The sequence below is a fragment of the Bidens hawaiensis genome, unplaced genomic scaffold (assembly GCF_021521415.1).
Source record: "Bidens hawaiensis isolate Kalapana, Puna unplaced genomic scaffold, B.hawaiensis_p1.1 tig00025707_1, whole genome shotgun sequence".
In the NCBI taxonomy this organism is placed as follows: Eukaryota; Viridiplantae; Streptophyta; class Magnoliopsida; order Asterales; family Asteraceae; genus Bidens; species Bidens hawaiensis.
The window spans coordinates 398-288,755 of record NW_027494110.1 but is presented as its reverse complement, the minus strand read 5'-3'; the positions used below and the strand labels follow the sequence as shown (position 1 = coordinate 288,755).

Genomic DNA, 288,358 nt, shown 5'->3' with positions numbered 1-288,358 from the left:
TATTGCTGGTTAATGGCAACAACCAATGATACATGGATGAGTTGAGATTGTTCTCGTCGAGATGAAGGCCAACAATAGATGAAGAAGATGATGAGTTGACAAATGAGGAAGAATATGGATGCGTAACCCGCGAGAGATCACATCTAGATAAATATAATTGTGATAGTTTTTTAAGACCTACAATCACATTAACCCAATTATTTGCTTTGGCAAGTGAAGTACCTTCCATGTCGAGTTCATTCAATTCCGACATAGGGTACAACCAATCTATGGGTTTCAATAGTACAACTTGTGAGCTCTCCAAGTGAAAGCGCCTGCAAGTTCGTGAGGTTTCCAAGTTCCGAGGGAATGCATGTACCATTTAAAAGATGGTTTTCAGAAAGGTCAAGATATGTTAATTTCGTCAAAGAACCAATGGATGCGGGAATTGCCCCACTAAAATAGTTAAAGGAAAGATCAAGATCGCTTAACTGAGTCACGGAACTGATAAATATGGGAATGGTCCCACTAAAAGAATTCCCAAAAAGGTTAAGATAACTTAAGTCGGCCAAAGCAGGGCTAATCTTACCTCCAAGACTATCTTTCATTGAATGGTTGGGCAGATAAAGCTCCATGACATGACCTGTATGGTTGTTGCATGTAACTCCATTCCATTTACAACACTCACCGTCCTCTTCGTTTTTAGACGTCCATGTACTGAGAAGGTCTAAGGGGTCTTGAACATGAGCTTTGAAATTAAGAAGAGCATCTCTTTCCTTATCGATACACTTATAATGAGTAGTTGCCGCTATGAGTGTGTGGCTCGCGGAAGTGGAAGTGGAAGTTGTAATTTGTAACCTTAGAAAGAGAACTGAGAAAATAAACAAAATAAGATGTAGAAATGTGTGGAAAAACTTAATTGCCATTGTGTTGTATGAAAGTGTGATATTTTCTCTTTTATCTATATTATCAACATATATACCCTGATTTATATAAACGCTATGTTTGAACTATAAATGCCAAAAACTGAAGTTCAGTTAGGCAATTAATTTATTTTATTTTTAGTTTCTTTTGTATAAAGTGGAAACATCAAGTTTTGTCTGTTATTTGTATAAATTCTTTATACCAAATTACACGTCAAAGACTTGACTTTTGCCAACTTGTACTTATCAGATTTTTCCGCTGTGTTGACAAGTATAAAAGTATGTAATAATGCCAGTCTAAAGAAGCCACTTTATTAATTAATTTTCCAACTTGTGACACGTTCAAAGACTTGATTATGTTGTATGTGGTGTTGGGTTGTATCGAAACTTGGCATCCTTGTATAAATGTAGTGTTTTTGATGTGATTGATATGTTGATAAAATATATGTGACTTTTTTTTATTAAAGTGTTATTTTCTCTTTCCTTTTATCTTATATATATAAGGATCCAATACAATAATCCTTAATCGTACATTACGTATGCGACTCGCATCCCCGTCGATTTCAAATAACACGCGGTGGCAATATTGTAATATTCATCAAATCCTTGCTCCCATCAATTTCGTCCACCTTCAACATGTCCGTTCAGCAATCCGTCACCATCCAACGATCCTGTCCACCATCCATCATCCAATGATTCCGTCCACCGTACACCATCTTCCTCCGTCACGACCTGTTGATAAAATTAACCAATTGAAATTGAAATTATTGAACTAATTGACCAATTAAACTTTGAAATTGGTACAATTAATCATCAATTTGAAGTTTCAATTGATCGATTTTGAGTTTTGAGTGATGGGTTTTAACTGAACGTTAAAATTTTTAAGCACCATTTGCAGAAACCCAGTTGCAGACGTTCCATATTTTGTTCATATGATCGAATCAATGCTCAAATTAACGGTCGATTGACGATTGTTTGATGATTATGAGATTATATGAAGTGATTTCAGTGTTCAATTTAATGTTTATAGGTGTTTAATTTTTTTTTTTTGTTAGTTTTAGAAGTTCTGAACACCTAGAACTTCTTAGAACTTCTAAAATTTATCAGAACTTCTAAACTTTTTTTAACACCCAGAACTTCTTAGAACTTCTAAACTTTATTAGAACTTCTAAACTTTTTTTAACAACCTGAACTTCTTAGAACGTATTAGAACGTTTAAAGATGTTCATTGAACGTATTAGAACTTTTAAAGTATTAGAACTTTTAAAGTTGCTCTTTTTTGAACACCCAGAACTTCATTGAACGTATTAGAACTTTTAAAGTTGCTCTTTTTTTGTCAGAACGTTTAAAGCTCTCCAGTTTTGTTTCAGAACGTTTAAACATAATATTTTGAACCCTAATCAGAGCTCGATTGAGTGCGTTATTTCTGCAATTCCATAATCGATTGATGATTCTAAAGCCTCTTACACATCAATTCGATTGATAAAATCATCAAATTTGGTGTTTATTTTGGTTAGAACGTTTAAACTTTGGGCAGAACGTTTAAACATGAACCCTAATCATAGCTCAATTAAGTGTGTTAATTCGTATTTTCATAATCGATTGATGATTCTAAAGCCACTTACACATCAATTCGATTGATTAAATCATCAATTTTTGATCAATTTGAAGATTTTTAATGTTCACGGACGTTCTATTTCAATTTTGGTTTTTGACTTTAGAGATTTCATACTTTAAGCTGTGATTAGAGTTTAGAAATTAGATTAGATTGAGCAACAAGTTCCGAATTTGGATCAGAGTTGATTTGTAATCGACGAATTTTGATCGCGAACTACTGTTGGGTTATTTACGAAATTGCCACCCGCGCGTTTTTTTAATCAAACGCTCTGGAATGTCGCGTACCTAATGTATGATAAGTCATTATTGTACGTTAACTCACCCCTATATATATATATAGGGGATGGATCATGCGAGAAGTTAAGTCATAGTGAGAAGTGCGAGAAATTGATCTGAACCATTGATTATGTATGATCAATGGTATATAATAAATATGGCAATTCTGTAATTACTATGACATTATTATAAGAGGTTTTTAAATGAAAAGGGTAGAGTTGAAATTTATGTGTGTGTATAATCCAATTAAATGAGTTTAACGTTCTTAACCCTTAAGCCACATTGCCACAATGCAGTTTCCTCTTTTCAAGCTTTTCATTTTAATGAAATTGATTTTATATTTAGACAAGAATATAACTAAATACTCCTACATTTTATTAAATTGTTTTTCCAATGACTAATTATATTTTACGGTTAATTTTGTTTTCAACTTTATATATATATCTTGTGAAATATATGTATTTGGAATGATCCTACATTGAAATACAATGTCTACACCACAACATTTTTCATTCATTTTATGTCTGTTCCATGATGAGTTCGGTCTACACCTATATACTGTTATATTTTATATTCCCTACACAACATAAACAGTGTTTACACTAAACAAAACTATTATTGTAGGTTAAAAACAATTGATATCTTATTTATGTATGGTGACTATTATGTTGTGTAGGACATATATAAGTGATGTAGGTTAATTTGTTTATGTTGCGTATGAAACTTATGAGTTATGTATAGTATAATATTTTTATTGTGTATGCTATAATCTGTTCATGTATTGTGTTGTATGATTTTATTATTGTGTATGGTATGTTTATGTTGTGTAACAAACTTGATAATTGTGTATGGTATATTTGTGTTGTGTAGAGAACTTTATTATTGTGTATGGTATGTTTATGTATTGTGTAAGGAAATATTATATGTTTTTTATTGTGTATGGTACATTTACGTTGTGTAGGAAACTTGACAATTGTGTATGGTATGATTATGTTGTGTAGGAAACTTGACTATTGTGTATGATATGATTATGTTGTGTAGCGAACTTGTTTATTATGTATAATATGATTATTTTGTGTAGGGGACTTGATTATTGTGTTGGAATGTAGACATCTCAGTATTTTGTGTAAATTTCATGCTACGTTGTGTAGGATATCAAGTTTTTTATGTGTGCATGCATTATTTGTTAGGTATATTGCTGTTGTCTAGAATTTCTTGTTTATACGTAGGTTGTAAAATATCATGTTATGCAGTCACTGTGTACTTTTTGTGTGGAATTTCATTTTTTGATTTTTTGATATTAAATAATAAAAAGTTAATCTTAATATTTACTTTTGTTGTTTGGTTTTTCTTTTAAACTAAATGAAAGTCATGTGGTGTTTAAAAATTTAATAAACCGAAGAGACTTGGCTTTGGTAAAAGAAAATATTAAATGCATAATGAATAGAGATGATACTTAAATGATATTATAAACATTGATATATGTTTTGATTATGCCTACATAGAATCGGGTTGTATTTCAATCATAGTGAGAAAAACCAAAAACATATAAAATTTGCTTAACATGATCGAATAGACACTGTCACAAAATAAATGTATATGTTTATTTGGTGCTACCCTTTAATCAGAATAACATAATGAATTTGGCATTTTAATTTCATTTTATTTAAATTTATTGATAGGATGAACAAATTAAGCTCAGGAAATTAGGAAAAATGGATTTAGGTAGACGATGAACTAAAATCAATTAACGATAAATAAAAAGTAAACTAAATTAACAAATGGTCATTTGTAACTCCTGTTATATTTATTAGTTATCAATTAAGAGTATCTGAATAATTTACTAACATACCCTCGTGTTTAAATAAATAAAAAATTAAAAGAAAAATTGTGGTTGGTTAAAATCTCTTCTCGCACTTCTTGCTATAAGTATCTCTTTTCATTTGAACCTAATTATATATATATATATATATATATATATATATATATATATCAACATATGTAATGTTTATATTCTCATGTCAACTCGAAATGGTTTTTTTTTTTTTTTTACTAAAGGTTATCCAAGTAGTCTTGAATCCTTTACAGATCTGTTGTTGTAGTCATTGTACTAATTAGATTATTCCACCTTCTGGCATTTTAGTCAAATGGATATCAAACCGGCATTACGTATTGAAGCTGGGCCGGTTTCATAATCAGTTTCGATACGAGTTATATACATATCTTTACGAGGCCAATGATATTTGGCTTTGCACGCAAACAAGCAGGAAAAGCTCTAGATGACGCGCCATATCAGTTTTTGTTAGATCAGTTAATATTTAATCAAGTGTTTAATTATTATTATTATTATTATTATTTATAACATTTTCTTTTGGGGCCAATTGTAAACCTTAATTCTCTTGTAGGGCCAGTTGATTTATGTAAATAAGAAATTAATATAATAGGTTACAGAAGAGTGGAATTTGATATGAGCCGTCCGATAAGATCTAAGATCGAATATTGGTCGTTTGATAAGAATGGATTAAAAAGCGGTTGCTTTTCCTCACATGTAACTACCACACTACACATTTTTTCCTCACATGTAATTACCCCACTACACATTTTTTCTCACATGTAACTACCCCACTATACAATTTTCCTCACATGTAACCACCTCACTACACCTATTTATATGGGTAACCACCCACCACTAGATATATTTATATAAACTTTAAAGCATTCTTTATGCATACATCAACAATTGCACACAAGATGGAAGAAAACCAAAGTGATAAATATGTCCAAGTAAGATGCAATACATACGTAAGTTGCTTTTGTCTTACCTTCATCATTTAATCATATTATATGTAGATGATTATGTTGTATTTTTAGTTGCAATGATAATGTACCCTTAATGTTTTCTTTTGTTGCTTTGTAGTCTTGCTTATTTTTAGACACGATGTGAGGGTGTTGAAGTTGTGTCATTTGGACCCTACAGTCCGTACAAATCATAATTTTCTCGTGAGGTCAACGACTAGGTTGTTTGCATGAGGTTCTTCTATTTAACTTTTAATGTATTTATGTCTTATTGAGTTTATGAACTTCCAACAAACAAATTATTTATGTTTTGTAGATCCGTGGTATAGAGAAGAAAAGAAAAGGAACCGGAGCCTTGCTAGAATGGAAATGGAAAGAATTGTCGAATCAGCAGTTTAACGGGTGTAATTATTAGTGCTATATAAATAGATTTGTGATAGTCGAGTTGCTAGAATTTGGTTTTGTTTCTCAATGCAAGTTTTAATCACATGTTTTTGTAATTTGTAATGTAACCGAATTGAATAGTGGTTGTGTTAGTGGAGAGTTACTAGATATTTTAGCTTTTTATTATTTAGATACATTCGGCCCATTTTCTAACTTAGTTTTTCGTTTACTTATATACACACACACACACATTGATCAAACTTCCAATTTGCTAGGAATTTGGTTAACAATATATGAAACGCCAATTAACTCCATTGTCCTATTAACTATGCTAACTAATACTGTATATGTAGAGTTAACTTTTCTGGATTTTAAAGTAATTCACTAATCACAAGTTATTATTTGCATTGATTTTATGTAAGCATGCATACCAAGTGACGGTTATAGATATATATACTCAACATTCAAAGTAATAAATCTTTCTATTATCCTAACACCCACTAACCACATTTTACATATAACCCATGATCTCCCACAAAATGGGAGTTGTAGTTTATGAGAGGGAACATATTTTTTAACAACATTTTTAAAAATGTATACCACTTTATAACTGCTATATTTTCATTTATATTATACGTATATATTATATGGTAAACTATTCAAGTAAATATACTTTCACACACAAATAGAAAATCATGGGAGATAGCTTAATCTCAAGAGATTTTCTTCATGTCAATGTAAATGTATGAATGTTTCATTTTCCCTTATATTTTCTATACTACCATTCTTATTAAGAGATATCAGTATTTTTAATTATATGACATATTGTGCCGAAAGTTATGCCAACTACTAATAAAACATAGGTTTTTTGCATTTCTTACATTATCCTAAATTCGTTACTACAAACTTTTATTTGTAATTCTAATAAATCATAGCTAAGGGTTATAAATTTCGTACTTACAACTTAAATGGTGAACTTAAATAGAAGTTGAGTATGAGAAAACACCACCTTCTCCTAGTGACTCCAAGGTATTTATAACTTAAGTCAATTTCAATCAAATTAATTGTTTATTAATTTAAAATATACTAATCTTATTACATTTGTTAATATCATGTAATAGTAATAGTGACAATGTTAAGATTATTGACTTCAGTCCACACTTTAGTCCGTACAAATCTCAACTTCAACGTGAATTCAACGAAGAGGTACGTTCGTATTTTTGTCTAAAACTTAATGTTCTTCATTAGACTAACTTAATTTTTAATAGGATCGTGAACTTGAAAAACAAAGCAAAAAGGGAAGAGCACTTATTCATTGGAAATGAGATGAGGTAATTGTTGTTTCGAGTTCCGAGGATGAAAACCGACACGAGGTAATTGAAGTTTCTAGCGATGACGAGGAGAATGAAAAGGTGATACAGGAGACACATATTCAAGTTCTCCGCCAAATTCCAAGATTCAAAGAATTAGGATCCTGAGTTGCAACAGGGTTATTCGATTTTGACTGGTTTTTATAATAAGATTCGTAGAACGCATGCATGTTTTGATTAAGTCTATGTTATGCTTTTTAAGTTTGTTATTTCAATCTATGTTACGGTTTTTAAGTTTGTTATTTCAAGTTTTTATCTAAATGAGTGTTACAATTGTTTTGATATATATATATATATACCTATATAGGAGATGGATCTTGCGAGAAGTGATATTTACAAGTAGTTAAATGACTATGTTAATTTCGTGTCATATATTAATGTAAAATATATTTATGAGTATTTAAATGAATCTCTTAATCTGAAACATAGCTTGAAAAACCGTCACATGTGTTATTGGCTTAATGTTAGTATCACATTACTGCGTTGATATTCTCTCGTCCACCAGACAGGTAGACGGCTAGTTGTATATGATGAGAAAAGTTGTAACGGCCAACTACCCGATATGACAAAATAGCCCAAAGAAATCGATGATGGTAATAGTAGACATTTTGAACCTTATACGGTAGAATATTTATAATTTAATTCTTGATAAATTAATAATCTTGACAAAATTAAAAATTTGTTCAGTCCCAACTTGGGACCGGTACAAAATTGAACCCCAATCTTGAAACCGGTATAAAATTGAACAATCGATAAATTAATAAAATAATTTTTTTTAAATCCCAATGAAATATATTGGTCACAGGAAAACTATAAATTAATAATTACAAAATATTGTAAAATTCTAGGATTGTCTAGTAAAAAATGATTATTGTCACTTGTTTTTTTTTTATACTTCAAATATATATTTAGTTCATCTTTAAATCTTCTCATTGTGTTTAAGAGTTGAGACATTGTATTTCGTATTGCAACAAAAAGTTGTGAAGAGTTGTTACCGCTTGCAATGCTTCTTTTCGAGTGACTGGTTCCAAAGGTACTCAATCATCATCAACTGGATTTTGAAGATCCTTGTTTCTGTTTTATTCAACTAGGTAAAGTAAGTGAACTGACATGGAATTTTTGAAGGTCAATGCATTAATTTGAGAGTTGCTCATGAATATAAGCCAACTCTTTAATTTGATAATTTTATTAATTTATTTATATAATAATATCTCATTAAATTAATAAAATATTATGATTCCAACATTATCAATTTATAGAGGTTTTATAGACTACTGTACTCTTGTAAGGTCGTCTAATTATGACAAGTATACCCTGATATTACTAAAGGGAATTGTCCTAATTTCCAGATCAGAGTTGACTCGCAAGTCTAGGCAATTTGTATTTATTAGTTGATTTTTTTTTCATGTGATATGTATTAGAAAATCGAACCAATGGGCCCAAAGGAAAGCAATTTGTACTTGTTATATATATATATATTTTTTTTTACCTTTTCTTTATTTTATACAAACACATCATCGTACTCAGTATATCCCACCAATAGCAAAGCTATGGTAGGGTCTGAGGAGGGTAAGATTTAGGCAGCCTTACCTCTACCCCATAGGGATAGAGAGGCTGCTTCCGGTGAGACCCCCGGCTCGATAGTAGTTTTGCATCAAGCCTTGGACATAAGGCACGTAGCACTCAATCATCGGGATACCGGCTGATCGGTGCATGTACCCTTATCTTTCAGCTATCAACGCCACTACATGATGCCTGATTAACCGTCCGTCACTTTTAACGTTATTTTCACGAGATTAGTAAAATAACGTCAAAATTAGTGCAATTTCACTTTTGCCCACCCGAGGGTTCACACATATATACATCATATGTGCGCACCGCAAGCAGGGCTATTTATTTTATACAAACACAAACAGCGTAAACTATTTATAAAAGAAAAAAAATAACATATTAGTATATTAAGTACTTCAGTCTTTCTTGTACAGCATATTACTAACGGCTATGGTTATATATATAGAGCATATGTACACCGGCCTGGACGGTGGGTGCATGCAGATGGCAAACACGCGTATAGATTTACAGAATGTACTTCGGGTTCTTTAAACCACAAATTAATTGTAACAAAGTATTATGGAGTGGTTGGGTAATGCCCTAACGGCTCATACTAGTTTCAGGTGATTACTACGGGTCTAAGCAGTTTGGATCAAACGGGTCAAATGGTTTTGTGTGAAAGTTGCAACCTTTTTATATAGGCCCAACCGGTTCGGGTCCGATTGGCCAATCTTTCTCCAAATGTGATAAATAAAAAATTAATTTCTTAAATAAATTTATAACAACTATACATAGAAGATAATATGGTCTTTAAACTGTACTGTATCTGCAACACTTCAAGAAAATAATAACATGTATATTCAAATTGATTTGATGGCTCCCTTTCAAATTATTTTGATTTGTTGTTTGTGTTTTGAGATCGAATTGCCTTTTGTAACTTGCATATGAGACTTGAACCAGCTACAAGCAGCATCCTAGCCTATCTTCTTATATAAATACGCATATTAGAAGATATAAAACTGAAAAATAAAAATGATATAAAACTGAAAAAAAAAACGTAAATGAATCATTTAACAGTGGCACTTCATAAATCATTCATTATAGACTATAGAGATATGAAGATATTTGTCTAACAAACAAGACCATATTTCTTCCATTATCACCAATACATGAACATAATATTCATGGCAATAAGTAACATGCAACACACACATGCACTTACCTTGTTTTGACCAAAATCTTTTTATACCTTAGATTATATTACTTGACACAAGGCAAGGAAATGGCCACCCATGGTGTTGGTGGCAACTTTATTCGCAAAACACAATCCAAATACAGGACACACATTACATCTTCCGTAGCTACTACACTTGCATCCTTACATACTAACACAAATAAGTAACACAAAACAACTTAAATACCAGAGACAACAAGCAACTATTCACAAGAAAACCTTTCCAATTTTGCAATGAACACCACCACCTCTACATACACCTTGTCATGCAAGCTTTCCAGAAACTGAAAAAAAACTAGTCTTGCACGCCGGTTGAGAAGTAAAGTGCCACATACTATCCAAAATCCGATGGGGAAACCAGTGGCGCCACCTATATAAAACCATTTTTTAAGGTCATCTATCCCTTTCTCGTCATCCTCACTTACCACGGGTGGTACTTCTGAGCATGCATCTCCAGGACAACATCTGGTCAAGGGAAGTCCACATAGTTGTGCATTTCCTTTGTATTTTGAAGGTTCAAAGGACTGGAGTTGAGTGCTAGATGGAATTCTCCCTGACAAGTTATTTTATGACACGTCAAGATAACATAATAAATTCATCTGGGTCATGCTTGACGGTATGTCTCCTGAAAGATTGTTTCTTGATAAATCCAACGCTAGAAGGTTTCTCATTTCAGCAATGTTCCATGGAATTTTCCCATCTAGAGCATTGTTTGACAAGTTCAGTGCATGCAATCCACATAGGTGAGTTATCTCGTGAGGAATTTCTCCTGTTAAACTGTTTTGTGATAGATCGATGTTCTTCAAAAATCTTAGATTAGTGCTAAATTCACGTAAGTTTCCTTGCCAGTGGATCATTGCACGGTCAAGATAAAAATTCTCTTCACTACGTGACCCTGGCTGCTTCAAAACTCTATGTACATTTTGTTGTTGGAAGAATACCTCTTGAGCCATGGAACTAAAATTATTCACGCACGAGGGTATGGTACCATAAAGATTGTTCATCGACAAGTCTAAGATATTAAGGTTTGCAAGTTTACATAATTGTAAAGGGATAGGCCCTAGGAATTTGTTTGATGTTAGGCTAAGAACATACAATCTTGATAAGTTTTCCCCTATCCAATGAGGCACGCTACCGGTAAACTTGTTGGACCCTAAATCTAAAAATGTTAGCATGGTGCAACTTTTTAATTACAAAGGCAATTCTCCGGAGAAGTTGTTGTTGTATAAAGACAACACCTCAAGTCCAGTTAAAAATTCAACAGAGGCAGGAAGCATTCCAGACAAATTGTTGTATCCTAGGTTAAGAACTTCAAGTTCTTTCAGAAACGACAAACAGTCTGGAATTTTTCCGATAAATGAGTTATGTGAGAGGTCTAGATATCTTAAAAGCCCAGTAGGAATTTGGCATAAAAAGGACAATCCTCCATGGAATTTGTTTCTGGAAAGATCTAAGTGAGTACAAATAGGTGGAACATTCAATATTTGACCAGAAAAGTTGTTAGAACTCAAATCTATTTGTGAGAAAAAATGAGGGTGAAAGCCGGATAGTAAATCTGTTACTTCTCCGTTCATGTGGTTGGTTGATAGATTCAAATAAGTTAATTGAGAAGGCCAATTTTTCCAAAATTCCTCAGGAATTGTGTCTGAAATTCTATTATTGGCAATATCAATATTAGTAAGATTTTTAAAATTTAGAATCCATTTAGGGAAGCGGGGCCCTAGGTTGCAGGAGCTCAAACCAATTTGATTTACATAAGAAAAGTTTGGCATGTGGGCCTCAGAGAATACTCCTATGATTGAGTTGTTTGAAATATCAATACTATTAAGCTTTGATTTCATAATGTTTTCAGAGATGGCAACTCTAAGATAGTTGGAAGAAATGCCCAGACTTTGAAGCTTGGGTAGCTCCCACACCTTTTCACTTATTGGTCCATTTAACTCATTATGATCAAGGTATAGATCTTCCAGAGAGGTAAACATTTGGATCTCATCGGATAATGACCCTGTGATCCGGCTGTAAGAAGCATACAAATTTTGTAATGCAACTGATGTGCATCCAGACCAGTTGTTGAAGAAATCACGTAAGTTTACAGCAACAGAGTTGTGAGCAAAATCTAAAGATGTCAAACTACAGAGATTACCAAAGGATTTTCCATCTAACATGTTTTTAGAGATATCAAGCTTACGGAGATTATTGCTAGTTAATGGCAGCAGCCATTGATACATAGATGAGTTAAGATTGTTATCGTCGAGATAAAGTGTATCAATAGATGATGAAGAGTTGAGAAATGAAGAAGAATATGGATGCATAACCTGTGAGAGGTTACATCCTGATAAACTTAAAAATGATAGTTTTTGAAGACCTCGAATCATATTTACCCACTTATCTACTTTGCCCAGAGAAATACCATCCATAACGAGGATGCTCAAATCAGACATACGAGACAACCATTCTACGTTTTCAACTATACAACTTGTAAGGCCTTCAAGTGAAAGGTATTGCAAGTTTGTGTGGTTTCCAACTTCGGGGGAATGCATGTTCCATTTAAAAAATAGTTGTAAGAAAGGTCAAGATGTGTTAATCTGGTCAACGAACCAATGGACACAGGAATGGTTCCGCTAAAATAGTTATTGGAAAGATCGAGATCTGTTAATTTGGTCAAGGAACCGATGGACGAGGGGATGGTTCCGCTAAAAGAATTATAAGAAAGGTCAAGATCTTTTAATCTGATCAAGGAACCAATGGACGAGGGGATGGTTCCGCTAAACGAATTAAAAGAAAGGTCAAGATTTGTTAATCTGGTCAAGGAGCCAATGGACGAGGGGATGGTGTCACTAAAAAAATTCAAACCAAGGTTAAGATAACTCAAGTAGCTTAAGTTGGCCAAAGATGGGCTAATCTTACCTTTAAGACTATAGTCAAGAAGATCAAGCTCTGTGACATGACCCGTTTGGTTGTTGCATGTAACTCCAGTCCAGTTACAGCACTCATAGTCTTCTTTCTTTTCAGTTGTCCATGTACTGAGCCAACTACTAGGGTCTTGAATGTGAGCTTTGAAATCAAGAAGAGCATCTCTCTCCTTTTCAATACACTTATAATGTGTAGATGCTGGTACGAGTCGGTGGTTAACGGAAGTGGAAGTTGCGGTTTTTAACCATAGTAAGAGAATTGATAAAGTATACAAAACAAGATGCAAAATTTTATGGCACATTTTATTTGCCACTGTGTTGTATCAAAGTGTGATCTTATTTGTCATTGTCATATGTGTGCAGATTTATATAAGCTAAACTCTAGTGTGAATTAGACACGCCTCAGATTTAATATATATATTAAAAAGTAAAAAGAAAACTAAAGTTCAGTTTTTTAATTTTTGTTTGATTCATGGTGGATGTTGAGGATCGGCGGTTGAACATAGATTTTTGTCCAACACCATCGTTTTTTTTATCCAACATAAATTGTATTTTAATCATATGTACAAAGATATATTGTGACCCGATTGAAAACTCAATTCCTGATCGATAATCAAACAGCAACTAAACGACTAACTTTCTTTTATATTAATCAGGTAATATAACTCAAAAAACCGATTAATTAAAAAAAAACATCTACTTTGATCAATTATGTGTATCAATTGCTTGTTCCAAATTACACGTATAAAGACTTGGAGGCGATCTCTTATTAGATTTTTTCCACCCTGTGGCATGCACTTTTTTAGTAGGTCATATGTGATAAAGGCAGTCTAAAGAAGGTAATCCATTCATTAAAATAATAATTGGTTATAACGTGATATAGACGGCCTATACTGTGTATAATTCTAAAAGTATATAAGTATATTACAACTGATCTATTAACAAAATATTTAAAACATAAATGTAATATATACTTCCCTAATGGAAACTGTAAGCCAAGTTAAGATACAATTTTTAACTTAATATATAGCATGATCGATAATTAAAAATCGTTGAGTGATTATTAAATACATAAACTATATTTTAGTTAAGAAATCAGTTGGAGGAGCACAAATCGGTTTATGGCCCAAATTAGTGTGGTTTTGCATAAACCAGTTCGTGTTGATACCGGTTGTCAAGTAAGAATTTGATTGGTTAAGTTTAAAACCGGTTGGCTGTGACCGATTCCATACTGGTTTTGACGCTGGAGTTCTCAAACCATTGTCAAGCCCACGCTTCATACCAATTCACTACCGCACTAAATACCTCTATTTTATTGTTCGACAAAAACCTTATATACTTATCGCACATCTGTTTTTCCTTATATTGTGTAGTAAATCAGTAACTATTGGGGTCTAAGGTAAACCTTAATATATAATAATATTTGCCCCAATTACACGTCCAAAGACTTAAAAGAGTCTTGGTAAGTTTTAGTTATATTTTTTTCCATCTTTTGACATTTTTGTCCTAAAAATATGAGACAACTTTTTGGTGATGTTAAGTTGAAGGAAGTGGGTGCTTTAAACTTTAATCATTCTTCAAATTTTTTTCTTTTGACCTTTTGCACTTCTGGAAACAATGTTCTTTAGGTGACGTTACACATTAAATCCATATTTAATCAGAAATCGACTTCCACAATATGCATGAAGGTGTGTTTACTAGTTATTAACATAATATGAAAGTAAATCTTTATTTAGAATGAAATAAATGCAAAAGTGTGCACCACATACGCGTTTTAGAGCATTCACTTTTAACATAAAAATCAAGATAGGTGGCCGTACTAAAACATTGTACCAAGAAAATAAGATGTTACAAAATCAGCATAAAAACTAACTTTGTACTGTATCTGCAATATATCAAAAATATAAGATGTTATAAAATCAGCCACTAAGGAACATATAGAGTTTATGTTACTGTATGCTGAGCTGAATTGAATCTCACTTTGTTTCATTGTGTTTAATTTAGGCATACAAGGTTCTCGATGAAAAAACAAAATCCAAAGCCACCTGCTTTAACGAATCCTTTCTGTTCGTCTTTAATGCATGAATCATTTCCGTTCATCTTTCACAGACCTCTTTCAGTTAGACACTTAACATGAAACAAGCCGATCAAGGACTGCGCCGGGTTTTTTTAATCACCTCCAACAGCCAAGAAACACCAATGTTCATCCGTCACCACCTTCGTACTTCCCCGTGACAACGGCTGAACCGAACCACCTCTGTCTCCGTCTTCTGCTGTTTCTAGTATCCAGTGATCTGATGTGTTGCAACACCCCATGGTTGCTACCCGAACCAACAGCTAAACAAGCTGCAGTTACAATCGACCCACACACGCTTCATCTGCGACAACTATACAGAGAAGCGCATATTGAGTACAGATTCTTAATATGATAATACGCTTTAATAGCTTAGGAAAAAAATTTTGTTTTTTCTTCATTTATGGCAGTGCATCTCCGATTCAATCTCAGGAGGCAATCACATAATCAACCTCCTAGATCTAAGGTAATACTCACACTGCTCCCTTCAGATTATTTGGATTTGCTGTTTCTGTTATGTGAATTGCCATTTGTAACCTGCATATGAACAATTAATCGTTTCACCATAATAATGCTGACAGCGTTAAGATCGTCATTTGTCAATTATAAATTAATTGTCATTTTATTTGACACAAGGCAGGGGAATGGCCACCCATGGTGTTGGTGGCAACTTTATTCACAAAACACAGTCCAAATACAAGACAACACATTACATCTTACATAGATACTACACTTAAATACTAGAGACAACATACAACTGTTTACAAAGAAAACCTTTTCAATTTTGCAATGAACACCACCACCTTCACATAAACCATGTCTTGCAAGCAGCTTTTCAGAAAGTGAAAAAAAAAACACGTCTCGCACAATGATTGAGAAGTAAAGTGCCACACACTATCCAGAATCCAATAGGGAAACCAGTGGCGACACCAATGTTAAACCATCTTTGGAGGTCATCTATCTCTTTTCCGCCATCCTCAGTTTCACCTACCATGGCTGGTACTTCTGCACCTTCATCTCCTGGACAATATTTGGACAATGGAGGTCCACATAGTTTTGCGTTTCCTATGTAACTTGAAGGTTTAAAGGACTGGAGTTGAGTGCTAGATGGAATTAGATGGAATTCTCCCTGATAAGTTATTATATGACACATCTAGATAATTTAATAAGACCATCTGGGATATGCTTGATGGTATTTCTCCCACAAGATTGTTTCTTGATATATCCAAAGCTAGAAGGTTTCTCATCTCACCAATTTTCCATGGCATCTTCCCATGCAGAGCGTTGTTTGACAAGTTTAGCGCAACCAATCCATGGAGATCGGTTAGTTCAAGAGGGATTTGTCCTGTTAGATTGTTTGTTGATAGATCAATGAGCTTTAAAAATCCTAGATTTTTACTGAATTCTTGTATATTTCCTTGCCAATGGATCATTGCCTGGTTAATGTAAATGATTATAGGGAAGGCTTTTCTTAGGGTGGCATAGGAGCTTTTAAATCGAAAATCGGGAGATGAAATTGACAATCCATGTATACTTCGTGTATATGAGACTCCTTCTTGAACCATGGCGGTAAGATTATTCAAGCATGAGGGTATGGTTCCATTAAGATTATTCATTGACAAGTCTAGGATCTGAAGATTTGCGTGTTGACATAATTGTAAAGGGATGTGTCCAATGAGTTTGTTTGATGTTAGGCTAAGAACATACAACTCTTGAAAGCTTTCTCCTATCCAAGTAGGCACATTACCACTAAACTTGTTGGTCCCTAGATCTAAGAATGTTAACCCTGTGCAATTTCTTAATGAAATAGGCAATTCTCCCAAGAAGTTGTTGTATAAAGACAATACCTCAAGTGTAATCTAAGACTCAACAGAGGCAGGGAGCCTTCCGGACAAATTGTTGTATCCTAGATTAAGAACTTGAAGTACTTTGAAATGCTGCAAACAGTCTGGAAGTTCCGGTAAATGAGTTATGTGAGAGGTCTAGATATGTTAGATACCCATCAGAAATTTGGCATAAAAAGGATATTCCTCCATTGAATTTGTTTCTTGAAAGATCTAAAAATGCTAAAGAGGATGGAACCTTTGGTATATGACCATAAAACTTGTTAGAACTCAAATCTATTATTGAGTAACCATTAGGGGAAAAGTTAGGTACTAAAGGTGGTACTTCCCCACTTATGTTGTTGGCTGAGAGATTCAAATATTGTAATTGAGAAGGCCAAACGTTCAAAAACTCTACAAGTATCGTGTCTGAAATACTATTATCGGCAACGTTAAGCCAGATAAGATTTTTTAAACTTTGAATCCATTTAGGGAAGCGGGGCCCTAGGTTGCAAGAGCTCAAATCAATACGACTTACATAAGAAAGGTTTGACATGTGAGTTTCAGATAGAATTCCTTTGAGTGAGTTGTTTGATGGGTTAATTTCCCAAATCTTTGATTTCCCAATCTTTTCAGAGATGGCATCTCTAATATAGTTGGAAGAAATGTAACTAAAATTAAAATACGTCACACTGCAAAGGTTGCCAAAAGATTTGTCATCTAACATGTTTTTAGAGAGATCAAGGCTATAAAGCTTATTGCTAGTTAATTGCAAGAACCAATGATACATGGATGAGTTCAGATTGTTATCACTGAGAATAAGGGTATCAATAGATGAAGAAGAAGAGTTGAGAAATGAGGAAGAATATGGATACATAACCTGTGAGAGGTCACATCCTGACAAACTTAAAGATGATAGTTTTTGAAGACTTAGAATCACATTTACCCACTTATTTGCTTTGGACAAAGAAGTACCATCCATATTGAGGCTCTTCAATTCAGACATATGAGACAACTAATCTATGTTTTCAATTGTACAACTTGTGAGGTTTGTAAGTGAAAGCTCTTGCAGGTTTGTGAGGTTTCCAAGTTGTTGGGGAATGCAGGTTCCGTTCAAAAGATAGTTGTAAGAAAGGTTAAGATATGTTAATTTAGTCAAGGAACCAATGGGTGCAGGAATGGTTCCATTTAAAGAATTAGCAGAAAGGTCAAGATATGTCAATCTGGTCAAGGAACCAACTGACGAGGGGATGGTTCCATTTAAAGAATTAGCAGAAAGGTCAAGATCCGTTAATCTGGTCAAGGAACCAATTGAATTGATGAGGGGATAGTTCCACTTAATGAATTACCAGAAAGGTCAAGATCTGTTAATCTGGTCAAGGAACCAATTGACGAAGGGATAGTTCCGCTTAAAGAATTATGAGAAAGGTCAAGATCTGTTAATCTGGTCAAGGAACCAATGGACGAGGGGATAGTTCCGCTTAAAGAATTATAATAAAGGTGAAGATATGTTAATCTGGTCAAGGAACCAATTGATGAGATAGTTCCGCTTAAAGAATTACCAAAAAGGTGAAGATCTATTAATCTGGTCAAGGAACCAATGGACGAGGGGATAGTTCCGCTTATATAATTAACAGAAAGGACAAGATATGTTAATCTAGTCAAGGAACCAATGGACGAGGGGATAGTTCCGCTTAGAGAATTACCGGAAAGGTCAAGACCTGTTAATCTGGTCAAGGAACCAATGGACGAGGGGATAGTTCCGTTTAAAGAATTACAAGAAAGTTCAAGATCTGTTAATCTGGTCAAGGAGCCAATGGACGAGGGGATAGTTCCGCTTAAAGAATTAACAGAAAGGTCAAGATGGCTTAACTGGCTCATGGAACCAATGAACATGGGAATGGTTCCATTTAAAAGAATTCCAAGAAAGGTTAAGATAGCTCAAGTAGCTTAAGTTGAGCAAAGAAGAGCTAATTATCTTACCTCCAAGTGCTTTCTCGACATCATGATCGAAGTTGGATAGGTCAATCCGTGTGACATGACCCGTATGGTTTTTGCATGTAACTCCATTCCATTTACAACACTCAAAGTCTTCTTCCTTTTCAGTCCATTTACTGAGACGGCCATTAGGGTCTTGAATGTGAGCTTTGAAATCAAGAAGAGCATCTCTCTCCTTTTGGATACACTTATAGTGAGCACCTGTTGATACGAGTTGGTGGCTAACGGAAGTGGAAGTTGTAACTTTTATACATAGTAATAGAAACGAGAAAATTAAAAAAACAAGACGCAGGAACTTATGGAAAATCTTATTCGTCATTGTATTTATCAAAGTGTGATCTTTCTTTTTTTAATCTGTAACAACAACACGTATGTGCAGATTTATATAAACAGAGTTTGAATCATAAAAATATCTAATTTCATCAAATATGTGTATAAGTTTTTTGCTCCATATTACACGTCGTCTTGGCAATTTGTACTTATTAGATTGTTTCCTCCTTGTGACATTTTTGTCTTGAAAATATGTGATGAAGGCAGTCTAAAGAAAGCAATCCATTCATTGGAATAACAACTGGGTATTACATGACATAGACTACATATATGATACATATAATTCAAATTGGTATTAGAATTAATCTATTACTTAAATAATTAGAACATAAACATGAAATATGACTATGAGCCAAAATTAAGTAACTGGTCTAACAATTAAGATGCCAATTCAAATGTAGTTTGTTAGTATAATAATTAAATACATAAAATATTTTTTAGTTAAGAAATGTTAGGAAATCAGTTTGAGGTGCAAATTATGGTTTCTGGGCCCAAATCAATTTGGGTTGAAACTAGTTTTGTTTTATTGAAAGATGGTCAAAACTGGATTTGCCCAATCATGTTCTGGTTAAAGCCGGTTTTCAAGTGAAAAGAACGGTTTTCTTTGAACAAAGAAGATTTTTAAAGAACGTAACAAGTGCAGTTGAAGATTGTAAGTGTGTGCACCAAATATGCCTCTAAAATAACTTTAGAACTTGTATTGCTTGATAAGTTTTCTTGAAATGCTAGCAAACATCAAATGATTAGACATAACATTAATTAATAACTTGTTCAGGCCTAATGAAGGAGAAGCTCCAGATGAAACACCATTGCAGGCTTCCTATTTGTAGCAGTTTTTGTTAAAACTTATCCTTTGATGTTAATATTTAGGTGTTTGTTATTTTTTTTATTATAATGCATAGTTAATCAGTTACTATAGTATGACTCCTAAACTGTATTTAAATCCACTATAAAAAGATCTTATCCTAACCTGGCTGAGATAATTTAATTTTCATCAGTTATATATGTGTATAAGTTATTTGTCCCAAATTACACTTCCAAAAGTCTTGGCAATTTGTACTCATTAGATTTTTTCCATCTGCTTGTGACTTTTGTCCTGAAAATATGTGATAAAGGCGGTCCGAAGAAACCAATCCATTCATTGGAATAATAATTGGTTATTACGTTAAAATAGACGGCCTATATGTATACAATGCTGACATATAATTCAAATGGTATTAGAGTTACCTATTAACACAATAATTAAAACTTAAACATGAAATCTGACTGTGAGCCAAAATCAGGACGCAAAATTTAAACGTAATCTGCAGTATAATAATTAAAACCTCTGTGTAATAATTAAATACATACAACATTTTATTTTAGTTAAGAAATGCTAAGAAATCAGTTTAGGTGCGCAAATTGGTTTCTGGGCCCAAATCAATTCGGCTTGAAACCGGTTCGCTTTTGGTCAAAGATGGACAAAACCGGTTTTGCCCAATTTTAACTAATTTTAAGTGAAAAGGATCGATTCAGTTTGAAACCAACTTTAACCGGCCTGTTTTAAACCAGTTTCAGTTGGGGAGTTCTAAAAACCAATATCAAACCGTGGTCATATAAGTCCGATGTTAACCTGTTCAATTCCTTGCAAATGATTATTTTTTTGTATCTCCTTTTTTTAATAATTATTGACGTTTCTAGAATTTTAAAAAATTATATGTGAACATGTATTGCTTGATGATCTCCAAACTCAAAAGTTTTCTTGAAATGCTCGCAAACATCGAAGGATTAGACATAACATTAGGTAATAACTTGTTCAGGCCATATATAACAGGCTTCCTGTTGCAGTAAATCAAGTATTTGTAGTAAATCAGTTACTATAGTTTGACTCATCAAGATTTGAATCCAGTGTAAAAAAGATATTATTATCCTATCCCAAACTGCACGTCCAAAAGTCTTGGCAATTTGTACTTGCTAGATTTTTTCCACATTCTTGTGACACTTTTGTCTTAAATTTAAAGATGTGAAAGGCAGTTCAAAGAAACCAATCCATTCATTTTACATATGGTTCTAAAATGATATTAGAATTGATCTATTATCACAATAATTTGAACAAATACATGAAAGATATCTTCCTGAATGGAAACTGAGATGCAAATTTAAGAATCTATTCTAAAAAACATGGAAACTTAAGTGTAATCTGTTGAATAATAATTAGTTATTATGTGTAACCTCACCGCCTCCGCCACGCTGGCCATGACATCCGGCTGCTGCCACCTTTGATGAAGATGGTGCAACTGGCCGCGCCAGCTAGATCTGCAGCTGAGATGCCTGAAATGCTGGTGGTATCCATGGTGGTCACGGTGGGGACGGGGTGTTTGGGGTATGTGGTATGACGGTGGTGGTGCGACCGGTATGTGGTGGTCGTTGTGATAGATTTAAATTCTTTGAGTACTGTTTTGTCATTCAAATTCATTAAAGGACTCCAATTCATTGGTATTCCAAATCTTTGGGTAATTTCTAAATGCAAATGCAATTCCTTCACTAATTTCTATACTAAAAAAAAGTTCCGTGAACCAAACGTGCCGTTTGACTTGAGCCGGCACTGTTTGACACGACCTGTTACTATGCATTTAAATGTCAATCTTGTACACGTCTAAGAGCATCTTCAATGCTCTGTCTTTAACATGTTTTTAGCAAAAACAACCAAATTTATTATATTTGACTTTTGAAGTCAAACAGGCTACAATGCATTTAAGTTGTCTATTACATTTTGGTAGCCCAAGTTTTTTGCACCATATCTGCAACAAATCAAGACAGTAACGTGTTACCGATAAAGTACAGATACAGTTTGACTTTTGAAGTCAAACGGGCTACTTATGCAGAGAGCAAACGGGTCAAATAGTACCTTTTAAGGGCATAATCGGCCTCATTCTCATTAACCTAAGCTATATTCCAAGAACAACACCGGGTTGATTCGAAAGACATTCGGAACAAAGTTTTTTAGAGTTATAACAACATAAGACCAGTTGTTCCTTTGACACATCCTCAATATGTTCATTTTTTCTGATTTTGTCATTTCCCTTGTCAATTTGAATCTTAGAAGTAGACGCTACATTTATAATGTTACCCTGCTACCTTGGTAATTTCTCAGCTTCTATGACATTACGTGAATCCATATGACGACGTAAAACCTTTAAGGTTGTTTATCATATTTAACTAACAAAAATATCACCATGAAATTGGTTTATAAGTCCACACGATACATATTAAATCCAGATAAACAAAATAAGTTCGCGGAATTGGTTATAATGTCACTTCTTGACTCATTTTTGCCTCATCACACATACATGTGCGTCCTTTGACGTGTGTCTCCTACTTAGATTATAAGTATAGGTTAAGGGTCCTGTGATTCGTACCGTTCAAGGTGTTTAGTGCCTTGCAATTTCGAAGTTGTCGTTCAGATAACAACAAACATGACCGGCACTTTTTAACCATATTTTATCTTCTTTCTAAGTTTTCCTTTTCGATCCTCCATCATATTATTAATATCAATCACAAAGCGAATTAAATTCGATCATTTAATTTAATGGCAAAACTTTATTGAAATGGGGACTAGCAAGTGACTAGCAGTGCTAGTCCCAGAAGGCCAGATCTAACAACACAATAAAAAGACACACAACTTTTAAATATAACTCATCGAAAATTATACCATTGATCCAAATTTCTTCGATCTTGAGAATATATACCTAAAGGAAGCTAAGTATCTTAATTTCTTCAACTATTGCGGATACTAGTGTTATTAAAGATATTATTGTTTCTTCCTTTACACACACTCCAAGTTGTGATATGGTAAATGGCTTGGATCAACTTCCTTTGCAAAGCTACTCCGGCTTATATGATTATGAAACTCCAAATGTCACTAATTGAAAAGGCAAAAACGGGTGAAGCTTACACCGTGATGCTAATTTATACCATATCAAATCCACGTAGAGAACGTAACTAAGAGGTGTTCGGTTGTTTCACGGTATCAGTTTGATACCAAGTTCATGTTGGAACCGTTGGGAAGTCCCAAATACTTAAACGGAAAAGAACATTTTTGCCATCGGACCAAATACTTAAACGGAAAAGAACATTGTTGGCATCGGACGCATCACTCCCGGCACCAAATTACTCTTCTCATAATCCAATCTAACCTCTTTAAGTATTGCATTGCATAATATTATACATAATTTACACATTTACCTTTTTTCCATTCCATTCTTTTTAAAATTTATAAATACTACAAGTTATAAAAAAGATAAAAAAATTGTAACAACTCAGGCCCATCATATCTGAATCATACAATTAATTACTCCCTCCGTCCCAATTTAAATGTCCTATTTTGACTTTTCAAATCTTTCTTTTGCAACTTTGACTGTAAATATTTTTGTTCGTGTCGTATAATACTTGATGAAAATTATATCAATGTAAAATACATTTAAAACTCAATCCATTCATATAATTTTCATCAAGTATTATACGACACGAACAAAAATATTTACGGTCAAAGTTGTAAAAGAAAGACTTGAAAAGTCAAACTAGGACATTTAAATTAGGACGGAGAGAGTATTTGTCATTTAACAAAAAAGTTAAAAAAATCATTATAATAAAACCCTAGATAGCCGCACCCTAGACAGACAAGTGACACTCTATAAATATCCTAGTTTCTAATCATACATTAATATTATCAAACCACAGCCGTCTTCATATAATGCGCCGTCACAATCCTGTCTTGTCCTGGCTTTTGTTTCATAGTAACAACAGAAGAAAAACAAGGTTTACCAACTTCTTATAATCTCATACATTTATTTCATCAAACTTTTTATTTATTGTTCTAACTTGTCTTCATCTCATTTGTAGGTTATATGAGAATATGATATCTATCACTAGCACATTGTTCATTGGATTTAGGGTAAGAGGTTTTACGTTTGTTTTTATTCGTTTCTTTCGTTTTGATACATATTGCTTAATATTAATTACCTTACTGTCTTTTGCATGGCAGCTTCATCTGGTCAGATTTGGCATTTCATGTCGCGGAACAGCTTCATCGTATACGCCAACCAATGAAGCGCCCTCTCGCATAATTCAAATGTTGGATTTTAATCTAAACATTTGAAAACATGGATATTTATTATTATCAACTTATTAACTGATGATTATTTTTTGTTCTTTTTTCCTAAATGTACGAGGTTAGTTCAAACATTTTTTTTCTAATTGTACGTGATTGTTATTAGCATCTAAACTCTTAAATTGTATAACATAATATAACCAGATTTTGGTGTGAGGACTTATTAAGTCCTCCAATCAAGTTTGTCTTATGGTTAAGCTAAATAAGGTCATGGCTTTAAGCCTTCAATTTTTTAGGGCCTTCATTTTATATATGAATTATGAGATTTGAAAGTAGAGTTCTTTTAAAATTAGTAACTCATTGATGGACAACAGGTTAAAGAGGATTTTTTTTCATATTCATTGTCACTACATATCATCCATATTCTATAATTTTTGTATACTCTCTAGCATTATATGCATAAAGAAAAGAATAAAGCCTCAACATTTTAGTTTGTTTTAGGCCTCCGATCGAGGACGTTGAGCCGGCCCTTCCTCTAATACTCCAAGACATGATGTTCATCTTTACGAACAAAGCTTTTTAGAGTTAGAATAACATAAGACCGATCGTTTCTTTGACACATCCTCAAAATGTTGATTTTTTTTCTCATTTTGTCATTCCCCTTGTCAATTTGAATCTAGGAAGTAGATGCTACATTAAGGTTGTTTATCATATTTAACTAATAAAAATATCACCATGAAATTGATAACAAAAATATCACAATGAAATTGGATTATAAGTCCAGATCATACTTAATTATTAAATGTCATCACGTATATTGGAAATCCAGAAACAAAATAAGTTAACAAACTTGGGTATAATGTCACTTCTTGACTCAACGTGTGTCTCCTACTTTTTTTTATTGAAAGAGTAACTAACTAACGCCAGGTACTCTGTACGCGGCCTTCATTGGTTAAAGGTAGCCCGAGCCGGCCATGAGTCCGGGCGGACGGAGCTCTTAGCGGTCCACCTATTGAGGGATTCCCGGATAAAACCCGACCCCCACGCCCGCCAAACGGCATGACAACGAAGTGCCGGTTTTCCGGGTGAGATCAGGACTCGAACCATAACCCTGGCAAGCCAGAGTCATCCCTAATATCTCCCATATAAATTGGTGATAGTGAGGTTTGAACCCCTACATCTCACTAGTAAAGTGAGTGTTCTACTACAAGACCGGCAATTTTTAAGAAATATTTTATCTCCGTTTTAAGTTTTCGTTTTTGATCGTCCATCATATATTAATATCAATCACAAAGAGAATTAAATCCAATCATTTAATTTAACGCCAAAACTTTATTAAAACGGGGACTAGCAAGTGACTACTCACATAACCAACAATTAACACATAAAAAACAAGTACAACTTACGAATATAACACATCTAATTTACCCCATTGATCCGAATTTCTTCGGTCTTAAGACTATTGGTGGATTTTGGAATTGCAACCTTGATTATTCAGAGAATCGTATGAAAACTTTCAGATTAAAAGTTATTTTGGTGGTTCTCTAAAATACTTTACTCGGATAAAACTCTGAATTCGAGACATGAATTTAGTATGGGATTTGTGAAAAAAAAACTCGATCAATTGAAAGGAGCGTCGTATATCTCTGCAGAAACAGTTGGGTTTGAATAACTGTCTTAAGCAGTTATATTCAAATTTTAAATTATATTAATATGGCTCTAAAATCAAACTTATGATTATGTGTGACATAATCATAAATTAATATTTCTAATGAAATTTTAATGAAACGATATTAATGAAAATAAAATTTTCCAAGCTTACCTGGCAGCTTAACCCTAGCCAGGAGGGGCTGTTGCCCTAGGACCCCGCCTAGGGCGCTGCCCCCGAAACCGATTCGTTAGGACTTCACCCCTAACATCATAGTAGACTAAAGCAAGCGTGCACTCCACACATCCCGAACTTGCTTAATGTTTATTATGATTACCTTGATCGCCCGATTAATCCAATTACACTAAAATACTAACAAAGACTACCCAAAGGAAGCTTAGTATCTTAATTTCTTCAACTATCTTGTTATGATATGGTAAATGGCTTGGATCAACTTCCTTTGTAACGCTACTCCGGCTGATATGATTATGAAACTCCAAAATGTCACTAATTGAAAGGCAAAAACGGGTGAAGCTTAGCTATTTTATACCATATCAAATCCACGTAGAGAACGTAATTAAGAGGTGTTCAGTTGTTTCACGGATCTCCAAACGACAGGGGCTTAGGTTATGTGTAGTGTAGGGGCTACAAAATTGGGCGTTCTGCGCCATTTGGCGTCCAGTCAGCAAATGGTATGTTTTTGTTTTAGGGTGTAGTGGTGTTGTAGCCCTATATATATATATATATATATATATATATATATATATGTGTGTGTGTGTGTGTGTGTGTGTGTGTGTGTGTGTGTGTGTGTGTGTCACACTCACATTAAATTATAATAATAATAAAAAAAACAAACAAACAAACAAGCGACAAAAAGAACCCCCCCCCCCCCCCCTTTATCGCCTGGACGGTGTTCCATCCAAAATCCGCCCATTCACGTCCCTTTTTCTCGCCCACTACATATGCCCTTAAAGCTTGTGTTTACTTGAATATTTCTCTATACTACAGCCATACCCGTTTAGATTCTTTCAAGATATACTTACCAACAAAAGACACTTACCTTTTTCAGGACCTGATTAAGCCATTCATATTTTGTTTTATCTTCATCACCAAGCTGTTTATCCAGCATTGATTCCTCAGATCCAGACACCCAAAATAACTCGTATTGGGCACGTTGCGGCCCACATGATCTTGGAGTTATGGGAATTGCATGTTTTTATCACATTACCTCAAAGACTGTTATCCTCATGTTCCAATCCCCACCACCATTAGAGATAAGACCAAGGTTCATAGCCTTCAAAGATCCTATCCCGTAGCCAACCGATGCCGAAGGACTAATCACCTCACACGACCCAGTTAATTGTCAACAAATGATCATCTTCTTAACTTCTCCAAATCGTTTAATATATTTGACGGGGCTTTATAAATGGAAATATATAATATATAGGTAAACTTCTCAAAACCGATTTGAGTAATGTTAACGGTCCAAGCAAGAGCGTTTTAGCTTTCCAAACGGACAATTTATCTTCAAACGTTTTTATGACCGATACCCAGTTTGATACTAAGTTCATGTTGGAACCGATGGGAAGCCCCAAATGTATTTGACGGCTTTATAATGGAAAGATATAATATAACGGTAAACTACTCAAAACCGATTTCTATGCAATGTTAACGGTCCACCAGGCAACAACCAAGAGCATTTTAGCTTTCCAAATGGACAATTTATCTTCAAACGTTTTTATGATCGGTATCAGTTTGATACTAAGTTCATGTAGGAATCGATGGGAAGTCCCAAATACTTAAACGGAAAAGAACATTTTTGGCATCGGGCCAAATACTTAAACGGAAAAGAACATTGTTGGCATCGGACGCATCACTCCCGGCACCAAATTACTCTTCTCATAATTCAATCTAACCTCTTTAAGTATTGCATTGCATAATAATATTATTCATAATTTACACATTTACCTTTTTTCATTCCATTTTTTTTAAATTTATAAATACTACAAGTTATAAAAATAAAAATAATAGAATCGTAAGTAACAACCCACATCATATCTGAATCATACAAATTATTTGTCATTTAACAAATAAGTTACAACATCATTATAATAAAACCCTAGATAGCCGCACCCTAGACAGACAAGTGACACTATATATATCCTAGTTTCTAATCATACATTAATATCATCAAACCACAGCCGTCTTCATATAATGCGCCGTCACGATCCAGTCTTGTCCTGGCTTTTGTTTCATAGTAACAACAGAAGAAAAACAAGGTTTACCAACTTCTTATAATCCCATACATTTATTTCATCAAACTTTTTATTTATTGTTCTCACTTGTCTTCATCTCATTTGTAGGTTATATGAGAATATGATATCTATCACTAGCTCATTGTTCATTGGATTTAGGGTAAGAGGTTTTACGTTTGTTAATTCGGTTCTTTCAGTTTGATACATAATGCTTAATACTAATTACTTTACTGAATTTTGCATGGCAGCTTCATCTGGTCAGATTTGGTATGTCATGTCGCGGAACAGCTTCATCGTATACGCCAACCAATGAAGCGCCCCCTCGCGTAATTCAAATGTTGGATTTAATCTAAACATTTGAAAACATGTTCAACTCTCACCCTTCATAAACCCTAAAACGATATACGGTCGCTAATTCATCAAATTTGTGATCACATTCGCCTTTAGCCTTTTCATGTACATTGACTTTCTCTTTCAATCATCGATTTTCAATTCATTTTTGAACGATCGTGTGGGGTCTCAGTTCATCAACAGTGACATCACGTTGATCGATATATAGACAGTTGAGTGAAATGCGTGCTAAACGTGAACAACTCGTGAAAGAAAATGAGAAAAATGAGTTGAAGAACGATGCTTGGGAAGAGATCGTCGATGCACATGAGAAGGCGCAGTGTGAATATAATCGCAAGTTTAATTAATTAGCGACCGCACAATAAATCGTTTGAGGAATTTTGGGGCAATGAATCGGTTTGAGGAACTCAGGGCTTGGATACTTTCTGGTTCAAGGATTAATTACTAGAATTTCAGCAGGGGAAGGAGTAGCACATACCTCAGATTGCATAAGCTAATAATTAGTTAACAACTTGTCGATTGTTCATAGAATCTCATATTCAATCAAATGTACCTATTTTGAAACTTTTATGTAATTCTAGTAACAGAATATGTGTTGCTTTGTTGTTTATTTTTTTCATTTTGTCTAGTAACTAATTATGTTTGTTTATGAGTATTTTTATGTAGTAGCCTAGTAGGTATAGTTCATGTATTTTGTTAATCGCAATAGGTTTCATTCCAATTGCTTACGATAGCTAATACGGCTGTATACTCGATAGTTTATAGATAGAAATTTAATCAAGACAAGTTATATACTTCTACAAGATTATCAAGATCACATGGATTTGGTATAATATATATAAGGGCATGTGTTATGGCTTTCTTAATCCGTACCCTATTTAACCGGGCAAACAGAACAACGAACCACTTGATGAGTCATTTCCAAGATTAACAACTCTCGGATCCCAACCAACAAAATTATCCGAGCCCAAAGCCAAATTTGTAGCTCGCTTTTGGTTATGTCTCACTCTATTAGTTTTTAATAAGCCAAGCCCGATATTCATTAATGACCTCCATAACCTGATTTTTGTGTGAGCTAATTCCTCTGCTTCTATAACAGCTGGTTTTTTCTTGAATGCTTCAATTTGTTTATCAAGCTTTGGCTCTCTTTTTTAGCCGGTTATGCCTTCTTCGAATCCATAAGTTGTGAGAGTTATGCTATAATCTTCGGCCTTGAACTTGATCCTACAAATTGATCCTACAAAATAAGGCTTCCATTATAAGTTAAAACAAAACTACATATTATAAATACAAACACTTTTAAACTTGTTTAAAACATTGGAGTAGTTATAATGAACATAATCAACTAATTACACTACCGTAGTGTTCCATCATTTTCCAATGATCCGGTTAGTAACTAATACATTCATAAAAAGCCTTATTATGTTGATCATGTAAATACTCATAGCAAGTAACTAACAACACAAAGGATTAGATAAATAAACAGGTTGAAACTGGCACTTATAACTCATTCTTATACCTTGATGCTTCCACTTATAAGTTGTTTACTTTAAAAGTCATTACGGCAAAAAAAAATTTAGAAATGGGAAAAATGAAAGGGTTGAAATGGTTTATAGAAGAGAAAATATTTTTGGGTTTCTAGGTGTTCCGCCATTTGAAATGGCGGACCCACAATGGTTGCAGAGCGTGTCAGAAATTGTCTGGTGATCATCTGGAGGTTTTTCTGGTGTTCCGTCTTCCGCGATTTGAAACGGCGGAACACCACTTTTAGCCTTTATAGCCTACCCTATACATTTGTTTCACTTTCGCCATTTGAAATGACGAAAGTGAATAGTAATATTCCTTACACGTTTAGCGAGACCTTTTGACCACACTGTTCACTAATGTCATTTCATAAACTTTGTACTGTATAGAAAAAAAATCTATGTAAATAGAATGTTATAAAACAACCACTAAAAAACATATACATTTTGACTAGAATTCCTTTCAAGTCTTGTATATCTTTTGTGTTTTCTTTATGCACACCAGGTAAACGCCTGAATGAAAACTATTAAACTTGGCTCAAACTGAATCATATTTCACGTTTTCTATACACTGGCTTTGATGTTTGTAACAATACTAATTTGTGTTATCACAACTTGAAGCCACTTCTAGTTGCTTTAATAGTTTAATGTTTTTGCAGGAAGTTAAGATAGGTATGAATGAATAATATCTTGTAGTTAATGTAAGTGACTGGATCTCCGATTAAGTTCAATCGATATCCAATTTCTTAGCTGATCACAATAAACGTTTATTAATAAACTTCCTTGCTTAACTAATTGAAATCACTTTCTTTGTTGCAAATTTTGGTGAAATTTTGACCAAAACAAGTTTCCCCATTTGTTTTCCACCGGTAAGCATCTAAAATGGCGCCAATTGCAAAACATTGTATCTAGGGTTGCATTAATGCATGTGTAGTTTGTGTAGATGTACCCTACCAAATATACTAGGCGCAATCCACATAAGTCCAATCTTAGCAGGCCCAAGTTAAAAGAAGCCCACTAGGGTTAAACTCATCATACTCCTATAAATATATGACTCCTTCCCAACATATAATCAAGTTGAGCTTCTTACTATAATACTCTCTCCACATAATTCAACATATAATTAAGTAGACTCACAATCAGAAACTAAGATGTTATTGTTAATGAACTTTGATAATCCCATGGTTTTGATAATAGTAATCATCTGGTGCATCCAACTCAGGTGACTCTTTTTCTTTTTCCAAATATTAGCTTTTACATAATATATGAACAACGATTATGAGGGTAGGTTATTTAAGGAGGACAAAAATGAAAAGATTTGTATATAAAAAAAACCCTCAAAAAAATTAAAAATCATAACTCAAGATTTAATAAATAAACGAAAAAAAGTAAAAACACAAAATTGTTTTCACCGACTTCCTCGTTCTTAAAAAAAGACACAATGCCGATGAAAAAATATTATTGTGTCTTTTTATATATCATTGTATTTTTTTGTTATTTTTGTTATTGATTGTGTATTTTTTTCCCTTAGCATTGAATATATTGTGTTATATTACTCAACATTTTGTTATGTTTGTTTAGCATTGTGTTTTATTTTGCAATCTAGTGTGTCTTTTTTTTATTTATTATTGTGTTTTTTTGTTTATATTCATCATTGTGTCTTTTCGGATTTATTTTTTTTTTTTGTGGAACTGGGAATGACAGGGAAAACATATTAGTTTTTGTAAATTGTTTCATTTTTTATTTATATTTTGAGTTATGACTTTTTTATTATTTTTTTAATATATTTTGAGGGGTTTTTTTTACAAATTTTTCTCACACTTTTCATTTTTGTCTTCCTTTGTGTTTTAACTTTTCCCTAATTATGAATATTGGATTGATAATACCCTATTTTCATCAAGCATAAAGAAAAAAATTATACCTTAGATTATTCTATTTGACCTAATGCAGGGAAATAACTACCCATGGTGTTGGTGGCAACTTTATTCACAAAACACAATCCAAATACAAGACAAACATTACATCTTTGATAGCTATTAATAGCTACTACACTAGCACCCTTAAATACTAACACAAATAAGTAGTTCCAAACAACTTAAAATACTACATACCACAATTTACAAACAAACCTTTTCAATTTTGCAATGAACACAACCATCTTGACATAAACCATGTTTTGAAAGTCATCCAGAAAGTGAAGAAAATAAACATGTCTCCTATGATGGTTGAGAAGTAAAGTGCCACACACTTTCCAAAATCCAATACGAAAACCGATGGCACCACCTATATAAAACCATCTTCTAAGGTCATAATCCCTTTATTGTCATCCTCACATTCACCTACCATGGGTGGTACCTTTGATTCTTCATCTCCTAACAATGTTGGACAATGTTTGGGCAAGGGAAGTCCACACATTTCCTGTGTATCTTGAATATTTAAAGGACTGGAGTTGAGTGTTAGATGGAATTATCCCTGACATGTTATTATATGACACATCTTGATAATCTAATAAACTCATCTAGGATATGCTAGTATTTCTCCGGTAGTATAGTTTCTTGATATATCCAAACTCGGAAGGTTTTTCATCTCACCAGTTTTACATGGAATCTCCCCCAAATAGAGCATTGTTTGACAAGTTCAGTGCGATCAATCCAAGGAGATTGGTTAATTCTTAAAGAATTTTTCCCGTTATATTGTTTCCTGATAGATCAATGCCCTTGAAAAATCCTAAATTTATGCTAAATTCACGTATATTTCCTTGTTAATGAATCGTTACATGATCAACATAACTAGATAGATAATAATATTGATGGTTGACTCTTATATGGGATCGTGGATCCGAAAGTCTGTACATTTAGTTGAGTTAAGAATGCTTCTCGAACCATTTGAAAGTTTTCCTTAGTAAATGAGTTACGCAAGAGGTCTTGAAATCTTAAAACCTCTACATAAATTTGGCATAAAAAGGATAATTCTCCATGGAATTTGTTTCAAGAAATATCTAAATACACTAAACTAGTAAATTGAGAATGCCTTGGCCATAGAAATACCATCCATTTCGAGGCAAAATCAGCAATATTGGACAACCAATATATGTTTTCAATTGTATAACTTGTGAGGTTTCCAAGTGAAAATTCTTGCAAGTTTGTGAGGTTTTCAAATTATGTGGGAATGCAGACTTCGTTTAAAAGATAATTGCAAGAAAGGTCAAGAGTTGTAAATTTGGTCAAAGAACCAATGGACACGGGAATGGTTTCAATAAAGGAATTATGGGAAATATCAAGATAGGTTAACTAAGTCATGGAACCAATAAACATAGGAATGGTTCCAATAAGAGAATTCTTAGCAAGGTTAAGATAACATAAGTAGCTTAAGTTGAGCAAAGAAGTTCTAATCTGAACTCCAAGACTACATGAGAAAATATCAAGTTGTGTGACATGACCCGTTTGGTTGCCGCACGTAACTCCAATCCATTTACAACACTCATAGTCTTCTTTCTTTTATGTTGTCCATGTACTGAGACGGCTATCATGGTCTTGAATGTGAGTTGTGATATCAAGAAGGGCATCTCTCTCCTTTTCAGTACGCTAATAACGAGCAGTTGTTGGTACAAGTATGTAGCTATAGGAAGTGGAAGTTGTAATTTTTATCCATAGCAAGAGAAGTGAGAAAATAAACAAAATAATATGCAAAAAACTTATGGCAAATTTTATCTGTCATTTGTGTTGTATCAAAGTGTAATCTCGTTTACGTTTTATCTAATATATCAATAAATGCCAAGACATATATAAACTTAAGTTTGAAGTGGAGGAGCAGTGCACTTGATGTTATTGCTTTCTGATAACCTATTTTTAATGTGTATTCTTATGTGATCTCTAATTTATTAAAACTGAACTAGATGGGGATTGGAGTAATTCTTTATTTGACCCCTACTTGAATCCAATGTACACATATTTATCTTGGCCCAGTCGGAAACATCTTGTTTTGTCATTTACGTGTACAAAGACTTAGAGTCTTGCCAATTTGTACTTACTAAATTTTTCCACCTTGTCACGTGTTTGTCCTAAAAATATGCGATAAAGCCCGTCTAAAGATGCCAATTCATTCATTAGAAGGATAATTGGTTATTGTGTGATATAGTCAACCTATATAATACATATAATTCTGAAAATGATATTAGAACTGATAATGGACCAAGCAAATTCGGTTGAAAGCAGCTCGGTTTTGGTCAAAAAAAGGGTGAGCGGGGCGGGTGCTTTTTCTAAATCGGCTCATTTTTTTATTGGTGAACGCAAATCTCATTTAAAGTGTTCAAACACATAAATTATCGAAAGGTTATTGGAATATTGGATTATCGAATCATTGTTGTCTTAATATAGCTTTTCTAACCGTAGCTAACACAATAGTCATCAATCCAACTTACCGGTATTAAAAGATTATAAATTGTAACTCAAGTCGCCCGATCCACTCAGTTTACCACCCTAATCATGTTCGAAAGTCTAAACCGATAGATGTTGAGTTATAGTGCTAAAAAGTAAAAACCTTAGAATGAAATGTCTAAAAAGGGAGTAGAAAGCCAAGAAACAGAAGATTGGTTTTAGCTAAAAGTTGGAGATTTGAGAAATCACCCAAACAAAAAAATATGACAATTCTATACTTGTGATTTATGATCCTCTGATTTTGACCATTTGTTGCAAACTCATATTTTATAGCATGCTCAAACTAGATTACGTTTGCCTCAATCGAATTGAGTTCGCAAGTCACAAACTCGCATATGTATATGGGTCCGGTTAACACGTAACAAAGCTCTACTTGTGCTACATGACACAATGCTTTTGTAACTATACATGCCAAAATATATAAAATGAAAAAAAAAAGTGTAATACTTGAATGGAAGGAATAAAAAAAGTAACTTTTAATAGCTAGCAAGCATCTTAGAAAGTCATTACTGTCTAACTTTAATGTCAATCCTCAACTTCTCAGAATCAAAACATGTTGGCACAATGTAAGACAAGATAATGAATGATCTAAACAAATTAATCAAGATTAACCAACCGCATCACACGCCCGCTATGCGCAACTCTTCAGCACCGTGTGCAAAATGACACCTTTCGCCAAAAGTACAAGACCCTTTAGCAAAGTTTTCACATATCTTCGTCTTGAGGTTATTAGCTGGCGGACCGTTAAAGCTCTTTTGTGGCTGATGCTGCAAATTGGATGCACTTATGTTGACTATAAGCTCACGAACCATCTGACTCGCTTGGTTGATCTGCTCAAACGTGCCTTCAAGCTCAATGTTTTTCTGGCTCGGGTCCGACTCGTGGTCTCTTATTTTAAGCTTGACTCCGGTCAACCGACAGATTTGTTTCGAGTTGACCCCGTTTTTACCGATGATCGGTCCCGCAAGAGTGCCTAATACGCTGATCTTCGTGGTTGCAGATGCTCCGAACCCGGCGGCTGCGTGGTGGTTGTGGTTGTGGTTATCAAGCTGGTAATGGTCCATTCGGGGCGGGCCACCAAATCTGTTGACGGGTGCGTGGGCCATAGCTCGTGGATCTTCATGGTGAGACGGGGCGGTTGGTTTTCCTAACTCCCATTCTCCATGGGCGAAATGACACTTGTCGCCAAACCGACACCCTTCTGCAGTGTTGTATTTGTTGCAGAGGCGGTTCTTGACAGGTGGCGGTGATGACCCGTCTGGGAATGAAGGTGGTGGGACGACAGGGTGGTTTCGGATGGTTGGAGGTAGTGCAGCGGGGTTGCCACCTGTCATTTGAGTAACGTTTTTTATGCCTCCGGGTACATAATGCGAGAAATGGCATCCCTCACCAAATTGACAACCGGAAGTGCTGCATATTAAATCAACAAAACAAATGGAAAATGTTGCGTCAAAAATCAAATAAAAAAGAGTATTTTTGTATGACTTGTCACGGTATATATTTCAATATAAATACATCATAATCATTCACGGGTTAGTTAGACTATTATTCATGTGTTACTTTTATGCGAATTTTGTGCGTCAGTGTCACTAAATGAGTAAATAATAACAGAAAATATGCCAATAACTAAATAACTGATTCAGCTAAATAACAAACTAATCACAGTAAAATAACGCACTCTTAACTACTACGTAGACTCAAAAAAAGTAGAAAACAAAATAAAAGAATTAAAGCATGACTGCATTAAAAAAGATTGTTGTTTATAAGTAATAAAAAAAAACCTTGCTTGAATCAAATTTCAGTAAAGCATACAAGATAAAACAAAACTCATAACTGAATAAAATTAAAGTGCATATAGAGAAATACACACACTTATCATGTGATTCGAGCATACGTTTAATGCCGTTGGTATAGGTATATCATATACTGCATAACGAGTATAAATAGTATGCAAAAAGAATATATAAGATTTAGAGTGATAAATATTTATAATTTATCATGTACTTATTGTTCAAAGTACTTTCATGAAACAACCATTTCTGTAGTTCTGTTCGGTACTCCTTATTATCATGGTTGTTAACTTGTTACCTTGATTATGTGAAGATTTACCTGTATCAAAACTTTAGTTTCCAATCCATTAGTCCAAATGACACATCTTTTAATTAAAAAGATTATGTAGCATGCTTTCAATTATAATTTTAAAAAATATACAAAGCATAAAGAATTAAATTAAATTTACACCATTGATTTTAGCCAAGTTAGAATTTTAACCTGAAAAACTTTGTGCATGGCTTCGATTTGCTTCCTATACCAGATTGAAACGAGTCCGTGTCTGTTACATAAATTAATTATTTTATTAAAATCTCAATTTTGATTTACGTCTTATACATACTATATTATAAAACATATGAGGATGACAAAAGGTAATTTTACATAATTGTATGAGTTTAAGTATTTACAACTTTTAAAACATATGGTACGATCCTTTTAAACGTAACGCTGAGTTTCAACCTAACTTAGGCCATAACTAATTCACACGTATATAGTTTTTTTTTTAAATTATATCATATAAACAACATTTTATTCTCTTTAATTTGAGTAATTTTAAACAAACACGTTACTTAATTACCAGTGTTTGTGTTCCCCGTCATGCGGGCAAGAAACAAATTTTATCAAAAACAATAACTTTAAAACTAATTCCACTTCAACCAAATGAAAACTCGATACAAGCAATAACGATGAAAATAAACCAGCATGTTTCGATGATATATTCACAAAAATAATCGCAAAATCAAATAGGAAAACAAAACCTAATCTATACTGTATCGTAATACAGATGAGTAGAACAAAAAGCTAATTCTACATAACTCTAAAAGTTTGTGTATTTATTATGAAAACACAATCCTTCTAAACGTAATAAAGAATTTTAAATCAACTTCCCCGCAAGTTTTATACAGTCATAACTTACTCATACATTAATATTTTTTTAAAAATATATACACCATAAAAACGAGAACCTTATTCTGTTTTATTTGAGTTTATTATTTCTATAATTTTTTTATTTTAAAAAGTACATAAATATGTGAAGAACAAAAACATAATTTTACATAATCTTAAGAGTTTTAAGTAATTACTACAAAAATACAATCCTTTCAAACCAACAGTCATAACTTATTCACAAAGCAAGCATTTTTCTTCAAAAACAAAAACTTTATAACTAATTCAACGTAATCGAACAAATCCCAATTCAGAAAACTAACAATTAACCCCAAAATCAAACAAGAACCCGACAATTAAACGCATTGAACCCGAAACCATAACCAGGGTTTTCGATGATAAGTTCACAGAATTCAACGCAAAATCGAGCAGCAAAACTAAATCTAATATACACGGTATATAATACATACGAGGAGAACAAAAAGATATTTTTTCTCTTAATTTGAAGAGTTTAAGCAATTACAACTTTCAAAAATACAACCAGTGATTTTTAAGCGCCCATGACTTATTTATATTTTTTAAAAAATTACAAAAACAAGAAATTTATTCTCTTTAATTACTGCAAAACAATTATTCTTCAAAGACAATAACTTTATAGCTAATTAAACTTAAACAAACAAACCCCAATTCAGAAAAACAACAATTACCCCAAAGCCCAACAAGAACTTGACAATTAACCGAATTGGACCCGAAACCCTACAATTTTTCGATGATAAGCTCACAGAATTAAACGCAAAATCGAGCAGCAAATATTTTTTTTTCTTAAAAATACAACCAACTAATTACAGCAGTTAATTCTCTTTAACTTGAGCATGTTACTACTACAGTTTTTATACAAAAAAAAAAACAATTTAATTCAAAACTTATAACTTTATAACTAAATAAACTGATCCAAACAAAACCCAAATCAGAAAACCAACAATTAATTCTCTTTAACTCGAGCATGTTACTGCTACAGTTTTTTATTTAAAAAAACAATTTAATTCAAAAATAATAACTTTATAACTAATTCACAAAAATAATAACTTTATAGCTAATTCAACTTATTCAAACAAAACCCAATTCAGAAAAACAACAATTATTCTCTTTAGCTCGAGCTTGTTACTACCACAATTTTTATACAAAAAAAAACAATTTAACTCAAAATTAATAATTTTACAACTAATTCACATCAATAATAACTTTAAAACTAATTCGAACAAAACCCAATTAATAAAACCAACAATTAACCCCAAAACCCAAAAAAGAACGACCAATTAACCAAATTGAACCGAAACCCTAACCCTAGATCTCAAATTAACGAAACAGAGAGTAACAAATACTAACCTTGTTTGTGTTTCTTGAACCCGCCGTTGCCGTTGAACCCAACAGCAGGTCTGGTTCGTTTCTTAGCGCCGAAATCCATGGGATAATAAAACCCCCAAATTGAATTGAACGAACAAATTAGGGTTCGTAAAACGCTAAGGGGTAAGTAATTGTGTTGTTATTATGGATCTGTGATTTGATGGGTTTATTATTATTTTTATTGGTGTCATTGGTCAAAGTCAATGGTTTATTATTAGTTAGTTAATGGGCTTTAGGATAGAGAATGTAATGGGCATAAATGGGCCGTTTTAACTAAAAGTAGAGATGGGCAATTCGAGTTTTTTCATGAACTGGTTTCGGATAGAGTTGCACAAATCGGGTTTTTTAAATTCCCGGATTCAGGTATGGAATCGGGTCCGGGTATGATCCGGTACGGGTACGACCGGGTATTGGTAATAATCGGGTCGGGTTCGGGTCGGGTATTGTTTCTAAAAACCATACCATATTCATCGGGTCGGGTATAGAACCGGGTATTTGAATACCCTATTATCGGGTATTGAAAAAACCATATTTACGGGTTTTTTCGGGTTTTTTTCCAAATATTGTTCGGGTATAGTTGGATTTTTACTTTTTAGGGGTATTTTTCGGGTATACATCGGGTCTTTGAAATACCCAGTTTCGAGTATTGGAAAAACCCGGTTGCGGGTATGGAACTGGTTCGTGTTTTCGGATATTACCGGGTACAAATCGGGTCCGGTTCGGGTTCTGGTTTTAGTGCCAAAATGCATACCCTACGGGTAGGATCGGGTACAGAATCGGGTATTAAAAACCCGGGTATTAAACAAACCGGTTCCAGGTTTTTATTTCGGGTCCGGTTCCGGGTTCGGGTTTTTTGTGCACCCCTAGTTTTGGGTATAGTCGGGCTTTTAACAAGGTTTTGACCGGTTTTGCCGAGTTTCTATTTGGTTATAGCCGGGTCGGGTTCGGTTTTGACTAGGTAGAGGTGGAACTGGTTCCAGCAAGTCTAGGTCCAGATATAGTTTCTCGGTTTCTCTAAGAAACCGAAACCTTGTTTGTACCGGAAGATCGGGTAGGACCATGTGCGGTTCTGGGTCGGATATAAAACAGGGTTTTATGCCCATCTCTAATGTCTAGAAGTGTAAATATCTATTATCCGACTTTTGAAAATATTTGTGACTAATCGTAACCGGTTATTGGTTAGATGGTTAAAACTTGTTATTGTTGTTAATCGGTTACGGTTTCTAACAGTTTTGAGTGGGAAATAAGCACATATGTATTATTTATGTTTAAAAATGTAATGAAATTAGATAACAAATCTACATTTGTGCTTACTCCAAGCCATAACTAAAATTCATATGACTTTGAAATTGTCACCTTCTCATCTTAACCATTAATTTGTCTTATATCAATAATTAAAATTTCGTTTAACCTTTTCATGGCCCTTATATGTATGTAGAGAGTGTACTTATAATGTAGAAAAAGTTATTTTAAATTGTCTAAATACAAATCCAACTGACAGTTGATTTTTATAAAAGTGATTGTTATTGTAATTTTGAAGGGTGATGCCGCATCAGAACATAATACCAATTCCGATTCTTAGAGGAAGCAAAATGAATACTTGTATTATATTATTTCAAGCAAAATTGGTAGGAGTATAAATTAACCCCTCTCTCGTTGAAATAGGACATCTAATACATGTTCAACTATCCGTATTTAATAAAGACAGTGACAAATCATCTTATTTATTAAAAAATACTAAGGTTGGTCACCAAAATATTCCAATAATCAAAAGAGGGTTAATAAAAAAATTTTACTCTTTTTACAACTTGTGTGCTATGGTATCTAGGGTCGACCAATATGTCAAAATTGGTGTAAAAACCACACAAACAATATTAATCATAACCAACATACATTTTGTGACAATAAGCATTATTGCATTAACTCAAGAAGGCTGCAAAATTGAGACAAAGATGATTCAAAATCTGGTCCTACGCAACGAAAACCTTATACATTTAACACGTGAAAAGTAACAATTCACGTACCAAAACAAAAAAAAAAAGTCGATTTTCCCATCAAACATAGCTACCTCGCCAACTGTTTTAGTACTTTCAGTTAAAGTCCGCTAGTACAACTGGCGGACCACCTAGAAACTCTTTCTCTCCTAATCGCCTAAAAACACATTAGTTTTCCTAACCCTACTTTAAAAAAATTGAAATCAATGTATCATTAATTAATAATTTGCAACAAATATAATTACTTCAATACTAGTGTTTACATTACATTAACATGTCATTTGAATTACTATTATTTTAAATCATTTCATAAGCTTCTGATGAACATTTGAAACCAAAAGTAAAAAAGAAAATAAAAAATCAAATCAACTATGTAAACAATTAGATTTATTCATTTATGACCAAACACAATCCCAACTGTCATGTCTTAAACCAAACTACACACCAACCAAAACCTTTAACCTTAAACCCTAAACCCCAAACGAACAATTCCGAAACACAGACTACACTTCTCCCTTCTTTGGCTCGCTACCATTCTCGTCGACGCTAATGCACTTATACTTCTTAGCACAATACACATACACCACAAAGTCCATCAAACTCAAAAGAGCAATCAAGAAATAAAACCTATCCATATGACCATCATTCAAATTCTCCGGAATCCACCCTTCGTCCTCTCCCCGAGCAGTAATACTCATAACCATATGAACCAAAAGGCTACTAACATAATTCCCTAAAGATATCGACGCCATACACAACGAGCTTCCAAAGCTCTTGATCCCATCTGGAGCTTGGCTATTAAAAAACTCTAGTTGTCCAACATACATAAACACTTCAGACGCCCCGACAAGCGCATATTGTGGCACTTGCCAAAATATACTCAACGAACTCGTGTGTTCATCGGGTATAGAATATTTTAACCTTCTTATTTCCGTCACACCCGCAGCCACCATTGCAAGAAGTCCAATAATAAGACCAACTCCCATTCGTTGTAGCTCGGTTAACCCTTTAGGGTTTCTAGTTAACCGTCCAGCTAAGGGTACCAACACTTTGCGGTAGAGTAGCGTGCATACTAGGACGCTAACTATGTCGAACACTGACATGCTGGCTGCTGGCAACCGAAAGGTGCCAATATGCGCGTTCATGACTGCGCCTTGCTCAACGAATAACGAGGCCATTTGAGTGAATATGACTGAATATATGATTGTCCATAGCCAGATTGGTAGCATTCTTATAACACATTTTGCTTCTTCTACTTGTGTCACTGTGCATAGTCTCCAGTGGTTTTGTGGACCGGATAAGTCTTTTTCGGTCACTACAGCCGCCTTATCTAGACACCTGAAACGTTAACGGTTACGTTAGAACCAGGGGCAGATCTAGCATAGTTTGAAGTTCGTTTATGTTCGTGCATTTAATAAATGAGCGAACATGAACAAAGAATTTTGTTTGGTAAGCTTAACGAACAAACACAACTAGAGGTTGGGGTGCAAACGAGCCGAGCTACTCGAGATCGGCTTGTTAAAAAGCTCGATCGATCCGAGCTTAATCGATCCCAAGCCCAAGCTCGAGCCTAAAAGTAAGCCCGTTTAATAAACGAGCCCGAGCCCGAGCTTCACCTATCGAGCTCGAGCGGTTCGCGAGCCTAAACGACCTTATCATTTATATAAATTTTTAAAATATATATTTAATAATTATTCATTTATATTGATATATATATATATATAAATATAATGTTATGTAAAAATAAATAATAATAACTAAACAATATATAGTATTTTATTTTGTACATAAAATTGTAACAGAAAAAACATATAAAAATAATTATAGTTATAAAAAAATAATTGATAAATAGTAAACGAGCCGAGCTTGATATCGAAAATCTACTCACGAGCCGAGCTCGAGCCTTGAAAATAGAGCTCGAAACGAGCTTCGTGTAAGCTAGACGAGCCGAGCTCGAGCCTAGTCGAGCTCCGGCTCGGCTCGGCTCGGCTTGTTTGCATCCCTAGCCTAGAGGCCGTCTTCGTTCAATTGTGTTCGTGAACGTTCGGTATTGTGTTCGTTAGGTCCGTTCATACGGTTAAGCTCGTTTACATATTTATGTTCGTTTATTAGAATTTTACTATTACTATTTTTATTTATTTATTACTATTACTATTTTGATGTCATTGTTTTTTTAATAGTATGTGGTGTACTTCTAGATTTTTTTATTATTCTCAAACTACTATGTGTTTACTTGTGTTTGGTTTATGTTCTTTTGTGTCTTTTAGTGTCTTTTAGTGACCGGTTACGTTCATTTATGTTCGTTAATATTCATTAGCGTCCGTTTGTATCCTTTACCAAATTAATGAACGGACATGAACAAACACGAACAAACTCAATTTCTTAACAGGCGAGCACGGACACAAAACGATATACGTAACAATATGTAAAAAAAGATCAAATAAGTAGTTATTGACGAACCTATACTCCTCGCTATGAAGAATCTTCCGACTCCCTTTAATAGCCGAATGCAAGCCTTCAACTTCATACAACTGCTTCTCATCATCAACCCGAACTTTACATTTTCGACACGCTGCAACAAACACTTGTGCAACTCGTGGCAAAGGGTTGCCCGACGCCTTAACATACCGATAATGAAACGAACCACACAAAAACGACAACAATGCAACAACTGCAGACCCCATAGACACCCAAAACCCCATTGTCCAATGACCAATATCTTCATAGTACACGAGAATGGTGTTCGAGAACAAAGATCCGATATTAAGTGCAGCATAGAAGTATGCAAAGAAAGCGCCTCTAGCGCCTTTTTGTTTATGTTTTTCTTCGGTTTCATCAAACTGGTCGACGCCAAGAGTGGCTAACGTCGGCTGGTGGCCGCCGTAGCCTAAAGCAACCATGTAGATTGATAAATAAAACATCATTGTTCCTTTTGATGATGTTGGAGTGCAATGTTTTACTCCATCTCCACATCCAGTAGGTGTTACTAGAAATAGCCAAGAAGTTATTGATAATAAAGTCAAACCCTACAAAGTATAATAACATTAGTATCAATGTTACTAAACAACAAATTATCAACAACACATTAATATCAACCATGAGAATCTTGAATTTTTTTTGGGCCTAATACGAAAATTAGTTGAGTATTTGGGTTTAAATATTAAGATTACAATTTTTTTTTTCATAAAATACATATATGATTTTTAAAAAAATGGGCTTATCGGGGTGTCGGGCCTTGCATGTCACCAATCCGTTGGTAGGCTTGTACCAATGAATATTCATGGTAACGTATAGTTGAATACTTAAATATATAGTTGTGGAAAATCTCATTTGCGATAGAATACTGACGAAGTATACAGACGGATCACTGACAACTTTTGTATCACTACTACAAAAGTGATCAAAAGGTGCGATGTCAAAAAAGCAAAAGATGCGGTTCTATACATCAACCGCACCTTTAGAGAATAAATAAAGTTTAAATATAAATGGAAACATAAGGTGCGGTTGTGAAGCTAATTTATATTTAAAATAAACATGGAAGCAAAAGGCGCGGTTCTTTCTTTTTTTTCCCCCTTTTTCTTTTATTTTGAAAGGGCTATAATCCAAAATAGGTGTCTTTTGACCTGTAATTAGCTCCAAAAGATCCATATTCATCCTCTAGAGTTTTACCGCTAAATTTATGATTTTATATTTCACTTTTACGATATATTTTCATGATTGTTGAATATATTTATTTATATGCAGATAAGGTGTTATTATTCATGTGATCAAGATATTTTATTTAATTATCAAGCAAATATATGTTTGGTTGAGGGAATTGAAAGAGTTTGTTTGGTATGGGGTAATGGAATGGGCGATTGAATAGAATGAACGAGGGAATGAAATGGACAAGGTAATGGAATGGCTCATTACGATTCCATTGACAGGTTTGGTTACCATGTGGGAATGAAATGAATTATTAGTTTTTTATCTTTTGGTAAGATAGAAACAATAGAATAAAATAAAAATGGTAATGAGTGGTGGCGGCGGCGAGCTCTAATGGTGGTGGTGGGTGGTTGGCGGCGGTGGAGATGGGCGGGAGCGGGAGCGATTGTTGGTGGTGGTGATAGTGGGGTGGTGGTGGCGATGGTAAGCAGTGGGTGGCGAGCGGTGGTGGTTATGGCCGAGAGCGATTGTTGGTGGTGGTGATAGTGGGTGGTGGTAGTGGCGGTGGTAAGAAGCGGATGGCGAGCGATGGTGGTGATGGCCGGGAGAGATGGTTGGTGGTGGTGGGCAACATTGGTAGGTGGTGGGTGGTGGTTGGTGGTGGTGGAGACAGAGGCGGGCGATGGTAAGCGGCGATGGTGGGTGGTGATGGTGGTGGTAAGAGGGTAATGGCTAGTGGTGGTGGGAGAGTGGTGGATGTGATATAGTGTGCAAGTGGGATGAAATGAAAAAAAAACAAGGGGGTGGTGTTGGGACTTATATTTTAGACCGACGCATCGAATTAATCTTTGGGTGAAAAATATATTATTTTGGTCTCAACCAAGGGTGGATGGCTTGAAGACCAAGTCATGCTAGGCTAGTATAAATAGATGTTTTTATTCATTTGTCTAGTATGAGTGACTGTATTGTGTATGTGTGAGATTTAGGGTTTTATCCCTTTGAGAAAGTCTCCGCCTCCAGGATGAGCTCTCCTGGTGGCGGCTGATATTTCTTAATCGATTGTATGTATGAATGTATGTATGAGTGTTTCATCTTAATGAGAATCATTCGGCTAATATTTCATACTACTGTTTCTATCTTGTTTGTGTTTTGATTACAATTGTTCATCCTACTTTATTGTTGATTGTTAATCAAATCAGGCTCTCTCGCAATACACCTCATCCGTCCAACTAACATCATTCAATAGTGAATACGAGTTAGATTCGATCCTAACCCTAGATCCGAGCTCCACACCGTTGATTAGTATTGACTATTATTCACGCTTCCGCACCGGGGCTCGGACATGTCAATTGGTATCAGAGCCTGGGTTACCGAATCGTTCAGACTAACAGTTGAACTGATTCATTTCGCTCTTGAATCCACCATGGACGTTAAATGATGAAGTTCGTTGAAATTATTTTTTGGGGGTTTTGAAATTATTTGATGATTCGGAGAAAAGTATATGGATTGATGTTTGGGTTGATGACTCGTTTGGAGATCCAACATCAATTTCATGTTTATTTGGTCAAAACGGTCCAGATCTGATGTAACAGTGTTATTTGGCTCGTTTTGGGGCAACACTGTTCATCTGATTATTTCTAGATCTGAAAAGATTGATTATGATATGAAGATAGGTTTCTTTGATTTCGAGATGACTTGGATGGTGTTACAATGATTTATTTCAGATGCCGAAACTTGATTTTGGATTTGAAAAATTAGGGTTTTGTGTGCTCGTGCTGCAAAAACAGTAGATGTTTGTTGAAAAATATTGCCGATGGTATAAACTGATATGGAGAATGTACAAGTCAAGAATGAACAAGTACTAAAGGCAATTTCATCATTGTTTGTTGCAGCAGATGCAAAGTGAATATTCGAGCAGGTTCTGAAAGGGCAAATCAGTGACTGATGACGCAGAAATGAAGTTTTGATGTCTCGAACACACTATGAAAAAATAAGATTGGACTCGAGTATGGAAAATGACTAAGTGCTGCTTCGAGCACAGGAGGTATTTTGCCCAAGCACATCCTTATTTGGCTCGAGCACAGGTTATTTCAAGCACATCTTATATCGAGCACATCAAATTCGAGCACACTTTGTGAAACCCAGAGCATATCCTTTGTCTTCTCAAGAAAACTATCTTCTTTAAGTCTCGAGCACACTTTGTTATTTATCCGAGCATACTCTTTTTTTCGAGCATACTTTGTTTTGTCTTGAACAATTATGCTTGTGAAAAGAAAACTCAAGTTTGTGTCGAGCACACCCTTGCTCCCGAGCACACTTTTGCTCCCGAGCATGCTTGGTGTTAAGTGAAGAAAATGAAAAATCACAAGTATTCCCGAGCACACTTAGTGATAGTAAGTACTTCCGAGCAAAAAAATGACAAATCACAAGTGTTTTGCTTCCGGGTACATTTTGCTTCCGAGTACACTTTGTTTTCCGAGTACACTTTGCTTCCGAGCACACTTTGTTTTCCGAGTACACTTTGTGCTAAGAAAGTGCTTCCGAGTACACTTTGTGCTTGGAAATTGAATCAGAGTATGCTTTGTGCTTGGAAATGAAACCAAGCATACTTTGTGCTAGGAAGGTGCTCCCAAGCACATTGTGTGCTAGGAAACAGAGTTTGTGAAACATTTCAAAGTTTTGAAAAAACTTTTGAGATTTTTGGTGCCGTTGACCGTTTGACCAAGTTGTTCTCTACGGAAGATATATACCAGGGGTATTTTGGTAATTTTTCTCCAATCATCAACAAGCTTATGGAGTTCAAACCTCATCCAATTTCACGACTTCATCAAAAGCTTTACAAGAACAAGTGTTGACCAAGCTTAAAGATTTAATCACTTTTAGTGTCAACCAACTTTTGAATATGTTTATCTGAGATTTTTACAATCTTGATGAGGATGATCAAGATTGTTTCACCCACACTTGATTTGAAGACACATTTATTAAAGACAACTGCAACGAAATTGGGGGAGTAAAAATCTTTGAATTCATTGCAAATGGCTAGCTTCAAATCAAGTAAAAGACTCAAGTTAAGGAAAAGTTGATCAAGATCAATAAGCCAAGGTTTTTCAAAGACGTTTAATCATTTGTAAGTTTTCAGATTTCCTAGTACGGATGAGAAGAAGGAGTCATCACGAGCAACAATGTTGAAAGGATGATCAGTAGAGTCTAACCTCCTATGAAATAGTCACTTGAACAGTCAAGAACGGGTTATGGTTGACTTGAATGCTATCTTAATTCAGGGAATGGTTTGAAGATGATTTACATGGGAAGAAACGGTTTTGAAGAATTGAAGATTATTTGATGATCACAATGAGTTTGTTTCTTTTTGTGATAACCTTTTTACTTGAAGTTGATCTTTGACATTCAAAGCCTCGTTCATATGCCCATACAACTATATCCAAAAGTGGTATAAGAGTGATGATTCGAAATGAACAACGGGAGAAGCTTAACGTGAGGGGGATAATTTCAATAAAAGACAACGAGTTATGAGGTGATCATGGAAGAAATTCGATGGCATCGGTCTAAGGGGAGATTATTGGGACTTATATTTTAGACCGACGCATCGAATTAATCTTTGGGTGAAAAATATATTATTTTGCTCTCAACCAAGGGTGGATGGCTTGAAGACCAAGTCATGCTAGGCTAGTATAAATAGATGTTTTTATTCATTTGTCTAGTATGAGTGACTGTATTGTGTATGTGTGAGATTTAGGGTTTTATCCCTTTGAGAAAGTCTCTGCCTCCAGGATGAGCTCTCCTGGTGGCGGCTGATATTTCTTAATCGATTGTATGTATGAATGTATGTATGAGTGTTTAATCTTAATGAGAATCATTCGGCTAATATTTCATACTACCATTTCTATCTTGTTTGTGCTTTGATTACAATTGTTCATCCTACTTTATTGTTGATTGTTAATCAAATCAGGCTCTCTCCCAATACACCTCATCCGTCCAACTAACATCATTCAAGAGTGAATACGAGTTAGATTCGATCCTAACCCTAGATCTGAGCTCCACACCGTTGATTAGTATTGACTATTATTCACGCTTCCGCACCGGGGCTCGGACATGTCAATACATCTTTAACCAAAAATGATTACCCAGTCATACACGAGCCTGGTGTTATTTGGTCAACCAAAAATGAAACATCTTTAACTATGACAAGGAACATACTTTAAGAAAATTTGAAAAAATATCAAAAACAAGGGGAATAATGAATAAATCAACCAAAAGTTGATAAGTGTTTTAAATATTTTATCAAACAAGAGGGTTACAACAAGAACTACAAAGATGTTGGCAAATTTTGTCTCATCTTGAATGAAAGGCATGTTGCTAACTGTAAGTCCAACGTTCAACCTCTATATATGTTTGAATCTAAAAATACAAAAATACAATAAGTTTTGTCATACAAAAACTATTTTTGACCAAATACAGGAGGTTGGAGTCAAATTGGGGTGATCTGGGAAAAGCCAAATAAGCTTTGAGAAGAGATATGAGGCATCATAGCACAGTGTTGACCATTAATGCATTATGCTTTAAATGAACCTAAATCATATCACCAAAGAGATGAAATTCATGCTAAGTTTATACCTGCTGTTAACCTATCTATGTTGTCATAATAATGCTGAGAATGAAGTATTGAGATAGCTACTTAGTCAATATGATCCCATTCTTGAGATCTTTTCAGAAAATGGAAGAAGCTGTTTTGAAGAGAAATATAACTGAAATTTGATCTCTAAATGCACCATTTGCTCTTAAACTATGATCTGAAAAGAAAAATATAATTTGACAAAGTGGTTTAAGTCAAAATGTGTTGCATTTTGCCTAAAATAGGTTGAATATGTAAGTTCGGGTAAGGTTTGATACCATATAACCTTCCCGAGCACAAACTGTTTGATTATGTATTTTCGGGTAAGGTTTAATGAACTACAACCTTTCCGAGTACAAAACAGTTGATTATGTGTGAATATGTTGTTTCGGGTAAGGTTTGATAATTTTCAACCTTTCCGAGTAAGCTTAGTCATTTTTGACTAACTTTATGATTTTCGGGAATGCTTTGAAGTGTTTACACTTTCCGGGTAGAGTACAATGTTGTACTCATTTCCCGAGCAAGCTTGAAGTCTTGAGATGATTATGTGTTGTTATAGCTAGTTTTTAACAAGAAATTCTTATTTCGAGCAAGCTATGCATGTTATATGCTGATTGTGATTCCAAGCAAACTTTATGAACTTAGTCAAGTACATCAAGTAAGCTTTGTGATTTGTGTGAATATGTTGTTAGGAAAGGTTTGTTAATCTTTCAGGGCATGCTTAGATATTACTATTTAAGTTTGTCATTTTTTCGGGTATGGTTTGACAAGTTGAAATCCCTCGGGTAAGGGCATACCTGATGATTGAATGTGTTTATCCTAGCAAGCTTAGTGCTAACATAGGATTTTCGGGCAAGCTCTATGAAATTTTAGACTATAGCACACTTAAATGTCTATGTGTTTTAATTTCATTCCAAGCATGCTCTGTAATATGTGTGTTTATGATTTCTTTGAAATTACAAGTGTTTTCGGGCAAACTTTGTTTTCCGGACACACTTTATATTCCGGGTACACTTTTGTTCCCTCAATATACTTGGTAATTTCAAAACTTAACTTTCCGAGTACACTGTCTGCTAGAATCCCTTTTCCGGGCACACTTTGTACTATATGAAGGTTATTCGGGTATACTTTGCATTAGAAAGGTGTTCGGGCACACTATTCTCTTGAATGGTTGCTCAGGCACACTATGTTTTTCAAGTATGCTTGATTGAATATGTTAGTTAGTATGATAAAATTGATTATGATTCTTATTAGGGTTTATGCTAGATAAGTTTTAATTTGAAATTGAGAAATCTATGTGGGGATCTTAATTGATTCTTAGTAAGGATGTTTATTTGATGATTATACTTGATTATTTGCCTTGTGATTAATTTCTCAAGAAATCTAGTATTTCGGGTAAGCTTTCTTCATCATGTCTTAACTTTAAATTAATTTACTTGATCGAGCAAGGTTTATAAATAGACGAATTTGGGCAAACTTTGTATATTCAAAATGAAAATTTTCCAAGCAAAGTTTGACCGGGTAAGGTTTGTAAGTGGAAGTATACCGAGTAGACTTTGGATATATTAATCTTTCGAGTAAGGTCTTATGAACTTAAATGAAATTAAATGTTTAATATATCAAGTGGATAATGTTACTGGTTGACAGCTAATAATTCACAAAAGGACAAAGAGCATTTAAAACCCACTTTCAAAAGGTATAAAAGAGGGAGTTAGGCAAATTTTTCAACATTATTTCCCTCTCTCTCCTCCCACTGCAAATCCTTACTCTCAAAGAAACACACTTTACCTTATCTTTACACACTTTACCACTTCTGGATATATATTCCAAAGCAATCATTCCTTAAATAGATAAGGAATTTATAAGCTAAAAAACAAAACATTTTTCAAATTTCTCACTTTACCTGGCATGTAAAAGAAAAATGCAGAAACAAAAGAACTTTATCTGCAATTTTGGCAGAAAAATTGCAGATATGTACTTTACATTTGTCTTAACTCTCATTAAAAGAAGACCTGCATATGCTATTCAAAATTGAAACTTCACATTTCAAGAGTAACTTGTATTTGTGTTTTGTGCAGATTTCTATATCATTCAAGACAACGGTTTGAATTGAAATATTATTTATACCTTAATTTTTTTCTTACTTTGAGATCTAACTGATAATTGTGTGTTCATTGATATAACAGAAAATTAGCAATGGATCCAACTCCAAGTAATTCAAATTCCTACAAACATCATCTTTCTGAAGAACTGAAGAAAGCATTGCAACGAGTTCAAACCCTAATGCCTGAGGTTGAGAAGATCTCAGCTGCCCCAAAACAGGGGGAGAAATCACTGAATCATGGGGAGAATTCGCTGAAGCTTCTCTCAGTATATGAAAAGAACAGCTCAGATGATGATCTTGATAACATTCCAGAAGATGAGATGAAAGAACTAGAGAAAAGGAAGAAACTAAAAGGAAAAGAAATTGCTCAAGAAGATGAAACTCAGACTATCAATTTTCAAGAAAACAGAATGGTCTCAAATATGAATGAATATGAATTAGAAGCAGAAAGAGTGTATATGCAAAGAATGACAGAAATTTATGACAGAGAACTTCTAATTCAAAGGCTAACTGACAAAGATCTTGAAGAACAAGAGAGTTTGTTGAAAATGTTTGAAGATGAGAAAATGCTAAAAGATGAAGTGAAGAATGTTAATCAGAAGGATGTGCCTCAAGAACTGATTGAAAAATGCTTGAATGATCAAGAAATTTCAAATGGTGTGGTAGTCTCTCTGCTCAAACTAATTAAGCAAGAAGAACCAGAGAAAGAGATAAAAGAGAAACTAGACACTGTCATTGACAAGATTTCAAAGGCTTTGAATGAAGAAAAGACTGTTCAAGACAAAATGAAAGATGAATTGGAAGAAGATGTGAACATTCAAAAGTTCTTGAGCAAATATGGTGGTAAACCAAAATTTTTGGTTAAAAATGGAATTCCTTTTGATTATGTAAAAGTCATGAAAAGAAAAGAGATTTTTAGCAACTTCAAGAAAATGAAAAGACAGCAGTTAAACATGAAAAAGGGAGCTGCCCAGTCTCTAGTTGGTAAGAACAAAGGAATATCCAAAAAGATGGTTGATCTATCAAGGGTGACAATGAAGGGGAAATCCAAAGTAGAGAAATTCTGCAAACAGATAACATCCTTGCTCTCAAAACAGAACAGTACAAAGAAAAGGAAGATGTCTGTGACGACTCAAGAAAAATCAAAGCAGATGCACTTGAAGATGGATAAACCCTTTGTCAAGGTTGCAGTAAAAGCCAAAAACCATTCAGTCAACCACAATGTTATGCCAAGTGGAGTATTCTATGACTCCAGGACTGAACATCTGAATGTTATGATGGAAAATGGAGAGACTGTGAAGATCTTCTCTAAGAATGACTTCAGAAAATTCAATCTATGGCAATTATCTGTGATTGCAGCACTGCATCTCTCAGATTATAATGTAAGGCAAAGGCCTACAAGTGCTAAGCAATCAGAACTGTTAAGATTCTTAAGAGAGCAGGAAAAGTTGGATTTTCCATACCTAACAAGCATCTCTAGATAAACTAAAGAATCTTTGAATAGGCTTTGTTTTGTAATGTCTTCAGACAACTCTCTGAATATGTAATTTTGATTGTTAATTTGATGTGTATTTTTGCTAAGTGTAAGTAACTATAGAAATGTTTTGGGTCAGCTGAGGTGTTCCAATCTAGGGGGAGATTGTTGGGTCAAGAAATTGACCTAAGGGGAGATTGTTGAGTCAAAGATTTGACCTAAATGAAGTACATGGAAGATTGGAATCTTCTCAACCTACTCTGAATTTGCTAAGTAATGGATCCGAGCACACCTTAGACCTCCGAGCAAGCTTTTATTTGGCCGAGTACGATATTTTACCTACCGGGCAAGGTTTACTTCAAGTAGTCTTCTTAAGTGGATATCCGAGCAGGGTTTGCAAATTAGTGCATTGCCGAGTAAGGTACACTGGTTTATGTAAATCCGGGCAAGGTTCACTTTATCAAGCAAGTCTGTTCTTCAGAGCCAAGTATATTACTCTTCCGAGTAAGGTTTGGTTCACCAAGTCCAAGAAGCCAAGAAATTGGAAGACCGAGCAAGGTATTCATTAATAAGTATAGTCCAAGTATGCTTCATGATCTAAAAGAATATCTCTAAGTAATATCGGGCAAGGTTCAGCTCAAGCAAGGAACAGTACTCCCGAGTACACTTTGCTAATAAGTTATTTTAATAGCAAAGAGCTGAAATGGATCATTGAAGAACAAGGTTGCTCGTAAGGAGTTGTCGGGCAAAGTCTGGCAAATTCAAGAAGACTGAAGTCTACTCGGTGAGTATTTTACTTAGTGAAATACTCTTTAAGTAAAGTCTACCCGGAAACTGATCCCGAGCACACTTCTATGTTACCAAGTTATGAAGGATGGCCGAGCATACTCGGAAAGACAAGATTGGTGCAGAGCCTACCCGGAAGACTTGTTTTACACTTAGTTTATTTTGAATATGTAATTTGAATATGTATGACTGTATTTAGGGTTTCTAGAAGGAATGAAAGCTGTCCTAGGTTGGCAGGCCTATAAATAGAATGTTTAGGGCACGCCGCCAAGGGGGCACAATACGGATAAGACAGACACATTAATTGAGAGAATATTGTGTGACGGCTGTCTTAGGATTCCTAGAAAACCCTAAATCGATTATCCTTTTGTATGATTAATATTATATAAATGGAAATCTTTTGAGTGAATCTTAAGTGTGCTTTCTACCTTTGATTATTCATTGCAACCGTATGTTTGTTATTAATTCCGCCTTTAACAAACGGATATCTTTCTAAATATAGCAACCCGTCATTAACTCTCTTGTCAACACGTTAATCTGTGTGAGTTATGACATGATTAATTAAGATCCAGCTGAAATCGAGGGGACCGACAGGTGGATGGAATGAATTTGGGGTGTTTTTGATGGAATAGAATGAACTTTGTAATGGCCGATTCCATTCCATTGACCAACCAAACACATTTTTTTCATTCCATCATAATGGTCTATTCCATTCCAGCTCTCATTCATATATAACAAACGCTACTTAAATGTTTCATTACTATTCCTTTGTGTTATTTGGTTAATAATCTATTGAATCGAATGAATTACTACTTTATGATTTTTGGTAGCGATGATAGAGTCGTGGTAATGATGATTGTAGTAGTGGTGGCGACACAAGTGGCGTTGGTGGTGGGGGTCGTGGTAGTCAGGTGGCGGAGGTCGTATTTAGGTGGCGGAAACGGCGATGGTGGTGGCCATGGCAGTCAAGTGGTGGCGATGGTGGTGGTGGTGATCTGGTGGTGTTGTTAACATATCCATTTAAGATATATCTGTCAACATGTCCATTTAAGATAGCCTTTTAGAGAATACTCGTCCAAAATTTATCTGATAGAGATAACGTTTGGATAGTCCCCTTTAGGACTAATTTTTGAATATTCTATCTCATTAGGACGTGTATACATTTTAACGTGCTGATAATTTAAGAAAAAATCGGTAGCTTTTTCTCTTACTCCATCGGGTTTTGCGTTTTATATGCATACTCGGGGAGTTAAGGGGAAATGCTGCCAAATTTTCTAAAATAGTTAGCACGTTAAAATGTATACATATGAGATAGATATTCAAATAGTGGGATAGGATCCATCGCCTTAGAGCACTGGATTACATACATTCACATCACTTGTTTGTTTATTTTAATTTTCAGATGGATCGTGATGATTGGACGTACAAAGCTTTGCGACAATCTGAAATTTATGCGATGGGTGTTAAAAGTTTTCTTAGGACAGCCGAAGCACATCACGCCGATAAAGGAAGTCGTTCGATTTGTTGTCCTTATTCCAAATGTCAAAACTTTAGATATTATAAATATAAATGAAAAAGAGACACATTTGTTCGAAAATGGTTTTAAGCCTAGATACCATTGTTGGTCAAGGCATGGAGAATCACTAGTTGATCTTAGCACGTCATCGACAACTAATGATAATACATATAACAATGGCCCATTGAACCTTAATGGTTATGATGAAAATTCAAATGACCCAAAAGAACCCGGATAAGGATGGAGATGTTACACTCAACAAACCCGGATAAGGAAGATATATGGTACATAAAAAATCAAAACAAAGAGTTATCGAGGTGGATGAGAAAAAAGGTAAAAGAAATTGATTTTGATGAAATCATGAAAAGGTTAGGAGATGATCCATATTGTAGAGTTAAATCTTATCAAGGGTACGACATTAATGGTCATACGTTTTACACCAGCGATCGAGATAAAAAGAGTGCCGTTCAAAATAGCGGAGTTACATTAGTAGCATCAACGACCGAGCTCTACAGTCAACGTCGTGAAACAATGATAAAAATCGCCAAAAATTCTTACTTCAGAGTTATGTAAATAAATTAAAAGATTTATGAACTAAATAAGTTTAATAATGACTTTATGGCAAAACAAGTCACACACTTTTTTTTATGATAAAGATAAATAGATGTATTTTATTGTTTGTAATTGTTATTTGTTTTAATAGTCATATAATATAAATGTTACCATGTACACCGCCAAAAGTCAAAAATATTTGACATTCTATTCAGATTCGGCAGCCAAACCAGCCCCTAATTTATCTACATCGATTTCACCCACCAACCCCTAAATGTAAACCTAACTTATCATAACTCAACACTGCCTAATTGCAAACCCTAACACTGAAATCAGCCCCCAATTGGACCATCCATGACGACTGAAATCAACCCCCAATCGGACCATTGACTGAAATCAAAGTTATTGTTTTGTTTCAATTTCATTATTTATATATTTTGTTTCAGTCATAAGAGTAACCATTCGGGTTACTCTTATGCGATGTCGTCGACGGATACAACATTAATCCTAGTTAGTTTACATAGATAATAATTATGCAACTATTTTTATTAGAAAAGAGTTTAGTTTTCTTTGGTGCATATACATACAATTGTTTTTATAATCAGGTCATTATAATAATATACGAAGTAGTTGTTTTGCTTTGACTGTGTAATCAAAACCGAATTAATATGAATAGTTGTATGGAGTATGTAAGTTACTATAATGATATCGAAACTTACGACCGAATCTAGACACTGTTTTATAACCACTCTGGAATTCGACTTTATCGAACACCAGGAGCAACCTCTGTTAGCTCTCCATCTAATGTGAATCATAACAATACTATAGTTCAATATTGAAAACAAATCTAAACACTACAAAGACAACTTAATTTATAACTACAGTAGTTTAAAAAAGCTATTGGGATGAAACTAAGGTATCAATTGTGATTTGTAAATTGTAGGTGAGTTTGGGCTATGGCATAAATCCTCATTAATATAACTAGTGCATGTGTTGGTAATCGGGTTAAGAAACGACTCGCCACAAATAAATGGCAATGACACCGCGAACACTATAAGTTTGTGTTCACAAAAGGTCAACCGATTTACTCTAATATATATTTTTTAATTTAGTTTGATTTGTTTATATTATAACAATTTGTTTGCTATTTTAGACTGATCAAGTGGGTCGTATCTCCCCACAATTTCACGATGAGAATTTAGCGAGCGGTTCCTTTTATCAACTGGTAGCCGGACCATTTACTCTATTTTTTTTTGTTCATTTAGTTTGATTTGTTAGTGTTATAACAATTTGTTTGTTAATATAGGTTGTGAAGACAATTACCAGCTTGAAGTGTTAAAATCAAATCTTTTTGAAGATGGTTATTGAGATGCGGTTAGTTTTCAAAAACTTGTTTATATAACAATTTGTATGTACACACACATATTTTTTACTCAAGTACTAATGTTTTGATAATCGTATATAGTTAATATCTATGGACCAACAACAAACTGGTACAAATGCTTGAGGGATGGACCGTTGAGGCGTCTCAAGGTTAGCCCAAATTATATCATTTTAATGTTTGCTTATATCTAACGGCCCAAACCTAAAAGATAACTTGTTGTTTGACTAAAATTGTCAAAATTGTCATACTTTGCTGAGTTAATGAACCATTAACAAACTTTGCCTCGAAATGATCGTTTGTGCTACAACTTACAAGTCAGACTGTAAAATATATGTTATGTGATCAATTTTAGAATAACCTTGAAAGCTTGTGACCAAAAATTGCCTATTACCATAAATACCCTTGATAAGCAAACAACCGATCTGTTTGCAAATAAATCTTAATCTGAAGCTAATAGGTTTATTCATTTATGTTCATTCATTAATGCTAGTGAACCGTTTGTTTATTTTGTTAGTGAACAAACATAAACGAACGCTTTCATTTTCTAATCGAAAACACTTACAAAATTTTAAGCTTCATTTTATTAATGTAATATGTTTTGTTAGGTAATTTCTATGGTTTGAGTTGCGATAATGAAGACGCCGGTTCAAGTTGCAAGAATGAAGACATCGGTTCGAGTTGTTAGAATGAAGATCTCGTTTTTGAAAGTTATTGTGTATTACTTTTATTTTTAAACCTATATGTATTTGTGACAATGAAACTTTTCTGTATATTATCATCTTTTGGTTTTCTGGAAACATGGAATTCATATTATATTATATATAATATTATTTGTGTTCTGAAAATAAAAAAAATAAAATAAAAAAGAACCAAATAGTGCGGTTACACCAACAACATCATTTGGATACGCATAGCAGGAGGTTCATATGTAGAGGTTCAAAATATGCAGTTTGCAGTTCATATTTGTATGTAACAGAAGGTGCGGTTCTCATTTAAATGAGCAGAAGATGCGGTTTGAAGAAGGTGCGGTTTGATTTTAACATATGGTGCGATGGTATAAGGTGCGGTCCTTGACCCGCACCTTGTGGGAAAATTGACCGCATCTTCTGTACTAGTGTATGGTCGTCGAAAATATCGGTATTAGTGGTAGGTAATTACCATGAATTTGTTTAATTACCATTTCCAGTTTTTAGGTTTTTCAGTTATTTTTTATTTTTATTTTTTTGAAAGGCAACTTTATTGAGACCACAAACGTCCCGGCTAGCAAATAACTAACCTAGGAAAAAACAAGAACATGTCGGTATTTGTTGGTAATCATCAAGGGGTTGTGTGCATATCAATGATACTCTTTTATTTAGTAATGCATGAATTTCTAAAGTCTTGTTTTTTTCAATAGTTTTGGACATTTTTTTAGTATGTTTATAAGCCGGAAGTTAGGACTATATGTACAACTTAAGTTATGCTACTTGGTTTGAGAGTATTGACAACGCATGTTATAAGTTCTTACTAACGGGTTCTCATGGTTAAACAAAAAAAAATAATTACCAGAACTAGGATAATTTGGAAGATCATGCATGTCAGATAACGACCCCAGTAAGAATCACTGAGGAAAGCTCCGAGGAGAGAGCACAAGTAGACGGTGCCAGTCCATTTACTAACAGTGTTTGCTGCATCGGCATTGCCTTGCTCCATGACTCGGGTCAAGAACAACACCAGGTTGACCCCGACACCAAAGAAAGCAAATGTCGCGAGGGCTTGATTTGCTGCAAGAAGATGCGATTATTAATTTCACAAGTATTTAAGGTCGAATGCCAATGTGTAATTACTTAGATATGTAAGAGAAATTATGTACCGAGAAGGAGAAATGCTGGACCCCATCCTCCAACCTTTCGTTTTGGCTTGTGTTGAACTGGCTCATCTAGTTGCTATACATGTCATATAGTTATAGGGGGTCATTATATAATATTGTTTCTTTAATAAATTTTAAACCAACCATTCATAAAAATTTGAGTTAAAATCTAAAAAATTTGAACAATAAAGGAGGTAATATTATTATAATTACGTTTACTGATTTTGAAACTTATGATCTTATATTACTTAATTATTCCATTGTTACAATTCATCCGGTTGAAGTAAGTACGAACTTCGAATTCAAGTTATACACAATAATTTATCATTTTGAACACGAAATTTAAAAACTATATATGAATTCTTACAATTACGGAGATCTCCAAGGGGACATTGTTTGATGCCATTGTGACTTTTGATCAAGGATACCTCTGAAAATAAAATTTTCAAGAAACTTGTTAGCATAATGATCATATTAAGACAAGGTAATTTGCTACATTTTTAATGTACTAGCTTGTATTCTTGTAACAAGTAACCTTACATAATTAAACTCATAAAAGCACGTGGCACAGTATTATTAACGGTTGTTGTAGATAATTGTGCTATATGTTTTCATTGTTTCAGTAAGATCAGTCAAATTCTTTCCGAATTAATATAAAAATCTCTCAAGTTTGGCCATTGCTTCATTTTGTGAACTTTTTTTTTATAAAAGTTAAAATCAAGGAACCTATATAAATAAATATGAAAATCAGAAAATATTTAATAATTATATTTTCAAGTTTAACCTTCAGATTTAGATTATTGTAAAGAGAGAAAAAAAATCATTAGATTAGAAGAAGGTTTTATAAGTAATACATTTACGTCTTTAAATATAGTCAGTTCTGAAAAATATCATAATAATTTAACAATGTTAAAAGTTGATATTGTAGTTGAACAAAGTGTGATTTGTTGGAATATGTAATGTTGAAGTTAACTATTATTTCATGATTTCATAGTTATAAACATTAATAAAATATTTTATTATTTATTTAGTAATAACATTATAATTTTTATTAATTTATTCAAAATCTGAATGATAAAAAGTGATAACACTATTAAAAAAAGAAATTTAAGACGGTAAGATAGTTAGGATGTAAAATTAAAAGTATTGGTTCAATCTTTATAATATATAATATTTTGAAAAATAATAATAATAATAATAAATAAAAAAAATAATGAATCCACCAATATAAGCATTCATATTCTTGATATAGTTAGTAGATAATACCCAACTACATTCAATTATCTTAAAAACACTTATCAACATGCAACATGTTACATATGACGTATAGCAGTGTTTGACTTATTTTCTTTTCCTCGTGATTTGTATTCACATTTTAAAATATTGAAACAATCTTGTACAAGATTAAATGTTTCATAATTTATGATTTATGTCAAGGATTTTAACATCTTATAAATTATTGATTAATAAAAATTTGTACTTAGTAATTTGTTCAATGTTGTTTAATTTTCACTTTTATTACTAATGATAATCTCACCGTAATAAGGTATTAACTCCGTCTATATAAGAAATAGACGACGTTCCTATCTCTTACAGCCAGATTGTCTTGTAATGAATGCGTTAAAACTTAAAACACAAACATTTAGTTTGTTAATTAACCTTATGATCCAATATATAGAACATGCATCATAAGCGTCAAAGCAACATTAATGTATATATGTTATATATATTATACAAACCTCTTATGGAGCTTTGTGACGTAGAGTGGCTGATTCTGGTGAAGGCGAGGAGGTTGTGTCGGTAATCACCGGCGGTGTGGCCTCTGAAGCCAGCGAGATTAGCAATTGACGTCGAGTTACAGAAACTCTATAGAGAGTTGTTGTCATTTACGTTAAACGAACAACGAGTGAAGATGAAAATGGGATGTGAACTATGAAGTGATAGAAGGTTATGAGGGGAATACAAGACTTAAATAAAGGAAGATTATAACAAACTCCTATAAGGACTCCAATATTGTCTCGGACTTATGGCTGTGATGTATTTTTTGTGGGTGGTGTTATTGGACATGTTATAACTTATATATAATAAATACTTGGTCTAGTGTTTGAACTTGTCTATGTATGACTTAGCTGGATCTAACAGTCTGTCATGCACACAATTTTGATATGTATCCAACTATAGTTGTATAAACCGGTTTAAAACTCAAAACCAGTTTGAGTTGAAACTTATTAAAGACAAAACTGATTTATGATCGGTTTCAGTTCGGGTTGAAACTGGTTTCTTGACCAGGTTACAAAACCGGTTTCGGTGGAAAAAATTACATACTGGTTCCAAACCTACGGTTTCAATCAGTTCAAAACCAGTTTTTACGTAATCGGTTTCAAACCGGTCCATTTCTGGTTCGATTTTCGGGTTGGTTCGATTAACAGGTTTATTTGCCCACCTCTATATCTAACTTCTAAATAGAAGGATAAAGGAGTTTGAGCTGGTTCGAACGTTAAATAATAATAATAATAATAATAATAATAATAATAATAATAATAAAAATAATAATAAGCATGTTTAATAAACGAGTTCGAACACGAGTCTCGTTTATGGAGCTCTAGTAAGCTCACAAACTTAACTAAATGAGTCCTATTATTTATATAATTTTGTTTAATATATTTGATATATGTATTTACATGATAAGTTTTACGACATGTTTGTGATATTTACATTTTAACTTACGAGAGCTCGAACTCAACTTATTTTAAACTTTATTTTTAAAGCTCGATCGATTCAATCGTTGGTAGTTTTATAAGCTTGAATTTGGCTTGTTTGTTATCTATTAGATAGTTTGATTCGTTTGTCTACATGCATTTATAATTATTCTAAAAATATACAATTATATATAGAAATATATATAATTATCTTATATTTAACAGCCTTTAACTCTAATTTCTTATATTTATTTATACGATTTTAAAAACTGAAATTAAATAATAAAAGCATTAACATCTTTTTCTAGGTTTTTAAATAAAAGTTGATTTTCTTATATAATTATATTATACATTTATACTACATATATAAAAGGAAAACTTTTTAATACAGGATATAAATGTGTTTTCCAAATTTAATCCTTGGCTTTTTAATAAGTTTTGTATTGTCCCCTTATGTCTTTGTAGGCTTTCACTTTTAGCCCTCAAGTTATATATTTTTGTATTTTGATCACAAATTTTATAGTGTTTCAGTTGTAGCCCCCAAGTTTTATGTTTTTGTTTATCCAATTCATATAAAAGGGTAATTCACTAATTCTCATATAACAATTAGCTTCTAAACTTTGAGGAAGCCTGGGGTTCAAACCCAAATATTAATAAGACGCGAACTGGTTACGAGTCAGTGCATGTTAAACACATGTACGTAGCTCGAACCAGGTCACGCAAAATTTAAAATAAATTTTTGTTGTTGGTTAGCCTTCTGTTCTTTTAACATCAAAAGTTAATTATCTCAAGTAAAGCTAATTATCTTTTTTTCAAGAACAATAGAACCCTAATGTAAAACTTAACAATCTTACTATAAAATAACTCTTCTTTATAAAATAACTAATAAATATGTGGAGTGTGGTACGCTAAATTGTTGTGCCCCGCCGTAGAGCGCAGGTAAACAACTCTAGTTGTTACATTATAATTCAAGTCCTTACTTTTTATTTGTGGTAATTGACGTGAGGTCGAAGACTCACTCAAAAATAAACCGAATACAACTAGTTAGATAGTGGTAAGCGGGTATCGAACACAGAGAGTTTGTGAAAAATGCGTTATTAAGTAGCACAATAATTACTCTATATTAAACTAAATGCACAAATTAAATTTAATGATTTGGTTGTTTGATTTGAATAACAAAAAGAACTAAAGTAAATAAACGAGTTTTAATCAATATGAGAGAATATACATTCCCTCGGTTTCAGGTTTCAATGAATGTTACAGTTAATGTTTAAACTGAGATGAACAATAGATAAAGTTCGTGTTTATGTAAATGATTGTGATAATTGAAGGTCAAGTACTTGGATTATATAACGCAAGGTAATCAATCAAAAACCAATTAGTTTATCTAACCCTAAATCCCTCTCGGTTAATCTCGATTACTTAAAGCACCAAGAACTGACGGTTTAGAACACAAAATCGATAAACTAACAATCTAACAACCAATACACAAACACCATAATAACGAAATCAATAAAATCAAATATTATCTCAGAAATTGTCTAAACAATCAACCAAACAAACATAGCAAACCTTACAATCCGAGGGAAAACACGAAGGAGTTTAGCCGAGCATGATTTGGTTTGTCATTCCTTCAATTACAATTGTCATACGAATTAAAACAAGCGTCTAATGATTACCACACTCACTATTGATCAATGATCTCCAAAAATCTCCCTTGGGTCGTCTCTAGATGAAAAGATATGATAAAAAGCCGTCCAAAATACAATCATATATGGCAGTTACAAACTGCAGCGACGCGCCCACCGTAAGTTATGGTGGCCACCGTAGCTTACGGTGGCTTTAAAAATCTGACGATGGTTCATATCTGCCTTACGGCAGTCATTTTACTCCAGTACACACCATAGCTTACGGCGGCTACCGTAAGCTACGATGGCTTCAAATTTGTTTCATCTTGTTTTCTCCATAACTCCTTCGTTCCAAGTCTGTTTTCTTCACCGTTTTCGCCCACGTTCTCGTAATTTCATCTTCTATCTTCTCATACCTGCCATTATACGAGTAAACGTAGTTATCTAATTCAACGGGATAAATCGATTAAACGCATGAATATTAACGAACTTAAACCACTTAAGGGTTGTCCCATGGACCACCAGTCAGTAATCTCTTATTTATTCATAGGGAAGAGATCAGTATCATTCCGGTATCGAAAATCGCAAATTTTCGGTACCGATACTTGTTTCGAAATAATTGGTTCGGTATGGATACGATACTATTAATAAAGGCAAAATTCAAAAAAGACCGGTATCAAAAACTCAAAACATGATACCGTTACCAAATCTGCACATCCATACTTGTTCAGCCACTTTAATCTTTCTTTAATTATATTAACAGTTTTTATTCAATTATTAATTTGTTTCCTAGGAACTATAATATAAAGTATTAAAGTATGTATCCAAAGTATTACATCACAAGCCAATTTATCAAATACATATTTACTGATATTAGTCCAATCAGTTTATAGTTTATACCAACAAAAAGAAAGCCCACTAGCCTCTTCAAACTATAACACACACATTACATTATCTTAACATATTAGGTCTACTCATCAGTCATCACATAACCTCTTTACTCTCTCTCTCTCTCTCTCTCTCTCTCACACACACAAACAAACACACAAACCAGGCTGCCAATTGTAAGACATATGTTTGTGTGTGTGTAACAGAAACTAATGATTCACTATGATAAAACCTTAAAAAGATGATGACTTTAAGGAGATCAAGAACAAGAATAATATTTATGTGGTTCATATTATTATTATTATTATTATTCCCATGTCATGTAAAGGTAATAAAGCTTTCACCTTTGACCCTTATATGGTTTCAAGAATTTTAATATTATATTGCTTTTTTGTTATATATTCAATTTGTTCATGGGTTGTTCAAGATTATCAAGATTTGAGTAGTTTGTTGAGATTTTGATAAAAATTAGGATTTTTTTTTATTTTTTTTAATAATTTGTTGTACCATGTTTGTTGCTTTTTAGATTTGTGTATAATATATTTGATCTATAGATTTTTAGATCTGTGAGTCAGATAATGGATCTTCTAACTCAAAAACAATTTGGCTGATTTTATATTTGGTTGCTAGTTCATCAAATTAGAGCTGTTTATTAATTGTTATATTATTATATATCAAGGTGCACAATCTGGGTATTTTTAGGAACCGGTTCCGGGTATGGTTAACGATAGTCAAAACCGGGTTGGGTAGGAATCAGTTCCTAGTATAGTCGGGTATTTGACTGGGTTTTTTTGGGTAGGGTCGGTTGGGTTTTGACCAGGTAAAGGTGGAACCAGTTCCGGACTTCCGGCAAGTCCGGATACAGTTTTGGGGAGAATTCCAATACCAAATCAAACCTGCGGGCCGAGTACGGGTAGAAACAGGGTATTTTGAGCACCTATAATTATATATATGCTTATCACAAATGTTTTACCGATTATCTGTAATTAATAATTTTAATCAACCACAGGTCTCCTAAAAGAGGTGGGCGGTTCGAGCCAGCATCGGTGGGTGGTTTTACCTGGTTATGTTTTCGCCTAGCGAGTTGGACCTGAAGCATCAAATAACTAGGGACTGCTAAAATCCTGACACAGGTAGACTCAGAAAAAGCCGTTGTTACAAAATAGTTTTAATCCAAATTGCTTAAACAAGGCTCTAACATAATGGTTTCTGATGTGCAGGTGATGTTTACAAAGATGGCATAAAGAAGCAAGTTATATTGTACAAGAAACCGAAGAACACGCGATATGTAGTTATAGTTATGACTGAAAAGATTGGATAATCTTAAAGATGTTAAGAGATACATTAACTTACAAACTGAAAACAGTTAATCACAAACTATTAGACATTGACATTGTACATCACATGTAAATTATTGCACTTGCAAATCTTGACCACCGTTCTTTTGATCATCTACAGCCAACGCTTTATTGCCATCCGAACCACCACCACCCTCGCCCGCGTCATGTTTTCTTGATAAATGATCAAGATCTTCATATCAAAACATGAAAAAGATAAGATAAATTAGCATTCGTGTTGATGAGTTAGTGGTGTTTTGGTAAAAAAACTGTACAGGAAAGAAATCTAGACAGACAGAAAATAATAACCATTCGATAGTCGATACTTATGTTTACATATTTGAACCGGAAATCTTTAAAGGAGACTTAATTATACAATATTTTGCATATTATAATTGTTTGTAATTAGTCAGTTATTACCACTTTCACCGTCTGATGCGCCTTCAAGCTTTGCAATAGCATCCACAAGGGCTTGTTCATGCTCCTAAATTAACAAAAAAACATAAAAATTAAATAAATTAATTAATTCAGGAAAGGTGAAGGGTGCTTAAAAATAGGCCTGCAAACGAACAGAACGAACGTGAACGTGGCATGTTCATGTTTGTTTAGCTTTAAGCGAACAAACAATTGAGCAGAGTTTTCTTGTTTGTGTTCATTTGTTAAGAAAATGAGTGTGTTCGTGTTTGTTTATCTTCGTTCGTTAAAGTGTAAACGAACGGTTCACAAACGCAAGCAAACATCAGCAACATAAATGAACAAACGAGACATGTGTACATGTTCGTTCGTTTAACTAAATGAACAAAAAATGCTGTTCGTGACTTCGTGTTCGTTCATTTATCAAATAAACGAACATAAATGAACTTCCCGCGTACGGTTCACGAACGGCTCATCAAACGTTCAGTTCATTTACAGGCCTACTAAAAAATCAACAAGTTCATACCTTAAGCACTTTTCTGGCTTTCTCAATATCCATTGGGTCAGCGTTGGTTGAACTGAACACTTTATCTAACTGCCAACAAAAGCAGAAAATATTATTGTTACGTCTTTTGTGTGTTTGCAAAAGAGTGCAAGAACGGTACCTCTTTAACAAGGGTATCGGTGTGGAGTAATTCAATACTGTTCGACGGTTTCTTTGCAATGCCATTATCTTTTAAGGGTACTTCTTTCTTGGGCGGACCCTTTGCGATCACTCTACCTCTTCCAACACCCGAATTAGGTCCAACACGACCCATTGAAGTTTTTATCCCACGACCCAACCCGCTTCGCCAGCCCCTACTTGACACCCCAACATCCTCCCATTTCCAACAAATATCATTTGGAGATATCTATAATGTCAGCAACAAAAAAACATATATAAACCAATTTCAAGTCAAGAGATTGACCAAAAAGATAAGAAAGATTAATACAGACCTCTCTAAGATTAACCCATTCCCATGCTTCATTCGGCGTACTGCCATCGTAGACGAGAGCATGACGACCCTGTAAATATTTAAAGTTTATCGGGTCAACACAATCCGACTCATTTAGATTATTATTTATTACCAATAAAAATGTGTTCTCATCAAAACATACCTCAACGGGGTTGAAGTCGGTTATAACAGCTTCATAAAAGTTATTATCCTCGGGCCATCTTGTCCAAACCTTCCTGCCAATCAACGGGTCAGAGCTGTTGTCTTCACCAAAGCCTGGTTTAGAAATTGGATCTCTGCCATTGAAACTTGCAGAACCGTACTGCAAAGACGATTGTGGCTTATTTCCCCTGAAGCCTGAACCAGAGCCACGGTTTAAGGCGGAAGATGACGGCTGCTGGAGGGCCGATGGTGGCGGGCCCAAGGATGAGGAAGGCCCGGATTGAGATGTCTTTTGTTTCTTGTGTGATGCGGAAACGGTTGGGCTGTTTAGTGCGCCAGGTTGCGCCCCGTTTGTTTTCCTCCATTCCCTGTTTGATAACATATTTGTCATTAATATAATCATATGTAAATAATGATGTTTAAATACTTGATTGATAATACCTTATCCTTTTGATGATGTCATCATTGTTAACTCTAGCTAAAAGCTTCCTGTGTTCTTCATCCGACACTCGCAGCTCCTTTCTTAAATCCGTTATCAAACTTTCCATTTCCTGTACCATATAATAAAGGACAGTCTTAAAGTCAATATAACTAAAATAAAAGATTAAAAAATTTGGAAAAAAGAGCATAATTGTATAACCATCATCAACTTTAAACACGAGATATTTAAATTAGCTGATTATCTGATACTGGTCTTCAAGTCATGGTAATTACTTACATAAACGCAATCAAAACAGCCTGTAAATATCATATCATAAACCATTTACCTGACTATAACTTTAACTGGATGTTATTACAAAGCTTACCCAAGTGATGGCATCTGACTGAGCTTTAAACGCTCTCAAAACCGAGCTATAAGCTTCTTGTTCTATAAGGTGGATTTGTGTCTCCATATCATTTTGAACTCTCGGAAATGGCGCATTGCCAACAGCCATACTTCTTCCGTTCCCAGTACCCAGACCCGCACTTCGGAATTTTTGCTGATGTGGCGGGGGAAGATCATCGTCTGTTCCTGAAATACCATAAAAGGAATGCAAAAGCAATAGATATTAATGCACGATCTTCTGTAAAACTAAACTAAAAAAACTTGTATCTTTATATATGCATCCATGAAAAAACATACACAAAAAGATAAAACCTAGATAATATGCAAAGAAGCTTAAATCTTTTTAACTTTTCACGACAAATGAATAACTTTGTAACATAGGTTTTATTGAATTAGGTCGAAGTTATCAACCATCAGTTGATGACCTTTCAAACATTTGTGTATTTATTTAACTTATTTATAAAGCAGCTTCCACTGTGTTCCCGAGTTTAATAAACGATGAAAAAAAGGGAAAGAAAAGTAAGAAGAGAAAAGAAATGGAGTGAAAGGAAAGATATAGTTCACTACCGTGTTCCCGAGCTCGAATAAAATGAAAATAAAAATTAAGATTTTGTGTTCAAGATCCTTACATTCCAAATCTCTCCAATTTGGAAAGATCTGAAAAGAATAAAATATGCATCAAATTTCCTTCCTTTTCTCACCTTATAAAAAAAACAGAACACGATTTTTCCTGGCATCCTCCCAAATCTTTCTTTTTTCCTTGTTAAACTAGACTAAATCACTAAATAAGCATATATCTTTATGTATGTGTCCATGAAAAAAAACATACATGTAATAACAAAAAATAAATCAAATGCAAAAAAAGTTAGGTTTTATTGAATTAGGGCAAAGTTATCAACTACGCGTTAATAATCGTGTGAAGTTCAAACGTATGTGTATTTATTTAACTTCCTTATAAAGCAGCTTCCTTTATTGTGGAATAAAATGCAACCCTATCCATGCTATAAAATTGAGCTCAAATAACATTTGGATGTCGGTTTTCATGCGAAAGTGTTTGCTATCCTTGCTTTTTCTTTATAATATCTATGCTAACAGAAACTAGATCTGTATGAAAGTGTTTGCTATCCTTGCTTTTTCATTGGTTGATAACCCCTTAATTAAAGAAAACAAAAGCAATATTTGTTGATGCACTATCTTTTGTAAAACTAGACCAAACAAGCTTATAACTTTATAGATAAAATACAAAAAAGCTTAAATCTTTCTAGCTTTTCATCATAGGTTTTATTGAATTAGGGCAACGTCATCAACTATACGTCGATAGTCGTTCAAATACTTGTGTAGTTACTTAACTTCCTTATACGTTCATACTTCATAGTCATTCAAACATTTGTGCATTTATTGTGAGAATAGCAAAACATAAATTGTGCTTGAATAACGTTTTAATGTCGGTTTTTTATGAAAAAAAGAGTTTGCTTTTTTCTGTACCACTAGTCGTGCTGCGTCACTCATGAAGGTACTTCTATTTAGGCCCAACCACACCATGGGCACAAGAGAATCTCCGCCCCAACCATTCTTATCTTTTTCTTCAACTAACAATCTTAAAGTTATCCAACAACATCGTCAAATCAACAGCTTAAGGTTATCCAACGACACCGTCAAAACTAACAAAAACTAAATATACTAACTATATTAGTATATTTGTGTGTGTAGTGTAGCAAAGTCATCAACTATACGTCAATAGTCGTCCGAAGTTCGGACATTTGTGTATTTATTAACTTCCTTATAAAGCAGCTTCCGTTATTGTGGAACAACATGCAACTCTATCTGTGCTATAAATTTACACTCGAATAACATTTGGATGTCGGTTTTCATGAGAAAGTGTTTGCTACTCTGCCATCCTTGCTCTTTCTTCTTACTATGTAACCTAACAGAAACTATATCTTTATGAAACTAGATCATTTAGTAACTATAAAGTAAACACCTTAATTAATAGGATTATCCATTAAGAATCTTAATTGATTTGCCAATAACAGAAATTAACAATTTCATACAAAACCTTAAAATTAGGGTTTTTTTGGTGTGTTACCAATAACAAAAATTAACATATCATACGTATTAACAACTAGACAAATGTGTGATCTGACTCACCACTGCTGTCCAAGGCTCGAACTCAAAGTTCATTGCCAGAAGATAATTTCATCAACAATTGAAGTTCAAACATTTGTTGTGTGTTTAGTGTAGCAAAGTCATCAACTACACGACAATAGTCGTTCAAAGTTCAAACATTTATGTATTTACTATTTATTGAATTCGAGCAAAGTCATCAACTACACGTCAATATTCGTTCGAGGTTCAAACATTCATGTATTCATTAACTTCCTTATAAAGCAGCTTCCTTTATTGTGAAACAAAATGCAACTCTATCCGTGCTATAAAATCACACTCGAATAACATTTGGATGTCGGTTTTCATGAGAAACTATATCATTTAGCAACTATAAACACCTTAATTAATAGGAGTATCCATTAAGAATCTTAATTGATTTGCAAGAATCATAAGCTCAATAACCCCAATTTCCACATTCAACAAGCAAAAATAAATAAATAAATAATCATACGAAACCCTAAAAATTAGGGTTTTTTCAGTGTATTAACAATAACCCAAATTAACATATAATATGTAATAGCCACTACACAAATGTGTGATCTTGAAGGAATATAACTCACCACTGCTGTCTGAGAGGTGGAAGTTCATTTTCAGAAGCTAATTTCATCAACCAATTGAAGAAGCTAGGGTTTAATTTAATAAATTGGACTGTAGGTGGAGAAATTAATAAACTTTGAGTTGCCGGAGAGTTGGAGTGACGTGGACGGTGGTTGACGGAGGTGCGGTGGTTGTCGGCGTCAGTCGCCGGTGGAGATACGGAGAGTGTGTGTGTGATTGGGGTTTGAAAAGTTAGATTGAAAGAGTGTGTTCGTTGGATAAATGAATAATAATAATAATTGTACGGTCTCGGATTGATAAAAAGCTTGAAACTAGACGAGTTTTTTTCGAGCTCGTGACTTCGTCTGGAAGCTCATTGAGATTTGTCGATTAATAAAGGTTAATTGGGATTCAGTATCTGGTCAGGATTTTTACAACACTGGTCGAGCATAAAGAGTCATGTGTATTTATGAGGTTTACCTCTATGTATTGATTTCATGTTCTGCAGTCGAGATTGAGCTGAGCTTTGGCTCATTTAAGATACTACACAAACTTGTTTATGGGTTTCTCAAAATATATGTGTATAAAGCATTAGAAACGAATATAAATAATTAATAAATAATAAATGAGCAAAACCTGAGTCGAGCTAAAGCTTGAAAAAACAACTCACGAGCTGAGCTCGAGCTTGGGGGGAGCTCGAATCAAGCTAAAGTCAAGCTTGAGCCCTTGTAAGTCAAATTCAGCAAAGCTCGAGCTTAGTTGAGCTCGGTTTCGGCTTAACCCGTTTAGACTACTATGTATGTTTATATTATTTGTATATTTATAAATTCAAATTTTATATACGACATAACTAGGTATAGCATTAAGAGTTATTGCTTTATTGAATTTTTATAATCTCAACTTTGATGTATTAGTCGGGGTTGATCTCGAATGAATAAATTTCTTGTGTCAACCCCGACTTTCAACTTATTTCCACCGTCAAACAATTTTGATTGGATAAACGACCAAAGAGACTCGTGCACCAAACAAAAGGAGCATAATCCCTAAGTCCAAAAACATATACTCAAAATGGTAATTAGAGATCTTCCCAGATCAGATATTAACGAGCCTAGGACAAGAAGTGACGACTACTAATAGGTGCCTGAGCACCTTAGGCATCTCATCTTGTTTACCATATATATCTTAACACATTCAACTTCCAAAAGCTTATGTTTGTTCTCACGCCGAATGTTGATCGATGAGAGATCTTTCTTACAACAAAACTAACTATGTTTTCACTCTTTATTAACTTCTACCCTTAGAAGTCCATTCTTATCCATAAGGCAAAGTTGCCTCTTTTAACTTGGTGCAACCATTACTATAAATTTAATATCATGTCATAAGACTAGTCAATCTTGATATGTGAAATTCAAGCTCAAGCTCAAACTTATTTAAGCCAAAGTCGATATAAACTTTAGCAAACTGGTTTCGAGTAGCTCGTTCGATTCAAAAGGCTTTTAAGACTTTAGAGGAACTTAGTCTAGTAATCTGGTAATGGCTTACGAATACATGTATAGGATTGAATTCAGCCATATGAGTTTTGTAACATGTTTTTAAAAGATAAAGCCACTAATAATGATTTTAACTCTTTATTATATTGGTGTCTAGGATTTAAATAGTTAATTTTCATTTTAAGTTTATTAATATTCCTTTGAAGATAAATGAACGCGAACAAATTGATTAATTTATTAATGAGCGAGCATGAATAAAATAATATATGATAATTTTGAGTTTACATTCCTTCTTCATATTGTTTATGACCTTGTTAATAAGTTAACATGAGTCAAGATTTCAAATGATCAATCCTATTTACAAAAACTACAAGGTTTTATTTTATTTTTTTTTTATTTTGGTTTAATATGGGACAATTTCTCTTTATTAAACCCAAAAGTGGCTTCATTTGTTGCTCTGTGAGACTATAAAGAGTTGATTTTTTGGTGTAATATAAAAAAACAAACATACAAACAAATAAAAAGTATATGAAAAATAAAACCTGTATTTTAATTAGGAATTGGAATATCAAAAGTGGATTTTAATAGCTGATTATAATTATCAATGACGTATAAAGTAAACTAGTAAATTAGGCTCGCATTTCATGCAGGTTTTATTTCGCATTACATGCAAATTCGTATCGTCTTAGAGAACATTGACCAGTTTATTACTTCCGACCGTCTTTACAAAGAGTGATCTCATGTGTATCGTTATATTATTATATTCTTTTGTGTGTAGCATACCCCCCCCCCCTCCCACACTACACCATAAATCAAAAACCCATTATTTACCATTATTTACTGATTAGACGTCACATGTCACAGATCGTCCAAATTTATAGTCTTTACACTGCACACAGCCTAAAGTGAAGTGATTGAGTATGTTGTGCATAAAGTTGCTTGTATGTCCTAGATGATGGTGTATTGGTGTTGCCATGCTTACATTTAAAGCTTTGACTTTGCCAGGAAATGGGTCCCATTTTGCAAGAAGTTCAGCAAGGACGTTGACCAAGTGGGTTTTTTTTAACGACCAACTAAGTAACGCTGGTTATTTCGTATGCGGTCCTCATTGACTAAAGGTAGCTTGAGCCGGCCACTAGTCCGAACGGACGGAACCCCTAGCGGTCCACCTATTGAGGGATTCACCGGATAAAACCCGACCCCCACACCCGCCAAATGGCATGACAGCGAGGAGCCAGTAAAACCGGGTGAGATCAGGACTCGAACCCTGGCAAGCCAGGTTAATCCCTCATATCTCTCATATAAATTGATGATAGTGAGGTTTGAACCCCCTACCTCTCACTTATAAAGTGAGTACTCTACCATTGAGCCACATCCAATTTATTGATCAAGTGGGTTCTATATAGGTTGGTTGGTGTTCAAAATTAGATATCCAAAATTCAGGACAATATGAATCCGTATTCAAATTTCAAATTTGGATATCCGAATGAAATTCTGGGAAAAAAAGGTATTTATTTTAATAATTGTTAAAAATATTAAAGAGTTTTTTTAAAATAATTTTAATTAAAATGAATATTATGGATGGAGAAACACTAAATGTCCCAGGCAGATTACGGATAATCTTATGGTTAAGTAGATGTTTCCCACGAGGGTTAGGTCCGGCAAAGATGGTTGTTCTTCTCGACCTGCAAAACAGACACCGTGAGCTCGTCACTGAGAAGGGGGGGTTCCTCCTTGTGACCACCCTCCGGCGTGAGAATCAGACTAGATTGCTCTGAATATAAGTGTATATTGAGAGAAATAGCTAGACAAGATAAGATAATATGAGATGATGGTACCGTTCCAAGGTGTTGGAGTATTTATAGCCGAAGGTAGGTTTCCAAGCAGGTACGACCAGCTGTATAATATTCCTTTTCCACCAACTACGGGCTATGTTCGTGCCACGATGGGAGTTGGTGGGTAGGCAGCGGCTGATGGCGACGTTTTGTACTGGAGCGTGCTCCTGCTCGTACTATTGTCGGTGAGCTGTCACCCTGTGATTGGTTCATGGGTCGCTTTTACTAGATCTTGTCTTTTTGTCTATACCTTGGTAGGTATAGTACAAAAGATCTTCTGGAAGCGTACGGACTGGCTCTTTTGGGCGGGAATATTCCCGCCCTGCTCATTCCTTCTTCAGGTGACATTGCTGAAGTATAAGAGTTAGTGCCTTATGCGTGTAGCTTTACTGTTAGTGCGGGTAGCCTTCCTTCTTGGTTTGTACTCACAACTGCGGGAACAGGCAAGGTACTGTACCAAAGGAGGCTTTCCTGCGGGAACAGCTGGCTTACTGCGTGTAAGGTCTTCATCTCTGAGTCTGGTGGGTCCTGCGGAACCAGTTGATCTTTGCGCAGACGTACCTCTTTAAGGTGTCTTGCGGGTCCAACTGGGCTTTGCGGGGACCTACCTCTTCAAGTCCCCCCAGTCCATTGTTCTTCTCATGAATTGTTAATAAGTGAGGTGAACTTATGGACTTTAAGTAAGGGGTTTTAAAGAGGGGTTTTTGTTTTTTAAGGTTTTCCGTGGGGATTCTTCCCGCAGTTTTCCTAATGTCACTTGCAGAAATTCCTGACTTTTCTGCCTGATCTTTGGTTATGATGCGGGTAGGTGTTTAACCTCTTCGCAAGTCGGGAGCGTTGAGTTTCACTTGTATAGATTCTTCACGAGGTTTTTGGTAGTTTTGGACATAGTGATCAGTTATGTTAAACCACCAATTCCACCTTGAAGCTTCAAACAATCTAGTTCTCAACGTTCCCGCCCTGCGGAGGTGTTATTTCTCTTTCCGCAAGCATGGCCCATAAGATCCTTCTTGGGTTCAATTCCCTGCAAGTGCTGAGTATGTGAAGGGTTTCGCCTTGACACTGTACCCGCACTTGTCTTACGGTTCCTTGTTTTCCAAGGTATCTTGGCTTCAATTCCCTGAAAGTGCTAAGTATGTGAAGGGTTTCGCCTTGACACTGTACCCGCACTTGTCTTATGGTTTCTTGTTCTCCAAGGTAAGGGGGTATATTCCCTCTTATTTTTGAATCTTTTTGAATCTTTCTGAAATTCGAAGAGTTGGTGAAAGGATAAGGACAGTCCAAACGGCTGAAGGAACGTTGGCGTCTTCTGACGGTTTCAGGACGTGCAGGAAGTTATGACGACGTGACAGCATGTGGTCAATCAGGACGCTTTTTCAGGCGCGTGGGCGCGAGTTTCATGTCACGCGCCATTCTGACACCTGTTGCCAGCTTGCTTTATCCATACGTGTCGCCGTTTCATTGCACCTGCGCTCTCTCTCTCTCTCATCCGCATTAAATTCATCGCATTCATTGCGATGAGTATATAAGGAGGTAGATGGTGCATCTCATCCCATACCTTCATTTCACTCTTCTTTCCCTTTTAAGCGATTTTCGGCGAATACTCATCTTTTCCGGCGAGCATTCTTCTGAAACCGCTTTCTTTAACACTTACACAATGTCTTCTTCTACTCATGATCCCGAGGTAAACGTCGAGGAGTCCGATGTATACCTCGAGAACCCGACGTCCACGTCTGATAAGGACGATAAGAGTACTGCTGGCGAGTGCCAGTGTACTATTTCTGTCGATTTATACCACTATATCGTCAAGAAGTTCATGCTCGAGCCTTATGAGCCTGAGTTTCCGGAGCCCCACCAGACGGTGTATGATGCCCCTAAGGGCAAGATAGGGGTTTACGCCTCGTTCTTCATATATGGGAATCTCAGATTCCCATTAACGAAGTTCGTATACCGTGTTTTGGAGAAACACGGTGTACACTTGACGGAGGTGCACCCGATGGCGATTGTTAAGGTTCGCCATTTTGAATGGGTGTGCTGCATTCTGGGCATCGAGCCCCGCGTCGACCGCCTGATGACCTTCTACTCCTGGAGGTGCATCCAGGGCTGGTATACCTTGGTTACTCGGATCAAGGGGTTGAAGATCTGCGCTACTGAGCGCAGTCTTCGTTCTTGGAAGCGGGAGTTTTTCTATATCTCCGCTTGCGTCGTCCCCATCGCGATGACGTTCAAGAACGGGAGGGCACTCCCCAACCTTCACGCCTCCAATTACCAGAAGACGGAATGGTTCGCTAAGATATCCCAGATCCAGACTCCGGTTTATCGCTTCGCGGAGTCTGGGATGGTGATGCTCGGGATGAGCCGCGTATGGAAGGATGCTGGGTCTGAGACGCCGCAAATACCCATCGTCCTTGAATACGGTTTGAATTATACTCCTTACGGTATGGTTCGTCTTTTGTGTTGATTTAGGGTTTTTCTACTAACACTTATCTTTTTTTATTTCAGAGGGGAAACGACTTACAATCGCTCCTGCATCCGCGGGAGACTGGTGGTCCCGCACGGTTGGGTGCTCGTGATCTCGATGAGAACGAGTTGCCCATTCTGGAGCAAACGGCGGATAGATTCGTAGAAGTCTACCAGCCGGGCCACGAAATTTTGAGTGCCACCCGGCCAGGTAAGGAGTTTTTTAATCCTCGTCCTCTTCATGCTCAAACTTCTGCTGGAATTCCTCTGATTTTGTCATCTTCTGATGAGGGATCCGCAGATGGGCCTTTCTTTGTGAGGAAGAAGAAAGCTGTTGGCGTGAAGGGCAAGGCGCAGGTTACCTCCGTCGTCGACCTGGGGAATCAGTCTGATTCCGAGACTGAAAGTGAAGAGGCGGCAGGGAACCTTGGCGGTGGCGAGACCACTGTCCCGGAGGTTGAGACGGCTGTCACCGAGCAACCAAGCGTTGCGACGGTGACTGGCGTGAAGAGGCCAGTTCCATCGGGTTCGTCTCCGCCCGTCAGGTCTTTCAAGATTAAGAAAACCCGTAAGTATAATTTTTGTTTACCTTTTCCGCATATCCTTCCGCCATTGTTTTTAATCTTTTGTTGTCTTCATGCAGGAGTGGACGTATCCGCTTTCCAGAGCGGTGCGGGAGGAAGCAGTTCAGGACCCACGACGATAGGTTTGGTCAACCTATCCGAGGCGATGACCCAGGTGGCTGCGCCTGTTTCTGGTGCTGGTTCAGTTGCTCATTCTGTTGAAGCAACTGTTCCAGTTATGACGTCATCTCCGCCGGTCGTCAGTGCTATCTTTACTACATCCTTCACTGGACCGGCGGTGACTTTTACCGCGAGCTCATCCGCAGCGGCGACCATGGTTGTGAGTTCATCTCCAATGATTTCACCTCCGATGGTCTCTACCACGGTGCTTCTTGTAACACCCCGACCAAAGGCGGATTATACATCGGGGCGCCACATATTGTTTCATTACTCGTGACACTATTGGGTGTCAATATTTAATAAATATATTCATTCACGCACGCGCAACGTAAACACAAGATAACATAAATTAACATAAATCAATATATTATAAGGCAAAATATTCGAACAACGATAACTTGTCTTGATACATTTTAATCTTGGTCCAAAAGTAAAAACGTCCTACGTGTCCACAAGCTCCAAATGTAGCTACAGCAAACCTGAACATGTGTTAAAATAAACGTCAAACACTTGCGTGTTGGTGAGGAATCAAGTTTAATAGATAATAATAGATAACAATAATCACTGCGCGCAACACGGGTATGTCTGGTGTTTAACAAGGGTGTAATCAGATTGTGACCAAGCCTAAATAGATCATAGTTCATAGTTCAATCCGTGCTCCCAAATGAGCACAAAAACAAGAAAACATCTGTGCAAGTGTAAACAAAGAAAACCGTAAACGATAGGTCTCCCGTGTTCATCTAATGGATCCATGAAAACTCCGGAATAGGCCGAACAAAGCGGTTAATGATACACACATACAAATAAACAGCCAAGTAAACGTCCTCAACACATGGGATACTGCGCGACTAAAGTTCATAAACAAGTTTAAGACTCAAGTTTGTACGAACACATGAACATCCCAAAACATTAAAAATAAAAAGGGATTAAGTACGAGATTACTCACTTGATAAAGATGCGTTGAAAGATAATGCAAGAACCAACTTTAAACAAGCACAAGTTAACCTATAAATAAGGATATTATTGGTTTAATGATTTGTTTTAAGTCTTGAATATATGTTAGCATAGTAATATGTATCTTTAACAAATTATTATATATTATAAATTACCGGAAAACAGGGCAGAACAGGAGAGAAGACGAAGAGAGAGGAGACGGCTGAGAACAAAGGAAGAGAAAGATAATAAGTGTTTGTGTGTGTAGTGTTAAGAAAATAGCATTATTATTTATAGGGAAACCCTAGGGAACATAATCCCTAGAAAGGGGGGATAAGATCTCCAAAAAGTAAAAGATTCCAAAAGCAAAAGATATCAAAAGATATGGCAGCTGCAGGGGACAAAGGAAAAGCTGACAGGGAACAGTAAACAGGCATGGGAGGGTCAGATAAAGGTACTGGTCAAGCATGGAAAAGCAGATCTCAAAAGATAATGTCAGTCACTTTTTCTGTCAACCAATGGGGTTGGTGCGCATGCTGCGCCAAAAGTGGCTTTTCAGACATAAGATTGGTCAGGTCAAAAGCTCAGAAGATAAGACATCACAAAAGTAAACGGCTGGATTAAACAGAAGAAAGACAAAGGGGTTTAGCGCGAGAAGGCTGACACAGAAGGTCAAGAGTGCGCGAGCGCGAAGGCAGACAGAACCAACCTTAGCGCGCCGCGGGAAGAACCACAATCCTTAGCGCGCCGCGGGAAGAACTATATCTCTTAGCGCGTCGCGGGAAGAACTATAATCCTTAGCGCGCTGCGGGGACAGTTCGCCTCGCGTGTCGCAGCAACAGATGGTCTTCACGCAGGCTTCCTTGTAAGGAGTCTGGCGCGTGGAGCTGCGCAGACAACCTTAGGCGGGAAGAAACAAAGGGCAGAGTTAAGAGAGGGTTCAAGGCTCAAAGGTTAAACAGAAGGGCGGGACGGCGGAAAGAGAGAAGAAGAGGGACGGGACGGCGGAAAGGGAAATATTATTATTATTAAAAGTAAAATATAAGTATAAATAAATATTAAATCATAACAGAAAAAGATCGGATCAGAAAACGGGTACCTGGGTCGGGTCGGATCGGGCAGATGTCACAGTCTCCCCTACTTTAAGAAATTTCGTCCCGAAATTTATCTCGAAGTAGGTTGCGCAGAGAACAGGTGCGGGTACTTGATCTTCATTTGATCTTCCCTTTCCCATGTAAACTCGGCTCCGCGCTTGGACTCCCAGCGAACTTTCACGATAGGGATATGACTGCGCTTGGTTTGCTTAACCTCGCGATCCATAATCTCAACAGGCTTCTCAACGAAATGCATAGATTCATCAACTTGAACTTCATCAAGTGGTATGTGAAGGTTCTCGTCAGCTAAACACTTCTTGAGATTGGATACATGGAACGTTGGATGCACATTGCTGAGCGCGGGCGGCAGGTCAAGTCTGTAGGCAACTTTTCCTATACGCGCGAGAATCTTGAATGGACCAACATAACGAGGAGCAAGCTTACCTTTCTTCCCAAAGCGGACAACACCCTTCCAGGGCGACACTTTGAGGAGAACAAGATCACCAACTTGAAATTCGAGAGGCTTTCGCCTGCGATCTGCGTAACTCTTTTGTCGGCTTCTGGCAGTCAGCAGATGATCACGGATCTTGGCGATTTTATCGGTTGTCTCTTGAACAAGTTCGGGTCCTGTGATTTGAGCTTCACCCACTTCGCTCCAACAAATCGGGGAGCGGCACTTACGACCGTAAAGTGCTTCAAAGGGGGCCATACCAATGCTGGAATGATAGCTGTTATTATAAGAGAACTCGATCAAAGGCAGGTGCGAATCCCAATTACCTCCAAAATCAAGAACACTAGATCGTAGCATATCCTCAAGGGTTTGAATAGTTCGCTCAGACTGTCCGTCAGTCTGAGGATGATATGCAGTACTCATGTCCAAGCGAGTTCCTAACGCAGATTGGAGAGATTTCCAAAAGCGGGATATAAAACGGCCATCGCGATCGGATATAATGCTCAAAGGAGTACCATGGCGGCAGACAATTTCCTTGACATAAAGCTGCGCGAGTTACTCAACACGGTAGTTTTCACGAATGGGCAGAAAGTGAGCAGACTTAGTCAAACGATCCACTATTACCCAAATGCTATCATGTTTGCTTGCTGTCAAAGGTAACTTGGTAATAAAGTCCATCGCTACACATTCCCATTTCCACGTAGGAATTTCTGGTTGTTCGAGCAAACCAGATGGGCGTTGGTGTTCAGCTTTTACCTTAGAACAAGTCAGGCATTTAGCTACGAACACAGCAATATCCTTTTTCATACCGGGCCACCAATAAGTAATGCGCAAATCCTTGTACATCTTATCAGCGCCAGGATGAATAGAATACCGAGATTTATGCGCTTCACTCAGGATATCAGCGCGAAGGTTCTCATCATTGGGGATCCAGATGCGATTAAGATAACAGAGAATTCCACTCAGATTAGGGACAAAATGCGCTTCCGCGCCACACGCTAACTCGGCGCGAAGGTTGCCATTGTTGATGGATGCGCGCTGCGCGTCACGAATGCGTGATTCAAGATTGCTCTGAATCGGCGCAAAGTGAAGCTGCGTGCGCGGCATGATACAGTTAAGCTGGCAGGGTTTGCGGCTGAGCGCATCGGCTACCACATTAGCCTTACCAGGATGATATCGGATCTCACAATCGTAATCGCTGATGAGTTCGTTCCATCGACGTTGTCTCATGTTGAGTTCCTTTTGATCAAAGATATGCTGAAGGCTTTTATGGTCAGTGTAGAGGATACACTTAGTACCATAAAGGTAGTGTCTCCAGATCTTCAAGGCAAATACAACTGCACCAAGTTCGAGGTCGTGAGTTGTATAATTCTTTTCATGAACCTTGAGTTGCCTTGATGCGTAAGCGATAACCTTGCCTCGTTGCATAAGAACTCAACCGAGACCTTGGTTGGAGGCATCGCAGTATACGACAAAATCATCATTACCCTCAGGTAGCGCAAGAACAGGAGCTTCACACAACAAACGCTTGAGCGTTAGAAAGGCTTCTTCTTGCTTCGAGCCCCAAATATACGGTTTACCTTTGTGCGTTAGAGCTGTTAAAGGCAATGCGATCTTTGAGAAGTTCGAAATAAATCGCCGGTAGTAACCAGCTAAGCCCAAAAAGGAACGGATTTCGGTAGGAGTAGATGGCGTCAACCAGTTCTTGATTGCTTCAATCTTGGAGGGGTCGACATGAATACCCATCTTGTTTACAACATGACCAAGAAACTGTACTTCATCAGACCAAAATTCACACTTGGAGAGCTTAGCAAAGAGCTGCTCGGCTCTAAGCTTTTGCAACACTAACCGAAGATGTTGCTCATGCTCGGCCTTGGTCTTAGAATACACCAGAACATCATCGATAAACACGATCACAAATCTGTCCAAGAAAGGCCTACACACCCGATTCATTAGATCCATGAAAACGGCGGGTGCGTTGGTTAAACCGAAGGACATGACCAAGAATTCGAAGTGGCCATAACGAGTTCGAAAAGCAGTCTTGGGAATATCTTCCTCGCGGATACGCAACTGATGATAACCAGAACGGAGATCGATCTTGGAGAAACAAGAGGCACCTTGGAGTTGATCGAAGAGGTCGTCAATACGCGGTAAGGGATACCGGTTCTTAATGGTGAGTTTGTTCAACTCGCGGTAATCAATACACATGCGAAACGAACCATCTTTCTTTTTGACGAACAACACCGGAGCACCCCAGGGCGAAGAGCTAGGGCGAATGAATCCTTTAGCGGTCAACTCTTGAAGTTGACTTGCCAATTCTTGCATTTCGGCGGGTGCAAGACGATAAGGAGATTTGGCTACGGGGGAAGCACCAGGGACAAGATCAACACGAAACTCGACTTCACGAGCGGGAGGGATACCAGGAAGATCATCGGGAAAAACTTCAGGGAAGTCACGCACAACAGGGATTTCGCGAAGTTTCTTCTTTCCTTCATCAGGTTTAACCACATGGGCTAAGAATGCAACACATTTCTTCCGCATAAGCCTTTGGGCTTCAGCGCAGGACATAAGCTTAAGACCGTTGGAGGGTTTCTCGCCGTAGATGTGAAGATCACCATTTTCTCGAGGAATGCGAATCAACTTCTTGGCGCAAATAACTTCGGCGCGATTCTTCGAGAGCCAGTCCATACCAATAATAACATCAAAACTTCCAAGAGGCATGGGGATGAGGTCGATTAGAAAATCGTGTTCATTAAGGTTAAGCGTGCAATCCTTGATCACAGAATTTATTAAAATAGTTTCACCATTAGCCAATTCAACTGTAAAGTTTTCACTTAAGTTAATGCGCGATCGCGCAAGCTTCTGCTCAAAAGCGCGAGAGATAAAACTTCTATCGGCGCCAGTATAAAAAAGTATAGATGCATATTGTCCGTTAAGCAAAAATGTACCATTAACTACGTCATTATTCGCTTGCGCTTGGTGCGCGGTTATGTTAAAAGCTCGTCCGCACGTCGCTTGGTTGGAAATTTGGTTCACCGGATTCGCTTGGGTGATTTGCACTTGTAGCCTCGGGCACGCGTTCCGGAAATGACTGGGATCACCGCAGTTGAAGCACGACCTGGGTCGTGGATTAGGGTATGCTGGTTGAGGGTTTTGCGGGTAGGTTGGTGGTGTTTGTGCGATTGGGTTGACGGGAGGGACTCTACAGAACTCGGCAGAGTGACCAACGCGGCCACATCGGTTACATTGTCGACACGGGGTTTGGGTTGGGTGATGAAGTCTACAGGTTGGGCAAAAGGGTTGGGTTCCTGTGTAAGGTTTCTTGGTTGGCGGGGCAGGGAGTGCTGGATTGGTTAAGGCATAGTTGTGGACTATAGGGGGAGTTGGGTAGGTTGACAGTGGGGTAGGGGCGTAAACTGGAGGTTGCTAGGTGGATTGCTGGGCAACAGGCGGGTTGGTAAGCGCGTAAGCTTGTCTGCGCCTACGTTTGGGGTTATGGTGTGAGGGTTCAGGTTTGGTTTCTGTTGGTTCAGGGGCAGTCTTGGTGGGTTTGGTCTTCTCAGTTCCCCGCAGGAACAGGGTTCCTGCTCTGACATGGTTGTCGCTGAGCACAGCGGCTAACTCGATGGCGTCAGAGAGGGTTAGTGGGTTCCTGGCCCATACAGAATCTTGAATTTCCATGGGGAGGCCCCCAAGGAACTTCTCGATGGCTCGGCGGGAAGGGGTAACTAGGTGAGGGACAAGCAAACTTAGTTCATGGAAGCGCGTCGCGTACTCGCGCGCTTCGCCACTGTACTGCTTAAGATTCCAAAATTCTTCCTCTAGGCGCTTAACTTCGTTGGGAGGGCAGAACTCTCGCGTCAAAAGCTCCTTAAATTCCTCCCAGAGCATGCTAGAAGCAGCTTCTGCGCCACGCGCATGAGCTACTCCATTCCACCATGTAAGCGCTCTAGATTCCAGAACACTGGAAGCATATAGGGTTCGTCTGTCAGGAGGGCATTGGGTATGGAGGAAAGTGTTTTCAATCTTCTCGAGCCATTGGAGCATCACGGTGGCTCCTTCAAGCCCTGCAAATTTCGGAGGGTTACCCGCATTAAAGGACTTAATGTTATAACCGGAGGTGTTGGTATTGTTTTGGCTCAAAGCTTGGGCTATTGCGGCGGCCATTTCCTGGGAACGTTGCAGCGAACGTCTGTGCGCGGCTTCTTTCTTCCTAAGATGGCGAGCTGATAGCGGAGGCATTCTATAAAAGTTTTAATTTTGGTTAATGTCTTAGCGCAAAGTATAATCTTATAAAGCTTGGTTTCGCGGGGTTAGATACCATCAACAGTTAAAGTAAAACATGAATTTGAATGCAAACTTAATACAGATAACAAATTCGAATCGAGAATCGACAATTCATGTATCACCATGACTTTCCGAATTCTTAATTTAAAATGACGAGTAAATGAGTATTGGAGATTGACGATTCATGTATCACCATGACTTTTCAATCCTCAATATAAAATATATAAGAAAATGAGTATTGGAGGTTGACAATTCATGTATCACCATGACTTTTCAAGTCCCCAACCTCAGAACATAATCGTAAATGGAATTTGAAAATCAACTATTCATGTATCACCATGACTTTTCGGATTTTCAATCCCAACAAACGAATATGTAAGTAAAACTAATAAAAATCGAAATTCAGCAAAAATCGAAGTATCGCGAAATAAAACATAAAACCATACGCTGCGTCTGCGCAAGCATATTTATAAATAACGAGTAATTAACAATAAGCGCGCAAACATGAGATTTCTCTCATGCGCGAGAAGGGACTCTTAGGTATTCTAGGCCGTTACGTCTAACCACCTATCCTAAAGTCAACGAGCTCTGATACCAATCTGTAACACCCCGACCAAAGGCGGATTATACATCGGGGCGCCACATATTGTTTCATTACTCGTGACACTATTGGGTGTCAATATTTAATAAATATATTCATTCACGCACGCGCAACGTAAACACAAGATAACATAAATTAACATAAATCAATATATTATAAGGCAAAATATTCGAACAACGATAACTTGTCTTGATACATTTTAATCTTGGTCCAAAAGTAAAAACGTCATACGTGTCCACAAGCTCCAAATGTAGCTACAGCAAACCTGAACATGTGTTAAAATAAACGTCAAACACTTGCGTGTTGGTGAGGAATCAAGTTTAATAGATAATAATAGATAACAATAATCACTGCGCGCAACACGGGTATGTCTGGTGTTTAACAAGGGTGTAATCAGATTGTGACCAAGCCTAAATAGATCATAGTTCATAGTTCAATCCGTGCTCCCAAATGAGCACAAAAACAAGAAAACATCTGTGCAAGTGTAAACAAAGAAAACCGTAAACGATAGGTCTCCCGTGTTCATCTAATGGATCCATGAAAACTCCGGAATAGGCCGAACAAAGCGGTTAATGATACACACATACAAATAAACAGCCAAGTAAACGTCCTCAACACATGGGATACTGCGCGACTAAAGTTCATAAACAAGGTTAAGACTCAAGTTTGTACGAACACATGAACATCCCAAAACATTAAAAATAAAAAGGGATTAAGTACGAGATTACTCACTTGATAAAGATGCGTTGAAAGATAATGCAAGAACCAACTTTAAACAAGCACAAGTTAACCTATAAATAAGGATATTATTGGTTTAATGATTTGTTTTAAGTCTTGAATATATGTTAGCATAGTAATATGTATCTTTAACAAATTATTATATATTATAAATTACCGGAAAACAGGGCAGAACAGGAGAGAAGACGAAGAGAGAGGAGACGGCTGAGAACAAAGGAAGAGAAAGATAATAAGTGTTTGTGTGTGTAGTGTTAAGAAAATAGCATTATTATTTATAGGGAAACCCTAGGGAACACAATCCCTAGAAAGGGGGGATAAGATCTCCAAAAAGTAAAAGATTCCAAAAGCAAAAGATATCAAAAGATATGGCAGCTGCAGGGGACAAAGGAAAAGCTGACAGGGAACAGTAAACAGGCATGGGAGGGTCAGATAAAGGTACTGGTCAAGCATGGAAAAGCAGATCTCAAAAGATAATGTCAGTCACTTTTTCTGTCAACCAATGGGGTTGGTGCGCATGCTGCGCCAAAAGTGGCTTTTCAGACATAAGATTGGTCAGGTCAAAAGCTCAGAAGATAAGACATCACAAAAGTAAACGGCTGGATTAAACAGAAGAAAGACAAAGGGGTTTAGCGCGAGAAGGCTGACACAGAATGTCAAGAGTGCGCGAGCGCGAAGGCAGACAGAACCAACCTTAGCGCGCCGCGGGAAGAACCACAATCCTTAGCGCGCCGCGGGAAGAACTATAATCCTTAGCGCGCTGCGGGGACAGTTCGCCTCGCGTGTCGCAGCAACAGATGGTCTTCACGCAGGCTTCCTTGTAAGGAGTCTGGCGCGTGGAGCTGCGCAGACAACCTTAGGCGGGAAGAAACAAAGGGCAGAGTTAAGAGAGGGTTCAAGGCTCAAAGGTTAAACAGAAGGGCGGGACGGCGGAAAGAGAGAAGAAGAGGGACGGGACGGCGGAAAGGGAAATATTATTATTATTAAAAGTAAAATATAAGTATAAATAAATATTAAATCATAACAGAAAAAGATCGGATCAGAAAACGGGTACCTGGGTCGGGTCGGATCGGGCAGATGTCACACTTCTACCATGCCTCCTCCGGCGTCAGCGACTACCTCGTCCATGGCCGGTTCTTCAGGTATGTTTGGGGTTGGGACCTCTAGACTTACCTCGGTTGAGGGGGTCCAATCTTTGCCTCCTTCTCATCTCCTTGACCTCTTGGATGGATATCCTCTAGGTTCGGGTGATGGGTTTGGCGGCTACCGGCCTGTTACCGACCCTACAGGTGCGTGGGGTTATTTTGGCCTATTATCCATTTTAATCATTTTTTTCCTAACTGTTTTTTGTTTTTGCAGTTTCGGATTCCAATGAGGTGTATGCTCCACGGTGGAATATCCGCCGGGGAACGACCCTCCGGACGGCTGCTGACTGCGTCGACTGGGCGCGCCATGCCGCCCCAAGCGGTGCGTTGGGGGAGGCAATGGCTAGCTACCAAGATGGCAGGTTGTCCAATGAGCTCCGAATCCTCCTTGCCCGGATGCAGCCTCGCGTCGAGTTACTTTGTCGTGAAAACGACAAGTTAAAGACTGCGCGTAGCCTGGAAGTGGCTCAGGCGCGAGCATTGCGGAAGGAGAACAAGAGGCTTGCTGCCACCGCTGCGGAGAAGGAGAAGGCCTTCAAGAACCTTGAGGTCGAGATTCAGGCCAGGCATGAGGCCCGTTCCAAGGCTACCCAAGCTGTTAACGAACAGCTTAGGTTGGCCAAGGAAACTGCGCGTAATGCGACCGAGAGGGCCACCAAAGCTGAAGCCGTTGCTGAGCCTCTGCGCACTGAGAACGAAGAGCTCAAAGCCAAACTAGAGAAGCTTCAGCAGGCTCATGATGCTTTGGCGTTAGAAGATGCCAAGAAGCTCCTAGAGCTCCTGGATCAGAAGGGTATGCTTGATCGCACTGAGCGCAAGCTTAAGGGCGTTGAAGAGGCTGCTGCTAAGGATGTGTTGCTTGCCAACCTCAACAAGAATGAAGCCGAATGCGCCCGCGATCAAACTCAAGCTACCCTTCAAGAGGCTCTGACAAATAAGGAGTGGCTTATGCGAGAAGCGTTGCCTCAGGTATGCATAGCTCCATAATTTTATTTTTTTTATTTTTTTTTGCTTTACGCTTTTCTTTATACTTAGAAAAGTTATATATATATATATATATATATATATATATATATATATTGTAGGTTGTGCATCGGATTTTCGCGAACACATCTTATGACGATGCCATGAGTGCGGCCCTCAACGCTTCTCATGAGGACGGGGAGAAGGTTGGTTTCCTGCTTGGTCTAGGATTTGCAGAGAAGGGCATCCCGCCTTCCAACTTTCGTTTACACGATGTAGACACTGAAGCTGCCTACGACCAAGCTGTGAACCAGTATGCTGCCTTCCCGCATCCGGTTGTGGAGAAGGTGAACGAAAATGCGGCTGCTGATGACAGGCTAGCTGTTCTCAAAGCTTTACTTGAACCGCCACAGCCAACTGATGGTGCGGTTTCAAGTGGGTTTGGAGGGAGTGGTCCCGAAGCTTGAACCTTGAGATCCCTTCCAACCATTAGGATAGATTTGTATTTTTGTAGGCGGGTAGATACCTAGCCCTTCTTGTAATGTTTGAATTTTTATTGTGAATATAAATATTTTGTTAACGCCTTGCCTTGTAAACATTATATGATTTGCTCATGCATATTTTAGTTTAACTTAGCAATTTTCTAAGTGTTTTGAATAGGTTAACCTTTCGACGCGTGTTGGATAATAGGTTAATGTTCTGTTTCCTCTATCATGATTGTGCGGGTAGAACCGTCACTTTCACTTAGTAGGATGATCAAACTTTACCTATATCTGACCTGCGTGAAGGTTTTCCTCATCTTCTCCTTAGAAATATTTACTGTTTTTGTGTTTATGCGGGTTGTGCCGCTTTCCACACGCAACGACTTACTTCCTCCCACACTTATTTATACGGTGAATACCGGCGTATCAGTGTGGTCAGTTCATAAGTATAAAGGTAAGGCTATCAACACAATGTAATAAAGGAGAATCATTTCCATTAGAAGTGGCTCTAGGCCTTTTCTTTACAAGTTTGGAATTGATCTACATGTAACATTTGCGTAATTGAGCTCCATTCATGTTCTTGGGATGGGGGTGCCATCGAGCCTTTCGAGCCGGTATGCGCCTTTTCCCAAAACTTATTTAATGATGTATGGCCCTTCCCAGACCGGGGCAAGCATTCTTGGGCGCTCTTGGTTCGAAGCCTCGTTGTTACGCAGTATGTAGTCTCCGATAATGAAGTTGCAGAGTTTTACCCGCGTGTTGTAGTACTTTTGCATTTGTCGCTTGTAGTTCTCTTCACGCGCTGCGGCTAAGTCTCTGCGTTCTTCGGTTAGCATAAGGTCTAACCGTCTTTCCGCATCATTGTCTTCTGGTTGAGTTATGACTCTTGGTGAGGGTAGGCCAATTTCGACCGGGACCATGGCTTCAGTGCCATAGGTGAGGCTGAACGGGATTTCGCCCGTGCTTGCCTTTTTTAGCGTTCTGTTCGCCCAAAGGACATGTGGAACTTCGTCCACCCAGCCGGATCTATGCTCCAAGAGTCTTTTCATTATGCCGTCGACGATGCTCTTGTTTGCTCTTTCCACCTCACCATTACCCTGCGGGTGTGCCACTGAGGTAAAGGTGTGGGTGATTTGAAGTTCTTTCAGCCACTTTTGTAGCTTCTGGTCAGCAAAGTTGGTGCCGTTATCGCTCACCAAATTCTGTGGAAGTCCAAAACGACAAATAATAAATTCCCAAATAAATTTTTTGATATGTTTTGCGGTTGTTTGGGCTAAGGGTTTTGCTTCTATCCACTTGGTGAAGTAGTCGATGGCTACCACTAGGAACTGAACGTTCCCTGCTGCTGTGGGAAATGGGCCTGTAACATCGATGGCTCACTTCTGAAATGGCCATGAAGAAGTGACTGGAACAAGTTCGTTCTTTGGGCGATGCATGTTGGGTGCGTAGAGCTGGCAGGACCTACATTTTCTGATGTAGGCCAGCACATCCGTATGCATCCCCGGCCAAAAGTATCCCGTGTTGTTTAGCTTAGCAACAACTGCGCGTAGACCTGCGTGTACTCCACAGATGCCTTCGTGTACTTCCCTTAGGAGGTAATCGGCATCTTGGTCGTCAACGCATCTGAGGAGTGGGCCAAGAAAGTTACGCCTGTAAAGTATGTTATCAACAAATTGATAGTTCAGTGATTTACAGCGTATCTTTCTTGCCCGTGTCTTTGACTCTGGTAGTATACCTGCCGCAAGGTAATTTATGATTGGTGTCATCCATGTTTTCGTTCCGGTTTGGATGACACAAATTTCCTTGTGCGGGACTGATGGTGCTCCAAGGAGTTCAACGCGGATGTCCTTTCCCAAGTGGGTGAAGGCTAACGATACAACCTTGCTTAACGCATCCGCAGATTTGTTTTCGCTTCGCTTGATGTGCATAACTTTGCAATCGTTGAAATCGCGCATAAGGATTTTTGCTTGTGCGAGGTACAAGGCCATTGTGTCATTCACGGCCGTGTACGTCCCGTTTATTTGGTTGGCTACTAACATGGAATCCACGTGGGCTTCCAAGTTTTTCACCCCCATCTTACGCGCAATTCTTAATCCGGCCAAGAATGCTTCGTACTCCGCTTCGTTATTCGTACTTGGGAAATCCAGCCGAATAGCGTAAGTGTACTCTTGGCCTGTTGGGTTAGTTAGTTTCAACCCTGCGCCTGAACCCTCGTTGTTGGCTGCTCCATCAGTATAGAGTCGCCAGACATCATCAATGTCCTGTGCTGGAGAGGGTTGAGCCTCTTCCTGGCACTCTTTTTCCCGCGAAGCGGGGACTTCTGCGATAAAGTCGGCCAAGACCTGCCCTTTTAAGGCTGTCTTGGCTTGTACTTTATCGCGTATTCTCCCAATTCAATTGCCCATTTGCCTAGGCGCCCTGACAACTCGGGTTTGCCTAGAACGTTTGCAAGTTTGAAGTTGGTGAGAATGGTGATTGGGTGGCCTTGGAAATATCGTCTTAGCCTGCGTGAAGCCTGTACAAGCGCTAAGACTAATTTTTCCAGGGTAGAGTATCGGGTTTCTACGTCTGTTAAAACGCGGCTAACATAGTAGATGGGCATCTGGATGCCTTTTCGTTCTACTAGTAAGACTGCCCCGGTTGCTCTGTCTGTGGCGGAGAGGTAGAGAATTAATTCCTCCCCCACTTCTGGTGCTGTGAGTGTTGGGAGTTCGATCAAGCGTGACCGAATCTCTTGAAAAGCTGCTTCCGCTTCTGGTGTCCAGCGGAAGTGCGTTTTCTTCAAGCAATTTCTCAATGTTGACACGAATGGGAACGACCTATCCGCATGGTTTACCAAAAAGTGGTTAAGTGCGACTAGGCGTCCATTCAGTGTCTGAGCCTGTTTGATGGTAGTAGGTGATTCCATTTTCATAATGGCTTCGACCTTTTCAGGGTTCACTCTGAAGCCATCTTTGGTGACGATGACTCCTAAGAACTTCCCTTCTTCCATCCCAAAGGAACACTTGCTCGGGTTGAGCTTCATGTTTATCCGTCTGAGCGTGTCGAAAGTTTCTTCGATGTCTTTCAACATCGCTTCTGGCTCAAGGCTTTTGATGACCAAGTCATCCATGTAAACTTCCAAGTTCCTCCCGATTTGGGCATGGAACTCTTTGTCCATCAGGAGTTGGTATGTGGACCCGGCATTCTTAAGTCCGAATGGCATCATTTGATAACAAAATGTGCCATCGGGCGTCCGAAATGCGGTTTTGTCTTGATCGTCAACGGCCATGTGGATTTGATGTATCCCTTATACGCATCAAGGAAGCATTTAAGGCGAAACGGTGCTAACGAATCTACCTTAAGGTCAATTTCGGGTAACGGGTAACAATCCTTGGGGCATGCTTTGTTTAGGTCTTTGAAGTCTATGCACATGCGCCATTGTTTGTTGGATTTCGGTACCATGACGGGATTTGCAACCCATGTTTGATATTTACTAACGCGTACGATGCCTGCGTCAAGGAGTTCCTTGACTTGGGTTCTACACGCGTTAGCCTGTTCCGCACCCATTACGCGACACTTTTGTATGACTGGCGTAAAAGCCGGGTCACATTTGAGCTTATGCTCCGCCTTACTTCGGGGTACACCAGTCGTGTCAGCTGGTGTCCACGCGAAGATGTCAGCATTTTTTTGCAATAAGCGTTTGAGTAAGGTGCGTGTGGGATTAGTGATTGTTGGGCCAATGGTGACGGCCTGGTCAGGGTATTTGCCATTGAAGGCCCATTCTTCTGGCTCGGTAATGGTCGGTTTAGCCATCTTTGGTTTGGGTTTAGATGAGACAGATGCGATGCATACCTGGGGAATACCCGTGATCATCGCGACACCCTCAGCTGTTGGCCATCCCATCATGCCATGGACCGAAGACACCACGGCATTAAATCTTGCCATCCCATCTCTCCCGAAGAGAATGTCGTATGTGTGGTGTGGCTTCCTCATTACGACGAAGTCCACGTCTTCTGTGCGGGAGTGTTTCCCGTCCGTGAGAGTGACGGAGAAAGATAGGATACCCAAAGGGGTGTTTGTGCTGCCGTCAAACCCTTCCATCGAGGCGTAAACCGTTTCTAGGCGTTCTTTGTCTTCGTCGTCTAGCTTGTTGAAGAACTGCCTATACATGACCGTTGACGAAGCGCCGTTATTAGCAAGAGTGCGGGAGGTGATGTAGTGCCCCAGCTGGCTTTTAATGACTATGGGGCCTTCTTTGTTGGGCCCCCCTGGCACACGCGGGAAGCGCACTTCAGCTTCCTTCCACGCACTCGGCTCTGTTGTTCGTCGTTTTCTTCCTTTGACGCTGCCATGAACCATGTGAATGCTGATGTCGACGGGCTTTCGTCCGTTGCCCTTGTACCGATTGTCATTCCTCCCTCCATTCTTGATTGACGCCACGAGGTGTGTGAGTTTCCCATCTTTGACGAATGTTTCGACGATATCCTTCAAAGATGTGCATTCCTCCGTGGTGTGGCCTTTTGTCCCGTGGAAGTCACAGGATTTGCTCTGATCAGCGTTATGACGTTGTCGGATTATTGGAGCCTTTGGCCATGGGAGTTTCTCGGTGGCAAATATCTCGGTGACGCTTTTGGTGAGTGGCGTCCATCTGGGATTCCTGTTTGATGAGTGCGTGTTGTCCCTTCCGCCTAAGAGAGGGCGAGAGCTGGATGAGGTGTCAAAGTTTATCCTTGACTGCCAAATACCAAGCTTCCTCTTCTTATTTTGTCGGGCGGTACGGACGTTATTTTCTCTTGTCCTCTGCGTGTAGAGGTTTGTGCTCTGGGGAAGATTTCTACCCAGTTGCTTCTCCGTCTCGGCAAAGCGTTTAGCTGCAGTCATGATGGCATCCCACGTGGATGGCATGCCATCTTTACCCGTCAACGTGCGGATAAGCTCTGGGTACTCAGCGCCCTGGATGAAAGCGGCGCGAACAAGATCTTCACTGATGGTGCCCAGACTTAGCTTCTTTGAGTTGAAGCGAGTGATGAAGTCTAGCAAAGATTCGTCTTCCTCTCTGACGCAGTTGAGGATCGTCCACTGCTCTTCAGTATATTTTCTTTGTTGACTGAAGTGCTGGCTGAACTTGTGCTGGAAGTCTGCCCAATCATAGATGTGGTGGACCGGTAGACGATCAAACCACGCTCCGGCTGCTCCGATGAGCGTCATCTGGAACATGTAGCACCATGTGGGTTCCGTCCAATTGCTGACGGTTGCCCCCGCTATAATTCTGTTCAAGTGATCGTCCGGGTCAGATACGCCGTCGTAAGTGCCTATGTTAGACATCTGTTTGGCACTCTTTGGAGCGATTGCTTCCGCAATGTCTCTTGCAAACTTGGACGTTCCCGCATTTGCAACAGTTGGTCTGAAAGTTTTGGAGAAGTCACGTGGGTTTCCCCCCGTGCTCTTTGGCTTGAAAGTTTCTCCAAAACTTCTTTTCGAGCGGAAGTCTGCTTCTTTACGCTTCCCTTTCGCCTTATGACGAGGGTTTGCGTCACTGTCAGATTCTTCCCAATCGTCATCCGAATACTCGCAATCATTGCTCATGTTGAGCTGTTGTCGAGTGCTTCCGAATTCGTCGTTGGTCTGTTGGAGTGAACGTAAACGTTCATCCAACTCAGCTTGGAATTCTTTCTGACGTGCTTCCGCCCAAGCTTTAACTTGATCTAGTGTTTGGCGGGGAAACCTCGTTTGTTGCTTCTCCACCTGGGTATCAATAAATCCCAGGGGAGGATTGTTTACTGTACTTGCCCCGGCTTGGGTAGCTGGGGTAGTGTTCGTAAAAACCGTGTATTCACCGGTGTTCCCCCCAGTAGCTGGGTTCGTGGTTACCGGAGTTTCTTGGTCACTCGGTGGCCTTGGCATCGGAGTAACCTTAACCATCTTTCCAGAAGTTTGAAAAAACTGAGAAAAAGAATTAGTTCTAGCTTAATGCACGGATGGCGCCAATGAAGAAACACTAAATGTCCCAGGCAGATTACGGATAATCTTAGGGTTAAGTAGATGTTTCCCACGAGGGTTAGGTCCGGCAAAGATGGTTGTTCTTCTCGACCTGCAAAACAGACACCGTGAGCTCGTCACTGAGAAGGGGGGGTTCCTCCTTGTGACCACCCTCCGGCGTGAGATGACTAGATTGCTCTGAATATAAGTGTATATTGAGAGAAATAGCTAGAGAAGATAAGATAATATGAGATGATGATACCGTTCCAAGGTGTTGGAGTATTTATAGCCGAAGGTAGGTTTCCATGCAGGTACGGCCAGCTGTATAATATTTCTTTTCCACCAACTACGGGCTATGTTCGTGCCACGATGGGAGTTAGTGGGTAGGCAGCGGCTGATGGCGACGTTTTGTACTGGAGCGTGCTCCTCCTCGTACTATTGTCGGTGAGCTTTCACCCTGTGATTGGTTCATGGGTCGCTTTTACCAGATCTTGTCTTTTTGTCTATACCTTGGTAGGTATAGTACAAAAGATCTTCTGGAAGCGTACGGACTGGCTCTTTTGGGCGGGAATATTCCCGCCCTGCTCATTCCTTCTTCAGGTGACATTGCTGAAGTATAAGAGTTAGTGTCTTATGCGTGTAGCTTTACTGTTAGTGCGGGTAGCCTTCCTTCTTGGTTTGTACCCACAGCTGCGGGAACAGGCAAGGTACTGTACCAAGGGAGGCTTTCCTGCGGGAACAACTGGCTTACTGCGTGTAAGGTCTTCATCTCTGAGCCTGGTGGATCCTGCGGAACCAGTTGATCTTTGCGCAGACGTACCTCTTTAAGGTGTCTTGCGGGTCCAACTGGGCTTTGCGGGGACCTACCTCTTCATGGCGCCATCCGTGGGACCGAAATTAATCTGAAAATTATATGAAAATATCCAACATTTTTAGCTACTATTTATTGCTTAATAATAATTAGATTTTACAATTTGGATATTCGAAATTATCAAAAATATCTATCAGAGTTTTCAGACAATTCAGGTTTGGTTATAGATTCAAAATTATTTTCACACATTATAAGACAAATTTACCCACGTTTGACCGGGAACTCCATGCTGTGAAGGTAAATGAGTTTTACTTTAAATTTTCTTGAGTAGATGGCTTTAAAGTTTAATTGATTGGATGATTCTTTGGCAGATTTGATTAATGTGTGTTTATAGTTAGTTGAAACTTGTTTGTAGACCTGGCTTATTATTGTATTTAGGATATGTAACATCCTAAAATTTATAATGTTGAATAAAGAAAGTTATGTTAGTGATTTCGCGTTTTAATTGTTAATATCGAGTAGGAGCGGGTCATGGACTTGGATTATTTGAGATAGGATAAATGAGAATGGGATTTCAGGGATATAAATACCCCCAAAATCCCAAAATATCTCATTTCTCACCAAACTCCACACACACTCCACACACTCCTCAAAAAAACACACATACTAACCGATCAAGATTCGAAGCCGAGACCCGAGATTTTGTTGATAGATCTGAGTTGGTAAGGTAAGAACAAATCCACCAAAGCTTATAGTACTGAAAATGGTTAGGATTTGATGGGTTAACTGGACCCGAAACCCAAACTGCCCAAATCGGACCCCTAAAACGTCGATTTTAGGCCGATTTGATGGTTGGGATTTGTAGGCGCCGATCATACGATTCCGTGGGTACCAAAATCGAGTTATTTGGCTAAGAAACGAAGGATTTATGGGCAAACAGATCTGCAGCGCGATAACTTCGCCTGCAAGATTAAGTTCGCCTGATGAACTTCGCCTTCAAGCGTAACTTCGCCTTCAAGCGTAACTTCGCCTAAGGATAACTTCGCCTACGGCCAAGTTCGCCTAAGGTATAACTTCGCCTGAAGCCAAGTTCGCCTAAGGTTTAACTTCGCCTGAAGCCAAGTTCGCCTAAGGTATAACTTCGCCTGAAGCCAAGTTCGCCTAAGGTTTAACTTCGCCTGAAGCCAAGTTCGCCTAAGGTTTAACTTCGCCTGAAGCCAAGTTCGCCTAAGGTTTAACTTCGCCTGAAGCCAAGTTCGCCTAAGGTTTAACTTCGCCTGAAGCCAAGTTCGCCTAAGGTATAACTTCGCCTGAAGCCAAGTTCGCCTAAGGTTTAACTTCGCCTGAAGCCAAGTTCGCCTAAGGTTTAACTTCGCCTGAAGCCAAGTTCGCCTAAGGTTTAACTTCGCCTGAAGCGAAGTTCGTTTATAAATTAAAAAAAATCCTAATGGAAAATGTGTTAAGGCAGTTATCGAAAATAAAATTTTTTCAAGCTGACCTGGCAGCTTAACCCCAGCCAGGGGCTCTGCCCCTTGGACCCCGCTAGGGGCTGCCGCCCCTAGAACCCCGCTGCCAGGGGCGCTGCCCCCGGACCCCCGTTCGTTGTGGGTCATATATAGATAGAAATACAAAACGAGTAGTAGTAGTTAATTGATATGTGTAAATATTATACAGTTAGCCGAGCCCAGTTAAAGAAAGGAATTACGATCAACGGCGAGCGTAACAGGATCCAGGTGAGTTTCTAGCCCCATTCCTTGTTATGTTTTCGGGGCTGTGTGCATACTTGATGTGTTGTTAATACATTTATCCTAAGTGATAAGTGTATGCCATATGTGATATATGTGATATGTATGAATGATTGCTTGATGGTACGTGAACGATCTTCGGATATTGCACGTACTGTCAGGTTGTAACGTTATAAATATGGTAAGTATGATATGTATGAACGATTGCTTGATGGTACGTGAACGATCTTCGGATATTGCACGTACTGTCAGGTTGTAACGTTATAAATATGGTAAGTATGATATGTATGAATGATTGCTTGATGGTACGTGAACGATCTTCGGATATTGCACGTACTGTCAGGTTGTAACGTTATAAATATGGTAAGTATGATATGTATGAATGATTGCTTGATGGTACGTGAACGATCTTCGGATATTGCACGTACTGTCAGGTTGTAACGTTATAAATATGGTAAGTATGATATGTATGAACGATTGCTTGATGGTACGTGAACGATCTTCGGATATTGCACGTACTGTCAGGTTGTAACGTTATAAATATGGCAAGTATGATATGTATGTTTATGTGTATGAACGTAATAAAGTTAATAAAAGAAGGAAATGACGGTTGTATGGTTGTATGGTTACGAAAAGGGTACCGAGCCCTAATAATACTCGAGGTATGATGTATGGTTGTATGGTAACGAAGAGGGAATCGAACCCTACTAATATTCGAAAACAAGGGACCAGACCCTAATAATATCTGTGATGTTAGGGACCAGACCCTAATAATATCTGTGATGTTAGGGACCAGACCCTTATAATATCTGTGATGTTAGGGACCAGACCCTTATAATATCTGTGATGTTAGGGACCAGACCCTTATAATATATGTGATGTTAGGGACCAGACCCTTATAATATCTGTGATGTTAGGGACCAGACCCTTATAATATCTGTGAGGTTATAGGGCGAAAGGCTCTTTAAAACGTATGATTATGAATGTAAAGAAAGTATGTAAGTAAGAAAGAAAGTATGTAAGTAAGAATGAAGGCATGAGTACTTATGTGTGTATGAAAGAAAGTTATGAGGTTAAGTACGTATGTATGTAATAAGGTATTGTATGGTATTGTATGATTAACTAGAACTCACTCAGCGTAGCTGACTTTTAGTATGCACGCAGGTGAGTAGGTTGAGACAGCTGGCTTGAGTGGAGGACACATGGCAGAAGACTAAAGCCTGGCATCTGAAGATCTGATATGTTTTATAAGTTATGTTTTGATTTTGAAAGACAAGAGGAATGTTTTAAGACATGATTATGAATCGATATGTAATGTTTTATGAAAGTTTTATATTCCGCGTAAAGTTTTTAATTAACTCTGATATTTAGAACTGTGTTTATGAGTAAATCCAACACGAAAGTAGGGTTACCGGTAACGGGGCCTTACAGGATATATGATTAAATGAATGCTATCATGTGACTTGACCTGAACTGGAAAGAAAAAAAAATATTATAGGGGTGTATAGCGATAAATTTCCGACACCATAAAAAAGTTTACGAAAAGGACGACTTGACCTGAACCGGAAAGAAAAAAAATATTATATAGGTGTATAGCGATAAATTTCCAACACCATAAAAAAGTTTACGAAAAGGACGGTTCAAGTGAGAGCTATGTGGAGGAATACTTAGAAGGAGGGTGGATCATGATTTAAGCAAATTTGAGATTTATGGTGTTGTTGCAACAATTATGTGTTTAGAGAATCGAGTTGATTATCAAGATACAATTCTTTTTTTATCACCAAAACGAACTTCCATTAACTTAAAAAAAAACCTAAACAATACAAACACAAAATCAAGATACAATTATAACCCACAATATGACATATTAAATTCATTATGATACAATATGACTCATTAAATTCATTGATATATTATAACACACAATATGGCATATTACAAGACACAATCATACCCCACAACATGAAATATTATAAGGGTGATAAAAGTCATAAAACAACCCAATTAATGTGGCCTATCCAAACCCAACATGACCCATAAAGACCCAATAGTGTCATTTCATCCTTTATAGTCTATAATTACTTATTATGATTGAATACAACCGAATATGATCTGTTACATACAATTCAATACAACCAAAAGTTGTAAATAGACATAATGTTTCGGGTCATTTGGCCGAGAAAACAGTTGCGTGAACCCAACCGTTTGGATCTCAAACTATCAAAGTACCAAACCAGTCGACAAGCTTTGATTTAAATGATTTAATACGGTTTCATTCATTTTTGAACACTCGTGGTGTGTTGTTAAGATTCAATATTGAGTTAAGATTGTAAGGAGTATGAAACTATGGAAATATCAAATACGCAAACATAGAAATAGTCATTTACAAACCACGAGTGAGTATATCGAATAGTTACAATTTGTACACACAAAGCTGAATGCATTTATCATCGTTTAAATTGTCATCAATTTAGTGTTGAGTAGAGCTTTCAGTGTCATTAAAACAAAGATATAGTCATGCTATTTATTGTGTCTAAACGTCCTTCAAGAACATAACAAAAACATAGACCTTTTGGTCTTATAGTATAAGACTATGTGTAGTGAAGGGGCTACAAAATTTGACGTTTTGCGTCATGTGACGCCCAGCCAATAAATGGTGAGTTTTGTTTTTGGGGTGTAATGGTGTTGTAGCCCATATATATATATATAGGATGAGTATCATTACAGAATTGTTAAATTATTTAAGAACTTAAAGGAATCTATGAAAACTAATGTTTTTTGTAAAATTTTTTGTATGTTAATGTTATTTAAGTGTAGCTTTATCATTTTTTATATCTATATTTACGATTACAATTTTGAAAATTAGTTTTTATACATGTCTATGTTTTGTTTTACATTTATGTAAATTTGTTAGTACATAAATTTTACACATATGTAAACTTGTGATTAATATATGTAATCAAAATTTTTTATATAAAATATGATAAAACTACTCTTCAATAATGTTAATATATAAAAAAAATTAAAAAAAATATTTGATTGTTTAGAGTTCCTAAGAGTTTTTAACTTTTCTAGAGTTTTTAAATAAAACCAACCACACATATATATAATAATAATATATACACACACAACACCAAGCGATAAATTCCTCTCGCCCCCCTGCAATTCGCCCACATATCGCCCAGGAGACGGTATTGTAGCCCCTCTTCGGTCAAACTTTACGCCCACTACACATAGCATAAGGTTCTAGCCAGAGTGACAACATAGATTATTGTTTTGTGTTGCCCTTCTAAGCAAATATCTAACATTTATTATATATGAGATGTAATTATTGTATAAATAAAAAAACATAACCTAATCTACATGTAGTGAAAGAGACAGTTATCCATGGGCGGATGCATATAGGTGTAGGTTGGGGGTTGCACCTATTCACACAAGCCTAACTAGTGTACATGTATTTTGTTTTTAAATAGATTTGGCCCCCAACTATTTTTCTAAGGCCCTCATCACATTATCTAAAAGCCATTTTGATTTCAGTATATTACGACATTTGTATATCCATCTAATTATATTAGATTTCTTTGAAGTCCATTTCTATGGGTTTTGTTTAGTGGAACAACAACATACATATGTTAGAAACATTTTCTAAATCATTCTAGTTGTTAATTCGCTAGTTGAACTTTTCAAGTTATATGTTGTTTTACCCGACCTGTTTTGACCTAACCTGTCTCGGCTTGATCCCATTTTTTGCCAACACTCAAGGTTTAGCTATTAGGCTTTAGTTATCTTGTTTGTCTGGGTTTTTATATTGAATAGCATGAGTTTTTAAGTTTAGCATACAAAGTTGCATAATAATATATTTCTGTGTATTATAAAGAATCATTTAACAAAATCAAGTAAATATCAAATGTATATAATTAAGAAAAAGTTATAACAAAATGAACCTATTCATAAAGTGTGGAAAAAATACATAATTATGTGACATTATAGTGATAAATAAGTTCATATAAATTAACTAATTAATCATGAGGAGGTAGATGACTTCCCCGGTTGTCACTTTCTTTTCATTATAATAAAACATGTTGTAAGGCCCCGAACCCGGTGACCCTACTTTAGCGTCGGATTTACTCATAAACACAGTTCTTCAAATCAGAGTTTATTAAAACTTTTCGCGGAATATAAAACATAAATCATTTGTTACAAAACATTAAATCTTTTCTTTGATACCATAACACAAAACTTTATATTTAAAACATCTTTACTTCTTTCTTCAGATGCCAGCCGTTCAATCCATGTCGTGTGTCATCCTCATGCTAACTCTATAATCAGCTCACCTGCGTGCATACTAAAAGTCAGCTACGCTGAGTGGGTTCTAGTTAATCGAACGCCATACAATACATACACATACATACATATCCGTAGATACATATCCATACTTCACTAGTTACCCTTCTGTTCTACATACATACTTGCTACCATACATACATACATATCTACAATCACTAACCTCAGTCTACCGAGAGTACGTTCATAGTTCACCGTCTATACCTGTACTCAAGGTCGTGAACACGTACAAGGTTCGCAGTCCTTACCTATGTTCACCATTTATGGTACGTATAAGGATCGCGGTCCTTCCCTATACCATAGTACATCCATAACACGTACAAGGTTCGCAGTCCTTCCCTATGTTGCAACCTAATTCATAGCACGTACGAGGTTCGCAGTCCTCCCCTATGCTACAAAATCAGCACGTATAAGGTTCACAGTCCTTTCCTATGCTGAAATACATCCACAACACGTACAAGGTTCGCAGTCCTTCCCTATGTTGCAACCTAATTCATAGCACGTACGAGGTTCGCAGTCCTCCCCTATGCTACAAAATCAGCACGTATAAGGTTCACAGTCCTTTCCTATGCTGACGCCTATCTACATTACGTATAAGGTTCGCAGTCCTTATCTACGTTTACATATATCATCTACTTCACGTATAAGGCTCGCAGTCCTTAACTACGCCATCACCAGCCGAGTCTATGTCCGATAGAAGCTAGAGGGATTTGCCATCCTAACTTACTATGTCGAACGTATAACTCACATGCCACTCGTGTACCTAAATACACATACTTACATTATAACATAAGAACACTCTAGGCATTCTTTACCTCATTCATTTAACAACCATACCTCTTGACGTTACGTGCAATATCCGAAGATCGTTCACGCCCCGACAAGTATTCATTTGAAATATTCATACATCTTCGATATATAATATTCGTACCTTTATTTTTAACCTGACAGTACACGCAATATCCGAAGATCGTTCGCGTACCGACAAACAATCATTCATATCTATCACACATATCACATATTACATACACTTATCACTTAGGATAAATGTATTAACAACACATCGAGTATGCATACAGCCCCAAAAACATAACAAGGAATAGGGCTAGAAACTCACCTGAACACGGTTACGTTCACCGTTAATCGTAATCCCTTTCTTCAGCTGTGCACGGCTGACTGTATAACAAGTACACGTATCAAACAACTATCACTACTCATATCATCTTTCCAGTCTTAACTACTACCCACAACGAACGGGGGTCCGGGGGCAGCGGGGTCTAGGGGCGGCAGCCCCTAGCAGGGTCCAAGGGGCAGAGCCCCTGGCTGGGGTCGAGCTGCCAGGTCAGCTTGGAAAAATTTTATTTACATTAACTGTCTTAACACATTTTCCATTAGGTTTTTAATTTATTTTCTAAGCGAACTTAACTTTAGGCGAAGTTAAACCTTAAGCGAACTTAGCTTTAGGCGAAGTTAAACCTTAGGCGAACTTAGCTTTAGGCGAAGTTAAAACATAGGCGAACTTAGTTTTAGGCGAAGTTAAACCATAGGCGAACTTAGCTTTAGGCGAAGTTAAACCTTAGGCGAACTTAGCTTTAGGCGAAGTTCATCAGGCGAACTTAGCTTGCAGGCGAAGTTCATCAGGCGACCTTAGCTTGCAGGCGAAGTTCATCAGGCGACCTTAGCTTGCAGGCGAAGTTGTCGTCTGCAGGTTCTGTTCGCTCTTAAATCCTTCGTTCCTTAACCAAATAACTCGATTTAGGTACCCATGGAATCGTCTGACCAGCGCCTACAAACCCCAACTATCAAATCGACCTAACATCGATGTTTAGAGGGTGCGATTTAGGCATATAGGTTACGGGTCCTTTTTATCAATCGATTAACCCATCAAATTATAACCATTTTCAGTAAGTTTAGCTTTGTTGGATTCGTTTTTACCATACAAACTCAGATCTACCATTTCTCAAATCAAACCGAACCTATACGAACGATTTCTAACCATAAACGTACCTTGAACGAGTCGAACTTACGAACACGAGCTGGTCTTGTTGCTTTGGTTCGTCACGACGATCTAGCACCAACTAACGTTTACTCTCTCTCGGATCCTGCTCGTTTATGGTGTGCGTGTTTTGAATGTGTAGAGATTAGAATGGAAAGAGATGAGGTTTAGGGTTTTATGGTGGTTTAGGGGATATTTATATCCCTTAAAGCCCATGGACCTAAGGCCCATTCTCATTTAACCCATCTCAATTAATCTAACACTAGCCCGACTCATACCAACTCCTACTCTATTATTTATTTCCCGAACCCGAGTCAACTTTCCCTCTACTATTAAGTAATATAATTAATATCATTTTGGAAATTTCGGGATATTACACATGTACTTTTTTGTTAAACAAATACCTAATACCTTTGAATAATATCATTTATTTCATATTTTAAGTTTCTATAAATTGTTAACTAAGATCACATTGTATTTCATTAATATATCTTAGTTAAAACGCAAATTGGAAATAAATACTTTCAATTTTGTGTATTGGTCGACAATAATCACACATTTAAAAATTCATGCCAACGATCCAATCTTTCGACTATTTACCTCTTACCGGACCTTCATTAAAAAACATTTAACGTTGTTAAGTGTTTTTCCGAATTTCAAACCGATGTTTTAGAGCTCTTGATCAGAAGAAAGATATGAGCTGACTGATGCAAAACTTATCTCAAAACGGTGATTTAAAAGGTCTATAGGTCACAACGAGTAACGAAATATGTAATAAATTTTTTTAAACAACATTAACATGATAACAATAAACATAGCCAAAAATAGTAATAAATCAAATAAGGTTTACGCCTGGAAAATTTGAAATTCAATTGGCCGTAATAGCATATGATTTTGTTTTTGTTTTGTTTATTAATTTCTTGTTATTTTAAATTTAGTTTTAACCCAATAGCTTAAATGGATTATGAAACTAAAATATATTGGACTTAATATATAACAAGATAAAAAATACTAATACCTATTTTATATAAATTACTTTTTATGATATATATAAAAAAATTTGATCCCTGAAAATTACATGTATTGTCCGGTTGTCCGACCTAGGGCTGGCTTTGCTAGATGGGTACATAACATGTGTCTTGACCCAATAGAAAAAGAGTCTAGTACGTAAACATAAAAATAATTATAGAAGTTTTTTTTCTTGTAATGATTATTATTGTGATAATTGTACTATCAACGTGACAATGCGAATAATGCAGTGGTGGAGTAATAAAGAAGAGATTTAACGTCTCATAAAATCCAGGTTAGATTCTTGTTTCTTTCATTTAGTTTTAACGTCACCAGATGATAATAACACACTAGGCAAATAGATATCGTTCACTGGTTGAATCTTTAAACCGAACAAGTTTTACTCACCGCACCGTCTTACATTCGGGCGAGTGATCAATGTCATTATAAACGTTCGTTCTAGTAACATCACGAGATAGTGAACAAATGGAGGAGGAAAAACAGACGTTAATATCGCCGTCGTCACCGTTAGGCGGTTACCGTGGCCGACGACTGAGTCGTAAGTACTCGGTTAACTCACTCCGTACCGAGTTCATGACTCGGTTACCTGATAAAGTCCGTTCTACTGTTGATGTCGAGTCTTCTCATTTCACTCCGTCATCTTCTTCGTTAACTCAAGGTATATAATATAATATATTGAACATAATTATATTATTAATTACTCACTTAATCACTGTCTATCGTTGATTTTGACTTTTGTTAACTCAAATAACGTAATTATATCTTTAATTTCACCGTTAATCACTTTTGTTGACTATAATAACGTAATTATATATACTGATTAGTGATTACAGAAAATATGAGGTTAAACGACGTCGTTCGTTCTCGATTTTGACTTTTGTTGACTAAAATAGCGTAATTATATCTACTCATTATTGAACATAATTATGTTATTAATTACTCACTTAATCACTGTTTATTGCTGTTTTAATGTTAAAATGTACTGATTATTGAGAAATTGAGGTTAATTATCATTGATTTTGACTTTTGTTGACTAAATTAACGTAATTATATATTAAATTCCACCGTTAATCACTGTTTATTGCTGTTTTAATGTTAAAAATGTACTGATTACTGAGAAATTGAGATTAATTATGGTTGATTTTGACTTTTGTTGACTCAAATAACGTAATTATATCTTTAATTTCACCGTTAATCACTGGTTATTGATGTTTGAATGTTAAAATGTACTGATTATTGAGATATTGAGATTAATTATGGTTGATTTTGACTTTTGTTGACTCAAATAACGTAATTATATCTTTAATTTCACCATTAATCACTGTTTATTGATGTTTGAATGTTATAATGTACTGATTATAGAGAATTTGAGATTAATTATGGTTGATTTTGACTTTTGTTGACTAAAATAAAGTAATTATATCTACTGATCTACTGATTACTGAGAATTTGAGGTTAAACAACGTCGTTCTTTGTCGATTCTGACTTATGTTGACTCTAATTGTAGTTGAATTCATTATCTTCGTTAACTCAAGGTATATATGATTATATTGAAAGTAATTATGCTGTTAATTACTTACTTAATCACTGTTTATCGTTGAATTTGACTTTTGTTGACTCAAATAATGCAATTTAGCTCCATTTTGATTCTCGATTTTGACTCTTGTTGACTCAAATTGTATTGAACGTAATTATGCTCTCATTTTCTCTATTAATCACTTTTTATTGTTGTTTGAATGTCAAATTCTGCTGATTACTGAAAAATTAAGATTAATCTGGTTGATTTTGACTTTTGTTGACTCAATTTGTAGTTGACATCGTATTCGTTAACTCAAGGTATATATTGAATGTAATTATGTTATTAATTACTCACTTAATCACTGTCTGAATGTTAAAAACATACTAATTATCGTTGATTTGGACTTTTGTTGACTCATCTTGTAGTGAATTATAGTATTTATCGTTGTTTGAATGTTATAACCTACTGATCAGTGAGAATTTGAGATAAATCTGGTTGATTTTGACTTTTATTGACTCAAATTGTAGTGAATAATTGTTATCATTGTTTGAATGTTAAAACCTACTGATCAGTGAGGTATTGAGATTAATTGTCGTCGATTTTGACTTTTGTTGACTCAAATTGTAGTGAATTACTGTTGAACATAAGTGCATTCTCAATTTCTTCTATTTTGTTTGTTGAAGGTGAGAAAGAGTATTACGAGAAGCAATTTGCGACGTTGAAGTCGTTCGATGAAGTTGATGCGATCGTATCGTCTGATGGAATCGATGAGGAAAATTTGGAGGAACAAATACAGCAGGAACGAGCTATGAAGATCTCTAATTATGCTAACATTCTGTTACTGGCATTTAAGGTGAGTTCTTATTGCTTGTTTGAATGATAACTGAAATTGTAGTGAATCATTGTTCTTAAAATCTGTTTCTTATACTTTTTTATTGCTTTTATCTGTTTCTCATTATTTTTAATTGCTTGTTTGAATGTTGAAATTGACTGATCAGTGAGATTATACGTCGTCGTTTTTTATCGATTTTGACTTTTGTTGACTTAAATTGTAGTGAATCATTCTCGTTGTTCTCTAAGGATTTATTTGAATTCTGAAGTTGATAATCAGTTTGTTTGCCTCAGATTTGGAAGATTTATATTCAGTTGAATCATGGATGATGTAAACGAGCCGAGCCGAGCCCAAGCTCGGCTCGTTTTGACTTGTGAGAGCTCGAGTTAGCTCAGTTTGACTTGTGACATGAGTCCTTTTTTCAAGTTCGAGCTCAGCTTGTTTTGACTTGTCTCTAGAGCTTGAGCTCGGCCTGTGAGTCTTTTTTTCAAGCTTGAGCTTGGCTCGTTTATTATTTTTAAGTTTATATACATTTAATTATTGTTAAATACATTGAGAAAAAACTTAAACCAGCCTAAGCTCGCTTGAGCTCATGTGCATTACTTTAAACGACTCAAAGCTCAGATCGAGCTTGGTTGTGCAATGTGAAATTGATACATAGAAGTCCAAAAGAGTTAAAACTTAAAAGTGATCAAGCCTCATTAAGGCTTGACGAGCCAAAACGGTCATCCCATACAAGGCTCAAGCTCGGGCTCAATAAGGCTCGGTTCTTTTCGAGATTTTTATATTTCCGATCTTGAGTAGCTCGCGAGCGTCTCGGTTCGTTTACACCCCTAGGATTTACAGTGTTCAATAATCTATGATCTATTATTAACCGTTTATGTTAATGTGTATTGCATTATAAAGATCTATGCTACAATTGAGACTGGATCCATTGCCATTGCTGCATCCACACTCGATTCATTGCTTGATCTAATGGCTGGTGGCATCCTGTGGTTCACTCATCTTTCTATGCAAAACATCAACATATACAAGTATCCAATCGGTAAACTGAGGGTGCAGCCTGTCGGAATCATCGTGTTTGCTGCAATTATGGCTACACTTGGTAAGTCATGTTGATTTTTAAATTTGCATAAAATAGTTTAGATTTGTGTGATAATGAAAGTTAATGTTTGAGTTGTTTTAGGCTTTCAGGTATTGGTTCAGGCTGTAGAACAGTTGATAGAAAATAATCCTTTAGAGAAGATGTCATATTTTCAGCTGGTATGGTTATTCATAATCATGTTGACTGCAACAGTGGTCAAACTTGGGTTATGGTTGTACTGTAGAAGTTCAGGAAATGAGATTGTACGCGCGTATGCCAAGGTACGTTTACAATTAGGTCAAATCTAGTCATGTAAACGAACCGAACGAACATAAAGAACTTGTTCGTGCTCGTTTGTTTAACATTAACCAAACAAGCGAACAAATGCGGGCACTAAAACAGATGTATTTGTTTGTACGTGTTCGTTCCTTTAACTTTAACCGGACAAGTGAAGGAAAGCAAACAATTAAACAAACTGATTTTCTTGTTTGCGTTCGTTCTTTGAGAACATGAATGTGTTCGTGTTTTTCTGTATTACTTTAACCGAACGAACATGAATACTTAAACGAATTGATTTTCTTGTGTATTCATGTTTGTTCGTTCAACTTTGACTGAATAAACAAAGGAGCACTTAAGAACAGATTTTCTTGTTTATGTTCGATTATGTTTGTTCGTTAACATTCTAAACGAACTGTTCATGAACATAAACGAACACAAGTTAAAACTAAACGTGAATATCCAAGTTTAAAGTCTAAAAGGATTTTAAAATTTGAAAATCAAATTGATTTCAAAGTATTACTAGTAATAAGTAAGGCTGAATGAATATGCAAACGAACATAAACGAATGAACAAATATAAACAAACGTATATGACCGAACTCAAACAAACATAGATGAACAAATATGACATGTGTTCACATCCAATCGTTTAATTAAATGAACAAAAATGTTTTTGTGCTCGTTCATTTAATTGATGAACGCACATAAACGAACTTCCCGCCAAGCAGTTCACACTGAATGTTCAGTTCATTTACAGGATCATTACTTTGATGTCGTAACAAATGTGGTTGGATTAGTCGCTGCCGTTCTCGGTGATAGATTCTATTGGTGGATCGACCCTGCTGGCGCCATTATTCTTGCGGTTTACACAATCGTAAACTGGTCGGGAACCGTTTGGGAAAATGCAGGCATGCTTTACTTCTCTTTTCATAATTATTTCACTTGCAACTATTAATATTAACAAAACATGATTACACAGTTTCATTAGTTGGACAATCAGCACCACCTGAAGTCCTACAAAAATTAACTTATCTCGTTACAAGACATCCTAAAGTTAAGCGAGTCGACACAGTTCGCGCATACACGTTTGGAGTTTTGTACTTTGTGGAGGTTAGTGGCTAGTGAAAGTGTGAAGTGAATATTAGGGAAAATGACCAATAATCCAAAACGTCCATTTTGTCAATGATAATTCTTAATACGTCCATTCAAATCCCACCGGTTTCATTATGTCCAGCCCAAAACCAATCGGGCCGCCTAGTTGTTCTACCCCAATGATCGAGCACCACATGTCAAGAATGTTTCCCATCTGCCGCCTTTTTTTCTGACCGTTGGACAAATATGTTCCCGGCACCGCATGGTTATTTTGAAACCAGGCGCCGGGTGGATTTTTCTAGCTGTCGGGTGGATTTTATAGGCGTCAGGTGGTTTTTTTCCAGGCAGCTACTAGATTAATCTAGGCGCCGCCTGGTTTTTCAAATTCAAATCCTTTATAATCTTTTTCCATAAAATTGTTTATAATATCATATTTTAATTTTATTTTTTTCATAAAATCTGATATTATAAAAAAATGTCCTTACTATTAAAAGATCTTGCAATGTAAGTTATGAAAATTGTTCGGTTATTTTTTTTATATGCGTAAGTTTTCATATAGGATCAGATTTTTTATAATATGAAAAAAAATTCTGAAAGGATTTGAAAAAGCAACCCGACGCCTAGAAAAAACCACCCGATGCCTAGAAAAATCCACCTGGCGCCAGGAACATTTTTGTCGGGCGGTCAAAAAAGGAGGTGGCCGACGGGAAACATTCTTGACATGTGGCGCTTGTTCATTAGGGTAGAATAAATGGACATTTTAGCCATTTTTCCCATTTTTTAATCTTAATGTTTATTTATTTAGGTTGATATTGAACTTCCGGAAGATTTATCGTTAAAAGAAGCTCACGCGATTGGAGAAACGTTACAAATAAAGATTGAGAAGCTCCCAGAAGTCGAGCGAGCGTTTGTTCATCTCGATTTTGAATGTGACCATAAACCAGAGCACTCTGTTCTAACCAGGCTTCCGAATAGTGACCCATGAGGTGAGTATCTTGTGGTTAATGGTTAGGCTCATGAGCCATATATATTTATTTGTTTTTGTGTAATTATTTGTTGATTTATTATTTGTACCCTATATATGCTGGACTCATTTTTATCAGAAAGAGCCAATAAGTCTCACTATTTATATTTTTTGATATCAATTGTTCTCTCAAGTGATTTTCTAAACTATATTATTAAATACACACATTTAGCAAACATATCGGTGAAACTGGTGTTGCAAAAATCCGACTAGGCGCCGATTAATTCCTGATTAATCACTAGTCCCCACTTCACTGATTAATTTTGGGCTATTCGGCCAATTAATCGGTTAATGGTCAAATCCGGCCAAAATCAGCTGTTTTCCACGAGATTCCAGTAAAAATCAGCGGTTTCCAGCGGGATTCCAACCAATTTCCGGCTAAAATGTGTTGTGTGTATGTATAAAACAGAAAATTGCATATGAATATGTGTGCGTGTATATGAAACCGAAAATTATACATTTAAGTCCGATCCGATAAATCCTTATCTCGCATGTTATGCATCTTCTCTTCCATCTAGGCGTTCATGAGCTTATAATGACACCAATAAGTTGATGAACTGTTTGATGAATAGTTCTTTAACCTTATAAGTTGTTTACATGTAATGACTAATGATACCATCAACTCGCCTTTATGTTTTAATGTATCAAATACACAAGTAGCGTTTTTAAAGAAAACCGCGAGTAGCATTTTTTATGTGATACGTCTATGATCACTCTATATAGTTAACTATGACTTACCCAACAATACATGTTTTCGGGTAAGTTATACCGAGATTTGTTACACTATTATGACACAATTATAAACTTACATCACACACACACACAAAATATATGATTTTTTCTAATTCTAAAAGTTTGATACAATTCTTTGTAAAAAGTTTACTACATTCAACATATATACTTCCCATATATTATCCCTTAAGGTAGTAATAAAATTCATAAATGATTATTAGTTTTGTTATACTAATATCCATTCCAATTCCAAAAATAATAAAAAAAAAGTTATATATGTTTGGGATTGAGTTTGAAAAATGCTTATTGGTTTATTGGTATTTTTAAAAAGCCAATAAGCTAAAATGTGTTTGCCAATCACAATTTTTTTTATTTTAGCTTTTTAAAAGTGTAAAAAAACAGTTTTTCAAAATCCCAAAATCCTGGCTTTTTAAAATTGTTTATAGAAAAAGCAAATAAGTTAATACGCATGTTTCATACTCAATCTCAAACATGCTCTAATAGTTTCTTTATTTTTCAAATAAAGTATATAGCTTAAAAGTTTCGCATTATTGTTAAAAGCTTCAGGTAACCTTTAAAGATGGTAAAATGGTAAACAAATCTTGCTTTCACAGTTTCTTATTGTAATATCTTAAAGGTCACATATTATACGACACTGTTGGTTAACAAAGTACCAGTGAGGTCTCTTGACATGTGAGTTTTACGGTAACGGTTCTCACGAAAATAATAATAATAATAATAATAATAATAATAATAATAATAATAATAATAAATTGGAATATACTTTTTCAAACAAATTTAAAACCAAACTTACAAGTTGTTACAACTTACAACCAACCAGAAAACAAGAAAACAAATGACCACAAAACACACACTTGTCCATATTATTATTATTATTATTATTATTATTATTATTATTATTATTATTATTATTATCCCATCCTCACTTTCCATCATCAATGGCTACACTTCCTCACCCTCCATTATCATCATCTTCTTCTTCATCTTCTTTATGCTCATCTTTAACCTCCATTAACTTCAACCCAACACAACACATATCAATTCACAAGACCATTTTCTCTGCAGTTTCATCTTACTCCAAACTCCACTTAATCCCACTTCAAAAACTTAATCTTGATCCCATTTTACTTTACACTGGTGGCTTCAAACCACCTGTGGATACACAAACATTTCTTGCTACTATTAGTGTTTTGGTTGCTATTTCCTTGTCTCTGGTTCTTGGTCTCAAGGTTTGTCTTTTTTTTTTTTATCTAATTTGGATAAAACTGGGATTTGAAAATGTTGTGTTCTGGAGAAACAGTAATACGAGGTGGGATCCGGTACAAATAAAATTAATATACTAAATATACAAATAACTAAACTAGAGTAATTGCAGTTTTGAACTAGAGTAATTATGTTATAAAAATTAAATAGTATAATTACTCTAGTTCAAAAGTTACATAGTAATAATAATTACACTAGTGTTAATATAATTAAGCTAGTTATTTGTACATTTTTCATGATAAAAGTCATTTGTAATTGATCCAAACACAAGTGTAGTGTAATAGTTATATGACCTTTAGTTTAAATAATTTATGAAAAAAATTGATAATTTATTGGTTTTCTTGTAGGGTGATCCAGTTCCTTGTGAGAAATGTGCTGGCAATGGTAATTTTTTTTACAATAACTATTATAATGTTATGCATATTTTTAATCTAATTTCTGTTTTAATATTGGGGAAAAATGACCATTTTTTACATTGGGTCTAAACAGAGTAGTTAGAGGCATGAGGTGTCAGTTGTATCGGGTTGGCGGGTTGAAATGTTCAACCGGAACATGACCCATATTTGTATTAATAACAAACACTTAAAATCATGTAATCCGGACACGCCCGCTTTAACCCATTTATCTAAAGTCTAAACGTGTTAAACGGGTTCATGGGTAATAATGAAAATTTTAACATGTTAAACAGGTTGGTGGGTTGGAAAAAAAGTGTTAAACGGGTTGGTGGGTCAACGTATTTAACTAAACGAGTTAAACAAGTCAACTTGAACTACTCACTTAATTAAACAGGTCAACCTGAACATGACCTGGATTTTAAACAGGTTATATTCGCCAACCTGAAACTGAAATATACCTATATATACTGTCAGCATGTTTGTTATAGTGATTGTTGCTTCAAGTATAGGAGAACTTGCGCTTTAATAATCCGGTTTGATGAATAGGTGGCACAAAATGTGTTTTCTGCAACGACGGGAAGATGAAAATGGAAATGGGCTCGGTTGAGTGTAAAGTATGCAAGGGTGCAGGTAATAACGATATCTTTTACTCTCCAATAGTTCTACTTAGAGGTGGTTTAGTTTACGTGGCCCCACTGATTAGCAGGGTATTGAGTGGGCCTGTGAGTTTTAACCTTGTCGATATTCACATATGTTGTATATATATGATGCATGGCATTTGGATTTTGACTCGTGTTTTTCCAGGATTGATACTCTGCAAGAAGTGTTCAGGGTCCGGATATTCAAAACGCTTATGAGTTAGCTTCGGATTCACACATTTTTCCGGCTAAATTCATTGTCAAAACATTTATGAAGGTCTTGTTTATTTCTCTTATTATATATGTTGTTAGAATTTGATAGTTATCACTTGTAATATTTTTGTAATTATATAAACACCCTTCATTTTTGAATCAAAAACTTTACACTTTACTTTTTATATTATTATGTATTATAATATCTTACAAAGTTTTTAAAAGGTTCTAAGCTTATTTAACCTCTTTATTAAAAAAAAGATACACATGTTGTACAAGATTACATATAGAGGCTTGCGTCGGGCAACCTTTGAGATGGGATAGCAACGAGCGGGTTTCTTTTCTTTAGAGTAATGTCGAATTTTTCCAAAAAGTCGTTTTCTTCACCTTTGGGCAAGCTCCAATCAAACGAGTGCAACAACGAAGCCAATACATACATTAGCATTTTCTCACCCAAGGGTAAACCCGGACAGTGTCTTCTCCCTGATCCAAACGGAAAGTATTTCAAATTATTTCCACTGTAGTCCCAGTGGTTTTTCAAGAACCTATCAGGATTGAACTCCAACGGATTATCCCAGTATCTGGGATCCCGTTGGATTGACCAAACGTTCACAAACACGTTACACCCCTTTAAGATGGTGTAACCCCCTATGTTGCAAGTCTTGCTTGGTGACCGCGGGACTAGCAAAGGGGCTACCGGATGCAACCGCGACGTTTCCTTTATCGTTGCGTCTAGGTATTTTAGTTTCAGAAGATGAGATTCTTCGACTATAGTATTTACTCCCACAATGTCTTCTAGCTCTTCATGAACCTTTTTCATAACATTAGAATTATTTAAAATCTCCGTCATTGCCCACTCTATCATCTTCATCGTTGTTTCTGTTCCAGCAACCATAATATCCTGAAGAAGCGCCTTGACTTGAATCAAGTTAAGGTCCTTTAACTCTAACAATATTTGTAAGAAATCTTTCTTTCCATCTAAACTTTTCGTGTTAGATTCGATACGTAACATACGTTCATTAATAACACCCTCCAAAATCCGATCTATCTTCTTAAGTTGCTCCTTCATGTCACGCGCAACACCTTGTAGATCAAACCAAGCAAGACTCGGGAAGAAATCCGACACATTTGGCTTTCCAAGAAGCTCAACAATCTTTGAAACCACCGTTTGCAACTCACGCTTGTTAGATGCGTTCGAGTTCTCCCAAACCATGTTCGTTAAAACATTCGCTTCGGTCATGAAACAAATCTCGCTTATGTTCACTTTCGTCCCAATTTTACCATACACATTCTTGATAGTTTTCCATCTAAACTTTTCGTGTTAGATTCGAAAGTGAACATAAGCGAGATTTGTTTCATGACCGAAGCGAATGTTTTAACGAACATGGTTTGGGAGAACTCGAACGCATCTAACAAGCGTGAGTTGCAAACGGTGGTTTCAAAGATTGTTGAGCTTCTTGGAAAGCCAAATGTGTCGGATTTCTTCCCGAGTCTTGCTTGGTTTGATCTACAAGGTGTTGCGCGTGACATGAAGGAGCAACTTAAGAAGATAGATTGGATTTTGGAGGGTGTTATTAATGAACGTATGTTACGTATCGAATCTAACACGAAAAGTGCCCTGCTTGCGGTGCGCGCATATAATGTATATATGTGTGAACCCTCGGGTAGGCAAAAGTAAAATTGCACTAATTTTGACGTTATTTTACTAGTTTTGTGAAAATAACGTTAAAAGTGATGGAAGGTTAATCAGGCATCATGTGGTGGCGTTGATAGCCGAAAGACAAGGGTACATGCACCAATCAGCCGGCGTCCCGATGATTGAGTGCTATGTGCCTTATGTAATATGTCCAAGGCTTGATGCAAAACTACTATCGAGCCGGGGGTCTCACCGGAAGCAGCCTCTCTATCCCCATGGGGTAGAGGTAAGGCTGTCTACATCTTGCCCTCCTCAGACCCTACTATAGCTTTGCTATTGGTGGGATATACTGAGTACGATGATGATGATGATGATGATTCTTGATAGTTTTCCTAACTTCATCTCGTCTGAAAGGACTACACGCGTCAAGATTCTTGTTGTTCAACACTTCTTGGACGAATATCTTACGTAGGTTTCTCCAATGTGCGTTATTCTGAGCCCAGGCGATATCCTGACCACCATAGGTTATTATTGACGCTGCGACAGTTAAGTTGTGGTTTGCAAATATTTCATCCTGGTCACGAACAACCACCTTTGCTAGGTCCGGTGTGTTTATCACGATGTGAAGCTTGCTTCCAACATAGAATTTAAATATAGGACCGTAGGTGCGAGCCATGTTGGTGAATTGTTTGTGTAGCTTATGACCAAGAAATGGAAGGTAGCCAACGATTGGTAACGAGTAGGGACCTGGTGGCAACGAGGATGCATCGTTTGAGGGGGTTGAAAATACGAACTTGTACAATATAGACGCGATAATGAATAATGTAACCACGATATTAAGTTCAAGGTTATGATAAATGTGGTTTGGTTGTGACATTTTTGCAAATGATTATGGAATGTGAAGACAATAGTATAGTTAATAAGTTGATGTAAGGATTTATATATAACATTGTATTGCTAAATTTTTTTTTTTAAGTAATACTTAATAATATACTTAATTTGTCATGATCATCAAATCAATTAAGATCTTATAGTTGATGATCTTGAAATAAGATTACATATGTATTTTAAAAAATTGGTAGGGTATGCATTTATTTCTAAAATATTAAATCAGTAGGTAAACCATTGTCATTATTTTTAAATTTATCTGCTAATCATGTGGAGCTTTTGTTACAAAACCCGTATTGGTTAGTTTGTAGTAACTATACTAAACCCAAAAAAAAAATTTGTAAACGTCTAGAACATCATTGGTACTCGTATAACTTATGATTAAAAAAACTTAATTAAAACGACGTGTAGACGGTAGATAAAAGCCGTGTGGTGCGCCTGTGAGTCGACGCGAATTAGTTGGTATCGAATACGGCAACTGAACTAAACCAATAAATAATTTAGTCAACGCTCAAATATTACAAATTAACATATTTACAAGATGCTTGCGTTTTTAATCCCACTTATAACTATTCGTAAACATATAAATAAAGATCAGAAAACACACACACATGTATATATATATATATATATATATATACATACATATATATATATATATATATATATATATATATATATATATATATATATATATAACCATCACATCATCAATTTGTCATAAAATATTATCCCAATTATATTTATTCTACAATATACATAAACAAAATCACTTAAACGAAGTCAAATTTTATACCTAGCTATAATAATAATAATAATAATAATAATAATAATAATAATAAAGATCATCTCCTACTTATAGCAAGGAATCCAACGTTCATGAAATAGGTTAAACAGTCAACCGAGAATCGACCTGACCTGTTTAGCTAAACATGTTTGCGGGCTTGACCCCAAAACAACATGTGGGTTTGACCCCAAAACTAAGCCCAACCCGTTCATACCAAACCCAAACTCCTCGAATTTCATGTTAGATTTTCATGCCGTGTTAGTAATTCACAACTTTAGGACCAACTACTAGAAAGCCCGTGTACTAGAACCAAAAGCGCGACAGGGGTGAGCACGAGAAAGATCTTCAAGTGGAGCATGAACTTCTCAACCTTTGACTCATAGTTTATGTACCAAGTGAGACACACGGATATGAAAAGAACACATAGGAAGAACATAAAGTGGATTGGGGTAGAGAGTTGTCGGATATATTCATAGTACATGCTATTGTTGTAGTACCTAGTCATGTTTTTTTCTTTTGGGGAATAATTAATAAGGTTGGGTTCAAGTATTAGAGATGAGAAAATTTGTGATTTATAGAACAAGTTAAGAGAAATATGTGGAAAGATAGAGAAGAATAAAGAATACAGTTTATTAAAAGAAGAAAAACAAAATAATAATACTTGTTTTCAAAATATTATTAAGTGTATAATACACAAAAGTTAAGAATAAATAATATGAAAACTATATAAATACATGTATCTTTTGTTTTAACAGTAATATGTAGATATATTGGTTTTTATTAGTCCAAACTATCTCTTTTTGGTCGTTGTCGGTCCCAACTAACGAATTGGTTGCCGACGGTCCCAACTTTTAACGTGTTTGTTCCCAACGGTCTGTGACTAACGGAATCCTAACGGCGTTAGTTATTAGTCGCCGAAAAACGTTTTTGGCCGAAAAAATCACATTTTTTGCTGGAAAACACCACCTGGACACCGCCACCACCACCAATTGACTTGCCGCCAACCAACCACCACCACTTGAGCACCAATGAACCGATTCTGACGATGGTTCTAGGGTTCCGGCGTCCTCAATAATTGGGGCTTTTACTAGAAAAAAGTTTCTATATGTCCGATACAAAGTTACCAAGATGTTTAAGACAAAAATGTTGAGTATTCGGGAAAAAATGCGAGTTTTCCGACCCAAAACGTTTTTCTGGCGACCTGCAACTAACGGTGTTAGGATTCTGTTAGTCGAGGACCGTTAGGAATAAATACGTTAAAATTTGGGACCGTCAACAGCCAATTCATTAGTTGGGACCGACAGTGACCAAAAGAAGATCATTATGATTAATAAAAACCAATATTCCATATATATAAAATAGTTTTGTAACCGTTTGTGACGAACCCATGATTTCTTTTTATGATGTCGGAAATTTCCAACGAATAGACTTGTGCCACATAGCACCAACCATGGGACATGAACCTAAAGGATGAGATCAAATGAAATTGTTGTAAAAGAAATCAAGTGGACATGTTGAAAACACAAAATATTCTAGATAATATTACTTTGTGGTCCTTATGGGAACATTACTTATAAAAGTTTGAGGTCCTTCTATTCTAATTAGTAACAAGGGTCCAATTAAACTATGAGTGTTATATTACAAAGGTGTTTTTATTAAACTTTAAAATTATAAAATTACGCCTTATATTTAAAATCGCTGGAAAATTTTTTAAGTAAACAATGATCATTTATAAGTTGCAATTGGATTCATTCATTTAAAAGAATCGATTCAATACATATGCTATGTACCTATGGGTGCTGACGTGCTGTGTTGGATTTGAATCGGATTTCTGATCAATCTATATTGATTGATTGCTTCCGTTATGTTGTTGCTAGAAAAGAACTGTATTATCTGTATAATTTCCCAAATTTCGTTGCTACTGCGGGCTTTACGCAATCGATTAGATTATATAGCCAACGTATTAATTTTTAAAATCAGTCGAAAAGTGATAAACGGTTTATAAGAGAATAATATTAATTGAATTGTTAAATTATTCAGATTTTGATTAAGAATGAATTGTGAATGCTCTTAATGAAAGACATCTCGAGTTTGCATAAAGAACATGTTCATTGGGTGTCGTTTCCCTCTTGATGAGGCTCTCATGATCTAAAAGACTATGAACTACACATAATAAACAGATCATAATTAAAATCAAAATGAGTATTATGATTTTTGATTTTTGATGATCCATTATTCCATTTACAACTAAATGATCTTGTCAACAATGCCACAATGTCATGGTGTACCTAACCAAAAGCACCACATACCCTCATGCCAACCAACATCATATTTTGTTTTTCAAAATGCCATGATTATTGATTAATACAAGTTATTGTGAATATAATATTTCTTTAATGACCAATTGTATAGTTTTTAGATAAGACTATTTTATAATTTTGGAAACTTAGTTTTCAATTTCATTTATAAGTTTTCATTCTTTTATATGAAGTTTTTTAAACATGTCACATCATACTTACATACTATATCACCAATCTAAATATACTTTCACTTATAATGTATCTCTATACACAAACTTTTTAACAAAAAATAGACACTAAATTATATTTTATTGAACATGTAAAAAACCCCCCGTTTTAAATATCAGTGACTTGTTTCGGATGCGTTGGTGTCAACGAAAGAAAAACTTCATTTAAAAACTTGCTCGGGTGAAAGCAATCTAGGATAATAGACCTCCTAAGAAATATCAACTCGAATAATAAAATAGACAAATACATGGTTAAAAGTATAAAAGAAACAATATTTATTTTAAAAAATAACCTCTATAATTTATTGTTACATTTTATTTAACTTAATTTTTGTTAATTTATAGTTTTGTATTTATGATTCTACACTTCCACTAATTAATATTCTATGATTACGCTTTCAGAGCCGGGCAAATAAACCGGTCAATCGAACCGACTCGAAAATCAAACCGAAACCGAACCAATTATGTTAAAACCAGTTTGGAACCGATTGAAACCGTAGGTTCGGCATTGGTTTGTATTTTTCTCCACCAAAACCGGTTCAAAACGGGTTAACCGAACTGAATCCGGGCAAAATTAACAGACAAATTAACCTGTCAAAACCCGAACCGAAATCGGCCAAATTTAATCGGGCAAAACAGGAACCGAAATGAATCGTAATCTGATTAAGAAATCGATTTCAACCCGGACCGAAACCTATTATAAACCGGTTTTGACTTTTGTTGACCAAACCGGTTTGTGCACCTATATACATGCATTCATAAGTATTAACATCAATAAAAGAATACATTAATCATAACTTAACAACCATATATTATTAATTAATACCTCAATATCATAGTTTCAACATAAAATATCAATAATGCAAAACATAAACACTATACTTAACAACAGCATCTCTAGTTTGCATGTTCAATGAGTACGTACTTGCTTGAGCATACCCTCTAGCAAACCGAAACAACCCGGTACCCCCAATAACCGGTATCTCCCTCACCTTTTGTGACACCGGATTCCGCCCCAAAACCGTCAAAGTACTCCCATTATACCTCCCAGTAGTAAACACAAAGTTCATAACCATTAACAACCCTATCTCCTCTTGTGAAGCTAGTCCATAAAACCCTTGGGCTCGCCCTAGCAACGACGAATTGTGTTCTGGCTTGTCAGTTAATCGATTATCGATCATGTTTAGGGTCCCGAACCCCGTGGTGGATGAGATTGTTAGTGGTGGCTTGACAATGCTTATTGAGGTTGGGTTTGGACCACTTTGGATGTCATGCCAATAGAATTGGAAGTGACTTAATTTTTCGGTTCCGAGCTTGAATGGGGCCGGGTTTGGGCTCGCGGTGGTGGCCGGAGAAGCTAGTGAGAGAGTGGTGAGGAGTGAGAGTGTGAAGAGGAGGTGTTTTGCCATTGTTTTGGAGATGTTAAGGTTTGTTTTGGTTTGGTTTGGTTTTGATTTATAAGTTGGTTTCATGGAAGTTGTTTTCTCTACCAAACACATTCTCATGTGTCTTTTATTTTATTTTTTATTTTTACATTTTTACTAGTATTAATTTGATATTGGATTATATTATATGTACTGGTTGTGATATATTTTGTACATATATAAGATTTGGAGAAAGTTAACGCACAAATGAAATTAACGTGTTAATTGTGAGAATCAAATAGAGTAATTATATATATACAAGTAGAGTAATTATATTATAATTACTCTATTATGTAAGTATATAATTGTTTTACTTGTATATATAATTACTCTAACAATTAGTACGTTAATTTCATTTGTATTTGATTCAAACCCTATAAGATTTATTATTTTATATTCAATCTTCAAAATTGTCAACTTTTACGAACATTTTTCCAACTTTAGCCATGATTTTGAAAAAATACCCAAAATAACCAATTTAAAGCCGTCGTCCGACTGGATTTTTAATAGATTGACAAAATTTGTTAAAGAACTTGTTGACAGGTAAAATCTCGTCACGTGTCAACGTATTGATGGACCCAACGGAATTTTCTATCTCCTACTTCTCAAATTTCGTCGGATCCGTCGGTTCTTTAACGAACTCCGTCGAATTCATTAATACGTTTTACACGTGGCGAGATTTTACATGTTAATTTTCCGTCGGCGAATGATGAAATTCTGTTGGATTCGATGGGAAATATGGCTATTTTGGGTATTTTTTCAAAACCATGACTAAAGCTGGAAAATGTTGGTCAAAGTTGGCTATTTTAAGAATTGTCTCTTCATTTTAATTATCTTTTGTTATACTTATAATACATAAGTTAGGGTTTAGACTTTAGACCAAATCCATGTTAAGACCATTCAGGTAGCTCATGACTCGAAATTCGCTTGAAAAAATGTCATATGAAATAGGTTTTTTTTGTAAATGAGTCGAACTCGAGCAAAAGTTGACTTTCTTATTAGTTTTATGCTATAGAGTTTGCCGGTGCAACCAACTTCACATCCATATATCTTTTTGAATAACTAGTATTAAGACCTGCACTTCACGACTGGGTCGAGGGTGCTGGCCATAATGTATATGAATTACTTTGCATATCAATGAATTATAAGTATAGACCATCTAGGAGCTAACCTAAACGACAATCTACATAAGAACTATTCACAATCGAAAATATATTGTCGACTTAGCAATCCTCATCATTTTAACATGTTTTTACTTTTAAATTTATAACGTCGCACCGATTAATACCATGTGTTTGGCATGATTGTTAGTTAGCCCACACAAAATATATTACCAACACAATCCACATATAGTTTTATTCTAAAACTAAACGGTATGGTAACCTCTTTTTTTTTTTAGAGGGAAGGGGTGTATTTAGTTTACTCTTCAGAACGGTGGATACCTTTACTTTCGTATGAATTTTGAATCTACTTGCACCTATTATTTATTTTTTTAACATATTTACTTATAATAATATATTTATTCTGAAACAAACAGATTTTAATCTTCAGAACAGTGAATCATGTTTTTTATTTTATTTAAAAAAACAAATTACTTAACTTTATCATCAAATTTCCTACCACATTTTGTTAAATAAAAAATTCAAAAAAATAAACACTTAATAAAATTAGTTTACTCTTTCTCAAAGTGTTAATATTTTTCCTTTTTTATATTGCAATAACGCCTTTGTAATTATTATTATTATTATTATTATTATTATTATTATTATTAATTTTTTATATATGTCATTAAAGCTTATAGTTACTTTTATAACATTATTCAAAGAGCCTAACTCTTGCCTAGAAATAGCTCGATAGTAAAAAACTAAAAATGATCGTTTGATATAGACTCGATTGTAAACGAGCCAAGTCAGCTCAATTTGTAAATAATTTGAGTTTAAGCTTAACACCGACTTAGATGGGCTTGGCTTGTAAACAACGCGTGAGCAATAACCGAAAGCAGACGAAACCGTATCGAAGTTAACCAAAAACTGTTTATTGTTATTTTTTTTGTAGTTTTGCGTGACGGAAAAAACAGAATCGAACCATTTATATTTTCATATATATATATATATATATATATATATATATATATATATTCTAATCCACCCCTATATATATATATATATATATATATATATCTAGTTTGGTTTTGGTTATTAACCATAACTAACAAAAAACCACAAACTAATTGAATAAAACGCATTGATTACCCGAAAAACCGAATGATTAGTAAAATAGATTAATCGATGAATTCGGCTTCTCTTTAAGCTAATAACTGAATCGAATCGAACAGAATTATACTGAAAACCGACAAACTTATCGTATAAACTAAACCAACTGATTAATAAAACAAATTAATCGATGACTTCGGTTTTAATCCAGGCTAATAACCGAATTGTACCGTACCAACATCGATAAACTTACCAAACAAACCCAACCAACTAACCGAAAACCAATTGATTAATAAAATATATTAACCGATGCCTTAAGTTTCAGTTTACCCTAATAACCGAACTGTACTATACCAAAAACCGACAAAAACTTACCAAACAAACGAAACCAATTAACCGAATACTAACTGATTAATAAAATAGATTAACCAATGCCTTAGGTTTCGGTTCACCCTAATAACCGAACTGTACCGTACCAAACACCGACAAACTTACCAAACAAACCAAACTGATTAACCAAAAACCGATTAATTAACAAAACAAACTTAGCTTTCCGTTTCAGTTACGTTAATAACCGAACCGAATTGAATCGTTCACACACTCCCCACCCCAAATAAACTCCCTCTCTGAAACACCACACCAGACAGTTACGAGTTATAACGACGGTGGTGTATATATATTATATATATATAATCAGGTGATGGTGGCTTCCGGTTGCTTATAATATTATTATGGAAGCTGCTTCTGATTCCGATGCTGAGCTTGATATTAACAATAATAATAATAATAAGCGTCCTCATCTCATCAACAACAACAATAACACCATGGCACGTCACCCTAATTCTTCTCCCGATAACAACAACAACACCGTAAGTATTACTTTCAGTTTCAATTTCAGTTTCAATCTGTACAATTACGTAATGTTACGAGTTCGGTTTCAATCGGTTAGCTGTATTACATGTTCGTATGGTTATTAGACTCGTAATTGTTGATGAATTTGTGTATTGAGTTGTTAGGGCTTCGTTAGAGGTTGAAATTAGGGTTTTATGTTGTGGATTGTGGAAGTATGTGTTTTAGTGTGTTCTAGATTGATATGAATGTAATGTTACGTGTTCAGTTTCGATCGGTTTGCTGTATTACACGTTCGCATGGTTATTAGATTCGTAATTGTTGATGAATTTGAGTATTGAGTTGTTAGGGCTTCGTTTGAGCTTGAAATTAGGGTTTTAGGTTACGGATTGTGGAATTAGGTGTTTTAGTTTGTTATGTTAGGGCTTTTTGCTGTATTGATATGGATTTTTACGGACGCGCGATTCTGGTATGAAGGTTAGATATTGAACATTTGAAGCGAACGAACGAACACATACGGACACGTGCATTCTCGTGTTCGCGTTCTGATTGTTGATGAATTTGAGTATTGATTTGTTAGCGATATTACACGTTCGTAATTGTTGATTAATATGAATGTTGTGGATTGTGGAATTATGTGTTTTATGTGTTTTATGTTGTGGATTGTGGAACTATGTGTTTTAGTGTGTTCTAGATTGATATGAATGTTATGGATGCGTGATTCGGGTGGAAATTAGTTGTATGAAGGCTAGGTGTTGAGGATTTGGGATGTTTTTAGGTCTGTGAATGAGCCGGACGAACACGAATGGAGGTGTGGTCGAGTTTGTTCGTTAAGAAAATGAATATGTTCATGTTCGTTTATGTTTGTTCAATAAAAATATAAACGGACACAAATGAACGGCATAAATGAACTTAAATGAGCATAAATGAGTAAACGTAAGTGGACAGTCGGACACAGACATAAACAAACACAAACGGTACTGTAAGTTTCAGTTTCCATGATTACCTTCTGTACTTGCTCAGTTTCAATCTGTTAGGGATATCACATGTTTGCATGGTTATTAGGTTCGTGATTGTTGGTGAATCTGAGTTTTGATTTGCTAGGGCTTCGTTTGAGGTTGAAATTACGGTTTTAGGTTAGGGATTCTGGAATTAGGTGTTTTAGTTTGTTATGTTAGGGCTTTTTGTTGTATTGATATGAATTTTACGGACGCGTGATTCTGGTAGAAACTCTATTGAACCGGATGAACAATAACAGAGGCGTGTTTGTGTTTGTTCATTTATGTTTAACCGGAAATGAACACAAGCAACTAAATGAGCGGAGGATTTTTTTTGTTCATGTTTGTTCGTTGAAGAAATGAACACGAACGGACATAAATGAGCATAAATGAGTAAACATAAGTGGACACAGACATAAACAACACTAATGGCACGGTAAATTTCAAATTTATGATGACCTTCTGTACCTGCTCAATTTCAGTCATTCAGAAATATAACACATTCGCAGGCTTACTAAATTTATGATTGAGAATTAATTTGTTAGGGTTCCGTTGAGGTTAGAATTAGGGTTTTATATTGTTGCGTGTGGAAGTAGGTGTTCTAGATTGATATTAATGTTACGGGTACATAAATGAGCATAAATGAATAATGATAAACGAATCCAGACATAAACTAACACAAACACAAACGTCACCGTAAGTTTTAATTTTATGATTACCTTCTGTACCTGCTCAATTTCAATCTGTTAGCAATATAACGCATTTACATGCTTACTAGATTCATGTTTGTTGATGAATTTGAGTATTAATTTGTTAAGGTTTCGTTGAACTTAAAATTAGGGTTTCATATTGTGGAAGCATATGTTATTTGTAGTTCTAGATTGGTATTAGTGTTATGGAAACTTGATAAATTAGTTATATGAAGGCTAGGTATTGAAGATTTGGTATATTGTTAGGTTTGTAAACGAATAGGACAAACACGAACATAAACAATTAAACGAGCAGATTTTCTTGTTCATGTTCGCACACTAAGAAAATCAATATGTTTCTGTTCGTTTATGTCTGTTCATTAAAAATCTAAACGGTCACAAACAAACGGCATAAATGAACACAAGTGCACATAAATGAATAAACATAAGCAGGCACAGACATAAACAAACACAAACGGCACAGTAAGTTTCAATTCTATGATTACCTTCTCTATCTGCTCAATTTCAATCTGTTAGCAATAAACAAACAAACACACATTCACATAAATGAGCATAAATGAATAAACATAAGTGGACACTGACATAAATAAACACAAACGGCACGGTAAGTTTCAATTCTATGATTATCTTCTCTATTTGCTCAATTTGAATCTGTTAGCAATGTAACACATTCACATGCTTACTAGATTCATGCTGGTAGAAACTGTAGAGTTAATTAAGACTAGATATTGAACATTTGAACTGAACAAACACAAACAACATAAATAACACAGGCGGACATAAATGAGCATAAATGAATTAACATAAGTGGACACTGACATAAATAAACACAACGGCACGGTAAGTTTCAATTTTATGATTACCTTCTCTATTTGCTCAATTCGAATCTGTTAGCAATGTAACACATTTACATGCTTACTAGATTCATGATTGTTGATGAATTTGATTATTAATTTGTTAGGGTTTCGATGAGCTCGAAATTAAGGTTTTATATTGTGGCTTGTGGAAGTCGGTGTTTTTGTGTGTTCTGTTAGGGCTTTGTATTAGGCTGATATTAATGTTATGGACACAGGATCCTAGTAGAAATTGTACAGTTATATGAAGGCTAGAATAGAATAGAGGCATGCTCTTGTTCGTTCTTTTAACTTTAATCGAACACGAACACGAACACGAACACGAACAATTAAACGAACAGTTTTTTTTTTATGTTCGTTCGTTAAGAAATGAACATGTTTGTGTTCGTTCATTAAGGTATAAATGAACAATTCACGAACGTAAACGGACAAACAAGCAACGTAAATGAACACACGTGAACATAAATGAGCATAATTTCTTAAACATAAACGAAAACATACCATAATTATCAAAGGCACTATGTTCACTCAAGGCGCATAGGCCTCGCCTGGGGCCTAGGTGCCAGTGAAGTGAGGGCCTAAGAAAAAATAGCACAACTAAATAAAAAAAATTATGTATTTGAAAAATAATAGTGCTATTCTTTTTATAAAATAAGTTAAAGCTATTATATAATCTTTAATATCATCTAATTAGTACCAAAAGAGTCAAGATTCAAATGTAATTCCAAAACTTGAATAACAAAATGTTCAAAGTACCAAAAGTTCAAAAAGTAATAAATAGTAAAGGCTCAAATGATCATTGTTCTTGATCCGTCACAAATACCAATAAAGGCGTCATCAATTTCAATAAGCGAGGGCCCATGAACTATAAGCGCATATATTGGGCCTGGTTTGGAAAATGGGCCTAGGCGCAAGAAGCTTGGGCTTTTAATAACTATGACGCATACATAAACGAACACACACTAACATAAATGTGTATAAGTGAATAAACATCAACAATACAGGCGTAAGCAAACACAAACGGCGCCGTAAGTTTCAATTCTATGATTACCTTCTCTATCAGCTCAATTTCAATCTATTAGCAACTTAATACATTCGCATGCTTACTAGATTCACAACGTTCAATGAATTTGAGTACTAATTTGTTAGGCTTTCATTAAGCTCAAATTTAGGGTTTTACATTGTGGCTTGTGGCAATCGGTGTTTTTGTGTGTTCTGTTAGGGCTTTGTGCTAGATCGATATGAATGCTGCCAACACATGATTCTGTTAGAAATAGTCACGCTATTTGAAGGCTAGATACTGAAGATTCGGGATATTCTTAGGCTTGTAAACGGCACCGTAAGTTTCAATTTTATGATTACTTTCTCTATCTGATCATTTTCAATTTATTAGCAATATAACACATTTACATGCTTACTAGATTCATGATCCGTAATGAATTTGAGTTTCAATTTGTTAGGGTTTCGTTAAGTCTAAAATTAGGGTTTCACATTGTGGCTTGTGGAAGTTGGTTTTTTGTATGCTCTGTTAGGGCAAGGGATGTAAACGAACCGAACAATTTTTTTTGTTTGTGTTTGTTTATTAAAGAAATGAACTTGTTTGTGAACGGTTCATAAACACAAATGAACAAACTCAAATGAACACAAACAATGCTTTATTTGATTTTGCTACCCGAGAATGGTCGGTGTCAACGGTTCTGTTCGGCTACCAAGTTTGCGTTGGTGTTATTTTTTAACATTCATTTTCATATGTTAATTTTATTTGTAAATAATCACATAATAAACAAATATAATTTTGTTTTATAGTTCATAAACTGTATGATTAGATTAGAAAAGTCATTAAACGTTTAATGAACAAACATAAACAAACAAACATTATCGAAAATAAACGGACAAAAACAAACACATTATTGAACGTTCTCAAACACAATTGAATGAACATGGTTTTTGTTCGTGTTTGTTCATTTAGTTAATTCAATTAACTTAATTGAACAACAATTCCTTGTTCATGTTTATTCATTTACTAAACGAACAACATAAACAAACTTTCGGACCGTTCACAAACAGTTCGTTGAACGTTCGGTATGTTTACAGCCCCGAGTTAGGGCTTTTTACTGTATTGATATGAATGTTACTCGCACATGATTTTGAAGATTTGGGATATTCTTGCCTGCTATGGTTCATGGTTTTCTAAATTGCTAAAATTGAAGGTTCAGATTGAGACTTGAGAGATCAAATGTTCTTTGTAAATTACTAATGCTGAAAGTGTGGTTTAAAGGTTCTTCATTTTGAGTTTCTTGTGTAATTGCTGGATTTAGTCTTTTAAGAGTCAAATCTTGTGTTCTGATTGTTTGCATAAAATAACAATTCACACGACCAAATGACATTTGGATTGGTTCATGAAGTTCATTCTGTTATGGCAGGTTGACGCGACAGTGCTACAATATCAAAACCAGAAACTTGTCCAGCAATTAGAGGTCAAGAAGCAAGAGTTACATGATCTAGAAGATAAAATTAAGGAATTGAAACTGGGTGAAACTTCTTATGATGACTTCTTGATTACAGTTAATCAAAGATGGAATCAGGTAACTTAATCACATTTCACAGTTCCTTTATCTTATAACCTTATTATTATTTTTATTATTATTATTATTATTATTATATATTTTTATTATTCAATCACCTTTTTAGTTGGATGATGATTTAATTCTACTTGGAGCACGGGTCGGCGCAGCTCAACGTGCCTTGGAAGCATTGCAACGTGCAGTTTCTTCGCGAAGTCTGTAATTATTTAATCTTGTTTGACGGTTAATTATCCAACTATGAAGCTCACATAATCAAACGTACATATATAGGTTCAATCCCACCGGTTCCCACTGAGGATATATTCCTTTGCAGACTTCTTCAGATGGATTCTATGGAAACAAATGAAAGTGAAGAGAGACTCAGTTATATTGAAGAATCACTTTTGTCGAGGCATTCGTCAACTTTGGAATTGATGAAATTAATAGATAGTAGTATACAAGTTCTGATGGATAATATTGTAAACGTTGATCAATCTTTGTATGAAGTTTCAGCTGCAGAAGGTCAGTATTGATTGACCTTATTTGAGGTCGATTTTTTTACTAATGCACTATCATGAGTGCCTACTGAATTCTAAGGATTTAATATTTTAATTTTATATGCCTCAGATGCAGTTATTCAATCAGATAAGATTAACGAATTGATGAAGGAGGAAGTTGATCAGTTACATGGATTTATGGAAGCTCTTAATGTAAAGCAAAATGAATATGCTGATATGATTCAGAGTTATAGTGATGCCCATTCTGCGGACGAGTCTGAGATAAAAAAAATTGAAGGTTTTAGTCATGAAACACATAACATTCTTTGATTTATATGTTGTTAGTTTGTTTCTTTGTTTATGTTTGTATGTTCATGCTTGTAAGGTGAACTGGAGGACGTCATGGCAGAACTTGAAGAAAGTAGAAGAAAATTTATAAATTTAAGTATGCAAAAGGACAGATCTTCTGTTGTGCAAACTCCCGTCCCGTGTAACATTAATGGAAGTATTTCACCTGAAAATACTGCAGACAAAACTATGGGATTACGTGATTTAAAGGACTCAATAGAGGAGGCAAAGGTTTTTGTTTTCTTTTTATCTCTTCTTTTTATGTTCGTTCGTTAACAGTATAAACGGACGGTTCAGGAACGTAAACGAACGAACGGACATAACTGAACATAGATGAATGAACATAATTGAGCTAAAACTAGTTAAAGGTAATGTGAAGAACAATGTGTTGGGCCTAAAAAGTTATTGAAACTAGACTAAGTTGTAATGGGCCAAATTTTTTAAGTGATTATCTTAATGAACATAAACTAACAAACATATATGGATGTAAAGAAACAGACTTAAAACGAATTAAAACGAACGAGCGAGACATGTATACATCTTCGTTCTTTAAACTAATTGAACAAAAGCTTTTGATCATGTTCGTTCATTTATTAAATAAACGAACTTCCTGCCTAACGGTCCACGGAAATGTTCATGTTTGGTTCATTTACATGCCTATGTGTGCCTGCACAAAAAAGTATTCAACCTTTATATTCAATGTAGATACTGGCATCCGATCGTCTTTCTGAGCTTGAAGAAGCAATCGAAGACAATTCAAACTTATCAAAACAGCTGCAAGATCTTCAGGTTAAACATTGCTTTGACTTTTCATCTGTATATAAGACTGTTTGACCTTTTGTAACACGTATTTGAGCAGAATGAACTGGAGGATAACAAATATATTTACTCATCTCGTCCCTACACTTTGCTAAATGATCAACTTCCATACTGGGAATCTGAACTTGAACGGTATAGTGCGCTTGTAGATTCATTGCAAGTTGACCGGTCATTGGTCGCACGAAAAGAAAGAGAACTCGTTATGAAAACCGAATCGATAAACGCCTTAAGAAATCCTATGGATACCGATGATTCTACTATTGAACAATTAGAGAAACAGCTTCAACAGTTGATTGATGAGAATAACGAGTTGGAAATTAAAATGGAAGAAGCTGTACAAGATGCAGGTAAACTTGGAAATTATTATAATCTATATTCTTTTTTAACTTGTATTATTTTAATAAAAGTTTTAACTATTTACAGAGAGGAAAGACATTAAAGCCGAGTTTGAAGTCATGGCCTCTGCTTTATCAAAAGAAATTGGGATGATGACATCACAATTAAATCGGTGGAAAGAAACAGGATGTGAAGCTGTTTTATTACAGGAAGAAGCCCAGTCACTTAAATCCTTGGTGGAGAAAAAGGTGACAACTTTTCATTATTTTTATTATTTGATATTAAATGCATTTGATAATCTTTTTGTTTTTGTTTTTTTTTTAATTATAGACTAGTGAACATAAGGAGATGGTGGATAATTGTTCTAAGCAGAGTGATGAGATCAAGTCTTTACAGGCCCAGGTGAGTTCTCATTTGAGTTAAGAAAAATATATATATTTTTAATGAATCAAGTCTTTATAGGCCCAAGTCTTTAATGGATTTATATATGCTAAAACTTGATGCAGATTGAGAGGCTGCAAAAGGAAGGATTAGAAACACAGATATATTTGGATATAATTGGTCAAAGGATATATGATAACAGGGATATGATGGAAATTAAAGAATCTGAACAGAGAGCTCGGTCACAAGCTGAAGTTTTAAAAAACGCTTTTGAAGAACACAGTTTAGAGTTAAGGATTAAAGCTGCTAAAGAAACCGAGGTTGCTTGCCAACAAAGATTATTTGATGCTGAATCTGAAATTGCTGATTTAAGTGCTAAATTGGATGATTCTGAAAGGTTTTAACTTTTACACAGTCTTTTAACATATTAATATTTAACATCTATATGTAAATACTTTGTTCATGTACAGGGAAGTTTTGGAACTTATAGAGGCTATAAAAATAAAAGACGGAGAAGCAGAATCTTATATCTCTGAAATTGAGGTACTTATCTAGTGCTATATGATAAGTTGTATTTTTATGATTATTTAACTAATGTTACATTTTTTCAGACTATCGGTCAAGCTTATGAAGATATGCAGACACAAAACCAGCACTTGTTGCAGCAGGTGATGGAGAGGGATGACTACAATATCAAGGTAAAAAAATGATCAAATCCATAAATTATAGTCATTTTTGTACCTTTTTGCAATCAATACCGATGAAAATGTAATTTATTTTTTACATCTTGCTACAGTTGGTTTCTGAGAGTGTGAAGATGAAACAAACACACACATCTCTACTTTCTGAAAAGCAAAGCCTAGAGAAACAACTTCAACAAGTCAATTCAAAAGCCGACTCGATTAAATCACTCATTGCACATTATGAAGAGCAGGTATAATACGGTGTATTTTTTTATAATAAACAGTTTGGCTGTTTGGTTAATCAGTTGTTGATTATTCTCCAAATTAACACGTAATCATGTAGATGACCACTTGCATTGCACCTGCGTTGAAGTCAACCGAGGAAGATAGACACCTTGCAATCAACTTGGAAAAAAGCAAGTGGGAACTAGCTAATGCTGATAAGGAATTAAAGTGTCTCAAGTCATTGCTTTCTTCCTCGGAAAAGGAATATGATCAAAACTGTAGAAAAATGGAGGAAGTTCAGGAGGAGCTGGAGAATGAAAGGTAATTTTTTTTTAAATATTTCGTACACCTTTACTCAAAAGTAGGGCTGTTCATGAGTCGAGCCCGAGTTGAGCCAGGGTGGTTTCGAGCTCGAGCTCGAAATTAAACGAGGCAGCCCAGCTAGTCTCGAGATCGATTTTGAAGTTGAACGAGCCTAAGATCGAGCCAACGAGCCGAACCATGACCTGAGCTGAGCTTGGGTCGATTTTGGCTCAGTTACAAAAATGAGCCAACTTAGCTCAGGTTGTTTCAAATCAAGTTTTTTTAACTAGTTTTATTTGAGCTTTTTGAACAGCCCTGCTTAAAAGTTAGATTATGGGCACTATAGTATTTTGCGTCTGTTAGAAGTGGTTTCTTTTTGGTAAATTGCGGTTTCTTTTTGTAATTTGGTAAATTGCTTATGGTTATCCGCTTATCGAAGCGTGAAATAAGCAGTTTGAGGGCAAACATTTCCTCTATCCCGGGAGATAGAGGCTGCTCCAAGTGAGACCCTCGACTCTAAATAATATTTTTATAGTATAAAAATACAAATAACATCAAGTTTATGTAAGAAAACAAAATGTCACACTCCGAACCTTATGCACATTACTTTTGTTGGATCTACTCTAAGAAAACAGATTATATTTTAAAATAATCACGCACAACGGAAGACTTTAAGAAAAATTGCAAAATGTCAGTACAAGTTATAACTTCACAAATTAATGTAAAAGTTCTAAACTTTAGCCACTTTATCCCCCCATGATATGTTTTCCTTCTCAAAAGCTTTAACTCCTGAACTGTTGCCCTCACGACATATTATAAAAAACTTTATATCTATTAACACTTAATGTAATCATTCTTTTAACTCTTAACTTCATGTTGAGTTGTTGACTACTGAATAAACCTTGGGTTTTGTTGTGCCCGACTTGTTTACATGAGGTTCACACAATTGCACGCAAATCACACTCAAATCTCACAAAATTGCCAGGACTTCTTCTGGTTTTCGATTTGGGAAACTTTAGGAAGATCTGTTCGAACCATCGGTGTTTGCTTAACATATCTGTTTGCCACTTCGGGAAACCGATCCGGTTTTTTAAGCGTATTGAACAAACCACCAACGATCTAAAGATTGACACCGAAGATAAAAGCACAATATAAACACTAAATCGAAACCCACAGTTTAAAGCTTTTTGAAAGTCACACCTCATTAGAAGTGAGAAAATACTTTATTTTCCAGAATATTAATTTGAGGAAAACTGGTTGCTTTTATATATGTTTATAGTATTTGTTTGATAGCTTTAGGCCGAAGGGCAGATTGGTACTTAACGAATTATCGAAACTTGAATGCAGAATGGACAGAAAGAAGCTTGACGAGGAGCTTGTCGAACTAAACATGAAAATTACAGAACTGTCATTAGGAAGCAGCGAAGCTGCAATTCAGAAACTCGAGAACGAAATCAAGGAGTGCAAGTCTATTCTCAAATGTGGTGTTTGCTTTGACCGCCCAAAGGAGGTAAGCAAATTCTCCGCAATATTATTATATTTCTTGTTTATATAATTTTGTAACATTAATAATAATTTTGGAATTTATCATCCCAGGTGGTGATTGTGAAATGTTATCATCTTTTCTGCAATCCATGTATCCAGAGGAACTTAGAAATCCGTCACCGAAAGTGTCCTGCTTGTGGAATGGCGTTTGGGCAGAACGATGTTCGTTTTGTGAAGATATGATGGTTAGTTAGGTTGGAGTATCATATTTAGGATAATGATTTTTTGTTTTGACCTTGTTACCTTTTAGCCAAAACCGCCGCAGGCCCGATGGGATACAGATGATTATGTTCTTGTCGGGTAGTCGGTTTTGCTGAAAGTTTTTAAAAGGATTTATAAAATAGACTTATAAAATTATTATGCTTCTAGACACCCAAAAGAAAATCTGGACTAGACTTTATTTTCGATTAATAACTTGGACGCGTCGTCATAGCTAGATTAGACGTGTCGATATAATTAATATTTTTGGTTTTTCTTTTGGTTATTGTGTCATGTAAGCTAGTTTTTTGATGGTGATCACCTGCAAGCTTACAATTTGTGAACAATACGTCGACTTTCAGTGCCGGATTTAAAAGAAAATTTCAGGGGTATACAAAATTTTTTGGACCTAAGGGAATCTTAATATATGTTTAAAAGCTTTTGAATGCATAAACGGAGAAGGAAATTTTTTTTTTGCACTTCGTCGTGAAAATTGGGGGTATCCGGTATCCCGGGTACCTTCTATATCCACCCCTTAATTTTTTTTTTTTTTTTTTTTGCTCTTTTAGGTTTTTGTTTGGCTTGATTTGTGTATATACATTTATGTCATTTAGGATAGTTATACGTAATAAAAATTCCAAAAACATTGTAGCAAATACTCAAAAGAAAAAAAAATTCAAAATTCGATAGTTGGGATTAATAAAAGTCTTTGTCAAATTTGTTTTAAAATCCGACAGCGAATCATAGCTAAAAAGAGCAACTTTTTAGTTTTATATTTTATCATCCATCACATAATATCTGTCAAAATTTGCATCACCCGCAGTTCTACCTCTTGATTTACAAACATCACCGTCGATATTCACTTGGTGAAGACGACTAACCATCTATAAATACACAAGTTTATGTAAATGAGAGTCGTTAAAAACACCGTAAATGATTTAAAAAAACAACATTTGGATTTAAATTAATTGGATCCTTATGATACCTAATACCTTATTCCTTTGGATCCACACTATACCCTCGAATATACCTCTTTCATTTATTTAAATATATTTATAGAGGGAATACGAGGCCTTTTTGTTTTGGATTTTGGATAAAACTACAAAACATGTTGGAATATATTATTGAGCAATTATCAAACATTTGTCTAATGATTAATAATGAGAATATTTGTAGTCTTATGAAGTTTGATCTAAACGGCTGCGGAAACCCACAATAAACTAGTCAAAATTAGTGCACTACAATTTAAAACAACTTAAATGGGATTAATAATTCAAAAATCATTCAAAGGTCTAATGTGGTGGCTAATGCTACATAACTGTATACACAAATTATAGAGAAGGTTTGTTTTTAACTCAAACTAACTATTCATAAAATCAACAAAAATTAAATAAAATGTTTAAAGATTTTGTACTTTTTGTTTTTGCTTTATGTATAAGCGACTAATGGCAATCATAAAAGTTCACCGGATTTTTTTTACGCAAGTTAGTGTAAAGTACTAAAATTGTTGAAAGTGACTCCGTTTCACTAGTTCAACCGCTCAGTCATCAAAGAAAGGAAATCATGAGAGATTTTCATATTTTTTTTTACTGGAATTCTATAATTTTGACCAGCTTTTTAGTATTTTAAACTGTTCGTTAATGGTTATTGGAAAAACTTAAAAATAAGTTAATATCTAGTTTAAAGAGCTCTCGTTACAGTAAAGCTTATTAGGCATTATATTCTTTTAGCAACTACATATTAATCCAAATTTGTGTCTAACGAATGTCATGAATGTTAGAGCCTCTTCAATGTGGTCTTTCGACCCCATGAACGTCTATATTGCAATGAGATAGAGAGTGATTTTGAAAAACATTTCTAGTTCCCGATTCGCGTGTAAAGATATTCCACCAAAGACTCCGGTTAAGAGTGGGGGGGGGGGGGTTGGGATTCTTCGGTCCATGAAGATTTGTAAGTGATGATGTGGAAGCGCTGGGCACTCTAGTGCGTTGGAGAATTTGCAATGGGGTCGTGAACCCCCATATACGTTTATGTAAGGAGAGAAAGTTGAGGTGAAAGAGAATAGTCAAAATTTTACTTATTTAATATTTATATAAATATAATAGGCCTATTATATATTTACTTTGTACAAATCAATTCTATTAGATATAGGTGTTGATGTGAAATTATATTTGTTTAATAATTCAAACATGCAATTATCATAGTAAAAACTAATAATTATAACTATTAAATAAATGTAAAAAAATATATTTAAACCTTTTCACGCATACATAGCTAATGACCACCGTTAGATTAAAAATCAAAACTATTATTCTGGTCAAGATTAACATTTGTTTAGCACAAAAAAGAGTGGCCTCTTACATAAGACAATAGGATCATTAATATAGAAAAATAAGATGAAATATTTAATCAAATAATTTATACCTAGATTCCCTTTATTTTAACTTCTCTCTTGTGACTCCTTTTATATTTTATTTTTTTTTTATTTTTGTCTATTTTAAAATATATATTAAAAATTCTAGATTAGTGACAATATTAAAAATTTGAATTTAACAATAAAATAGATAGTGTAGGTTTTGTTGCCTATAAATACAATCACCCATTCTATTACACTCCTCACAACTTATACTACGTCAATTAACCATGGCATCATCCCAAATGTCTCTTTTCTTCTTCACCTTACTCGCCCTTGCAGCTTTAACCTCTGCGGCCCCCACAATATACGACCTTGTCAACCAATTCGGATTCCCATCCGGCATTATACCTGATTCGGTTGCATATTATGAAGCAAACGACGCAGATGGCACCTTCGTCATCTACCTTAAGAAACCATGCTACGTGAAGTACGAATACCTTGTTTCCTTTGACACAGAGCTCTCTGGAAAGATCAGCTACGGTCTAATTACCAATGTGAAAGGCCTTAAGGCACAGTCGCCTGAAGGTTGGATAGATATTGATGAAATCGCAGTCGTTGGTAGCAGTCTTCAGTTCACTCTTGGTGGTGCCTATGTACAATCCGATATTGCCTTGTATGTGTCGATTCCGACTTGCAAAGATAACACCCTTGCTGCTTGTGATCACTCTTCTAACATCATTGCTAAGGTAAACTATTAAATATATGTTGATAGACTAATGATATAACTATATAAGTATATTGTTATGTAAAGTATACACAAATATACATATTATATTGTTTTAAAAAATAATGACTTTTTTCTAAAAATAAAATGTATTAAATTTATTTAAAATGTTTATACAGTTTATATTTTCAGAATTACAAACCCCCAAATCTTAGTCGAATTTTGCTTGAAATCGTGTGTTTACAGCTTCCACGAAAGGCAAGAAACTTTGATAGAGTGATCAAGAAGGTTGCATAAGATAGAGTTGTTTGAAGCCATTAATGTTGCGTTACTACTTCCATTTCGGATATAAGAAGCATGGTGGCGATCGATTACCATTCTAGTGTGTTGTATGATTAAACTTTTATTGTAATCTTGTTCGAATAATGTACAATTTGGTGAGGTGTAACTTGTAAGTTTGTTAATCAAATGTCTTTGTTAAAGGTTAGAATTGCAAGTTTCAAACCCCAGAGCGAGTGACGTAAACTTCATTTATCAAGCTCGAGTAGAATTGTGAGTCTAAACGAGCTCAACATTATATAGTTTTATTTAATATATATATACATAATGTGTATTTACATGATAAGTATTAGTATATATAATTAGTGTTAAAAATAACTAACTATATACTAGTATGATGTATATAAAAATTGTGTGTGTGTATATATATATAAACAAATAAAATAACTAGTAAATAGTGGGGGTCTGCTTGATAATAATGTACTGAATCGTTAATAGGACTGACCTCTTAAGAGATGGCATCTGAGTTATTCAACATGTGTCTGAAACTTACCTATCAAAAGTTTAATAATTTGTCTTTTTAGTGAACCACAGACACTCTACATTTAACTGTGTTACGTAATACAAGAGTGATTAGAATAAAGGGGCTTCTTAGTCATTAGTTCATTCTATAAGGGGTCTATTGTAAATGTTTGTTTGAGTCTGTTAGGTTTTGTTAAAGGTCACTAAGAGCAATGGAAATAGGTGGGGTGAAACAAGCTTGTGAAACCTTCTCACTCTGCCATGTCTACGCCACATCAGCTTTCACATACCTATTTCACATCCATATTTTTCATTGGAAATACCCTGTGTGAAACAGAGTATGTGAAACCTCAATTATTTTATTATTATTTTTTTAATCTTTTGTTTTTTATATTATATAATAAAAATTTAATTGATTAATAAAAATTACAATACACTCAAAGACTAATAAACATAAATAAAACATTACAAGAAACGTTACAATAATTTTAAAATAAAAGCATAGATAAAAGTTACATAAATAAACTACTGATTTCTTGAACGAACATGAATACATTCGATCAAGTCCGCCGTTAATGCGTCATGAATCTCTCGGCTTCGAATTTCTTGACGGTTTCTTCGTATTTTGTCTTTGTTGATTTCTTCGTACATAGGCGCATCCTCATTTGGGTTATGTTGACAAATCGCTAACCCATTGTCCTCTAAAATCATATTATGAAGAATAACACAAGCGTACATAATGTTCCTCATTTTCACTTGAGAAAAATACTTGGATGGACGATCCACAACGTGCCACTTAGACTTCAACACCCCAAATGCTCGTTCAATATCCTTTCTTTCCGCGTCATGAGCTTTTTTGTACGTTTGTCGTTTCACGCCGATGGGTTGCGAAAGCGACTTGACAATTGTCGAGTAATCCGGATATATTCCATCGGCAAGGTAATACCCACGCTTGTAAAGCGTCCCTCTAAGCTCAAAAGAGGAGTCCGGGGCCGTCTCGTTGATCCAATCGTCAAATACGGGAGATTGTTCAAGTACATTTATGTCGTTGTTTGAGCCGGCAACACCAAAAAATGCATGCCAAAACCATAAGTCTTGGGACGCCACCGCTTCTAGAATAATACTAGGATATGGATGATCACCTCGTGCAAACTGACCATGCCACGCAGTAGGACAATTTTTCCAATATCAATGCGTGCAATCGATGCTACCAAGCATGCCGAAAAAACCGTGTTTTTCGGCATGCTTCGCCTGTAACTGTTCAACCTCACTAGCCGTAGGCTTACATAAATATCTACTACGATACAACAATACAATAGCTTTAGAGAATTTGTAGACACATGACCTGATGTGTCGACCCGACATCTTCAAATATTCGTCGAACATATCACTAGCGGTTCCATACGCCATATAACGAATCGCGGCGGTACACTTTTGCAAGGTGGAGAAACCGACTCGACCTCTAGCATCAACCCGTTGGGTAAACCAAGGAACTTCTCGTTCGATGTCGTGTAGTATTCTTAAAAACAACTCACAACTCATTCGAAAACGAGTTTTAAACTCTGAGGCCGTGTAAACACACGGGGTGTTAAAATAGTCGTTTCGTAGTGCTTCGTGCGCAGCCGCTCGGTCACGGTTTAAACGTTCACGTCGGGTTTCGTGTCGTATTGACGAACCCGAGTCTTCTTGTTGTTGCCACCACTCATTACACCCCGTTGCGAAAGCACGAAACATAGAAGCGTTTTTTTCTTCGCTCGAAGACGAAGAGGAATAAGATGGTGATGACATTTTTAAAAAATAATAGGGAATTTTTATAGATTATAGAGAGGAATAGAGTAGTTTTGTGTGTTTGTTTCGATAAAATGAGAAGGTATTTATAGATAAAAAAAGGAAATGGAAAAAGTTTTTTTTTTATTTAATAGCCAACGGCTATATTTTAAAAATATTACCGTTGAATGGGGCCCACATGCATCTCTACACCAACATTTTGGCCGTGAAAGATATGGCGGAGAGGGGTTGGCGCCCCCTTCACGGAGGAAGGGGGGTGGTGTTTCGCGCCCTTCACGGCGCCAAAGTAAGTCTCACGGGGTCTCACGGCACCATTTCCACTGCTAAGTCTGTATATATTTATTTGTTTATTATTATTTTTTTCCAAAATTGATTAGAAAATCCTCTCTCCCCCTAAGCTTCTCTTTATACTCGCTCGCATCTCTATCGAACCGATTCAAATATAATCTCTTAATGCAATTATTAAGAGACTATCAACCAGTCTGGTAAGTAGTCAAGCTTGAAAATGTCACTCATAAGCCAAGAAAACTCACATATCGATTCACAGCTAGTCAACTTTGAAGAACCACTGATGAGCCAAGGAAAAACTTTGCAAAGCTCGAAACGAGTTGACCTCTAGCTTAGACAAACGGCAAAATGTAGCGAGTTGAACTCGTTTTTAGCTCATTTATACCCTAGTTTAGTCGGTCGAATTTTAAATAATAAGACCGTATGTGATTATGAGACCTAGTTTTTGTCCCATTGTACCCTCTTTAGAGCGGGTGCAGAATGTGGTCCACAGTGACTCGCAGAGCCCGAAGAACCAATGATTGATATTTAGTAGAATAGGCTTTGCGATTCAAAAGGGGTTAGCGGCGCAGCTTGCTGCTCGCTTACCCATTATCCAGATATAGTTTGGGTTGTGTTAAATGTTAATAAGAAACAGATTAGTTAAATGTCATTTATAGTATAGAAAATGTGACTGAGAGCCAATCTCTTTAAATTAAATATGGTAACAATCCGACCGTGATTATGTGACACTTTTGTCCCTTAGCACCCGTTTTCAACAAAGTAAAATATGCTAGGACTAGAGGTAATCAAAGAAATAAATGGTTTAATAAAGACAAAAAGTTTATTTAAGATAAAACAACCCTTTATACTTATCCATGAATATCCTCTTTATTGAAAGTATTTAGGATCATCATCAACTTAATCATCTTAAAGGTTAAAAACCAGGTATGGTACTGAAACATGATGAAAGTAAAACCTGAATCTGACGGGAATTTCTTAAATTGGATACAGCTGGGACGAGTAAAATTCGTCCTATTAGGCTGTGTGTTGTGAAGAGACTTTACCGCCCCTTCACGTCACCTCCCCTTATCCATAAAGGGAACGCGCCTTTGAAACCCTTATCCATAAAGCCGTGTGTGTGAGAGAGACAGAGAGGGGGGGGGGGGGACATGGCCCCACCATAATTCCTCTATGCTGCCCGCCGTCAACATGTCAGATCCAGCTATGCCACCCCCTAGGCCGCCCGACGCGGCGAAGGCCCTCACACTGCCCTCCAGGACGGCCACAACAAACGGTCTTAGGGTTTGGGAATCGTTTCAAAATTTTTTACAAGTTTGGGATTTTAAAATACCCGATTACCATAAAGCATTAACCCATTTACCCGATTATTTATCCAATGTACCCTACATTACTTTATATATATTAAGATCAAAATATAAATATATATGTATTGGACTATTGGTTGCTTGATACCTGACGGATAATCAATTACGTGATAAAAGCCCAACGGGTTTGAGAAAGCCTAAACCCGTCCCAAACACGACTCATTGTCATCCCTATTAAAAAAAATTATGTTTAGCGCGAACCGAAGGGTCAATCGGACCACAAACCACATACACGTTGATCAAATAAAAAGTTTTATATGCTTAAATTATATACTGAAATTAAAGATGCATATAAGTTAGATTCATGCGACACTATTATTTTGTAGAAAATAAAATTCGAAGTAATTAAAATGCTTAAAACCTATAAATCATATGAGGAATTAAACATACTAAACATAAACCACATAAAAATAAAAAATAATAATAAAGAATGATCATTGTTGATGGTGGCTTCAAACGTAAATATTTATTGAAGACTTGTGGAACACATGCTTGTCAACTTCTAGATATTGCAATTCTATTTCAGTTTTAATTTATGTTTTAGAAGGTATAATTTAAGTGAATTCATATATCAATTCAAATTTTCAAATAAGATATAGCAATGCATTACTTATTTTTTTATTTTTAATTTGTTGATTCAAACCCAACTACCCTTTGATTTCACATTGCAACTTCTTTGAAAACTAAACACAAATAAGTACATATTTATTTTTTGATCTTATAAAAAAAGAAGTTTAAATTTTAGACGATTTTTAAAGTTATAATTTTCTTAACTTTATTGTGGATTCATATTTTCAAATTGACATAGTTTAACAAATATATAAGTGACTGAAAATAAGGGATCATAAAGTTACATGATTAGCATGCCAAGGATGCAAGTATTGTATTAATTAAGCAACACGCTAACACCATGTGTAATCATGAAGTCTTAGACCATGCGTAGTCATAATTTGGCATGTCCGGGTATTTTACGTCATGTGACGCCTAGTCAGCTTTTGGGCATTTTACAAAAGGTGGGTGTAGTGGAAAAAAGACCCCAAAACGCCTCTCTCTACCTCTCACTCACAAAACCCTCAAAACGCACGTTGTGTAGGAAACGTTTGTTCTAAAACGCCTAGCACTAATGCCAGGGGGCGGTGTGCCCCCGGCGTTTTCCTCTAAAACGCAGTGATACCGCCACCACTACGGGTGGTCTTATGTTTGAGTGTTTTGCAACATGGATTAACAATGAGGCTTTAAACCATGTGTAGTCATAAAACCCCACCCCCAGACATTATGCGACACGTGGTGCCCAGTCAGAGTTATGGTTTTATACAAAAATAGGGTGTAGTCATAAAGCCTCCATAAAGCCATAACTTTGTTATTTTCTTTTTGGCTTCCACCTGCGTTATGTACAAAACGCTCAAAAAAAGCCATAACGCCGGCAGGGGGTGGGGGGTGCCCCCGGGCGTTTAGCCCATAATGGCGCCCATAACATGCACTACGGGTGGTCTTATATAAAATGTGGTGTAGTGTTATAAAGTCTTACAATCATTACCCAATAATTAATTACCTCTTATAATATAAATAATATTAATATTTGATTGGTTGAAATTTATAGAGAAAAAATGATTGGTTGAAATAAATATGGGGTGACGCCATGTACAAAACAACCAAGTCCAAAAAGCCTAAAAAGCGGTGTGTTGTGGAGCTATGGGGTTTTTTGAGCACCCATAACGACCCACTACACATGATCTAATACATTATATATACACCTATTAAACTTGGTTTGTTTAAGTATGTGTAACTGAAAAATGAAAATTAATCAGTTTTCAAAATTAATATATATATAAAGATTATGCTGGAGGCCTAAGCAAGGAAAGAGCTTGGTTTAGTGGTTAAGTCTATGCTTACTCCATCAAACAATGTTTTATTTAAAGCAAATACATCACATCCATGCATGCATGTTTTAATCACATAGTATTATAAATTAAAACTCTTAATTATTTATAGAGTAGTATTTAAACATGTTATCTTAAAACATCATTCAAACACCTAAAAAAACATCACTGATAATTAACAATCACATTGGACACACTGAGGTGAATCAACACCATAATAAATAAGAGTCCCACAATTTGAAGTCCTAAGTGTGTGTTTTTCCTTCCTCCATCACTTATTGGTGATGATGAATTCCCTTTCATTGGGGTGCCTTCAACATTAATTAATAAATGATGAAAATTAAATAGATGATTGGAATGAGTTAGGCACCATGTCAATTACTATTAATTGTTCTTAAAGATTGTTGTAAGACACATGTTATAACTTGTTTAGAATATAATTATAACAATTTAAAAGTTAGATACAAAATTTAATTTAGTTTTTAAAGTATATAAGTTCTAGAGTTGGACAAATATGAGAAAAAATTATTCAAAATTTGATATATATATGGACCAGCTAAACATAGGAAAATCGAGCATAAATGAGCCCAACATAAAACACTGGCATTGCTTAGGCTATGAGTGAATTTACGGGGCTATAGTGGTTTGGCCTAGCGGCCAGACCCGTATCCGTAATCCGAGCCTCAAATTTCATCACTATAGAATTAAAGATTGATCCTAGTTTTCAATTTTTTTTAATTTTTCCATTTGTGTAAAAACATAGAATTAAAGATTGATCCTAGTTTTCAAAAAAAAAATTAATTTTTCCATTTGTGTAAAAACACACACATTTATTTACTAGTTATGTCTTTTCTAGCTTATTAACTCAATAATATATTGTTTTCTTGTAAGAATTCTCTATGTTTATCTTTTGTGTTTTTACTCTACGTCAAAACTAAAACTAGTACAAAGTGGACTCAAAACACTTACATAAAACTATTAGGGATCAACCCAACCCAACCAACCCGACTCGTCCCAACCATTACCCGTATATAAATACTTGTCACTCAACCCGATTTTGCCACCTCTATACTTGTTCATATTACCCTTTGGTGTGGCCATATATATATATATGGTAAAAAGCATAAAAAAGAATTATGGTACCTGGTGGAGTTATGGTAGTGGTGTTGGTGTCGCTTGTGAGGCGTTTTTCATATTCTTCAAATACTTTAGCATCCGGTGAGCCTGGTTGCAAGTGTAAAAGACCTAAACAAAACACATTATTCAATAAACATTAGAAGGTTGGTTCAAACCCGTATGCTAGAGCAAACAGGCTTGAACCAGCCTCTGGAACTAGCTCTTACCGACACAAGCAGACATATTGACAGGCGTCTGGCACGCACTAGGTAGACCCAATGCCAGTGTTTCATTAATCTTTAGATTAAGGCTCGGATCGTTGCGATCCTTAACCAACATGCATAAACACACCATACTACTCCTCACAACCTGCTTGATCCCAGTACAACAATCCTTAGGTGGCACAGCTGGTGCTGGTGCTTGACCACCAACATAAGCTAAACAAGTGGCTAACGCAACTAACTTATCAGCACACTGTTTTTTATCACTTTCTATATCTGCTTTTGTAACACCACAAACCAACATAACCACTATGGCTAAGCGTGGGATAAAACAGTTTGACACGTGTTGTGAGCCCATCTTTCGAGCAGTAGCTAGCGCGACGAGAGATAATATTGTAGGAATTGAAATTGAAATTGAAAGTAACGTACATATATGGTTTTATTATGTCATTTTTGAGGCTATAAGTAAGTTGATATGGATAATATAAAATGGTGGCAAGCAAACAACACCGTATGTAAGATTCATTGATCTATAAATGAGGTTAGGTAATTGGTAGCCATTTATTGGCATTTAAATTTGTGAACATCATACTAGCCATTTGTACTGCTTTAATACTATGCATGGCAAGAGGTCCTAAAATTATTAGTTTCGTCCACAACGTTTTGATATGATATGTCTAGAAGTGACAACACACTAACCAATTTCACATTATTTAAAAATAATAATAATAATAATAATAACAACAGTAATTATATTAGTATAGTTTCCTATCTATTATTATTAGGTATATTGGTTTTTATTAATCCTAACTATCGTCTTTTGGTCGTTGTCGGTCCCAACTAACAAATTGGCTGCTGACGGTTCCAACTTTTAACGTATTTGCTCCCAACAGTCCGCGACTAACAGAATCCTAACGCCGTTGGTTGCAGGTCGCCGGGAAAAACGTTTTCGGCCAGAAAACTCACAATTTTTCCAGGAAAACGCAACATGTTTATCCCAAACATCTTTGTAACTTTGTATCGGACCTTTAGAAACTTTTTTCTATTTTAAAACCCTAACTATTGAGGTTGTTGGAACCCTAGAACCATCGACGGAAACGGTTGGTGGTGTTCAAGTGGTGGTAGTTGGTTGGTGGTGAGTCAATTGGTGGCGGTGGCGGTGTTCGGGTGGTGTGTTCTGGAAAAAAAATGTGACTTTTATGAGCAAAAACGTGTTTCCGGTACCTGCAACTAACGGTGTACGTTAGGATTCCGTTAGTCGCGGACGGTTGGTAACAAATACGTTAAAAGTTGCGACCGTCAGCAGCCAATTCGATAGTTGAGACCGACAGACGACATCGACCAAAAAAAGATAGTTTAGACTAATAAAAACCAATACACCTTATTATTACTATTAAATTGATAAGTATGCCTTTTGGTATTTAAGTAGTTGCTAAACTCTAGTGTAATGAGGTTGATGATTATTAAGTTTATTATAATTTTTTTAACAACTAACAAAATCCAGCTACCTGGGTACACTTACCGGTGAAAGTCATCTACGTCCGCAATAGCAGAGAACGCTTAGAGACATATATAATGATAACACTGAGCACATTGATAACAATTTATTAAGATACGAATAATTATAGTGATTATAGCCCATACGGACCATACTACTTTATAAATGCTACATAACATCAGATATATATGATATATCTATCCGACTCAATTTATAATACATTAAATTTTTTAGAAGCTTTTGCGTCTTTCTTAACTATTTTTATATTTCATAATTTATCACTTTTTTTTTGGTTTGTTTATATACTTTAATAGAGATAAAAGTGACATTGATGATAATATTTACAACTATATAAAAGTTACAAGAAAGCATAGTTGAAACTTATATAAAATAAACGGAAATGATTTGATAATAAGTGACTGCTATGTTTATTTCCTGTCCATTATTTAAAAAGCTCGCACTCATAACTCGCTCGATAAAAACTAGCTTTGAAAAATTGTTTTGAAACGATCTAGTCCGAGCTGGCTCCTTTTTGTAACTGATCCCAGCTTGACCCAAGCTCGGCCCCCAAGTCATGGCTCGTCTCGTTAGCTTGATCATAGACTTTTTTAACTTCAAGATCAAGCTCGAGTTCAAACCCACCCTGGCTCGACTGGTGAACAACTCATAGTAAAAAAGGGGTGATAAAACAATTTGTGTTCGCGGGTTGGTGAATCCAGCTCGACTCAGACCAACAAATTTGACATGAATTCGAACATGATACAGATATTCACAAGCTAGATACGGAAATGACCCGAGCCCATTTATACTAAATTCAAATCCTCAATGTTTGCATTAGGTTTGGTTTATATAACTAATATTTACAATGCATAACTAATATTTACAATGCATAAATAACATACATACCATAAGACATCTTTATTTATGGGTGTGTGGTGAAATATCTTGAACACATAATATGGGTGGGTCAGAGGCTTTTGAACAATAATTTAGACGGCCGGAATTAACTCACATAATTTAATATTAATTTTTATGGAAAAATTACCTACTGAGCGAAAAAATTAGGGCCCACACAAAGATCTGCCCCTGACCGTGTGTTTGGTTCACAATTTTTTTAAAGAAGCTGGAATATGTCAATAATTAAAAATCTATCAAAAGAATTTAAATTTATGATGAATGTGTGTGACAAAATAATAATATGGTAACTTGAATCTATCACTAAGGCATAGAAGTCACACACCTTCGATGACGCCTCCACCGGTGTTGGCGTCGCCCCTGTTGTTGCTACTACCACCGCTTGGCAACAACACCTCCTATTGGCCGTCGCCGCAAACATTGCCGTCACCACTGCTGGTTGCACCACCGCAAATGGCAGTGGCAAGGTGAGAGGGTTAGCAATGATCGGGGGCGCTAACAGGTGGCACAAAGGTGACCGCTTTAAGTGATCGAAAAATGCATTTACTTTACTTGAATTCTTTACATAGAAAGGATTTTCGAATTTCTTTAAGAATCAAAGAAAGTAGATGAACATCTAATTTCCAATCAAAAATAATAAAATGAAATTTAGACTTAAATACTATTGAATTGCATTAAATGCCAAGAAAAATACTAATGATTTGCATTAAATTCTAAGAACCAAGGGTAAGACTATATGTAATGGTTAAAGTCATCATCAAGATTCATCATATCATATTGCACCACCTGACGTTGACTGGACATATCGTTTTCAATCCCCAACCTACTCACCCCCACCTCACTTGAGCCTATTGTGGTGGGTTAGCCAATAGCGCCCCCAATCCATTCCCTCCACTCACAATTATTGGCCGTGAGTAAGCTCGCGCCCCCTTTGTTGGAGTCTATTATAGTGTTCGTGAGTAAAGTGACCGTGGCTGTGGGCTCACACCATTGTTCACATGTCCACAACATATAGTCTAAAGATGCATATCACCGGCATCTATTCTGTTGATGTTACATATATTATATCCTTTATCTTCAAACTTCTTTCACTAAATTTAAGTAAATTTTATTTTTTCAATGTACATTCATTAGTTTTCATTGCATTCGATATATGATTTTACATGATCTAAAACAATATAATAATTTAACTTTTATTTAATTTATTTTTAGATGTAGCAACGTAATTTAAAAAACGTTATGCAACATCTAATTATATAAAAACTACGCAACCTATTCTCATAATCACATATATGCATAATCACGCATGTTTGTTGTTTTTGTTTTGTTTGAAGTAACATCGATAAACGAAGTTTAAAAAACTTGGGAATTTGATGATATCAGGGCCGGCCCATAGGGGTGGCGGGGTAGTCGGCGTCAGGCCCGATTTTTTTAAAATTATATTTATTTTTATTAATGCAAATGTACTACTAGATCACAAACGTAAAAGGGACGAGTCAAGCCTGAGTTTCAGCCCAAATGGTCTCAATTTCGACATTTAGGCTTCTATGATCAAGGGCATCAGATATAGTATTGAGCCGGCGTGATACCAAAGAGGGGCCCGAAGAGGAGAGTAGGCCTCGCGCGCATATGAAGATGTTTGGAGACGAAGATAGGCGGATCAACTTGGCTACTAGTGGAACTGTGTTTTGTTTGGTTTTGTGTCATCTAAAACATATATTTAAGTAGTTTTGATGTTAGTGTTTGGTTGCTTATTTTTCTTTTAATATAATTGTTGAAACCTCAGATGAATTATCATGGGATCACGTGTGTGTGTGAGGCTTTTGTTTGTTCGTTTCAGTCAAAGATGACCATGCACATATGAATGGTAGTTTTTTGTATCGATCCAACGTAACCGCTTTACCATAAGGGTGTATACATATATAGTGTCTGGAGGAATCTTTTCCTGGACCGTTAACCCCTAGGCCTAGTCTATTATCCGTTGGTTTTTCCTCTTCCTCCTGACTTTGGCAGGAAACTTGCTATTATCCGTTGGGCATCTCCTTTCCTCCTGGAGTACACATGCTCCAGTTTTGTCTTGTGACCAGACCAATAGCGAACGGTTTGTCGTTGACCTTGATTCTTGTCTTGGTGTGCACTGGATACCATTGGGCTAGGCTTTACTTCTTGGACTTGTCCGTCTTACTGGCGCTTATTGGGCCCTGCGAGCCCCAAATCCGACGTAGTACTGTCTCTTCAATAATCATTGATTCTCATGAAGTTGTTGGTAAATTAAGAACAATCATACAAACAATTTGATATGAACAAGAGATAAAGAACAAGGATTGAATCGAACTTTCTAATTATATTTGATCGTATGTTTATAACATGTTGTGATGGGTGTGTATATATATATATATATATGCCCATTCAACAGACACAACGTTACAATGAAACGTCATAACTTTTAACCTTAATAAGCGTATGATCAGTTCTAACTTTGACATATACATGATACTAGACCCTTATACTTCTACAAATCAAATAGAAGCTTTTAATTGCTAATCACGCTAGTCATTTGATTTCGCTTTCGTATGGATCATGATTCATGCTACATTTGGGTTGCTAATTAGGTTTAAGAAAGATTGCAATCAATATATCGATAATATGAATATTGCATAATTAGTTGCAAATCAAGGTTCAAATATGGCGGCCTTATTTTCAGAAATGGATTATTTAGTAGAGACAAAACATGAACATGAACCATGTGGTATGAGCATATTCTTAATCAGTTAAAACACAATAGACAATAAAATATTCCCCATGTGTCAATTAAATTAGTGATTTGCTATTTATGATCATATTATTATTTGTTTTGTAGACTATATTTTGATACAATTAAGTTTATTTGTTAACTTGTGAAATATAGTACAACCTGTCTTGAAGTCTTAGTAAAACTTCATGTTTAAAAATTTTCATAAAAAAAAAAATCTCAGGATGCCAACAGACCTTTTTACACATTTGCATTTGTTAGTGATAGTAATAAAAGTAGTTTATAATTGTAGTTAAAACAATTACATATATATTATTCTTAATTTTATTTTCTACAAATTGTTTGATAAAATTCTTAATTATTTTCTACAAATTGTCATATCAAATTTGATGGATATAAACAATATAAATTAAAAAATAATTACAATAACTAAATACTTAAAATTATATCATTAGTTGAAATATATTAATATTAATAATAATAATTTACAACAATATTCCCTCAGTTTTAACTTATGTACGTATTATTTCATTACACTACCTACTACGAGTAAACTGATATTTTGATTATGCCTTTTCAAAACTCATTTACATTTAAAATACATATTGCAAGCCTTATATTATAGTGACTATACTACTCATCAAATTAATTTAAAAGTTGATGGTGTTGCTTTTGTTGCCTATATATACCATCTCCAATTCTCTATGAGCCATCACAACTTACTACAACAATTAGCCATGACATCTTCCAAATCATATCTCCTCCTCTTAGCCCTACTCGCACTCGCAACTTCAACCTATGCGGTCCCAACAATACATGACATTGTCAACAAATTTGGATTTCCATCTGGCATTGTACCTGATTCCGTTGAATCATACTCAGCAAACGAGGTAGACGGCTCCTTTGCCATCTACCTTAAGAAACCATGCTACGTCAAGTACGATTATCTTGTCCACTTTGACACAGAGATCACTGGAAAGATCAGCTATGGTCAAATTACCGAGTTGAAAGGCCTTAAGGCCCAATCATTTTGGTTTTGGTTAAATATCGACGAAATTAAAGTTGATGGCAACAGTCTCCGGTTCTTGGCCTTGTCACTGTCATGTCTGATATCGCACTTTATGTGCCTATCCCGACTTGCAAAGACAAGGCCCTCACTGCTTGTGATCATTCATCCAAACTTATCTCTCAGGTACTTTATACCACTAAACTAAAAATTCAATAGTCTAGATCAATTGTTTTCGTTCTTTTGATATTTTATCGAGTATAGGTCTCAAATTTTAATCTCGTGGTTAACAATTTGTTGTTCTACAGCTTCCAGTCATTGCGGAATAAGTTAATAAGCTATGTAATCATTAAGTGAAAAGGTTGCATTAGATTGAGATGTTGTGTACCTCACATTTGAAGATGAGAATTGAAGCTTGTACGGTCAATGTTTTTTCGGTTATGTTGTATGAATAAACTTCAGGTTATGAACTTGTTTGTTCTAAGAAATGTATTATTTGGTGTGAGTTGTAAGTTAATTTGATCATGCATCAATAATAATATTCCTAGAAACATCTGGTCTTGCCAATATTGTTCTTGTTATATTAAAAAGATGATAACTCACCACTAATACTTCATGCACCCATCCATGCACAATATAAAAATACATGCATTGTCATGATCACAACATTGTAAAATGACTTGATGATGATGCTAATGTGATAATGATGATCATCATCAACATCATTTTATGGTATCAAAGCAAAAATACTCTTTTGCCGCCGCTAAATAACTAACCAATAATACATGAAATTTTAGAGGATTTTCATTATTTTACATACGTTTCATTTATAGATAGCTCAATCAACAAAAGAAACCTCGCCCTTTCTCTTATGATTCATCAAAACACGTTGAGGAATCATTTTTTTAGGAATCAAATAACTTAAAACCATTATTTTTGTTTGGATCTCGGGTTTTAACTTTTACACTGGTTTAGATGTGTGTACAAACATCATTTATGATCCGTCAAGACACACATATTCATTGACAGGATGTTATGTACTTACATTTGATAAAGTAAAATACCGGAGATTTATATTCTGAAACCACCAAATCTAACGACCGTTTGAATGCTTATTAAAACGTCGTTTAGTCATTCTGGCAGCTATGACGCAAGCCCTGCAACTAAATGATAGTTCAAAGCAATCTAGCGACCGTCTGATTATTAATACTTTGATACTTTGACATAGTTGAGTTCAACAACATTAGTCCTAATGCACGTGGCAGTTTCTGATTGGTCTGATGCCACTTTTCATGATTTTTGTTGCTAAAAAAGTGATGGCTAAGTCTTACCCGCCCTCCAAATTTTTAGCCATCTTGAAATACGTGGCAAAACCTTATTAGCTCAATTTAAATGTCAATTAAGGTTGAAGACTAAATTTTGGTGACTAATTTTGAAAATAATTAGTCAAATATGTAATTTTCCCAATATTTTTTATATGCACTTATAAAATACCACGTGTTAACACCTTTAGAATTGTGACGTGTGTTAGAATGGCTTTACGTGTTGAAATCTTGATAAATGTATTGCATCGTTTGTATAAATAACAGTTCGGGCTGTATATGTACATGTAAAAACGGTACTAGTTATTTTCATTGCAACGACCAATGTAATTTCATTAGTCTTTGATTACATAAAATGAATAACGATATATGTATATGGTTACATAATACATATAGGAACTTTAACTTGGCGGACAAAATGTGTTATTTGCAATACAAAATGCTATACATTCGATGATTAATCATTAGGTTTGGATCAACAAATTAAGTTAACATATCAATTGTGAGAATTAAGTAGTGAGAATTAAGTAGTGTAATTATATATACAACATAGTGTAATTATAGCGTAGTGTAATTACACTAGTTGTATAATTACACTATTTGATTTACATGTTTAGTAGAGTGTTTTTGTATGTATGTTAATTTTCCCCTGTTTATTTAATAATAATATAATATTGAATGTGTGAACTGAAATAAAGAGGGTTTAGACTTCAAAATATAATGTTTTAAGTTAGTTGTACAATAATTTAAAAGTTTATTAACTCTCTATAGTTCATGGCTAATATATAATTATATATGAAATATGTAAACAATAGCAAATAGAATTTAACTTAGAAGAAGACAATAAGTACCGTCTTCTGTGAATAGTATAATCCTACCAAAACAATGTTAAAAATCGTTTCTTTGTTTTTCTTAGTACAAAGTTCAAACTGATATATTTACTGGCACTGAATAGTGTACAATTATAGTTTTCTTAAACGACCAACGAATCCTTCAAATAAGTTACTAGCTAAATTCACTATATCAGAATACACTCGACTTTCTATCCGGGGAAAACTCTCACCTAGGGCCAACGTCGGAAAACACAACAATACAGTAAGATAAAACTAGTTCAATTCAAAAATCTCACTAACGAACGTCACATACTTTGATGTCGCTGAAACTAAATACTGGCCGGAGGCATGACTTGAATCTGGGTCTGTTCCTTATCACTCCACCATGAACCTGGGTCACATAGTACAGTTGTAGTTAAATTTAGAAAAAAAAATTGTCTTAAAAGAAATATATGAATTTATAGATGAAATAACAAACTTTGTGTGAAGAGGAAAACAAGCCATCGGCAATAATTAATATTTCATGACAAAGAGATGGCAAAAAGCCAAAAACAAAAAAAAATATCAACAAAAATTAATAATTCATGGTGGCTAAAATCTTAGACTTTATCCGTGGAATAAATAGAAGGAAAACAATTAAAGAAAACCACGACAAAAGCATTAATCAATGAAAGTGATAGGAAATTAATAAAGATTATTAGTTAAACGAAGAATTTATGTGTTTAAAAATAAAAACAGGTAACAGAATCATGTAATGGAGCCATATAAGATAGTATATAGAGATGAAGTATTGACCGTTTAAATCCCATGTAACGGGTTTGGTGGACTTAGAAGTAGATTATTAGCTGTACAAAAATAAAAAGAAGGCTATGGAGATCGAAGCCGAAGAAGGAGATTTAAGTCTTATCACTTTTTATATGTCTTTTATAGTTTTATGTTTATCTCATTTTTTAGGATTTTACCGTTTACTTTATAGTTTTTGTGATATTCTAATAAATCCCGGAAGTTTTAAGCTTGCCAACTGAATCATTCGATCAAGACATTTGATTGAAATCATTCTCTAGATTAGATCAATTTGAATACACTCAAGCGTGTGCATCAACTGATATCAGAGTTTTAATTCTTCAAATGGCTTGCAGAAAAAAAAAGCAATCATCAAGTTATGTTCGGTTTACAAGGTTGTGAGGTTCAGGAAACTCACGCACGTAAGATCAAGTCATTCGGGACGTTGATCATGGGAACGAGGAGCATTAATTTAAAACTAGCAACGCATTCTACCCGACACATTTTCGATATTTACTCGGAAAATGAGGTGAGTAAAGAAGATGTGGAGTGGGGTTGAAGAAACACTAAGTGAACCCTGGGCAGATTACGGGTAACCTGGGGGTTAGATAGATGTTTCCCACGAGGGGTTAGACCCGGTAAAGATGGTTCTTCTGATAACCTGCAAAACAGACACCGTGAGCTTGTCACTGAGAAGGGGGGGGTTCCTCCTTGTGACCACCCTCCGGCGTGAGAATCAGACTAGATTGCTCTTTAAATATAAATGTATATTAAGAGATTGCTAGAGCAGATATCAGGTATAATATGATGATAATATGATAAGATATGATGGTCATACCATTTGTGGTATTTATAGCCGAAGGTAGGTTTCCAAGGAGGTGTGGCCTGCTGAATAGTATTCCTGTTCTACCAACTGTGGCCTACGCACGTGCCCTGCTGGTAGTTGGTGGGTAGGCAGCGGCTGATAGTGACCAGACCTACTGTGTACTATTCCTTTTCCACCAACTGCCGGCTATGCACGTGGTATGACAGGAGTTGGTGAGTAGGCAGCGGCTAATAGTGATATACAGTACAGGAGCATGCTGCTCGCCATACTGTTGTCAATAAGCTGTCGTATCTTTAGTCAGATCTTTTGCCCATACCTCATCAGGTACAGTACAGAAGATCTTCCCGTATCGTACGGACTGGCTTATTTGGGCTGGAGTATTCCCCCTCCCGCCCTTGTGCGGGATTGTTCCCGGCTTTGCTCATTCCTTCAGGTGACACTGAGTGATTGAGAGCTAAGTGCCTTGTGCGTGTAGCCTTGCTGCGCGGGTGGCCTTCCCTGATGGCTTGTATCCGCATCTGCGGGAACAGGCAGAGTCCTTCACCATTGGGAGGCATTTCCTGCGGGAACAGCTTGCGTACTGCGCGTAAGGACGTCACGTCTCTAAGCATGGTTGGTCCTGCGGATCCAGTTGGTTTCTGCACAGACGTCCCTTTTCAAGGTGAGTCTTGCGGGTCCAACTGGGCTCTGTTGGGACCTACCTCTTCAAGTCCCCCCAGTCCAATGTTCTTCTCATGAGTGTTTAATAAAGTGAGGTGAACTTTTGGACTTAAGCAAAGGGTTTTGAAAAGGGTTTTTTAAGGTTTTCCATGGGGATTCTTCCTGCGGAAGTCCTTGTCACTTGCTGAAATTCCCGACTTTCCTGCTTGATCTTTGGGTATGATGCGGGTAGGTCTGTAACCTCCTCGCAAGTCAGGAGCGTTGAGTCCCACTTGTGTGGATTCTCCATGAGGTTTTGGTAGTTTTGAACATAGTGATCAATTATGTTAAAACCACCAACTCCATCCTGGAGCTTCAAACAACGTAGTTCTCGACGTTCCCGCTATGCGGGGATGTTATTTCCGTTTCCGCAAGCATTGCCCAGAAGATCCTTCTTAGTTTCAATTCCCTGCGGAGCGCTAGGTATGTGAAGGGTTTTGCCTTAACACTGTACCCGCGCTCGTCTTACGGTTACTTTACTTCCAAGGTATTCCTGGCGTCCATTCCCTGCGGGTGCTAGGTATGTGAAGGGTTTTGCCTTAACACTGTACCCGCACCCGTCTTATAGTTACTTGGTTGCCGAGGTATTCTTGGCTTCAATTCCCTGCGGGTGCTAGGTATGTGAAGGGTTTTGCCTTTACACTGTACCCGCACCCGTCTTATGGTTACTTGGTTGCCAAGGTATTCTTGGCTTCAATTCCCTGCGGGTGCTAGGTATGTGAAGGGTTTTGCCTTTACACTGTACCCGCACCCGTCTTATGGTTACTTGGTTGCCAAGGTAAGGGGTATTTTCCCGCTTACTTTTGAATCTTTTTGAATTTTTTTTGAAATTCGAAGAGTTGGTGAAAGGATAAGAACAGTCCAAACCTCTGAAACGTCGTGCGACGGTTTCTTCTGACTGTGTCAGGACGTGCAGGAAGTTATGGTGACGTGACAGTACATGGTCATTCCAGACGCTTTTTCAGGCGCGTGGGCGTGATTTTTCGGGCGCGTGGCCACGAAATTAATGGTACGCGTCCTTTCAACAGCTGTTGCCAGCTTGCTTTTTGTCACGTGTCATAGTTTCATTGCACCTTCGATTTCTCTCTCTTCCGCATTAAATTCATCGCATTAATTGCGATTAGTATATAAAGGGGGAGAGGGTTCTTTGTAATCCACACTTTCACTCTTCTCTTCATCTTCAAAACGATTTCCGGCGAATACTCATCTTTTCAGTCGAGCATTCCCTTGAAATCGTTTTCTTCTTTCTGCAAGATGTCTTCACGTGATCTCGAATCTACAGCCGATGACAAGAGTACTGCTGGCGAGTGCCAGTGTGCTCTGCCTGTCGATCTGTATCAGTACGTCGTCAGGAAGTTCATGCTCGAGTCTCTCGAGCCTGAGTTTCCTGAACCCCATCAGACGGTGTACGATGCCCCCAGAGGCAAGATCGGGGTTTATGCTACATTCTTTGTTTATAGGAATCTTAGGTTCCCATTGACAAAGTTTGTTTACCGTGTCCTTGAGAGGCACGGTGTGCACCTGACCGAGGTGCACCCGATGGCGATTGCCAAGATTCGGCACTTCGAGTGGGTGTGCCGGATCCTGGGCATTGAGCCCTATGTTGACCGCCTGATGACCTTCTACTCTTGGAGGTGCATCCAGGGGTGGTATACATTGATAACCCGGATTAAGGGTTTGAAGATCTGCGCAACCGAGCGCAGTCTTCGCTCGTGGAAGCGGGAGTTCTTCTTCATCTCCGCTCGCGCCATCCCCCTTGCCATGAAATTCAAGAACGGGCAAGCACTTCCCAGCCTTCACGCCTCCAACTACGAGGAGGCGGAATGGTTTTCGAAGATATCCCGAGTCCAATCTCCGGTTTACCGGTTTGCGGAGTCCGGGATGGTGATGCTGGGGATGAGCCGGGTGTGGAAGGAGGCGGATGCGCAAAAGATCCCAATCGTCCTTGAATACGGTTCGAACTCTGTTCCTTACGGTATGCTCTGTTTCTTTTTGTTGATTTAGAATCTCTTCTAACTTTTTTCCTGTTTATTTCAGAGGGGAACGACTTGCAGTCGCTCCTGAACCCGCGGGAGGCTGACGGTCCCGCTCGGATGGGTACTCGTGCTCTAGACGAGAACGAGTTGCCCATCCTACAACAAACGGCGGATCGGTTCGTGGAGGTCTACCCGCTAGGCCACGAGATCCTTAGCGCCAGGCGGCCAGGTAAGGCGCTATTCAACCCTCGACCCCTCAATGTTGAAACCTCTGCTGGAATTCCTTTAATCGTATGTTCTGATGAGGAATCCGCAGATGGTCCTCCGTTGGTGCGGAAGAAGAAGGCTGTCGGTGGGAAGGGGAAGGAGAAGGTGGCCTCCACTGCCGATCCGGTGCCTCGGTCTGATTCGGAGACCGAGAGCGAAGAGGTGGCGGGGAATCCCGGTGGTGATAAGACCACCGCTCCGGAGGCTGCGACGATTGTCACCTCCGGGGAGGCCAGGATGACAACGGTGACCGGCGTGAAGAGGCCGGCTCCATCGGGTTCATCCCCGCCCGTCCGTACTTTCAGGCTCAAGAAAACCCGTAAGTACGAATTTTACTTTTAACTTCATAGCTCTTATCATTAACATTTATCTTCTTTACGCAGGCGTGGATGTTGACGCATTCCAGGGTGGAGCGCAGAGCAGTACCTCTCCGCCAATGACGGTAGGCTTGGTCAGCCTACCTGAGGCGACGACCCAGGCGCCTGCGCCTACCTCCGCTGGTTCAGTTGCTCACTCCTTTGAGCCGACTGTTACAGCTGTGATGACGTCACCGCCGGCTGTGAGTGCTGTTTTTACCGCATCTTTCACCGAGCCGGCGGTTACTTTTGCTGCGGATTCCGCGGCGGCGACCGCGGCGGCTTCTACCATGCCTCCGTCATCGGCAACGACGGCCGAACCTTCAGGTATGCATGGGGCTTATCGCCAACCTCTGCCTCCTTCCCATCTGCCTGACCTTTTGGATGGATTTCCGTTGGGTTCAGGTGATGGGTTTGGCGGCTATCGGCCTGTTATTGACCCTACAGGTGCGTAGGGTTCTTTTGGCCCATTTTATATATTATTTTTTTTAATTTTTTTTTATCATCTTTTCCTAACTGCTTTATGTTTTTTGCAGTGTCGGATTCCAATGAAGTGTATGATGTTCCACGATGGAACATTCGCCGAGGAACAACCCTTCGCACCCCTGTGGAGTGCGTGGAGTGGGCTCGTCACGCTGCTCCTAGTGGTGCGTTGGGGGAAGCCATGGCTAGCTACCAAGAGGGTAGGCTAAGCAATGAGCTTCGGGTTCTCCTGGCCCGGATGCAGCCGCGCGTCGAGCTGCTTTGTCGTGAAAACGACAAGTTGAAAGCAGCTCGCATTAAAGAAGTGGCTCAGGCGCGGGCTGTCCGGGAGGAGAACCAAAGGCTTACCGCAGCTGCTGCGGCAAAGGAGAAGGCCTTCAAGGCCCTCGAGGTTGAAGTTCAGGCCCGGCTCGAGGCCCGTTCCAAGGCTGCCCAAGCTGTTAATGAACAGCTTCGGCTGGCTAAGGAAACTGCAAGGAACGCAACTGAGAGGGCCACCAAGGCTGAAGCTGTTGCTGAGCCTCTACGCGTGGAGAATGAAGAGCTAAAAGCCAAATTAGAGGCTCTCCAGCAGGCTCATGATGCCTTGGCGATGGAAGACGCCAAAAAGCTCCAGGAGATCTTGGACCAGAGGGGGGTGCTTGACCATACTGAGCAAAAGCTAAAGGGCGTCGAAGAGGCTGCGGCTAAAGAAGTGTTGCTTGCCAACCTTAACAAGAGTGAAGCCGAACGCGCCCGTAACGAAGCTCAAGCTGCCCTCCAAGAAGCTCTGGTTGCCAAGGAATGGCTTCTTCGAGAAGCGTTGTCTCAGGTATGCTTTTTATTTCTTTTCGCTTTTCTTTGTAAATAGAAAAGGTTCTGATACTTGTATATTTTCTTGTAGGTTGTGCATCGGGTCTTCTCAGAGACGTCTTATGATGATGCTATGAGCGCAGCCCTCAACGCTTCTCACGATGATGGGGAAAAGGCCGGCTTCCTGCTTGGTCTAGGGTTTGTTGAGAAAGGCATCCCGCCTTCCAAATTCCCTTTGTACAATGTTGATACTGAAGCTGTTTACGACCAAGCAGTGAATGAGTACGCCGCCTTCCCGCTTCCGGTGGTGGAGAAGGTGAATCAAGTTGCTGCTGCTGATGATGGGCTAGCTATCCTTAAAGCTTTCCTTGAACCGCCACGTTCTACTGATGGTGCGGGTCCAGTGGAAGTGGCCCTGAAGCCTGATCCTGAAGATCCCTTCCCACTGCTAGGATAGATTTAGCTTGTATAGATTTATTTTCTTGTAGGCGGGTAGTTACCCGGCCGTTCTTGTAATGAATCATTGTGAAATATAAATCTTTTTGCGGGTAAGACCGCTACTTTCATTGGATTCCTTGCTTTGTAAACGTTATGACTTGCATACTTTAGTTTAAATTAGCAATTTTCTAAGTGTAGAATAAGTTAACCTTTGAACGTGGTAGATAATAGGTGGAAGTTTTGCTTCCTCTTTCGTGATTGTGCGGGTAGGACCGTCACTTGCACTTAGTAGGATGGCTAAACTTTACCTACATCTGACCTGCGTGGAGGTTTTCCTCATCTTTTTGAAATTTCTAAGTATTTAGGATAAGTTAACCTTTGAACGTGGTAGATAATAGGTTGAAGTTTTGCTTCCTCTTTCGTGATTGTGTGGGTAGGACCGTCACTTGCACTTAGTAGGATGGCTAAACTTTACCTATATCTGACCTGCGTGTAGGTTTTCCTCATCCTTTTGTTATATTCCTGGGACTTTGTTACCTGCTTTACTAGCTATAGCCCTTGTTGCTGGAATGAAACGAAGCTTTGGAACAGAATTATGCTTCTTGCTAGGCCCTGATGGCCGTAGGATTCTCTTGAATAAGTTAACCGTTAGACGCGCGGTTGTCAATAGGTTAGTGTTCAGTTTCCTCTATCATGATTCATGCGGATAGACCGGCACTTTCATTTAGTGGAATGACTGAACTTTTCCCCTTCAACTGACCTGCGTGAAGGTTTGCCGTTTTTTGAGTTTATGCGGGTTTTGCCGCCTTCCCCAACCAACGACTTTCCACGTAATTATGCGGTGAAAACCGGCATATTAGTGTTGAATAAATTAACCGTTCGACGCGCGGTTGTTAATAGGTTAGTGTTCAGTTTCCTCTATCATGATTCATGCGGATAGACCGGCACTTTCATTTAATGGGATGACTGAACTTTTCCCCTTCAACTGACCTGCATGAAGGTTTGCCATTTTTTGGGTTTATGCGGGTTTTGCCGCCTTCCCCATGCAACGACTTTCCACGTAATTATGCGGTGAAAACCGGCATATTAGTGTTGAATAAATTAACCGTTCGACGCGCGGTTGTTAATAGGTTAGTGTTCAGTTTCCTCTATCATGATTCAAGCGGATAGACCGGCACTTTCATTTAGTGGGATGACTGAACTTTTCCCCTTCAACTGACCTGCGTGAAGGTTTGCAGTTTTTTGGGTTTATGCGGGTTTTGCCGCCTTCCCCATGCAACGACTCACACTTATGTATGCGGTGAAAACCGGCATCAGTGTTGATAGTTCATAAAGTATAAATGTAAAATCATCAGCGTCGATGTTCTAAGGAGAATCATTTCCATTAGAAGTGGCTCTTGGCCTTTTCTTTACAAATTTGGAATTGATTTACATGCAAACTGTGTAATTGAGCTCCCATGTTGTTGGTATGGGAGTGCCATCGAGCCGATACGCACCTGGTTCGGGATCTCGTTCTTTACGCAGCATGTAGTCTCCACATTGAAGCTGGAATTTTTATTCGTGTTTTCCCCAGCTGGGGTTCTACACGCATCAGCCTGCTCAGCGTTCATTGCGCCACGAGGTGTGCGAGCGTCCCATCTCTGACAAATGCTTCGACCATGTCTTTTACGTCTATGCATTCTTCAGTGTTGTGGCCTTTTGTCCTGTGAAAGTCACAGTATTTGCTCCGATCGGCATTGTGACGATGTCGGATTATTGGAGGCTTTGGCCATGGGAGCTCCTCAGTGGCGAATATCTCGGTGACGCTTTTGGTGAGCGGCGTCCATCTGGAGTTCTGGTTTGACTGTACATTATCCCTTCCGCCTAACCGATGTTGCAAGCCGGATGAGGTGTCAAAGTTTACCCTTGACTGCCAAATGCCTAGCTTCCGCTTTTTGTTTAATCGGGCGGTAAGGACGTTGTCTTCTCTTGTTTTCTGGGTGTAGAGGTTTGTGCTCTGTGGGAGATCTCTACCCAGTTGCTTCTCCGTTTCCGCAAAGCGTTTAGCTGCTGTCATGATGGCATCCCATGTGGATGGCATGCCATCTTTACCCGTTAAGGTGCGGATGAGCTCTGGGTCATTCGCGCCCTGGATAAAGACAGCGCGAACAAGATCTTCGCTAATGTTACCCAGACTTAGCTTCTTCGAGTTGAAGCGAGTGATGAAGTCTAGCAAATATTCATCTTCCTCTCGAATGCATTTGAGGATTGTCCATTGCTCCTCGGTATACTTTCTTTGCTGGCTGAAGTGTTGGCTAAACTTCTGTTGGAAGTCTGCCCAGTCGTAGATGTGGTTGACCGGTAGACGATCGAACCACGCTCTAGCAGCCCCAACAAGCGTCATTTGGAACATGTAACACCACGTAGGTTCCGTCCAACTACTGACGGTTGCCCCCGCTATGAATCTGTTCAAATGATCATCTGGGTCAGATATACCATCATATGTGCCTATGCTGGACATTTGTTTGGCACTTTTTGGGGCAATTGCTTCCGCAATGTCCCTTGCAAATTTGGACGTTCCCGCATTTGCAACGTTTGGTCTGAATGTTTTGGAAAAGTCACGTGGACTTCCACCTGTGTTTTTTGGTTTGAAGGCTTCTCCAAAATGCCTTCTCGGTTGGGAGTCCGTTTCCTTACGCTTCCCTTTTGCCCTATGGCGAGGGTTCGCGTCGGAGTCGGATTCCTCCGAGTCATCGTCCAAGTATTCTTCGAATTCGTCAGCCTGTTGGACGGAACGCAAGCGTTCGTCCAACTCAGCTTGGAATTCCTTCTGACGTGCCTCCGCCCATGCCTTAACTTCATCGAGTGTTTGGCGGGGGAGTCTTGTTCGTTTCTCTAACTGGGTATCGGTGAATCCCAGTGAGCGATTATTTACTGCACTTGCCCCAGCTGGGGTAGTGTTCGTAAAATTTACTTCACTTGCCCCGGCTTGGGTAACCGGGGTAGTGTTTGTAAAAACTGTGTAGCCGGTATTCCCCCCAGTAGCTGGGGTTGTGGTTACCGGAGTTTCTTTAACCATCTTTCCAGAAGTTTGAAAAAACTGGAGAAAAATGAAGTTCTAGCTTTATGCACGGATGGCGCCAATGAAGAAACACTAAGTGAACCCTGGGCAGATTACGGGTAACCTGGGGGTTAGATAGATGTTTCCCACGAGGGGTTAGACCCGGTAAAGATGGTTCTTCTGATAACCTGCAAAACAGACACCGTGAGCTTGTCACTGAGAAGGGGGGGTTCCTCCTTGTGACCACCCTCCGGCGTGAGAATCAGACTAGATTGCTCTTTAAATATAAATGTATATTAAGAGATTGCTAGAGCAGATATCAGGTATAATATGATGATAATATGATAAGATATGATGGTCATACCATTTGTGGTATTTATAGCCGAGGTAGGTTTCCAAGGAGGTGTGGCCTGCTGAATAGTATTCCTGTTCTACCAACTGTGGCCTACGCACGTGCCCTGCTGGTAGTTGGTGGGTAGGCAGCGGCTGATAGTGACCAGGCCTACTGTGTACTATTCCTTTTCCACCAACTGCCGGCTATGCACGTGGTATGACAGGAGTTGGTGAGTAGGCAGCGGCTAATAGTGACATACAGTACAGGAGCATGCTGCTCGCCATACTGTTGTCAATAAGCTGTCGTATCTTTAGTCAGATCTTTTGCTCATACCTCGTCAGGTACAGTACAGAAGATCTTCCCGTATCGTACGGACTGGCTTATTTGGGCGGGAGTATTCCCCCTCCCGCCCTTGTGCGGGATTGTTCCCGGCTTTGCTCATTCCTTCAGGTGACACTGAGTGATTGAGAGCTAAGTGCCTTGTGCGTGTAGCCTTGCTGCGCGGGTGGCCTTCCCTGATGGCTTGTATCCGCATCTGCGGGAACAGGCAGAGTCCACCATTGGGAGGCATTTCCTGCGGGAACAGCTTGCGTACTGCGCGTAAGGACGTCACGTCTCTGAGCATGGTTGGTCCTGCGGATCCAGTTGGTTTCTGCGCATACGTCCCTTTTCAAGGTGAGTCTTGCGGGTCCAACTGGGCTCTGCTGGGACCTACCTCTTCAGGGGTAGAGAGAATGTGTTAGCAGCCTATGAAGATAGCGACATGGAGGGAAGAGGAGACACAACCTCTTGTCGTACAATATAACAATAATGGTCTTGTGCATGATTGATTGCAAATCAAGATTCAAAGATGGCTGCCTTTAGTTTCATAAATAAGGCATTCACCAAAGACGAAACAAGAACCTTGTGGTACATGTGAGCATGTTCTTGATCATCCTTAAAAACATAAGAAAATTACATGTCGTCTACTACTACTATTATTATTATATTAACATTTTTCATAAATATATTTAGGATAATAAACAGTTTTGTTTACATTTGTTACTGTCTCGAGATTCAAGCAATTGCGGATGATATAACTAGTAAATATGTTCCTCTTCATGTAAACATATTTTATTGTTTAGGAGGAATTACGCTTACATGTATTTTTAGTACAAGTGGCTACAGGATTTGCTATGACATTTTACCATCGTTTGACCGTTACTGATGTTTTTGCTCATGTTCAATACATGACTGAAGCTAATTTGGTTGGTTAATCCCGATTTGTTCATCGCTGGTCGGTAGAATTGAAGAGTCTTGGTATATTACTTTTATAATTAGTATCCAATCTCAATGGAGGATTTTATATTGAAATGGTAGGTCTAAGTAAGATGTACTAAGCCTATTTCACGTTATTGACAATGTTTACAATGAAAATTAACACTAAAAAGTAATAATGAAGTTAAATAAAAAACAGACACATGTTAATTAGCTTCATATAATAAATCCACAAAATGTTTTTCCAAGTTTGATAGAGAAAAAAAATTAATCTAATGAAGCAAATAACATATATCATTATAAATATATTAACAGTAATAACAATAATTCATAACAGAATTCCCTCAATCATAACTTATCTCTAGATTATTACCCTACCCACTTCGACTAAATAATTATTATTTGATTGATTATGCTTTTATACCTTTATAATATTATATTTCATTTAAAAATAATGCATTGAAAATTTTTGTTTAGTGTAGCTTTTGTTGTCTATATAAACAATATCCAATTCCATTAAAACCATCACAACACAACTTTCTCTAAGTATACTCACTAACCATGGCAACTTCCCAATTGTCTATCCTCTTTCTCGCATTACTCGCACTAATAGCTTCAACCTCCGCAATCCCAACAATATACGAAATTGTCAAACAATTTGGATTTCCAGCCGGCATTGTACCCGATTCGGTTGAATCCTACACCACAAACGATGTAGACGGCACTTTTGCCATCTACCTTAAGAAACCATGTTATGTCAAGTACGAATACCTTGTTTACTTTGACACGGAGATCACTGGAAAGATCAGCTACGGTCTAATTACCGACATAACTGGCCTTCAGGCTCAATCGTATGGAATTTGGTTAGATATTGATGAAATCAAAGTCGTTGGCGACAGTCTCAAGTTCACTCTTGGCTTTATCACTGTCAAGTCTGATATCGCGTTGTTTGAGGAGATCCCGACTTGCAAAGATAAGGCCCTCACTGCTTGCACCGATCGATCATCCAAACTTATTTCTCAGGTAAATCATACTGTTAGACTAAAGTTCAATAGTCCAAATTTATTGTTTTGCATCTTAATATAGAGAGATTGGAAAAAGGATAATGATAATATAAAACCTCAATACCTATCAGGTATGCATAGTAATGTTATAACACTAAAATATATCAATGTAGTTTTTAAAAGACTTGATTTTGTAATTCAAAAAGATTTAACGTCACAACTTGTTGCCAGTTTGTCTTTTTCATATAATAATGATGTATAATCCATATATTAGATGTGACAGGTAAAGTTTCATATTTTCATAATTAACTATTGTTTTATTTTAACAGCAAATGTTACTCCTGCTCAATACATGCCTATCATAATATTCAAAATAGGAATAATGGATGGTATTTAACAGTTTATTTTTCTATAGCTTCCTATCATTGCAGAATAAGTTTACAAGTTGGGTGATCATGAAGTGGAGGTTACATGAGATCAAGATGTTTTGAGCTTCACTTTTGAAGATGAGAATTATACTTAAACTTGTACGGGTAACTGTTTTTCGGTTACGTTATATGAATAAATTCAGGTTATGAACCTGGTGTGAGTTGTATGTTTGATTATGCATCAATAATATTCTCTGGTGGCATATGGTTGTGCCGGATTAACCGGTTTTATTAAAAGTTATATTCGAATCCAAGAAGTTTTTGAGGGGTGTCGTTAATATTCAGTGGTTGGATGTATATTACTCGGTTATAGATTGTTTCTAATTCGGTATAGGTCGGTCACAAAACGCGAATATAAAATCATATTATTAGAAAATACATAATATAAATATAATTTGTGACAACCGTTCTCTACGAGTTTTCATATTATAGAAATCTTGCGTCTTCAAGACAAACAATCCTAAACAACTCTTTTTCGTTGTAACAAATAAAACTATGGATCATAAATTCATCACAAGTCATGATTACGCAAACCATGATTCACATACCTTATAATATAAGATTATCTTTTAACATTTGTCGTTATGATCGTTAAAACTAATAATAACTTCAATAAACGATGGATTAACGTAAACTAAGAGTTTTTCTTTGTTTCCACAATTAAAGTTACAAGAGTAAATATTAATTTGTCAAATGTTTTATTTGCTTTCAAATTATCAATGTAATTTGGAAGTTTAAACTTGAGTCTTCTTTCATATTACTAACAAAAATATATATAGATACATCTAGGCTAACCTTAATGTTTTTTACGTCTTACGAAAATTGATTTCGAAAATCGAAAGTAAGAACCAGTTATTTTTTAAAAGGCTTCGGAATATTTTTGAATTTTAGGCCTCTAAAATGGTTAAGTAGGCTTTATCACACATAGTGTAAAAATACGTACATTGCACTATTTGTTTAGGATATTATATATGATAGTGATGATGTGAGATTTCATTGTCTTCAGGTGCCAATAAAACAAATTAGTAGTATTAAATGTACAATTAAATGACTTTACTAGACACCTTGTGTGAAGACGAAGACGAATTGTCGACAATAATCAAACATTTTATGACGAAGACAAAGACATTGCAATAATTAATATTCCATAGTGGCGATAATCTCGATTTTAGTCCGTTGAATATATTTTTTTTAATCCTTGTCGTCCCTAGGACTTGAATCTCAAACTTTCACCTTCCAAACCCAGATGTTTTAAAGGTTTTGGCTTTGTCAATTATCCACCACCCCATTGATGTCCTTTAAATAAACAATTAAAGAAAAGCACGAAAGTAACATTATAAATGAAAACGATAGAAAAATTAAAACAATATATTAATAATAACTATTTAAAGGACGAAATTGTGTACTTGAAAATTGGTTCTAAAATCTTGATGTAAATAGATTTCACACATTTACATGATAATTATACAACACGATTTAACAGTATGTGTCTATGATATTTAACGACTAGAAAGATAGAACCAATATTATCAAAAGGGCATGTAGTCTAATGCTATCAAAATGTTGAAATGGTGTGTTTCTCATATATTAAGGATTTAATTTATTGTGAACAACGTAACATATAGATTAACAGTAGAGTGAGTTTGCTATAAGAAAATAGATGAAAGAAAAGAATTGATACTTTTTATTTCAAGATCAATCCTATTGAATATCATTGGGCTGCCGAAAACAAAACTTTGGTTTTTGGGGTTTCTTAATATATGGCCCATATATTTATTATATCATTAACTTGTTAGAGGTTTAATTTTCTTCACAAAATTATTTATTCTTTAATCTATGCCGATTCAGAACATCTTTTGGGCTGATACCGATTTCTAGTGGTATAAACATAGTAGCTTAGAACGTCCCATGTACCATACGAGATGAAAATTATCCACAAGTAAAAGTACTAAATCTTTACTGCATCTTATAAGTGAAAACAATGTATTACATATACTAACGATTTTTAATTTAAAAAAATAAAATATATGTAAAAGGTAATATACATAATCAAGTTTCGAAATACACTAATTACTATTTAATATAATTTTACTTTCATTTAATATTTGATTGAAAACAAAAGTCACATAATTAGATTTAAAGTTTATTAAAATAAGAGATAATTTAGAATAAATGTGTCATATAAGTATAATTAATATTTTCTTAAAAATTAAATCATTGTTAATAAAGAAATGAATTCAATAAAGAGCGAAAAAAGGGGAAAAAATATATAAATAAATATAGAGACGACGCGTGACATTAGTTATCTTTTATTTTAGTAATTCAAATTAACCCAGTTCATATAGTCATGTTACCTTTACCTAGTCCAGGCTGGATCTACTTGTTTTAACACCATTTTTTAAATTATTTAAATATGTGTTTGAAGTTCCATGTGATCAAATGCCAACAAATTTAAGGTTAATGGTGTAATGGTGATTAGTTAGATGTGCCCAAATAAAGCCAAAAAGTTGTTCAATTTTTGTGTGTAATATTATAACAAATACCACTAACATACTCTTTCACATTCTTTCCTCTTTCCACCCTTCCAAGTATCACATTCTTAGCCAATATATATATCCATACACATGTATAATTTATATCACTTAACCTATAACCTCCCAACATACACATACATTCTTTTCTCTCAAGACAAGAACCAAAAATGGAGAAGGAAATGAAGAATGGTGAAAAGATGACGAAAAGGATCTCGCGACGATTTGAAATGTTAGAAGAACGGAGTGATATCAATAAGAGAGCGGATGATTTCATCAAGAATTTCATAATTCAGCTTAAGATTCAACGTGCAGAATCGCTTAAACGTTTTCATGAGATGTTAAACAGGGGTACTTGAATATAAGCAGGAAGATTTCAAGAATAATTGTTACTAGATCCAAATGATTATTGTATGATTAAAATTAATAATAAAGATTCATTATTTCATTAAATCATTTAGTATACATGCTGTGACCCATATGTATGCATGAATCTTTTTCATCTTCAGTGTACCAAATGTTGGAATTTTTACAAGTTATATTTGGTATTATAGCACTTAGTCAATAACCTGACCCGTATAAGAGCTTCATAGAGTACTAGCATATATTGTAGCACATAACTTTGTTGAAACAGAGAATTAAAGCCATTAGAAACAGCATTAAACTTAAAAGAGACAACTAAAAATATTTGTTGTGTTATGTTATATGTTATTTGAGTAATAAAGTTATAAAGACAATAGTATTAAAAACTTATCAAATAAAAACGTACGAAAATAAAAATATTTTGTAATTATGTTTTAACTTATTGTTTTAAAACTTATCATTTAATAAAAAAATAATGCGCATTAACCAACGTTCCAAACAATTAAAATCATCTCCAGACATTCGGATAAAATATTAGCACGTTCCTAGCCTTTTAAATAACCCATGTTGTAGTGAGACTGTCTCGCTGAAATATATCGCGTGAAACACCTTCTTCGTATCCTTAGAAAATACGGAGAACTTGTATATCTCCAAAATATCTCGGACACTAAATGCATAAATATTTGGTGATTTACACCATAAAGATGTCGCATTCCATATATCTGTCATCTTGAGCGAACCCACAAGAAATAAGCACATGTTCCACCAATTCTTTAACTTCCCTACAAAACGAGCGCAAAGTGTCGAACCGCGTCAATATTTCTCTTGGCCGATTCTACCAACGATGCCACCCGTTCCGGCCCCACCAGCCAAACTAACAAACCTACTTTTTTTGGAATTCAATTGTTTCACCCGGAAAACCTTGCGTCCGGATAATATAGTTCCTCCAACCTTTTTTTTAATGCTATTTAGTATTAACCGAAAAGGTTCATGAGTCTTCTAAATCCCACCAAAACATGTCACATGTGCAAGTATTTTAATATAGGTTAAAGGTTGTCGGGTCAACCTATTCAGTCAACATGTAAACACCTTTTCCTATGTTGTCTTGAGTTATATGAATATTTAATGTGTTAGTTGGTACATGTGTTTCAAGAAAATATATTGGTAAAATGATGATCTATATTTTATTTATATAATTAAAGGTTTCATGAATTCTACACACTTTAGGATCGCATGTTGCTAGTATAAGCTTTATATAAGTAAACAATTTCTAAATTTTAGAGAACTCTTAATATGTAAAACTCTATTATGCTTACTAATAATGAGTTAATGGTTTCTTTTTATCTTGGGCGAAAAATCTGGTGCAATTTGTATTTCCTTCTCGTCATGTTGATGCAACTCCATATATAATATTGCAATATAAACTTTATTTGATAAATAGTATAAAAGACCAAAAAAAATATAAAAATGAAAACATAAATACATGTTTCAAATCAACCTCACTTATTTTAGTGTGGAAGAATGTTTAACTTGACCAGAACCCCTCTTAACATGTCACAAAACCACTCCTCTATTTGTTGACTGTGGATGGCTCCTTCTCCTTCCCCCTCTTCAAACTCCGTTTCGCCTTTTTCATAGAGATCAAATCTCCTAGTTTTCACATACTTACATATTGGTATTATTATTTTATCAGTCAGGCTGATTACTTGTTTTATTCCCATATAAACTATATTAGAAGTTTCATGTGGTCAAATGCCAAATAAAATAAAGGTTAATGGAGGCGTGAAGCAGTTCTCATTAGATGTACCCCAATGAAGCCAAAAGTTGTTCAACTTATATGTAACTTTAGCTTTTTGTGTGAAGAAATATCCACCTTGTAATATTATAACAAATACCATTAACATACTCCTTCACATTCTTTCCCCTTTCCACCCTTCCAAGTATCACATTCTTAACCAATATATTATATATATGTACATACACATGTATTATTCATATAACTCTACCCATCCCCCCCCCCCCCCCCCCCAACATACATTGTTTTTCTCTAAAGACAAGAAGCAAAAATGGAGAAGGAAACGAAGAATGGTGAAAAGATGACGAAAAGGATCTTGCGACGATTTAAAATGTTAGAAGAGAGGACCGATATCAATAAGAGAGCGGATGATTTCATCAAGAATTTCAGGAATCAGCTTAAGATTCAACGTGCAGAATCGCTTAAACGTTTTCAAGAGATGTTAAACCGGGGTGCTTGAATTTAAGCAGGAAGATTTCAAGAATAATTGTTATTAGATTCAAATGATTGTTTTTTAATTACAATTAAAAGTAAAGATTCATTATTTCATTCAATATACTTGTATCCTACATGTATGCATAAATCTTGTTCCATCTTCAATGTACCAGATATTGAATTTTTATCAATTCTGGTTGATGTTATAGCACTTCATCAAATCATCTTCAATGCTTATTATTATTATTACTATTTACCTCCTCAACTTCCGGGATCGGCAATGCTCGGATCTTCCCAATGCTCAAGTGTTACCGACTGGCGCCACTCAATTGATCCGCCTCAAATTTTATATGTTTATGTTTTTTTTTGGTTTTTAGTTCCGATAGCATAATGCACTTAACTGAAAGCGACCGAATTTTGCGTTGATTTATCGCCTCAACGCCCGAGACCGACAATGTTTGGGTATAACACTAGTTTACATATATATATTTAAAGATTTATGTGACCAAATGGCAATTTATTTAAGGCTAATGGAGCAGTTCTCATTAGATGTGCACTAATATGTGAATGGAGTTGAAAACTTTAACTTTTTGTATGCAGAATGCCTACCTTGTACTAATAACAAATATCATCACACACTTTTGCATATTCTTTCCACCCTTCCAAGCATCACATTCTATTCTTAACCAATATATATATCCATACACATGTATGTGCCTATATCAAAAAAAGAAAAAAAAAACACCAAAAACAGGCACTCATACACACAATCTTTCTCGAAAGATAAGAAGCGGCAATGGAGAAGGATATTGGAAAGGCTGAAATGAAAACCGGTGAAAGGATAACAAAAAGGATCATTCGGCGATTTGAAATGTCAGAAGAGAGGACCGATATCAATAAGAAAGCAGACAAATTCATCAAGAATTTCAGGAATCAGCTTAAGATTCAACGTGAAGAATCACTTAAACGTTTTCACGAGATGCTAAAAAGGAGTACTTGAATCTAAGTAGGAAGCTTTTAAGAATATACAATTTAAAGTTATAAAGAAAGATTCATTATTTCATTCAATCTTTCAATAAACTTGTAACACACATGTATGCATAAATCTTAATCCATATTAATGTACCATATATAACAAATATGGAATTTTTACCATATAACAAAACCCAAAAAAAGAGCTTAAAGAGCTTAATTTTGAGATGAAGGATCAAATAAAGAGCTTAAAGATAAAAGAATATCAAGTTATTGTTATGTGATAACTGATAGAGTTAGTTTTAAAGTACAAAGTTTATTTTATTATGTGTGTGTATTTTTAGGATTTAGAGTTGGAGCTAGATCCCAATAACTGTTGGTATAATTAGAGATGTTATGGCATTGTATTTTGTATGGTTTTGTACTTATAATTAATATGGTGAAAAGAGTAAAACGAGTTGTATTCAAATACTGTGTGTATATTGTTCAAATTTGGGCCTGTTTCCAACACGAGACACATATGATTTCATTTTTTTTGTCATTTCAGTTCATCTATGTAGCTTCGTGTTACTTTTTACCGAAACTTTTTTGGGGAGTGTATATATACTTGCAGGGGCGGACCCACATAGTTTCCATCGGGGTCCCGGGACACCAATGTTTTTTAAAAATTACTTAGATACGATATATTAAATTTTGTAAGGACCCTATAAGAATTAATACTTGAAACCCATACTATTAAGGCTGAACTAGTCTAGTGGAAAGTTGCTTGTTTTTTCTTTGAGAGGTTGCAGGTTCAAGCCTCACCATACCCAGTTTTTGTTGTTTTTTTAATATTCTATTCAATATTAGTTATTTTGGTTTTGTTGTTTCTTTAATATTCTAGTCAATATTAGTTATTTAGTTAGGGTATTTGTGTTTTTTCTTTAGTTTATCCCATATAACCATTATCAATTTAGTTTATCCCATATAACCATTATCACCATGCAACATATATAATGACAACATGAGTTTTACATATACTTAAATTATTTATCTTGTGTATGTATATTATAATTAATCATTTATTTGTGTAGGAGTTAGTTTTTCATGTCTTGGTTATTCATGTAAGACCATATATATATAGCTTATGCTTATGTTTTTTGGGTATGAATAAAAATGAATTAAAAGTGTATGTTCTATCTAGTTTCTAATATATATTCTTTCTACTTACTCGTTTCCAATGACACCATATTTTCGTGTTTTATTATGTTCCTCGTCTCGACCCGACCCGAATAACGACCGACCCAAAAATTTTGTAAACCGGAAAAATTGGGACCCCATTGGCAAAAAATCCTGGGTCCACCACTGTATACTTGTCATTTGTCATGGCTGTTAGTGCTATATATTTTACCTGTTTATATGCTAATTTAATCGGTCGTCGCTACACTTTATTTATTAATTTACGCTAGCATTAGTTTACTATATCATTATTAGTACTTTTGTACGGTTTAACCATATTTGGTTATATGACGTAAGAAGGTTGTTGAAGCCAAGGTGAAGAGGTAGGTCCCAGCAGAGCCCAGTTGGACCCGCAAGACTCACCTTAAACAGGGACGTCTGCGCAAAGACCAACTGGTTCCGCAGGACCAACCATGCTCGGAGACATGACGTCCTTACGCGCAGTATGCAAGCTGGTCCCGCAGGAAATGCCTCCCAATGGTGAAGGACTCCGCCTGTCCCCGCAGCCTCGGATACAAGCCATTAGGGACTGGCCACCCGCGCAGCATGGCTACACGCACAAGGCACTTAACTCTCCCCAGTGTCACCTGAAGGAATGAGCAAAGGCGGGAGGGGGAAAACTCCCGCCTAAATGAGCCAGTCCGTATGATGGAGGATCTTTTGTGTGATACCTGACGAGGTACAGACAAAAGATCTGACCAAGAATGCGACAGCTCACTGACAGCAGCATGGCAGACAGCACGCCACAGCACTGTGACCAATAGCCGCCGCCTACCCACCAACTCCTGCCATACCACGTGCCTAGCCTGTAGTTGGCAGAAGAGGAAGAGTGCACGACACGCCTGCTCTGTGTCAGCCGCTACCTATCCACCACTCACAGGCAGGGCACGTGCATAGGTTACAGTTGGTAGCGTGTTGGGCCGGCTAAACCCCTTGGAAACCTACCTTCGGCTATAAATACCCCAATGGTATGATCATCTTACAACATCTTATCTTATGATATATACCTGATATCTGCTCTAGAAATCTCTTAATACACTTTTATATTTAAAGAGCAATCTAGTCTGATTCTCACGCCGGAGGGTGGTCACAAGGAGGAACCCCCCCTTTCTCAGTGACGAGCTCACGGTGTCTGTTTTGCAGGTTATCAGAAGAACCGTCTCAGGGTCCAACCCCTCGTGGGAAACTGCTATCTAACCCCCAGGTTACCAGTAATCTGCCCGGGGTCTGGTTAGTGTTTCTTCATTGGCGCCATCCGTGCATAAAGCTAGAACTACATTTTTCTCCAGTTTTTTCAAACTTCAAAGATGGTTAGAGAAATTCCGGTAACCACAACTCCAGCTACTGGGGAGAACACCGGCAACACAGTTTTTACAAACACTACCCCGGCTACCCAAGTCGGGCCAAGTGAAGCAAATTTTACGAACACTACCCCAGTTACTCAAGCTGGGGCAAGTGCAGTAAAAGATCGTCTACTGAGGTCCACTGATACCCAGTTTGAGAAACGAAGGCTCCCCCACCAAACTCTTGATGAAGTTAAGGCATGGGCGGAAACACGGCAAAAGGAATTCCAGGCTGAGTTGGACGAACGCTTGCGTTCCGTGCAACAGGCCGACGAGTTCGAATGCTTTGACTCGGAGGAATCCGACTCCGACGTAAACCCTCGCCACAGGGCGAAAGGGAAGCGTAAGGAAACGGAACCCCAACCGAAAAGGCAGTTTGGACAAGCCTTCAAACCAAAAAATACAGGTGGAAGTTCACGAGACTTCTCCAAAACGTTCAGACCGAACGTTGCAAATGCGGGAACGTCCAAATTTGCAAGGGACATTGCGGAAGCAATTGCCCCAAAAAGTGCCAAACAAATGCCCAACATAGGCACATATGATGGTATATCTGACCCAGACGACCATTTGAACAGGTTCATAGCAGGGGCAACCGTCAGCAACTGGACGGAACCCACGTGGTGTTACATGTTTCAAATGACGCTGGTGGGGGCTGCTAGGGCTTGGTTTGATCGTTTACCGGTTAACCACATTTACGACTGGGCAGACTTCCAGCAGAAGTTTAGCCAACACTTCAGCCAGCAGCGAAAGTATACCGAGGAGCAATGGACAATCCTCAAATGCATACGGGAAGAAGATGAATCTCTGCCAAACTTCATCACTCGCTTCAACTCAAAGAAGTTAAGTTTGGGCAATATCAGCGAGGATCTTGTTCGCGCAGCCTTCATCCAGGGCGCGCAGGACCCAGAGCTTATCCGCACCCTAACGGGTAAAGATGGAATGCCATCCACATGGGATGGCATCATGACAGCAGCCAAACGCTATGCGGAAACGGAGAAGCAACTGGGTAGAGACCTTCCGCAGAGCACAAACCTTTACACCCAGAGGACGAGAGAGGACAACGTCCTCACCGCCCGATTGAACAAAAAACGGAAGCAAGGCATTTGGCAGTCAAGGGTAAACTTTGACACCTCATCCGGCTTACAGCACCGATTGGGTGAAAGGGATAATGTAAAGCCGCACCGGAACTCCAGATGGACGCCACTTACCAAAAGCGTCACTGACATATTTGCTACTGAAGAGCTCCCATGGCCAAAGCCTCCAGTAATCCGACATCGTCACGATGCTGATCGGAGCAAGTACTGTGACTATCACAGAACAAAAGGCCACAACACTGAAGAATGCATAGACGTAAAAGACATGGTCGAAACATTCGTCAGAGATGGGACGCTCGCGCACCTCGTGGCGAAATAAAAGCTAAGCAGGCAGGCAGGTGCGTGTGGAACCACGGCTGGGGTAAACACGAATAAAAAATCAGCTTCAATATGGAGACTACATGCTGCGTAAAGAACGAGATCCCGAAACAGGTGCGTGTCGGCTCGATGGCACTCCTGTCCCAACATGGAAGGGAGTTCAATTACACAGTTTGCATGTAATCAATTCCAATTTGTACAGAAAAGGCCAAGAGCCACTTCTAATGGAAATGATTCTCTTTCAAACGTCGAAGCTGATGATTTACATTTATACTTTTGTACACACTAATATGCCGGTTTTCACCGCATAATTACAAAAAACGTCATTGCATGGGAAGGCGGTCCTACCCGCACGAACCCAAAAAGCATGATAAACCTTCACGCAGGTCAGTTGAAGGGGAAAAAAGTTACCATATGAAAGTGCTGGTCTATCCGCATGAATCATTCGAGGGAACTGCACCAACAACCACGCGTGGGACGGTTCAAAATTCTTAAGAGGAAAAGGTAAACCTATACGCAGGTCAGATATGGGTAAAGTTATGCCATCCTACTAAGTGCAAGTGACGGGTCTACCCGCACAATCACGAAAGAGGAAGCAAAACTTCACACCTATTATCAGCCACGTTCAAAGGTTAACTTATCCTCAACAGGTAAACCTACACGCAGGTCAGATATGGGTAAAGTTATGCCATCCTACTAAGTGCAAGTGACGGGTCTACCCGCACAATCACGAAAGAGGAAGCAAAACTTAACTTATCATCTACCACGTTAAAAGGTTAACTTATGAACACTTAAAAAAGGATAAGAAAAACCTACACGCGGTCAGATGAAGGTAAAAGTTCAGCCATCCTACCAAGTGCAAGTGACGGTTATACCCGCACAATCACGAAAGAGGAAGAAAAACTTTAACCCATCAACCACGTTCACAGGTTAACTTATTCTAAACACTTGGAAAATTGCTATTTTAAACTAAGTATGCAAGTCATAAGTTTATAAAGCAAAGAATCCAATGAAAGGAATAACAATCGTATATTTCAATGATATATTACAACAGTGGCCGGGTAACTACCCGCCTAAAAGAAATCTATACAAAGCTAAGTCTATCCTAGCAGTGGGAAGGGATCTTCAGGATCAGGCTTCAGGGCCACCTCCGCTTGGACCAGCACCGTCAGAGCGCGGCTGCCCAAGGAAAGCCTTAAGGATGTTTAGCCCATCATCAGCAGCAGCAGCTTCATTCACCTTCTCCACCACTGGATGCGGGAAGGCAGCGTACTGGTTCACAGCTTGGTCATAAGCAGCTTCAGTATTAACATTGAATAAAGGGAAGTTGGAGGGCGGAAAGCCTCTCTCAGCAAACCCTAGACCAAGCAGGAAGCCAGTCTTCTCCCCATCCTCATGAGAAGCGTTGAGGGCTGCGCTCATCGCATCGTCATAAGAGGTCTCTGAAAGGACCCGACGCACAACCTACAAAAGAACACAAGTTAGAACATTTTCTAATTACGAGCGGAAAGCGTAAAGAAAAAGATAAAGATACCTGAGGCAACGCTTCTCGAAGCAGCCATTGGAGGGTAGCTTGACTTTCTTTGTAAGCACGTTCGGCTCCGCTTTTATCAAGGTTGGCAAGTTGAACTTCCTTGGCGGCAGCCTCTTCGACGCTTTTGAGTTTCCTTTCAGTGCGGTCAAGCACCCCCCTCTGGTCAAGGATCTCCTGCAGCTTCTTGGCATCTTCCATTGCCAAGGCGTCATGAGCATGCTGAAGAGCCTTTAATTTGCATTTAAGCTGCTCATTCTCTTCGCGAAGCGGCTCAGCAACAGCTTCAGCCTTGGCAGCCCTCTCAGTTGAGTTTCGCGCAGTCTCCTTAGCCAGCCGAAGCTGTTCATTCACAGCTTGGGCAGCCTTGGAGCGGGCCTCGAGTCGCGCCTGGACTTCAACCTCGAGGGCCTTGAATGCTCTCTCCTTCTCGGCGGCGGCAGCGGCCAACTGCCGGTTCTCCTCCCGCAGAGCCCGCGTCTCAGATATTTCTTTGGCGCGAGCTGCTTTTAACTTGTCGTTTTCACGACAAAGCAGCTCGACGCGGGGCTGCATCCGGGCTTGGAGAACCCGAAGCTCATTGGTTAGCCTACCCTCCTGGTAGCTAGCCATGGCTTCCCCCAACGCACCATGAGGAGCAGCGTGGCGAGCCCAATCCACGCACTCCACAGGGGTGCGAAGGGTTGTTCCTCGGCGTATGTTCCATCTTGGAACATACACTTCATTGGAATCCGACACTGCAAAAGAAACAAAGGCAGTTAGGAAAAGATGACAAAAATATACAAAGGAAAAAGAACCCTACGTACCTGTAGGGTCAATAACAGGCCGATAGCCGCCAAACCCATCACCTGAACCTAAAGGAAATCCATCCAACAGGTCAGGCAGACGGGAAGGTGGCATAGATCGGCGGGAAGCCCGGCGCGTACCTGATGGTCCGGCCGTCGGTGCCGGTGGCGCAGGTATAGTGGCAGCCGCTGTGGTAGCCATTGTTGGCGCCGCCTCCTCAGCAACAGTAACCGCCGGCTCCGTGAAAGATGCTGTAAAAATTGCACTCACGGCCGGCGGAGACACCTTCTCAGCTGGAACAGCCTCAGGAAGGCTGGAACCAGCGGAAGCAGGCGCAGACGCCTGGGTCGACGCCTCGGGAAGGCTGACCGAGCCTACCGTCATTGGCGGGGGAATACTCGCTCCAAATCCACCCTGGAATGCGTCAACATCCACACCTGCACAAACAAAAGTGTTAGAAAAATTTATTTGAAATAAATTTAGACAAGAATCATGATGGTACTTACGGGGTCTCTTGAGCTTGAACGTACGGACGAGCGGGGGTGAACCCGAGGGAACCGGCCTCTTGACACCGGTAACCGTCGTCGTCGTTTCCTCCCCGGAGGTAACAGCTATAGCCTCCGGAGCGGTGGTCTCCTCACCACCGGGTTTCCCCGCCACTTCTGCACTATCTGATTCTGAGTCAGATAGGACTACCGGGTCGGCCGTAGAGGCGACCTTCTCCTTGCCTTTCCCGACGGCAGCCTTCTTCTTCCGCACCAGCGGAGGACCTTCTGCGGATTCCTCAGAAGAAGACATGTTAACTCCAGCAGCAGGCACAGCATTGAGGGGTTCAGGATAGAAGATAGGCTTACCTGGCCGTCGGTGGCTCAAGATCTCTTGGCCCGGCGGGTAAACCTCCACGAACCGACCCGCGGTCTGCTCTAAGATGGGCAACTCGTTCTCGTCCAGAGCACGAGTACCCATCCGCGCAGGACCATCTTCCTCCCGCGGATTCAGGAGCGACTGAAGATCGTTACCCTCTGAAATCAACAAGAAAGTTAGAAAAAATCGAAGTCAGCAAAAAGAAACAAGACATACCATAAGGGACAGAGTTCGAACCATATTCGAGGACGATCAGAACCTTATCCGCATTCGCCGCCTTCCACACCCGGCTCATCCCCAGCATCACCATCGCCGACTCCGGAAAACGGAAAACCGGGGACTGGACCCGGGATATCTTCGCGAACCATTCCGCCTCCTCGTAGTTGATGGCGGGAAGGTTCGGAAGCGTCTGGCCATTCTTGAACTTCATGGCAATGGGGATGGCTCGAGCGGATATGAAGAAGAACTCTCTTCTCCATGAGCGAAGACTCCGCTCGGTGGTACAAATCTTTAAACCCTTGATACGGGTTGTAAGAGTGTACCACCCTTGGATGCACCTCCAAGTATAGAAGGTCATCAGGCGGTCAACGAGGGGCTCAAGGCCCAGTATCCGGCACACCCACTCAAAGTGCCGGACCTTGGCAATGGCCATGGGGTGCACCTCTGTCAGGTGCACACCGTGCCTCTCTAGGACACGGTACACAAACTTTGTCAACGGAAACCTAAGGTTCCCGTAGACAAAGAATGCAGCATAAACCCCGATCTTGCCACTAGGGGCATCGTACACAGTATGGTGGGGCTCAGGAAACTTAGGCTCGAGAGACTCGAGCATGAACTTCCTGACGATATACTGGTACAGCTCGACAGGAAGAGAACACTGGCATTCGCCAGCAGTCTTCTGATCATCAGCATCGTGAGAAGACATGGTGGAAGAAAGAAGAGATTTCAGAGTAATGCTTTACCGAAAAAGAGAAATTCGCCGGAAATTACTGGAGAAGAAGAGATGAAAGTGGAAAGTGTGAATTGCAAATAACCCTCTCCCCCTTTATATAGTAATCGCAATTAATGCGATGAATTTAATACGGAAGAGAGAGAAATCAAAGGTGCAATGAAACTATGACGCGTGGCAAAAGCAAGCTGGCAACAGCTGTCACAAGGACGTATGCCAGAGATTTCGCGGCTACGCGCCCGAAATCCCGTGCCCACGCGCCTGAAAAAGCAACTAGAATGACCACATAATGTCATGTCGCCATAACTTCTGGCACGTCCTGACACCGTCAGAAGAAACCGTCACACGACGTTTGAGGTATTGGGTTGTTCTAATCCATCTACCAACTCTTCAAATTTCAAATTTAAAATTTGAAGACAAGATTCAAAAAAAAAAAAAAAAAAAAAAAAAAAAAAAAAAAAAAAAAAAGTAAGCGGAAAAATATCCCTTACCATGGTAAACAAGTAACCATAAGCCGGGTGCGGGTACAGTATAAGGGCAAAACCCTTCACATACCTAACACCCGCAGGGAATTGAAGCCAAGTAAAACCTTGGCGAACAAGTAACCGTAAGACGAATGCGGGTACAGTGTAAAGGCAAAACCCTTCACATACCTAGCACCCGCAGGGAATTGAAGCCAAGTATTCCTCGGCAACCAAGTAACTATAAGACGGGTGCGGGTACAGTGTAATGGCAAAACCCTTCACATACCTAGCACCCGCAGGGAATTGACGCCAGGAATACCTTGGGAAGTAAAGTAACCGTAAGACGGATGCGGGTACAGTGTAAAGGCAAAACCCTTCACATACCTAGCACCCGCTGAGAATTGAAACCAAGAAGGATCTTCTGGGCAATGCTTGCGGAAGCGGAAATAACATCCCCGCATAGCGGGAACATCGAGAACTACGTTGTCTGAAGCTTCAGGATGGAATTAGTGGTTTTAACATAATTGATCACTATGTTCAAAACCACCAAAACCTCAAGGAGAATCTAAACAAGTAGGACTCAACGCTCCCGACTTGCGAGGAGGTTATAGACCTACCCGCATCATACCCAAAGACCAAGCAGGAAACTCGGGCATTTCTGCAAGTGACAAGGACTTCCGCGGGAAGAATCCCCATGGAAAACCTTACAAAAACCCTTTTCAAAACCCTCTGCTTAAGTCCAAAAGTTCACCTCACTTTATTAAACATGCATGAGACGAACATTGGACTGGGGGGACTTGAAGAGGTAGGTCCCAGCAGAGCCCAGTTGGACCCGCAAGACTCACCTTAAACAGGGACGTCTGCGCAAAGACCAACTGGTTCCGCAGGACCAACCATGCTCGGAGACATGACGTCCTTACGCGCAGTATGCAAGCTGGTCCCGCAGGAAATGCCTCCCAATGGTGAAGGACTCCGCCTGTCCCCGCAGCCTCGGATACAAGCCATTAGGGACTGGCCACCCGCGCAGCATGGCTACACGCACAAGGCACTTAACTCTCCCCAGTGTCACCTGAAGGAATGAGCAAAGGCGGGAGGGGGAAAACTCCCGCCTAAATGAGCTAGTCCGTATGATGGAGGATCTTTTGTGTGATACCTGACGAGGTACAGACAAAAGATCTGACCAAGAATGCGACAGCTCACTGACAGCAGCATGGCAGACAGCACGCCACAGCACTGTGACCAATAGCCGCCGCCTACCCACCAACTCCTGCCATACCACGTGCCTAGCCTGTAGTTGGCAGAAGAGGAAGAGTGCACGACACGCCTGCTCTGTGTCAGCCGCTACCTATCCACCACTCACAGGCAGGGCACGTGCATAGGTTACAGTTGGTAGCGTGTTGGGCCGGCTAAACCCCTTGGAAACCTACCTTCGGCTATAAATACCCCAATGGTATGATCATCTTACAACATCTTATCTTATGATATATACCTGATATCTGCTCTAGCAATCTCTTAATACACTTTTATATTTAAAGAGCAATCTAGTCTGATTCTCACGCCGGAGGGTGGTCACAAGGAGGAACCCCCCCTTTCTCAGTGACGAGCTCACGGTGTCTGTTTTGCAGGTTATCAGAAGAACCGTCTCAGGGTCCAACCCCTCGTGGGAAACTGCTATCTAACCCCCAGGTTACCAGTAATCTGCCCGGGGTCTGGTTAGTGTTTCTTCACAAGGTCTTATGAGAACAAGTTCTCTATGGTTTGCTTTCATCTCACCTCTCAAACCGTATAAATAGTCATGTTAATTAGGAATTGGATTTTATTTGTTGGTTTATCTAACACTTTTACATTTTTCATGTTAAGTTAATTGTTATTCTTTTATGTTATGTTGGTTTTTATTAGTCCTAACTATCTCCTTTTGGTCGCTATCGGTCTCAACTAACAAATTGGCTGCTGACGGTCCCAACTTTTAACGTGTTTGTTTACAACGGTCCGCGACTAACGGAATCCTAACACCGTTAGTCGAAAAAAAACGTTTTTGGTCGGAAAAGTCACATTTTTTTCCAGAAAACACCACCCGAACACCATCACCACCACCAATTGACTCACCGCCAAACCAGACAACCACCACTTGAGCACCACCAACCGTTTCCGACGATGTTTCTAAAGTTCCGACGACCTCATTAATTGGGGATGTTACTAGAAAAAAGTTCCTAAATGTCCGACACAAAGTTACAAAGATGATAGTTATGATTAATAAAAACCAATATACGTTCTTTTATTAAAAGAAGACTAAAATAATAAATAAACACCCTTTGTACGGATTGAAATAGAACATCTCAAAATTTTAATTATGAGATTATATGAACCAAAGTGAGTCAAGTAACATGTCATGCCATGACTTTTTGTATGGGTTGAATTAGAACATTTTTCAAAACATATAAGTTTTTAATATGTTAAATTGAATCTTGATGGTTGACCTATAAAAACAACCCTTTTGTCAACTAAAGATAAGTTTTTTATTATTATAATTATAAACAACTACCATATTTCAATGATATTTATGTTCTTTAAATAATTTAATCAAGATTTGCTGTATAATAAAAACACACTTTTGTTAACACCTTATAAACTTGTTTCTATGTAATTTTTTTTCTTACATTCTTAAGATCTACAAAAGCCGGTTCGGATTATAACGGATCCAGGTTGGTCAATGTTTGGTCAAAACTTGTTTGGTCCAAACCGAATCGGGTTGGGAACCAGTTTGTAGACAAGAATGTTCAGCTGTATCTGGACTAGTTGGGTTGTTGGTTTGGGACCAAAGAAGGATTTTGGGAGTGTTTTTCTTCTAATTGAGTCGGGTCCAAATCGGTTTCAAAGAACGAGATTACAAAACGGTGTACGAACTAACGGGTGGGTTGGGTCCCAACTGATTTTGGCCATATCGGTTTTTTTAACTGGTCGGGTTATAAACTGGGATGGCGGTCCCAAACGGTTTTCAGGGAACGATATTCCAAAATGGCGTGTGAACTGACGGGTTTGGTTGGGTCCCAATTGGTTTGGGCCAAATCGGTTATTTTTAACCAGGTTGGGTTATAAACCGGATTGGCTGGCCCAAACCGATTTTTTTTGAATTCCAAGACTAATGAATAGTAAACCAGACCCATAACATAAAAAAAAGGACTATTGGTTTTATTGGTCCCAAGTATTTCATTTTTGCCGGCGCTGGTCCCAACTATCACTTTAACTGCCAACGGTCCCAACTTTCACACATGTGTCTGCCACCAGTCCACGACTAACCGAGTACTAACTCCGTTATGTTTTAGATGACGTGTCCATCCTACGTGTTAAAAAACCTTGACGTGGCTGCCTGCGTGTATATTAATAACAAAAAACCCTTCTCCTCCTTGAATATATAATAATATCAGCAGATGACAATCGATCGATATCTCCAATCGATCGAGAACCCAATCGATCAAGAACAACCCAATCGATCGTCTACCGCTCACGCTCCGGCGGCTTACTCGACGTCCAAGACGACATCGAAGCGTTAAAAGCCTTCGACGGATCCTACTGGAAGTCTTTATTCGATTCACGCATCGGCAAGACCACTTGGCCATACGGGTCGGGTTTCTGGTCCAAAAAAGAATGGGTCTTGCCCGAGATCGATTCCGACGATATCGTATCGGCTTTCGAAGGTAATTCGAATATGTTCTGGGCCGAAAGGTTCGGGAAACAGCATTTGGGTATGAATGATTTGTAGGTTAAGCATTGCGGGATTAGTCACACGGGTAGTTTTAAGGATTTGGGTATGACTGTGTTAGTTAGTCAGGTTAATCGTTTGCGTAAAATGAACCGGCCCGTTGGCGGGGTGGGCTGCGCGTCGACCAGGGACACGTCGGCCGCGTTGTCGGCCTACTGCGCGTCCGCAGGTATTCCGAGTATTGTTTTCTTGCCTGCGAACAAGATTTCCATGGCGCAGTTGGTTCAGCCGATTGCGAATGGGGCGTTTGTGTTGAGTCTTGATACGGATTTCGATGGGTGTATGCAGTTGGTTAGGGAGGTTACGTCTGAGTTACCGATTTATTTAGCGAATTCGTTGAATAGTTTGAGGTTAGAGGGGCAAAAGACTGCTGCGATCGAGATCTTGCAGCAGTTTGATTGGGAGGTGCCGGATTGGGTTATTGTTCCCGGGGGTAATTTGGGGAATATTTACGCGTTTTATAAAGGGTTTCATATGTGTAAAGAGTTGGGGTTGGTTGATAGGATTCCGAGGCTCGTGTGTGCGCAGGCTGCTGGGGTTGTTCTTGATCGATTGGGTTCTCGATCGATTGAAGATATCGATTTGGGGATTTGTATTAAATTGTCATCTGCTGATATTATTATATATTCAAGGAGGAGAAGGGTTTTTTGTTATTAATATACACGCAGGCAGCTACGTCAAGGTTTTTTAACACGTAGGATGGACACGTCATCTAAAACATAACTGAGTTAGTACTCGGTTATTCGTGGACTGGTGGCAGACACATGTGTGAAAGTTGGGACCGTTGGCAGTTAAAGTGATAGTTAGGACCAGCGCCGGCATAAATGAAATACTTGGGACCAATAAAAACCAATAGTCCTAAAAAAACAATCTAAATAGGCAAATATTCATCAAGAGTTGTAACTTGTAAGTTATAAATAACCCAAATCTATACACAAATCTTTTAATTGCTATGAAGAAAGTAACTTATATCACTATTTTGGCTCATGCTACAAGCACTTGACAATGCACAATGTGACTCTTTTGACCCGATAAACTCGACCATAAGTTCGTAAACAACGTTTTAATATGACCTTTACCCGCGATATTCTCCCAAACGTTCGGGTTACTCTCGATATCTGGATCCTGGCTCGATACATCAACAAGACTAATACTCATATTATTCCGAACGATACACAACTTCCCGTTAAGATTAACGAGAGCCGCAGCCTCTAGTGCGGGAGACCTCCCGAGATGAACTTTACTATCGATAAACCGTTTCCACGAACTTGAATTTTCTTCGTAAACCCTAATCTTACACCCGTCCCGACAATCTAAAGCGTAAAGGTTTCCATTTATAGAAACGCTCGGGGCCCGCCAACCCGAGATCATACCATCGGTTACAGACTCCCACGTGTTCGTTTCCGGTGTATACGCTTCGCTCAAAACCTCTCGGTGGTCCCCGACCCATTTTAAAAACCACTTCCCGTCGTGCACGACTCCGATAAACGGGACCATCGCGGTATTCATATCTGTTATAAAACTCCACCGGCGACGATTCGGATCGTAAACTTCACCGCACCGTAAAGCTCGGTGGGCCCCTTCGCATGCTCCACCCGCCACATAAAGACAGTTATTAATCACACAAGATCCGAAAAGATGTCGTTTATAATGCATGTCGGGTGCTTTATGCCATCGATTTGTTCGCGCGTTAAAGAACATGGTTCGACTCATGGAGCCTCGAACCGGATCTTTACCGCCAAACAAATAAAGATTACACCCGCTTAAAACCGCACACCCAAACCCCTCCGCGTCACTGTACTCAACCGGGATCGGTGGCAACGGTCGCCATATTTGGTAAACCGGGTCAAACGCGTGCCACGAGATTCTCCCGTCACGGTCTTGTTTAAACACGTAAACCCATTCTTCGGCCATTCCGAGGGTTCTTCTAAGCGAATAAAAGTAATTATTCGATAAAAGGTGGGACCATCGTTTCGAAACGAGCCGGAGTTTGTTGTGGTCGGCCCGTGGTACACGGGTTAGACAAATGAGTGCCAGGTCATCGGGTAGTCCGGGAATGAGAGGTGGTTGGGCTCGCTTTCGTTCTTGACGCCTGTTTTTGGACTTGTGAGCGTGCGGGTTGATGTCGGGTTGGATGCATATTTTTGACCCGGGGACGAATTTTCGGGCTCCCGCCACTGTTTTTAAACCTGCGTCGACTTTGCAGTAGCATGATACGGAATCAACCTGTAATCGATCATTTATTCGAGTTAGAACGCACGAAAATCACATTCATTTGTAACAAACACTTTTAATAATGTTCCATGTTTGAAAGATTCTAGTCATATTAAAAGTATATATATATATATAAAGCAAGAACATATATCTATATAAGCACTAATTACTCTGTTCTATATAAGCATACACATATAAAAGTCAATAACTTGTTATAAAAACTGCTTATTTCATCATAATTTCATCTGGGTATTACTAATTTATGTAAATTACACACAGATGATGTTAAGAAACAAAACCCACAAATCTTAACACATTTTACATCAAAAATTGTTACAAAAAACTACTAATTTCATCTGGGTATCTCTAAATACTTAAAAAGATACAAAACCCACAAATCTTAACACATTTTGTACCCAAAATTATTACAAAAAAAAATTGCAAATTTCTTCATAATTTCATCTGGGTATCTCTGCATACTCAAAAAGAAACAAAGCCCACAAATGTTAACATATTTTACACCTACAACTGTTACAAAATATTGCAAATTTCTGCATAACTTCATCTGGGTATCTCTAAATACTTAAAAATAAACAAAACCCACAAATCTTAACACATTTTTACACCAAAAAACTACTAATTTCATCAAAATTTCATTTGGGTATCTCTAAATACTCAAAAAGAAACTAAACCCACAAGCAAAACCAACAATTCTTTACAAAAATTGCAAATTTCTGCATAAATTCAGCTGGGTAGTTCTATATACTAGTAAAGAAACAAAACCCACAAAAAAAATGTTAAAAAAAAACTGATAATTTCTTCAAAATTTCATCTGGGTATCTCTAATTACTCAAAAAGAAACAAAACCCACAAATCTTAACACATTCTACACCAAAAATTATTACAAAAAACTGCTAATTTCATCAAAATTTCGTCTGGGTATCTCTAATTACTCAAAAAGAAACAAAACCCACAAATCTTAACACATTCTACACCAAAAACTCTTAAAAAAACTGTTAATTTCAGCATAATATCATATGGGTATTCTTCAAATAACCAAATAAAAAAGTCAAACAAAGAACACATGGGTCTCACCAATGGAGCTCTAACTCTAACCCCTCTTTGTTGCACATTAGGAGACCTTTGGTTTTCAGCCATCAAGACAACCTTCAGCTTCAGATCAAGACAATATTAATTGATTCACCAAAATTGGATCCAAGAAACATAAAAAGATCACCTTTTTATTACATGTGTGTGTGTGTGTTTTTGGTGTGTGTGGAAGTGAGAGCTTTGCAGCAGTTTCTAAAATGGGAGTGTTGTTTTTTTTTAACGGACAACTAAGTAAAGCCGGGCATTCTGTACACGGCCCCCATTGGTCAAAAGTAGCCCGAGCCGGCCACTAGTCCAGACGGACGGAGACCCTAACGGTCCACTTGTTGAGAGATTCACCGGATAAAACCCGACCCCCACGCCCGCCAAACGGCATGACAGCGAGGAGCCGATAAAACCGGGTGAGATCAGACTCGAACCCTGGCAAGTCAGGGTCATCTCTCATATCTCCCATATAAATTGATGGTAGTGAGGTTTGATCCCCCTACCTCTTACTTGTAAAGTAAATGCTCTACACTGAGTCACAACCAACTTATTGGGAGAGTATTGTTTGGTGTGAAAAGAAAAGAGTTTATAATAAAATAATAATAATAATAATAATAATAATAATATGATTAACAGGAGGTTTACATCTGGAGCCGTGTTGATTTTGCTGTCATCTAACATTAGACTGAGGGGTGTGGGGGCTTCAACGGGGGCGCTAGAGCCCCTTCGCTCGCGCCCCCAGGCGCTAACACCACACCACCAGGGGCGCTAGCGGGCAAATAAAGGCAGGCGTGAGCTGGTTAGAAGAGAGAGAGGAGGCACACCTTTTGATGTTTTTGGGACCGTTAGGGAGCCGAAAAAACAAAAAAAAATATATTTTCTATATAATTATACTCCATTTCACCCATTTTTATACCAAAACTTCAAACCTTCACCCAAAATCAATTCATCTTCTCAACTTTTTTTTAAAAAAATGGCTGGAAATTGGTTCCCAAACCTTGATTCAGATTATCTTGACGACGATTTATGGTCGTCACCGCACCAACCGATGTTTTATTCGGAGCCGCAAGAATCATCCGGCTTTCAACCATCCAACACACAACCGTCTCCTAACTTTGTTGTTCCGGAGACACAAGAATCATAAGGTGAAGCTACGGGACCAAAAAGACGCGTCCACCGGAAAAAACCAGTTGCAACGGACGGGTCGGAACCGGCTTCGACTCCGAGGACGAAACGGAAAACCACTCCGTGGTCATCGGATGAGAAGGAAGCCTTGTGTCGGGCTTGGATAGTCATTTCTGAGGATCGGCGTTGTGGTAATTGTTTTAACGTTTTTAAAAAAGATTTTTAATAAAAAAGTTAAATAAAAAAGTTAAATGGAAATCTAATTTATTTATTTATTTTGCAGCCGACTACCAACAGAGAAAGATTTTTTGGACAAAGGTTAGGGAGACGTTCTACATGCTCGTTGGGAGTACAGAGCGGAACGCCGATATGATTTCAGGTCGGTGGTCCGAAATCAGAAAATTTGTCGGCTTGTTTACTAATCTTTTCAACAGGAACAGCGGCCGTATGAGACCAAGTGGCAGTGATGATTTGGCGGTTTACAATTTCACGGTCGAAGAGTGGAAGCAGGAGTGTTTGCGGAGGTATGGGATGGTGAAGACGTGGGACGATTTAAAGTTGTGGGACAGGTTGAAAAGGTGTTCCAAGTGGGTTGAGCTGGTGGCGCCGGACTTTGATGCGGAAGTAGGGCCGAAACGGACTAAAACTAGTTCGTCTGGAGCGTATAGCACTTCAACCGGGTCGGATTGCCGCGTTAGATTCGACCTAAACATTGCGGAGGAGGAAACGTCTTCACCACCGAGGAGGCGGCCATTGAGAAGGGACGCCAAGGGGAAAAAACCTGCTGAGGGGTAAGCCGTAAACATCGCCAATCTTGTTGAATCCCTCAATAAATTCAACAAAACCATGGAGGTGGTCTCTTATGACAAAAAGGAAAAAACTCGAATGAGAGATTTGGACTTTCTTACTAGAGACTTCAGTAACCTAAATCCGGTCGATCAAATGCTAATGGAAAAGCAAAAGGAACGTATCCGAAAGAGGTTGATCGAAGAAGACCAAGCCGAAGAATAAGAAGAATGTTTCTTTTTAGTACTTTAATTTTAAATTTATATTTAGATATTAATGTTTTTTTTAATAATTTATGAGTTTTTTAATAATACGTTGTTTGAATATATTTATAAAAAAATAAAAATAAAAAATCGCTGGAGCCCCTGCTGGAGCCCCTCCACACCAGGGGCCAGGGGCTCCACCAGGGGCTCCAACACCCCCCTTATCCAGTTTCTCTCTCTGTCACACGTCATAATATTATTAGTTCTTGGCTCTGCTAGAGCCCTCACTAAAGCTCCCACACCCCTCAGTCTTAAGATTTATAGAACTCAAAAACATATGAAAGTATGTAGTCAAATGTGGTTTGAGACTAATAAGATAGGGTCAATGGGATATTTATTGTGTTAAGACTAATTAATGTTTAACTACTATGTTTGGTAGGGATGGCAACGGGGCGGTTTCGGGGCGGGGAATGCCAATCCCATACCCGCCCCGGTTTATAAAACCCATTACCAAAACCGTCTAAAAACCCGCGGGGACTAAACGGGGAATCCCCATCGGGGATTCGGGGAAAACCGCGGGTATTCGGGGAACCCGTCTAGCATAAATGGTTTTTAAACGGGCTAAATTCCCCGTGGGGATCCCCATTTAACCGTCGGGTTCACCGTTTAAAACCCGATTGTAAGAAAATGATACAAAATTACAATACAATATTAATACACAAAAAGTTCAATATCCAAACACATTACACATACAAAAGACATTATTAATACATAAAAATGTTTATTTATCCCATCACAATGGAAATTAACTTCATGATTGATCCTTCTTACACGTCCATACCGCACCCATTCAACCATTCAAACACTTGTCATGCCGAATTGCTATGATAATCAAACATTAACATATTAATTGGAAACTATATAAGAATCAATGTTAAACCATATTAAAATGTAAACGATAAACCATATATATATGTATTACCTCAATACCATCGTCACAATCATATTCAATAGTTTGGCAATATGCCTCGGATTCTTCTGAACAAGTTGCTATATTCATATCACAAAAGTCAAAAGTTTATATAGTAGCTAAGTTAAAAATAAAAAATAAAATGTTTGTTTACCTTTGATTTCATTCAACAACCAACTTTGGGCGCACATTAACGCCTCAATTTTGGGAAAATAAATAATAAATAATATATTATATATAAATATAAAAATTATATTTAATTAAACGGGTTTTAAACGGGTATACGGGGCGGGTATACGGGGCGGGTACAGGCTATACCATACCCGCCCCGAACCCGATTAACTTAAACGGGGAAACCCCGAACCCGGACCCGTCCCCGATTAAGTGTCCCCGAACGGGGCGGGTTTCGGTTTTCCCCATCGGGTTTGGTTTTTTTTGCCATCCCTAATGTTTGGGTATTTATTGTGAAATAACTATATTTCCAAAAGTGTTTTAGTGCGGTTTTCTATCGGGTTCTGATAAAATATCAGTCTTCAGTTGGTTATAGTCGGCTCCAAACCCATTGGGTTTCTGTTGGGTTTTGAAAATACAAGTAATCGATTACAAACAATGATTACTATAAAAAATAAAATGTTTCAGCTAATTGTTATAAACAAGTTTTGACAAATAATATATTTAGAGTATATTGTATATATAATATAAAAAAGGTATGTCGGGTACACCGTGTATATAACCGGGTAAGTTGATCATTGTTATCGGGTAATCGGGTGGGTTAATCGGGTATAGTACGAATATCAAACTCGTCCCAACCCCACGAAAGTTTCAAAATTAATCCCAAAAACTAATGGATCAGGTACTACCTGTCCCAGTTATGTCGGTTTTGGGTTATCCCATTGGATTTGGGTTCACTACCATCCTTAATGTCGAGGTATTATACGTAAAGGTTATTACTTTTTATTGTGTTAAGATGTAATTTTGCTTGCAATTTCACATTTTAACCAAAAAATATATCAAGTTAGTGCCCTTGAAGAAATTACAAAAAAAAACCTAGTGAGAGCTTGATTCAAACAAGATTCTTAGGCTATACGTAGTGGAGGGGCTACAAATTGGGGCGTTTTGCGCCGTGTAGTGCCCAGTTAGCAAGGGGTGAGAATTTGTTTTGGGGGTGTAATGATGTATGGGCTACAATAATATATATATATATATACATATATCTATCAGACACATACATAATATAATAATAATAAATGAAACAAGAAAGCAGCGACAACAGTTAATCGCCCCTCCCAATTTCGCCCCAATTTCGCCCCTTTGTAGCCCGGGGGGCGGTGTTCGCGCCCATTATCGCCCAAAATCGTCCAAACCCAAGCCCCACTACACATGACCTTAGTGTTTACAAATTGTATCATGTTTTAAAGGTTACAATATTGAATTTGGCAATAATAAACAACTAGATAGAACCTTTGATTTATATAAAACATTATTATATTATATATTATTTTTGTCAAGAATTTTAAGAGTTTTTTTATTATTATGTATAAGGTATAAAAGTAAATTTATCAACTAGTGATGTACCTCAATAACTCTTTATAAACTTTATCATCTACACACTACTTTATATTAATGAGTTTAAAAAGTTTTATTTTATTTGTTGATATATAAGGTATAAAAGTAAATACATCAACAACTAATGTACTGTAACAACTTTCTTTATAAAATTTATCATCTAAACACTACTTTATATTAATAACACAGACCAAACATTAGTACTACTTTTAACACCATAAAGAAGCATTTATAGTAAGACAGCTAAACAATTAGAAAGACATTTGATTTTGACAAAATGGACAACTTTACTTCATTACTTCCTCCCATTACATGTCACATTGATTTTTATTTCTTATGGTTTGCAAATTCAAACATAACCCCACACTTCTACTTTTCCTTCAAAAGAAATATTATTCATTAATGATGTCAATATTCATTGATGACATCATAAGTTGACCAGTCAAAACTAAAAAACATAAAGCATAGACAAACCATGTTAGGCTGAGGGGTGTGGGGGGCGTGAGAGGGGGCGCGAGTGGAGGCTCCAGCCAATAATATTGTGACGTGTGGCAGAGAGAGAAACTTGATAAGATGGGTGTTGGTTGTGGTGCTCGCGCCCCGGGCCATGGTGTGGAGGGGCGCGAGAGGGGGCGCGAGCGGTTTTTTTTTTATTTTTTTATAAATGTATTAAAAAAACGAATTATTATAAAAACTCATAAATTATTTAAAAAAACACAATAAAACATTTAATTCGAAACAGTTTGTTTCCCGCGAACCCATTCTGTTTCGAACGATCACAAAACACATGCAGCCATGAATAATAATAATAATAATAATAAAGCAACCTCATAAATCATAATTTTAACTTCTCTCTCACTCCAACCCCTTTATTATTATTATGATATTATCTCTCACCGACTGCTACCCACTGAATCATAGATCTCCGGCTACAATACCCAGTTCTCCGATCACCGGTCAGCCAGGTCAGTCACTTTTCCGGACAGTATTGCCAACATCATAAAAATTTTTTTTTTTTTAATAAACAAAGAGCCCAACGGCTCTATTTACGCATTCCCATGCCGTTCACGAGCGCTACCCCTCTTGCGCCTGCCTCTTTTTCCGCGCTCGCGCCCCTCTCGCGCCTCGGTGGTGTGGTGGGCGCGAGCGGCTGGCCTCACGCGCCCTTTCTCGCGCTCCACACCCCTCAGCCTTAACGGTCCATCAAATTCTTCCAAACCATTATACATTGGGAAAATTTCTAAGATATGTCATTTGAGAAGAGTGTCTCAAAATAGACCATAAGTTTCAAAACTTCTATTAATGACCCATCGAAATCCATTTACTTCGTGACATTTGGTTTCCCGCCGTGACATTTGGTTTCATGCCAAATTCGTGAGATTTCAAGCCAAATCCGTCTGAGCCATGAGATTTCAAAGGAAATCCGTCTGGCCCATGAGATTTCAAGCCAAATCCCAAATGCGTTTCTTTGAAAATCATCTCCTCCATAATATTTGAAAAAAGTTTGAATTCATCTTGTTTTGATTCACCACCTCCTCATTTCTTTAAATTAATCCCGATTAATCTTCGTCACGAAAATTTATTGACTAATAAGATTTTTTTGACAAAATAAACAGTGTAACTAAGAGAACAATTTTAATTGTTTTTAGCAAATAATATCATATTAGGTGTTTTATAGGATAATTTAGGAATAAATTAGTTTGTCGTTAAAAAAACACTATAGTGACTGTTTAGACAATTAATACTTGTTAAACCAACTAATATTGTTAAGATTCTAATTAAGGATTTTGAGAAGGTTAGAATAGTTGAATCCGAAAAATAAAATAAATGGTGAAAACCAAAAGTAAACAAGAATCATATTCTTCAAAACTCAAAACTACAAAACAAGACAACAATAGGATGTCACTAAGAACAAAAATACAAGTACAAGTGACATTCACTATGGTTAGAGGGTGTTTGAAATTGTTTTCAAATACCTTTTTTTAAGACAAACTTTTTATATTTTTTGGATTTAAAAACATGATTTTTGGGTGTTTAAATATTTTATTTGTTTCACTAAACCTCTAACCCCAAGACTAAATACGGCATTTTATAAGTAAACACTAAACCAGAATAAGACTTAAAACAAATGGAACAAATCTAAACCAATAACGAATAATGATTTAAATATAGTTATGGTAGCGTACAATTGTATAGTGAAAGGTATAGTTAATCCATGTCATCACATGTTAGCTCGGTTGGGTACCGCCATAGCTAACTTGATAGTGAACGGTCTAGATACACAAATCAATGAATCCTCTTACACCAAATCCATGGGTATAAATAGACAAATCAAGTACCTGCTTTCGATTCTAACTCGGGGAGGTGGTTACATAAAGTCTCTTTCTTTGTGACGAGTGCAACCGGTGTTGGTTTTGTAGATTTATTTGTATTAAAGTTGTTATCATTCATACAAAGGCACAAATAAATTAATCCAAATCCATTAGGAGCAAATTCCTTGAAGCTAAAACTTTTAAACAAAAAAAAATAACTAGATTTCGATAATGTTGACTTATACTTTCACTGCTAAAATCAATTCCACTCACATAATCATCAACATATATGCACTCGATTCCCTCTTGATTTCATTCGCATAGATGATTACGAGTATGAAGAAACACTAAGTGACCCCGGCAGATTACGGATAATCTTAGGGTTAAATAGATGTTTCCCACGAGGGTTAGGTCCGGCAAAGATGATTATTCTTCTGATGTCTTGCAAAACAGACACCGTGAGCTCGTCACTGAGAAGGGGGGGTTCCTCCTTGTGACCACCCTCCGGCGTGAGAATCAGACTAGGTTGCTCTGAATATAAGTGTATATTAAGAGAAATAGCTAGAGAAGATAATATAATATCAGATGATATATGATGATGATACCGTTCCAAGGTGTTGGAGTATTTATAGCCGAAGGTAGGTTTCCAAGCAGGTACGGCCAGCTGTATAATATTCCTTTTCCACCAACTACAGGCTATGTACGTGCCACGATAGGAGTTGGTGGGTAGCAGCGGCTGATAGTGACATTTTGTACTGGAGCGTGCTCCTCCTCGTACTATTGTCAGTGAGCTGTCACCCTGTGATTGGTTCATGGGCTGCTTTGGTCAGATCTTGTCTATTTTGTCCATACCTTGGCATGTATAGTACAAAAGATCTTCCAGAAGCGTAAGGACTGGCTCTTTTGGGCGGGAATATTCCCGCCTTGCTCATTCCTTCTTCAGGTGACATTGCTGAAGTATGAGTTAGTGCCTTATGCGTGTAGCCTTACTGTTAGTGCGGGTAGCCTTCCTTCTTGGCTTGTACCCATAGCTGCGGAAACAGGCCGGGTACTGTACCAAGGGAGGCTTTCCTGCGTGAACAGCTGGCTTACTGCGTGCAAGGTCTTCATCTCTCTGAGCATGGTGGGTCCTGCGGAACCAGTTGGTCTTTGCGCAGACGTACCTCATCAAGGTGTGTCTTGCGGCTCCAACTGGCTTTGCGGGGACCTACCTCTTCAAGTCCCCCCAGTCCATTGTTCTTCTCATGAATTGTTAATGAGGTGAACTTTTGGACTTTAAGCAAGGGGTTTTTAAAGAGGTTTTTGTTTTATAAGGTTTTCCGTGGGGATTCTTCCCGCAGTTTTCCTAATGTCACTTGCAGAAATTCCCGACTTTTCTGCCTGATCTTTGGTTATGATGCGGGTAGGTGTTTAACCTCTTCGCAAGTCGGGAGCGTTGAGTTTTATTTGTGTAGGCTCTTCACGAGGTTTTTGTAGTTCTGGACATAGTGATCAGTTATGCTAAACCACCAATTCCGCCTTGAAGTTTCACACAAGCTGGTTCTCAACGTTCCCGCCATGCGAAGGTGTTATTACCCTTTCCGCAAGCATGGCCCATAAGATCCTTCTTGGCTTCAATTCCATGCAAGTGCTAAGTATGTGAAGGGTTTCGCCTTGACACTGTACCCGCGCTTGTCTTATGGTTTTTTGCTTCCCAAGGTGAGGGGGTATATTCCCTCTTATTTTTGAATCTTTTTGAAATTCGAAGAGTTGGTGAAAGGATATGAACAGTCCAAACTGTTGAAGGGACGTTAGCGTCTTCCGACAGTTTCTTCTGACAGTTTCAGGACGTGCAGGAAGTTATGGCGACGTGACAGTATATGGTCAATCCAGACGCTTTTTCAGGCGCATGGGGGCGAGTTTTAGGGCGCGTGGGCGCGAATTTTACAGCACGCGTCCTGTCGACAGCTGTTGCCAGCTTGCTTTCCACGTGTCGTCGTCTCATTGTACCTGCGCTTTTCTCTCTCTCCCCCGCATTAAATTCATCGCATTCATTGCGATGAGTATATAAAGGGGGGAGAGGATGCATCTCAACTCACTTTCACTTCTTCTTCTAAGTGATTTCCGGCGAATACTCTAACTTTTGTCGAGCATTCTCCTGAAATCGTTCCTTCTTTACATCTAAAACATGTCTTCCATTCACGATCCTGAAGTTACTGCTGAAGAGTCCGACGTGTATTCCGAGAACCCGACGTCCACGTCTGACAAGGACGATAAGAGTACTGCTGGCGAGTGCCAGTGTGCTCTTTCCGTCGACCTTTATCGCTACATCGTCAAGAAGTTCATGCTCGAGTCCTTCGAGCCTGAGTTTCCTGAGCCTCACCAGACGGTGTACGATGCCCACAAAGGCAAGATAGGGGTATATGCTGCATTCTTCATCTATGGGAATCTCAGGTTCCCATTGACGAAGTTTGTATACCGTGTTTTGGAGAAACACGGTGTGCACTTGACGGAGGTACACCCAATGGCGATCGCCAAGATACGCCATTTTGAATGGGTGTGCCTCATTATGGGTGTGGAGCCCCGCGTCGACCGCCTGATGACCTTCTACTCCTGGAGGTGCATCCAAGGCTGGTACACCTTGGTCACTCGGATCAAGGGTTTGAAGATCTGTGCTACCGAGCGCAGTCTTCGGTCTTGGAAGCGGGAGTTCTTCTATATCTCTGCCCGTGTCGTCCCTATTGCGATGACATTCAAGAACGGGAGAGCACTCCCCAACCTTCACACCTCCAACTACCAGGAGGCGGAATGGTTTACCAAGATCTCCCGGATCCAGACTCCGGTTTACCGCTTTGCGGAGTCTGGGATGGTGATGCTCGGTATGAGCCGGGTGTGGAAAGATGCTGGGGCAGAGGCGCCACAGATTCCCATCGTCCTCGAATACGGTTTGAACTCTATCCCTTACGGTATGCTTCATATTATTTGCTAATTTAGGGTTTTTGTTCTAACCATTTCTTTCTTTTTATTTTCAGAGAGAAACAACTTGCAGTCTCTTCTGCAGCCGCGGGAGAGCGGTGGTCCCGCTCAGTTGGGTACTCGTGATCTTGACGAGAACGAGTTGCCCATCCTGGAGCAAACGGCGGATCGGTTTGTGGAGGTCTACCCGCCGGGCCACGAGATTCTGAGCGCCACGCGGCCAGGTAAGGGATTCTTTAACCCTCGCCCTCTCAATGCTCAAACCTCTGCTGGAATTCCTCTAATTTTGTCATCTTCTGATGAGGAATCCGCAGATGGTCCTTTCTTCGCGAGGAAGAAGAAGGCTGCTGGCGGGAAGGGCAAGGCGAAGGTTGCCTCCACTGCCGATCAGGGGAACCGGTCTGACTTGGAGACCGAAAGCGAGGAGGCGGCGGGGAACCCTGGTGATGGTGAGACCGCTGTTCTGGAGGTTGAGACAGCTGTCACCTCCGAGCAGCCCAGTACGACGACGGTGACCGGCATGAAGAGGCCGGCTCCATCGGGTTCGTCCCCGCCAGTCCGAACCTTCAAGCTCAAGAAAACTCCTAAGTATAAATTTCATTTACTTTAACTGCATATCTTTCCACCATTATATTTAAATATCTTGTCTTCATGCAGGCGTGGATGCAACCGCATTCCATAGTGGAGCGGGAAGGAGCAGCTCTGGACCCATGACGGTAGGTTTGGTCAACCTACCCGAGGCGATGACCCAGGCGGCTACGCCTGTTTGCAGTATTGGTTCAGTTGCTCATCCCGTTGAGGCAACTGTTCCAACTGTAACATCATCCCCGCCGGCTGTCAGTGCCATCTTCACGGAATCCTTCACTGAGCCGGTGGTGGTTTTTCCTGCGGGTTCTTCCGCAGCGACGACCACGGTTGTGAGTTCACCTCAAGTGAGTTCACCTCTGTTGGTTTCTACCGCGGCGGCCTCCACCATGCCTCCTCCGGCGCCGGCGACTACGGTCGGTCCTTCAGGTATGTTCAGGGTTGGGGCTTCTAGCCAATCTTTGCCTCCTTCCCGTCTCCTTGACCTTTTGGATGGATATCCCTTAGGTTTAGGTGATGGGTTTGGTGGCTATCGGCCTGTTGTCGACCCTATAGGTTGGTGGGGTTATCTTGGCCTTATATCCCTTTTATCATTTTTTTAACTGTTTTTTGTTTTATTGCAGTTCGTGATTCCAACGAGGTGTACGCTCCTCGGTGGAGTATCCGCCGGGGAACGACCCTCCGGACTGCTGCGGATTGTGTCGAGTGGGCACGCCACGCTGCCCCAAGTGGTGCGCTGGGGGAAGCCATGTCTAGCTACCAGGAGGGTAGGCTGACGAATGAGCTTCGGATTCTCCTTGCCCGGATGCAGCCGCGCGTCGAGTTGCTTTGTCGTGAAAACGACAAGTTAATGACGGCGCGTAGCCTGGAAGTGGCTCAGGCGCGGGCTATCCGGGAGGAGAATAAGAGGCTTGCCGCCATTGCTGCGGAAAAGGAGAAGGCCTTCAAGGCCCTCGAGGTTGAAGTTCAGGCCCGGCTCGAGGCCCGTTCCAAGGCTACCCAAGCTGTTAACGAACAGCTTCGGTTGGCTAAGGAAACTGCATGGAACGCAACTGAGAGGGCCACCAAGGCTGAAGCTGTTGCTGAGCTTCTACGCACTGAAGTTGAAGAACTTAAATCCAAATTAGAGAAGCTTCAGCAGGCTCATGATACCTTGGCCATGGAAGACGCCAAGAAGCTCCAAGAGATCTTGGACCAGAGGGGCATGATTGACCACACTGAGCGTAAGCTGAAGGGCGTTGAAGAGGCTGCAGCTAAAGATGTGTTGCTTGCCAACCTTACTAAAAACGAAGCCGAACACGCCCGTGATGAAGCTCAAGCTGCCCTCCAGGAGGCTCTGGTCACCAAGGAATGGCTTCTTCGAGAAGCATTGTCGCAGGTATGCGCAGCTTCATAATTTCTTTACGCTTTTCCTTACACTTAGAAGAGTTTTTGATATATTTCTGTTTTGTAGGTTATGCATCGGGTTCTCACGAACACATCTTATGACGATGCCATGAGCGCAGCCCTCAACGCTTCTCATGAGGATGGGGAAAAGGCTGGCTTCCTGCTTGGTCTAGGGTTTGTTGAGAAGGGCATCCCGCCTTCCAACTTCCCTCTATATGACGTGGATACTGAAGCTGCTTATGACCAAGCAGTGAACCAGTATGCTGCCTTCCCGCATCCGGTGGTGGAGAAGGTGAACGAGATTGCTGCTGCTGATGATGGGCTAGCTATTCTTAAGGCTTTCCTTGAACCGCCACACTCAACTGATGGTGCGGGTTCAAGTGGGAGTGGTCCTGAAGCTTGATCCTTTAGATCCCTTTCCACCGTTGGAATAGATTTTTATTTTTGTATAGATTTATATTCTTGTATGTGGGTATGTGCCCAGCCATTCTTGTAATACTTGAATTTTTATGGAATATAAATCTTTTGTTAATGCCTTGCCTTGTAAACCTTATATGTTTTGCTCATGCATATTCTAGTTTAACTTAGCAATTTCCTAAATACTTTGGATGGGTTAACCTTTCAACGTGGTAGATAATAAGTTAAAAGTTTTGCTTCCTCTATCATGATTGTGCGGGTAAAACCGTCACTTTCACTTAGGATGGTCAAACTTTACCTATATCTGACCTGCGTGAAGGTTTTTCTCATCTTTTCCTTAGAAATTTTTGCCGTTTTTATGTTTATGCGGGTTTTGCCGCCTTCCACACGCAACGACTTACTTCTTTGCACAATTATTTATGCGGTGAATACAGGCATATCATTGTGGAAAGTTCATAAGTATAAAGGTAAGGCTATCAACACAATGTGATAAGGGAGAATCATTTCCATTAGAAGTGGCTCTAGACCTTTTCTTTACAAGTTTGTAATTGATCTACATGTAACATTTGCGTAATTGAGCTCCATTCCATGTTCTTGGGATGGGGGTGCCATCGAGCCTTTCGAGCCGGTATGTGCCCTTTCCCAAAACTTCTTTGATAATGTATGGCCCTTCCCAGACTGGGACCAGCTTTCCTGTTCGCTCTTGGTTCGAAGCCTCGTTGTTACGCAGTATGTAGTCTCCGACATTGAAGTTGCAGAGTTTTACCCGCGTGTTGTAGTACTTTTGCATTTGTCGCTTGTAGTTCTCTTCACGCGCTGCGGCTAAGTCTCTGCGTTCTTCGGTTAGCATAAGGTCTAACCGTCTTTCTGCATCATTGTCTTCTGGCTGAGTCAAGACCCTTGGTGAGGGTAGACCAATTTCGACCGGGACCATGGCTTCAGTGCCATAAGTAAGGCTGAACGGGGTTTCTCCCGTACTTGCCTTTTTCAGCGTTCTGTTTGCCCAAAGGACGTGTGGAACTTTGTCCACCCAGCCAGATCTATGCTCCAAGAGTCTTTTCTTTATGCCGTCGACGATGCTCTTATTTGCTCTTTCTACATCACCATTACCCTGCGGGTGTGCCACTGAGGTAAAGGTGTGGGTGATTTGAAGTTCTTCCAGCCACTTCTGTAGCTTCTTGTCAGCAAAGTTGGTGCCGTTATCGCTCACCAAGTTCTGTGGAAGTCCAAAACGACAAATAATGAATTCCCAAATAAACTTTTTGATATGTTTGGCGGTTGTTTGGGCTAAGGGTTTTGCTTCTATCCACTTGGTGAAGTAATCGATAGCTACCACTAGAAACTGAACGTTCCCTGCTGCTGTGGGAAATGGGTCTGTCACGTCGATGGCCCACTTCTGAAATGGCCATGAAGAAGTGACAGGGACAAGTTCATTCTTCGGGCGATGCGTGTTGGGTGCGTAGAGCTGGCAAGACCTACACTTTCTGATGTATGCCAGCGCATCCGTATACATCCCCGGCCAAAAGTATCCCGCGTTGTTTAGCTTGGCTACAACAGCGCGTGGACCTGCATGTACCCCGCAGATGCCTTCGTGTACTTCCTTTAGGAGGTAATCAGCATCTTGATTGTCCACGCATCTTAGGAGTGGGCCAAGAAAATTACGCCTGTAAAGTATGTCATCAACGAGTTGATAGTTCAGTGCTTTACAGCGTATTTTTCTTGCCTGTGTTTTTGACTCTGGTATTATACCCACCGCAAGGTAATTTATTATTGGTGTCATCCACGTTTCTGTGCCGGTTTGGATGACAAAGATTTCCTTGTGCGGGACTGATGGTGCTCCAAGGAGTTCAATGCGGATATCCTTTCCCAAGTGGGTGAAGGCTAGCGATGCAAGCTTGCTTAACGCATCCGCAGATTTGTTTTCGCTTCGCTTGACGTGTATGACTTTACAATCGTTAAAATAGCGCATAAGGGTTTTTGCTTGTGCGAGGTACAGGGCCATTGTGTCGTTTACGGCCGTGTACGTCCCGTTTATTTGGTTGGCTACTAACATGGAATCCACGTGGGCTTCCAAGTTTTTCACTCCCATCTTACGCGCAATTCTCAACCCGGCCAAGAATGCTTCATACTCTGCTTCGTTATTCGTACTTGGAAAATCCAGTCGAATAGCGTAAGTGTATTCTTGGCCTGCTGGGTTGGTTAGTTTCAACCCTGCACCTGAACCCTCATTATTGGCTGCTCCATCAGTGTAGAGTCGCCAGACATCACCAATGTCCTGTGCTAGAGAGGGTTGAGCCTCATCCTGGCACTCTTTCTCCCGCGAAGCGGGGACTTCTGCAATAAAGTCGGCCAAGACCTGGCCTTTTATGGCTGGTCTTGGTTTGTACTTTATCGCGTATTCTCCCAATTCTATTGCCCATTTGGCTAAACGTCCTAACAACTCGGGTTTGCCTAGAACGTTTGCAAGTTTGAAATTGGTGAGAATGGTGATTGGGTGACCTTGGAAATATCGTCTTAGCCTGCGTGAAGCCTGTACAAGCGCTAAGACTAATTTTTCCAAAGTAGAGTACCGGGTTTCTACGTATGTTAAGACGCGGCTAACATAGTAGATGGGCATCTGGATGCCTTTTCGCTCTACTAGCAGGACTGCCCCGGTTGCTCTGTTTGTGGCGGAAAGGTATAGGATTAATTCCTCCCCCGCTTCTGGTGCCGTGAGAGTTGGGAGTTCGATCAAGCGTGACCGAATTTCCTGAAAAGCTGCTTCCGCTTCTGGTGTCTAGCGGAAGTGCGTTTTCTTTAAACAGTTTCTCAATGTTGACACGAATGGGAACGACCTATCCGCATGGTTTGCCAAAAAGCGGTTAAGTGCGACCAGTCGTCCATTCAGTGTCTGAGCTTGCTTGATGGTAGTAGGTGATTCCATTTTGATAATGGCTTCGACCTTTTCAGGGTTCGCTCTGAAGCCATCTTTAGTAACAATGACTCCTAAGAACTTCCCTTCTTCCATCCCAAAGGAACACTTGCTCGGATTGTGCTTCATGTTTATCTTTCTGAGCGTGTTAAAAGTTTCTTCGATGTCTTTCAACATCGCTTCTGGCTCAAGGCTTTTGATGACCAAGTCATCCATGTAGACTTCCAAGTTCCTCCCAATTTGGGCATGAAACTCTTTGTCCATCAGGCGTTGGTATGTGGACCCGGCATTCTTAAGTCCGAATGGCATCATTTGATAACAAAATGTGCCATCGGGCGTCCGAAATGCGGTTTTGTCCTGATCGTCAACGGCCATGTGGATTTGATGGTATCCCTTATACGCATCAAGGAAGCATTTAAGGCGAAACAATGCTAACGAATCTACCTTAAGGTCAATTTCTGGTAACGGGTAACAATCTTTGGGGCATGCTTTGTTTATGTCTTTGAAATCTATGCACATGCGCCATTGTTTGTTAGATTTCGGTACCATGACGGGATTTGCAACCCATGTTTGATATCTGCTAACGCGTACGATGCCCGCGTCAAGGAGTTCCTTGACTTGGGTTCTACACGCGTTAGCTTGTTCCGCCCCCATTACTCTGCGCTTTTGTATGACTGGCGTAAAAGCCGGGTCACACTTGAGCTTATGCTCTGCCTTACTTCGAGGTACACCAGTCATGTCAGCTGGTGTCCATGCGAAGATGTCAGCGTTTTTCTGTAGTAAGCGTTTGAGTAAGGTGCGTGTAGGATCGGTGATTGTTGGACCAATGGTAACAGCCTGGTCAGGGTATTTGCCATTGAAGGCCCATTCTTCTGGTTCAGTGATGGTTGGTTTGGCCATCTTTGGTTTGGGTTTAGATGAGACAGATGCGATGCATACCTGGGGAATACCGGTGATCATCGCTACACCCTCAGCTGTTGGCCACCCCATCATGCCGTGGACTGAAGACACCACGGCGTTGAATCTTGCCATCCCGTCTCTCCCGAAGAGAATGTCGTATGTGTGGTGTGGCTTCCTCATTACGACGAAGTCCACGTCTTCTGTGCGGGAATGTTACCCGTCCGTGAGAGTGACGGGGAAAGATAGGATACCCAGGGGGGTGTTTGTGCTGCCATCGAACCCTTCCATCGAGGCGTAGATCGTTTCCAGGCGTTCTTTGTCTTCGTCGTCTAGCTTGTCGAAGAACTGCCTGTACATGACCGTTGACGAGGCGCCGTTATCAGCAAGGGTGCGGGAAGTGATGTAGTGCCCCAGCTGGCTTTTGATGACTATAGGGCCTTCTTTGTTGGGCCCTCCTGGCACTCACGGGAAGCGCACTTCAGCTTCCTTCCACGCACATGGTTCTGTCGTTCGTCATTTCCTTCTGACGTTATCATGAACCATGTGGATGCTGATGTCAACAGGCTTTCGTCCGTTGCCCTTGTACCGATTATCATTCCTTCCTCCATTCTTGATTGATGCCACGAGGTGCGCAAGTTTTCCATCTTTGACGAATGTTTCGACAACATCCTTCAAAGATGTACACTCCTCGGTGTTGTGGCCCTTTGTCCCGTGGAAGTCACAGGATTTGCTCTGATCAGCATTGTGGCGCTGCCGGATCATTGGAGCTTTTGGCCATGGGAGTTTCTCGGTGGCAAATATCTCCGTGACGCTTTTGGTGAGTGGCGTCCATCGGGGGTTTCGGTTTGATGGGTGCGTGTTATCCCTTCCGCCTAATAGAGGGCGAGAGCTGGATGAGGTGTCAAAGTTTACCCTTGACTACTAAATGCCTAGCTTCCTCTTTTTGTTTTGCCGGGCGGTCCGGACGTTGTTTTCTCTGGTCCTTTGCGTGTAGAGATTTGTACTCTGGGGAAGATTCCGACCTAGTTGCTTTTCCGTTTCGGCAAAGCGCTTGGCTGCCGTCATGATGGCATCCCATGTGGATGGCATGCCGTCTTTATCCGTCAATGTGCGGATAAGCTCTGGGTATTCGGCGCCTTGGATGAAAGCTGCGCGAAAAAGATCTTCGCTTATGGTGCCCAGACTCAGCTTCTTTGAGTTGAAGCGAGTGATGAAGTCTAGCAAAGATTCATCCTCCTCTCTAACGCAGTTGAGGATCATCCACTGCTCTTCAGTATATTTTCTCTGTTGACTGAAGTGCTGGCTGAACTTGTGCTGGAAGTCCGCCCAATCATAGATGTGGTGGACCGGTAGACGATCAAACCATGCCCTGGCCGCTCCGACCAACGTCATCTGGAACATATAACACCACGTGGGTTCCGTCCAGTTGCTGACGGTTGCCTCCGCTATGAATCTGTTCAAGTGATCGTCTGGGTCGGATATGCCATCATAAGTGCCGATGTTGGACATCTGTTTTGCACTCTTCGGGGCGATTGCTTCCGCAATGTCCCTTGCAAACTTGGACGTTCCCGCATTTGCAACAGTCGGTCTAAAGGTTTTGGAGAAGTCACGTGAGTTTCCCCCCGCGTTCCTCGGTTTGAAGGTTTCTCCAAAATTCCTTTTCGGTTGGAAGTCCGTTTCTTTGCGCTTCCCTTTCGCCCTATGACGAGGGTTTGCGTCGCTGTCGGACTCCTCCCAATCATCGTCCAAGTACTCGCAATCATTGCTCGTGTTGAGCTGTTGTCGAGTACTTCCGAATTCGTCAGCCTGTTGGAGTGAACGCAAACGTTCATCCAACTCCGCTTGGAATTCCTTCTGACGTGCTTCCGCCCACGCTTTCACTTGATCAAGTGTTTGGCGGGGGAGCCTTGTCTGTTGCCTCTCCACCTGGGTATCAATGAATCCCAGGGGAGGATTGTTTACTGCACTTGCCCCGGCTTGGGTAACCGGGGTAGTGTTCGTAAAATTTGTGTACTCGCCGGTGTTCCCCCCAGTAGCTGGGGTTTTGGTTACCGGGGTTTCTTGGTCACTCGCTGGCCTTGGCACCGGAGTAACCTTAACCATCTTTCCAGAGGTTTTGAAAAAACTGAGAAAAATTAGTTCTAGCTTTTATGCACGGATGGCGCCAATGAAGAAACACTAAGTGACCCCGGCAGATTACGGATAATCTTAGGGTTAAATAGATGTTTCCCACGAGGGTTAGGTCCGGCAAAGATGGTTATTCTTCTGATGTCCTGCAAAACAGACACCGTGAGCTCGTCACTGAGAAGGGGGGGTTCCTCCTTGTGACCACCCTCCGGCGTGAGAATCAGACTAGGTTGCTCTGAATATAAGTGTATATTAAGATAAATAGCTAGAGAAGATAAGATAATATCAGATGATATATGATGATGATACCGTTCCAAGGTGTTGGAGTATTTATAGCCGAAGGTAGGTTTCCAAGCAGGTACGGCCAGCTGTATAATATTCCTTTTCCACAAACTACAGGCTATGTACGTGCCACGATGGGAGTTGGTGGGTAGCAGCGACTGATAGTGACATTTTGTACTGGAGCGTGCTCCTCCTCGTACTATTGTCAGTGAGCTGTCACCCTGTGATTGGTTCATGGGCTGTTTTGGTCAGATCTTGTCTATTTTGTCCATACCTTAGCAGGTATAGTACAAAAGATCTTCCAGAAGCGTACGGACTGGCTCTTTTGGGCGGGAATATTCCCGCCTTGCTCATTCCTTCTTCAGGTGACATTGCTGAAGTATGAGTTAGTGCCTTATGCGTGTAGCCTTACTATTAGTGCGGGTAGCCTTCCTTCTTGGCTTGTACCCATAGCTGCGGGAACAGGCCGGGTACTGTACCAAGGGAGGCTTTCCTGCGTGAACAGCTGGCTTACTGCGTGTAAGGTCTTCATCTCTCTGAGCATGGTGGGTCCTGCGGAACCAGTTAGTCTTTGCGCAGACGTACCTCATCAAGGTGTGTCTTGCGGGTCCAACTGGGCTTTGCGGGGACCTACCTCTTCAGAGTAAAATAAGAAAACACACCTTTGTTATGAATAAAACCGAGTGAAAATAAAATGTAAGTTGAATGCGACAATTGGAGTGAGATTAACCTTCTAACAAAAGTGAAAATTGATAGTGATATTTTTTTGAATGATTAATGAATCATTCAAATGGGCTATCAACTAAGTTCATTATATCGGGATAACTCACATTTAGGTCGGGGAAAACCCCATCTAAGACCAACACATGTGAACACTCGCCCCGAAGGCACGCCGATGCAGTGAGTTAAAACCCGTTCAATTCAAGGATCCAACTAGTGAACGTCACATACTCGCTTAGTCTCCGATTATTACTCGCTGCTACCGAAACTAAGGGTATGTGTTGTGGTCCAACGAATGATGGCTTCAATGGATACATTAATCCACGTCACTCGCGAACATTGCAACGGGTGTCAAGCGAACGGTGGCTTCAACGACATACGCGAACCGATTAGTGGTCGCGATAGGCAAAAAGTGAAGGGATAACGACGTGAATGGCTAGCGGGCCATAACATGCTCAAGTGAACGGAGACGTGAACGACAAGGGGTAAAGAGTTAGATCCAGTCATCATCATATAATGTAATATGATACTTCATAAAATACAGCCTAAATGACGAATAATAAATATAATAATAAAATAGAAATAAAAAAACTATTACAAGGAGACAAGTGAGTCTTTTTATTTTTCAAATTTCAAAATATTAAGAAACCCAAAAAAGGTTAAACAATTTTCAATCTTTCTTTTTCTTTTATTATTATTCATTTTCTCCCCACTGTCTTCTTCTTGTTCTTCACTATCAATAGATTCATTCATTTCATTCAATCAATTAACTACCCAAAAAAATAAAAAAAATAAAAATATGAGCTTGGATCTTACACAGCGTGTGAATCACAATGTTGATGAACACATCACACAGCTTATGCAGTGCAAACCCTTGTCTGAACAAGAGGTAATTAATTCATTTATTAATTAATTGACGAATAATTACATATCATTTTTCATTTCTGATTTGTTTTTTTGTGTTATTGATCTGATAATTTGAAAAGATTTGGTAGATCTATCTGGGTCAGATCTGTTGTGATAAATTTCGAAGCTTTGTATGTTTTTTTATTTGGAAATTGCTTAAAGATTGTGTTTTTATAGTTTTATTTATTTTAATTTTGGAAAATATTAGCTTTTTATGTATTTTTGTCTGGAAATTGTATAAAGACTGTGTTTTTATAGTTTTATTTATTTTAATTTTGGAAAAATATTAGCTTTTTATGTATTTTTGTTTGGAAATTGGTTAAAGATTGTGTTTTTATAGTTTTATTTATTTTAATTTTGGAAAGTATTAGCTTTTTATGTATTTTTGTTTGGAAATTGGTTAAAGATTGTGTTTTTATAGTTTATAATTTTGGGAAAGATTGGTTTTTGGGTTAAATTTGATTGAATTGATATTTGGTGAAATTTGATTAATATTGGTATGTATCTAACAGTGTATGAATTGAATTATGTAAAAGTAAATATGTGATACTGAATAGTTAGATTCTGCAAACAAACCGAACCGAACCGAACAAGGCTTTGTTCATGTTTGTATGATAAGCTTTTATCGGACAAACGAACGAATTTTCTTAACTATCCCATGTTCACATTCATTTGAAATTATTTAAAAATTATATTTTTAAAGTTTTATTTTTTAAAATTTTGGGAAAAAATGTTTTTTGGGTTAAATTTGATTGAATTGATATTTGGTGAAATTTAATATAGGTATCTAATAGTGTATGAATTGAATCATTTAAGAGTAAATATATATGATACTGAATAATTAGATTCTGGAACGGAACCGAAGCGAACAAGGCCTTGTTCATGTTTGTTTGTTAAGCATTTATCGGACAAGCGAGCGAATTTTCTTAAAAGTAAATATGTGATACTGAATAGTTAGATTCTGTAACCGAATCGAACCGAACAGGGCTTTGTTCATGTTTATATGTTAAGCTTTTATCTGACAAGCGAACGGATTTTCTTGAATGAGCTGATATTAGTGAAACCTGATTACTTCTAGTTCTAGGGACTCCATCCCATGTTCACATTCATTTGAAATTATTTAAAGGTTATATTTTTATAGTTTTATTTTTTTTAATTTTGGGAAAGATTGTTTTTTGGTGAAATTTGATTACTTTTAGAGACTCCAATCTTCACAGTTATTTGTTCTCTTTATTTAAAATTGTGTTTTTATAGTTTTATTATTTTTAATTTTGGAAAAGATTGTTTTTTGGTTTAAATTTGATTAAATTGATATTTGGTGAAATTTGATCAATATAGGTATCTAACAGTGTATGAATTGAATCATTTTTAAAATTAAAATATGTAATACTAAATAATTAGATTCTGTAAATGAACCGAACCGAACAAGGCTTTGTTCATGTTTGTATGATAAGCTTTTATCGGACAAACGAACGAATTTTCTTAACTATCCCATGTTCACATTCATTTGAAATTATTTAAAGATTATATTTTTATAGCTTTTTTTAAAAAAAGTTTGGTAAAGATTGTTTTCGGGTCAAATTTGATTGATATGATGTTGGTGAAAGATTGTTGCTTGTTCTCTGATATCGAATATCTAAAAGTGAATATGTGATATTGAATAATAAGATTCTGATTATAAGATGTATAAAATGTGCCAGAGATTGTGTTTGGATGAAAAAAAAAATCATTTTTGATGATGTGGATGTTTGATAAATTCTTGTTATTTAAGAAAATAATCGATAAAAACAACCAATAAGACGGGAAGTAATTTCCTTTGATAACCGGTTTTGTTGCAGCTAGTATCATACTAACTGTTCTACCCCTAAACAGTTATTCAAGGATATTAATATATTAGTAGTACATATAGCTGCAATATTTAGATGAATACTCTAAAACACGCATCCAAACGAATGTGGACATGATCCTTGCATTTTATACATATTAGATGCATTTTCTGAAGACGAACTAAGCAAACAGTTTCTTTGACGTTTGTTTAATGTTTCTCGATATGAATGTAGGTTAAGTCTTTATGTGATAAGGCAAAAGAGATCCTGGTGAAAGAAAGCAATGTGCAGGTAGATATTCCTCATTATCATTTATAATAATACCATAACAAAAATGTATTTTTTTTATAAAACAAAGTCTTATAAACTTTTTGCATATATTTTGTTTCAGCCTGTTAAAAGCCCGGTGACAATCTGTGGAGATATTCATGGCCAGTTTCATGATCTTGCAGAGCTTTTCCGGATTGGAGGGAAGGTGCGTGTAACGTGTTTGTGCCCCCGTTTTAGTCTGTTACATGTATTTTATGATTAAGTTGTTGATAAAGAAAATGACAATCATTTTAGCTAAAAAAATGCATTTTTCGTGTTGGGAGCTAATTATGTTGCTTGTTTTATATTCTTTATTTAGTGCCCGGATACAAATTATTTATTCATGGGTGATTACGTTGATCGTGGTTATTACTCAGTCGAAACAGTGTCTGTAAGTGTTACATCACCATTTTAAAACCATTGCATATATATATTTTTATATTTATAAATTTAGAAAGAGAGAATATTTAAATTGCTTATATGCTATGCGATTCTTGTCATTTTAGCTCTTAGTGGCCCTTAAAGTACGTTATCCACAACGGCTTACTATTCCAAGAGGAAACCATGAAAGTCGACAGGTACACTTTTTTGTTGTAATTTACCTATTATTATAAGTATAATTTTAATTATTATTAGTGTTATAATTTTTGTTTGTAACAATAGATGCATTGTTGTTTCTGCAGATCACTCAAGTTTATGGATTTTATGATGAATGCTTAAGAAAGTGAGTTTCCAACATTCTTTAATATTTGACTTATTAATAAGTCAATGACTTTTGACTTTCTGTCAAATGTCTAATATACCCTCCAATAATTAATCAAGAGTGTCAATGTTTCCATGGGTCCTTTGCAAGATTATTCACTAAGTCAGTGACTTTTGCAGATACGGTAGTGCTAATGTGTGGAAGACATTTACTGATCTGTTTGATTACTTTCCGCTTACTGCATTGGTTAGTAGTAATACTTAAAACTTGTGATTTTACCATTTTACCCCTTCTGATTTTACGGGTCGTTTTATAGGTTGAATCTGAAATCTTTTGTCTTCATGGTGGATTATCACCTTCAATTGAAACACTCGATAATATCAGAAACTTTGACCGAGTTCAAGAAGTGCCACATGAGGGGCCCATGTGTGATCTTTTATGGTCCGATCCTGATGACCGTTGCGGTTGGGGTATTTCGCCTCGGGGCGCGGGTTATACATTTGGTCAAGTATTTATCTTTCCCTATATTAATTTAATTTTTTGATTTTGTTTTTAAGGAATAATTGCATAAAAAGGTAATAAAAAATTAAAATCTTCATATTTCTTTTATGGGTAGGTTAATATTCTCTTGTTCATAAAAAGGTACAAACTTTTTTATATTTTCCGCCCAAAATAGAAAATCTTGGAAGTTGTTACTAGGCATGTATACGAGTTCTAAGACTCGTTCGGCAGGAAGTTCGTTTATTTATAAACGAACGAACATAAACATACGTTCTCGTTCGTTCATTTAAGTTCGTTACTTTATGTTGATTTAAGTTCACTTGTTTACGTTCGTTACTTTATGTTGATTTAAGTTCACTTGTTTACGTTCGTGTTAATGTATTCGTTGAAAGATTTAGGTCCGTTACAATTTACGTTCATCAACCTTTCAGTTTCTTAACGAACGAACATAAAAGAATATGAACAGTTCATTTTCTTCACAAATGAACACGAGCAAGAAAACCTTGTTCGTTTAGTTGTTATTGTTCGATCGTTTGTTCGGTTAAATTTAAACGAACGAACAAGAACATGTTGCGTTCGTGTTCTTTGGTTTGTTTACAAGCATAGTTATAAAAAAGATCATTTTGAAGAAAGTTTGTTACTTTTATGCAATAAGTATTTTATTTTATGGTGTAACTAAATCTTGTTTGTTATATATTGTAATTCAGGATATATCCGAGCAATATAATCATACAAACGGCTTAAAGCTAATTGCGAGAGCACATCAACTTGTTATGGAGGGATTCAACTGGGGACATGTAATAATTTTATTACCTTTATTTAAGAAGTTTAAAAAACGTATTTTTTACTAATTATAGATTTGGTTATAACAGGAACGAAAAGTTGTGACAATCTTTAGCGCGCCTAATTATTGTTACCGTTGTGGGAACATGGCTTCGATTCTTGAAGTAGATGACTGCAAGGGCCACACTTTCATTCAGGTTTCTCTTTCTCTTTTTAACTATGTGTATTTATATGTGTAGGATTGATTTCTTTTGAGAACCGCTTTAAGTTTTAAGAACTCGAAAGAACTCAACGTAACAATTTTTTTTTTGAATTTTTTTACACGTGTAATACGTAAATGTAAGTAATGTACAAAAAATTACAGTATTTTTTTACACACCGAATCGACTTATTACACATGTGTAACTAACATTTAAACTTGTGTAATCATTAAAAATACTTATTCTCTCTCCTGATTCGTTTTTTAATTAAATTTAATCTCAGCCACATATTTCATATTATTTAATTAAATGTGTGGTCTAAAATTGAGTTCTTAAATTTCGTACAACTAATCAAGTTCTCAACATATCCCTCCCCTATATGTGCATATATACATGTATAGATGTGCACACATTCATATATATATATATATTATTATTCGGACCCTAAGTAACAATAAAAAACTCGAAGCATATGATTATAGCGAGTTGAAGTTGTGATAGTTACTTATTCTTTGGATACATGGTATTTCGGGTTTAAGGTTTAGGGTTTTAACTGATTATAATTTATGAATGTATCAGTTTGAACCAGCTCCAAGGAGGGGAGAGCCAGACGTGACACGTAGGACACCGGATTATTTCTTATGATGCTGACATGGAAGGCTTCATGAGAGCAGCATTTGCTCATGGGAAATAAGGAGACCAAAAAGGGCATATATGGAATTTTGAAAGTGAGGCATTAATCCTTCATAACAACCATCAATTTGGTCATCTTCCATTGTTCTTTTTTCTCTCTTCTTATTTTTATTTTTTGTAGAGGAAAGACATACATTTAAATGTTTGTTTCTTTTTCATGGTTGTTTTGTTGTTATAATGATTAATTTTTTTTTGACATTATTTAGTTAAAAATACCTCATATTAATTTGTGGATCGCGTTATGGTTATGGTCATCGACGAGTTCGTTTTTTTCTCTTACACAAACTATAGATCAAGTTATGATTTTTTGATCCTTAAAAACTTTTTAGAACATGCAAGATTTGATCTCCATGCATTTTATGTAAAAAAAAATATATTTAACTTTTTATCAAAAAATTATATATAACAGTATTAGTTATGTAATTGAATATATTTTGTATAAAATATAAATATATGTTTTTTATAAAATATAAAATAAATATTTCTAGACCTCACAAATAGTTTTACTATTGACGTGATTTTAATAGGTATGGTTGCTATATAAACTAAGTATTATATATTTGCATGAATAATCGTCTTGTTTAGACTCACAAGCCTAGTCAAGCTTAAGCTCGAGCTTGTTAATTTAATGTACCATTTAGCAGAGTAAATATCTCACTGAACTAAATTCAAAGTATTTATAACATTATCTGTATTGTATATATACAAAGTTCTAACCATTTGTAAAATATTAGTCTAAACTTTACACAGTCACACCTTCCTATCAGCTCTGTCTTGAACCAACTGGCAACGGTTTAAACGCGGCCAACAAAACCGCAACCTTCGACGACAAAAACCCGAACATACCAACCACAACATCCTTCGGCGTCAACACCAACGACTCATCACCCGCGCCAACTTTAACCACAACAACCGCAAACGCAAGCGCCAAAACCAAAACCGTCACCTGACCCTTGAACCGCCCGAACATCCGGTCCAGACCCCGGCCCGGTCCAGAATCGGTGACGGCAGTTCGTCAACTGATCTCTGCAACAATAATAAATAAAGAAAGCCACCGATACCACCCGTCAAGAATGCAAACGCAGCGTTTTCACCTGCGGTGAACGACGCAATCGTTGAACCGGTGATAATAAGAAGCGCGTCGTAGAGTAATAACGAGAACTTTAAGTCTGCATACTCTTTCATGCTTTCTTCATTTGTTGTAACTGAAGATGGTTTTAAAATGTTTTGGTTTAAGGGTAAATCGTCTTTTGAAATGTCGGTTATTATGTTCGGTCTGAGTTCTACCATGGAAGTGTCGTTTTGGTCGCCTAGTAATATGTTATCAGCCATGAAGTCGTACTGAACGATACCGTAATCGTGGTTTTCGCTTTCTTTAGACGAGTGTCGTGACCAACATGTAACGGTTGTACCCACTAGCCTCCATTGACCTGAAAAATAACAATGGAAAACAATTAATGTAACGAGCCGAGCTGCTCGCGAGTTACTCGAGATCGGCTCGTGAAAAAGCTCCATCGAGCCGAGCCTAAAAGTGAGCTTGTTTAATAAACGAGCCTAATCTCGAGCTTTACTTATCGAGCTCGAGCCGGCTTGTGAGCCTAGACGAGCCTGTCATTAATATAAACTTTACAATATATATTTATATATCTTTAATAATAATTAATTAATCTATACAATGTTATGGAAAAACAACCAAATAATATATATTATAAATAATATATACTATGTTATATATAAAATTATAATTGAAAAAAACCTATATAAAAATAATTATAAATATATAAAAATTAATTAAGAAGTTGTAAAAGAGTCGAGCTTAAGCTTTAAAAACTACACACGAGCCAAGACCGAGCTTTAGAAATAGAGATCGAAATCAGCAGAGTTAGAGCTCTGTGAAAGTTAAACGAGCCAAACTCGAATCCCCGTCGATTTTTGGCTCAACCCGAACCACAAACCAAAAATTCAATTTTTGGGTTTGTATACCAAAAAGGACCCAGAATAATAGATTTGGGCCTACAATTTTTAATTAAGAATTAATTGACCATTTATTAGTTTCTTTAATACAAAAAAGAAACTATTCAATAATAATATTTGGTTTTTTCGGTTTTTACGGGTTCAGTTCGTTTTTCGAAAATATATAAAAACAAAGAGCCAGTTTTGCGTCGCGCTCAGTTATTTCAGTTACAGATAAATTATTTTTGTTTCATGCACACCCTTGCTTAGCGCTATAGTATAATAATATTAAATACATTATCTAACCCGAGTCAAGGCCAATCCAAAGAGCTTGAAGCTTCCCAATCGCGGGTCCTTCAAACGTGAAATGATCAACGGACCCTCTTTGAAACTGAACCATATCACTTCCAGTTGCCGAAATCCTTTGCAAGATCGAATCACCATTTTCGTCGACCAAACAAACCAATATTCCAGAGTTAAAGTCTATCAGCTCTGATCCATAATAGTTACTCGTATGAATGTTGAGTTCGTATAAACATTTAAGCGTGTCTTGTTGGAAAGACGTCACGAGTTTCTCTAATGAGGATTCAGTCGTTGGTTTCACTTCGTCGGCTCGCAAAAGGCGAGAAGGTTTTGCATAACCCTGAAAATCTAAAGTATTGTATATTATTGATATAACTGTTTATAGAAATCATATCTTCTAACTATAGTGATTATATAACAACATATCTCTAAGCTACTATATTATCGCAAATAATAAACATATAACATTTGATTGGCAAATTATCAGATGAGTTTGGCTAAGCCGAACCATGCCCGAGTTCGACTAGGCTTGTTTTGACTTATGAGAGCTCGAGCTCGGTTTGCGAGCGTTTTTCTAAGCTCGGGCTCGACTCGTTTATTATTTATTAATTAATTTATTTATATAAGTTTTTTTTTATTATTTTGTGAAAAACCATAAAAGAGCTTAAGCCTGGCTCGAGCTCGTGTAGTATTTTAAACGAACCAAAGCTCAGCTTGAACTCGGGTCTGCAGTATGAAAATAACACATAGAAGTCTAAACGAGGTAAACCTTAAACATTACAAACAAGCTTCCCATACAAGGCTCGAGCTCTGCCTAGATAAAAGAAGAGCTTTATTCAAAAAAAGGCTCGGCTTGTTTCAAGATTTTTATCAATCCGAGATCGAGCAGCTTGCTAGCTGCTCGGCTCGTTTGCACCCCTAAACATAATCATAAGATTGAGTTAAAACACAAGTTTTAATGTAATTAATTCATAAACATAAATTTAGGGGTGTAAACGGGCCGAGCTGAGCTATGCTCGAGTTCGACGAGGCTTGTTTTGACTTACAAGAGCTCGAGCTTGTCTTGTAAGTTGTTTTTTCAAGCTCGGGCTCAGCTCGTTTTTTATCTAGTAATTAAAATTACATACGTTTTTAAGTTATATAATTTGAAAAAAACCTTAAACGAGCCTAAGCTTGGCTCGAGCTCGAGCTCGTTTAGTACCTTAAATAAGGCAAAGCTCAGCTCGAACTCGTCTGTGCAACGTTAAATTAATACATAGACGTCCAAACAAGGTGAAATTTAAAAATTACGAATGAGCTTCCCATACAAGGTTTGAGCTCTAGCTCAATAAATAAACAAACTTTATCCGAAAAAGCTCGGCTCGTTAGCAGGTCGAGCTCGGATCAATAAAAAGCTTGAAATTATAGGTGCAAACAAGCCAAGTCGTGCCCGAGCTCAACTATGCTCGTTTTGCCTTATGAGAGCTAGAGCTCGGCCGTTGAGTGTTTTTCCAAGCTCGGGCTCTACTCGTTTAATATTAACTAATTAATTTGTATATGTTTTAATTATTTTTATATATTTTGAGAAAAACCTCAAACGAGTCTAAGATCGGTTCAAACTCAACTCTACAGTGTAAATTAATACATAAAACTCCATACGAGGTAAAACTTAAAAACTATAAACGACTTCCCACACAAGGCTCGAGCTCAGGCTCGATAAAAAAACGAACTTTATTAGAAAAGGCTCAGCTCGTTTCAAGCTTTGTTTCAAACTTTTTATCGATCCGAGCTCGAGCTCGCATCGATAAAAAGTTTGAAATTAAGGTTGTAAACAAGCCAAGCCGTGCCCGAGCACAACTAGGTTCGGTTTGCTTCATGAGAGCTCGGGCTCGACTCGTTAAATATTAACTAATTAATTGGTATACGTTTTAAATTATTTTTTATATATTTTAAGAAAAACTTTTAAATTATTTTTTATATATTTTAAGAAAAACTTAAAATAAAAACGAAGTTCGAGCTCAAAACTCAATAAAAAATCAAAATTTATTCTAAAAAGCTCGGATCTTTCCAAGATTCTTATAGATCCGAGCTCGAGCAACCCGCGGGTCGTCTGCACCCGTAAACATAATCATATTATTGAATTCAAACACAAATTTAAATATTCAATTAATTCCAATTTCACCAACAAAATTATATAAATTAATTAACGGTTTTACTTTACTAACCTTGAAAATCGGATTTCTTGGAATTGAGAGCAAAATTCGGGTCGCGGTTGACCCGAATCTTAGCAAAACGGGTTGGAATTGGTGGGTGGGTTCTGAGAATACCATGGTTACAAATCAAATGGCTTACAACAAGTGATTCCATTAACGTGTTACAATTGTGTTCTAATAATTTAATAATTAACCGCTTTGATTCTCATATCATCGTTTTAAATGGGTCGGATCTTTTTAGTTTGGCCTCCATTCCAACCCGACCCGGAACCGTTTTTTTAACGGCAACTAGGGGTGCGTGTTGCGGTTAGGTACGGTTTTTGGCTAAAACCCAAACTTCGGTTTTTGGAGTTTTTGAAACCGTTTGGTTTCGGTTTTTTCGGTTTCGGTTATTGGGATTTCGTTTTGGTTTCACGGTTTTTTTTGTTTTTAGCCATTTGAGCTTAATTTTAGGCCGAAAAAAAGTTGACAAAAAATAATGGATTTAGGTATAAATAATTTGTTAATTGTAAAATAATAGATTATTATACATTTGAGCAACAATATTGAAGTTACATATTTATTAAATTCTTATAAATTACTTAATATAAAATAAAATAAAAACTAAAATTTAGCAATTCGGTTCGGTTTTTTCGGTTTTTTTTACATGCAAAACCAAAACCGAACCATTAGTGCGGTTTTTACAAAAATATAAAACCAAACCGTTGGTTTTTGTTTTGATTCGGTTTTTTTCGTTTCGAATCGGTTTTTCGGTTTCTTGCTTACCCCTAACGACAACTAGGGGTGTTCTTCGGCTTTCGAGTTTTTCGGATTCGGGTTTCAAATATTTAAATTCGGACCCGAAATCCAACCCAAATCTCTCATGAGTTTTTCGGGTTCGGCGAGTATCCTATAAAACATGAAAAAAAAATTGAAAAGCCGAATAATAAAGTAATATAACTTGATAAAACAATTAAAAGGAAGAGTAAAACAAACTCCAACCATAATCGTCTTCAATAAGGCGTGATTGGGTTGTTCGATTATGGTTGCTAATAGTCAGTCATAAACGTAAAACTGAAATTAACAATAAACGTCCGATCAATAATAGGTGAAATGACAATAGTTGATTGGGTTCAGATTTTGATAACTTGAGTGACTATGGTTTAACCTATTATACTTTGAAATATATTTGGTTTTAAAATTAGAAGTTTATTCGGGTTTTTTGGGTTGACCAAGAACCATAAATCAGACCCAAGAACCAACCTGAATTACTTTGGTTCGGGTTCGGCGTTTTTTGAGTCAAGTTAGTTCGGGTACAAGTTTTCTCGGGTTGAGTTTCGGATAAAAGTGACAACCCTAAAAGCAACTTTTATCAAACATGCAAACTAGCATGTTGCTAGAGTTAAAAACAACATACAAACAAGCTTAAAAGGATAAAGTGCACAAATCATTCAAATTTAAAGCTTTGAACAAGAATCTATATATAATTTAAAGATAACTCAAAGGCTTGATATAATTCAAAATCTTTGAATTCATAACGGATTTATCTTCAAAAATCTTCGTTTCTCATATTCCAAATACTTCAATAGGCCGTCATTATATTGCCTTGTAAAACCATTTTTTTCCCTTGTAATACCTTATTTTTTTCTCACCTTTTACACCCTATATGTTACTATAAATATGTATAGGATGTTTTGGTAGAATCACAACACTAAAAGTCTAAAACCGTTCTCTACTCCTTTAAACACAAAAACACGCTTATTGTTATCTTAAATGTTCCAAAAATATCTCAGAAGGCTTCATAAAAAAAATCTACTCTCTTAAACACGACACTCATAATATTATGGTACGGTCTGTGGTTATGATTGGGATGGCAAAATAGAAATCATCATCGTTTTTAGAATTCCGGCATGCGACTATCTTTTATGTATTTCGTTGTTTTATAGAACATATATAATAAAATCGAGTATTTTTGTTCTCTTTAGATGCACGTGCATACGACGACGCGTCATGAAGCATTTGTACGGTGACATTGAAGTTTCTGTCTGTTTGCGACATTAACTTCCCAAATGTTTGAACACGATTGCTTGATCCATCGTACTTGTTTTTAGTAACAAGATGAGTGGAGCAGCGAACTTTTTATACTTCATGACTTCATGTCACCTGAGCGAAGATTAATTACACTCTAGCGAGTCCTTAAAGCCTTCGTCATCTTCAAGTGGCGCCCACCAAAACCAACCAACCAACAAACAAGCCAAATTTTAAAACTCTTATTACATCACCACTGTTTAGCAATCTTTTGAGATCATATGGTATAAGTGAACGTCACCTAGAGTAAATTATATAATAAACGAGCTTGGACTCGATCTTAAACAAGCTCAAACAATTTATTATTTATATAGTCTTTGTTTAAATATCTAAAAGAGTAAATTATGGTTTTCGTCATGATTTGTCAACAATCAAATAGCTTAAAACATGCTATTCCAGTATATAATATTTCATTTTAATCAAAATCAAATCCACCTCATTAATACCATTTATTAATAATCAAACCATTCAAACCATTTATGTATGAACAATCATTCCATGAACATCTCATATATCATATTTGATCATGATTGTGTTTACAGAATTTAATATAAAAAATAAATGTTGAGAGCATGTAAAAAAAAACCCATATAGTATGTTGTTTTATATGATATTGATATTTACCCTATAATTTAACATTTAAAATATAAAAAAAAAATGTGACTTGCTGAGTTTATCTTAAACTTGTTATATTGAAAACAACAAATATTTAAACTACCAATTATCTCATACACCACTAAATTTAAGGGATTTGTTACACATACATCATGAATGAGTTGTTTTGAAACCATAACTATTAAAACATCATATCTGTTTAAATATATAGAAAGCTAGAGGGTGGTTTATATACCAAAATTGGATTCTACATAAGAAGCCTACGAAAGCCCGTGGTGTGATAAGTCTATTGTAGGGTGCTAGGATACGTGTTTGTTAAATTACGAGCGATTTTAGAAACATCGTTAACGTGTTAGATCTTGACAACTTGAATACAACCGATGTATGCACATCATTATAACCAATAATACAATATGATAAAAATATCATATTATTTATAAAAACGTTACAATATTATACATAATTAGAAGATAATTAAATTCTCATAAGTATAATTTTAAATTTTAAAACAGCTAGTTAATAAGATTTAAGCTCAAAAGGTAAACATTTATGTTTAATTTCTTTCTTTTTTTTATTCTACTCATTTTAAGCTTTTTACTATTTAAAAAATTATATATCAAATTTAAATAGATCAACTATCCATACACATCATAGTTTTTTTTAAATAATTTTTCACTATTTATTGAATAAAAACGCTATAAAAAGGTATATACACAAATGTAACCATAGACAAATTTCTCTTTTATCTTCAAAATAGTCGATATCACTGTCGCGCGCCACATAAATCCCACACAGTCCATATAACATATAAAGATGCTATAAAAGCATCGACAATAAAAAGCATAAAACGGACCCGTCATGTCAACCATGCCCACCGCAAAACGGCTATACAATACACCCTTTCTCTTCCACGCCAACCGCTAGCTAAAAACATCATAAAAATGTAATGTAACTCTAAAAAAAACTAAAATTATAACTTAAAAATAAGACATACTCCCAACTACTTATACCATATATGGATAGTGACAGAAGCTTAGTAAATATAGTATACAAGTCAACTTTCACATTAATGAAATATATTATATACTTATATATATTTATATCCAACAAAACCCTATTTTCTTTATACTCAAACCAACTGATCCTCTCAACACTATCACCATGGGCCTTGAAATAACATCAGAAATCCCAAAACCACCGTCCACCACCGCGGCCCGCCGCCACCACCGTCACCGCCACAAACCGCCAAAAACTCACCCTCATCCCCCTAATTTTTTTAATTTATTTTGACGTGGCTGGCGGCCCATATGGCGAAGAGCCCGCCGTACAGGCCGCGGGCCCACTCTTCGCAATCCTCGGGTTCCTCATCTTTCCCTTCATTTGGAGCATCCCAGAGGCTCTTATCACCGCGGAACTCTCCACTGCCTTACCAGGCAATGGAGGTTACGTCATCTGGGCCCACAGGGCCTTCGGCCCTTTTTGTGGGTCCTTAATGGGCTCATGGAAATTTCTCACTGGGGTTATCAACACTGCTGCATTTCCCATTCTTTGCGTAGATTACATGCAAAATTTGTTCCCAGTGTTCTCATCCAGGTGGCCGAGAACTCTGGCGGTCTTGTTTTCAACTCTCTTCTTGTCGTTTGTTAATTATACCGGGCTGAATATTGTCGGGTTCGCCACGGTTGCTTTAGGAATAATCTCTCTTTTGCCTTTCATCATCATGTCACTCATTGCTATTCCTCAAGTCCAGCCACACAGGTGATATTAATATTATTAATTAAGTAGATTGTAATTTTTAAAATAATAATAATAATAATAACAACAAAATATTTAATATATTAAATTAAATGTAATGGTGCTATTAATGAAAATATTTTGAAAATTACAACTGATTCACATATATCACGCAGCAAATCACTTATTTTTTTTGTTATATATTAATTTACTTTATATAAATGAGTTGTGTTGTACATGAGTTGGCATGTCCAACCCGATACAAATCTGAAAATTGTGTAAGACATATGAACTCGATGTGTTAACGCGAATATGGTGTGTGTGTTTTTTAACTCTTTCGCATATTAATACTTTAAAATATAAACTTTCCAAAAAGATAAGAAAATACAAATGTACATAAAATAGTAACATTTTAATTGTAAATTCTTATGTTTATTTCTTTTCCAATTTTAAATTTTGTCATAAATTACTCTACAAGTTTTAATTTAAGGCAAAACAAAATTTAAAGAAATAAAATTAAATCAAATCAATTATAATATAAATAGGTAAGATTTTAATTATAAGATCTTGAAAACAACTTTCTTCTGTTTTTAATTAAATTTTGGAATAAAAAATTACCAAGCAATGTAATTTATGACACAAAACACATATTTTATAATAAATATATAATTTAGAATATAAAACGGTTAAACATGTCAACCTGTCGGATTGACACGAACATAACCTGTTTAACCAACCTGTCGGATTGACACGAACATAACCTGTTTAACTCACAAGTTTCGTGTTATAAACAGGTGGATGAGTTTGGGCCAAAAAGGTGTTAAAAAAGACTGGAGTTTATTCTTCAACTGCTTATTTTGGAACTTAAACTTCTTTGACATAGTAAGCACAATGGCTGGAGAAGTCGAAAACCCGAAAAAAACATTCCCAAAAGCGCTCTTTTCCGCGGTGATCTTAACTAGTTTAGCTTACATTATCCCTCTACTAGCCGTCACAGGCGCGATTCCACTCGATCAAAACGAATGGGAGTCAGGGTTCATGGCAGTCGCAGCCGAGATAATATCAGGCAAATGGTTAAAAATCTGGATAGAAATCGGCGCAGTGTTATCGGGCATAGGCTTATTCGAAGCGCAGCTAAGCAGCTGCGCTTATCAAGTTCTCGGCATGGCGGATTTAGGGACCATTCCAAAGTGTTTTGGAATGAGATCAAAGTGGTTTGGGACTCCATGGGTGGGAATATTAATATCAACTTTGATAACATTAAGTGTTTCCCAAATGGAGTTTACTAACATTGTGGCTTCGGCGAATTTTATATATAGTTTAGGGATGTTGTTGGAGTTCGCGTCGTTTTTGTGGCTAAGGAGGAGGTATCCTGCGATGAACAGACCGTTTAAGGTCCCACTTTCGTTGCCAGGGCTAGTGGTGATGTGTTTGGTGCCTTCAGTGTTTTTGGTTGTGATAATGGTTCTTGCTAATAAGATTGTGTTTTTGCTTAGTGGGTTGATGAGTGTTGGTGCTGTTTTGTGGTATTTGTTGATGAATTATTGCAAGTTTAAGAAGTGGTTTGTGTTTGCAAATGGGGATAATATTGAAGAGATTTTAGGGTGAGGGTGTTAATATTTTGTTTTATGTAAGTTTGGTAAAAATATATATATAATATGTATTTAGCAATCTTTTTTTTTGGTGCATGATGACTTGTTAACATGATAAAGAAATGAAGTTAAAACTAGTTTGGGGTTGAAGTAAATGAGTTCGGGTCATAAGCATGTTAGTATGCAGTGGGTTCAACCCGCATCACATGTTTAAATATCACTTGTTTAAGTGTTAGTACGTTTAACTCTCATGACAAGTTTAACATGTTTATCGTCTGTTTAACGCAACACAACTTGTTTGATCAAACTCATTTTCTATTACCTTCATATGTAAACAGAGTAAATAAAGTAGATACACGAAAACTAGATACACCTAAGATTTACGCATACGTAAAAAAATGTTAATAAGTAATCGGTCTTTATATTTCTAGGTATTTGTGGTTTATGATGATATTTCATGTATTTATTTATTAAGATTGTCTTGTACTTTTATTATATGTGTAATTATTTAGGTGTGTGAAAACGACTATTATTATAGTGACCAAAAGCTATGAAGCCTAGCGATATTAAGAAGTGTGAAAAAGTTTTCCTTTTACATAGTTGGGGGTTTCGATCCAATAACGCACATACGTGTGCATATGTTTTAAATGGTGGGTTGCGAACCTGCCTCGACTTAATATGGTTAGACCCGACACACTCCATTGTATAAAGGGGTCAGTGTTCCATCTCTCTTCCTTGTACACACTTTACATATACACTGATTACACATTTTATTATAGATCAAAGTTATACCTTCCTTGTACTCGCTTTATATATACATTGATTACTCTAGATACCAATAACATTAACAACTTTAAAACAAATGTCTAACAAGATAAAAGTACAAAAAAAAAAACATAAATGTAAAATACAAAAAATAGAACAAAAATATATATTTAGATTTTTTAATAAAAAAATAAAGAGCATAATTTACCAAAGAAAAGTTAATTAAATGGTAAAGAAATTTATTGTTAAAATAACACAAATTAAGGTCTACTCTTGTTACCGCTCTTCGCATAGTAAAATTAATTCATCAATGCCAATCTTAGTGATCAATGTTGGTTGTGGTGTTCCACATGGGACGCCATAAGCCACTTCAACCCCGTACCCTCAAAGGCGTATATACTATATACTGGATGTATTGGATGAATTGCTAGTGCAAAAATTTTATACATGAATGTTGTTATAGAACCCGTGTGATACACATTATGTTTAAAAGAAATATAATTAATCTATATAACTTTTTTGAAAAAAAATTAACTATATTTTATCATATTAAGTAATTTTATAAGTTCAAATTATATTTTCTAATGAAATATTCATACGAATACGTGGTGTATTTTCACGCAATTTCTTCATAATTAAGAAAAAGATACACCTAGTGATTTTATAAGTTGTAATTATAAGTTTAATTGGAATAGCAAATTTTAACAAAAGATGATAATATATTTCATTATGAATCCTCGTATATAAAATTAGAATAAATAATTACAATTTTAAAATGTGGATAAGAACTTCATAGATCCATAGAGGTTGAATGAAGATGTGAGAAAATTGATATTCATTTATAATTTCTTCTTTCTCTTCATCATTTTATATCTACAGATATCGTTTATTGAAATAACATTCATCATTTCACTCGAAAGTGTATATTAATTGATTTAATTTTAAAAATATATGTAATTTCATTAAAGATATAAATATTTTGTTTATATTAACATAAATACATGCTTTTCTTAAAGTTAGAAGTATAATTTGAGCTAGAAAAATTAAAATAAGAACAAAATATTCAACTGACATGTGTCTTTAATTATTATTTTTAATTAAAATAGATGGATATTTATACATCCCTTTTTATTGTTTTGTCATCATAAGACAATTATATCTCTTTTTATTGTTTTGTCATCATAACATTAATTTGTCAAGATATCAGTATAATTATATTAATTATTATGGTTTTCACATTTATATCAGACTACAAGTTGATTATAACTAAATCTGATAAACAATATTACCCAATAATGACAGATAAGAAATAATTAATATATTGCCACTTCTATTTTGGTGGGTGGTCAAAGGAGTTTTCTAGGTTTCCTTTTATGGTGAGGCTCGAGTTTAAATCCTGGTGGTAAGTCTTTCGAAATATCGATAGATTTAAATTTGAGTAAGGTGGGTTATATACGGGTGGTAATTCTTTCAAAATTCCCCGAAAACCGGTTGCACTTATCCGTTAAAAAAAGAATATAAAGTAAACTTGAAATATGGAAAATTAATAATATTGTAGGTTTAATATTGTTCCTTTTTTAAAAGAAAGAAGTATTTATTTTTCCAGGCATAAATTGCTTCCTTTCACATGTGAAATGATCACCCTCACTTCTAAAATTGGATTATTTGCATGATACAAATATTTTGATTTTTGAAGGTTTTATTTTATTTCTAAAAAAAAATCACATTTATATTGTTTGTCTTAATCCATGAATATTATCATACCTACTATATTCTATAAATAGCACCAAATGTTAACTATCAAGAATCTCATCAACCATTAATTGCTCTAAACTCTAACCATGGCCTCACCAATCTCAATTAGCAACTCAAACTCGCTTAACATTCTTGATTTCGCGGTGAACAAAGGTCATGGAGTGAAAGGCTTAGCCGAACTGGGACTAAAGACGTTACCATCCGAATACATTCAACCTCCACAAGAGCGGATTGATACGAGCATTAAACATGCACATCTAAACTCCATACCGCTTATTGATATGTCAAAATGTGAAGATCCGGAAGTGGCTGAAGCAATATGTAACGCGGCACAAAAATGGGGCTTCTTTCAAATAGTAAACCATGGAGTCCCTATGCATGTTCTTAAGGATGTCAAAGATGCAACTCATGGATTTTTTGGGTTGCCGGCGGAAGAGAAGTTGAAGTACTCAAAAGAACGATCGGTTACAAATAATGCTCGTTATGGTACAAGCTTTACTCCTGAAGCCAAGAAAGCACTCGAGTGGAAGGATTATCTTGGCCTCTTCTTTGTCTCGGATGAGGAGGCTGCTTCCCTCTGGCCTCCCATTTGCAGGTGAAAAAGAGTATTGCATGTTACCTCATGGTTCTCGGTTCTTAGTATTTGCATTAAAAAGTTCCCGGTAAAACCGGAGATTCTAGATGTGAAACCGACGAACCGGAATATTAAAAACTTTTTTAAAAAAAATACCACTCTTAATTTATTATAGGGTAACTTATAAGCCGACATCGGTTAAATCATTTTTTTGTTAATTCAAAATTTTCCTTCTTTGCATTCAATTAATACCTAGTAGCTAAAATCAATTTTGATTCAAGCTTTCAAGGTAATATAATATATAATAATATGATATTTCTTTAATCTACCGTGACTATGATTTATGTAACTTAAACAATTAGTTTTTGATAAAAAAAATATAATGGATTTTGATTAAAAACTTGTTTAGCAGTTTGTAAAGTTTGCACAACCCATTTGATAAATAAACGATCGAACCTGTTCATAAATTATAGAATTATTGTGAATCATTGTTGAATTTATGTTTTTAATTGCATTACAAATATATAGTATTTTATAATTTTTAATCAACTTGATTTACGATATTTTATATATTAAAATACATTATAAGCTATCAAGTTCAAAATTAAAGGTTATATTTTGGCTTTTTGATTTTTTTTTCTCTTTTTTTTGTAGGAATCAAGCTTTGGAATACATAAAGAGCTCTGAAATGGTTGTCAAGAAGCTACTTGAAATACTAATGAATGGATTGAATGTAAAAGAGATTGATGAAATCAAAGAATCAATGCTAATGGGGTCAAAGAGGATTAACCTTAACTACTATCCAAAATGTCCTAACCCCGAACTCACTGTTGGTGTGGGTCGTCATTCAGACGTATCCACACTAACGATACTATTTCAAGATGATATCGGGGGGCTTTATGTGAGAAACACAGAGACTATGAAATGGATTCACGTCCGTCCAATTAGTGGATCTTTGGTGATCAATGTTGGAGACGCACTTCAGATAATGAGTAACGGGAAGTACAAAAGTGTTGAGCATCGTGTTAGTGCTAATGGAAGCCATAACAGGATTTCAATCCCGATATTTGTTAACCCAAAAGCTAGCGATGTTATTGGACCTCTTCCGGAGGTGCTTCAAAGCGGAGATAAACCGGTCTATAAGCATGTTCTTTACTCAGACTATGTCAAGCACTTCTTTAGGAAAGCACATGATGGGAAGGCCACAATTGAGTTTGCAAAGGCATAGTTAATTTCATGATTTTCTGAATTTTAGTTTTATATTTAAGGCTAGAACCACCTTTGTTTTAATATTTTTATGTTTGTTTATCAGTTATCTATTTTTGTTTCACCTTTTTAGAACAATGATACATCTTTATTTAAACTTTTAGTTACATGTTACAACTTTAAGATTATTTCACAAACAATATTTGATTGGTTACAAGTCAAATATAGTATTCAAATTCTGTTACGGTCATAATAGTATAAGGACTATAGTTGTAACTAGTGGTAGCATAAGGGTCTAGGTGTAAATATGTTAACGAACTCTATAATCGTAATGAAAGATTAGCTATGTTTTGATCGGGTTTATGTTGAAAGGTTCATTAATTTCTTCCCTCTCTTCAAAAGGATTGAGTTAAGTCCATTATTAACATACAAACGGACGAGAAACAAGATGGGTGACGCGAACCAAGAGAAAAAAGAGACGATCTCCGGGTCGTTTCAGTGTCCGCGTTTGACGAAAACAAACTACACGATTTGGAGTATGCATATGGAGGTTATTTTTGGGATTCATGGAGTTTGGGATGTGATTGACCCGGGCTCTAATGACGCGAAGCAAAATAACATCGCGAAGGCGCTTCTGTTAAAGTCGATTCCCGAGGAACATATACTTCAAATCGGTAATTTTAAATTGGCAAAAGAGATTTGGGATGCCATAAAGTCAAGAAATATGGGCGCGGAACGTGTGAAGGATGCTAGACTTCATACGTTAATACGTGAATTTGACGGCATAATGATGAAAGAAAACGAAACCATTGACGAGTACGCCTCGAGAATGACCGCGATCTCTTATAAAACAGCAACACTTGGACAACCGTATGAAGAAAGGAAGCTAGTCCAGAAATTCTACACAAGCCTGCCGAGCCGGTTTATCCAAGTTGTAGCATCCCTCGAGCAAGTGTTATACCTTAAAACAGTCGGTTTTGAGGATGTTGTCGGGAGGTTGAAGGCTTATGAGGAGCGTATCAAAGGGCACGTGTTGCGTTCTGAAGAAGGTAAACTTTTGTTTAATAATTTTGAATCCTCTTCGAGTTCGAATCAGTTTTCACGCGAATCGAGTAAGGGGCGCGGGAAAGGTTTGAACCGAGGACGTGGTAATGGACATGGTGGTGGACGTGACAATCAAAATCGTGGTTCACAAGAAGGGTCCAACGAAGGGGATAAACGAAAGGGTAAAAAGGACTACTCGGGAGTTCAATGCTTTCTTTGTGATGAATTTGGTCACTTCGTTTCGAGGTGTCCGGTACGAAGGAAAGAAAGACAAGCACATTTGGCCGAAGAAAAAAAAAGACTCGTCCCTCTATATGGTGCAGTGTGTTCAAGAAAATGTGTACTTGAATGAACAGAAGGTTATACCAAAAGATTACGAGGGTGATTCGAACGAACAAGACTTGTGGTATTTGGATAACGGAGCGAGTAACCATATGACGGGTAATTTATCTTTTTTCTCTGAGTTAAATAAACGTGTTGGTGGCAAAGTTAAATTTGGAGATGGGTCTTATGTTGATATTTGCGGGAAAAGGGTCGATATTGCTAGTCGGTAAAACGGGGGAGCAACAACTATTGACCGACATTTATTATATTCCTAGTTTACAAAGTAATATTATTAGTCTTGGGCAAGCAACAGAAAGTGGTTGTGATATTTGTATGAAAGACGATTACTTGTGGATGTATGATGATCAATGAAAATTGTTAATGCGCGTTACTCGATCCAAGAATCGTCTTTATACGATTAAGTTAAAGACGGGGAAACCCGTGTGTTTACAAGCCCGGATTGATAACGAGAATTGGCTTTGGCACGAGAGACTAGGACACCTAAATTTCGAGTCTATGAAACAAATGGTGAAAACTAATATGGTCGTTGGAATGCCAAAAGTTGATCAAGAACATCAAATTTGTAACTCGTGCTTAGTCGGGAAGCAAACGAGAAAACCGTTTCCGAAGTCGGCGACTTTTAGAGCAACCCGAGCGTTGGAACTAATCCATGGAGATTTATGCGGGCCCATTACTCCTAGTACCATAGCCGGAAATAGTGAAGCGTTTGATACCTTCAAGAGATTTAAAGTCATGGTGGAAGCGGAAAATTGTGAGAAAATTAAGACGTTTCGAACCGATCGAGGGGGGGAATTTACTTCTCGTGATTTCAATCGGTTCTCGAAAAAAGAGGGTTTTATTCGGCATTTAACCGCTCCATATATACCTCAACAAAACGGTGTTGTGGAGAGGCGAAACCGCACGATATTGAATATGACTCGGAGCATATTAAAAGCGAGACAAGTTCCGAATTATATGTGGGGTAAACCAGTGGCTAGACTCGAAACGATTGGTTTATTAATATCTCTCGCAGCAAATGGAGGTTAGGAATTGCATCACCTTGATGTCAAATCCGCGTTCCTACATGGCGAGTTATCAGAAGAAGATTTTGATGCTACGAGATATCGAAAGATTGTCGGGTGTCTCTGGTACCTTTTACAAACTCGTCCCGACTTGGCGTATTCGGTCGGAGTCGTAAGCCGGTACATGCAAAGCCCAAAGCAATCTCATGCAACTCTTATAAAGCAAATTCTTCGTTATATTCAAGGTACTCTCGGTTTTGGTATTTCTTACACTCGTGGGAAAAACGTGTTAGTTGGTTATAGTGATAGTAGCCATAACATTGACCAAGACGATGGCAGAAGCACTACGGGGCATGTATTTTATTATTGGGTCTTCACCAATAACATGGTGTTCTCAGAAACAATTGACTGTTGCACTCTCATCGTGTGAAGCAGAGTACATGGCGGCAAGCGCAGCCGCGTGTCAGGCGGTTTGGCTAAGAGACTTGATAAGTGAGTTATTCGACAAGGAAATTCAAGCAGTGGTGTTCGATAATACATCAGAAATAGCACTCGTGAAGAATCTGGTTTTCCATGGAAGGACCAAACACATCAAATCTCGGTTTCACTACATTCGAGAATGTGTTGATCGTGAAGAAGTAAGCGTCGAGCATGTTAGCGGTGTTAAACAATGTGCCGATATCTTTACGAAGGCTATTGGGAGAATCAAATTCAAGGAGACGCGGGAATTACTTGGAGTTGAAGACTTGTCGGTTTCGAGTTCGAAATTCCGGGGGTGATTTTTGGGGATTTCGGTTCAAGACCGTTACTTGGCGTGCAAGGTTAAGTAGCAAGATTTAAGGAGTGGATAATTATAAACAATTAAATGTGCTTAGATTTAATTGTTAGTATAATTATTATGTCATATTATTTAGCAATCCTAGTTGTAGTCTAAACATGATATGTTAGATTATAAATACTCGTGCTTTGGGGTTTAAAGATTGTAATTGGGTAATTGAGTTTTGTGAAGTTTCTCAATAATAACAAACGTGTTTGGGTGTTTAGCCAAATTAACGTGTCTGGGTTTTGAGTTTGTGTTCAATACCTGGTACTAATTCCATTAGTTTATACCTATTGTCTTCACAAACTAAACAATTTAAGGAATGTCAAAATTAGGAAGCAATTTCCAACAAGGACCTGTTAACATGACACGGAGTTAAACAAACTGAAATGGACTCAAACCAATTTTTTTCTCGAACCAAACTAAACTAAAAAAAAACGGGAACCGAAATCGAACGGTTTTCAAAAATTGAAATTTCAGTTTTTTGTTTAGTTTGATCCAAAAACCGACCCAAACCCACGTTTTTTCTCGGCCCAAAAATTTCAAGCCCAAATGGTAAAACAAAAAAAAGCGTGACGCCGTAATCTAATGGTTCTCAAAAATTGAAATTTTAATTTATGGTTTAGTTTGAGCCCGAAACCGACCCAAACCAACTTTTTTCTTTCTCAGCTCAAGAATTTCAAACCCAAATCAAATAGTAAAACCGAAAAAAAAAACAAAAACCGAACTAAATTCTGAAACATGAGGGGTCGAAGTTGCATAAATATCAAAGATATGTATACATATACATACATATATATATATATATATATATATATATATATATAGGTTTCGAACTCATTTGGAGACTGAGTGACAATGCAATCAGAGACTCCTTCGGCAACGATTTCTGGCAACCGCCGCCGGAGACGGCCGCCGGTGAGAAGCCGGACGATGGAAACCGTTCTGCGTATTCTCTCGATTTGTAATCAATATCATTCAGGTTTCAATCTTCAATTTGCTATAACTTATATCAATTTTAGTTAGGGTTTAAGTTCCTGTAAATCACCAGTGTTGTAGTAATTGCTAGGCGTTAGTCGGGCGGTCGGGTAGGGACTACCGGTTAATAATCGGGTTTAGTTTAGCCGGGATTAATTGGGATTTTTATGACCATGCTTGTAACTGCAAAAAAGTTATTATTTTTTGTATGGTAATGAGTTCGGGGATTAATCGGGTTCTAATCGGCCTTGCTTATAACTGCAAAAGTTATTATGTTTCGAATGGTAATGAGTTCGGGGAATAATCGGAGTTAACTGGGATTATTCGGGATTTTTACAACCATGTCTGTAACTGCAAAAGGTTATTATCTTTTGAATGGTAATGAGTTCGGGGATTAATCGGGATTTTTATGATTACCGCCATGCTTATAACTGCAAAAAGTTATTATTTTTTGAATGGTAATGAGTTTTTCATTGGAACCCAAAACCCAAAACAAATTATCCGACAAGTGATTTTGGGATTAATTGGTCGATGGGGTATGGACTAGCTGTCAATCGGGATTATTCGGGATGTTTACAACTATGCTTGTAACTGCAAAAAGTTATTATTTTTTGAATGATAAATGAGTTTTTCATCGGAACCCAAAACTGAAAGCTAAAGTTTTTGGATTCCGATAGTGATGTTTAGAAAATAGAAAATTTCAGATGTTTTAGATACTCTAAATATGTTTCTTTTAGATTATTAGTTAATAGATATCAATTATAAGTTTTGGATATTTCGGATATCCATTTCAACACCCTGAATTTTTTTAGTTTGTAATTAACAGGAACGGTTAAATTTTTTAAGCTTTATGCTTTGTAAAATAATCTGCAAAAAAAAGGTAGAAATTAGTTATTCTATCTCGTCCGCTGTAAAGATTAGTTATGGTGGTAACACCTTGGTTTAAAGAAAACGCATAAGTGGCAAAAAGACGCGCCTCATGTTGTACAAAATAGCTCAAAAACTTGAATTTGACACTGTCAAATGCAGTAGTAGTAAAAGTTAATCACTTTTTCGATCATTTGACTAAATGTTTATTTTTTACATGTAGATAAGGGCACCGATGTTTCACCTGATGATTGTTTATTTCAAGAACAAACGTACGTAGATGAAACCCAAGAAAACGGTTCATATAATACGCAGGTTGAGCCAGCTGAACATGATCATAACATATCAAAGAAGGATCTTTCTCAAAACGTCAACACCAGTCCTTCAGTCAACTTTGATGCAAAAAGTCAAGATAATATACCCGCAAATGAAGATGTTGAAGAAGGAGAAATATCGGGTGGTTTGTCAGGCACCAAATCGAACAGTATTATAATCCCGCTATCTACAGAAGCAGTTGAAAATGGTGATGTGCAGGCACGAGTGATTAATAAAACCACAAGAAATTTGGTGGATTACTCTGAAATAGCTGTTAATGCGAAATCCCAAGAGTCTGTAATGCAAGCAACCAAGAAGCGGGATCTAGTGAAGGTTTGGATTCTTTTAACAAATTTGTTCAAGTTCTCAACCGTAAAGTTTTTATTTTTTTCGCATTACATAGAGAGATGGGAATATGGTTTGACTTTCGGTTGGGTTGACCCGAAACACTTTTTTCCAAAATCTTTATCTGTTTTTTTTCAAATAATTAATGTGTCAAGTTTGATTTACTAAAATAACGCTGTTTCAGCAATAATATGTTTTTTTTTTCTTTTGATTTGGGACGTTTGATAAGTTACAAACTAGTTGTGATAACTATTATGACAGATATTATTTTATTATTAGATAGGTTTTTTATTCCGGTAAGTATTTGATTTTGAATAAACTTAGGGAACAACCAAACAAGTTATGCATCCTGCAAGTATTTTAATAAATAGAGCTCTAGGGCTGGAAGCTATCATATGATTACTTTGTTTAATTATTTTATATTATTTGGTTCGTTCGTAATAATTAACAGAGTCTGCTGGTATCAACTTCTTGATAACTATTGTGACAACAATATTTTATTAAAAAAGTATTACATGATTACTAGATATACCGTTTGACATGGTTATTTTCGGCTTCTATATCCGTGCATGACAGGATAGTGGTGCCCAAAATACTAGAAAGAGGCAGGGATCTTGTAGTGAAGAAGAGAGTAGAAACAAAAAGTCAAAGAATTCTGTTGACCGGACAACTCGTCCAGATTATGTAGCATTGCTCGGTGAGAATGCTTCTCAAGAAGTTGTTGACGCTACTACAAACAAGGTACTAATTTTCGTTCATTTTGCATTTTTTATGTTTTTTTTCCTAATTGGTTGTCATCGGTTAAGTAACTGATTTTTTTCGTAACAGGATGCGCCTAATGAAAAGAAAAAGAAGCGCGCTTTGACCCAGGAACGAAAAGCAAAGAAAAAGGTTACTTTTAATTTAAGTATGAATTTATTGATGTTTTTTTAAAAATGAACTTAATCTATGTATTCATATTGCTGGTTTCAATATCATTTCTGCTCTTTTATATCTATATTTATTGTCCACAAACAAGAAAAAAAAGCACAATTTTTAAAACATAATAATAATGATAATAATAATAATAATAATAATAATAATAATAATAATAATAAAGATGATGTATCTAATGTTTTATATGCGGAAAAAATATAAAGTTAATTTTTTAAACATAATTATATGTAAAATATATTCAATCATCATAAAAGAAAAAAAATCAATCCTCATTAATAAGTGAAAAAAAAGAACACAAATTCTTCTAAGCCGGGACTCGAAACTACCACCTTCGATTTGTAGGTACACGTCACACGTTCCTAACCACTTGTTTTGCGTGACTTTTGTTTTTCATCTCATGTGAAAAATATATAACTGGTATTAATGTTTATGGCAGTTTTTTGTTATATATATATATATATATATAGAAAAGGGTTAAAATAAGAATAATATATATATAAATATATAAATAATGGCACTTTTACCCTTAATGCATCTATGATACCATGACTTGGAAAACTTCCAAGATTGAATAATGGGGGTAAAGTGGGAAAGTTAATTATATTTATCCCTTTTGATGTATGCCTATTTTGGTTTTATCGGTTAAGTTTATTTCCCATTATATGAATTAATCCAACTAAACTTGTTACCATTTTAATGTTTTTCAGAAGAAAGATAGACTTAAACGAGCCGAAAAGAACAGAAAACTTGGCATCAAGAGATTGACACTTCAACCAGTGATTAAAGAGAAAAAAATAACTTATTGTCGTCACTATATGAACGGAAGATGCCATGAGGTTAACTTATAATTTAATTATTTTCTTCTTCATTTTCATAATTAATATTTATTTATCTGATACTTATATAACACTACAAATCTATTTATTAATTACAGGGCGAGAAGTGTAAATTCTCACATGATACGATCCCCTTGACAAAATCCAACGTATTAACCGAAACGCGTTTTGACTTGTTAACAAATATCTTATCTTAGTATCTCGACAGAATTACAATTTCGTCCTTTAAGTATATGCGATTTATGGATCAAGTCCTTTATATGACAAAATACATTTGCTTTTTGACTTTTTGTCCTTTACACTGACTGTCATCCAAAAATTCAGTTAAATCCAAACATGCCAAGACTTAACGGGGTTTTTGTTTAACATATTTTATTTATTTTCTTTTTTTAAATATATATTTGATTTGATTTTTAATTATAAATACTTAAATAGTATGCGTAAAAAGACGTAAATGCCCTCACATGCCAAGATTTAACGGGGGTTTTGGATGTCAGTTAGTCAAAAGGACGAAAATTAAACAAACATGTCATGTAAAGGACACCGCATGTAAATAAACTGCATATGCTTAAAGGACAAAATTCGTAATTTTGTCTAGTATCTGTGAGTAAGTAACCTGTTTTTGTGATTGATTTTGCAGCCATGTTGTCATTTTGCTCGGCACGCGTGCATGAAAGGTGATGATTGCCCATACGATCACGATCTCTCCAAATATCCATGCAAGAATTATCAAACAAAAGGGTCGTGCAATCGAGGTTCAGATTGCATGTTTTCTCATGAGGTAACTAATAAAAGTAAAATTCATTATTTTCTTTAAAAAGTTTGTTATAACTTATATGTATCATTCTAAATTTCATAATATCATATTTACTCTTTCAAAACAGTAAGATTATCATATTCAATCCATTTATAGTAGATAAAATAAAAGTTGGTTATTTGTAACAATCTGATTCATTGAATAAGCAAAAATGAATAAATTTTATTCACCGTGAAATTCGTAATCGTGTATTAGAAGTGTAAATATGATATTTTGAAGAATAATACTATGAAAGTCAACTTTCAGAAGGATGTATATTGAGTTAATGCTCTTTTATTATCTGTTTCAGGTACTACCGAGTGAAGACTCCTTAAACGAGTCAAACAAGTCAAAGCCCGAACAAAAAACGCCTTCAAATTCGGGTTCCAAAAAAGTAGAAGCAAAATCTTACTTAGTACCCAAATTTGTTGATGTTACACCAAAGGTAGATTCTGCGGTCAAGGAAATTACCAAAATGCCCCTGCTAAATCAAGATTCCAAAGAAAAACCGAAAGGGCCCTTGGTGATACATGATTCTGAAAAAATTACCAGAACGCCCATTGTAGTTCCTCGTGGTATAAACTTTCTGTCGTTTGGTAAAAAAGCTGGTATCGAATCCTGCTCATCTCCTAAGGTAGATTCCGAGGTCAAGGAAATTACCAAAATGCCCCCGCTAGTTCAAGAATCTGAAGAGAAAACGAAAGGCCCCCCGGTGGTACATGATTTTGAAGAAATTAGCCAAATTACCAAAACGCCCTCCGTAGTCCCTCGTGGAATTAATTTTCTGTCGTTTGGTAAAAAACCTGGTTTGGATAACTCAAATAGTGGATATTCGTTCAAAATCAGCAACCGAGTTGAAAAGCCTCGGATAAGCGACGTGGCGGGTGAGGGTTCGCGGTCTGTTCCAACGGTCAGTGTGGTCAACGAGTTCAAAGTTGACTTTTTAGCAGATAAAATGAGTTATTCGAAGAACCCAATTCCTATGATGTCATTCATGTCAAGCACATCACAGAAGTTGCTTCGGTCAACTTTAGCTTTTGCGTCTGAGCTAGACTCGGGTTTAAAGTCGAAAGTTTGACCATTATCGGTCATGAAGATTTTAACAGCGGAAATATCGAAATGGAATCATTTGTTTCTCAAAGATTGCTAAATTTTTTTATTCTTGGACTTCAATTTTTGTGTAAATATGCATATATTCTTATTTTTAAATTATTAATGACATCGTCTGATTTTAAAATCGGTCTGCATAGGCCGGTTCGATGACCAGTCCGATTATGAATACAATTCAGGTTTCAAGTAATGTTGTCATGGAACTTCGTCCATATATCTCCCTTTTATTATTATATTTGTGTTCCCTTCTGCAAGTGTCGGCAAGAGTTGTCTTCTACGTAGGGGTGACAACTGGATACATGTTTAAGACACGATAAGACCTGTTAATGAGCTTAGCTACATGAGGTTGAGATCAAAGAAACATCTTTAGCGCTTGTAGATAATGAAGTAGACATCACAGTATTATTACCATCTCAAAGTCTGCTTTACAAATAGCTAAAGATGAAACAAAAAGAAATAAGTTAACACTTGAATACTTAAGGTTTAGGTAGGCTCATAAGAAAGAAATAAAACTCAAACTCTAGCATCTTTATTGTTTTTCTTCTGGCAGATGCAGCAACGAGAACCTTGCGAGCTGCATCAACGATGTCTTTTCGCACCATTACTTTAAAGACGGCACCTTGTGATTCAGGTAGCAAGTAAGCTTTCAAATCTGGAACAAACTCTAACAAATCCATCAACCCCCCGCACGGGCGTTGAAACACTTCTAGATTGCGAAATGCTACAAGATCCAGCTTCAAACGCCTCAACTTGGGAAAAGGTGGCGAAGATCCATTCAACGGAAACAGTGTGAGTATATGGACAACAGGCGAGAACAGAGTAAGCGATCTGGCATTGCGTAAGGGATTAAACAACATCAGAAGATCATCAAACATCGTCTTCTCTTTCTCTTGGCGGCAATAACCATTGTAGTCGATGACCACCGTCTCAAGAATAGGGAGATTGCCCGTCAACTTCGGGATATCACTCCCCTGCCACTCGAAATATTTAAGTTTCGGAGTCATGAATTTACAGCGACGGACAGACTGCTTGTAGTGGTACAAGATAGTAAATTCGGAAAGTTGAGGGGCGTGTACATTCAAAGCATTGCCCTCGGTTGTAAGCAAACAAAAGTGCAATTTTAACTTTTCAAGCACGGGAAACCCTGAGAACGGATCAAGATCATTAATAATAACCCCTTTGAGATATAAATTGGTGAGACTCTTAAACGATGTTACCGATCTTGGTTCCAAAAACGTGCAACCGGCAGTTGTTCCGCTTGTAAATTTCAAGCTCGTTAGTGAATCCGATGACCCGGTCGGCCACGTCCTGATTTCTCGGATGTTTGCTTCCAGTTCTTGGACACCGTGTGAAAACGCGTAACTGAAAACTGTTTGTAAAAACTCGTCCGCACTCTCCATCATGTTTGAAGGTTAACTTATCCAACTTCACGTTTTGACGACGACGATTTAAAACCTTGAAGGCAAAGTCATCTAAGCACGGGAAGTGAGATTGAGAACCGGAATACGAGTCCATGTAGAGACCCATGATTTCGATAACACCGATGATTGAACAGCTTGTCTGGCGTCAAGATAAGAAAGAATGTGAAGCTGCAAGGATTCTGGCAATCCTGATAGCATGTCCAATGTTTCTTCTTCTGCCTCTTCTTCACGTAACCTTTTAACCGCCATGTCTCTTATCTGCACGCAGTGTACAGATAACTAAAGTAATTATGTTAACACTATAACTTTTGAACCAGAGTAATTATTATTATTACACTATATTTATATTTTATAGCATAATTACTCTGGTTCGAAACTGTAATAACTTTGTTATTTGAGATCAATGATTAAATTTCAAACTTATAGATAAAACTTGAACAAGAATTGATTATTCAAGCAAAAGATCAAAACATTCAAGCATAAGATCAAATCAAATTGCTCCTACGGAGATTAAGCACTCACACATACATATATACATATATCGATCGAGAGATGAATAAACCCTAATTTTTTATATATACATATAACTAAAATCAAATCCAATATAGTTCTTAAATCGCATGAGACTTAGGCTATTATTGTTATTAGTATTACTATTACTATTACTAGTACTAGTATTACTATTACCTCACTATCACCAATTTATATGGGAGACATGGCGTTATAATACACCAACGCGTTAACAATGTAATTATAATACACCAACGCGTTAACAATGTAATTATAATACACCAACGCGTTAACAATGTAATTATGTCTTGGTAACAAACAATGTTAGTATGTCTTGATAACAGGAAAAGCTCATCAATGACGCGCTCGTATGGTCAAGGTCTCGGATGTTTATAACTCTGTTCGGGGTTCTTCGTAACTTCTGTAAAACCTTTCTTTAATTTGGTTAGTCAATGTATTTCGTATAACTAGTTTCGATTACTTGGAACACTCTAGTTTAAATTGGATGACACAAACTGTGCATTTAGTTATATGTGAGAAAGATTTGTTAAATGGAATCATGTGCTAACATAAACTCTTATTATTAAAATAATAATAATAAAATTAAGTATTATATCTATTGCCTTAGTCTATTCAATTGATCATTCAAACATAAGATCAAACAACACATATTCAACCGCAGTAGTTCATTTAATTGACTAACTAACTAAATCAAATTGCTCCTACGGAGATTACATATATATAAATCGACCGAGAGATGAATAAACCGTAATTCTATAACTAAAATAAACAAAAAAACGTTATTTAATAATAATTAAATCGCATGAGACTTACCGGTCGGTGGCGATAGTGATTAATTATTATCGAAAGAATTATATGTTTGTGTCTGTTGTAAAAGTAATTGTAAATGTAGCGAATGATTCTTGGCTATTTATAAGGTTCGCTTGGGCCTATTGGTATTGTGGGCTATAATAATAATAATAATTATTATTATTATTATTACTATTACTATCATTTAATATTATTTATTATTTATTACTATTACCAATATTATGTTTTATAATTAAAAATTAATTAAGTATTATTATTACGTGAATTTAAAAAAAAACGAGTTATATGTTTATGCTTGAATTTGGTGTGGTTTGAAATCAAGCGGCTTGGTGTCGTTCGAAGTTTTCAACTTTAAATTTATAAAATTTCAAGTAATTCAGTACTTTTAACTGAGAAATATGCTTTCAACTTTAAAATGTCTAAAGCATAAAGTTAGCAGCAAAACAAACAAAATGAGTTCGACAAGGATACCTGGTCGATATTTTCTCCTAACAGTATCAAGCACGACGAGAACCAATAGATAAGGTATCAAATGTGTAATCAAAGTTGCGAACGACTGAATGAGAGGAAGCTGCGTGGAAAAGTAAAATTTTGTAACTATTGAATGAGCGGCTATGGTTTAAAATTAAACTTTGAAGACAACGCATAAAAGGAAGCTTAAAAATCTTTAAAAATTTGTATTTATTTCTCTCTCTATTCTCTATGTATAGATATTATATATGTCAATATTAAACTAAAAAATAATGTATTGAGTAAAACAAGTTGAACCGAACCGTGAACCGAACCGAGCAAAGTTTTGCTTGTGATTTGTTTGTTTTCAACTCGAGCTGGTCCGATCAGCTCATTTCCATGTTGAGCCGAAATTTAACGAACATTTTCTGAGTGAGCAGCGAGCAATTTGTACATCCCTAGATAAATCGAGTCCATTGGTCGTTCAAAAAACATATGTCTCCTAGCAAACACATACATGTTAGCATAAGAAAATGTCAAAAGATATGTGACTGACGAAAGAGATTTGACTTTGTTGTGCATCTAAAGAACGTTGACAGTTTATAATATGCTTTCACCCAGGGGTGCAAACGAGTCGAGCCGAGCCCGAGCTCGGCTTGTTTAACTTATGGAGTTCGAGCTCGGCTCGATTCAAGCTCTATTTTTAAAGCTCGAGTTCAGCTCGTGAGTAGATTCTCAAGCTCGGGCTTCGATTGTTTAATATTTATTAATTATTTTTTATATTTATAATTATTTGTGTGTGTGTATATTTTTTCAATTATAGTTTATGTATAAAATAGTATATATATTTTTAGTCGACTTTAGTTATTTTTTCATACGTCACATATATTAATTAAATATTATTAAATATATATTAAAAAATTATATAAATGCTAGGCTCGCGAGTCCGCTTGAGCTCGACAATTGAAGCTCGGGCTCGTTTGTTAAACAATCTTACTTTTAAGCTTGAGCTCGGGCTCGGGCTCGATTATACTCGGCTCGAAAGATATTTTTCACGAGTCGATCTCAAATAGCTCGGCTCGTTTGCACCGTACTTTCATCGGTAAACTGTTGGTGTATCAAGAAGTTTGACTTCGACCATTTTTTCGTTCTATGGGCTATAATGATGTATGCGTGTCATCAAATTTCCCACCCAGACAACAACTATTTTTTATCATTATTTTATTTATTTATATATTTTAGATTGTTAACCCATATAGTACACAGGAACTAAATAACGCCTTGCATTTGATCGTTTAGATTATCCCGGGTATTATACGGACTACAAAGCTAGTATATCTATTAATTCTAACAAAAGAAAATAATTCAGGACATGTATCACATGAAGATTTATTCTTAGTATAAATTTCTCTTTTAATTGTTCTTCTATTTTTGATGAAAACATATTTATGTCAATGTAATCAATTAACCATTTAATCAAATAACATATTACCTAAATTATAAGAATTAAAAATACATAGTTATTAATGTCAATAAAAATAAAAATATTCATACTTTTAGTGAAATCAGATCTTTTTTTTATTAAATCTATATATACACACTTTTGAGTATAAAATATGAATGTTGTAAAACTGAATTAACGATATTTATAGGTCTAAGATACATAAAGACAAAGAATAAATTATGAATGAATATCAATTTTTATTAATGTATTTTTATTCAATCTTCATGGATCCATGAAGTTTTCATTTATCTTTTTTAAAAATGTAATAGAAAAGCGTGTTTGATTTATGCTAGTTTTATGTATGATGTTCATTTTCTATATCATTCATAATAAAAATCTTATCATCTTTTGTTAAAATTCACTATTTTATTAAAAAATATATATAATTACAACTTATAAAATTACTAGCTGCATGCGTCCTTTCTGATTATGAAGAATTGCATGAGAATACACCACATAATTGTATGAATATTCCATTAGAAAATATAATTTGAACTTATAAAATTATTTAATTTTATAAAATATATGTTATTCTTATAAGCATCTCATGTATCACATGGATTTTAAAGCTAGTATGTGTGTGTGATATATTTGCAACTTCACCCCCTCATCTTTGAGAATTTAGTTTCGGTTTTGGTTTTCTTTTCGGTTTTACTATTTGGGTTTGAAATTTTGGCTGAGAAAAAAAAGTTGATTTGGGTCGGTTTCAAGGTCAAACTAAACTAGAAACTGAATTTTCGACTTTTAAAAACCGTTCGATTTTGATTTCAAGTTTTTTTCTTTGAGTTTGGTTCCTTTTATTCGGTCTTGCCATCTCGGCTTGAAATTTTTGGGCTGAGGAAAAAAATCTGTTTCGGGTGCGTTACGTGCTCAAACTAAACCAAAAGCTGAAATTTCGATTTGAAAACCTTTCAGTTATGGTTTTTCGTTTTGAGTTTGATTCGGTTATTTTCGATCTTGCCATTTGGGCGTGAAATTTTAGGGCTAAACAAAAGTTTGCCCAACATAATGAATTTGAACCTAAATCTTTTTGTTAATTATTAATTATCGAATACTAAAGACTTCTCATTTAACTAAAAAAAGGATCCAGTTACAACAGAGAGGCAGGTAAGCGGACAACAAGTTGCTCCGCCACCCCCGTTTGAATGACAAATACTGAAAACATAGTTATCGTTCTTCAGCGTAGTTGAGTTACTGTGCACGACCCGCTGAACTCTTTTTAAAAACGTAGCAGCATCAGGGGCGAGAGACCCAAATGTATCAAAAGCAAAAGGGATGAATGCATGTTGATTCTCAACACACGCCTTATCGTGCTTAGTAATTTTTCTTGTTTCTGCCTTTAACACCGCTTGTCTCGCAACAAACCCGGTGTCCATAAGCCCGACAAGAGGGGACACTCCTAGAGGTGCACAAACCGGTTTTTTTAAAAAAACCGGTTCGGTTAATAACCGGACCGGTTAATAACCGGTTTTTTGTTGTCAAAACCCTAACCGGTCTAACCGGTTAGGACCGGTTTAGAAACCGGTTAGAACCGGTTAATAAACCGGTTTTTTTATTAACCGGTTTTTTTTATTAACCGGTTTTTTTTTTTTTTTTAAATTTCGCGGTTTCAAATACGAGTATTTGTTTTTTATATTTTGTACTTAATGAAGACCATTATTTTTTCGCAGTATAAACAAACCGGTAACTACAAGGCAAAACGGACTGACCGAAGCCATTCTTTGCTTTCGTTGTTAGGGTTCTTTGCTTGGAAGATGAGTATGAGTGTGTGTTGGTGAATGTGTTTTCAACAAACCAAAGATTAAAAACACATAACTTTCATTTATAGTTTTACATTAAAAATACAAACATTAAATCGTTATCGCATATTCGTAACTCAAAAATACAAACATTAAATCATTAACACTGAAGAAATCTCTGCCAAGAACTGTTGTTCATGATTTAACTCAAAAATACAAACATTAAATCGTGAACTAGCAAATGCTCCTGTTGTTCCCAATCGCAGTTTGTTCATGATTTGCCTCCATGTTTGCTGTTTCTTTAACTAAATTAGAAAAATCCAAATCAACAAGTAAATAAGAGCACATATTAGGAAAAAGAATGCTTAGACACGATTACATGAACAACTTGCTATTTCTTACTCATGATTTGCCTCCATGTTTGCTGTTTCTTTAACTAATTTTCTTCGCTACCCGATCCCGAGCTATTTCTTAGGTAATCGTCGTACGCGGCTTCTTCATCGGTCATTGGTTGAGTGTGTCCTTCATTGACCTCGTCTTCATACAAGCCCGCTTCATACTCCATTTCCCCATCGAGTCTCGAGTGAGCGTTGATGTTGTGCTCTATCTAAAGAGTCCAAGTAATCCTTGTAGCAAATCGACATCTCTGTAGCTGGTGCAGTGAGTCGAGTCCTCCTAATCGATATAACCCTGCCAGAAACAGAAAAAGCAGACTCCGAAGCTACCGTGGAAGCTTGGACCGTTAGTAAATCTTTGGCCATGGCGGCGAGGATCGGAAACTCATCCTCCTTACCTCTCCACCAAGCCAGCAAATCAAGACTTCTAAATTCATCCGGAGTCATGTGTTTCACAAAGTTGGTACCACCATACCTTCCAAGTTCACTGCTTGGGGTGTTTACCTTTTGACGTTTACCGGCGTCTTCCCAAATCATGTAGTACATCCCCATTTCAAGGTCGGTTTGGGATTGGGATTGGGCAACAGCTCTTAACGAGTCATGAATTTGGGAAGACGACCCGTATTTTGTAAGGTAGACATCATACATGTTTGACAAGGTGGTGTTGAAAGCATTCTTTAAAGTTTGGCTATAATAGGGGTTTTGATCGTCGTTTAACCCTAGCTCATCACAAATTTTTTCTATTAAAGCTTCAACACCACCAACATTGATGCAAGGGTTTAACGCAGCAGCACATGTCAAAACAGCGGGTAGTTCTTGAAAATATTTTCTAAATTTTTCTTTCATTTTTACACCCATATCAAAATAAGGTGCACCCCACAATGAAGTTCGCTCAACTTTGTGCACATGACAGCAATTTTTGGTAAAGCAATGGGGCTTGTTGGATAGTAAACCCCGGATAAACTAGTTGTGCAAGATTTAAAAATTTGAAGGACCTCCGTAACGATCTCAATCAATAACCAGTTTCTAGGATCGTACGGTGCACATTTACCCCTACTTGACAAAATTTGATGAAACGCAATTAATGATTCTTTTTGTTGGATGGCTTTCTCAAACATATTACAAGTCGAGTTCCATCTTGTTGGACAATCCCAATTTGGCCCCAACCATTGACAATTAGCTTCTACACAAAATTTTTTGTATCTTGAAAATGTTTTATTGTTGCTACGAACATCTCGTAACATTCTTTTAAAATTGTTTCTTTGCGTTTCGATCACGTTTAACCCAACTTGCACGGCCAAGTTGATAATATGTGCAATGCATCGGCTATGAAAAAACGCTCAATCACAAATAGGTTTATACTTTAATTTTAAATGGCCAACCGCGGCCGTATTGTTGGACGCGTTATCAAACGAAATTGAAAAGATTTTATGTTCAATCTTGTATTGTCGAATGACTTTATCCAAGATTTGAAAAATATTTCTACCCGTGTGCGGGTAATCAAACAATTGAAACGCAATGGTTCGTTTCATCATTTGCCACGACTCGGGGTCAACCCAATGAGCCGTCACACAAATGTATGAGTCGGGCGAACCATGAGGTACCGACCACACATCCGTTGTTAAGTTTACACCAGTTTGTAAGTTTGAAAAGTATGAAATTAGTTCGGATTTAGCGTTTTTCCATGCTTTAAGACAATCTCTTCTAAGGGTCGAACGACTTACGTGTTGGTAGCGTGGTTGAACATAGTTTTGCATCATCTCCGTGAATTGAGGGTTGTCGAAGTGGTTGAAAGGAAGTGTTTGTTGAATCACAAAGTTTGAAAACTGTTGACGTACCGCTTCAACGTCGTACGTAAACACCGCTCCTTGATTCGTCATCTCCGGCTGCGAACTACTTCCCGATTCGTCCTTCAAGGCCTTGCAAAAGGGCCTTTGTACATGCGCTTTTAAAGTGGAGTTTGCATCTTTGCCATAAAACTTCAAACAATGTTTGCATCGAGCTTTTTGGCTACCGTTAGACATTTCGCATAGGTCGAAATGTTGCCAAACATCATGGTTTCGTTTCGTGGGGATGACCCGAACGACCGTTTCTCCCGTGTTCGAGGTACCCATGTTGACGGATGAAGCAGCACTTTGGGAGGCCATGATAATCGACTACGAAATAAGAGTGGTATACTCGAGTACGAAATAAACGACTACGAAATAAGAGCGTATGGAGTGTTAATGTGGTATAATTGAGCGTGAGATAACAAAATAATCGCGTATGAAATAAACGTTTAGAGCGTTTGGAGTTGTATAATCGAGTGTGATCTAACCAATACCCAACCTAAACTATATATAGATGTTTGTGGGGATAAAATGGTAAAAAAAAAAAAACGGTCCAAAAACAAAAAAACGGGCATATAGCCGTTATAAACCGGTTTTTTTATAAACCGGTTAACCGGTTTTTCCATAACCGGTTAATAAAAAAAACCGGTTTTTCCATTAACCGGTTCGTTAACCGGTTTTGGATCTAGAACTTGTAACCGAAAGACGAACCGGCGGTTTCTAAACCGGTCAAACCGGTTTTTAAAAAGCCGGTTTTCGTAAAAACCGGTTTCCGGTTTAAACCGGTAAACCAGTTCCCCAACCGGTTTTTTTGGCCATCTCTAGACACTCCTGTATGGTCCACACTCCAGTAAGGTCCACACAATTATTAATTATTAATTGATTCATATACATTTGAGCTAAAATAATTAGGTTACACTATTTATTAAATTCTTATTAATTACTTATACCAAAATTAAGAATGAAAATCTATAAATTCGGTTTATCGGGTTTTATTACATGCAAAATCGAAACCAAACCAAAAGTCCGGTCTAATTTCAAAAGCATATATCCGATATAAAAGATGATAAGGAGATGCCACAATCACGAGACAACATGGTAAGGCGTTAAATTAAGAATGTTACCATCACCTTTATATTTTTCATTTTAGCAATTAATAAAACTGACAAATATGACTTCCCACCACCCCCACCACAAAAAAAAAAAAAAAAAAAAACAAAAGAAAATGGAGGGGGTAGCGGGGATCGGATGGCATTGTCATCCTGTACCAAAATTCTCCTGACTTTTCTAGCTTTCACTAGGTCCCTTCTAATAGGGCTAAGCTCGAACACAGCTCGACCTTGGAAAACCATTCCTAAGCCAAGCATGAGTTTTTATAGATAAAGCTCGAAAATACCGAGCTAAGGCTCTCGTAAATTAAACAAGACAAAGACAAACTTAGTCAGGACTTATTTTTTTCCCTTAACTTATACAATTCACTAAAAAACCAAATTACTAATTTGCCCCTTCAATTCATGTTCATAAATCTTAACTACCATCTACCAGCAGGCTAGTGAAGAGGTAGGTCCCAGCAGAGCCCAGTTGGACCCGCAAGACTCACCTTAAACAGGGAAGTCTGCGCAGAGACCAACTGGATCCGCAGAACCAACCATGCTCAGAGACGTGACGTCCTTACGCGCAGTACGCAAGCTGGTCCCGCAGGAAATGCCTCCCAATGGTGAAGGACTCCGCCTGTCCCCGCAGCCTCGGATACAAGCCATTAGGGAAGGCCACCCGCGCAGCATGGCTACACGCACAAGGCACTTAGCTCTCGATCATTCAGTGTCACCTGAAGGAATGAGCCAAGCCGGGAGCAATCCCGCACAGAGGCGGGAGGGGGAATACTCCCGCCCAAATAAGCCAGTCCGTATACTGAAGGATCTTTTACTGTACCTGACGAGGTATGGGCGAAAGATCTGATCAGAGATACGACAGCTCACTGATACAGTATGGCGAGCAGCATGATCCTGTACTGTATCACTATTAGCCGCTGCCTACTCACCAACTACTGTCATACCACGTGCGTAGCCGGCAGTTGGTGGAAAGGGAATAGTACACAGCAGGCCTGGTCACTATCAGCCGCTGCCTACCCACCAACTACCAGCAGGGCACGTGCGTAGGCTACTGTTGATGAACAGGAACACTGTAGCAGCCGGCCATACCTCCTTGGAAACCTACCTTCGGCTATAAATACCCCAAATGGTATGATCATCTGAACACATTATTACATTACATTATCATATATCTTACTACATTATCATCATATTATACCTGATATCTGCTCTAGCAATCTCTTAATATACTTTTATATTTAAAGAGCAATCTAGTCTGATTCTCACGCCGGAGGGTGGTCACAAGGAGGAACCCCCCCCCCCCTTCTCAGTGACGAGCTCACGGTGTCTGTTTTGCAGGTTATCAGAAGAACCATCTTCCAAGGGTCTAACCCCTCGTGGGAAACAGCTATCCAACCCCCAGGTTACCAGTAATCTGTCAGGGGTCTGGTTAGTGTTTCTTCATTGGCGCCATCCGTGCATAAAGCTAGAACTACAATTTTCTCCAGTTTTTTCAAACTTTTACAAAGATGGTTAGAGAAATTCCGGTAACCACAACCCCAGCTACTGGGGGGAATACCGGCAACACAGTTTTTACGAACACTACCCCGGCTACCGAAGCCGGGGCAAGTGAAGTAAATTTTACGAACACTACCCCACTTACCAAAGCTGGGGCAAGTGCAGTAAATGATCGCCTACTGGGATCCACCGATACCCAGTTTAAGAAACGAAGACTCCCCCGCCAGACTCTCGATGAAGTTAAGGCATGGGCGGAGGCACGACAAAAGGAATTCCAGGCTGAGTTGGACGAACGCTTGCGTTCCGTGCAACAGGCCGACGAATTCGAATACTGGGAGGATGACTCGGAGGAATCCGACTCCGACGCGAACCCTCGCCATAGGGCAAAAGGGAAGCGTAAGGAAACGGAATCCCAACCGAAAAGGCATTTTGGACAAGCCTTCAAACCAAAAAGCACAGGTGGAAGTCCACGAGACTTCTCCAAAACGTTCAGACCAAACGTTGCGAATGCAGGAACGTCCAAGTTTGCAAGGGACATTGCGGAAGCAATCGCCCCAAAGAGTGCCAAACAAATGCCTAACATAAGCACATATGACGGTTTATCTGATCCAGACGATCATTTGAACAGGTTCATAGCGGGGGCAACCGTCAGCAATTGGACGGAACCCACGTGGTGCTACATGTTCCAAATGACGCTTGTTGGGGCTGCTAGAGCTTGGTTTGATCGTCTACCGGTCAACCACATCTACGACTGGGCAGACTTCCAACAGAAGTTTAGCCAACACTTCAGCCAGCAACGGAAGTATACCGAGGAGCAATGGACAATCCTCAAATGCATACGAGAGGAAGATGAATCTCTGCCAAACTTCATCACTCGCTTCAACTCAAAGAAGCTAAGTTTGGGCAATATCAGCGAAGATCTTGTTCGCGCTGCCTTCATCCAGGGCGCACATGACCCAGAGCTCATCCGCACCCTAACGGGTAAAGATGGCATGCCATCCACATGGGATGGCATCATGACAGCAGCAAAACGCTATGCGGAAACAGAGAAGCAACTGGGTAGAGATCTCCCACAGAGCACAAACCTCTACACTCAGAAGACGAGAGAAGACAACGTCCTCACCGCCAGACTAAATAAAAAGCGAAAGCTAGGCATTTGGCAGTCAAGGGTAAACTTTGACACCTCATCCGGCTTGCAACATCGAGTGGGCGGAAGGGATAATGTACAGTCGCACCGGAACTCCAGATGGACGCCACTCACCAAAAGCGTCACTGAGATATTCGCCACTGAAGAGCTCCCATGGCCAAAGCCTCCAATAATCAGACATCGTCACGATGCTGATCGGAGCAAATACTGTGACTTCCACAAGACAAAAGGCCACAACACTGAAGAATGCATAGACGTAAAGGACATGGTCGAAGCATTTGTCAGAGATGGGACGCTCGCGCACCTCGTGGCACAATAAAGGCTGAGCAGGCGGGTGCGTATAGAACCTCAGCTGGGGAAGACACGAATCAATTCCAGCTTCAAAATCGAGAATACATGCTGCGTAAAGAACGAGATCCCGAACCAGGTGCGTATCGGCTCGATGGCACTCCCATCCCAACATGGAAGGGAGCTCATTTACACAGTCTGCATGTAAATCAATTCCAATTTGTAAAGAAAAGGCCAAGAGCCACTTCTAATGGAAATGATTCTCTTTAAGAACATCGAAGCTGATGATTTTACATTCATACTTTTCTGAACACTAATATGCCGGTTTTCACCGCATAATTACGTGAAGTCATTGCATGGGAAGGCGGTCCTACCCGCACGAACCCAATAACGTGACAAACCTTCACGCAGGTCAGTTTGGGAAAAAGTTCAGCACCCAAAAATGAAAGTGCCGGTCTATCCGCATGAATCATTAAAGGAAACTGAATAATAACCTATCAACAACCGCGCGTCGAACGGTTAAACTATGCAACACTGGTGACGGCGTTCACATTACGTGAAGTCGTTGCGTGGGAAGGCGGTCCTACCCGCACGAACCCAATAACTTGACAAACCTTCACGCAGGTCAGTTGAAGGGGAAGAGTTCAATTATCCCATTAAATGAAAGTGCCAGTCTATCCGCATGAATCATGAAAGGAAACCGAACACTAACCTATCGACAACCGCGCGTCGAACGGTTCAAAACAAAATTCTTAAAAAGGATAAGGAAAACCTACACGCAGGTCAGATAAGGGTAAAGTTTTGCCATCCTACTAAGTGCAAGTGACGGTTCTACCCGCACAATCACGAAAGAGGAAGCAAGACTTCCTGTTATCAACCACGTTCAAAGGTTAACTTATCCTCAAAAGGTGAGAAAAACCTACACGCAGGTCAGATAAGGGTAAAGTTTTGCCATCCTACTAAGTGCAAGTGACGGTTCTACCCGCACAATCACGAAAGAGGAAGCAAGACTTCCTGTTATCAACCACGTTCAAAGGTTAACTTATCCTCAAAAGGTGAGAAAAACCTACACGCAGGTCAGATAAGGGTAAAGTTTTGCCATCCTACTAAGTGCAAGTGACGGTTCTACCCGCACAATCACGAAAGAGGAAGCAAGACTTCCTGTTATCAACCACGTTCAAAGGTTAACTTATCTTAATGCCTTAGAAATTTCGAAAAGGAAAACCTACACGCAGGTCAGATGAAGGTTAAAGTTTAGCCATCCTACCAAGTGCAAGTGACGGTTCTACCCGCACAATCACGAAGGAGGAAGCGAAACTTTAACCCATTATCAACCACGTTCAAAGGTTCTTATTCTAAACACATGGAAAATTGCTAATTTAAACTAAGTATGCAAGTCATAAGTTTATAAAGCAAGGAACCCAAAGAAGGAAATAACAATCTTATACGCAAAAAGATTAATATTTCAAGAATATATTACAAGAATGGCCGGGTAACTACCCGCCTAAAAGAATAAAACTATACAAGTCTTAGCAATGGGAAGGGATCTTCAGGATCAAGCTTCAGGGCCGCTTCCACTTGGACCCGCTCCGTCAGAAGAACGGGGTGGTTCGAGGAACGCTTTGAGGACAGCTAACCCATCATCAGCAGCAGCTACTTCGTCCACCTTTTCCACCACTGGATGCGGGAAGGCGGCGTATTGGTTCAATGCTTGGTCATAAATGGCTTCGGTATCCACATCGAACAAAGGGAAGTTGGAAGGCGGGACGCCTTTCTCAACAAACCCTAGACCAAGCAGGAAGCCGGCCTTTTCCCCATCCTCATGAGAAGCGTTGAGGGCTGCGGTCATAGCATCATCGTAAGAGGTCTCTGAAAAGACCCGACGCACAACCTACAAAGAAAACACAAGTATTAGAACCTTTTCTTACAAAAGAAAAGCGTGAAGATAAAACTAAACATACCTGAGGCAACGCTTCTCGAAGAAGCCATTGGAGGGCAGCTTGAGCTTCGTTATGGGCGCGTTCGGCTTCGCTCTTGTTAAGGTTGGCAAGTAAAACTTCCTTTGCGGCAGCCTCTTCGACGCCCTTAAGTTTCCGCTCGGTGTGGTCAAGCACCCCCCTCTGGTCCAGGATTTCCTGGAGTTTCTTGGCATCTTCCATTGCCAAGGCATCATGAGCGCGTTGGAGAGCCTCTAATTTGGCCTTGAGCTCCTCATTCTCCACACGCAAAGGCTCAGCAACGGCTTCAGCCTTGGCAGCCCTCTCGGTTGCGTTTCGCGCAGTCTCCCTGGCCAGCCGAAGCTGTTCATTCACAGCTTGGGCAGCCTTGGAGCGGGCCTCGAGTCGCGCCTGAACTTCAACCTCGAGGGCCTTGAAGGCCTTCTCCTTGTCGGCGGCAGCTGCCGCCAGCTGTTGGTTCTCCTCCCGAAGAGCACGCGCCTCAGATACGTCCTTGGCGCGAGCTGCTTTCAACTTGTCGTTTTCACGACAAAGCAGCTCGACGCGCGGCTGCATCCGGGCTTGGAGAACCCGAAGCTCATTGGTTAGCCTACCCTCCTGGTAGCTAGCCATGGCTTCCCCCAACGCACCATGAGGAGCAGCGTGGCGAGCCCTGTCCACGCACTCCACAGGGGTACGAAGGGTTGTTCCTCGGCGTATGTTCCATCGCGGAACATACACTTCATTGGAATCCGACACTGCAAAAGAAACAAAGGCAGTAAGGAAAAGATGATAAAAAACAAGGGAAAAAAGAAAGGAACCCCACGCACCTGTAGGGTCAATGACAGGCCGATAGCCGCCAAACCCATCACCTGAACCTAAAGGAAATCCATCCAACAGGTCAGGCAGACGGGAAGGTGGCAAAGATCGGCGGGAAGCCCTGCGCGTACCTGATGATCCGGCCATCGGTGCCGGTGGCGCGGGCATGGTGGCAGCCGCCGTGGTCGCCGTTGTGGTCGCCGCCGTGGTCGCCGCCTCGTAGTCAGCAGCAGCAGTAACCGCCGGCTCTGTGAAGGATGCTGTAAAAATCGCACTCACGGCCGGCGGGGACGTCATCTTAGCTGGAACAGTCTGCTCAGGAGCAACTGAACCAGCGGAAGCAGGCGCGGTCACGTGGGTCGACGCCTCAGGTAGGCTGACCAAGCCTACCGTCATTGGCGGAAGGGTACTCCTCTGCGCTTCACCCCGGAATGCGTCAACATCCACGCCTGCACAAAGAGGAGAGTGTTGGATAAATTTATGAAGTGATAAATCTACAGACATTATGATTGTACTTACGGGTTTTCTTGACCCTGAACGTACGGACGGGCGGGGAGGAACCCGATGGAGCCGGCCTCTTGGTACCGGTCACCGTCGTCTTCGTTGGTTCTCCGGAGGTAACGGTCGTAGCCTCCGGAGCAGTGGTCTTCTCACCACCGGGCTTCCCCGCCACTTCTTCACTATCTGACTCCGAGTCAGATAAAACCACTGGATCAGCTGTGGAGGCCTTCTCCTTCCCCTTCACGCCGGCAGCAGCCTTCTTCTTCCGCACCAACGGAGGAGCATCTGAGGATTCCTCAGAAGAAGACGGGTCAGGAATTCCAGCAGCGGGTACAGCATTAAGGGATTGAGGAAAGAATATCGCCTTACCTGGCCGCCGGTGGCTCAGGATCTCGTGGCCCAGCGGATAGACCTCCACAAACCGATCCGCCGTTTGCTCCAGGATGGGCAACTCGCCCTCGTCCAGAGCACGAGTACCCATCCGCGCAGGACCGTCGGTTTCCCGCGGGTACAGAAGCGACTCCAAATCATTTCCCTCTGAAAGAATAAACAGTTAGAAGACAAACGCGTATCAAAAAGAAAGACAAGACATACCATAGGGAATAGAGTTCAAACCGTATTCGAGAAGGATGGGAACCTGAGACGCATCCTTCCACACCCGGCTCATCCCTAACATGACCATCCCGGACTCCGCAAACCGGTAAACCGGAGATTGGATCCGGGATATCTTCGAAAACCATTCCGCCTCCTGGTAGTTGGGGGCGTGAAGGCTCGGTATCGCTTGGCCATTTTTAAACTTCATGGCAAGGGGGATGGCGCGGGCAGAAATGTAGAAGAATTCCTGCTTCCACGCGCGAAGACTGCGCTCGGTGTCGCAAATCTTCAGACCCTTAATACGGGTCGTCAAGGTGTACCACCCCTGGATGCACCTCCAGGTATAGAAGGTCATCAGGCGGTCCACATGGGGCTCGATGCCCAAAATCCGGCACACCCACTCAAAATGGCGAATCTTGGCGATCGCCATGGGGTGCAGCTCGGTCAAATGAACACCGTGCCTCTCAAGGACACGGTAAACAAATTTTGTCAATGGGAATCTAAGATTCCCATAGACAAAAAATGCAGCATAAACCCCGATCTTGCCTCTGGGGGCATCGTACACGGTCTGGTGGGATTCAGGAAACTCAGGCTCGAGATGATCGAGCATGAACTTCCTGACAACGTACCGGTACTGATCGCCGGGCAGAGCACACTGGCACTCGCCAGCAGTACCCCTGTCGTCAGCTATAGCTTCAGCATCACGAGAAGACATCTTGCAGAGGAAGAAAAGAACGATTTCGAGAGAATGCTCGATTGAATAAAGGAGTATTCGCCGGAAATCGCCTTAAAGATGAAGAGACGAGTGAAAAGTGTGAATTACAAATAACCCTCTCCCCCTTTATATAGTAATCGCAATTAATGCGGTGAATTTAATGCGGAGGAGAGAGAAATCGAATGTGCAATGAAACTATGACACGTGGCAAAAAGCAAGCTGGCAACAGCTGTTGAAAGGACGTGTGCCAGTAATTTCGCGGCCACGCGCCCGAAAAATCGCGCCCACGCGCCTGAAAAAGCGACTGGAATGACCATGTTCTGTCACGTCACCATAACTTCCTGCACGTCCTGACACAGTCAGAAGAAACCGTCGCACGACGTTTCAGAGGTTTGGACTGTTCTGATCTTTTCACCAACTCTTCGAATTTCAAAATTCAAAATTCGAAAATATTAAAAAGTAAGCGGGAAAATACCCCTTTACCCTTTGGCAAACAAGTAACCGTAAGACGGCTGCGGGTACAGTGTAAAGGCAAAACCCTTCACATACCTAGCACCCGCAGGGAATTGAAGCCAAATAAACCTTGGCAAACAAGTAACCGTAAGACGGCTGCGGGTACAGTGTAAAGGCAAAACCCTTCACATACCTAGCACCCGCAGGGAATTGAAGCCAAATAAACCTTGGCAAACAAGTAACCGTAAGACGGATGCGGGTACAGTGTAAAGGCAAAACCCTTCACATACCTAGCACCCGCAGGGAATTGAAGCCAAATAAACTTTGGCAAACAAGTAACCGTAAGACGGATGCGGGTACAGTGTAAAGGCAAAACCCTTCACATACCGAGCACCCGCAGAGAATTGAAGTCAAGTACCTTGGCAACCAAGTAACTATAAGACGGCTGCGGGTACAGTGTTCAGGCAAAACCCTTCACATACCTAGCACCCGCAGGGAATTGACGCCAGAAATACCTTGGAAGTAAAGTAACCGTAAGACGAGCGCAGGTACAGTGTTAAGGCAAAACCCTTCACATACCTAGCGCTCCGCTGGGAATTGAAACCAAGAAGGATCTTCTGGGCAATGCTTGCGGAAACGGAAATAACATCCCCGCATAGCGGGAACGTCGAGAACTACGTTGTTTGAAGCTCCAGGATGGAATTGGTGGTCTTAACATAATTGATCACTATGTTCAAAACTACCAAAACCTCATGGAAAATCCATACAACTGGGACTTAATGCTCCTGACTTGCGAGGAGGTTACAGACCTACCCGCATCATACCCAAAGACCAAGCAGGAAACTCGGGCATTTCTGCAAGTGACAAGGACTTCCGCGGAAAGAATCCCCATGGAAAACCTTACAAAACCCTTTTCAAAACCCTTTGCTCAAGTCCAAAAGTTCACCTCACTTTATTAAACACTCATGAGAAGAACATTGGACTGGGGGGACTTGAAGAGGTAGGTCCCAGCAGAGCCCAGTTGGACCCGCAAGACTCACCTTAAACAGGGAAGTCTGCGCAGAGACCAACTGGATCCGCAGAACCAACCATGCTCAGAGACGTGACGTCCTTACGCGCAGTACGCAAGCTGGTCCCGCAGGAAATGCCTCCCAATGGTGAAGGACTCCGCCTGTCCCCGCAGCCTCGGATACAAGCCATTAGGGAAGGCCACCCGCGCAGCATGGCTACACGCACAAGGCACTTAGCTCTCGATCATTCAGTGTCACCTGAAGGAATGAGCCAAGCCGGGAGCAATCCCGCACAGAGGCGGGAGGGGGAATACTCCCGCCCAAATAAGCCAGTCCGTATACTGAAGGATCTTTTACTGTACCTGACGAGGTATGGGCGAAAGATCTGATCAGAGATACGACAGCTCACTGATACAGTATGGCGAGCAGCATGATCCTGTACTGTATCACTATTAGCCGCTGCCTACTCACCAACTACTGTCATACCACGTGCGTAGCCGGCAGTTGGTGGAAAGGGAATAGTACACAGCAGGCCTGGTCACTATCAGCCGCTGCCTACCCACCAACTACCAGCAGGGCACGTGCGTAGGCTACTGTTGATGAACAGGAACACTGTAGCAGCCGGCCATACCTCCTTGGAAACCTACCTTCGGCTATAAATACCCCAAATGGTATGATCATCTGAACACATTATTACATTACATTATCATATATCTTACTACATTATCATCATATTATACCTGATATCTGCTCTAGCAATCTCTTAATATACTTTTATATTTAAAGAGCAATCTAGTCTGATTCTCACGCCGGAGGGTGGTCACAAGGAGGAACCCCCCCCCCCTTCTCAGTGACGAGCTCACGGTGTCTGTTTTGCAGGTTATCAGAAGAACCATCTTCCAAGGGTCTAACCCCTCGTGGGAAACAGCTATCCAACCCCCAGGTTACCAGTAATCTGTCAGGGGTCTGGTTAGTGTTTCTTCAGCTAGTTACATAACAATGGAGGCTAAGAACGTAAACTAACAATCAAAGTACGTAAACGAACGTTCAACGAGATAAATAAACGAACTAGACATGTGTTCATGTTCATTTGTTTAACTACACAAACAAAAAAATTTGTTGAAGTTCGTTTGTTTAATGAGGCAACTTATAATGCACTCAATTATGGTCCAAATAATCAAGACCATAATTGTTTAAGATCTTATTTAAGTAAGTTACAAGTTACTAACAATAATTGTTTTTATTGTCTACCAGGTTTTTGAGATGGTGGTAGTGCAACCAACATTTGTGTTTTGGACTATTTAGTGACAATATATGTTTATATATACTTCATCTGTCCCGAATTTAAAAAAAATTCTTCACAAACTCATGCATGGACCGGTTTTGGCTCAAACCAAACCCAAATTTTGGTTTTTGAGTTTTTGAAAACAGTTTGATTTTGGTTTCGGGTTTTTTTTGGTTTACGATTGGGGTGTGGTTTAGTTTTGGTTTTGTCATTTGGGCTAATATTTTGGGTCTAAATTTTTTTTTTTCTCCAAAATAATGAATTTCGACCTAAATCTTTTGTTAATTAATTATTAGGTTTTAATATACATTTAAACTAAAATATTTGAGTTACACTATATTAAACTCTTAATATAAAAAATAAGACAGAAAATCCATAATTTCGGTTCACTTCGGTTTTTCCAGTTTCAAATTTCTCAAAACAGAAACCGAACCTCGAGTTCAATTTTTACGTAAACTTAAAACCAAATTATCGGTTTTTGGGGTTTCAATTTCAAACGAGTCAAATGGATAAAATTTTCAAATGAATGGGTTTGGGCCGAGTCAAAACTGTAACCCAAATCTGTTTCAGTGTATGCAACATTACAACCTCCTAAATCATTATTGTGATAGTTTTTATTTTTGTTATTATGTTCAAAATAGGCAAGCAAGTTTAACAGAGATATTTGAACTAGTTATCTATGCATAGTCAGAACTAACCGATCCTTTAGACCATGTATATTGGACCGTGTTCGTTTATTCTCGTTTTTATATTTATATACTTAAAACACAAAAAAAATGTGTAACTAATAAATATCAACAGAGAGGATGCTTAGAAAAATTGCAGCAGCATATCAAAAGAAAGAAGCTGCAACTTCAAAAGGATCCGACACAAAAGTTGGCGATGATGGCGTGGTGAAGTGGCTCGTGTCATAGAGCTGCTGCACTAGATGCAGCTGCTGCACAAAGTCGAAGCCTAAATGCCAGGCCCAAAACGGAGAACGCTCAAAAGCCCTCCGGTTTAGTATCATGCAACTAAAAGTCTAAAATTTAATTAGCGAAAAACACAAAGTGTGATCAAAGTTTAGGACTTGATGATCAAAATGAGAAATGACATGTATTTAAGAATTTAAAACAATTGAATCAGTCAACAGTCAACAGCTATATTTGCAAGTACAATACTTTTGAGTCTAAGACTGAGGGGTGTGGGGGCTTCAAAGGGGGCGCTAGAGCCCCTCCGCTTGCGCCCCCAGGCGCTAATACCACACCAAATGGGCGCTAGAGGGGGCGCTACCAAGGCGTAAACACCACCCGTGAGCATGGTAGCGGGAGAAGAGAGAGAGGATGTGGGGCTTTAATATGGGCGCTACTCACACCAGGGGCCAGGGGCGCCAACACCCCCCTTATCCAGTTTCTCTCTCTGTCACACGTCGTAATATTATTGGTTCTTGGCTCTGCTGGAGCCCCCACCAGAGCCTCACACCCCTTGGTCTAACAAAACAAGGCTCCCAAAATGTCAAAAATCAAAATCATTCAAAAGACACTCACTCAATGCCTCAAAAAAACTCAGTAGATGTCAATACCCTTCAAAAGACACTCAATGCCTCAAAAATACTCAGTATATGTCCATACCTCTAAAGACCAAAAACCATTCAAAAAATCACAGGGGTTCCCAAAAGCAACAGTGCAGCAGCTGCATCCAACTCATCACTAGTAAAACCCTCAACGTTAACCGCAACATCAGCGTTAACCGCTCCTCCGACATTACCAGTCACATCAGCGTTAACCGCTTGAAGAAACACTAAGCGACCCCGGGCAGATTATGGCAGATTATGGATAATCTGGGGGTTAAGTAATGTTTCCCACGAGGGTTAGATCCGGCAAAGAAGGATGTTCTTCAGATGACCTGCAAAACAGACACCGTGAGCTCGTCACTGAGAAAGGGGGGTTCCTCCTTGTGACCACCCTCCGGCGTGAGAATCAGACTAGGTTGCTCTGAATATAAGTATATATTGAGAGAAATAGCTAGTGAAGGTAAGATACAAGATGATCCTACCGTTCCAAGGTGTTGGAGTATTTATAGCCGAAGGTAGGTTTCCAAGCAGGTACAGCCAGCTGTATAATATTCCTGTTCTACCAACTATGGGCTACGCACGTGCCATGCTGGTTGGTGGGTAGGCAGCGGCTGATAGTGACAAGGCCGGCTATGTACTTTTCCCTTTCCACCAACTGCAGGCTATGTGCGTGCCACGACAAGGGTTGGTGAGTAGGCAGACATAGCCTGCAGTTGGTGGAAAGGGAACAGTACTAGAGCATGCTCCTCGTACTGTTGTCGGTGAGCTGTCACCCTGTGATTGGTTCATGGGCTGCTTTGGTCAGATCTTGTCTATTTTGTCCATACCTTGGCAGGTATAGCACAAAAGATCTTCCAGAAGCATACGGACTGGCTCATTTGGGCGGGAGTATTCCCGCCTTGCTCATTCCTTCAGGTGACACTGAATTATTTGAGTTAGTGCCTTGTGCGTGTAGCCTTGCTATTAGTGCGGGTAACCTTCCCTGATGGCTTGTATCCGCAGCTGCGGGGACAGGCGGGGTACTTCACCATTGGGAGGCTTTCCCTGCGGGAACAGCTGGCGTACTGCGCGTAAGGTCTTCATCTCTGAGCATGGTGGGTCCTGCGGAACCAGTTGGTCCTTGCGCAGACGTCCCTCTTCAAGGTGAGTCTTGCGGGTCCAACTGGGCTCTGCTGGGACCTACCTCTTCACCGCTCCACAGATATTACTAGCCGCCTTCTCAACCATGACCGCCTCACCGGCATTAACGCCGACTCCAACACCGACACCGGCATTAAAAATAACATCACCATTAACAAAAACCATGTCATTTACCGGAATATGCGGGTCTTCCATGTTTAATAAACAAATATTATCATTGACTTCCCCGCCCACATTTACACCCACATTCGTATCAACATCAACATTCACGGCCACATCATCGCGATTAACGCCGACTCAACACCGACACCCGCATTAAAAATAACATCACCATTAACAAAAACCATGTCATTTACCGGAATATCCGGGTCTTCCATATTTAAAACACAAATATTATCATTGACCACCCCGCCCACATTTACACCCACATTCGTATCAACATCCACACCATCACGATTAACGCCAACACTAACACCGACACCGGCATTAACAATAACATCACCATTAACAAAAACCATGTCGGCAGCGGGTTGCTGATTGTTATAATTTCAGAAAGTGAATAAGATTGTTTGGAAGACATTTTGAGTAAGGTTTTGGGAAGATTAAAGATTAAAAGGATTATCAGGGTTTTCAACAGTTGTTTGTTATGAATAATAACAAATATAGAGGGAAATACCGTTTTGTTCAAATATTTTAACAATTGGCCCTTCAAGTTTTTAACAATAACACAATAACCCATGGTTAAGAAAATTATTTACTTTCTTTAAAACAAAACCCTCTCTATAAAGTTGTTTATTTAAAAGAAAAACCAAATGTAAAAATTTATAAAAATTAAATGAGTAAAGAAGAATGTAGAGTTTAATACTCCAATTAATACCCCTTTAAAAAACAAAAAGAATAATTAAAAGTTTATAGAATTTTAATGTTATGTAAAGTCCAATTTATTACAAATATATTTTTGAAAGATTTAAGAATAAATAAATAATTTCTAAAAAAATTACCAGAACTATAATAATAATAATTACTTTCTACACAAACACAAAAAGAATTAAAAGTTTAAATATTTGATATGTAAACTATATTATGTAATGTTAATGTACAAACATAAATATATAATAATAATAATAATAATAATAATAAAGAGAGGATTAAATATGAACCTCTTGGTTTGGAGTTTAAATAGATCTGAGCCATATCTGAGCAAGTAAACAGCCGGGGATTTGTTGGGTCCGGCGGAACAAGTCAGCTATGAATGTCGATCTTGTACAAGATCGGCAATTGGAGCTGACTGATTCAGCCGGACACATAGATATACTAGACGATGATGAAGCAGCTTGGGGTGGTTGTGTAAACTGTGTATAATGTGTTTTATTGTCGAAGCATGAAATGAATCTGACCTGATCCATGACGATGTTTCCACGGATTTCGAGATGAACGGACCACGACTTGATCTTCTTCTTCGATTGCTTGAGACCTGCAATGGCTTTTCGGGGGTGTGGAGGTGACTGCTAAGAAATCCTGAGGATCTCTTGTTCACAGACACAAAAATAGGGTGGTGGCTCTTATTGAGCATGACCCACTAACAAGGAGGTGGAGACCTCCTTATATAGAGAGCCTCATGGCCACCATCATGGTACCCTAATGGGCCTAGCCCAGTTAGGGTTACCTCCACAAAACCCCCTCAACCCAATAACATTGTATTAGTCCATATAATAAAATAAGCCAAACATAATAAATTTAGGGTCGTAATACAATGTTATTGGGCTGAGGGGGTTTTGTGGAGGTAACCCTAACTGGGCTAGGCCCATTAGGGTACCATGATGATGACCATGAGGCTCTCTATATAAGGAGGTCTCCACCTCCTTGTTAGTGGGTCATGCTCAAAAAGAGCCACCACCCTATTTTTGTGTCTGTGAACAAGAGATCCTCAGGATTTCTTAGCAGTCACCTCCACACCCCCGAAAAGCCATTGCAGGTCTCAAGCAATCGAAGAAGAAGATCAAGTCGTGGTTCGTTCATCTCGAAATCCGTGGAAACATCGTCATGGATCAGATGAGATTCATTTCATGCTTCGACATTGGCGCCATCCGTGGGACGACAACGAACTACCCTTCGATTTTCGTCTCGGCTGTCAGATCTCTCCCAGGAAAAACCCAGATCTGGAAGTTTACAGAAAAAGGCTTCAAGGCTTGTTCTATTAAAGCTCAAAATGATCCATAGATCTAAAAGAGGCTTCCAAATCTGTGCAAAAAAGAAACTACCTGATTCGGATGATCAAGCCTCCGGATCTGTGATGGTTTTAAATTCTCTCCGCTACGAGCTTCAGATCTATCTAGATCTGATTTACAGATCTAGATCTAGATTACAGACCTGGATTTTAGGTTTAAAATTACAGATCTCTCAAATTGTAGATCCAAAAATTACCAGACTTCCGCCGCCATGCACGCGCGCTCGCGGATTCACACTCCGCAGCCATGCATGTGCCACCGCGGGAACCACCATGTGGGTTTCGCGCAAAAGACCTCCACCATGTGGGTTTTGCGCAGAAGACTGCCACCACGCATGCTCGCTGGCGGGTCACCATTCCGCCGACATGCGTGAGCGCAACTCTCCGCCATGCACGCGCGCCCGCGAGTCACCACCCCGTCGCCGTGCATGCTCACATAAGGCCAAGCGCCAAACTTAAAGGTTGGGAATCCTCATAAACCCATAAGGCCACGCGCCAAACTTAAAGGTTGGGAATCCTCATAAACCCATAAGGCCAAGCGCCAAACTTAAAGGTTGGGAATCCTCATAAACCCATAAGGCCACGCGCCAAACTTAAAGGTTGGGAATCCTCATAAACCCATAAGGCCACGCGCCAAACTTAAAGGTTGGGAATCCTCATAAACCCATAAGGCCAAGCGCCAAACTTAAAGGTTGGGAATCCTCATAAACCCATAAGGCCACGCGCCAAACTTAAAGGTTGGGAATCCTCATAAACCCATAAGGCCACGCGCCAAACTTAAAGGTTGGGAATCCTCATAAACCCATAAGGCCATGCGCCAAACTTAAAGGTTGGGAATCCTCATAAACCCACAAGGCCACGCGCCAAACTTAAAGGTTGGGAATCCTCAAACCCATAAGGCCATGCGCCAAACTTAAAGGTTGGGAATCCTCATAAACCCATACGGCTTCGCGCCGAATACAAGACCGAACGCGGCTCCGCTCCGCTCAACACGCCGTCATAATTAAACCTATTAACACAAGCCCCCGCGGGTCAACCATTCTAGCGCCAAGCCACGTCACATGCGCGCCACCGCGGGTCAACCATTCCGCCATTCTACATGCGCACCGCCATGATGCTTGAGCGCAGTCGCATATCACATGCTCATGCACCACTTATGCTCACGCATCACATATGCTCACGCATATTACATATGCTTACGCATCACATGCTCACGCATATCACATCAGCGCACGCAACATCTGCGCATGGCGCCTGACACAGCCTGTGCGCAAGCGCATGAAACATCTGCGCATGACACAAAGTCTACACGCACGCCCATGCAACATCTGCGCGTGGCGCATGACACACAGTCTACGCGCACGCGCATGCAACATCTGCGCGTGGCGCATGACACAAAGCCAAAGCCTATGCGCAAGCGCATCTGCGCATGACACAAAGCCAAAACCTATGCGCAAGCGACACAACAAATGAGAATAGTCTAATCCCAAATCAGGATAAAGACAACTTCATTTGGCAGCAATGAACTAGGGGACTATCGTGGTATACCACCACTACATTATCGCGATAGAAGACATCCGAATCTTAGGGCGGGAGCCTAACAATATCCCAAACGGCCACGCGCTAATTTGATATGTTTTTGCAGGTTCGGCTACGAGTCGCACAAGCACATATGACATTATTATTATCTGGCCGATTGCGCCTCCATTATTATTTTGAAAACAAGCTGGGATAGTCATCCTGCATAGAAGAGGCCCTTGTGGGCCAGTCATTATCGTCATATTATAGTTCATAAGCCGCAACGTGCGCAAGCTTCATTATTTTTATAGCTCGTAAGTCGCCTCGCGCGCAAGCTTCATTATTCTTATAGCTCGTAAGCTACCTCGCGCGCAAACTATTAAGCATCATTATCGAGGTGCGCGCTCTATCTTTTATCAGGTCTCGCGCCACTATCGTAAGTCGACATTGTGCGCAAGCTTCATTATTTTTATAGCTCGTAAGTCACCTCGCGCGCAAGCTTCATTATTCTTATAGCTCGTAAGCTGCCTCGCGCGCAAACTATTAAGCATCATTAGCGAGATGCGCGCTCTATCTTTTATCAGGCCTCGCGCCACTATTGTTATGATGCGTGCTATATCTTATTCATGCCAGTGCACCATCATTATCATAAAGATCACAACATGTCACCATCATGGAGAAAACCTCCCAAAACTCGAAGACAATAAAGACAAGGCCGAAGAAAAGGGAAAAAAAAACCGCCTCATGTCCTAACACACCTTATAAAGTCCAGCGCTCCACCTAAACGCTTGCACGCCTAGGAGCAACACTGGACTTGGGGGGCTTGTAGGGGTATGGTACTAAACCCGGTTTTACGACCCTAAATTTATTATGTTTGGCTTATTTTATTATATGGACTAATACAATGTTATTGGGCTGAGGGGGTTTTGTAGAGGTAACCCTAACTGGGCTAGGCCCATTAGGGTACCATGATGGTGGCCATGAGGCTCTCTATATAAGGAGGTCTCCACCTCCTTGTTAGGGGGTCATGCTCAATAAGAGCCACTACCCTATTTTTGTGTCTGTGAACAAGAGATCCTCAGGATTTCTTAGCAGTCACCTCCACACCCCCGAAAAGCCATTGCAGGTCTCAAGCAATCGAAGAAGAAAATCAAGTCGTGGTTCGTTCATCTCGAAATCCGTGGAAACATCGTCATGGATCAGGTCAGATTCATTTCATGCTTCGACAGTTATGTTTAGAGGAAGAGTAGAGTTTGAGATATAATAATAATAATAATAATAATAATAATAATAATACTGCATCGTATGTTTGTTTATATAGATCTGCATCGTATGTTTGTTTATATAGAGGTTGAAAGAGACAACGACTTCTAGGTTAATCTTTTGAGTAATTACGGAAATAGTCCCTGAGCTACATGTGATATACTGATATGTATCTTCTAGAGGCCATATATAATAACTATAACTATACCTAATATTAGGCCTATAAACGAACCGAAAGTTCGGTGAATTGTTCGGCGAGAAGTTCGTTTATGCTCGTTTATTTAATAAACGAACAAACATGAACAAAAAGTTTTTGTTCGTTTAATTAAACGAACGAACATGAACGCATGTTTTGTTCGTTCATATGTTCATGAACATTCGTTTATGTCTGTTTATTTATGTATTCAAAATTTTTTTTTTAATATTATTTGGATAAGTTATCTACTTAAAGTTTTATATTTGTTAATTTGTGTTTATTAAAGAGTTTTCATTCATGTTCGTTAATATTTGTTTGTATTCATATATGTTTATTTATCTTTGTTCAATTATACACTTTTAGATTTTAAACAATCGAACATAAAGAACACAAATGCTCATTTTTTAAACAAACGAACATGAACATAAATATCTGTTCGATTTAGTGTTCGTGTTCGTTTAAAGTTAAATGAACGAACAAGGATATGCCGTTGTTCGTGTTCGTTCAATTTGTTTACATGCTTTCATTATTCACATTAATGAATACATCGGCCTTAATCTATAGGCGCTGCCGATTTTATTTGTGTTCGTTTGTGTTCGTGAACACATTATTTCTTTAACAAACGAACACGAACAAAGTTTTGTTCGTGTTCGTTCGGTTCGTTTACAGCCCTAATTAATAAAGTTATATAATGTTTCGATTTCGTGAACCAAATATAACGTTATAGCATCACGGTTAAAGCATCTTATAACAATTTTTAAGAATTATTTGCACGCTATTATGTTCTTAAAAATATAAGTTATATAATCCTTTCGATTTATTACATTAATAGCATCAAATATGGCACGAATTAGTTGAAACATTATTTTTTTAGTAAAATTTAAATATAATATACTTTTTGATGATTCAGTTTTTCGATAAACTAATTGCACGCTCTTCAATTTACCTTAAAAATAATTCCTCTTTTTTATATTTAACATTTGTCTTGGGTCATGTGTCAAAATTCATGGTTTCTTTTTAGTTTTTTTTTAATTAAGTATCACAAAATCAAAGTTATATGTTTATGACCAAACACAAATAGGCTGAACAGCACCAGTAACGCGCGGCTAACACTGTTACTTGGATTAATTTGGAGTTTTATCATGTGTTTTTAAAACCAACATATTGTTTTATTTTGATATTGAATTATATACTAATTTATGATCCGGTCGGCCCGAAAAAAATAATGTTTGATTGTGCAAAATTTGAACATCGAAAAAATGTGAACTCATAGGGAAAACATCCTGAATCCGCCACTGAGTGTTAAGGGTGTTCTCCGGGTTCGTTTTTCGGGTTTTGGGTTTTTCGGATCCGATTTTCGGGTATGGGTAATTCATGTTCGGGTTGGGTTAATCGGTTTGGGTTGGAGCTAGTCTTTCTTGGGTTTTTCGGTCCAGCTTAGTTCGGGTTCGGGTACGGATTTTTCGGGTTGAGTTTCGGGTAAAAGTGACAGCCCTACTGAGTGTGTCAACATGTATTTCAATGTTTAACCTATTGTGAGTGAACAAGGCGTGCTCTCTCGAACCAGGAGAAAATAACTTGGTTTTCTAAGCATACCGCAACCTCCTTGGTTTTCTAAAGACGTGTTGGTTGGAAAGTAAGTTTTTTTTTTCATGTTTGGTCAATTTGAATGAAGCGGCTAAAAGGGAAAATATCGTGTTTAGTTTTAGTTGACGAACATGTACAATTATTTAAGATAATTTGAAGCGTGTTTGAAATTATAGAAAAAGAGTAGTTGGATAAAATGACCGTTGGGAGTCAAAATTAATTTATTTATTTGTTTTATTTTTGCAATATATTAACCAGGTGATAATTCTTTCATGTTTACATTATTTTTGTTGTTTATATATTATCTTTTTTCTTTTAAACGACTAGAATTTACTAGGAACATTGCACATTGAATAGGGATTTACTATTAATTTCAAAGTTTTAAACAAATTTAAATAGTATCTTATAAGACATTAAACATGTATAAGGGTGACCGATGGGGTTAGGGATTTACCATTAATTTCAAATGTTTCTAGCGTAAGCGGTCACTAGTGAGTTTGAAAATCTTGTTCGTCTTGAAACGACTAGATATAAAAATAATCATGAATAAAGTACGCAATACACTTTATACATGAATAGTTGAAATGTGAGAGGAACCAGATAATAATTTTTAATATATATAATAGGCTTTGCGATTCAAAAGGTTATAGCGACACAGCTTGTTGCTCGTTTACCCATTATCCAGATGTAGCTCGATTTGTGTTATATATAAAAGGATACGTAACATTATTGGAAAATATATATATATATATATAATCATTCTCACTAATTCATCATCCTCCATGACCAATAAGCCGTAACACGCTCTTGTATAATAAGAGCACATGATGTTTACATGTTTGTTTGGATTGATTTGTTTACAATGTTTTAAAAGGTGAAATTTGAATTATTAAGCCTTTGAACACTTTGAATTTTTGAGTTGTTCCGTTACGTGTCAAATGAATAATGAATCGTAACATCTATTCCTCCGATCTCTCTCACATCATAACACCCGTAAAATATATTTGCTAAGGTTATCATTATCCATATTTTTGCTAACTAAACGTTACATACATACATGACACACTTCTCTCTCTATTCTCCTGTCGTGAAAAGAAAAGGACAGTAATCATAACATATAATAATATAATATTGACATAGCAGACTTCTCTGTGAACATTAATAGGGTTTAGTGACGTCTAGATAGTAGCTTCACCTCACGTGCACCAACTCTATTATTATCTTTTGTACACTATTCAAGTATGGCTCCACTCAACAGTCAACAACATCTCATACTTCAATTTTATTTTATTTTTTTTAAAGATCAAAACATAAATTAATTAAAATTTACACCGGGACAATTACAAACACAACATTCCCTTTAAACACAACGTTCCCTTCTGAATAGCAAACCCTACCCTACTAAACACAACGTTCCCTTTAGCATGGGCGGAGTTACTGCTGACCACCTGCTGAACCCGCTTAAGAAACTGAACTGCGTCAGGGCCGAGAACGCCAAAGGTGTCGAAAGCAAACGGTATGAACACGTGCTGATTCTCAAGGCACGCTTTCTCGTGCTTTGCTACTTTACCGGCCTCTGCCTTGTTTATCGCATGACCTACCACAAACCCATGGTCACGTAGCCCAACGAAGGGGGACACATCTGTCAAATCAACGCACGCGTGCCTCCCTTTTTCCCATCCAAAAACAAGAATGTCAGCGGGTCGTAGGGTTGATCTCACATCTAAAGGGTCGGTTAAGAAGTTCACCGGGGCTTCCTTTTTTGCCGAGATCCCGGCCAGCTTAAGGACGTCGTAAAGCACATCTCGAACTAGATCATGTCGATATTTAAAGTCTGGTAATTATTTGCAATGGACTGCATGCTCCCCAAAAGAATCCAAACAAGCCTTTCGGCATACGGGGCACGGGTCATCCACCGGGAAAAGGGGTACCATCAACCGGTATTTGATGATGGCCTGATATTCCACTGGCGACATACATTGCCCAAAACCTTCAATGGGAACAACTGACAGGAAATACTGAGCGTGAGGGGCACGTAAACATTCAAACACGGCTCGCTGCCGCGGAGACAAAGCGAACTTCTCTTCAACTGTCTTGACGATTTCACCATATAAGGCATTCGCCAAAATTTTCTGGGCTTTAGGAGGGGCGGTGTCTTTAAAGTCGAAACCGCCAAGATCAAGATCAGGAAGAGAAATATGCAGGGTATCCAACGCACCCCTATAATCAGAGTCAAACAGCCCACCCCCACACTCCCGTAGGATGTGGTCTTAAAGAACCCAAGATTGGGCCCTTGAAGCCACAAAAGCGTAGGAAGAGGCATCCTTAGCCGAGCAAATCCCAAGACCCCCAAAACGGGTTGGGAGGGAAGCTAACCTCCATTGGAGGTCCCCAAAAAAGGCACCACCACAAACAACAATGTCCTCGATCGCTTTCCTAAGACCCGTGTCAAAAACAGAGACGGCTCCTCCGACATAGGAAGGCTGACACGTCCTAAGCCCAAACAGAAGTTTAGCGACCCCCATACACGAACGAAGCAGGAGGAGTTCACTTTGAGGGTCATGAAGGCCTTTGAGGCATTCCATCAGCTCAACAACACGTTTTGCTCTTTTGAGGGCCAAGCCACTAATAAACTCCTCGTTTCTACTGACAGCACCACCCAAAAGTTTCACACCATGCACTGGCCTACCAATCTCCCGTGGAAATAAACCCTCTTGAGTCTTCGCCCCATCACATGTAGGCCAAAAAACTTCAGTTTTTTTGATGTTGAGAAGGAGGCCCAAAGAGGGGCCCTCCACTCTGATGATGTCTAAATCCTTGGCAACCTGAGTAGCGTATCCAATAAGGGTTCCATCATCCAGGTACCAGGCGTGAAAAAGAAGCTTACACGATCTATGAACCGGTGGACAAGGGGGTGTAAAACAAGGGCAAACAGGAGAGGCCCTAAGGGATCCCCTTGCTGAACCCCTGTGGAAGACCAAATATTATCATTTCCCACATAAAGCCTAGCTGGCTGCCCGTATAAAAAATCAACCCAAGCAGAGATGGATGGACACATTTTCCTTACCTCATTTAAAATAGCAGTTCTATCCACAAGGTTAAAGGCATTTGAAAAATCGACGGTAAGCATAGCCAACGACCCGTCTCGGTGGTGCGCATTTACAAACCTATTCGCACTATGAAGAACTGCCTCAGCCCCGTTTGGAACCCCGACCCCAAACTGAAAGTCGCCAAGGTATTTGGCCATATCCTTCCCCACCCCCTTCATAGCCACCTTGGAGAGTACTCTCCTCCAGATTGAACCCACTGCAATAGGTCTAATACCATTATCGGGCTTGAGAAGAGGCGTAAGGGGAACAGATGCAATGAACCCCGCCAAACTCCTAGGGCACCCACCCCTCAAACACAAGTTAACCATAGCAGCAGTCGCCCTAAGTAGATTAGCCGCAATCACGGACCCCTCCCCACAAAGGGCGTCCAAAAGGTGCTGAGCCCTCAAACCATCTCTCCTATACGACGTCCCTTTAGGGAAGGATTTGATGCACACCAGTACACTGTCAGTCTCTGCTACACGGGGAGGCTCTGCTGGTAAGAAATCGGGCATGGTAGGGGGAGGCATACACGGGTGTTTATCCTCGAGAGCCTTCAAAGTTTTCTTATCAAGTGGTGCGACCCCAGAAGAACATAGAACCTTAATTGCAGCGTTAAAATGACCATCGAAAACCTTACGTAAGCATTGCTTGACGTTAGAACCCCTATCCTCGCTTTTTTTATCAGACCCTTTCTTAAAACCGTTTGGGCCCTCCATCGCAGGTTGAGCAAACAAAATTGATTTTTTTCTTTTCCAAATGGCTGTTATTTAAGTTGTTGAGAGGGAAATTAAGATGTTAACACACTAGAAAAAGTTGTTGGTAAATTAATGTATCATTTACACTATGGAGATAAGAGAGAAGGAGACACTCATTGGTATTATTTATACATCGGCCAATCATACACCGTCATTTCATTTTTACCTCAAGTATTCACAAACCAGAAAATAACTAGCACCACATACCCATAAGTACTCTAAAACCTTAGCAAATGTATTATTAACAATTAAACAACTGTATAAATGATTATTTTGTGGTCAATTTATATGTAAAATTACTTTTTTTTTGGAACAACAAGGCTTATATTAAACTTAAAACAAAAAGAACAAGTTAACAGAAACTCAGCAAGAAACTGAGGAACAAGGCCAAAGAGGACCAAAGAAACTAAACCAAAACACCTAATACATCATTCCATCCAAGTTAAAACCAAACCATAAGCTCCACTCCCTTATAGAAATCTTCGACCGTATAGAGAGCCACAAGAAAGCCAGTTCTTTTATATCGCCCAATACTTTATGAATCAAAATAGTCTTGCCTTCAAAAATCTTCTTGTTACGATTACACCATAAACTCCACATCGTAGCGAAGAATACGGTAATAAGCAATTTCTTTTTCACCTTGTTTTAACTCCAATCATTCCCAAAAACAAAATTGATTTGACATCTACAAAATTGCCCGGGCTAGGAATTTTGACCCACCTACAAACCTCTTCCCAAATGGCCACCGAAAACGGGCAACTTGCCAAAAGATGATCCGCGTCTTCATCCTCAATAGAACAAAAGGGACATTGCAAATCCGCAAATGTTATACCCATATCGGCTAGGGCACTATGTAAAATTACTAACATATCAATATGAATGTTAAATAACACGACCGAACCGCTGACACCGGTTAGCCAAATCAAATAAAAGATTATGTGTGTTCATTTCCATTCGCAAACCGTTCATGAACAAGAAATTTTATTTGGTTGTATGATAAAAGCTTTAGGTTAACGAACATGGACAATGCCTTATTTGATATCGTTCGTTGGCTTTACAACCCTAAGCATAGCTGTGGAAATGAGTTTTATGACTTTGATTGAATAGGTTAGAGACTTCATACATCCTCAACATGGATACTTTTCACAAAGTCCAACATCTGTATTAAAAGTTTAAAACCGACTATTATAGCTAGATGTAGAATTAGGTGACAATCTCTAGTTGTTTATCTGATCCTTCAAGTCACTATGAAAATGCATACCTAAACAGTCTTTCAACTAGATTTTGTGTGTACTAGTATGATAGTAGTCTATTATTCACAACGGGCATCTTTCATGGTTTGTTGGGTTATACCATCGTATTGTTATGTTTAATTTGAAGACAATAAGATTTCAAGTCTAAACCTTTATTGTATTGATTAATAAGTTGTTGTTGTTACTTGATTACAAATAACCCCTATTTATAACCATACAATTACTTGTTAGACAAAAATACGAGGAAAACTAACTCAATAACCCCCTAGGTTTGTAAGTACGACAACTAGGTCCCCGCACTTACGCAAGATTACACTAACAATCACCCCCTAATCTTGTGACACCGATGAAGCTTCGCATCTCGTTAAACTTCAACCGTGGCAACGCTTTTGTAAGGATGTCTGCTCTTTGTAAATCTCCACTGACATGCTCCACCTTGATTTGTTCTCTCTTGATGCACTCCCGAATGAAATGGTAACGTGTGTTGATGTGCTTGCTTCTCCCGTGAAAAACCGGGTTTTTCATCAAGGCAATAGCCGATGAATTATCCACCTTCAACATCACGATTTCCTCCTTTTCTCCGGTCATCTTTGACAACAAACCCCGAAGCCATAAGGCTTGACATGCAGCCGATGGAGCTGCCATAAATTCAGCCTCACATGATGATAACGCCACCGTTCCTTGTTTCTGAGAAACCAATGATATCGGTGATGTACCATAGTAGAAAATCAAACCTGAGGTGCTCCGACCATCATCCATATCCACCGCATGACTACTATCACTATACCCGTGCAACATATTGTTTCCGCCTCTCGAGTAAGTAATACCAAAATCTAGTGAACCTCTTAGATATCGGAGAATATATTTAACCACTTGAGCATGAGCTTGAGTTGATGATTGCATGAACCGACTTGCATAACCAACCGAGTAGCTCAAATCGGGTCTCGTATGAGTTAAATACCGCAAGCTTCCGATTATCTTTCTATAACCAGTCGGATCTACCTTCGAATTTTCATCTTCCTTTGACAACTTTAAGCCTGGTTCCATAGGAAATTGAGTCGAGTTGCACTCCCAAAGACTTGCTTCTTTTAGGATATTCGTTGCATAACCGCTTTGCTTTAACGTTATCCCACGATCACTTTGCTTCACTTCGATCCCGAGATAGTAATGCAACAACCCGAGGTCACTCATCTCGAACCTTGACTCCATTTGTCTTTTGAAATTTTCAATTTCTTGCTCACTTGTACTCGTGACAATCAAATCATCAACGTAAACTCTAACGAGTAGTAGCCTTTGACCGGAACACCGTTTGTAAACCGCTTGTTCTTGTTTACATCGAGTGAAACCGAGTTCTTTTAACGACCCGTCTAGTTTAGTATTCCACGCCCTTGGAGCTTGGCGTAGACCGTATAACGCTTTAGCCAACTTGTACACTTTTCTTTCTTCACCTTTCTAAACGAACCCATCCGGTTGAAACACATACACCTCTTCTTTTAAATCACCATAAAGAAACACGGATTTTATATCCAAGTGATGAACTTCCCAACCTCGGTTTGCTGCTAACGCGAGTAAAAGTCGAATGGTTTCGATTCTCGCCACCGGTGTGAACACCTCTTTGAAATCGATCCCATATTTCTGAACATACCCCTTAGCTACGAGTCGAGCCTTGTACTTGGTTATTTTCCCGTCTTCATCTCTTTTGATTTTATAGACCCACTTTAAACCTATTGGTTTTACTTTGGGTGGTGCTTCGACTAACCGCCATGTCTTGTTTCTTTCTATCGACTCGATCTCCGCTTCCATTGCTTTTCTCCAATGTTTTTCGTTATTCGCTTCACGAAAATTTACCGGTTCATCATCGAATAATAATAGGAGATTTACCTCGTCGGTTGTCGGGTCTTGCTCGGCGGGTGTCGGTATACCTTTAACCAGAAAGTCACTAAATTTCTTGGGTAAAACCGTCTTTCGAGTAGTTCGACGCGGTTGAATAAATGTTATCGGTGTGATGAACTAGGGCACTTTTCCACGTGTCCGGGCACATCAGTTTACGGCCCCGTACACCCCACATCAAAAACGAGTGATGAACCACTTCTCCCTATAGGTCTTGTGGTAGTGACATCGCCTTTAACAAACTTCGAGTCGTACCAAGTATGGTTCGGTTTCTTCTTTCAACCACTCCGTTTTGATGTGGGGTGTACGGGGCCGTAAACTGATGTGCCATACCTATACTTTATAAGTAATCTTCTAACACATGGGATGTAAACTCACCCCCGTTGTCGGTTCGTATGGTATTGAGTTTCTTTCCCGTTTCGTTTTCCACCCTTTTTCACGAAATCAATGAGTAAGCCGCAACTTGGTCTTTCGTCTTTATCGTGAAAACCCACATATAGCGGGTGTAATCGTCAACAACAAGCAAAAAGTATCGGTTGCCACCGTGTGTCTCGGGAGAAATCGCGCCACAAACATCGGCATAAACGAGCTCGAGCGGTACCTTTGCACGATAATTGGATTCTTTTGGGATATCCGATCTTGTTTGTTTGCCTAGCAAACATGCATCACAAATTTGCATCGGGTGTTCGATTCTTGGCACTCCATCCGCGAGTTTCGAGAGACCCCGAAGGGCATCGAAATTCAAATGCCCCAATCGAGCATGCCATATCCATGCAGCATTATGCAAATTGACTTGTAAGCAAACCGGAGAAACAACCTTTAAATTAATTTATAAACCCGGTTAAAGGAACGCGGTACCTTGATTAGAAGTCTTCCATCTTGTTCAAATATCCATAAGATACCGTCTTGGATCGCGATCTTGCATCCTCCTTCGTCTAATTGCCCGAGACTTATAATATTATTTTTGAGAGATGGAATGAAATAAACGTCACTCAAGGCTCGTTGTTCTCCCCTTTGACCTTCTACTACTATCGTGCCCCGACCTTCGATTTCGACACACGAACCATCACCGAAACTTACTTTACTGGTCTTGTTACGATCAATGTTGGAAAACCATTCCAGATTTTCCGTCATGTGGTTGCTCGCCCCATTATCAAGAATCCATGTGTTTTTATCACATGGGGTTAAGCATACTGCTTCGGATCAACGCGGTCTTCTTTTAGAAAAAACGACATCTTCCTTACTCTAAGCTACCGTCATCATGTTTAGAACCGGTCCGCCATCTTGAGCGAGGTTACTTTGATCGTTCGTCTCCTTGTTTCGGTTAGGACATGACATGGCAAAGTGCCCTAGTTCATCACACCGATAACATTTAATGTTTGACCGATCTTTCTTAACTCGGGGTTCTTTCTTTTCCCGATCCACAACCTTACCCTTTCCCTTGTTCTTTTGACTTGATTCGGTTCCCATCTTGCCTTTCCCATGATGCATTTCTTGATTGCTTTTAGCTTTCCATTCTTCATATGTATATAGGAGTTGTTCTTGCTTAACGGAAACATGTTTGTCTTCATCTCCAGATCGTTCCTCAAACGCTTTTAGGCGTCCAACGGCTTCATGGAACGTCATGGTCTTTATATCGGCAAACTGTTCAATAGTAGCAACAATCGCTATATTCCTCTTTCTCGGAACGGACTTCAAAAGCTTTCTCACAAGGGTCTTCTCTTCAAACGGTTCTCCAAGATTGCTTGCTTTGGAAGCTATTATGCTAATCTTGGTCGAGAAGTCATCAATCGTGTCCGTTTCTTTCATCCTGAGTACATCGAACTCATGTTGAAGAGACTCAATACGTGCTTCTATCAACCCCAACAAAACGAGTCTTAAGTGCATCCCATATCTCTTTAGCGGTGGAAAGGTGAGCCACTTGCATCACCAACGCCTCCGGCATGCCTTGATAAAGGTACACAATCGCCAACCCATCTATCTTCGGGTCAACCACCGTTCCCGTTCTTGGTTCGATAGCCTCCAACAACCCTTGAAACCTTGAAGATGGCCTTGATTTTTACCGCCAAATCGTATAATTAATGGACGTAAGAATCGAAAACTGAATCGAGAGAGAACTCGGTTCTTTGGGAAAACCGACTTGATTATTTGGCCCTACGACTTAATTATTTGATTGATCACCCATCTTTTCTTGTTCATTGGTACTTCAAACCAAATCTTGATTCAATTTCTTGAACCAAAATTTTTTGATCTCTCTTGCTATGAAAGAAAACTTTAATTATCTCAAAATAATAATATCTTTGAACACCTTTTCTTTTTTTTCCCTTTCGTAGCCTATGCCCACAAAACAACAAAGATGCTTTGACTTTTGTGACTCCTCACAAACCCAAGCAAATTCACAAATTTGAAGTTGCTACTGTTAACGGAAAAACCAACCGACTCGTAACAATAATAATATCAAACTCGTAAGATGCTTTTATCTTCCGTCAGATTCTTGCTCGTCAAGCTTCTTTAAGCCCTTCACGAGAATCTTGCAATCTTGATCGATTGCCTTTACTCGCCGGACTTGACTTTGCCGTCGAAACCTTACGAACAGGTCGCCGGAGAATTTTAGATGGGTCACCGGAATTCAACGAATCACCAAATCTTTTTTCGGTGCCGCTCTTAATCTCTGATCTTTCAGAACCCGCCGCGACGGTCTTGCAATCAGATGTGATTGCCTTCCTCGCCGGACTCGGTCTTCGATCGGAGATGCCTAGCGCCGCCGGTGGTGTTGATCGATATTCAGGGCTCTGATGCCAATCGAAGACAATAAGATTTCAAGTCTAAACTTTTATTGTATTGATTAATAAGTTGTTGTTGTTCCTTTATTACACATAACCCCTATTTATAGCCATATAATTACTAGTTAGACAAGAATAGGAGGAAAACTAACTCAATAACCCCCTAGGTTTGTAAGTACGACAACTAGGTCTCCGCACTTACGCAAGATTACACTAACATAATTTACATAATATTATAAAATATTACATAATTATGTAATATGATATTACATAATTATGTTTAATTTACATAAAATATTATAATATATAAGTTTTAAAAAATCACAAATTGACTCTTTAATCTATATATAAACAACCAGTTTCAGTTGCCTCGATGCAAAACGGATTTTACACATCTATATATTTTACAATTATAGGACCCCAAAAAATATAACCGAACCGTTACCCCAACGTCAAAGGCATGGTTGTAGAATAGTTTATAAAAGGCAATCAGATATACTAGATTTGAGCCATTTGACTGTTTTAAATAATCAAACATTTATTTAATAATATTAATAACACGAAATATAAACCATTCCTTTCACAAACCAACCGGAGTGTGTATAGCCACCTCACTGATTAATTTTGGGCTAGTCGGCCAATTAATCGAGTCAATGGTCGAATCCGGTGAAAATCGTGATTAGTCGGACTTAGTCAACATTTTTCAGGCGAAGTTCCGGCCAAAATCGACGGTTTATGATGATGTTCTAGCCAAATTCAACGGTTTTTAATGAGATTTTGGCCAATTTCCGGCTAAAATGTATATATGTATATATAAAACTGAAAATTACATATAATAATGTATGTGTATGTATATAACTGAAAATTTTAAAGTCCGATCCGATTAATCCCGACTAATCACTAGTCCTCACCTCACCACTCGACTATCAATTTCTACACCACTGGATTTTTATTAATCAAACGTGTATTTAATAATTAATATTAATAACACGAAATATAAATTGCTCCTTTCACAAACCAACCGGAAAGTGTATAGACACCACCTCACTAATCAAATTTGGTTAGTCGGCCAATTAATCAAGTCAATGGTCAAACCCGATCAAAATCGCGATTAAACGGACTTCGTCAACATTTTTTTGGCAAGGTTCCAACCAAAATAGACGGTTTTCGATGATGTTCCGGCCAAATTCAGGGGTTTTAAATAAGAGTCTGGCCAATTTCCTGCTAATATGTATATATAAAACTGAAAATTACATATAAAAATGTATATGCATATATATAACTGGAAATTTTTTATTAAAGTCCGATCCAATTAATCTCGACTAATCACTAGTCCCCACCACACCGTCCGACTATCGATTTCTAGACCACTGAATTTTAATTAATCAAACATTTAATAATATTATAACACGAAATATAAACTGTTCCTTTCAAAAACCAACCGGAATGTGTATAGCCATGCATATGCATGTGTCAAGGCATGAATACTGCCAACTTATTATCTTTTATCTTCCACTGGATTCTATATATAAATAGTAACCAAACTATCTAAACAAAACCATCACATTAATTAACACACTAACTTCTTAAACCATGGCTCCATCAATCTCCACTATCCACTCAAGCCCACTCAACATTCTTGACTTTGTGGTAAACAAAGGTCATGGGGTCAAAGGGTTATCAGACCTGGGGATCAAGACATTACCATATCAGTACATTCAACCGTCACAAGAGCGGTTTGATCATACTACCAACGAAGAATTTAATAAAGATTCAATCCCGGTTATTGACTTGTCGAAATGGGATGATCCCAAAGTAACAAAAGCGGTATGTGATGCCGCGGAAAAATGGGGATTTTTCCAAATAATAAACCATGGAGTTCCAATGCATGTTCTTGAAAATGTGAAAGATGCAACTCATAATTTTTATGAATTGCCAGCCGAAGAAAAGCTGAAATACTCGAAAGAGCAATCGGTTACCAATAGTGTTCGGTTTGGTACGAGCTTTACTCCTGAAGTGGAGAAAGCGCTCGAGTGGAAGGATTATCTTAGCTTGTTCTTTGTTTCTGATGATGAGGCTGCTTCTCTTTGGCCTCCAGTTTGTAGGTACAAGTATTTGTTTGATTTAGAAGTGATAAACTTAATAATTAACTAACTGTGTTAAGTTATGTAAATATATATTAATCCACTTATGGTACGTAGTATATATGAAGAAAACATGCATATGTCAATAAGTATGTTAATTATAGACTTTGAAAATCTCACTAGATCGTCATAAGTTTTTACTAAAAATAAGGTATTATAATCATTTTGAGGTAACAAAAACTGTTTGATTAGTTAATTTGCATAATTATATAACCATTTTTTAAAAAAATGTAAGAAAATATAACCAAGAATCTAGCATTTATTAATCTATCAAGAGTAAACTGAGCGGATTTCGTCCCCATGGTTTGTCTATATCTACGGTTTTAGTCCAATAGTTACAAATTTACGATATTTTTTCTTGTGGTTTCATTTCACATGCAATTAAACCCGACCCCACGACCCTGTTAAGTCTGATCGTTAAATCCATTAGCGTGCCCCTAACGTGAGGGGCATTTTTGTTCTTTTACTCCCAAAATAAACCCCAACTCTAATTCGCAAGCCCCCTCACACGAGGGGTTGGGGTGTATTCAGGAAAAAAAAGAACAAAACGGTCCATCACGTTGATGGTGTTTAACGATCAAACTTAATGGGGTTGGTGGGGTCGAGTTTAATTGCAAGTGAAATGAAACCACAGAGAAGAATCTTATACATTTGAAACTATTGAACAAAACCCGTAGATTTAGACAAACCACGAGGACAAAAACAGCAGTTCACTCTTTTGTTTAATAGTTAACTTTAAAGCTATATTTTGATCCTAGTTGATGGAAGAGATTAAAGTAACTAGGTTTGATCATTAAATAAGTAAACTGTATTAAATTTGACACATCTAGTTAGTAGTTATTTATATACTTATATATACTTGACTTCATTAAATTTGACACATCTAGTTAGTAGTTATTTATATACTTATATATACTTGACTTCATTATATAGTTTCAAATATAAAGTATCTTTGTGACCACAGGAATCAAGCTTTGGAATATATAAAGAGTTCCGAAACCGTTGTCAAGAAGCTGCTCAAGATACTGATGAATGGACTAAACGTAAAAGAAATCGACAAGACTAAAGAGTCGATTCTAATGGGATCAAAGAGGATCAACCTTAACTACTATCCAAAATGTCCTAACCCTGAGCTCACTGTCGGTGTGGGCCGTCATTCAGACGTGTCCACACTCACAATACTACTTCAAGATGACATTGGGGGGCTTTACGTACGAAACATAGATTCTATGAAATGGGTTCATGTCCCTCCGGTTAATGGATCTTTGGTAATTAACGTTGGAGACGCACTTCAAATCATGAGTAACGGTAAATACGAAAGCGTTGAGCATCGTGTAATTGCTAATGGAAATGATAACAGGATTTCTGTCCCGATATTTGTCAACCCGAGGCCTAGTGACGTTATTGGACCTTTGGCGGAAGTGATTGAGAGTGGAGAGAAACCGATCTACAAAAATGTACTCTACTCGGATTATGTCAAGCATTTTTTTAGAAAGGCTCATGATGGGAAGGCCACCGTTGATTTTGCAAAGGTGTGAAACAAAAGTATATGTTTTTGTCTTGTTTTTTGTTTTCTGAATAAAGAATAAATGAGTGTCATATGTAATGTATGGAGAATGGTATATGATATCAACGTATCGATTACTTTTAATTCGAGAAGTTAAACTTTCAATTTGTTACTAGTTTACAGTTTTGCTACGTTTATTATGGGTGCTACTGTTTATCGTACACCACGCTTTACCTTAGAAGTTAGAAGAGTATTGATAAAGTCCGTGAGTTTGACTCGCTATACGTACAAAAAAGTGCACTTGGTCTATCAAGGTTGTCTAGGTTACACAAACAACTTTTATTAAGTTTTTATTAAGAAAAAAAATCAATAAGAGACCCCAATTATAAACCCAAATAAACAATCTATACAATATTATGTAGCTCGGTTATATATAAAATAGTAAGAGTAATATTCAATTAAAAACTACCAAAAAGTATTCATAGTTTATAAAATATTTGTATTGTTTATGTATAATCTAGACCACAACAGGTTGTGTATAATGTGTATACGTGTAAGAGTACGCGTATGCGTATGTGTGTATATATGCATTAGTAATATAGTGTGGGTATGTAGAACTATCCAATGGGTCCGAACTGGCCTAGAATCGATTGTGCAGAAAAAAAAAATGTGAACCGAAAATCAACCATGAATGGTAAGGCTGGTCTCGGGTTGATGGGTGTTGTAAGACAAGTACCATAAGGTTTTAGGTCAAGGTTGAAATGGTGAGTTGTTCAATGTGTTACCGTTCTTCCGAGTGTGGTTATCGTAGCCCACACATAGGTGCAAAACACGTACCATTTGAAGTAGCAGAAGCACAGAATATGAAATATCCGTATATATATTTTATTTAATAAACAAAAACTTTTCAACTATTTTCTTCGTCAATCCATACCAGTAAAAGTTGAGAAGTATGGATTGACGAATGAGAGGGCAGAAAGTTTTTGTATATTAAAATAAACAAAAAGAAGTGTGGTTTTTTAAAAAGAAAAGAAAAAGACAAACTAAACCCACATATGTACGTATTAAAATACAGAAGACTTTGCACCAATAGGCTTGCAGTGTACCATATGTAGAAAAAGTAGAAAACGACTTGTCCTTGCTTTTAGTCTTAGGGTGAATATTGTTATTCTATAGGGAAAAAAATAGAGAAAAAAAAGCTTATAATTAAAGGTGCACAAAACCGGTTTGAGCTATAAACCGAATCGGATTGGTCAACATATAATAAAATTCGGTTTTTTTTTTGAGGGGGGGGGGGTGGGGGTTGTTGACTTGTTATTACCTTGGGTCGGGTCCAAAACTGGTTTTAGATGCTTTCAGTCAACGAGACTACGAACTGGTATACAAACTAACGATTGGGACGGGTCCAAACCCGTTTTTTTATTTTACCGAAGTGGGCCGGGTTATAAACCGGATATTTTGGAAACCTATAAAATCAAAATCTTCGTCGGAGACTCTGGATTCCGGCCACCGGATTCGATAATATTATCATTTCACCTTAGCAACGATTCAAGGTACGATCTCAATCTCAGTGATTCCAGTAATCAATTGTCGTGATTTTGTAATCCGTAATAAACCCTAAATCTTCAATTTTAATATCATTCAAATTAATGTTTAATTTGTTGTCAGATGGAGGAGCAGTTTGTGCTTAGGGTTCCACCGTCTATTGCTCAGCAGATTGAACGTCTGTTGTTAACTGGGAATGATAATGATCATGAAAATAATGACTCACTCGATTTGCTATTTTCTGGTAAGATTATGAACTGAAATTAGTTATTGTTTCACTAAAAATAATGATATTAAGTTAGTTAGTTAGTTAGTTTGTTAGTTAGTTAGTTGTGTTGTTGTGAATTCAAATCGAATTCGAATTCGGTTTATGAACGTTTGAATTCGGTTTGGTTCGAATTTAGTTAGGTTCGAAATTTGAATTCAAATTATGATTTTTATTTATTGATTTATATACACATAGTCATAGATATTGTTATCTGTAGGGGTGCAAATGAGCTAGACCGAGCCTGAACTCAACGAGGCTCAAGCTCGGCTCGTGGGTCATTTTTTCAAACTCTAGCTCGGCTCAGGCTCGGCTTGTTTCGAGCTTGTTTTCTAAGGCTCGAGCTCGGCTCGTTTTGAGCTTTTTATCTAAAGTTTGAGCTTGGCTAGTTTATTATACATACCGTTTTTATTATTTTTATATATTGTGAGAAAGCCTTGAAGGAGCCAAAGCTTGTGTGCAGTACTTTAAACGAGCTCATGCTCAGTTGTGTAGTGTGAAACTAATACATAGAAGTCCAAAAATTGGTTATGGTTTTCGAATTCTGTTTATTAATGTTTGAGTTTGGTTTGGTTCGAATTTAGTAATCGAATATGAATTTGGGATTTTGAACACGATTCAAAATTCGAATTCAAAATATGATTGTTATTTATTTTTATGTATGCACACATATTGTTATCTGTAGGGGTGAAAATGAGCCAACCGGAGCCTGAGCTCGACAAAGCTCGAGCGAGGCTCGTTTTGAGCTCTTGTTCAAATGCTCCAGTTCATGTCGTGAATCGTTTTTTTTTTCAAACTCGAGCTCGGCTCGTTTAAAGCTCTTGTTCTTAAACTCAAGCTTGGCTCGTTTTGAGCTTTTGTTCTTAAGCTCAAGCTTGGCTCGTTTCGAGCTTGGCTTGCTAATAGTTTTTTCAAACTCGAGCTCAACTCGTTTCGAGCTCTTGTAATTGAGCTCGAGCTCGAGCTTGGCTCGTTTCAAGCTCTTGCTCTAATGCTTGAGCTTGGCTCGTTTCAAGCTCTTGTTCTTAACAAACTTGGGCTCGGGACTTGAGTTGTTTTTTCAAACTTGGACTCGGCTCGTTACAGGCTTATTTTTTTTTCTAAAGCTTGAGCTTTGCTCGTTTATTATTTATTAATTAATTTATATACAGTCTTTATTATTTGTATATGTTTTAAGAAACCCTTAAAGGAGCCAAAGCTTGTGTGCAGTACCTTAAACGAGCTCGAGCTCGGCTGTGTTGTGTGAAACTAATACATAGAAGTCCAAAAGAGCTAAAATTTAAAAATACACAAGGCTCGCCGAGCCTAGACGATCTTCCCAGACAAGGTTCGAGCTCGGGCTCGATAACCTAACGAGTTTTATATGAGGCTCAAGCTCGGATCGGCTTGGCTTGTTTCAAGCTTTTTACTGATCCGATCTCGATTAGCTTGCGAGCGGGTCGGCTCGTTTGCACCCCTAGTTATCCGTGCTCTAATTTCTGGGCTTTTTCTCTACTTTTATTATTCTATTCGCACATTGCAGACGACGGTAGGAATGGCACATTTCTAATTGGAAATGACTGTTTTCCTGCTTCACTTTTGGACCTTCCGACTATCACGGAGTCATACAAAACTTATGATGATAATGTTCTGATCAAAACAGCAGATATAGCTCAAGTAGGTTGTCCGCCAGTCTTTGTGTTTCTTCTATTATAAATGTTTTCACATGAACATAGTGACAACTGTATAATGTAACAGATGATTGTGGTTAGAGAAGAGGGTGGCGCTGATCTACCGCCAGATGTAGTGGAAAGCCGCCATGGTCTTACCCCTCCTATGCGAGACGCTAGAAAGCGGAGGTTTCGCAGAGAACCTGATTTAAATGTATGATTTTTTATATTTTGTTTATGTTTTTGTAAGTTTTCTGCACTTTAAAATTTTAAATTATGATATGATGGTGTTTAATGTTTATATTAATTGCAGCCTGAACTTGTGCAAAGAGTTGAGAAAGATCTTTTGAACATCATGAATGGTGGAACTGCTGGAAATTTCGATATCCTTTTGTAGTTTTACTTATATTTGTCTAATACGCGAACGTTTTGATACCACATTAAACTTGAAAACACGTGAAAATCACTTTTAACCACATAATTTTTAATTTTTTTACTTTTTTCATTCAAAAAGAAAATAAATAATGTATATACAGAGATCACGAAGTTAAAAAAATCATATTTTAGTGGTTTTTATTTGAATCATCCCCTGCATTTATGATTGTTTATATACTTATTTTCCTTGACTTTAGTTTTTTGTTCACATATGACTGAACAAAATGAAATTGGTGATATGAAGAAAGCTGCACCGGCACTTGCAGCAAAACACGACGTTTCAGTGGCCGGAACGAATGTTGGGGAGCCCGAGAGAAGTGATTCTGATGATACTGATTCTTATGTTGATATGGATTAGAGTAAGCACATTTTTACTTATTCAAAATTTGTTTTCATCATTGCAATATTATTACATGTTACATTCATTTACCATGTTTTTCGCTTACCATAGTGCATTCAAACTCGTTTTACCTATATTCAATGAACTTAGTTACATGGGGTCTAATTTCTTCATATTTCAAGTTATACATATTTATCTATTCCAACTCTAAATAACTTATAAGTTATTGGTGTGTTACATTTTGATTAATTATCTGAAAAAATATAAAATAAATCTGTTTGCCCTTTTGAAGAAGTAACAGTTTATTTGAGATCTATTTATACTAAAAATAATTGCTTAATGTCACGTTCGAAGGTTAAGTGCCGTGTCAGCATTTTCCGAGGTAATCAATACACAATTGATTAGTGATGGGAAGCTTAAACTTATTATGTCTGTAAATGCTTTAGACAAGTTATGACCTAGCATTGGTTCTAAGAGATTTTAATGGAACAGTATTATACACAGCTTGTGGCTCAAGACATAGATGCCCAATTCAAATATTGGGTAGTCCCACATATATTCTTATTGAATATGTGGAGCTTTTATGGTTTGGACATCATGTTTGTACCATTGTGTCGTGCTTATCGACAGCTCGACATCATGTCCATGGCTAGATTTGCCTTGATAACAAGCTATGGAGCCATACTTTTAGATGTTGTTTGGATATACATTGGGCTGTAAACGAACCGAACGTCCGTCGAACCGTTCCGCGGGAAGTTCGTTTATGTTCATCTGTTTAATAAATGAACGAACACGAACAAAGAATTTCGATCGGTAAGCTTAACGAATTAACACGAACAGAGGCCGTGTGTTCACGAACGTTTGGTAATCTGTTTGTTTAGGTTCATCCGTTAATGTTCGCTTATATTCGTTCATTTACGTTCGTCCGGTTACGTTCGTTTACATATATATGTTCATTTATTAGAATTTTACTATTAAAATATTTATTTATTTTTTACTATTACTAATTTGATATAATTATGTTTATGATTGCCATGTTAAGCTTTTTTGGATACTATGTAGTGTTCTTCCAGATTTTTGGGTGATTTTGTGTTGATTTAGTGATTATTAATCTCAATTAATATATGTTCACTTGTGTTCATTTATGTTCATTTGTGTCCGTTAGTGTCAGGTTCCGTTCGTTTGTGTTCATTCGATAAAGTGTTCATGAACCGTCGTTTGTCTAATAAATACTCAACAGACGAACACAAACAATGTATTGTTCGTTTCGGTTTGTTTACAGCTCTAGATGTACATTGAACAAAGTACCATTAAAATAGGTTATGCATGAATGATTATTTTTCTCTAGTTTTTATGTTTCAAAACAATGAACTAGGTTACATAAAAACCATCAAACCATCTACAGATTTGTGCAATTAGTTAGGAAGACAGCTTAAGATTAGGTATATGGTTGAGGTTGACATTAATTTTATCGGTGATTCACTATACACGTCTTAACTAATATGTCTTAACAACCCATAAATTTGCTGTTTTTTTTGGTAGAATCATGTTATGTTTGTAACCCCATGTGGTATGCATCACTGATTTTGTTTGAAAGCATATGCCATTGTATTAGTGTATTAAATATGTTTATGTGGGTAGTAATGTTGGATTTTGAACTAGTTTTATGCAAATATAACATATCACCGCATACTGCGTGTTCATTCATGATCCTGAAGCGGCTCCGGGCCTGAATTTTAATTACTTTTTTGTGCGCAGCGCGTGCGTTATCAATACACCTACTGATTGTAGGGTCTATTAACCATTTAAGTTCACTTACTGTTGTGGAAAGAGATGGTCTTTTGAGTTTGATTAAACAATCAAATTATCAAAGGATAAAAATGTCTCATTTTTTAGTACTTGTTTTAGGCATTCGAAATCTTGAAGATTGCCATGTCTTCATGCATGTTCACATGAATGTGTTTGTCTATTCATGTTTATGTGTTTGTGTATTCTTATAAACATATTTTATTTGTAGGTAACTTTTATTACATGTTACAAAGATAATTTTTCCAAAACAAGCATTTTTTTAATTGTTTTTCTTTTTGACATTTTGCTTACGAATATCATATTCGTGACCATTTCATCGTTTTCATAAGACTGTGTGTTGTGGAGGGGCTTTACCGCCCCTCCACGTCATTGCCCTGTAGGAAACGGGGCTTTAAAGCCACTTTCATAAACCATGTTGTGAATTAAAGGCCCTTATCGCCCCCATTATATATATATATGTGTGTGTATGTATGTGTATATAAGAGAGAGAGAGAGAGAGAGAGAGAGAGAGAGCTATCAAAAGGCCCCACCACGTCCACATACAACCCATTTTCCCCTTGCACCCCCCCTCCCCTTCACCGCCCTATGACGCCCACACCGTGTAGTCTAAGTCATGGTTTAAGAATAAATCACCATCATAAGCCCTTTTAGTCCTTTTCATAATTATCCTTATTCTATATGTGCATGAGACATGTATAAGCCAAAGTTGCACAAAAAGAATTAAAAAAGGTGATTTTTAATTCGCATGATGAAACTATGAAAGTGACAAAAGTATACATCATGCCACCTTGCATACATGGTATGTTTGACTTTTAAAAACCCTACAACAATAGTCAACACAAGACTACATGGGTATGGTTGGGAGGGTGTTTTCAGGGTCACCCACCTTATACAATTAGTACAACCCTTATTGCATAACTTACTGCTCACTATAACATGATAGTCATACATGTGTTAACATTCTTTAATCTTTGTTTGTCATAGACTTGATGATATTATATCTTTTGGGAACTTGTGATGCAATTTGGGCTTTTGGTGATGGGTGGGTCATGGGTGAATGGGATTTGGTTTGATGTTTTGACTTTTTTTTATTTCTTTAATCCATAGTTTGGACTTTGTTGACTGTTGGGTGTGTATGGGTCGGGTCCATATTGGGCTAAAGTCGAACCAACAGCAAAAGTGTCGGCATTTGAGTTTTTAAAACCGTTCATGTTCGGTTTTCTCAGTTTAGCCATTTCGGCTTAAAAGTTTAGGCAAAAGAAATAAGTCAGCTAAAAATAATGAATTTGGGTCTATATATTTTTTTGTTAGTTAATAATTAATTAATTAATATGTATTTGTTAGTTCGGTTCATTTTTGCGCTTTAAGTTACACGCAAAATCAAAACCGACCTGAAAGTTTGGTTTTTACAAAAACCAAACCGTCGATTGTTTTACGATTTGGTTGTTTCGGTTTTTTCTATTTTGGATAAGTTTTTTTTAGGTTTAATGCACATTGCACACCCCAAGTTGATATTTCTAAAAGTTAATTGAAGCTTTATTTATGCGAGGCTTTATCCGTAAAAACAAAAATATATAAATATAGCAAGGGTTAAACGAATAGTTTTGAGTTACAAACCGAACCCGATCGTTAGACCACTAAACCTAGACTTGGAACAATAACTTAGAGGTCGTGGGTTTGAAACCGATCCTAAGCGCCAATCGCCTTGCCGCTGAGTGATGCTGATTTACCTCTCACGTGATGGGCCTGAAACGGTCTGGCGTGGGCCGGTTTGCGTGTCCAGAACAACACGTTTTTTGGAACAATAAACATTGAAAACCAAACCATTTCGATCTCATACCATCTGACTTTTTTCGACTTGGAAAGTTCTGTCACTTTTTCTAACTCCATTAATTTATGTTACAAATGGGGCTCTTAATCCAATCATTAGAAGCTAGTTAGGTTATAAAATTATGAAGTATATAATTATTTAAAAAATCATAACTAACTTATTAAATATTATGGTCTCCTATATAAATATTGTAGCAAGTAACAACATCACTAGTTGAGCTACAAATGTATATATTTTTGGCCATAAGATGAACCTATTTTCAAAAAGTGGTGGACCATTGGTTCTAAGAAGTTAATGTGACACCTCACCAAACCGTGCATAAATCGTCGGTGTGATATTGACATGCTGAGGTGGCATTTGACGTGGAATTTTATTTCTTATAAAATTTTACCCTACTATTTTATTTATTTATTTATTTATTTATTATTAACACAATTTAACCTGCTGATACAAAATAAACAAGTTGGAATTTTAGTATTTATCATTATTTTCAACTTGTAATTACAATTTAATAATGTGAATATTATGAATTAATACACAAGAAACATGTGTTCGATATTATACTTAGCTTCCTTTGTATTTTGTATCTTGTGTTTTTCTGATTTATTATTATTATTATTAGTTTATTATTATTTCTGATCTTATATATGTTATTGTTTTTATCTTTAGTTTATTTTGATCTTGTAGTAGTTGGCTTTTTTAAGGCAAACGAGTCTATATAATTAAATCAACTATCATACATTCTTCATATATACTTGGATCAGCATTCAATAGTTTAATACAACTATTTAAGTAGCTTCAAGTAGTATTAAATTATTAATATATAACCATGTTAAATAGTCAACTCGATATTACTCCACAGGCCACGTATATTAACAACCCTAAGTCAAATGTACTATTGTGAACTTGTGATAATCATGTGTATGCATGATAACGTCGAGAGTGAAATGAGTATCTGAAATAATACGTGAAAAGCTAGTATGACATGTTGACCAGACATACATGTTGCCATGCTAGAATAATGGGTCGTAGCGTCACATACAATCTTAACAACGCTATTTAGTTGGGGTAGCTAGCGTTTTCAAATTGAGGTTATGGGTGTAGAATTGGAGATTATCGGGTTTCACCTATTGAATTTGGATTACCCAGTGTTAGCCCATATGTAGTGTACGGGCTATTTGGGGGGGGGGGGGGGGGGGAGGATTATTTGAAACATGACGTCACATCAACATTGTCAATTTTTATTTTAGGGTGTAGCGGTTTGTAACCCAAATTCACTCAATAAAAATATAATATTATTATTTTTCAAACTTTAACGGCGACAAATACATGGCCCCCCCATCAAAACCACCCCAAAATCGCCTAGGGGGGCGGTGTGGAGGGCGATATTGGACAAAAATCACCCCATGTAACCCCACTATAAGACTGTCTGTTATGGGGTGGCGTGGAAGGCGACGATGGGGCGC

General features: G+C 37.7%; 20 protein-coding genes, 1 long non-coding RNA gene and 8 pseudogenes across 24 annotated transcripts; 15 read left to right on the top strand and 14 right to left on the bottom strand.

The window, feature by feature from the left end:
• Positions 1-1,073, bottom strand: part of LOC143572069 (receptor-like protein EIX2) — a 3,589-nt pseudogene extending 2,516 nt beyond the window's left edge.
• A 9,263-nt stretch (positions 1,074-10,336) lies between these two features.
• On the bottom strand, positions 10,337-12,818 carry LOC143572070 (receptor-like protein EIX1). The gene has a single exon (XM_077057329.1). It carries the CDS (start codon positions 12,668-12,670, stop codon positions 11,321-11,323), a length of 1,350 nt encoding a protein of 449 aa, XP_076913444.1. The 5' UTR covers positions 12,671-12,818; the 3' UTR covers positions 10,337-11,320.
• Positions 12,819-15,754: 2,936 nt separating this feature from the next.
• Positions 15,755-19,287, bottom strand: LOC143572072 (uncharacterized; annotated as a pseudogene).
• Positions 19,288-35,028: 15,741 nt separating this feature from the next.
• On the bottom strand, positions 35,029-39,055 carry LOC143572068 (zinc finger CCCH domain-containing protein 14-like). Its single transcript, XM_077057328.1, has 3 exons — positions 38,893-39,055; positions 36,841-36,901; positions 35,029-35,979 (listed from the first exon to the last, which is right to left on the bottom strand). Exons 1-3 carry the CDS (start codon positions 38,969-38,971, stop codon positions 35,190-35,192), a joined length of 930 nt encoding a protein of 309 aa, XP_076913443.1. The 5' UTR covers positions 38,972-39,055; the 3' UTR covers positions 35,029-35,189.
• A 2,294-nt stretch (positions 39,056-41,349) lies between these two features.
• On the bottom strand, positions 41,350-44,186 carry LOC143572082 (protein NRT1/ PTR FAMILY 7.1 pseudogene; annotated as a pseudogene).
• Positions 44,187-56,475: 12,289 nt separating this feature from the next.
• LOC143572062 (uncharacterized) lies at positions 56,476-58,069 on the top strand. 2 transcript variants are annotated; one of them, XR_013142205.1, is made up of 4 exons: positions 56,476-56,836; positions 56,918-56,985; positions 57,077-57,144; positions 57,601-58,069. It is a non-coding gene; the product is annotated as an uncharacterized LOC143572062 (long non-coding RNA). The 2 variants fall into 2 exon arrangements; XR_013142204.1 differs by having other exon boundaries at positions 56,476-56,985.
• A 7,401-nt stretch (positions 58,070-65,470) lies between these two features.
• On the bottom strand, positions 65,471-70,729 carry LOC143572067 (protein EMSY-LIKE 3-like). Its single transcript, XM_077057327.1, has 9 exons — positions 70,520-70,729; positions 67,774-67,979; positions 67,409-67,518; positions 66,969-67,335; positions 66,807-66,875; positions 66,476-66,721; positions 66,337-66,405; positions 65,817-65,880; positions 65,471-65,589 (listed from the first exon to the last, which is right to left on the bottom strand). Exons 1-9 carry the CDS (start codon positions 70,545-70,547, stop codon positions 65,471-65,473), a joined length of 1,278 nt encoding a protein of 425 aa, XP_076913442.1. The 5' UTR covers positions 70,548-70,729.
• A 33,316-nt stretch (positions 70,730-104,045) lies between these two features.
• Positions 104,046-109,645, top strand: LOC143572060 (metal tolerance protein 4-like). Its single transcript, XM_077057321.1, has 7 exons — positions 104,046-104,259; positions 105,804-105,973; positions 106,859-107,057; positions 107,139-107,317; positions 108,072-108,222; positions 108,294-108,424; positions 109,212-109,645. The coding sequence occupies exons 1-7, from the start codon at positions 104,067-104,069 to the stop codon at positions 109,389-109,391; spliced, it is 1,203 nt and encodes a 400-aa protein (XP_076913436.1). The 5' UTR covers positions 104,046-104,066; the 3' UTR covers positions 109,392-109,645.
• Positions 109,646-111,060: 1,415 nt separating this feature from the next.
• Positions 111,061-112,822, top strand: LOC143572059 (protein BUNDLE SHEATH DEFECTIVE 2, chloroplastic-like). The gene is made up of 4 exons (XM_077057320.1): positions 111,061-111,412; positions 111,794-111,830; positions 112,388-112,471; positions 112,646-112,822. The coding sequence occupies exons 1-4, from the start codon at positions 111,122-111,124 to the stop codon at positions 112,696-112,698; spliced, it is 465 nt and encodes a 154-aa protein (XP_076913435.1). The 5' UTR covers positions 111,061-111,121; the 3' UTR covers positions 112,699-112,822.
• A 150-nt stretch (positions 112,823-112,972) lies between these two features.
• LOC143572058 (cytochrome P450 76C1-like) lies at positions 112,973-115,252 on the bottom strand. The gene is made up of 2 exons (XM_077057319.1): positions 114,726-115,252; positions 112,973-114,004 (listed from the first exon to the last, which is right to left on the bottom strand). The coding sequence occupies exons 1-2, from the start codon at positions 115,203-115,205 to the stop codon at positions 112,973-112,975; spliced, it is 1,512 nt and encodes a 503-aa protein (XP_076913434.1). The 5' UTR covers positions 115,206-115,252.
• A 4,019-nt stretch (positions 115,253-119,271) lies between these two features.
• Positions 119,272-119,939, bottom strand: LOC143572057 (dirigent protein 22 pseudogene; annotated as a pseudogene).
• Positions 119,940-122,779: 2,840 nt separating this feature from the next.
• LOC143572066 (E3 ubiquitin-protein ligase BRE1-like 2) lies at positions 122,780-133,538 on the top strand. Of its 2 annotated transcripts, none has more exons than XM_077057326.1 (17): positions 122,780-123,036; positions 128,002-128,163; positions 128,270-128,357; positions 128,434-128,664; positions 128,770-128,937; positions 129,025-129,218; positions 129,693-129,776; positions 129,847-130,153; positions 130,230-130,390; positions 130,473-130,544; positions 130,649-130,920; positions 130,994-131,066; positions 131,135-131,221; positions 131,320-131,457; positions 131,550-131,752; positions 133,082-133,244; positions 133,331-133,538. In XM_077057326.1, exons 1-17 carry the CDS (start codon positions 122,899-122,901, stop codon positions 133,460-133,462), a joined length of 2,673 nt encoding a protein of 890 aa, XP_076913441.1. In that variant the 5' UTR covers positions 122,780-122,898; the 3' UTR covers positions 133,463-133,538. The 2 variants fall into 2 exon arrangements, with proteins under 2 accessions (XP_076913441.1, XP_076913440.1); XM_077057325.1 differs by lacking the exon at positions 122,780-123,036 and adding an exon at positions 127,631-127,788.
• A 2,509-nt stretch (positions 133,539-136,047) lies between these two features.
• Positions 136,048-136,958, top strand: LOC143572056 (uncharacterized). Its single transcript, XM_077057318.1, has 2 exons — positions 136,048-136,579; positions 136,804-136,958. Exons 1-2 carry the CDS (start codon positions 136,121-136,123, stop codon positions 136,852-136,854), a joined length of 510 nt encoding a protein of 169 aa, XP_076913433.1. The 5' UTR covers positions 136,048-136,120; the 3' UTR covers positions 136,855-136,958.
• Positions 136,959-137,883: 925 nt separating this feature from the next.
• LOC143572081 (uncharacterized) lies at positions 137,884-139,146 on the bottom strand. The gene is made up of 2 exons (XM_077057335.1): positions 138,625-139,146; positions 137,884-138,510 (listed from the first exon to the last, which is right to left on the bottom strand). The coding sequence occupies exons 1-2, from the start codon at positions 139,144-139,146 to the stop codon at positions 137,884-137,886; spliced, it is 1,149 nt and encodes a 382-aa protein (XP_076913450.1).
• A 3,615-nt stretch (positions 139,147-142,761) lies between these two features.
• Positions 142,762-144,607, bottom strand: LOC143572055 (non-specific lipid transfer protein GPI-anchored 14-like). Its single transcript, XM_077057317.1, has 3 exons — positions 144,025-144,607; positions 143,825-143,926; positions 142,762-142,992 (listed from the first exon to the last, which is right to left on the bottom strand). The coding sequence occupies exons 1-3, from the start codon at positions 144,374-144,376 to the stop codon at positions 142,847-142,849; spliced, it is 600 nt and encodes a 199-aa protein (XP_076913432.1). The 5' UTR covers positions 144,377-144,607; the 3' UTR covers positions 142,762-142,846.
• A 5,313-nt stretch (positions 144,608-149,920) lies between these two features.
• LOC143572079 (uncharacterized) lies at positions 149,921-150,518 on the top strand. The gene is made up of 3 exons (XM_077057334.1): positions 149,921-150,202; positions 150,259-150,375; positions 150,498-150,518. Exons 1-3 carry the CDS (start codon positions 149,921-149,923, stop codon positions 150,516-150,518), a joined length of 420 nt encoding a protein of 139 aa, XP_076913449.1.
• A 13,623-nt stretch (positions 150,519-164,141) lies between these two features.
• Positions 164,142-165,289, top strand: LOC143572054 (uncharacterized protein At5g01610-like). Its single transcript, XM_077057316.1, has 2 exons — positions 164,142-164,618; positions 165,015-165,289. The coding sequence occupies exons 1-2, from the start codon at positions 164,157-164,159 to the stop codon at positions 165,033-165,035; spliced, it is 483 nt and encodes a 160-aa protein (XP_076913431.1). The 5' UTR covers positions 164,142-164,156; the 3' UTR covers positions 165,036-165,289.
• A 5,658-nt stretch (positions 165,290-170,947) lies between these two features.
• Positions 170,948-184,306, top strand: LOC143572078 (threonine synthase, chloroplastic-like; annotated as a pseudogene).
• Positions 184,307-184,351: 45 nt separating this feature from the next.
• On the bottom strand, positions 184,352-186,982 carry LOC143572065 (F-box/kelch-repeat protein At1g55270-like). Its single transcript, XM_077057324.1, has 2 exons — positions 186,760-186,982; positions 184,352-185,676 (listed from the first exon to the last, which is right to left on the bottom strand). The coding sequence occupies exons 1-2, from the start codon at positions 186,820-186,822 to the stop codon at positions 184,435-184,437; spliced, it is 1,305 nt and encodes a 434-aa protein (XP_076913439.1). The 5' UTR covers positions 186,823-186,982; the 3' UTR covers positions 184,352-184,434.
• Positions 186,983-206,701: 19,719 nt separating this feature from the next.
• On the top strand, positions 206,702-212,075 carry LOC143572052 (serine/threonine-protein phosphatase PP2A catalytic subunit-like). Its single transcript, XM_077057315.1, has 11 exons — positions 206,702-206,893; positions 208,971-209,027; positions 209,128-209,211; positions 209,365-209,436; positions 209,552-209,623; positions 209,729-209,769; positions 209,928-209,994; positions 210,065-210,256; positions 210,957-211,046; positions 211,122-211,229; positions 211,812-212,075. Exons 1-11 carry the CDS (start codon positions 206,804-206,806, stop codon positions 211,875-211,877), a joined length of 939 nt encoding a protein of 312 aa, XP_076913430.1. The 5' UTR covers positions 206,702-206,803; the 3' UTR covers positions 211,878-212,075.
• Positions 212,076-212,585: 510 nt separating this feature from the next.
• On the bottom strand, positions 212,586-216,554 carry LOC143572051 (uncharacterized; annotated as a pseudogene). The gene is made up of 3 exons (XR_013142202.1): positions 216,386-216,554; positions 214,185-214,529; positions 212,586-213,355 (listed from the first exon to the last, which is right to left on the bottom strand). The product of XR_013142202.1 is annotated as an uncharacterized LOC143572051 (transcript).
• Positions 216,555-220,036: 3,482 nt separating this feature from the next.
• On the top strand, positions 220,037-222,410 carry LOC143572050 (putative polyamine transporter At3g13620; annotated as a pseudogene).
• A 2,577-nt stretch (positions 222,411-224,987) lies between these two features.
• LOC143572049 (feruloyl CoA ortho-hydroxylase F6H1-3-like) lies at positions 224,988-226,888 on the top strand. The gene is made up of 2 exons (XM_077057314.1): positions 224,988-225,496; positions 226,130-226,888. The coding sequence occupies exons 1-2, from the start codon at positions 224,988-224,990 to the stop codon at positions 226,701-226,703; spliced, it is 1,083 nt and encodes a 360-aa protein (XP_076913429.1). The 3' UTR covers positions 226,704-226,888.
• Positions 226,889-227,129: 241 nt separating this feature from the next.
• Positions 227,130-228,279, top strand: LOC143572077 (uncharacterized). The gene is made up of 2 exons (XM_077057333.1): positions 227,130-227,978; positions 228,082-228,279. The coding sequence occupies exons 1-2, from the start codon at positions 227,130-227,132 to the stop codon at positions 228,277-228,279; spliced, it is 1,047 nt and encodes a 348-aa protein (XP_076913448.1).
• A 2,502-nt stretch (positions 228,280-230,781) lies between these two features.
• LOC143572047 (uncharacterized) lies at positions 230,782-236,070 on the top strand. Its single transcript, XM_077057312.1, has 8 exons — positions 230,782-230,873; positions 231,960-232,384; positions 232,973-233,137; positions 233,225-233,287; positions 234,040-234,168; positions 234,267-234,317; positions 234,809-234,949; positions 235,275-236,070. The coding sequence occupies exons 1-8, from the start codon at positions 230,825-230,827 to the stop codon at positions 236,040-236,042; spliced, it is 1,791 nt and encodes a 596-aa protein (XP_076913427.1). The 5' UTR covers positions 230,782-230,824; the 3' UTR covers positions 236,043-236,070.
• A 459-nt stretch (positions 236,071-236,529) lies between these two features.
• LOC143572046 (putative F-box/LRR-repeat protein At5g02930) lies at positions 236,530-237,823 on the bottom strand (annotated as a pseudogene).
• A 36,006-nt stretch (positions 237,824-273,829) lies between these two features.
• On the bottom strand, positions 273,830-274,393 carry LOC143572064 (uncharacterized). Its single transcript, XM_077057322.1, has one exon. It carries the CDS (start codon positions 274,391-274,393, stop codon positions 273,830-273,832), a length of 564 nt encoding a protein of 187 aa, XP_076913437.1.
• A 2,549-nt stretch (positions 274,394-276,942) lies between these two features.
• LOC143572048 (feruloyl CoA ortho-hydroxylase F6H1-3-like) lies at positions 276,943-279,123 on the top strand. The gene is made up of 2 exons (XM_077057313.1): positions 276,943-277,472; positions 278,476-279,123. The coding sequence occupies exons 1-2, from the start codon at positions 276,961-276,963 to the stop codon at positions 279,047-279,049; spliced, it is 1,086 nt and encodes a 361-aa protein (XP_076913428.1). The 5' UTR covers positions 276,943-276,960; the 3' UTR covers positions 279,050-279,123.
• Positions 279,124-280,686: 1,563 nt separating this feature from the next.
• Positions 280,687-282,970, top strand: LOC143572045 (transcription initiation factor TFIID subunit 7-like). The gene is made up of 4 exons (XM_077057310.1): positions 280,687-280,807; positions 282,351-282,484; positions 282,566-282,691; positions 282,791-282,970. The coding sequence occupies exons 1-4, from the start codon at positions 280,687-280,689 to the stop codon at positions 282,872-282,874; spliced, it is 465 nt and encodes a 154-aa protein (XP_076913425.1). The 3' UTR covers positions 282,875-282,970.
• Positions 282,971-288,358: the final 5,388 nt, after the last annotated feature.

Bases quoted from the DNA above. Each gene is read 5' to 3' on its own strand.
- LOC143572070 (XM_077057329.1), bottom strand. From the start codon at position 12,670: ATGCATTCCCCCGAAGTTGGAAACCACACAAACTTGCAATACCTTTCA.
- LOC143572068 (XM_077057328.1), bottom strand. From the start codon at position 38,971: ATGGATTTCGGCGCTAAGAAACGAACCAGACCTGCTGTTGGGTTCAAC. The intron at 36,902-38,892 runs GTTAGTATTTGT...TTTATGTAACAG, and splicing joins GTTCAAGAAACACAAACAAG to ACACGGACTCGTTTCAATCT. The intron at 35,980-36,840 runs GTTAAAATTCTA...TTTAATATGCAG, and splicing joins CCATGCACAAAGTTTTTCAG to CACTTCCGGTTGTCAATTTG.
- LOC143572067 (XM_077057327.1), bottom strand. From the start codon at position 70,547: ATGAACTTCCACCTCTCAGACAGCAGTG. The intron at 67,336-67,408 runs GTATTATCAATC...GTTATCAAACAG, and splicing joins GACATCATCAAAAGGATAAG to GGAATGGAGGAAAACAAACG. The intron at 66,876-66,968 runs GTATGTTTTGAT...AAATATTTACAG, and splicing joins CCGACTTCAACCCCGTTGAG to GGTCGTCATGCTCTCGTCTA.
- LOC143572060 (XM_077057321.1), top strand. From the start codon at position 104,067: ATGGAGGAGGAAAAACAGACGTTAATATCGCCGTCGTCACCGTTAGGC. The intron at 105,974-106,858 runs GTGAGTTCTTAT...TGCATTATAAAG, and splicing joins TTCTGTTACTGGCATTTAAG to ATCTATGCTACAATTGAGAC. The intron at 108,425-109,211 runs GTTAGTGGCTAG...TTATTTATTTAG, and splicing joins GAGTTTTGTACTTTGTGGAG to GTTGATATTGAACTTCCGGA.
- LOC143572059 (XM_077057320.1), top strand. From the start codon at position 111,122: ATGGCTACACTTCCTCACCCTCCATTATCATCATCTTCTTCTTCATCT. The intron at 111,413-111,793 runs GTTTGTCTTTTT...GTTTTCTTGTAG, and splicing joins CTCTGGTTCTTGGTCTCAAG to GGTGATCCAGTTCCTTGTGA. The intron at 111,831-112,387 runs GTAATTTTTTTT...TTTGATGAATAG, and splicing joins TGAGAAATGTGCTGGCAATG to GTGGCACAAAATGTGTTTTC.
- LOC143572058 (XM_077057319.1), bottom strand. From the start codon at position 115,205: ATGTCACAACCAAACCACATTTATCATAACCTTGAACTTAATATCGTG. The intron at 114,005-114,725 runs GTTAGGAAAACT...TAACACGAAAAG, and splicing joins GTCCTTTCAGACGAGATGAA to TTTAGATGGAAAACTATCAA.
- LOC143572066 (XM_077057326.1), top strand. From the start codon at position 122,899: ATGGAAGCTGCTTCTGATTCCGATGCTGAGCTTGATATTAACAATAAT. The intron at 128,665-128,769 runs GTCAGTATTGAT...TATATGCCTCAG, and splicing joins TGAAGTTTCAGCTGCAGAAG to ATGCAGTTATTCAATCAGAT. The intron at 129,219-129,692 runs GTTTTTGTTTTC...TATTCAATGTAG, and splicing joins ACTCAATAGAGGAGGCAAAG to ATACTGGCATCCGATCGTCT.
- LOC143572056 (XM_077057318.1), top strand. From the start codon at position 136,121: ATGGCATCATCCCAAATGTCTCTTTTCTTCTTCACCTTACTCGCCCTT. The intron at 136,580-136,803 runs GTAAACTATTAA...GTGTGTTTACAG, and splicing joins CTTCTAACATCATTGCTAAG to CTTCCACGAAAGGCAAGAAA.
- LOC143572081 (XM_077057335.1), bottom strand. From the start codon at position 139,146: ATGTCATCACCATCTTATTCCTCTTCGTCTTCGAGCGAAGAAAAAAAC. The intron at 138,511-138,624 runs GTTGAACAGTTA...TGGCATGGTCAG, and splicing joins GTAAGCCTACGGCTAGTGAG to TTTGCACGAGGTGATCATCC.
- LOC143572055 (XM_077057317.1), bottom strand. From the start codon at position 144,376: ATGGGCTCACAACACGTGTCAAACTGTTTTATCCCACGCTTAGCCATA. The intron at 143,927-144,024 runs GTAAGAGCTAGT...TGTTTTGTTTAG, and splicing joins CAATATGTCTGCTTGTGTCG to GTCTTTTACACTTGCAACCA. The intron at 142,993-143,824 runs GTACCATAATTC...TTAATGTTGAAG, and splicing joins CACTACCATAACTCCACCAG to GCACCCCAATGAAAGGGAAT.
- LOC143572079 (XM_077057334.1), top strand. From the start codon at position 149,921: ATGACATCTTCCAAATCATATCTCCTCCTCTTAGCCCTACTCGCACTC. The intron at 150,203-150,258 runs GCCCAATCATTT...TGATGGCAACAG, and splicing joins CCGAGTTGAAAGGCCTTAAG to TCTCCGGTTCTTGGCCTTGT. The intron at 150,376-150,497 runs GTACTTTATACC...GTTGTTCTACAG, and splicing joins CATCCAAACTTATCTCTCAG to CTTCCAGTCATTGCGGAATA.
- LOC143572054 (XM_077057316.1), top strand. From the start codon at position 164,157: ATGGCAACTTCCCAATTGTCTATCCTCTTTCTCGCATTACTCGCACTA. The intron at 164,619-165,014 runs GTAAATCATACT...ATTTTTCTATAG, and splicing joins CATCCAAACTTATTTCTCAG to CTTCCTATCATTGCAGAATA.
- LOC143572065 (XM_077057324.1), bottom strand. From the start codon at position 186,822: ATGGCTGAAAACCAAAGGTCTCCTAATGTGCAACAAAGAGGGGTTAGA. The intron at 185,677-186,759 runs GTGAGACCCATG...GATCGATTACAG, and splicing joins TTAGAGTTAGAGCTCCATTG to GTTGATTCCGTATCATGCTA.
- LOC143572052 (XM_077057315.1), top strand. From the start codon at position 206,804: ATGAGCTTGGATCTTACACAGCGTGTGAATCACAATGTTGATGAACAC. The intron at 206,894-208,970 runs GTAATTAATTCA...ATATGAATGTAG, and splicing joins AACCCTTGTCTGAACAAGAG to GTTAAGTCTTTATGTGATAA. The intron at 209,437-209,551 runs GTAAGTGTTACA...TTGTCATTTTAG, and splicing joins ACTCAGTCGAAACAGTGTCT to CTCTTAGTGGCCCTTAAAGT.
- LOC143572049 (XM_077057314.1), top strand. From the start codon at position 224,988: ATGGCCTCACCAATCTCAATTAGCAACTCAAACTCGCTTAACATTCTT. The intron at 225,497-226,129 runs GTGAAAAAGAGT...TTTTTTTTGTAG, and splicing joins CTCTGGCCTCCCATTTGCAG to GAATCAAGCTTTGGAATACA.
- LOC143572077 (XM_077057333.1), top strand. From the start codon at position 227,130: ATGGGTGACGCGAACCAAGAGAAAAAAGAGACGATCTCCGGGTCGTTT. The intron at 227,979-228,081 runs GTACGAAGGAAA...TTGAATGAACAG, and splicing joins ACTTCGTTTCGAGGTGTCCG to AAGGTTATACCAAAAGATTA.
- LOC143572047 (XM_077057312.1), top strand. From the start codon at position 230,825: ATGGAAACCGTTCTGCGTATTCTCTCGATTTGTAATCAATATCATTCA. The intron at 230,874-231,959 runs GTTTCAATCTTC...TTTTACATGTAG, and splicing joins TTGTAATCAATATCATTCAG to ATAAGGGCACCGATGTTTCA. The intron at 234,318-234,808 runs GTATTAACCGAA...TTGATTTTGCAG, and splicing joins TCCCCTTGACAAAATCCAAC to CCATGTTGTCATTTTGCTCG.
- LOC143572064 (XM_077057322.1), bottom strand. From the start codon at position 274,393: ATGAAAGAAACGGACACGATTGATGACTTCTCGACCAAGATTAGCATA.
- LOC143572048 (XM_077057313.1), top strand. From the start codon at position 276,961: ATGGCTCCATCAATCTCCACTATCCACTCAAGCCCACTCAACATTCTT. The intron at 277,473-278,475 runs GTACAAGTATTT...TTGTGACCACAG, and splicing joins CTTTGGCCTCCAGTTTGTAG to GAATCAAGCTTTGGAATATA.
- LOC143572045 (XM_077057310.1), top strand. From the start codon at position 280,687: ATGGAGGAGCAGTTTGTGCTTAGGGTTCCACCGTCTATTGCTCAGCAG. The intron at 280,808-282,350 runs GTAAGATTATGA...CGCACATTGCAG, and splicing joins ACTCGATTTGCTATTTTCTG to ACGACGGTAGGAATGGCACA. The intron at 282,692-282,790 runs GTATGATTTTTT...TATTAATTGCAG, and splicing joins GCAGAGAACCTGATTTAAAT to CCTGAACTTGTGCAAAGAGT.